Below are 288358 nucleotides of genomic sequence, written 5' to 3' on the forward strand. Positions count from 1 at the left end.
TAAAAAATAATATAAAAATATTTTAAGCTTTTGATTTAGTTTGATATTAGCCTTTGTTGCTACCTCTTCCTAACCCCCCTCCCCCAAAATCTTATGTAGATATTGGTGAATGGTGTGTTGTTGAGGGTGGCTTCAGACAGAGAAGGTCAACGGATTCATGATTGATGGAAGTTTATGAGAGATAACAAAGAGGGGTTCAATTCTGTTGTATTATTTTGAGTGGAAGTTGATAGGTTTTCCATGGAGATGTAGTCTGTTATTAAGTTTTTCCAAAATGAAATATGTATGTTATTCCTTGATTTCCAGTTCATGAGGATAGTTTTCTTGGCGATAGAGCTACTAAGAGTAATTTACTATCTGTATCGTTTGAGTTGATTATGGATGTGTCACCTAATATACAGAGGGAAGGAGACAATGGGATGTGACATCCCATATGGTTGGATAGTAACATTTTCCCAAAATTCATTAACTGGGGTGCAATGCCACAAGGCGTGAAGATAGGTGTCTGGGGTGTTTTGTGTACAGTGTGAGCATGTACACAAAACCCATTTTAAATAATTTTCGTCCAGTAAGGTGAAATCTATGAAGTACTTTATATTGTATAAAAAAAGTAAAGTAAAGTCGTGACGTATTGTCAAGTATGGTGACCCATACTCGAAATTGGTGCTCTGCGTTTAACCCATCCTTGAAGTTTAAGTTGAAGATTGGTATTCTTCGTCATGAAGTAAATGTTTTTGCAGATTTGTGTCCAGAAAGTGGCATCGGGGGCAATAGATAAATCTGATTCCCATTTAACATTTGGTATACCTAATGTATTGTCCGATTTTGATATAATTCTGTATATTTTGGAGAGTAGTTTTTTAGAAGAAGAAATATTTAATAGCGCTGATATTGGGAGGGGGAGGTCTAGATTAATTGTCCTAGTGTCAATTTTTGATTGAATTGATGATTTGATTTGTGAGTATTCCAAAAAACAATTGCTCCCAATGCCGTATCTCTGAACCAAGTGGGAGAATGGTGCCAGGTTATTATTATGAAAGATATGCTGAAGTTGTGTGATTCCCTTTTCTGCCCATGTGCGTAAATTGAGTGGCTTCTTGTTAGCTGTAAAATCTGGGTTATTCCAAATTGGGGTGTATTTAGATGGTGCAAGAGGAGAGTTTGTGATTTGATGGAATTTCCACCAGGCTGTCAGAGCTGCTGCTATTGTCGGCATTTTAAAACAGTGATGCTTTTTGATTGTCTGATTGTAGAAGGGTAAATCTGAAGTATTAATGTCCTTACAAATTGTTTGTTCAACATCTAGCCATGTGCTTTCTGATGAGTTAAGTTGAATCCATTTGTGTATATTTTGGATCTGATTGGCCAGAAAGTAGTGGTAAAAATGTGGTGCTTCCAGTCCTCCTTGTGTTCTCTGTTTCTGTAGGGTGGTCAATTTGATTCTTGGGGTCTTGTTTTTCCAGTAAAATTTGGTAATTATTGAATCTAGTGATTTAAACCAGGAAAGGGTGGGTTGTGTTGGTGTCATTGTAAATAAATAGTTTAATTTAGGGAGTATAGTCATTTTAATTGTTGATATTCTGCCCATAATAGATAGTGGTAGGTTCATCCATCGTTGAAGATCCTCGTCTATTGTTTTAAGTAGTGGAGTGTAGTTGAGTCCAAACAGCTCTGACAGCCTGGGGGAAACATTAATACCTAGATATTTGATATGATCGGTGCACAGAGGAATTGGTGATGTATGGGATGTCACATCCAAACTAGTGGAATGTAATTAAAGTATAGCAGATTTACTCCAGTTGAAAACTGTGGCAAAGCCAAAAAAAAAAATTTGTAATATTTTTCTATATAATTTTTAGTCTGCATATACATTGCATAATGCACATCTACTCAGACAAATTAAATTGTTCTCCCATCCATTGCTATTGTTATCATTATGTCAATCACTGCAATTTTGAAAGAGAATCCCATATTTAAATGAGAGATTTTATGTCACTCCCGAAACTTTGCTGCATGTTGGTCCTGATAGCAGCACGAAGGGAAAACAAATTGATATTTAGCCCTCCCTTTATAACTACTAAAAGGCTTTCACTCGGTCAACAAGTTCCCATAAAATCAATGGAGCTCTCTGCAACGTATAACGAATCTCTTATTTACATTGTGTCTGTATTTCATTACAATGAGACAGGTTTCGCCAATGTGCAGATAAAGACATTGAGCGGCCAGTGAATTCAGACTAACTTGAACGCCATGGCCAATCAGAAGTGTCCCAGAAATCAAAGGGTATGTCTGTGATTGGCTACATTGCTCAACCTTACAAAAGGCGTTGTAAATAGAAACTTTTGATGCTCTCCAGAGCACAAACACTAATATGCAATGAAGAGGTTACCAAATCTGCTTCGCCTACAGTTTTGGCAAATCTTGCTTATGTTTGAGGGTGCTTTTCATTGCGTGAGAAAATGGACCTGTGATGAGCGCCTGAGATAGATAGATTGATTGATTGATTGATTGATTGATTGATTGATTTCATGTAGACATGAAATGGAAAATAAACGCACTAATAATAGCAAAATAGCATGGCTATTGTATAAGTTTCCAGTATTGCGAGTGAGTGCGGGCGCGGTTGCCATGTGTTCCACGAGTCTTTCCATTGCAGATCAGCGCATGCACAGCTCGCTCAGTTGGAAGTCGTGTGCGCTCCTGAGAAGACAAGCGCAGAGGAGAGGAGAAAAGGCAGGCTGCGTAAAGTGGAGTTGATGTCCTTACAGCTGCTTTTCTGTATCTTTCTCTGTCTTTTAGATTAAAGATATAGGCTACGTTTATAATCTTTTTACTTAATTAGAAGACGTTTGGCGTTATACAGGGAAAGCGCATAATGGAGCCTCTAGCAGTGACTGTTAGTGATTTTTCCGAGTGGTATCCTTTACTTCTGCCAAACTCCAGCTTTATGGAGGAACCCGCGGGACTTCTGTCTAATTGGAGCGGAGGCAGCGAGCCGAAGGCGGTGAAAGACAGCACCGCGGTCGCTATTGCGGTGTGCATCACCGCGCTCTACTCCGTCATCTGCGTGGTGGGACTGTTTGGAAATATTCTGGTTATGTACGGTGTGGTCAGGTAAGAGAAATAGTTTATTTCAATGAATATGTACTTCAGAAGTCTTAGGAGTGGGATGATCATTATTTAATTGATCACACTTTGACATTAATAAGTAGGCTACAAATCCTAACTTTGCTGGTTTAAGTATACACGAAGTCTAAAGAGAAAGCTGTCTCTTAGACATATTTGAACCTCGGGAATGTAGTAGCTAGAGAATGTGGTGGAAATGGAATTTTGTTTGGAATCTAAGCAAGTGGTGGAAGATAAGAGACAGGGCTGAGGGGTGAGAGGGTGGCTGTGAGAACCTTCTGCTCAGCACCAATGGAACAGAGAGCAGAACCAGTCCAAATTATATCACCCACAGATATGCCAGTTTAGCAATTTTCACAGCATGTACAATTCAAAGCTCACTTGTGAAAGCTGCTGTTATAATCTGGTCTCATGTTCCTTTAATGCATCCTTACAGTGCTGGGAGCTTTATGGAGGAACCAGCAAGACTTCTATGTAATCTATGTAAACTATGTAATCTGGATTATGAAATTAGATTACAAAATTCAATACTTGTAATTTGTTTATATTACTTTTTTAAAGTACTCATAATCAGACCACAGTTACTGTTTTTTATTGATTATGCAATTAAATAATATTTTAAAATGGCTGTAAATTATTCATAATTTATTGATCCTCCCTAATTCTTCCTTTTATCTTTTGCTTATATTTGGAAAGTCCTCCAGTTTTGTGTAACTGCACACAGACCAGCCACTATAGTCAGGTGGCTGTAATTGCACAGACAATTGAGAGGCCTCAAAGCATAAACAAATAAAATGTTTTTCGATTTCATTAATTATTAGCTTTTCATCAGTTACAAATTCCCTGCAGTTCCTCATAAACCCCAGTTTGGGAAAACCCTGATGTAATTTTTATTGCACTTTGTGTTGTTAATAACAAAGAATGGAATACATTTTCTTTATGTTTGCATTTCATATCAGTATGGAACATTATTATCCTATTCAAGTTAATGTGATACACAAGGTAGGTCAAAAGTAATCAGATCATATTAACTAAAATGTGTAGTGAAATAGATTACATTACTAACTGCAATTTTTTGTCATGTAACTTGACTTCAATAACTGACTACAATTTGTAACCTTCCGAAGTACTGTGTGTGTATATACAGGTCCTTCTCAAAAAATTAGCATATTGTGATAAAGTTCATTATTTTCTGTAATGTACTGATAAACATTAGACTTTCATATATTTTAGATTAATTACAACACAACTGAAGTAGTTCAAGCCTTTTATTGTTTTAATATTGATGATTTTGGCATACAGCTCATGAAAACCCAAAATTCCTATCTCAAAAAATTAGCATATTTCATCCGACCAATAAAAGAAAAGTGTTTTTAATACAAAAAAGTCAACCTTCAAATAATTATGTTCAGTTATGCACTCAATAATTGGTCGGGAATCCTTTTGCAGAAATGACTGCTTCAATGCGGCGTGGCATGGAGGCAATCAGCCTGTGGCACTGCTGAGGTGTTATGGAGGCCCAGGATGCTTCGATAGCGGCCTTAAGCTCATCCAGAGTGTTGGGTCTTGCGTCTCTCAACTTTCTCTTCACAATATCCCACAGATTCTCTATGGGGTTCAGGTCAGGAGAGTTGGCAGGCCAATTGAGCACAGTAATACCATGGTCAGTAAACCATTTACCAGTGGTTTTGGCACTGTGAGCAGGTGCCAGGTCGTGCTGAAAAATGAAATCATCTCCATAAAGCTTTTCAGCAGATGGAAGCATGAAGTGCTCCAAAATCTCCTGATAGCTAGCTGCATTGACCCTGCCCTTGATAAAACACAGTGGACCAACACCAGCAGCTGACATGGCACCCCAGACCATCACTGACTGTGGGTACTTGACACTGGACTTCAGGCATTTTGGCATTTCCCTCTCCCCAGTCTTCCTCCAGACTCTGGCACCTTGATTTCCGAATGACATGCAAAATTTGCTTTCATCCAAAAAAAGTACTTTGGACCATGAGAACAGTCCAGTGCTGCTTCTCTGTTCAAAAGTGGCTTGACCTGGGGAATGCGGCACCTGTGGCCCATTTCCTGCACACGCCTGTACACGGTGGCTCTGGATGTTTCTACTCCAGACTCAGTCCACTGCTTCCGCAGGTCCCCCAAGGTCTGGAATCGGTCCTTCTCCACAATCTTCCTCAGGGTCCGGTCACCTCTTCTCGTTGTGCTGCGTTTTCTGCCACACTTTTTCCTTCCCACAGACTTCCCACTGAGGTGCCTTGATACAGCACTCTGGGAACAGCCTATTCGTTCAGAAATTTCTTTCTGTGTCTTACCCTCTTGCTTGAGGGTGTCAATGAGGGCCTTCTGGACAGCAGTCAGGTCGGCAGTCTTACCCATGATTGCGGTTTTGAGTAATGAACCAGGCTGGGAGTTTTTAAAAGCCTCAGGAATCTTTTGCAGGTGTTTGGAGTTAATTGGTTGATTCAGATGATTAGGTTAATAGCTCGTTTAGAGAACCTTTTCATGATATGCTAATTTTTTGAGATAGGAATTTTGGGTTTTCATGAGCTGTATGCCAAAATCATCAATATTAAAACAATAAAAGGCTTGAACTACTTCAGTTGTGTGTAATGAATCTAAAATATATGGAAGTCTAATGTTTATCAGTACATTACAGAAAATAATGAACTTTATCACAATATGCTAATTTTTTGAGAAGGACCTGTATAGAGAGAGAAAGAATGAGATTTTGCCTAAATAGGCAAAGTAAAATCGGACGGAGTAAAAATCCAAAACCAAAAAGACCTGCCTTGAAATATATGAAGTCTTTGGTATGTTCCCTCAGAGGGGTTCAGATCACAGAACTATTACAATTCAGCTAGTTCACATCTTTCTAATCTATTCACAGCACATATCTTCAGGAGTGCAAAGCCACTGCCTAAGAGGAACAGTCTGAATGATCTAATCATATTCGCAATGTCTGGATTGCCTGTCTTTCACAGAAGCCTTTCACAGATGTAAAAAAATGTAGCAGAAGAGAGTATTAAAGCGTATCAGCCTGGAAGGCAGAAACTGTACAATAGGAAATCTGATGTGAAAAGAACTCATTAATAATTCCCCCTAAAGTTTCAACTGCAGACAGAAAACGTGATATAAATGCATTTTAGATTACAACCACATCAAAGTTTTCCCCTCATTTTATTCCATTAGTTCTCACGCTGCACAAAAAAATACCTTTTTTCTTGTTTTTTTATTTTGTTTGTTTCTTGTAAAAATGTCTAAACGTCCCAAAAAAAAGAAACAGAAACACAATTACATGACTCTTTTAAAGTTTTTTTTTTTTTTTTTTTTAAACACAAAAGTAACAATTTAGTGAAGTTTCTACTTAAAATAACAAAATTTGCAATATATTCATTGGTCATTTTATCAACAATACAAAAATATATACAAAACAAACAATCATTCAAAAATTGTGCCCACACATCATTCAAATGTCAGTAACATGACAGTACCAAACATTATTTTCCATAACAGGTCTGTGACAAAAATAAGTTCCCTGATACAATGAATTAGAATGAAACGTGATTCATTACAGTGCTAAATAAGAGTACAACTGGACAAAACATAGCAAACCAGTATTTCCCCATATGAATAAGGGACTAGTGTAAAATTAGTGATGCAAACACGAGTCATGGATATACAACAAAACATGTTATGCACTCGGTACAAAAGACTTAATGGAACTTATAATAATGGATTTATTCATCTCACCACATGTATAGCCATGTACAAAGAGAGGAATAAACTGTAGTGTCACTAATGGATGCGCCGTCTTCTCTCTTCTTCTCTGTGAGACTTCAAATGTCAAGTCCTCAAAAGAGATCACAGTGTGTGGACACCAGACAAATCTCAAAGAGAGGATAATCAATGGATACCAATGTATGCCTTTGGCATTGGGCTTTTCTTTAGAAACTATGGTCACATCCTTTCAAAGGATACCCCATCATTCATCAGCCTACTACTAATTTGGATAAAAAGAGAGAGAGAGAGAATTATGAGCTGATTATTGTATGATATCACCTTCATTTAATGAAAGCATGTTGTTAGCACCTGCTGCTAGATGTTGCAACTACACTTTATCACAATTTCTGCACTGACAGCCATCCGAATTTTAGTTTTTAGCCATTATAGCCAAATCATCCATTATACATCTAATAATAATACCTAAAATAATGATTGTTAAAAAAAGTGGCACCATGTTGTTTTACTAGTAGCTTAAAAATAAACACAAAGATATCCAAAAAAGTTTGAAAAAATACTATATTATGTAAATGTTGTGTTTTAATGGAAAACAAGCCTAACAAGCAAAGTTCTGAAAAAAATAATGTTTTATAATGTTTTTATCAAATCACCAGAATATAAAAAATTATGAATGTGCCAATGTATGGCATCATTTTCATAGGTTAAGATTTTAAGTCTTGACATAAAAGTGTGGAAGGGTGTTAAAAGAGCACATATGGTTCTCTTCTTTCCATTTTTTGAGTTGATCATCATGTTAATCATATCTGGTATTTATAATGAAAAGGGCAAAGCAGAGAAGATCCTCAAATCATGCACAATCAGTGCATCCCATTCATCAATGTTCATATCGTCATTGCAAACCCAGGTGTAGCAGTTCGACATTCGGAAAGTATGAAGTGTTTATCTTGCTGAATATCTCAGACTAACTGTTTCTCGTTTCTTCTTCAGGTACACAAAGATGAAGACAGCAACCAACATTTACATCTTTAACTTGGCTTTGGCCGATGCATTAGCCACCAGTACTTTACCCTTCCAGAGTGCCAAATACCTCATGAGCACCTGGCCATTTGGGGAGCTCTTGTGTAAACTGATCATTGCTATTGACTACTACAACATGTTTACCAGTATTTTCACTCTTACGATGATGAGTGTAGACCGTTACATTGCTGTGTGCCATCCTGTGAGAGCCCTGGACTTCCGCACACCCTTCAAAGCAAAGATTATCAACATCTGCATATGGATTCTCTCCTCTGCTGTTGGCTTCCCAGTCATGGTTATGGCCGTTACTAGAGTAACACCCACAGGTGAGAACAAAAAAAAGTTATTCACCTAATATTAATTGTTTGATTCAATTTGTTAGTAAATTTATGGCCATCACTCAATTTGAACAGACGTAATCATAGCACGTTTTTTAGCCAAGTAATCTAGATATTAATATTGAGTAATATTTTAGATATAAAATATATTTTAGATATAAACTAACCACACTGAATTGCATACTCTCAGAGCAACACATCATAGTGTTAATTTCCTGGATGAATTGTTCCCTTTAAACAAATCAGTTAAATGAATAATTCAATGACTCATTAGGACTTGGGTCCTGAATGAATCAGTTTTTTTAAAGAATCAGTTAATCGCATTAAATGACTCGCTCGTAAAGTCAATATCTGTGTATGAAATTGCACACTGTCTAGTAGGTACTACATTTGGTACGAAACTTTGTTTGCAACATTAATTGCCTGTTCGTAAACAGTTAGTTCCCTGTTTAATTCTCTAAAACGGCTTTGACACAATCTGAATTGTGAAAAGTGCTATATAAATAATGGTACCGCTATGTCCTATATATTATGAATGAAATTTGGACATGCTACATATATCACGTTGTCATTATCATATGCTTCACTGCCATTCGCAAATCCTCTCCAGAGGCCTCATGGGATAGTAAAATACCCATCAAATGCGCACTTAAGATCTAAGTCTATGGATTCGGATATACTTGTCTTACATACTATTAGTAAGAATGCAGGAAGCCTTGGACAATGATAAAACGTGCACAGGCTAATATATTTCAGTGCTCTTGGAATGCTGCATGCAAAACAGATTTGAAGTAAATACTGGAAATAATTGTTAAAAACTTCATTGAATTAGAGCTGATCAATAAATTAAATTCCCCTTCTTATCTTCTTTTTACATACATTCTTCACAGGCAAAACAGTCTGTACGTTGAAATTCCCAGACCCAGACTGGTACTGGGATACTGTGACCAAGATCTGTGTTTTCATTTTTGCCTTTGTGGTTCCCGTTTTGGTCATCACCATCTGTTACGGCCTGATGATCCTTCGTCTCAAGAGTGTACGCTTACTGTCCGGCTCCAAAGAGAAGGACAGAAACCTCCGGCGCATCACCCGTATGGTATTGGTTGTGGTGGCGGCCTTCATCATCTGCTGGACCCCCATTCATATCTTCATCATCATCAAAACTGTGGTGGAGATCAACCAGAAGAATCTGCTTGTGGTCGCCTGCTGGCATCTGTGTATTGCTCTGGGCTACATGAACAGCAGCCTCAACCCGGTCCTGTATGCTTTTCTGGATGAAAACTTCAAGAGGTGCTTCAGAGAATTCTGCTTGCCCTTTCGTTCCCGCATGGAGCAGAGCAACTTTTCCAGAGCCCGTAGTGCCACGAGAGAGCCCATCTCTGTGTGCGCCAAGTCTGAATCGATGAAACAGCCCACATGACTAGACCTGGAACAGATGCCTTCTGATACACAGCCAAAGACACAGAAAGATCTGCAGTCTGAGGTCACCCAGATCTCCACCACTGAGTTTTAAGCTCCTTTGAGGTAAATACAACTTGACAACAAGCCCATATACTGAAGGCAAAATGCCATGTTGGTTGAAGTGGGGAAATGAGATCATTTGGACCAATGTACAGTAATCATGCTTTGAAAAAAAAAAAAACATCAAAGATGTGGCTTTGAATGGTCAACAGGAAATCTACATTCATTAGTGGTAAATGACCCATCAAAGTGGATCCCCATAATCAGATTTTTAAATGAGAATCAGTGCATTTCCTTGGAAATTGTGGGAACTTGTAACTGAAATACAAGTGTCCAAACTAAATACAAAAATTCAATTTCTCAATCAACAAAATAAACTGTAAGATTTTCATTTAAAGAGAGGAGCAATCTTGCTTCACCGAACAGTGAAAATGTACAGAGGTCTTTTTTCACTCCATAATAAAAGGATTTCATTAGACCTGAGGATAAAGATATATGGAGAAAGAGAGAGGTGTCGGATGCAGATAATGGAGCAAAATTTAATCTCAAGGTTGGCAGGATAGATTTGCATGGATGACAGGGGTCCTTCCCTCAGGATGGCTGTTAAAACACATATAAACTCTTGACACTGTTCATTTCATGGCGCTTGATAAGGTGTCATTTTGTAAATTTGTGCTACTAGTAAAGCTGTTTGATGACCTTTGACTATGAAGATTACATTGTTCATACTTTGAGCATACAGTATGTGCTCTGAGACTATTACAGAGGGGCTTTTAGATATTTTTATCTTAGTTCTTTGCAATAAAGTATTTAGTGCAACCATTCTTGCAATTCATCACCATTAGCACAGAATAGCTGTTTTTTGACCTTCTTCAAATTCCAAAGTTGAAATGACATTTAAAGAGTCATTTCGTGATATTAGCATTTGATTCTAAATGTCAGCTTTGTTGTAAAAGGAGTGAGTTTAGTTTCTTGAGCTGTTATAAACATACTTTTTCCAGTCAAGGACGTTATGTATTAGCAGTGAGTATGGCTTTACTGTAGAACCTGTTATGTACTTTTGTGCAACTGTTGGATATTTGCTCATGATTATATTTTTATGGATGCACTGGAATTAGACATCACAAATTATCTTAACTGTCAGTGGTTATGTTGTGAAAGCTAAAAAAATTTTGTAATTTTTTTTTAATTTTCAGTAGATTGCATGGATGTTGCGAAAAAAATAACCTTTATCTAAAACATTTTCGCTACCCACATGACGAGCAAGACTTCTAAGATACACATTCATCATCTCATGAATATATACATTTATCATCTCATTATTTATTGAATGATAAATAAGGCTGTCAACCTTTTAAGGTGTTTTAAAGATTAAATAAACTACTATGCTAATTTTCTGCAGGTACTTGTAAAGGTTGGAGACTCAAGCACTGTTACATAATCTCTTCAGCAGACAGCCTATAGACCCTCTGTTATGAAATAAATTGGATAAGTGCTTTTGAAACAAGATAAAAATAAAAAGAGGTTGTTGTATAATCACTGTTGTATAAAGACAAAATCGTTTGTATTTTTGCTGACTTTTGTCGTCTGTGTAGTCATAACAAACTGTCATTTTACCCAGGCTAGTTAAAATAAAAAAGCATCGCCAGTGAATAATTAAATCATCTACTTCCATTGTATGGAAAAAGAATATGGTAAAACTGGGTGTAGGGTTTTTGTAAAGCTTGAATGATCAGTTTCAAAATCACTTTGATTGCTTGCTTTTAATAAGGTGAATGGCTTCTGTCTTTTCCCCTCGCTCCCTCCTAAGGTCTGGGAGTAGGCCTATGTAAGTTTGGAGAGCAGTATGTAATTGCACATGTACAGCAAGCCTGCAACCTTTAGCCAAAAAAGCGTAGCGGCTAATGCCATGGACCTGGGGCCTCATTTATAAAATGTTGCGCAGAAACCATCTTAAAATTGATCTTACGATCATCTCAAATATGCGTACGGGTGATTCATAAAATGAATTACAGAAAACGCACGTACGCGTCTCTTTCAGATGTGAAACCTATGAATTGCAAATAATCTTGAATTTGCACGCAAATGAATGGTTTCAGCTCTGTGCTTGTAAACGACTCCTAATTAATGTCATTAACATGTAAAAGATCGCCAGTCATCATCCAAATTCTTTAATTTAGAACAGCTAAGAACAGTTTAGCCTACAGTTCCAAAAATCATTTCCATTTTTCCACGTCAAAAACCTTTTTTACAAATATGAGCATTGGCGTGGATTTAAGCGTATGCAGACTCTAAGATCAAATCTGTGTACGCACGCTTTATAAATGAGGCCCCTGAGGCCTTATGGAGGAGCATAGGTCATTGCAGGAGCCTAAACTGCTTTAGTGAGGAAACAGCTAATCTTCAACTTGTTTTTCATTAAACAGTAGTTTTGGATTGAACTATTTTTAGTTTACACCCCCAAAAAGCTATTTTTTTATGAAGTCACTGACTTTTTGCAACAGGTAGAATTTATTTTACGGCACTTCTCATTTATTTCTATAGTATCTGTAAACGGTGATTGACTGTCGCACAACTGTTTGATATTCTATGACTTCAAGGCTGTAATGTGATTATCAAGGCACACGTTATCCAAGTTGACTGTTACACTTTCTCCAATGGTAAGTAATACAAACCCTTGTATCTTACAATAATAAGACAAGGTAACATTACATCTATCCACTGTAATTACTACAGCGACATTGACTTGAACTCGCTTAACTGTAGGGGGCTCCAAAGTCTTCAAATTCTACAACATACCGTCGATTAAACTTTTAGCAAATCTATTTGGTTCATTTTAGTTATATTAATTTGGTCAAATTAAATAACTAGTCCACATTTGTTTGTCATAAAGGAAAGAAACCAAAATAAGGTATGAAAATCAAAGGGCTCCAAAGGATCTCTGCACTTTTCACAAACAGGATAAAAAATAGGCCTAGGTCCTGAAACTCTTACAGCCTATGTTAATTGTCAGCAAGTCGAGAGTGCAAATATGCTGTTAATAAGCCCAAGGTGGTTTGTTTTTGCAGCATTATTGAAAAGAGGGATCCTGTTTACTGTGACTTTCTAGATGCGAGAGGAGCGGAACAGATCACCTGTTATATTTGAAAGCAGCACCCTGACATTTAAAGCACTGGTGTGTTCATTGTGCCATAGAGATAATGGTCTCTGGAAATGGCTATGGAAGGATACAGAGTCTCAACCGTCCAACAGACACAAATACAGAATCTTAGATGAGCAATTGGCCTGAATAACAAACATTATGGTCTGCAAATGTTGCTTATGTGCTTCTCTGGTTCTTCGTGATTATGGTTTGGAGTGTGTTACATAATGGCATAAACAGCAGATCAGAGAGCAGTGCTGTTTATAGTGGGTGGAGGGAAGCATCGCAAGGCACAGTAATGACAAGAGACAGTCAGCTTGATTGATCAGGAAGATCACACTGCACTAAATTGTGCTCAACCCCATTCAGTGTCCTTATGAGATGCGTTATTAACAAGCTGCGGGCTAAATCAGAGAGTTGGTGTAGATTTTACACTCAACTCACATTCTTCTACATTTGGCAAGTGATGTTTAACATGTCCACAGGGTAAAGTGCTAAATCAAAAACTTAAAGTAATATTTCTTTGGAGGAAATGCTTAGCCTCTTCAGTTGACTATAGGCTCTCTCTCTCGCTATATATATATATATATATATATTTTATTATTATATATTTATCGGACTGTCACACAATAGCTAAAACAAAATATATGCATAAATATTAAATACATTATTAAGTCAGTCATGCTCTAAGCATAGCAGCTCCCATATAATTTATCTCAGGGGAATATGGTAAAATCATACGCATTTCCAGCAAGACTTCCAGTCTTCCATTAAGAGTTGCTCTGTTCAGTTTCCAGAGCAACCGTCTAGATGAGATGCTGTACAATAACGACTGGTCTAATGCTTATAAAGGCATCTTGATGTTATAAACATACAATGCACATTTCATGCCTGAAAGAACAGAAAATAACAAGGAAACAAGGAAATATTTACCACTCAAAATTCCTGTGTGCATGGATTCCTTTTGAAATTTCACCAGTGAAAATTTGCTTCATGAAAGAAAAATGCTCCAGCTGTTTGTGATGTGTACATGATTTAAAAAAAAAAAAAAAGAATTATCACGGGAAACTTTTTAATGAGACAAAAATACAGAGTTCACCTTTAAAGAGCAGTGCTTTTAAACAATTAATGAACTGCCTGCTGTGAAACTTTTTCATGACAGTTTTGGAACCACATGGAAACAATGAGTCATTTATACTTTTGCGAATAAGGACATCCCTCTCAAACACATTTAATGTAGTTTGCTGGCATTAAAAACAATAACATTTAAAGCCAGTGCCCTGTCCACTTCTCTGTGCAGCTGCCTCACGCAGGGCAAAAGAAAACATTGATGACTGCATTAAATGGTGGTCAATTAAGTGCTTGCAGAAGAGGCTGTTGGCATTTCAAAGCTTTCAGAGAAAGTGGGCCTTGAAGGGCTTTTCAACTGAAATACCCCACAAAGTCTCTCCGCATGACTCACTGTGGGCTGGAACATAAAGACCAGACCAGGAGCACAATACCATTTCCCCTTCATGGATGCTGAAGTGGTGCTTTGAGCTGCAAATTTGATCAATAGTGACCAAACCATTTCCAGCCTCATGTGTTTTCAACAGTAGGACGTACTTATGTAAGTATCAGCTCTGTCATTTCATATAGTGGCGCATACATTTCGTCTGGTTGCATGAGGCCAACTTCTTATAGAAGAAATTCAGGTAAAATGTAAAAAAATCTGTATCGTTTTTCATCTGTGGAAAATAAAAGTAGGCATTTCTCAGAATGAGACAGCGGCTGTCAGGCTAACAATAATAATAAAAAAATTCATTCTAGCTTCTAAATCCAAACACTTTGTAAGAAATATACTAAGATATAAGCAAATAAACTGAAGAATGTCATGTTAATCTTGACAGCACAGATACAAAGAAACATTTAGCACTTCTAAAAGTGAAATGTTACTTTAAAAATATATTTTTTTACTTTAAAGTGAAGCTACAAGAAGAAACTCTTGTAGAAACATTTCATAAATTTAATCCTTATGTCTGAAATTAATTGTAGAATAAGATTTTCACAAATTAAACTTTCAGCCTAAAAGCAACTTAATTACAAATATAACATACCATAAAAACCCACACACACAACACCCTGTAAAAGTAATAATCACTAAAGGCTTGAAACTAGACATTGAAAATAGATGCTTTAATCTCCTCTAAATGTGTGCGCGTGTTTTTTATTTAACGAGTAATCACATCAGATTCTGTAAAACCTTATTTTTTATTAAGTGTCCACAGGGCCAGCAATGCATGGATACAATAATGGTTTCATTTAGGAAATTAGGAAAACAGTTTAACACTGCAAAGTACAGGAATACCAAATCTGTTTTTTGTTTTTTTTATGAGCGATATAGATTAGACCTGCTATCGTAAACCTTTTATTGCTCAGACCAAAATGCGGAATTTAAAAAAAACGTTTTCCAGGACTTATCTAAAAGACTTATTAAATCATCTTTCAGCTCATACATGCATACAATCACTCACGACAGGCGGTCTTCCAGGAAGCATACTAAAGATCTTTGTTAAAAAGATTTAAGATAAAGCGAAGAAAAAGAAACCAAGTCCATAAAAAAAATATCTTTGATCATCTACCGGACCGTATCCAGTGAATATTTGGGCTCCCCCATAAAGTGGGACAAACTGTTTAATTAGATGATACTCATCCTACCCTCTCCCTCATTCGCTGGCTTAGCTCAGCACAGGAAGCATTACCAAGCCCAGACTCCCCCGATCATGATCAAGCTATAGGTTACAGATACCACTGATACAGTAGTTTGGCTCAGCTGTCTTTAGTCAAGGAGTTAAAGATCAGCTCTCCTGCTCGTCTTTGACCAGCAGGACTGTGTGCTGCCCTCCACTGGACACTGATAGAACTACACGGTTCTCCAGCTGCTTGCCCTTCATCTCCACTGGGCTCCATTCATCATCCTCCTCTCCTGTACCCAGCTGCAGATTGGTGCCCATGCCCCAGGAAAACACAGAGCCTGGCCAACAGACAGCAGTGTTAGAAAACTAAAAAAAACAGCTCTGATGATCAAAACAAGCCAACGGTACATTCCGTTATTTGGTCCTAAAAATAAACTACTCCGATTGGTGCAATTAATGTAATTAGAGGTTGAAGATACATTTGTGAACACACACTTTGCGTCATTTGCCATTTAAAACTACAGGGACAAACAATGCTACTTTTATTCAGTAAGGATGTATTAAAATGTTACAAAAGAACATTTATTTGAAATGGAAATCTATTAAACTTTCTACTAATCAAAGAATCCCGAAAAGCAAAAACATTAAGCAGCACAACTTTTCAACATTGATAAGAAATATTTGAGCACCAACTCAGTACATTAGAATTTCTGAAGGATCATGTTATTTTAAATTGTAACATTTCACAATATTACTGTTTTACTGTATTTTTGAACAAATAAATATAGCCTTGGTGTGCACAAGAGGTTTACTTAAAAATAAATAAATAAATATATATATATATATAAAATCCCAAAACTTTTGAATGGTATTGTTATTTTAAGCACTTTTTCTATTTCATAGTAGAAGGACCTCTCAGATACAGGTTAATCACTAGTTGCATTTATACACAATTTGTGTGTGGTCTGAAACGGTTTACAATGCATTCCAGATTTTGCAAAAGTACTTGTAGTGGCCAAACTATTTAAGATTAGTCAAAATTAACCTGTTTTGGGTTAAAGTGGTCAGATCACTGCGAGTAAAATTTCAAAGAACCAGGACAGGGTGCAGTCCCACCTTGTTTAGTGACAGCGTAGCTCACAGAGGCACCACAGGCAACCATCTGAACGTCACTGATCCCGGTAACAGGTGTGGGCTCACTTTTCTCCTCCGCATCCTTCCCCAGGCCCAGACGGCCATACTCTGCCCGACCAAGACTGTACACTTGTCCTGTGGATGAAGACAGCAGTTGAACAAATTCTGAACCACTGGTGGAATACATGATTTAAAATAAAATAAATCTAATTTTAATGTAAGAGTAACACAAATGAGGTTCACGAATGAATCACCTTCTGAATTCAGGCACAGTGTGTGATGCTGCCCCCCAGAGAAACCCACCCAAGAGGTGGTGGAGTTCTTGAAAGAACTGAGTTTCACAGGAATAAAGCAGATGTTTGTGCTTTGGGTGCCTGTAAAAAGGAGCAAGAAGAAAAATTCTCAAAATTCAGCAATAGATATATAACCATATAATCTTCAGGGCTGAATGAGCTAGGAGTCGTACCAAGCTGGTGGTAATTAGAAAGGCCAAATCCATAGACGTGCCCCTCTTTAGACACAGCAAAGGTGAAGTACGCTCCACAGAAGACATCCGTAAAAACGACCTTCCCCCGTGGCTTAATGATAACCATCTGTGGCTCCAGCAGCCTCACTGAAGAAGAAGTTACATAAACACCACCACAAGATATTTATAAGCATTATCCTTCAAAAGTTTTGGGTCAGTGAGACTTTTTTCTTAAAGAAATTAATACTTCTATTCAACAGATGCACTAAACTGATCAAAAGTGATGTATCATCAAGCATATATCAAATTCAAATAAATGCTGTTCTGTTGAACATTCCATTCACCAAAGACTGAAACGCATTAAAGGCTCCACAAAAATATTAAGCAGCAGCACAATGATTTTCAGCTCAAGAAATATATCATCAAATCACATTAGAATCATTTTTGAAAGGTCATGTGACACTGAATACTGGAGTAATGGCTGATGAAAATTCAGCCTTGCAATCATAGGTATAAACTGTATTTTAAAATGTTAAAATAGTAAAAGTGTTAAAATTGTAATTCCACAATATTCCTGCTTTACTATAATTTAGATAAAATAAATGCAGTCAACGTTAGTAATAGTTATAGATTAGTAGTAGTATATTTAATGTCATATCGGCATCTTAGGCTATTTTCATGGAAAAAAGAAAAAAAAAATACAAGTGTAACAAATACAATAAAAACCAGCAAACAAGTTATACAATATTTTTTTACATTAATATGATAAAAATTCTAAACCTTCTGGCAAAATTATACCAAGTAACTCTTTAAGTGAGTTAGCAATAGTTATAGACTAGTTTTTTTTACAGTTTATTTTATAACTGTCAACTTTCATTCAAATTCCAGCAGTGACAGTTCAGTCAAAATGGAGATACATACTCAATCCCTTCCTGCCTCCGCGGTTAGCAAAGTGCTCAGCCACACGGCCCAGCTGTCCTTGTTCTCCACATCCTGAGGTGTACAGCTCTCCATTCACAGTCAGCATCACCAAGTGGTCATTTCCTTTAGATTGAATGCAAAATATTACTATGCAGATTATATACATAGACAATGGTGTAAAGCTACAGCTTGAATTCCTATGACCCACCTGAGACTATTTTAACCACAGGCTTGTCTATAGGAACTCTGACGGGCAATGTGCATTTTTTCATAGGCTCCAGAAGTCCAATGACACCATTATTGTCCTGCAATTGAAAAGATGTGTCAATCAAAACCAGTCCAATGTTTCTACTCCGCTGCAGGATATAAAAAGGCTATACTCACTCTAAAAGAGCCCCAGGCATAGACAGCCCCCTCCTCAGTGAGGGCAGCTGTGTGACTGTCCCCTGCAGAAACCTGCACCACTTTTTCACCAAGGTCCACCTTGGCTGGCACCATCTCGGAGCCCTCCTCAGAGGTGTCACGGCCCAGCGCGCCCTCATCATTACAGCCAAATATATAAATCTACACAGGGATTAGAGAAAACAGGAAGGACATAATGTTAGTGGGCTCTACACAAAGCTTGTGATTAATTTCTTTTGTACTCATCTTACATTTCCCGTGTCGCTGAGGCAGACTGTATGCATGCCTCCAGCCACGGCCTGCACGATACCCTCAGGTAGAGTCACCAGAGCTGGTTTCTTCCTCTCCAGCACATCCTCTCCCAGGCCAAGCTGCCCAACATCACCCTGCCCCAGAACAAGCACCAGGCCCTTCTCCTGCCCATGACTACTGTGAGAGACTACAAACCACCACAAAAACAGATTTCAGATTTAAATATTACAGCAATACAACTTGTGCATTTCTGTTATTATTTGACTCCAATAAGACTGGCTGTGATCTGTAGTACCACATTAAAGCACTGATATAAAACTCAATATTATAGCTATAATGGCAAAACATTTCAGATGCTGTGGACTCATGCATATCCATGGAAAGAATTCTCTGCACAACCATTTGTAAAGACTGCCTCACAGTTAAAACAAAGAAAGGTTTAACGTTTTTACTGTAGCTTATTTAAGAGAATCTCTCCCCTAAATGGCACATAAAAACAATTGGCAAAAACAGCTACAATATGGGTCAGTTTAATCAAAGGTCTGGCTATATGAAAATAGAGACTTGCCTTTTTGTTTCTTCACAACCGTTGAGTCCTCAGTTGTGGCAATTGTTTGTCTCTTTACAGCTTTTTTTGCAGGCATGGTGACTCAATTCTTGACAAAACCTAAAACTACAAATGTTAACAATGAAGCAACTTCCTATATAGACACACACACACACACTATAGGCCAAACTAAACAGCATTTGAGGCCTACACGTAAAACAGGCCTGGTTTGCTATAATGTATAGAAAATGTACATTTTGTTTTCAAATCCTCAAACTCCTATAAAACAAATAAAACTTTCCAGGACCTGCACTGCTGTACAGGGTTTATATATTGACTGTACGTCGTCTCGGCTTGTTTGGGCATCATTGCTAAAATATTGGCAAGGTTTTGAGACACAGCCATTCATTCTGTTTTCTGGCGCTGACTTCACTCTCTATGACTGACAGCAGCAAATGTTGATGGCGGTTTATCGGCCAAACACGGCAGTGGAAAGAACAGGCTCTTACTTTTTAGGATTTACACATAATTTAAAGGCAGGAAATGGTTTAAACACGGCGGAATAAGATATGAGCTCAAGTTAAAGTTAAGCCCGCTGAAAGTTTAAACAGATCAAGCCTTATGAAGTGACAGTGAGTTCGAGGCTACATGGTTCAACCTCATAACATTTAGTTTGACGATTAATTATTTCAGAGATCACGTCTCATAAGATCGACTACAGTTTCAATAAGATTAAGATCAGTGAACGAATTAAACAGGATCAAACATGCTTGTTCTGCACACAGCTCTGTTTGCATTACATTTCCTGGGTTTCTGAGAGACTTATACATATTATCTTACCGTCGGAAGGCAGCTGAGATGAAAACCTACACTTACGAGTGAAAATTGCCCAGGTTCAAAGCTTTTGCTTGTTCGAGGAGGTTTGTGAACATAAGGAACTCCTTGAGAGAATGTAACGCACGCGTGTCTCCTTCCAGCACTACTTCATGTGTTTCACTGGTATCGCGCTAATAAACAAATTCGCATGCGCCACCTATTGGAAAGGAGGATTGATTGATTTTTTTTATTTTTTTAATGCTTGAAAACAAAAAACAAAACAAAAACAAAAAACAATAACAATTGTCATCGTCAAAACATAACAATACAACAACCGTTCAGGGACATTCAGTCTTTCAGTCCAATGGAAGTGCCAAGTCCTTCAACAAAGTCATTGTTCTTATTGCTTTTATGTTCGTAGAGAACTCAATAGAATCAAAGTACATTTCATTTCAAGTTTGAATCTAAAAAAAGAAGGTTTGCATTTAGAAAATTTACATTTATGAATATGATATTTAGCTAACAGGAAAATAAGGTTTATGAAATAAGCATCACTTTTTTTCACAATCATGAAAGCCAAAAATGACATTGCTAGAAGTAAACTCAAAATTAGGATTCACATATCATTTGATAAAGTCAAGAATGTCACACCAAAATGATGTTGTGTAAGTGCAATTCCAGAATAAATGTAAATATGTTTCATTGTTTTCTAAACAGAAAGAACAGTTGGTATTAATATCATTCTTAAGTCTTTTAAGAGAGCACTTATCCGGGTAAACTCTATGAATCAACTTAAATGCAATTTCTCTCATTTTGTTAGTAATTACATATTTGTGAGGTAATGACCAAACTTCCAGGGAATATCACTTACTAAAGAGATTACATAAGGCACAGAAATAGACTCCATCTGAAATAAAACTCTAATTTTCTTATTGTTTTTTGACTTGGATGACGAAAGGCACTGTTTTCCAACAAATGTTTTACAAAGATCCCCTGAGTGACATGAGATTGGAAAAGAGAGACCTCTAAAAAGCATGAGAACCCCATGTGGCACTGCATCAGCAACAATCCCAAACTCTTTCAGACTAACAGGGATTCAATGCTTAGCTAAAAACTCAGAGTAATTACAGATTGAACCATTTTGATTGAAAAGTTGAGACACAAAAATAATACAATTTTTAAACCAAATAAAAAAAAAGAGATTTGTGTTTATTCAGTATCCTTGTTATTCCAGATTAGATACGAGTGAGGTGTAAAATTGTGTTTAAAAATGAGGGACCAAGCTAATAACATCTGCCTATGAAAAAGAGATCATTTGACAGGGATTTTCATGATGTTATAGTTACAGATTAATAAGAAATTTAAACCACCTAGTTTGAAAAAAACAACATTAGGGATCAGATTCCATATATAGATGAGGGCTTATTGATACAGTTTTTTATCCAATTTATTTTAAAGGTGTTGTTTAAAGTGGTGAAATCAAGAAAGTTTAAACTCCCTTTTCTCAATGGTGTTCATAAATACAGATTTTCTAATAAAATGAGTTTTATTCTTCCAAATAAAGTTGAGAAGCATTGTATCAATTTTTTTTAAGGGATTGAAAAATTTTGTGCTTGATAGGCCCTTTTCACCTGTTATTTCGTTTTATTCCCTGGATAATTTATTTGATTTATTTCAGTTTCTGTTATTATTATAATAGTGAGTACACTGTAAATTTTCATGCAAGTGTTGTTATTCTGCAATAAAAAAAGACAAACGTCGTAATTTTGTTTTTTTACTATGGGAAAAATTACATGGACACAAATCATAATTTTTTAATAATAAATATTCTCATATTACAAAGTTTCACATCCATAAATGCAAGTGGTCTGAAAAGAAACCCAGTATTATCCAGTTCAAGAATAAGAAACAGTGGACATAACATGGGACTTTTATTTCAAAATAAATGATTTTTGTTAAAGGGTATACTCCATGGGATCACCGTTTTCATTATATATTTTATCATATTTATTCAGCATTGTTTTATTATGCCATTTATATAATATATTTGATAGTTATGAATACATTATTGAATTTTAAATGGTAGAAAAAACAGTTTTTGACCTCAAAATAAAGCACTTTCATTGCTGTGGGGCCAAGCAGTTAATTTAAAAAACAAATTTTGCCACATTGATGGCTCAAGGTGGTGTAATTGTTCAAATAACATATTGTTTCATTTTAAAATATAAGGAAATTTGAACCCTAAATTGTTTTTCAAGTGTAATATATCTGTAAAGGCAAGGGACAGGAAAATGGACGTTTCCGTAGAATGACCCATTTATTTTTTTATGAATTAAATTGTATCATGTTTATCAAAATAAAGTGGAAAAATATAGACCCCATTTTATTGATATTTAAATAGTACAAGCTTATGTTGAATATTCTTGTACATACAGACGCTGTATTAAGCCGTAGCTACATAAATTATTGAATGAAAAGTCTTTCTGTTGCCACATGCAAATATCTCAAACATATTTGACAAATATATCTCGCCGATCGGTATTCGGTAAGTTCCATTGAGATGCCAGACGCCTCGCCTTGAATGAGGACGAGAGTCGAAAGCTGCAGTCATGCTTTAATCGTATTTGTGGCAGATACGTCTATACGATACCAGTGTCTGGTTGAACTCCATGCTGTTAGCGATAGCGCTTTACTATGCGGGCGGAAGTAAGAATACCCTGCTTCGACTCAAAACGGAAGTTGCGTGACGTCAACAGTCGTCAGTTCACTTTAAAATAAAATGTTTTTTTTTTTTTGCCTTAATCATTTTTTTTATTTTATATGGTTAATTATTTTAGAATTAATTATATACTATTAAGGCATTCATTAATATTTCTTATATTTTCAATTAATTTGAGTTTTTTAAAACTGTGTGCTTTTTTTGTTATTGTTTTTATTATTACGCTATTATTTTTCAAATGTTTTATATTTAGCTTTGTTTTATTTCAGTTTTAGTAATTTAATCACTTCAAATTAAATGTATTTCAGTTAAAAATACTTTTAGAAGCTGAAAATAAAACAAAGAATACTATTTCAGTCTTTCTACTTCAAGGTTTCATTAAGTGTTTAATTCAATATTACTTGCCATTTCTTTGTAATTATTTGTGAAATTTACTGAGTGAAAATTAAAAAGCAAACATTTAACTTTTTTCAGCGTAGTTGTGCTTGTGTGTAATGCAGTAATAATAATATAAATCATATGATAAATCAATATCTTATCATTAAAGCATGGCAATTTTGTTGTATTTTTTTTTAAAGGTACTTCATAGTGACCTTTAATTAGCAGGAAGAGAAACTTGGGGAGTGACTTTTGTTGTGTCAGACATGTCACTTTGCTCACATCTGATTGGTCCAATTTCAGTTTGAGATCTCTAACCCAGAACATAACCTGACCCGGAGCAGGTTAGCTGTGCAGTGTAAGTTACTATGGCAGTGAATGCAGCTAAAAGCCAGTCCACTTTCATGGTACCTAAAACCCAGGATTGGTGCAAACAAAACTGAAACTTACCTGGCTAGCCAGCTAATCAGGCTTCATGGTACAGCCCCCTGGAAGCCTCTACAGACATAAAATGAATAGACACAATTACATAAATTAGTTATCTTACCCTTTCTCTCTAAAACCTCAACACACGTTATATGCAAGTTGTGGCACAATTGTTGTCTCTTTTGCAATGCATTATGCACATTTGTAATTGCAATTTTTCAACTGTGATTTCCCATATTTGCAATATAATTCCTCATTATTTGGACATTACATCTCAGAACTGTGAAAAGAGGGGCCTACAAGGACCATAATTTGTCTTTGAGTAGCATCTTTATTTCGGAAGTTCTGGACCTCAGAATATCTGGCTTTAGAAATTTACACCATTACAGTGTGCACAAAATGATACAATCAACATGTCATAAAGCAGGCATTTGTAAGAAAAATGAGAGCGACAAACATTATCGGTAAGCATTTTAATTTAGAGGTGTTTACATCTAAACAGCAAATTTACTGTCAGTTTCTAAAAGTTCACATATAATTAAAAAGCAAGAATATACAACGCTACATTACATTGTAGTGTCGAATAATACACTAATAATTTTGTGCTTAAAAAAATAGTAACCTATATGAGCTTCAATATATTTAAAATATTTTTCAAAATAAAAGGAAGACAAGATATACACAAACAGTCAGGTTCATCTACAGAATGGATCTGTACAGCAGAGCAATTCCTATTATCCTACTGGCCAAAAAACAACACAAATGACAAAATAATTGGAAAAAATTAATTAGAAAATTAGTTCCTGCCGCAATAATCTCCCTGCCAACAATACTTCACAAAAACGTCATTTTTAGATCTGTATCAGTGCGTGTCCGGACTAAATTCATTCTCCTTTTAAATGGGCAATAAATAATCAGGAAATCCTTTTTATTTAGGAATAAAATATTCTGTAAACACGACTTGGACACTTCTTAAAACTGAAATAGCTGGACCTCACTTTTACAGAAGGCGATATGATTAAAAAAAGATCAAAATAAATCACAGTTTTGCTGTAGATCAATAGTGAAATATGAAATGCTTACATTCTACCTAAAACTGATCCTATTTTCTTCTATTCCTCTCTCAAACAGTGAGGACCACAAAGCAAGGGGAATCTGTAACCCTGTATTGAATAAAGAGGCCAAAGCCAAAGTTATGAATAAAAAAAAACTTGTGCCTTAAAGTTTCTAACATTATGAATGTTCCAAAGAGTCAAACTAAGAGAAAAATTACAGCAGCCTCTACAAACATACACAAATACACAATTAACATTCTGGCTCAGGCCTTACTCTTGCAGTTCTTCTGTCTGCCCCGCTATGCTCAGTAACTAACACTTACTGTAGTATTACTGTATTTATTATTGTCACATTATTATTATTACTATTATTTTTAACTGTTACACTTCCCTGAAAGGAAATAACGTTTATCATATGAAGTAAAAGCAGAAAAAAGGCCATTCAGAGAGTAGAGAGAGGAATATCTGCCATTGGCACAAGTAACATCTTCTAATAAGTCCTTCATCGCCTCTCTGTCTTGGCACATGGGTCTCCTAAAGTCCAGGAGAAATACTGCATCTGTCCTCCAGAGGTCACCCGTCCCACACGTCAGTGGGTGGACAACTGAGAAACGGTCTGTTTTGTTTTGATTGGTTTCTGAATGCTCCAGGCGTCCCTGTGCATCTGAAGAAGTACATTCATAGTAAAAGCAGTCTGAAGGAGCTCTGACACCCTGAGGCTCCTAACCTAAAAAACAGCCATTTCTTCCCAATATCCACCAGCCTTTAAGTGCTTCATTCTCCAGTTAAAAGATGCCATTAAGGACGATGGAATCTAAAAATGACAAAATTAAAAATACATGGTTAGATGCTTTAAACAAGAACTTTCTGTATTTTTAAATGTTGCAAGTAACAAAACACTTGCCTTGTGTAAATTCTGCTTTCCTCGTGCACTTCCATCTCAGAGCTCTTAAACTCGTTGAGTTCTTTACGAATAGCAGCCTAAACAAACAGGTTAGAGATGGTTGATCACGTGTAGAGCAGATATAGATCAATAAGCAAGACATTTAAAAGAAATCAGTGTCTTTTGAGACTATTTATAATCTAAAAGACTGAAGTCAAATGATATATAAAGGTCTCTAGATCTTTATATAGACAGATGTATGTGTGGTTGCAATTTTTATTTTATTTTGTAGATGTACCTTGTCTGCGGGAGTGAGTTTGGTCCATGGCTTGTCAGCACGGCGGTCATAGTCCTGAGCGCATGTGACCTCCACGTACTCGTGGAAACGTAATATTTTTCGAGCCTGTAGTTCGGCCACAGTCGGTCGTTGACTCAACTAAACAAGAAAACAGACAAAGCATGTCACAAATGCTATCAGTTTGATTAAAATTCCTTAGAGCTTTAATATAAAATCTTGATAAAATCAACCTTAATATTATATTCCAGGTGAAATGTAAAGCGAGCAAACCGAATCGCACCTTTCTGGTGAGTCTGCGCTTGATCTCCCTGACCTCTGCTTGTCTGTCTGCTTCATTTTTGGCTGGAGAGAAATGAGAGATAACATCAATACCAATACCAATCAGGCTGATTCAAATCCAAATTTCATAGAAAAAGTATGTGGAGCACGATAAACTATTAGTGCAGTAAAGTACAAAATAAAAGTGGAAAGCCAAGTCCTTTGCATCCAATTTCACTTCCTACAGAGAAAATGTCACAAACTAAAACACAGGCTCATCTGAGAGAAACAAAAGCAAGGACTTCATTATTTAGCAGAAATTATCAGTAATGTCTGCCGGCATATGAAACCAATATAGACAGAATGTAAAATATATGTGGGTCAGTGTCTATCCCTCAGTGAACACAGAGGAAATAAATGAACAGGAATAAATGAGTAACTAATGAAACGAGGAAAAAGGGACAGAACAGAACAGAAGCAGGAAGATATATCACAATACAATAACTGGAGTGAATATAAAGAGGCAATTTACGCTGGAGAATGTTTCTCTGTTCCAACTCCTCAGCAGTAGGTCTCTGGCTCAATCGCCTACAGAAAACATTAAAAGAATTATTCATATTATCTATGCACATTATACAATATTTAAATACATATTGATATGTTTGAATTATTTTTAAATAATTATAATAATTTTAATTATAAAAATAATATGAATATATATTTCAATACAAATTATAAATCATTTGTAATTTTTCATATACCGCCAGTAGGTGCATATACACAGCATACACAGAAACAATTATGTATATTAATTTATATGTATCTATCTATCCATCCATCCATCCATCCATCCATCATATATATATATATATATATATATATATATATATATATATATATATATATATATATATATATATATATACTAAGAAACAAGTTAGTCTGAAGTAACTTAATCTCTCTCTCTGTATATATATATATATATATATATACACACACACACACACACACACACACACACACACACACACATCTAATATATATATACACACATATATGTATATAGAGAGAGAGAGAGAGAGAGAGAGAGAGATATCAAACTTCATTTTATTACAATAAAATGTACATACAAAAATCCCTAGAAAAACCATCAATTTTATACAAACCTAAATTCCCTCAACAAAAGAAAAACCCAGCTCTTCTTCCACTACTTCACAAAGAATCCCATTTAAACACCAAATAGTTTCAAACATTAGAAGATCATGTATTGATTTGACAATAGAAATAAATAAAAATCCTAGATTTTACAAGTTTAGAGAAAACAGCTACTAAACTTTTATTAATATACATGTCAATTGTCTCTTTTCTAGTGACATAAATTGCCATTTTTGCTTGCCCCAACAAAAAATTAATCAACTGAGACTTATAACGCCTACTTAACATACTTAAAAATCACAAATGAATAATTTCATTGTAAACATGACATTGTAAGAATTAAAAAGCATCTCCAGCATATCAAAAAGGGGTTTCAGCCTTTCACAATACATAAATGCATGAAAAAGGATTTCTCTTTGTAAACAAAAAGGGCAACAATCAGTACCGTCACAATTAAACAAAGAGATAAAAACATTTACAGCAATGGCACCATGCAAAATTCTCCATTGCAAATCCTCAGTTTTCTTAGCCAAAGGTGACTTATATAAAGCTCTCCATTCTGGTTTTTCATCAATATTAAGTTGAAGTACATCTCACCAAGGTGTGTCAGATTTATTGTTCAAAAAAGTTTTATTAAAAGCTTTTACACAGTTTTTATATAAACATTTGCCAGGTGCAATTTCTGAACCCACAATTATCAAATCTTCACAGTCTAACAGCATACCATTACATTCTCCCATAATTGGACATATACTTAAATTCGGAAAAGGGTCTTTACAATTAAAATTAAAGGACCCCTTTGAATATTGGTCTAACAGTTCTTTTTCCTCTCCAGTGAGGGCCGAGCTCCAAATATCAAGAGCCTTTTGCACAATTCTACAAGAGCGGAGTCTCAAATGTTCAGCAGTTGCGGTCACATTTATGAAATCAGGTCCTGCTATTTGATACAATTGACCGACTGTTGTCACCTCAGCAATTCGCAAAGTTGTTTCTGGTATTGCAAAAGATGTTTCATGTGACAGATCCAGTCGCGAACCGCAGACTAAGGGTTCTTGCAGTAACCAGAAAAGAGAAAGACCAATATTTCCTCTAATTCTGAACAGAGACCAGACTTTAAACAAATTGCGATAAAAAACTGGAGAATCACAGAGTTTTAGTCTTTGAGGATCCAGCCAAAACAAAGCTTTGTCCAGGCCTAAACCTTCAATGTTCCGGAGAATTGCACAGGAAACACTCACCCAACTTGACTCCATAGGAAACAATAAAAGTCTTTGTAAATACTGAAGGCGAAAAGCAGCCGTTCTGCTCTGCAAATGTATTAGTCCAAGTCCTCCTCCTCCTTTTGACAGGTACAACACACTTTTCTGTATCCAATGCAACTTATCCCAGAAAAAGTAAATTAAAATTGACTGGATTTTTGCTAATACATCGGCTGGAGGGTCTATACAGATTAACTGTGCCACAGTGCAGAGGCTACTAAGTTATTAACAATCAAGATACGACCCTTATAGGACATTTTTGGGAGTAAATACTTCCACTTATCCAGTCGTCCTTTAACTTTCTCAACAATGCCTTCAAAATTCTTTTTAGCAAAATTATAATTTCCCAATAACACTCCTAAATATTTAAAACCATCTCTAGTCCACTTCAGACCATCAGGAAGCCTTGGTTACCCTTTTAACCATTTTCCAACTAAAAAGGCTTCACTCTTTTTCCAATTCACTTTGGCAGAAGAAAGAAAATTAAAAGCTTCCAAAATCTTTAACAATACACTGACATCACTGGTTCCACTGATTAAAAACGATCACATCATCAGCATAAGCTGATAACTTAAAACTGTGACCGCAATTGGGTATATGTAATCCACACACATCGGATCTTATTTTATTTAACAAGGGTTCTAATGCTAGGGAATACAACCTTGTCTGACACTCCTATATACTCTAAAAGGAGAGCATAAGTCACCATTCATTTTTAAAACATTCTCAATTTCACTATAAAAGGTTTTTATCATTGAAATAAAATCAGAATCAAAACCAAAGGCTTTCATAACGCTCCATAACTATAAATGCTCGACTCTATCAAAAGCCTTCTCTTTATCAATCGATATTAGCCCAAAATCTAAATCAAAAAGTTTACCACCATCTAGAATATCTCTAATAAAAGAAATATTATCAGAAATTCTCCTGCCTGGCACACAATAAGATTGATCAGGATGAATCACGTGTTCCATAGCTTTACCTAATCTAAATGCAAGAGCTTTAGAGAGCAATTGCACAACAGGCTTACAGGCCTCCAGTTACCAATCTGATTAAGATCACCTTTTTTTGGTAACAACGTTATAACTGCCCTTCGGCAGCTACGTGGCAAAAGTTAATTTTTTAGACTCTCGTTAAAAATTGCTACTAATTCTGGGCTTACCTCTGACCAAAAGGCTTTATAAAATTCAACCGTTATTCCATCTATTCCGGGTGCTTTACCATTTTCCATAATCTTCAATGCCTCTTCCATTTCTTCTAAACTTAATATTTTACTAATTTCATTATTAACATCATCAGCTATCTGTGGTAAATAAAAAAAGAAAACAAGATAATCATCTTTTACTTCTAAAATTTCACTTTTATATAAATCCTTATAAAACTGTACAGCTCTTTTCCTGATATCTACAGGACTAGTCAATAAAACTCAGTTTTCAGATCGCAAGGCATGGATAAGTTTTTTCTGGCCATTCTTTTTCTCCAGATTGAATTTTTTTTTGAAGGAGCGTCCATGAACTCAACACTTTGATACCGAGATCTAATTATAGCACCTTGTGTAGTCAAACCCAACAACTCAGCTAATAAATTCTTTTTCTTCTTAACATTTTCCATGACATTGCCTTCTTTCGTAAATATTGGAACATCTTGTAATTTCATCAACTCTTCTTCCAGGACACTTAATTGACTCTTTAATTTCCTTTGTGGCATTTTGCGTATACTGCTGACTTAATTGCTTAATTTGCACCTTTACAAAATCCCACCAATGACAAAAAAGTAGATTTCATAATCTTAACATTCATCCAAAATTCTTTAAAAACTTCTCTAAAAAAGGAATCACACAACAAACTATTATTGAAATGCCAATATGCACTTTTTGCCTTTATATAATTATTTGTCATAACACACTTGATCAAACTGTGGTCAGAAAAACATACTGGAGTTATCATGCACTCTCTAAACATGCTTAACTGATGTTTAAAAATATAAAATCTATCAAGCCTTGCCAAAGATTTTTGATTATCATGAGCATGAGCCCAAGTATATTGTCTCTGTGTGCCATGAAAATTCCTCCAGACATCAATAATGCTATTCGATTTCATTAGTTGAAATAACCTCCTCCTTGATTGCATGTGAGGTTCGACATGATTCCTATCCATACTACTTTCAGTACAATTAAAATCTCCTCCTAGTATTAAAAAATCAGTTACATTCACTCAAAACTTTATCCAAAGTGTTTAAAAAAATCATTCTATCTAAAGCATTAGTTGGGGCATAAACACAAACAAATACAAAAGAGCTGTTTTCAAAAAACGCATTGATCTTCAACAATCTTCCTTTAATAACTTCTTCAACATTGTAAGAATGTGGAATATAATTCCTTGAAAATAACACGGCAACACCACCACTTAACGAGGTATAATGACTTAAAATTGACAAACCATTACATTCTCTAATCCAATCTGCAGTATTTTCTACATCACTGAGTTTCTTGCAGAAACAACACATCAATATTCTTATATTTCATCAATTCAAATGCTTGAACTCTCTTCCTAATGTCTCTCGCTCCATTTATATTTAAGAAGCAAAGCTTATTTCCCCCATAGAAAATAAAGGAGAAAAGCAAAAGAGACAAAGAAAAGAAAAAAGATGAACCAAACTACCCATTTTAGCGGTTTTCTTTAAATTCCTCTGACTTTAACTTCGTAAGAATTTTCTTCAAAAGGTACACCTCCTGGTCAGTGAAACAACTTTCACTTCTGAACGTCAGACATAATGCAGTTCATTGAAAAAATAATCTTCTATTTTCACCTTCCTCAGATTCTTCGTTGTTTTCAAAAAGACTTAATGTCATCAACAGTGTAAATTCGACTGGGAAAACCACCCAGAGGCAGACTAGCACTGAAACATCGCTTTCACTATCCGTGTCCGTCTGACTTAAACCAAAACCATCTTTTCTTTTACCTTGTTTATGACCTTCCACCAACTTCCTTTTTTGTGGAGTTTTAAAACATCCATCATCACTCAACACTGGAACCTCAACCTCAGGATTTTCTTCTTCAATTACCATTTCCTCCTTTTCACCATTACTATTGTCTGACTCACCTAATTCTTCCTCTATCTGTTCTACTCCAGAGGAGATTCTAACTTCTTCATTCTCACTTGCAGCAATTTCATCTTTTCCAATTTCTTCTGAACTTTCCATCGGATTTTCCGGAGCAACACGTGCCATACTTGGACCCTGCATTTCAGCAGCAACCGCTGCAACATCATTTTGCACATTTTCAGTGACAACAATCAATCCATTCCTATCATTTCCTTTCTTTGGACACGCACGGCTGAGATGACCATTTTCTCCACAACCATAACATTTCATTACATTTGTCGTGGCATAAATGGCATAATTAACATCATCATGACGGAAATTAAGAGTCAGATCAAGTTCATCAACGCTATCCTTCAGAACCATGTATGTAAAACGTCTGAAAGACATTACATGTTTTAACTGAGGAGACTTAACTCCAATCAGAATCATCTTTAAGGGAGAAAATCAATTTTCCATACCTAGAAAGCATTCCGTCTCATTCTTGATAAACGGTGGTACATTAGATAACGTTACCTTCTTAGGAGTAGAAAGAGGGAGCACTGAAATATATATGCCATCAATCTCAATACCACTCTCTGTTAGCAAGTTTAACTCAACCGTCCTAACAAACAAAACGACAGCATTATTCATCCATGACGCCGATAGAAGATTTTCATTACCAAATACTGCACCTACCGCTAAAGCGCACTGCTCTACACTCGCAGTAGTATCCACTTTTATTCCATGACGCCTCGTTAGAAAATCTAAACTTCTCGCACTTGGAATCGCCATGCTCCCAGTACACAGACTGGGAGTGTAAATCCTCAAAAAAACAACTTCCCTCTCACTACTATTACCAAAAGACACAACGCAACTACTAACTAAATTACCAAGGATAGAAAAGGAGGAAAAAAAGTAATAAATCACTCGTACCTCGCACTTCAATCAAACACTCTCCACACTCAACCGACGCATGCGCACTGCACACAGACAGAGAGAGAGAGAGAGAGAGAATATTAAGCTACTTCAGACCTACTTGTTTCTTGCTGGTTCTTCTTGTACTATCAACCTACAGCCTGCATTCACAGCTGTGTTCATATTCAGTATAAGAGTTTTTCAGTGTAATTTGCATTTACGTGAGTGTGTGTGGCTGAGAGGGCTATTACCGTGTGAGTGCGCTACCAATCTGTGTGCGGATGGCCTCCCACTGCTCCTTGCTCTGCCACGACAGACCCGTGTGCTCTACTTTGGCCTGCCTCTCAGGAGCCTGCCTGTCTGGGGCAGAGGGCCGACTGCTCAACTTCAGCGCCAACGTGTCCTTCCTTTTCACCCTGCTGGCCAGAGCACCTGCAGCGAGCAAACACACATGCGCACAAGCATGCAGTCAGAAGTTCTGGCTCTCTTTTATATGGACAGATGTCTGAGTATACAATAAAAAAACAAAAAAAAAACACTGAAATTAATATAGACAGCAGAAGGCACTTTCTAACACAAATGTATTTAATACGAAATGTATAAATGCCATTTAAAATTTTATATTTAATCAAAAACTAATAAAAAAATAATACAAATGACAAAAATATTAAGCAGTACAACTGTTTTCAACATTGATCATTTTGAGAAATGTTTCTTGAGCACCAGAACACCACATTACAATAATTTCTAAAGGATCATGTGACACTGAAGACTGGAGTAATGGCTACTGAATATTTCACAGGAATACATTTCAAATATATTCAAAGAGATAGTTAATTAGTTAAAGTTGTATTGATTTTCACAATATTAATGTTTTTATTGTATTTTTGATCAAATAAATGCATTAGTCAGCACACGTAATATATAGTAATAAAAGCTATTCACATACTTGGTGGGCTGTCGTCATCCTCGTCTTCATCCGATTCATCGTCCTTGTACAGCACGGGCCCGTCCGAGTCGCTCTCCTCTGGCTGTTGATCTTCCTCATCTTCCTCCTCCTCGCTGCTGTTGTTTCCTTCAGGGATGATGCTGATGCTCAGATCCCCCACCAGGCACCTGCGGCTACGAGGCTCAAGTTCTGGCTGGGACTGAGGGGATGGGAGGTGATCAGGTGGAGGTTCCTCATCGTCGTCGTCATCGTCCTCTTCCTCCTCCTCATCATCGGAGTAGTCATCTTCATCCCTGCATAAAAAAAATCTATTTCATACAGGATCTATATGCATGTAAAATGTACTGTTTTTGCAACTTTTTAAACTGTTAGAGACAGAAAAGACGCTTTTATTTTTATTTCTTTTGAGAAAAATGTCATCAGAGCCACATAACGCAGGAGAGATTTGAACCAGCATCTCCCAAATGTTTATGGATGTTTTTTTTATTCATATCAAGAGGCAGCAATAGCATAAAAAGGAAGTCCAGAAAAATAAGTTAATATTTCTAAAAGTTAATAAAAATAATAAATAATTAATGTTAATAAAATGAATGTTATAAAACTAGATTTGACTCACATGATGTTTTGGCAATAGAAATTCTAGGGACCACAAGGAAAAATTATATGATATCATGACCCCTATTATATGTAATGTATTTTAAACTACTCAGAGAAAATAATATAAGTAATTGTAAGTGTCTCTATATACAGTAGGTTTAGTAAAATAAGCTTGCTTTGTAATTTTTTAATAAATTATTGTTGCTGTTGCTTGTGAAACAGTTTACATTTACATTACAGGCCCAATTTTATATTTATATTCCTCTTATATATACACACAAAAAAAAGATAAAACTACAAGCTTAAAGAGAAGGACGTGCTAAAATTTGGCTTCAGCAGTCGAGGATGACGCAATGTAATATTTTCAAGTTATATTTATTATACAAAGATGATCTGTTAATACATATAAAAAATACATAACAATTAATACATATTTACAAAATAGAGTGAATTTTCATTTCATGCCTACTTGAACGTTTAAAGTGCTTTTTTCTTTGTTTTGTTGTGTAGCAACAAAACAATATTTAAAAATATATTTTTTTATTTATAATTGCATTTTTTGATTGACGGCTCTATTAATAAGTAAAGAAATTGCCCAGATTTCACTCACAGTTTGAGAGGCTGGATGGTGACTGGCAGTGGGCGGCTGCCCTGGTACTCCGGTGGCGTCTCAAACAGAAGTGAGTGGGCACGCTGGGAGCCATCTGGGTGTGGGAGAGCAGGTCCTGGGCTACTGAGCGCCCTCTGGATCATGATGTGTAAAGGAACAGGGGCTTGACGGGCTGGCGGATCCTCCGGAGGGCTGGGAGGGTCAAAGTGGACAGGAAGTGGCTGGGGCAGGGGGTAGGGGTAGGAGTGTTGGTGGAGGAGATGATGGGTGTGGGCCCGTGGTGGGGAAGGGGGGATGTGTGTAGGGAGAGGTGGGGATGGGGGAGGCGGGGGCAGCTGGTAGCCCCCGGGGATGTTGGCCCTCATGTCCTCGGACAGAATGGAGGGAAGGGAGGAAATGGTCAGCGGGGAGTCCTCTGCATTGCGTTTGGTTACAGGCGTGGTTCTTTTTGGGGGCATAGGGGGCGAGGGCTTGGCCGGTACTAAGTTGACACCTCCTTGTGTGAGTTCAGCTGTAGTATTAGATGCACAAAAACATTGTAAATGCAAGTAACAATTTTCAAACATATTTCTTTAAAAAATTACTATAAAATTACTCAACAGAATTAAATGAACAGTTCACCTAAAAATTATAACTCCGTCATCATTTACTCATCCTTTATGCCATTCCAAACCAGTATGTCTTTTTTGTCTGAAAGATTTTTTTTTTTTTTTAAGAAACTTGTCAATAAAATTGAGTTGACCCAGTTCACAAAACCGGTCAAAATAATTCCGTCTCAACTCCTTGACTCATTAATTCAGCTCCCAGGAGCAGTATTGTTATTTTTAACAAACTATTAAAATCATTTACCTTAACTAAATTAAGCTAAAACAAAGCAAGTGTAAATATTAGATGGAAAACGTAAATTACATTTTGAAATGTTGCCTAGATAAAAAAAATAAAATAAATAAAAGTTAAATTATTCAACTGAACTGTAAATCAAAACTAAATAGAAGTAAAAACTAAAATGAAAACTAAATATATATATATAAAAATATATCTAAATAAAAAGCCCCCTGTCCCACCTAAAAAATTCTAAATATCATAAAATATTATAATATATAAATGATACTAAAATAACACTGCATATGAGAACATCAGGGAAAGATGCCTTACATTTTCGTCTGTTATATGATTTTAGAAGTCATATGGACTACAATTATGATGCTTTTAAAGTGCTTTTGTATAATTTTTGAAGTCTGAAAACTCAAATGTAACTGAATTGTAAAAAGCATTCAGAACAGAAAAAAAACAATCCTTTTGTGTTTCATAGAATACGTAAAAATCATACAGTTTTGGAATGACATGAAGGGATGAGTAAATAAAAGTAAAGTAAAGTAAAGTTGTGACGTATTGTCAAGTATGGTGACCCATACTCGAAATTGGTGCTCTGCGTTTAACCCATCCAAGTGCACACACACAGCAGTGAGTAGTGAACAAATGCACACACACACACACACCGTGAACACACACCCAGAGCAGTGGGCAGCCATGCTGCAGCGCCCGGGGAGCAGTTGGGGGTTCGGTGCCTTGCTCAAGGGCACCTCAGTCGTGGTATTGAGGGTGGAGAGAGCGCTGTACATTCACTCCCCCCACCTACAATCCCTGCCGGCCGGGGACTCGAACCCGCAACCTTTCGATTACGAGTCCGACTCTCTAACCATTAGGCCACGACTTCCCCATGTCGTGACTGAATGACTGAAATTTCATTTTTAATTAATAGAAACTTAATAGAAACCTATTTCAGATTAGTGATATATTAGTAGAATCAAATGGCTCCCATCCCAACTCGTCAATAACGTCACCGAATACCAACTAATTCTTACAGCGCACATTCTAAGTTAGCAAGTTCATTAACAAAAAGCCATGTGACTGCTAAATCAATGCATTCCGAAGTCCGTGTCACATGACTTACAGATGATTGGTTCTACGTTATCTGCCAAAGATATGGTATAAGTATAATGAAGTACAGCGGCCACACATTATTTCTGTGAAGCAAGCATAAATTAAGCTAAACATGCTTTGGATTAGCCTAGCTGCCTCTTTAAAAATCAAATGCATGAATTTCAGCCCTAAATCGAAGCAACTCGTAGGCTTTCAGCATGTGATGAAGTGGACTGGATTCATTCCTCGTTCTATAATCTCTCAGCTGCTTGTGGAGCAACTGTTGCCTGGAGTAGCTTATCCAAACATATGCTAGCATCTGCTTTGGCATGATGGGGCATTTCCAGCAGTGGTCGCTAATATCGGCTCAATTCCACAGGGGGTCTTCTAGCCATTTAAACACCTGTTAAATAATGTGCCAACAGCTTTAATGCCCGAAACATGCAGTTTTGCACTTGAGAATGTGAGTGAGAGAGAAAGAGTAGAGCAGAAGCAGCAAGGGGACGTGTTAGTCCCACGCTCAGGTAGTGCGCTAAAGGCATGCTTTGCCAAGTAAGAAAGATGAGGCTAGAGCACACGGCAGCAGATGAAGGACGCAACGCAGCTTTGGCGACAGGCCCAGCCTCGACGTTTACCTGTGCACATGCCTCCTGCCCGCCGGCAGAGGTAGACAGGCAGGGACAGGTAGACGTCATGGTCACCCTCACGCTTCCAACAGGACCAGTAGAGGGGGAAATCACTGCCGTCACCCCCATGAAGGGTGGAGGCTGGCGGGGGACAAAAACACACAGTCCCCGTGCATCAAACAAACACATCTTCACAAAGCAGGGACGACTTATCCCTCTAAATGACTGTAAACATCAGGCCAGTGTGCCTCATGACGGTGACACTACACACAGAAGATTTTTTTTAAAGTCAACGTGAAATCAAAATTGACCCCATTTATTGTTTTAATGCACATGGTCCTGGTCTTATTATGATTTGTTCATCAGGCTAATCTAAAGAAAAAAGAGATCCTGATTTCTAATCAAATTATTACATGAAAAACGTTCTTTTTTTTGGTGACGTCACTTTGGTCTGACTTCACGGTTCCCATAAATGGCTGAGATCATATTCTCAATAGAAACAGGCTTGGACTGGGAAATAGCATTTGTCATGAATTAACAAGAGGACTGGATAACATTAACCAATAGCCAATAGATAGCCATTTGTTTTATACATTCATCAAAATCTTTTGGGCATTTAACAAAATTTGTCTAGTTTTAAATTATATATATTTTTTTGTCATTTTAAATTTTACTTGTTAAAGGGGTCACAAACTGCCTTTTTTATTATTTTGTACTGTTCTCTGAGGGCCAATTATAATATGATCAAGATTTTTACATCAAAAAACCTCTTAATTTAAAAGTAATCGGCTATTTTCTATCCTATTTTGACCCCCCCCTCATCAGAACACTGTTTGAATAGGCGTGGCGGATTGTAGACTCGGAAATAAACGCCCACTGCTATGATTGGCTGAGAGTTGTGCATGTTCAGAGATGGATGCTGCTGTGATTTAAATACTCAAATACTCAGTACATTTCAAACGATCTATAATAACAGACAAAGCAATAGTGATCATGTAATAAAAAGTTATTCACACATGTGTGGTGCCACATTTCTGTCAGACCCAATATTGTCAGCACAGAATTGTCTTTCAGTTTCAATCTTTCTGAAAATCCTGCATCAAATTGTGCTTTGTTTGTAAACAAATCTGCAGTAAAATGAAGTGAACAAAGGACCAGGTCCTTACTGATGCGGTCTGGCACTTCATTAAAAATAAAATTGTTCTGCTCTTTCCTAATACTGGGATCAGGAGGACGGCACTGCAAAGACTGTGTTTTCCACAACTTGTTGTCTTTGGAGCCATCTTTATCATTTGGTTTCTGGGTAGACCTGTGTTTGCCACTCTTGTCATTTACCTACTATGTGCACAATTCAGTGGGAGGGCTAAACAGGCAGTGATGTAGAAGCAGGTATTGATGATCTTCTGCGGAGGCGGTGTTTAGCCACACTATTTGTGGCACATCCCACAACCCTTTTGATTGGCATCAATATAAGCCGTTTCTAGACTAAAGAGAAAGTTTTAAGTTCTGAAACAAAGAATGTTTTTATAGCACAACGACCTTTTATATGTAAAAAAAAGGATAAAGGGAATTTTGATTTCTCAGTTCATGACCCCTTTAAATATTCGGTTTCACTTGGAAATACGACATTATGAAAGCAAAATGGGTTGCAAATGGCAATTCATGTTGACTTTAAATGAATTATGTGAGATAAACAACCAGCTAAAGCCATCAATATGAATACCCATATGATCCAAATGTCAATAGCACCACTATCTTCAGCATGTTAGCTAACTAACAACTCTCATTATACCAACAAAAATGGTATGCCACAGCACTATGCAACCAACCATGTTAGTTACTAACACAAATGGTGTCAGAAAGATCTATGTACAATATCTACTCTTATAATGCAGCAGAGCTACAGTCTGGTGGCTGAGGTTCAACAAAAAGATCTGGACTGTTCCAGTGTACTGTGACTCAGCACATTCTTTATAAGCAGTAAAACAACACACAAGTGAGATGTACAGCTCTGTCTTTCAGAAGCACTGACTGACATGCTCATTGACTGCTTTCCAGATGGACAGCAGGAGGCAGTATGAAGATTTAATGTTTGAGACAATGTTTAGACATTTCAAACCATGAAAAACTTGATGCTTTGAAGTAAAAAAAAAAAAAAAACCTACAGACAAATCACAGCCATGCTGATTTTCAATTCAGCAGGACTGTTGTGTTATACTGCTGTAATATACCATTCCTAAATTAAACAATGTATTGATTAGAATTTCATAGTTTAAGTCAAGCACTAATAAATTACATTCAACATCAGATACTGATATCAGCAGGATGAAATTTTGCATGCGGTTGTAAGGAGCACTTCTCATTTGATTTAACAAGCACGTTTAAATGGACAAAGTCTCATAAATAAGAAAGACTTCCCATTAAATTGGAACAAACATGCCTATTGTTTTTCTGCAATAATCAGGGACAAATGACAAATCCAAGATTACAGCATAAATGAAAACATTGTCTTTAGTAATAACTCAGAATCTCGCAATCAAAGACTATTATCAAGCTGATCAGCTTAAGGGTCAGAACCCCAAAAGAAGAAAAAAATTGGCTCAGCAAGCAAAGAACAGCAGAAATGTATTAAACACATGGCTACGTTCTCATGATGTAGGACATGACACATGTACGTGGATTTAATGCAATTACACTACAAATCACGTTTCTTTTTTGGCACCACTGCATGTCACACATGCTTAGAAAATATATTAAAGAAAAACAGATAAAGAAGTCTTGGTAAAAATGCTCTAACAAACATATAAGCATCAGTGTGGTCTCTTTATGAGATGGTGTAGTGCGTGCCTGTGAGCAGAGGCAGCAGGTTTGCTTTCAATATTAGTCAGAATATTTTAAAAATCCCTCAAACTACACTAATACACAGTTACAAACAGACAGAAACCATTAATACTGCAAATCTTTATGTATTAAAGGATTTCCTTGCTATACACGTTGTCACAGTATCTAACAGCTGAAGTGTGAAAGGATCTGAATATTACTGAAATTCCCATTTTAATTCTAAGCTGCTTTGACTTCCCTTACTGAGTATTTTACTCATTTCCTCATTTTCACCATTACAGGTTTGCCTAAAACAGTTGCACAGCATTTTCAACTAACCAAATGTTTCCACTGCTGATCAGTTGTCCCTGTTTAGAAAAGGGATTTTCTTATATATCATTTATACACTAAAATATTTTAGAATATAAAGACTGTAAATAAATATATAAATAAACATCATAAATCTAAGCATTACATCGTAAGTAGTGATTAAAATATGTAACTTTTAATGCTTAAAGATGAGTCATCTGTGGTGATCTGAAATCTCCTTACCACCCAAATCTACACCCATGCCTGTGCATTTAATAGGGAGAATTAAATATCACAGTTTTATCAGTGAGCTCACGAGGAAGCAAATTAATTGCGTCTATTACAGGGGTCATGTTAACTTTTATGACATATTTGTGACCACTCACCAAACATGGCGGGGTTGTTGCTACGGTTGATTGGCTTGGGTGGAGGAAGAGGGGGCTGTTTGTTGGGCTGGGCTGGGACATTGCCCATAGAGGATGGTGCTGAAGAGGTGGTAAGGGGAGCGCTGCTGGAGGCCTGTGTGTTGGCGCCTGCCGAGGATACGTTTCGTAGTGGTTTTCCAGCCGTGCTGACAGCTGAGGAGGAGGAGGAGTTGGAGGAGGCAGAGGAAGAAGAGAAAGCAGCTGCGGGGTTGTGGACAGGGGTGCGGGGCAAACTGTCAGCACCAGGTTCTGGGGTGGAAGTCATCAGCCATTTGGGAGGCATGACGGACTGCTTGGGGGGCAGAGGCTCCCGCAGTGTGTCCCTCAGAACCTCTGAATTAGGAACATATTGACTGCTGTCAGACTCTGTAAGGGAATACATCATATTCAGAAAAACAAATTAAAACGTTTATTTAGTGTTATGCTTAGTTTGAGCCTCATAATAACTCAAGTTCATCTGAAATTAGTGTTATGTTTAATACTTCTAAGTTTAAATTTCACAGTTGAACTGCTTCAACGAACTGCCTGAAAAATCTGATTCAGTGATTCATTTACATCACAGTGTTGTTATTGTAAACTAAAACCTAAACTATTAAACATAGTATAATAATTTTAGTTTATTAAAAATAAAGTTGGACATTTAAAGATTTAAATACTTAACCTGAAAATTAGTAATGTTGACTCTGCAACTAACTGAAATTAATTGTGTAATCAAAACTAAAAATGAAACAAATAAATTAAAACTGAATACATTTTAAAACAAAAACTAATAAAAATGAAGAACATAAGAAAATAAGGAAAATAAAAAAACTAAAATATAAAAATAAAAGCCAATTAAAAATATGAATAAATACCATAACAGTAAATAAACAATACTCAGAAACACTGTTGCATTAAAACAGTGTTAAATCATCATTAAAACATTCTGACAAACATGTGGCATTTTTAATATATTAAAATTAAAATAAAATAATAAAATAAAATAATAAAAATATATGTATAGGAGATTATGATCCGCACTCACAAAAATGGTTTTCTTTTTACGTTTTATTCTACATTCATCGCTGATGGGAAAATATATATTTTTAGCATTATAAAAATATACGTACACACACACTAGAACACACTTGAAAATCTAGAATCTGAAGGTGCCAAAAAATCTAAATACTGAGAAAATCACCTGTGAAGTTCTCCAAATGAAGTTCTTCGCAATGCATATTACGGAGCAAAAATTCAGTTTTGATATATTAACTGTAGGAAATTTACAAAATATCTTCATGGAACATGATCTTTACTTAACATCCTAATGATTTTTGGCATAAAAGAAAAATCTATAATTTTGATTATTTTATAGCTTCATACTGTATCTGTACTCCTTATATTATACAGTTTTAAGTACTACAAAGGCTGGTTAAAATGTTTGAAAACATTTTTTTTTCAGAGGGTCAAAATGGATACTGAATATCATCAGAAAGCTAAAAACATTTCTATAACTATATATAAGCTGCACTGCTCTAAACATATAGCAACATTTGAATAGTGACTGCATAATTTAAATTAAAACTGTATCATCTGTCCTAGTGGAGGGCCAAATATGTCTCCAAAGGACTAAATAATAATGTTCACTTTGATGAGGATTGAGGTGACTGTGGTTTATTAATTAGGAAAGAACAGGAGAATTCAGCTTAGCTGTGCTCAGTTCCTAAATAAGAACCTTAGCTGGAGCAGAACCCAAGGGAACATAGACGCTCGTCTCACTCCAGTTGGCCCAACAGAAGGTGAGGAAGTGATGGCGGAAGTGTGGAGAACAAAGAAGAGGAAGGCAGAAAGGGAACTAGAGAAAAATGATTACAATTGATCCCACAAACCTCGTCTTCCCCTTGCCTCTTCGACAGACAAGTGGCGAGGAAGAGTTGGCTTCCAGTCCGTTTCGGGGCGAGTCCTGCGCCCATCCTCAGAGGGGGCTTTCATTAGCCCAGGCCTCTTGTCCATTTCAACATGTAGCCTTCCTCCATGTCGGATATCATCTCCCTGCCAGGCCAGATTAGATTTCCAGTCCTCTGTCCCAACAGACCAACCACTTCTCCTGCCTTCATCCTGATTGGAGGACCGGGGGCCCAATGCTCCGCGATGATCCCCGTCAGAAGGGGCACGACCTCTGCGGTCATCAGGCTGTGGCAGCCAGACAGGGTTGACTCTAAATTCGGATTCAGAAGGCGAGTGAATCTGCTCTAGTCCCAGACCTCCACCAACTCCCACAGGTAGAGTGTGACCATTCTTCACATAAGGTGTCTTGTGGCCATGGGCCTCAACTGATTCTGAAAACAAGTGGGAAAAAATTACATATACATTTTTTTTTTAATATAACATTTACATTTTTTTAATCATACGTATCAGTTTTAATGGGTATGTATAAGAGAGAGAGAGAGAGAGGGGGGGAGGGGAGAAAAAGTGGTTTATAGTGTATCAAGAAAAAAAATACAAAAAGCACTATTAACTCATATGACTTCTGTGCTAAATTATATAACGTTTTCTGAAATCACACAATATCTTTGCGTCAGAAAAGTCTTGAAAATACCATTATTTTCTCCTCTGCTATGTGTCTGAAATCTCATTTACATCACTTATTGTGTGTCAAGATGGGTCACACCAGGTGTTACATCAATAATGGCAAATATCATTGGATTATGTGTCTCATGACCAATTTCAATGTGCTAATAGTAAAGAATTGGACCTTAAAATAAACTGTGGCTGAAGAGAGCAGCATAAACATCTTGCTTAATGTCTCCTTTTGTATTATATGGTGGAAATAATGTCATACAAGTTTAGAATTTTCATTGCTTTAATGAAAAATGTCATTACTATGTTTTATTACGTACTAACAGTTTTCCACAGGAATAAAAGGCATTTGAACGTATTGTGAATATACACAAACAAGACGTGCACCGACATGCTTCACCTATTAAGTACTGTATTCACTAAACAAATATTTATGTTTCTCTGGAAGCAACAGCCCAGCAAAAATTCAGAAGGATTAGCATTTTTATTTCTAACAGATCAGGTTTGGAAAACCCTTTCAAATCGGGTTAGAGACTAACGTGGTTTTCTTCAGAAGTTCTACACGAGCCTGTAGCTCTGATTAGCTCTTAAGTACAGGTTGCGTCTCCTCACACGTCTCTCAGAGGTTACACGAGCAGCTCTCAAATAAATAGGCCTCTAAAGCAGTCGGTTCACAGCGCATGACTTTCAAAGCTTTTTGCTGCAGGGCACAATTTGCTCCACTTTCTTGTCTTAAGAAAAACTACATGTCATTTCCTTCCCAAAATATGAAGAGTCAAAAAAAGGTATCAAATTGAAATTTCCACCCTTCATCTGCCTCAAAAACTGCAGAATTTGTCTCAGCTCCCCTGACTGCTACCACATTAACAGAGCCTGATATACAGAGATGATATACAACCTCACTGAGCTGTCTGTCTCTCTCTGCTGGGAAGAGAGACGATGCGCTGAAATTAATGTATGGCACATGTATCAAAATAGCTCTGAGGCACAGAATTCTGATTCAGCTGTAATGTATGCCACACATCTGTAAACTAGGGGAAAACATTCCCAATGTTTATTTTCCTTCTGAGGCCCCAAGTTTTTTTTCTGTTGGTATGTCCAGTATTCTCAAAGACCACAATGAAAGGAATGTAAGAAATACAGTGAGACCACTCAAAAGTTAAAGCAGCAAACCCCCTGCCTGACACACACACATATTTGGTTGTTTCATCAACCATGGATGCTTTTTGTTCTATTATATGGACTTTTAGAAATAGAGTTGGTCATATTCATTTCTCACAGGAGAGGAGTGCCATTTTAATAATTTTTCCTTAAACAACAAATGTCTTTTCCATCTTTTTCAAATTATGCATTCTGTGGTGTAAATAATATTTTTGGAACTTAATGGCAAACTAATTTCTTACAGTAGCCAGCATTTTATGTACCTAAAAACGACAAGTAGATAATAATACAAAAATATATGTAATTGCATGATTTTACCAAAAATTACAGCTTAACTGCAAATAAAAGACAAAAATATTATGGGAAACAATACTGGATTTGTTGGAAACAATATGACAACTGATAAACAGGCATGTGTATAATCAGTATAGAATATGAATATACTGATTTGGTTTATGATTATTATGATTTTTTTTCCCGATCATAATAGTTTTAAATATTTGCAATTATTATTTTGTGATGCATTATTAAAGATTCTGAATGTGGAGAAAAACAAAAACATCTGTAATCACGTAATAAAAATTTATTAAAATGTTTTATTAATAAATAAATCGACCCCTGGGACATAAAATTGCCCATAGTTAAATAAACATCCATATTCTTGGCATGTACACACACAGAGTTTATTTACAGCTAGTTATAAATGCTGTAAAGCAACACTAAGAAAACTTTCTGCATTTTGTAGGGAAAAATAACTATTTAAATAGCTCTATTTAAATTGAAATTCTATTAGTGTTGAACTTCTATTAATTCAACACTAACAGAAAACTTTCTGCATTTTGTAGAAAAAAAAACTATTTGTTTTTAGAAAATAAAGACATCCCCAAACAGAGGTTTTCTTCGTACAAAATATAGTTAAAGGTGCCATAGAATGCATTGATACAATATTTTAAATTGTTCTCTGATATCTACACAGAAGGTATGTGGCTAAGGTAAGGGCAAAACTTCTCCAGAAACTGTTTTACATGTGCATTTACAACCCTAGGATTTCTCCCCAGAATGAAACGGTCTGTTATTGGCTTATGTGGAAGGGTCATGAATATTAATGTTGAGCTCTGCTCTGATTGGCTGTTTCACAGTGCGGCTCATTTCAGTAGCTCACAGGAAGGAAACACAGAGAAAATATATATTTCAATACTTTCTTGCGCAGTTATATCGTTGGGTAATTATACTGTAAATAAAATGCGGGCATCAGGGAGCCGCTATTAATATGCTGGGCATTGAAACTGTTTTTAAATGCACAATTGCTTTTTACTTTCACTTTCGAGATTCGCGATCGCACAAACTTGTCAGTGGTGCTCAGGATCTGTTAATCATTCGCCATCATCGTCAGTCATATTTCCTTACTCTGTTTATATGGTAAGTGAAATCGTATGTACTGTAACAGGCAACCGCTAGCAAGGAGCTAACCATGTCCCTTTAGTAGCTTGCGTTATTTTATTAGAACGCATTACTTGCTTTCCGTGCCTTTCTGTATACAGACACCAACCCATCCCTGCACTTCACATCCTCTGCACAGCCTGGAACATTACATTTATTTCCATTATCTGCCATTTTCGCTGTTGTCCTCACTTGTTTCTTTACGGCTGGCGGCTGGCCTAGAACATGGGCGGGTATATGCAAATGTTGGGGGCGTAACTATTAGTGATCCCGACTGTTACGTAACAGTCGGTGTTATGTTCTGATTCGCCTATGTTTCAGTGGTCTTTTTTATTCACGAGATTTACATAAGGAGGAAACTATGGTGTTTGAGGCTCACGGTATGTCATTTTCATGTACAGAACTCTTATTATTCAACTGTGCCAAGGTAAATACAGTTTTCCATTCTATGGCACCTTTGAGAAAGCACAGACACACACACACTTCTCTCTCCTACCATTGTCAGGAAGCTCTTTGAGCACTCCCTGTTCGATCAGTTCCTGTCTTGGCCTCCTCATCGACATCTGTTTTTCCAAAACTGTGGGGAGAACAAAAACACTATATATAAAAGATAAACTCGCAATGGCACATGGTTGTCTACACCTTAATGGTTTTGAATGCCCTAATTCAGGCTAATTCTGAATTTGAATAATATCCTTTGAATAACTAGACATTTAAAACACATTTGGACATTAATAATAAACCGATATAAGGACAACTGTGTTTACTTTTGTTAAATATTTTAGTACTGTGTTGGGTTAGCATTACATTTCAGATATTATAGAGTCTTCAAGTAAAACAAACTTGGCAAAGGAATTTTGAAATCATCTCATTGTTTAAAACATCTGAGAAAACATACATATCAACAAAGGAAAGAAAACATTAACAAACATTAGGCTGTGATTTAAGGAAAAAAGTCAAGGAAAGGAAAGCTCTTTTCCAACACAAATATGAAAAGAAAATAACAAAGGACCTTCTGAAGTTTCCTTAAACTTCTCGCTGCTTTTCTTCTTCCTCCACTTCCAGGGTTTGAAGATCTTACCCAGGGTAGAGAACTTGCCCTTGCGCTTAGGAGGAGGGGTGCCATCCCCTGCCGTGCCCCCTTCGCTCCCCGTGCCGCTGTGCTGGTGGTCACCTTCATCATCTGGAGAAGAGACAGAGAATCAGTCCCCAGACTGACCCTTCAATCACAGGGCATATCAATGGCTCCGAGAAGCCTTGGGTCAGATGGTTTATGTAACTAAAATTGTGTTGTGCACAGTTTATGAAAGCATAGTATATATAGCTTGCCACATCAGGATGAATTATAATATTGTGCCATCACACAAACATGACAAACATACTGTCCCATATATGCAGCTGCGTCCTGTGCACTGGCTTAAATCCAAAGACATTCTCATCCACAAAATACTTGATACCACAACCCTTCTCCAACCTCAATATCAAAACATACTAAACTGCTGAGCCTCCTTAGAGTCACTATTGTTTTAGACCCCAACGCAGAGTGTTTTCTGGCGGCTCTCGTGACAAGACAAGCAAATCCCCATTGCAGACCTCAATCACATCTCAGCATGGTGAGCTGGCCAGAGGCCACTGCTTCCCCACATTACACACTCACATTCCTATCAGGTCCAGCACTGCCAAGAGACTCACAATCTCACATCTTTGGCCTATCAAGTGGGTGCTGAACGTGGCTTTGAACATTCCGGTTGATGGAGCTGGCTGGGCCTCACTGTACTCTCTTTTATACACTGCTGAAGAAGCTGTGCGTCCCATAAGCACAGTGAGCTACAGTACCAAAAATATTTTCCATTTTGAGAATATCGGCCTATAAAAGTGCCTGTTATGCTGTGCCAATTATAAATCATTGCCTGTACTGAAATACTTTTAAGTGAATTTTTAAAGGATTTATTTACTTCTAGAATCAAAATTCTCTCATAATTTACTCACCCACATGTCATTCAAGATGTTCATGTCTTTCTTCAGTCGGAAAGAAATTAAGGTTTTTGAGGAACACATTCCAGGATTTTTCTCCATATAGTGGACTTCAATGGGAACCAACGGGTTGAAGGTCCAAATTGCATTTTCAGTGCAGCTTCAAAGGCTTATATAATTTTCTACAAAAAATTAATTCTATACTTTAACCACAAATGCTCATTACGTAATCATGCTGGAAAGGTCATATGCGGTTAGTTCATCTGTGTACTCTGGTTCAAAAAGGTAGGGTAGGGCGAAAAACTCAATATTTTCTCCTCCAACTTCAAAATCGACCGACATCATTGTTTTACCTTTTTTTGTAAAGCGCATTTGACTTACTTTGCACATTCACTTTGTAAACACTGGGTCAGTACTTCTGAATTCGTCATTGAGTGACCTTTCCAATGTGACTATGTAATTATGTATATACATTTTTATTATTTTTTTTTTAGAAAACGATCGATCGTTTTGCCAGATAAGACCCTTATTCTTCGGCTGGGATTGTGTAGAGGCCTTTGAAACAGCACTGAAACAGCAATTTGGACCTTCAACCCGCTGGGTTTCATTGAAGTCCACTAAATGGAGAAAAATCCTGGAATGTTTTCCTCAAAAAAACCCCCCTAAAAAACTATTTCTTTTCAACTGAAGAAAGAAAGATATGAAGATCTTGGATGACATGGGGGTGAGTAAATTATCAGGAAAATTTTTTTTGGAAGTGAACTAATCCTTTAATAAATTAATATTTTTACTCAGGATGAGGACGCATTAGATTGATCCAAAGTAAAAGTAAAACCTTTTGAGAATAGGGTCTATTATTTTTTTAGGAGTATATTACAATTGCATATTATTTACTATAGAACGTGTGATATTAATGCAATTTTTCAGACACAATTTCCTAATATTTTCAGGTTTTGCAATAGGAACCCTGTTGTTCTTTCAGTATTATGTTTTTCTATAAAATATGGCATGTTAAATAACACAGATGAAAAAAACCTCAAAGAAAAAAGAATAATCCAAAAACTTTGATCTAGAAACCAGTCATTTTAATTCATTAGATGCCTATAACCATCCTGATCCATTCCTAATCTGTAGAATGTCAAATTTAGTAACCTTCATTTGTAAAGGGCTTTACTGTAGTCTTTGGCACAGTGCAGCTGACATTCAAATATTTGCTAGATCACTACCTTTATACTACTTAATACTTCTCACTTACATTAAAATGAAAGGCATTTTAACAAAGCCCAGAATGCCCCTTGAGACCTACTATGCTGTGTGTAAGATAAGTAAATATAAGCACCCACCACCTGGAACCCACAAATCAACAGGATAAAAAAACCCATTAGAGCATAGAAGGCAAGAGAGGCAACATAAAGACTCATGAAGCTCAACAAACAGGTCCAAATTGCTCCTTAATTATTTAAACACTAATACAGTGTCCCCCATGACTACATATTAGTGTGTGAATGCATCAGTCTACCTGGACTCCAGCTGCCATAGCAACTTGTTTGAAAGCAGCAAGCCATACAAGCGTCCACTTCCTTTCCTGTTTGGCGTCTCCAAATCAAGAAGAACGTGAGGGAAAATGTTGAAGTAGGAGAACGAACGGAAAAGTGATGGTCCTAAAAAACAATACGACTTAAAACAGACCATATATCCAACAGTTCAGATGAAAAACCGAATCTGAGGAACAGGCACAAAAGTGTGAGGACTCTCAGTTCCTTGAGTACATAAGAAGTGTAAAAGCCAGAATGTCTCACAAAGGGAACCACTGGCATGCGAAAAAAGAGCTGCACCCATAGAAATCTAAGAAACACCAGCAGTCGACCACGCATCCATAATCAGGTCCTAAAAGCACAGCCGGCAAAGAGTCCCAACCTTTGGAAAGACAATCAGCGAATGACGCACATCCACCGAGTTCGGTGAGAAAACAGACCAATGTGTTACGCAGATACCATCCAGCTGCATTAAACTTAAGCGTGGGCAGCCTGAGTCAAGATATTAGCCCTTAATGGATCAGACATCACTAATAGCGGCAAGATAAGTGAACTAGTAGGAAACAGATCCGGAAGACAGGGCTCCAAATGATACGTCACGGAGCTAAAGATGTCACTTAAGAGTGCCGGGAGTGAGGCGTTTAAAGAATGAAAGGCTGTGCATTTATGGCAGGGAGAGATTCAGATTGCCTTGGAAAACAGAGGGGGGCGAGGCCTGGGAAACAGAGGGAGGAAACGGCACCCTGATCCTGAAATGGGGAGAGAGAGGGGGGAAGAGAGTAAAAGGTGAAGAGAGTCAAAACGACCCAGCATGAAACGGGAAAACGGACAACGGCAGATAAAACAAACACGACTGCACATCAATAAACGTATGTCGAGTCCATGATAAACAGATGTGCTTTTACTTCAACTTCAATCTCTATTTTATCAGACATACGGATACTAACAGACTGCTGACACATTCATATATGGATATTGTTTTCTTACGATACTGCATTGGGCATTGCATCGATATGCATTATTATAATATTTTTATTTAAACCACCTTTCAAATGTTGGGGGCCAATAATATTTTTTTAAAATGTTTTTGGCAGCCTCTTCTGCTCATGAAGGCTGCATTTATTTAATCAAAAATGCAGTAAAACACTAATACTGATTTCAAAAGAACTGTAATCTCTTTTAATACATTTTAAAATATAATTTATTCCTGCGATAACAAAGCCTAATTACAATATGAAATCATTAAATATGCCGATTAAACAAGAAATATTTCTCAGGCACCAACGTTTTGTGGAACAATATTTTGTGGAAACTATTGCTTTTTTAATAAAATAAAATATGAAGAAATAAAACAAAACAAAACAATAAAACACCACAAAAAAAAAAAAAAAAAAAATACCCAATTCAAATAAAAATAAAATAAAAAATAAAACAAAATATAATATAATAAAACAACATGAAATGCTGGCAATTATTAATTTTTAAAGAAAAAACGGTTATAATCTTGCGCTCTGCTAAAATCTAAAAACAGGTCCAGTCAAAATGTATTGAGGTATGAATCGCTGCATGAGGTAGCTGCCGATACCAGTCCTATAACACCAAATAAAGCTAAATCTGGACACACTCCAGTTCTTCCCACAGAATGATCCCAGTACTCTCGAAAGATGTTTAACTGTTTCTCAAAGGATGTGGCACTGACTGCTTATTCCACTTTAATGAGTTTGGCTTACCCTCTATTGGCCAAGTGATTTGAAGGACCTCTCAGCTACATTACCTAGCCAGACTGAAACAATCAAGCACTTAAGTGAAGTGACATTAAGCAGAACAGCAAGAACTCAAAACCATTTTACACAGCCCCACCGCATCACATAGAGCAAAACAAAATCCAATTGTCTTCCAAAGAGCATCTCACACTGTTCTTGCAAAGTCCTCTGCATTCTGTCAACCACCACAAAACATTTTTTTAACACATCTTATATAAATCCGATCCTTGACTGATTAGTTGATTTGTCATTCAGGTAACCCACCAGCTAGTCGACTGATAACATGCTCAAGCATGAGTGAACGTGTGCATTTGTACATGCAACTCCAGAGCCAAAGGCTTGAGGTGTATATGCTAAGCAGAAGAGAGGAGGAGTGTGAAGGCAGTTGTGTTGTCGGAAATAAGGCCGGCATTCAGCCTGGAGCAGCTTGTTTCATTATGTAACAGTCTGTCTCTGCAGGGAGAAACCACGAAGAGTCAATCACTGCCCTGCCGCTACACACCACCCCCTTATTCATTGCTGTATATGCACAAATAACTACAGTCTCTCATTCCAGACAGCCTTGTTTCTCAGACTTATTTAAAATGTATAGTTCTTCTTAAATCTCTGCTTCAAATGATCAAAAAAGCGTATTAGGAATAACATACACCAAATTGACTAGCCGATGGGCTGCCTGAATCACTAGTTGACTTATCGACTGTAAAAATATCAGATGTGATTCTTAAGGGGCTTTTACATGAGATGTATTCTTGCAATCACAAACAGAGCAAAAAAATTCAAAAACACAAACGCAGCTCAACAAAGGAGCAGATTGCTGGAGTTGTAAAACCTGGACTATTTTTAACTTGAAACGGCATATTAAAAATGTAACACTTGGGACAAGATACTCAAAATACCGCATGAGACATAATACAATGGCCAAAGAAAACGTACTAAATATGTAATCGCAGAGGTCTAGTGTATGGTGGTGCGTTATAGGGCAGAAATAGAAAATACTTCACATTTTCAAGAAGGTTTTACTATGCAAACAGCTATTCTGTCCGTTTTACTGTCTGACAGCTAATAAATAAAACAAATCAATTATACACTAATACATATATATCATTATTATACTGTTAAAATTAAAACAAATATTTAATTATAATTAAACATTTAATATCCATTTTCAAAAAGATTTTACTTTGTTAAAGGGATAGTTCACCCAAAAAATGAAAATTCTGTCATTAATTACTTACCCTCATGTCGTTCCAAACCTGTAAGACCTCGGAACACAAATTAGCAAGGATCCTAACATGATCAAGGTCCAGAAACGTTGCAAGGAGATTGGTAAAAAAATCCATGTGACAATCTGGGGTTCGTATGCACCATGCGGATATGTGGTTTTCATTCAAATAAAAGAGTAAACAATGTAGAAAACGTATCCGTGTGGCACAGCTGACACAGAACAGCATACGCAGTTTACGTTCAATGGATACTCTCCAAAATGGCACTAGGGTGACGCGGAGGAGATGAGTTGTTGAATAAAGTCGTTATTTTAGTTTTCTTTGAATACAAAAAGTATTCTCGTAGCTTCGTGAAAATTACGGTTGAGCCCCTGATGTCACATGGATTATTTTACCGATCTCCTTGCTACGTTTCTGAACCTTGATCGTGGTAATATCATTGCTGTCTATAGAGGGTCAGAGAGCTCTCAGAATGCATCAAAAATATCATAATGTGTTCCAAAGATGAACGGAGGTCTTACGGGTTTAGAACAACATGAGGGTGAGTAATTAATGATAGAATTGTCATTTTTGGGTGAACTATCGCTTTAACTGTCTTTTTCTGTTGCTTCAATTGGACATATTGTAAGGGATAAAAAGTTTCAGATGCTTCCAGCGAATTGACATTTTGGCGCAAGGAGAAACCACTGCAAACAAATATAGAGGCAGAGGCAACAGTGAGCAGAGTCCACTGAGAGAACAAAGAAGCCTGTATTGTGACATGAAACCTTGCCGTGCTGTTTGGCTGAGGAACAGTAAAGACTTGATAGCTTCCTCTGTGCAGCAACTGAATGTCAGCTGTGCTTTGTCTTCTTGTTTGTCATCACTATCGGCGGCGTTTCACACCCTGCACTGGGGGAAATAGTACAAAGATCATCAGGATTCAGACCGCAGGCTTTTCTCCACAAACAGTGGAAGGTTGACAGCTGAAAACCCGATGTAAAAAAAGATACATGGCATTTTGAGACCAGCTCAACAGCACTTTAATCAAAACAAAGCAGCTAGTGACCAAAAACATGGACAAAACGTTTGCGTTTCAAACACGTTTTTCAAGTGTTGACTTTGCCTCCTGAATTAAAGTACAGTAACCATTCCAAAAGCAAAATTTATATAAAAAATTAACAATTATCTGCTACACAGGGAAGAACAAAGAATAACCACCAGATGACAGTCAGCTCAATTAATAATCACAGCTGACAAAAAGGTACAGTTCCTGTAACTTCACACGCAATGTGAAATCATGTGAGTTCAGTAATGAGGACCAAAAAAAGACAATGCTCAAGAATTTCTGCACAGATACTCAAAGACCCCCACCGCTGTCCTGCTCGTCTCCATGTCTGGTTTCCTTCCACTCACACTTGAGACCCACTGCTGAGTCATAACCAGTTCCTGCTGTGTTGAAGTCAAGCTGAGGTAATGCTTGCTGAGATTAATGCTTCTAAAACCTAGCGAGCCGCCTCACTGCTTGCTGCCTATATTGGTATCTGCTTTCTAAGAGAGTTTCTTAGCTGCCTTGGAACCTCAAAACTTCATATGGAGATTGTCATTAGCATGTTGTTGAGCTAATGAGACTTCTTTGAAAAACATCAAGTCATACTAAGCCTGTATATCATTTTTTACTAATAATCTTCCATAACCGTAAATAACCATAAAAAAAAATCAACAGTTTTGTGAAACTGGATCAGTGAATTTAAATAAAAATTTCTCCAAAAAAAGAAAGAAAAAAGATTTGTTTCACAAATTTAGGTTTCCTTTTCCATTAACAACATGTGTTCATCTGTCATGATTTGACCTCTTTTAGCTTATTTCTACTTTGCAAACTTCAAAGAACACATTATACTGGAAGGTCATTATGCAATGTGCTCTGTTATTTTTGTTTGTATGTTTTACTGAGCTTTTTGTAGTGCATTTTGGGATTGCATTGCCCAAAAAGGACAGCTTTATGCAATGCAGCCGCATGATTAATCTGCCTATCTTTTGGAACTACCTTCATGCCTGAAGTGTGCCTACAATGCCTTAAAATGCTATGTCCATAGGCCTTTTTCTTGACTCACCCAAGTGTGCGCAGGAGTTTTGAGGTGCAGTCTCTAGAGGGAACGTCTGTCCCATGCTCCAGCCCCCAAAGGGCCTCCGTTTGCAGCTCCTGCCCAGGTGCACCTCCCTGGACAGCAGCGGCAATCCAGGTTCCCCCAAACCTTCCGCTTTTCCTTTCAGCTTCAAAGAACCCCTTTCATGTCACCTAGTGTCGATCTCATGTTTCCTTCCACCATCCAAGCCAATGTTCCCAAGCTCCTCTCTCCCTATTATTTGAGTGGATCTCATGCCAACAGCCCTTATTTTTTCCTCCACTCCTCCTTCTGCAACTCTCTCCACCCCCTCTCCCTCTCTCACACGGGACCCTCCCTCCATACCACTTTCTCTCCCTCCACTTTATAAATGAGCTTGCAAAGCAGATCAGCATAGACGCAGACGGATGCCTATCATTCCTTAAAGCAGAGGTCAAAGTGGAAAGTGAGTGTGTCCGTGGGTTTGCGTGTGATAATGAAAGGCAAAAAAAAAAAAAAAAAAAGGAAGGGATTAAAGGGAAGTTCTGCCAGCAGAGGGAAAAATGGTATCAGCTGGGAGGACATTTGACCTTGTGGTTATGGAGAACACAAAAGCAAGAGAAACAGGTCATCATGTTAGTGAACATTTTAAATGAGATGTGAAATTTCTCTGACATTAATAAGAACATAGTGACAGCCTTCAAATTTGTGTTCTTTGAGGTTTGTGATATAGACATAACATAAAAGATGAACAAATATCGCTGATAGGTTATTAGTAAAATATGATATACTATTGTTCAAAAGTTTGGGTAATGAAGAATGTTTTTGAAAGAAGTCTCTTATTCTCACCAAAGCTGCATTTACTTTAGCATTACTTTATTAAATATTACTATATTTACTGCATTTACAAAAATACAGTAAATATAGTCATATTGTGAAATACCATTACAATTTATATATTTATACATTTATACAATTATTTATATTTATACAATTTCAATAACTGTTCTATTTTAATAGATTTTAAAATGTAACTTTTTTAGCAGTCATTAGTCCAGTTTTCAGTGCTCCAGGACCCTTCAGAAATCATTCCAATATGCTAATTTGGTGTTCAAGAAACATTTCTTATTATTAGTGAAGTTGAGAACATCTGTGCTGCTTTAATTTTTTTTTTTTTTTTGTGGAAATGATACATTTTGTTTGTCAGAATTCATTCAAGAATACAAAATTTTTCAAATAGAATTTTGGTAACATTCTAAAAGTCTTTATTGCATTAATTTCACCGTATTTCTTAAAAAAAACTAATCTTACCGAGGCCAAAACTTTTGGAAGCAAGTATAAACTTTAGCATATTGTGTACAAGTTATATGAGCATCTATTATGATACTTTTGTGTCCTTTGTAAGCTTAAAAGCTCCAGCCCCAAGGAGCAAGTCTTCAACATTTCTCTTTTTGTGTTTCACAAAAGAATTAAAGTCAGACAGGTTTGGAATGACATGAGGGTGAGTAAACAATGACAATTAATTTTTTGGGTGAAATATCCTTTTTAGGATTTATACAGAATATAGGTATTTGCCCTAAACAATCCCTCTGTTTTACTTAAAAATTCAATCTATTAGTATACACTCAGTGATCAGAAGATCTGGACTCCTGCCCTCTGCACTTAGCAATTCTTCATCCGCAGGAATTCCAAGAATGCAATTTTATCCAGCAGAGTACATTAGCAGAGAACGGGAATGTGGAAGTGTGTAGCTGTGTAACTTGACTACAGCAGATCGCACTCCTAATCCCATTTCCTACAGCCTGACACAACTTCTCATTCCACAGCGTATAACAAAGGGATTCTGTTCCAAACCCCCTGAATTACACTGATGTGTATATAAAAGCTTTCTTTATATGGGAAACATCAGTCATGGACCAGATCCTTCCGATGATCAACAATGCTCCAGATCTTCGGTCACCATCCATGACCATGTGTGATCATAAGGAGGCGTTCACTCAGGAATTGTTCTTGTGTTCAAAAGCAGCCAAATGAAGCACAAAAGAAAGAAATATAATGATACACCTTTAATTGACTATATTTGATCTCATTTCCTGCCACATCTTAAATAGACATCCAAGTCAAGATATCAAGTGTACATTAATGCACAAATAAACAGCAATGAATTACTGCCGGTGACTTCACCCACAGTTGAAAGAAAGTAATTCAGGCTTCCTCAACTGCATGACTGATGATTTTACATTTATTACACACATGTTTTGGAAAACCCTAATCAGCATCTCAAATTTCATTAGAACAATATTTATTTGTTCTCATGCCAGCCTTGTTTAATAATTCAGAGACTAAGCCTTAGTCTCCAAGATGAAAAATGTAAAACTTCAACTGTCGACTGAATAAAATCAGCAGCACAACGGCTGTTTTTTTACAGTATAGTGTGGTTCACGCAAAAATTACAATTCTGTTATCAATTACGCACCCTCAGTGGGTGCAATGTTGTTTGGACCTCAGTTTTCTTAGACCTATTCTGTCTTTAGGGTAAATAAATAATGGGTAACAATGGGTAATAAATGGGTTGCCATTTAAAAAAACTCCAAATACCATTCAAATGTTTATGGTGAATTTGATTTATTTAACGAAAACAAAAACTAAATTATTAGAGGCCTACTATTATCTATTATTTGTTTATTTGATTAAAAGTGATGGTAAAGACATTTATAATGTTACAACAGATTTCTATTTTAAATAAATACTGTTCTTTTAAACATTCTATTCATTAAAGAATCCTAAAAAAATATATCAGAGTTTTTGGAAAAAATAAACCATCAACCCTAGTTTATAGATGGGAAAATTATGCAAAACAGGGGATTAGAATAAAATTGGCTTATGCTGTAATAATCTTCGGCTGAACACATCTTTTAAACTATTTGAACAAAAATGAAATGTTTGAGGCTTTGATGAAGTAACAGAGAACCAAGAACAAACAATCCTTTTTTCTGTGGTGTGTGAGCTATGAAATCCACCAACCATGCAATAATAATGCTGAAGTCGGGGCAACAGATACAGAAAGAGCAAGAGGGAAATACTGCAATGATACAACTCCATGAAACAGAAACAAAAGCAATAAGGCAAGCAAAGGAAGAGAGAAGAGCAAAAATATCTGTGCGCTACATGGTTCCGGCATGTTACATAAAATTTGTACATCTAAGTTGGATAGATCACAATCACAAAAGGAACTCTGACCTATTCATCTCGCAACCCAACTCATTCCAAAATTTCTGATATCTTTGCAACCGTTCCAAGTTCAGTACCACAGTAAGAACACATGCATCTACACTAGGAAAAATAAAAGACAAAGGATTGAACTGAAGCCCTGCTTCTCTCTGTCCCAGTTACAGCACCTACACTGGGCGTCTTTCCAAAGAGAGAACGAGAGAACAGAGGGAAGAGAATCAGCTTATTGGTTCTGCCTAGACCCAGAACCTGACATGACCTGGAAATCAAGCTCCACAGATCTGTTCAAGGAACTGCCTTCATAACCTTCCGAACGGGATGACACAGAGCTCTTTACTAGCGTTTTGTTGGCCAAGAGGAAGCATCAAACAATTACTTCTGCAAGAATCCAATTTAAATCAAATATAGTCGTTCCCCATTACACTGCACCCACTGACAAATAACATGTTTGTCTACAATGGCTGCATCCCATTATGTAATAATTGTGATTCTGACAATAAATACTGTTAAAATGCACCAAGACGTGCCATGTTAAATCAAGATCACACCTTGGTTTCTAGAGCTCAATCAACGCTGTCTACAAATGGAATGTTTATTCTCAATTATTCAGCATCATTAGTATCAAGACAAAGTATGGCAATAAATACTCACCTCGATTTTCCATTACAGAATCTGAGACTCAACAACAAATGGATCCTGTAATTAAAGCAAAACAAACAGATAATTACATAAGCAGTCCATTCATTTACAGCACCACTCATTACTAATTATTACAGACAGATAACATGGCATTAAAATGATTTAATAAAGCAATAAGCCACAAGAGCTTATTGCTTTATTAAATTAGCATTACAGCCAATTTACCAAAGGTAAGGAGCGTCCTTAAGCATAATGCGATTCAAATTCCCTTACCTCTGGCAGAATTCAATGCCAGAAATAAATATATTTCATTTAAGTGAAGTTTTAATGAAACTTCACTTAAATTTTAAAAAATTATATTAAAATACACACACACAAAATAATATAATGAAAAAAAAAATCTAAATAAAATAAAATTAATAACATGTATAACAAATAACAATAAAAAAAAATTATTTAAAAAAACAAATGAAATGATGTGTAGCCTTCTTGAGTGCATAAAAGGACACGTCTCATGAATCGCCAATGGGAGCTTAAAATCAGAATCTATTCAGAATGAATGGACAAACTTACAATGGTGAAGGTCATTGGCGTTGTAAGGGGGTGGTCATCCGTGGTGCCTCTGTTCATCTATATTAAAGTGTTCAGAGCAGCAGATAGGGTGCATTCGCTCATCTCCAGGGGTTTCCTGTAATATAGAAAGAAAATGTAAAACTCACTTGATTGGAAGTCAGCTGAGACCAAACATCTTCTCAAATCCAGGTTCATGAGAGCGCTCAGTAAAGTGTGTATCCTCAAGTGCCCTCGTCGTCCTTGAAAGCTTGACTCCCAGACTCCTTCATATGCTTGAATGATGCTTGTTATTTCACTTTAAGTGTTATCTTTGAGATTTGGTGGTTCCTATACTGATTAGTCGCACGTCTTGCAAGAACTTCATCCACTATATTTTAAAGCAGGTGTCACACCTCCAGGTTGCACAACTGATAGGACAAAAAAAACCATAGTGGTTCAATTAAAATGGCACCAGCGAGATTGAGAAAAAAAAAAAAAAAAAAGCAAAACGACAAGAGGAGTGCAAGTAACAACTGCAAAGAGAAGACAGGCAATTATCTGAAAGGCGTTGATGGAAAGGACAGATAACACAGGCAAATAAAATGAGCAAATGTCTAATGGAGGGATACAAAAAACAGACAGGGCACATCAGACTGTAATGGACTGTCAGTAGAACTGGAGGATGGATGAATGTAGGAGAGAGAGAAATGCTAATGAATATCTCCAGGGGCATTGATCGATTAAACTGAACACAGACAGACAGCAGTTCACCGCACTTCGACTTCTGCTTCGTCGCAGTGAGAGATAAGAAAAGAAGCCTGCACGATGTTTACCTGAGCTCAGCTAATGTCATTTGTGCCATGTCTCATTTAAAACCAAAAACCAAGTTGACACAAAATACAGTCAGTGCCAATCGAAAGCCATCTAAAACAAAACAGATACGGGAAACAGAGTCAGGGAAGGGTGGTCATTGGAGAGTCAACTGCATTTATTTACATGATGAAAAATACAGTAAAAATGCTAATACTGTGAAATATTATTCTAATTTAAAATAGCCAAGCTGTTTTCTATTTAAATGCATTTTTAAAACGTAATTTATTCCTGTAATGGCAGAGATCAATTTTAGCAGCCATTACTCCAGCCTTCAGTGTCAAGAATCAAGATTTTTTATTCACATGATCCTTCTGAGATAATTCTAATATGCATATCTGGTGCACACAACATAATAACTATTATTATTATTATTAGCGTAGAAGGAGAGGGGGCAGGATCGGGAAAAGTCCTCAAGCTGGGATTCGAACTTGGGATCCCAAGTACCAATTTTCTAACTGAAGTTTCTTTTTCCCTGATAATGCTTAACTTCAATATTTTTGTATTTTCTCTGAAATGGCTTGAAAGAACTGTTTATAAATCAAAATAAACCATAATACTGATTAAATCACTGCAAAAACTATAATATAGGCATGTTTTTACATTAGCCTATTTTTTCACAAAACTTAAGACAACACCACAAAGAAAAATTTGGGATGCAACAATATTAAAATTCTGTCTGATAATTATATTCATGCTAAATGGATTAAAGCTGATAACCTTTATGGAAACAATATAGTGTGAAACCCTAATATTTAATCTTTTTTTAAACTTATATCCATCTATATGTAACAGTAAACATAAATATTTACATGCATACACAATCAACCATGCTGCAGTTATAAAGTTAATATTTAAAGAAAATGATCAGAGCTTATTGAGGCTCAATTCTGGTATGTCTCTTATGAAACATGACAGTCAGCTGAAGTCTACAGAATTTGCATCCGTACTTTAAGCAGGCAGGAATGCAGTAAACACGAGACAGGCAGTGCTAGAGTTAAGCAGCCTATTTCAGCTATGATCATTATCCCCACCAGCCTCACATTTTTGAGGTTTCAGACACCAAAATAATCCTAAAACCTTGGTCATTTGTGTTTGCGTCTTCCTCAAGAACTATGCTCAAACCTAAAGCATACGCTAGACTCAAACTACAAAAGTAAAGGAAGCAAGTGCAAATCAAAAAGGACACGCAAAAGAAACGCTTTTCTTCCGGTAATGTAGGTTTTATAAAAAAGTGGAAGTTTTACATGTACAATTGTGGTTAGTTTTAAAAGGCAAAACAAGCTCTTACATCACCCCTGCTGGTATGTCGGATCATAAAGCTAGCGTTCTCTTATCACACTGTTCTTTTATGATGGGGAAAAACAACACAAATATAGCAAAATATAGACTCTCAAGAGAAAGGTGTATTGCTATTATTGTTGCAGACGTGGACACACTATAAAAAGCTTGTCTGCAGGGAGCCCACACTGGCCCTTATGCAAATCTCATCGATAACAACATGGTATACCGCTGCGACGATGCAGTGACCAGGCAGCTAGAATACTAATACTGTGCAACATGCTATTCAACTCCAACACAATGTCGAAATTGATCTTTGTGAACCTAATAGTTTCATAACTGTTGTTTTTATTTGTGCTTTTGAAGTGTGTCACAATAAGGATTTGCAAGCAGATTTATTTTGGCTTGTACAGGAATTCTTGGTTGGTTGGTTGGTCTCTGAAGCCTTACATTCTTGTTTTGGACCAAGTGGTTAGCATGTTGTGACTGTGGTGTCAAAACCACAGAGTAATACTGACCAAAGCTATGCATAAATCAAATAATCAATCCTTCCATGTGGTCGTATCTAGCCACTGCAACAAACTAGTTATGGTGTTTTAAGTAGGGCTGGGTATTGAGTTCGATACTTTTTAGGCACCGACCGAATTGCCTCGATACCACAGAGTAGAGGTCTTCACGGAGGACCCGAGACCCGAGGACCCAACCCGGGATCCGTACGGGTCTATATTTTAAATGGTCAGCCGGGTCCGGGTCGGGTCCCTATCTATTACTTCGGGTCCCAGGTCTGTTTAACATTGTATGTAATACCAGAGTTGATCGGAGAATACCGCACCCTCCAGTGATCAGTGTCAGTCAGCATGAGTAACTTAAAGTTTGTAAAATTAGGATGAGAAAAGTGTGAGCGGGAAATAAGTGAAACCACCAGTAAACCACTATTAAATTATTATTATTTTTTTTAAAGTTTAGTTTTTCCCTCTGCTGTACCAAAATCATATCGAACCGTGACGTTAAAACCAAGGTACACACCGAACTGTGATATTTGTGTACTGTTACACCCCTAGTATAGTCCCATACTATATTTTTTGCAGTATGCAGTGCAGTATGTACTGTGCACAGTTTCTGTACACAAGGAACATCTACTGTACCTAATCTACTATATTTGCCTAGGCTGTATGTACATTTCTCATTACTTCAGACACGGTATTCCATAATGCAAAGCACTCTCTTCATTGCAATGTCAAGAAAGACCAGAATATAAATCAACAGCAATTTTAGATATTTCTATCAGGAGTCATTATTTGATCGAACTGCCAGTACTGAAAACATTTTTACACAAGATTGGATTAAATACAGCGACTGGCTAATACTAAATTCCTAGCTGATGGAGGCCGATGAACTTCACGCCTTCTGATACTTTCTGCCACTTTATGACAAAAATAAATTGTCCAAAAGTGTCTATACAATGTTCTCTAAAATTAATAATAAAACAACAACAACAAAAAAAACATTTAAAATGCAGACGTCACAAAATATTAGGTTACTGATTGTAGAAAGCAGTGTTATTAAATTCTATTTTTAAAGATTAAATTTGTTTTTAAATATATATTTAATTCTTGGATCATTATTTGATCAAACTGCCAGAACTGTAAACATTTTTACACAATTTAATAAAAAAAAAAATAGCAATTTACCAATATTACAATCATGGCAGATACACTGATGATTGTTTTCATGTTATGGTTGATAAATGATAAACTGACAAATAAATCTGTACTTTTACACTTACAATTATACACTTCTGTGTAAATAAATAATATAATATAAAATACTTTATATGTATAAAAAAAAATACTTTAAATACCTCAAGTACATTTAGGCATCACAGCATATTACGTTATGCATTTGAGATGGTGTTATTAAATCGTTTTTAAAGATTAAAGTTAAGTGAGTGTTAGAGAATGGCAAAACTTATTAGAAAATGGAAAAATTAGCATGCACAACTGATATACATCCAATAATCAACCAATAAAAATAAATGTAAAAATAAACAAACTTTCCAAAACAACTCATAAATGTAAGCCATACACTGAATTTGACATTCATTTTAATGAGGTATGTAGGATAATACAGTTTGAAACATTTCTCGCTGCATATTGCATGCTATTTCAGATACTCGCATTTGATTTGAAGAAATGCTGCTGCTGAGCTTCATGCTGATGGGGAATGGCGTAGGAATATGTGCTGGATGGGCAAAAGAGCTGAAAGAATGAATTGGAGACACTTCAGTGCCTTAACGAGGAGCGGATGTGTGCGCCTCAGATTTTGTTGTATTTTCTTATCAAAATAACAGAGTTCGGAATTCTTCAGAATTTAAGAACTGCCGGGTTTTCTGGTAGTGGGTGGGACTAATGCGCAAACGACTGATAAATCTCATTGGCTGGCGCTCACCTATTATCCTCCCTGTTTTGATTTCAGCGAATCAGTTTGAGCGAACGCAGACAACCTGATTAATATTCATGAACCCAGCAGCTCAATAATCCTTAGTGCGTTTTATATTGTCCTTATTAGTATTCGTAGAATTCGTAGTAGTTTTATCTTATCAGTATTATTTGTAGTTCCCCCCCCCTCCCCCTTTTTTTATAGAAACACTAAATGACAAACAATATCTTAAGCACCAACCCAAGTTCAGTCAACATGACAAATATGCATTCATACATGGTTATTCTAATTACTAAAGTTATATCATCATTTAATGATAAATTATCATAATATCATATAATGATTGACTGACTGATGCTAAGTCAGATATATAAGTCAATGGAGATTCTATTGCCAAGGTGTCTATAGAGGGTTGACGATATTTTTACAATAATCAATTGAATTTGATAGGCGTCTCTCACATTGTCCCAGAAACATTAAAATAGCGTAGATTAACGTACAATGTATTATAAAAATAATTGATTCTATTTAGTGACCATTTCATTCATTTAACATTTAATATTGGGGCATCCAAGTTATTTGACACATTTGAACATAAAAATAAAAAGTAACAGTTACTTTCCCTGGTAATTAGTTACTTTTATAATGATGTAATAGTTACTGTTTGTAAGAAGTAACTAGTAATATAACTAATTACTTTTTTAAAGTAACGTGCCCAACACTGCACACTATACGATGATTTATTACTTGACTTTGCTGAATAAAATAGAATATAAAAAGCTTTAAAAAATAATCGCATATTAAATCGCAATATTGGTAAAAAAAATTAAATAATAAAAAATATCATAATTAGATTATTTTCTAAAATCGTTCAGCCCTAATGTGAATGACTTGAATGCGTGCATCAAAGCCACTATAATAACAGGAATAGAAAGTTAGCATGTTATCATATTCCCAAATCCAAAGAGAGCGTCACCTCAAGAACCTGACACTCGGCGATACCTAACACATGCTAATACCCAACACACATACACACACACCCATCCTCGCAGCCTCCCTCAGGACATGAAGTGTGAAAAAAGGATGTAACTGGCCTATTTCTTCTTTGGGTGCTTAACTCCTCAGCCTCCGTCGTGCACCATTTAGGATGTGCACTCAGGGAACTAAAATCCTTCATACTGTAAATTACACATGGCAAAATCAGTGTGGTACCAAACTGTTCAGGTGCTGACCCATAAAAGCAAAATAAAATATTAAAAACCAGATTTAGATGGAAACGGTATTAAAACAATCTCAAGACAAATGTCATGTCAAATGTCACCTCGCAAGATACTTGATTTCGCACATCACTAACGGTGAACATTTCTTACCATAAAAACTTCAATCACCAAGCAAGAAAACTCTGGAGGAGAAATAGAACAGATGTGCACTCTATTATTGCATCTACTGTGTCTCTGACGTCTCGCTCTCCTTCAGAACCCCTATATGTGAGCGCCAAGGCCAGTCCACACTCTGAACAAAAATACTCTTGAGCCAGAAACAAAAACATGCAAAAAAGCTCTTCATTTAGTCCAAAGTAGGGCAGTGCAAAACTACAAAATCGACTGGTCATTGGTTTGCCTATTTAAGTAGACCTGAGCCTTCAAACTGCAGTCAGACCACAGGACAAGGTGATGTAAGGTAAGGTCAAATAAAATTGACCAAATTTCTAAACACTTGTCATGAATCATGAGATTAAATCACAAATAATATTATTTTGTTGACAGATGAGATGCAAATAAGTGTGAACTTGACAGAAAGTTAATATTTTTATATTACATATATTTAGAATACTTCTACAGTACAAATGAGTTTATATCTTAACAAGCTGATCTTGAATATATAGAGCCACCTTTACATTTAAAAAAAGGGAGGTCCCTTGCAAAGGGACCATCAAAAAGGGATATCAATAAGTCGCCCGTTATAAATAAGACAATACATAAGAAACAGCAAAAAGGAGGGCTATAGACTGTAACACTGCACAAGACAAAACACTTTTTTCTTTAAAAAAAAAAAAAAAAAAAAAAAAAAACTGTAATTTTCTTAAAAACAACACTCATGGTGAAATGCTCCAAAAATATCATGGAGATGTGATGCAAAACGCAACGACCAAAGACTTCCATCTGAGTGTGGATGGCTGCAGGAAAGGTGCTTTAAAGCTGGCTTTTATGAAGAATTGTCACTAAAAACAGCCAAAAATACACCTACCTAAATAAATATATAATAAAAAATTGAGATAAATTAAACTTCACAGGTCAAATAGTCAGTTTTTGGACCAATCCAAAAACCTCTGATGTCCCTTTATGACTGAAATGATGAAACAATAATAGAAATTGTATGAGCAGATGGCACGCTCAAACACATCCCCAAAGCTCGCTGTTAAAAGTGTGACACTACGTCACCACCCTCTCATGTATAAAACTAGGCCTACAACTTGACTGCCCAAGAATAGCTTAACACACATAAAAGTGGGTTTAGTGTCCTACATCAAGCTGCCTGGAGTACCACACGGTTGATTCTCCAAACACAAGTGACAGAAAAGAAGAGAGGATGACAGAAAGTAGAGTCCTCTTCTATAAACAGAACTTTCAAATCTAAGGACGAGTTCTTCAACTGGATGCGCAGATTCAATTACGTAGCACGGAAATGGGAGCAGCTGGTACGCTCGTGTGATCTTTAAATAGCATCCCACCTCTGCGCGTTGAGGCTCGCTCGTGTGTTTAGGTTTGGCCAGAGACATCTGCTGATGGCTGAGAGAGAAATCGTTACATGCACTGGAGGTCAACAGAGAGTTTCGATTTCACAAACTTTTGCCAATTGCGGGGGAAGACAGCATCTACGATGAACTTCCAATCTACCAATGTAACCCAAACGCAATTTTACTGTATTCTCAAAAAAAAAAAAAAACAATCACTCTAGAAGTTGGCCTACCTCTCTAGCCGAGACCTCAACCAGGATGGAAGAGCTCCGTTGAGGGAACTATGAAGCGAGACCTGTATTTCCTACCTCCAGACCGCATATCACACCCCCGGCTCCCTTCAGAATGACTGGACGGTGCTGTACGTTCCCATTCCGAACCGCCTGTACGTCATTGCCACGCCTGCCCCAGAAAAGCTTCGCTCACCCCAGGGACCTGTGGCCCACTTTCCAAGGAGCCCAAAATGCCGGTCCGAACCAAACTTCAGACTTCCTCTCATTCCGTCTTACACTGACTTGGATACTAACGGCACACGCAAACCTTGACTGAGCCTTGCTTCATGGAAAGGATGTCAATCCTTGTTTCCTAATGAAATTCTGTTTTATAGAGTTGGGGGAAAACCTCTCTCTATTTCCCACCACTGAAGTAAGATCATGTGACTGAATCCTGATAACTTAACTGGCAAACTGGATTTAGTGGGATGAGATCTCCTGGACACAAACTAAATCAATACTGGATGATGTTTAGGTGGTAGAGCAGCTCAGAGTGCCACACACTCTCATGGTAATTTGTAACTATTTTTTTTCCTGTAAAAATGGTTAAATTCTGTATGAATCACATATATATTCATACAAAAATCACCACATCGTAAAAAAGTAACTTTTCTCATAAGATGGGGTTGGAGCCATGGTTAGGCCTGTTTCACTCCAAACGCAGCACATATTTATTTCGACACCCATATTAACAATTCAATCCGAGCAGCTGAATCCTTACCCATCTTCAAGAAACGGCTAAAAACTCATCTGTGCCATCTTTACTTGACCCTCTAACTCTAGCACTCTCTATTCTAATTTTATTTTATCTGTCTTTTTATAAAAAAAAAAAAAAAAAAATATAATAATAATATTTATCTGTACTGCGTTAGGCTAACTGAGACTTGTAATAGCACTTGCACGTTGTCGCTCTTTTGTTGGTTTTGATTGCTTATGTCCTCATTTGTAAGTCGCTTTGGATAAAAGCGTCTGCTAAATGACTAAATAAATAAATAAATAAACAAAGATTTGGCTTGTTACCATGGTTTAGCTCTTGCTGGAAAATGTCATACCTTGCTGAAGAGAGGTTTTTGCCAGGTATAGCTTACTTAAATAAGCAGAACATACAGTAAAATGCACTATAATACTATTTATAGACACAATCTTTTACAAAAGTGTACTATGAAGCAACATAAACCACTGAAGTAAACTACTCACCCAATTACCTACTGAAGACAGATGATTTGGGTTCCATTCTATTTATTAGATTAATTATAATTTGGATGTAAATGTGATCCACCTCTTCTCATGAATTAGACTTCAGAAAAATCTTACATTTCACTGCTGGTTATACTCTGTATAATTGTGTATGTGACGAATACAAAATCTTAAATCTTGAAAGAAAGATCAAGTTGGTCATAAATCTCAATGCCCTACACCTGATAACCTTTTGTAATGTATGGTCATTATTAAATGAAACATTTACTGCAGTAACCCCAAAATCACTTTATTCTCTGCATAAAGCCACAATTTCATTATGTTGCAGATTCACCATGACAGTACAATGTGAACCTGCTGTTATAGTTACGCCGTTGCTACGCTCACACACTACTTGTGTATGCGGTGTGAAACAGGCTGTCCTAACAGAAGTAAAAAATATATATATAAATAAAACATTTTGCATGCATAGACAATACACATTCTCATAAGCCAACAATCAAAAGCAAAAATGAAATGACATAATTTGCAATTTAAAGGAAAATTAGACCATGCTATCAACTAAACTTAACCACCTCATGTCTTCATCTACACTCTGAAGTAGCCATTTAGATTTACTATGAAAAGCTTCTAAGATCCATTCATTTTTATACCAAAGAGTTTAAACCTATGACTTGTTGACACATGAAAACTGTGTATAAGCTGAATATAATAAATAACTGTACTAAAGACAAAATATACCAATCTCGTGATCTCAAACCAGGATTTCCAACTAAGAAAATTAATTACATTAATTTGTAACTAACTAACTATGCGTTCAGCATTATACTATGTTAGTAAATGTTTTTAATCAAAGTTATTATAAAGAAAACTCAAGGTTCTTGGTTTGCTTAGTGTCTCCGTATCTATAAAAAAGCCCTGATATTTTCACTAAAGCAGGTTCTTGTCAGCGTTTGTGTCCTCCTTGAAAAAGAATACCAACGCGAGTAAAATAACCTGCAACCACACAGAGCAACAAAGATATTTCATAAAATTAAATAACTAAACAAGTGTCCTTCACCCTACCTTGCAACCGTCAATCCATCTCAATCTTTCACTCAGGCACAGGAGAGAAATTAGAGCTTCACTGGAGCAATGAGTGATGGAGCTCCGAGCTGATCAAGTCTTCAAAACGACTCGCGCACAAAGAACATATAAGATGCTCTCAGGATGAAATCTTCCTCGATGTTACGCAAGCTGGCGAGATCAATCTTTACATGTGATAAGGATCAGACACCGGCTCTCGTAAACGGTTGCAATAGATTTTGAGTAACAATGGAGAAAAAAGGAAGAAAAAAAAAAAAAAACAGGCGGTAGATGCGAAATGCTCACTGCGAGTGGAGGCGCGTGCTCCTGATCGCTCAGATTTCAAATGGACCTGAAAATGAGCGGTGATGCATTCGGAGAGCACGAAGTATTGTCGTTAAATTAAAACAAGGGGCTTCGGTCTCCATTTATTTTCTTTTGGGAAAATCCCGTAAACAAATAACGTTACAGATTCGTAGGAGCACAGCTCTCTCGTGCATTGCTGAAAAGTCAGCTGATCATCCTAACGGCAAACATTCTCACATGTTCTAGGTTCACTGATATTCTCAGTACTCAATGCCAGAATAAAGGGGAAATGCACGATTCATAGTGGTTATTACAAGCATTGAATGCATGCAATTGGGGGGGAAACGGAACGCAAGCGTGCAGAGATGATGCGGAGCATCACGAAGAGCGCAGCGCCGCTACAACTTTGAGCACAAGTACTGATGCTACTGATACTGATGCAGTGTTTTTTCTCATAATAATAAAACATACACGTTTGGCTGTGCTTGAGGGGAAAACATATGACGAAAATAAATCGTATGTGCACGAGCACCTTTGCGGCATAACACTTACAAACGCTGAGATTTGCATTGCAACAACTTTCTTTCCAACGCGGTTCACCTGCGCATGCATCATCTGGTTAATAGGTAACATCTCTTACCTTCCCCTATTACGTCTAAGGCACTGGCCCTCCTCTTCCCCCGTCTAGTTTCATGTACACGACAACACGGATACTTTTTCATTACTCTCTTTTTCCAACCCCAATTGAAACTTTTCCCAAAGATACCGGAAATCGTAGGACAGGAAGTATGGTATTTGTAGTTTTCAGTTAAAAGAACCTCTGCCCGCTTGCATTGTCAGCGTCAACATGAGTAACTACATTACCCATGAGGCGCTGCAGGGGAAACGAAACGCTGCAACTCACGCTATCTTTATAGTTTTTATGCATGCATCTGAATATTTAGTCTTTATTATTTATATTGTTAAGAATTGTTCTAAAACAAAAAACGCTCCGCTACGCGATACCTTATCGTTAAAGTGTATTAATATATTGAACAACAAGAATAACAACAACAAGAAATTGAAATGGGATTTTTTTTCTTATACTTTAGCTGAAGTTTTGATCTGAATGTACTACTTATTAGGCTATGTAATAGAAAGACTTAGAAAGGAGGTAGAAATTAGCCTTCTGAATGGTGCAACCGTTTTAATGCTCAAAAGAATAGGCTTTATAAATTGGGAAATGTATATAACATTTATAAATTGTATACAAAAGGGACATTTATCTTGATGAATATCACAGTAAAATAAAACAACGAAATATCCCAATTAATTTTTTAGTCTGTGCCTGCAAAAAAATATCCAAAAAACAAAAACAGATTCATGCATAGACAAACTTTTAATGCACCAACGTGGTATGCATCGCAAAACAAAACATCTACTTTATTGGTTATGTTACACATATCGCATACTCACAAAATGACTCACATTTAGCAATACTCACAAAATCGTTTACAGAACCAAGTGAACTATCCATTTTGTCTGTGGATGTGGCATCCTTTTGTCTTACAAATAACATGTATTAAACCATAAAGTAAATAAAACTAAGCCTTTTATAGTATGCTAATTGTTTGGTGGAATTTTTAAAATAGTGTGCCTAAAATCACAAAACTATATATAATTTTTTTTTCCCACAAATCTGTCATTTTTTTTATTACTTTAAAGAACATGTCATAGAAAAATAGCCAGAGGCCTGTAAAAAATTGGTTAAGGAAAATCATAATTTTCATCTGCATGTGACCTAAATAATCATGCACCTGACTAAATTCTGCAATGTCACACCAGTGAAAGGACTTGTGAACTTTTCAACCTGTAATGTATAGTGTGGTGAGTCAGTGAACATTGTATAGTGAGATAACGTTAGTAGTTAAAGTGGTCAGGTGGGACAAAGTCAGGCTGAAACCCCACGACTCCATAAGTGATTCATTCAATGTAATCATGTATAAACTAGAATTTCTCTTACATGTAGACTCTACTGTATGCCCAGAAATGCCATTTTTGGGAGCTTGCGTTTACTTTGAAAATGGTTTAAATGACAGCTGTAGTTTATTAAGTGCCATTTTAGTTGTATAACATTAACAACAATGTAGTTGAAAACCACTTAATATACAAAGGTTCAATACTGGAACTGTGATGTCTGTGCTTTTCAGATTTTAAAAATCGCAACTAATTAGGGTTGAATATCTGCTGACATCCCAAGGTTTTATTTATCACAACATGGAGCTCACATTTAACTACACCAAAATAATATATATAAAAAAGATAGGTTTGTCATGTAAGTGTTGTCATTTAAAATTGATTCCTGTTGAATACTGCCACCCAGTGGAACTCTAGAGAAGTGCTAATAGAGGCTTTTTTTGCATTTTATAACATTTGTTCTTTTCTGCTTTTGAACACACATTTGTCTTGTGCAAATGTAAATAAGAAAAGTAAACTATAAGGATGATGTGTTTATGACAATGATACTATTTTTTAGATACAGTAGGCATACAATAAAAGAACAATTGTGGAACGTTAGAATCTGTTGTAAAATAAAGTGTTGAAATAAATGTGAAGAAACCCCTGTGCCATATCATTTATATTTAAGGGAGCTTTCCTGATCAATTTCTTACAAATAAGACATTTAATTTACTTATGGAAAATGAAAAAATTGCAATAATTCTGGAAGACCGTTTATAATTTTCCTTTAAATAAATCTGTATTATAAGCATTTTTAATATTTGTGATTAAGTTCATTGGAATGTCAAACACCCACAATTGTAATAAGGTGAGAAATGTTTTATAAAATTGACATATTTTGCAAGACTTAATTTGTTAACCAAGACACATGAAGGTGTAATCTTTTTTGCAAAGTCATGCATGATAATTTTATAATTTAGTTACTCAACATAACAAATCAAAGTTCATCCTCAACAGCTGACAACGCCTCGTATGACTGAGGCAATAGCAATAGTTTTAAACGATAATGAAAAACACGGTGTCATGCATATTGTTGAAAAAGGTCTGTTAATATAGGACCTCTTTTAAAAGCACTACATATTCTGTTTCAAATATGCAGGTTCTCCTCCATGAGAAGGCTGAAGTTATATTTCAGAAAGTCAAAGACGTCAAACTGACGCATAGAATACAAACTTAACTCAAATAGCCAAGAAGAAAATTTTAGAGTTGAGCACAACATCCATGAGTGAACCATCAAAACAGGAAGGGCAGAGGTCTGACTTCTGGTGAAATGTTCTCAGCCAATCCTACTCCAGGCTGTAAAACTCAAGCCATCAAAAACGTTCCATGCAGCTTCCGAAATGAAGATCAGAACAATGGGGGTAATGTTAACATGATTTTATCCAGTAATAATCAACCATGGAAATGATCAACTGTTTTCCACTAGCTGATGTCTTTTGTGCTATAGAGTCTTTTAGAAGTTGCATTTCTATTTGATAATCTCTTATATTGGTACTGTAAAGTCATCCAGGGTACTGGCACTGCTCTGATAAAAGTGTGTGCACTTTGCTCGGATCTATGAAAACAGGGTTCCATGGAAACAAAAAGATCTTTGATAACATAGCCTTTATTAGTATGTACATAATGTTAAACAAATGTTATCATGCTCTGTGCATGATCACTCCATTTTCTTGGCAGAACTCTTTTAACAAGAGGGTTGCACATGCTGTGTTGTGAACGTTTTACCTGGTAGTTTAATCAAATAAAATGCATAAATAATAAAAATTACAAATAAAATAAATTAAAAATAAAATATTGATAGATTGATCAATTAAGTAATGTTTGTTGATCTCAGATGTGAAATTTAGTAATATACTGTTTGCAACCCTATATAATGTATCTGAGTGCCGGACAGTGTCATGGACTACATGTGGATCCTCCTCCTCCTCCATCATTAATAGCTCAGTAATAAGGCAGTAAGAGCATAACAAGCAAGCATAATATGCTGGAACCTGTGTTTAGTGGACACCTTTTGGAGATCTCTATACCACACAGCATGTATGGTTACTGTAGTGTAATAAGAGTAGCAACATACTTAACATATATCCCTGATGTAGAACGATTCCTTCCATTTTCTCTCCCTGGTGTCACAACTCGTTAGTGTTACAAGGTCTCAGGTGTGAATGGGAAGCAGGTGTGTTAAATTTGGTGTTATCACTCTCACTCTCTCATACTGGTCACTGGAAGTTCAACATGGCACCTCATGGCAAAGAACTCTCTGAGGATCTGAAAAAAAGAATTGTTACACAACATAAAGATGGCGTAGGCTATAAGAAGATTGCCAAGTCCCTGAAACTGAGCTGCAGCACGGTGGCCAAGACCGTACAGCGGTTTAACAGGACAGGTTCCACTCAGAACAGGCCTCTCCATGGTCGACCAAAGAAGTTGAGTGCACGTGCTCAGCGTCATATCCAGAGATTGTGTTTGGGAAATAGACGTATGAGTGCTGCCAGCATTGCTGCAGAGGTTGAAGGGGTGGGGGGTCAGCCTGTCAGTGCTCAGACCATACGCCGTACACAGCATCAAATTGGTCTGCATGGCTGTCGTCCCAGAAGGAAGCCTTCTTTCTAAAGATGATGCACAAGAAAGCCCGCAAACAGTTTGCTGAAGACAAGCAGACTAAGGACATGGATTACTGGAACCATGTCCTGTGGTCTGATGAGACCAAGATAAACTTATTTGGTTCAGATGGTGTCAAGCGTGTGTGGCGGCAACCAGGTGAGGAGTACAAAGACAAGTGTGTCTTGCCTACAGTCAAGTATGGTGGTGGGAGTGTCAAGGTCTGGGGTTGCATGAGCACTGCCGGCACTGGGGAGCTACAGTTCATCGAGGGAACCATGAATGCCAACATGTACTGTGACATACTGAAGCAGAGACTGGGCTGCAGGGCAGTATTCCAACATGATAACAACCCCAAACACACTTCCAAGACGACCACTGCCTTGCTAAAGAAGCTTAGGGTAAAGGTGATGGACTGGCCAAGCATGTCTCCAGACCTAAACCCTATTGAGCATCTGTGGGGCATCCTCAAACGGAAGGTGGAGGAGCGCAAGGACTCTAACATCCAGTGGAAGAGGACTCCAGTGGCAACCTGTGAAGCTCTGGTGCCCAAGAGGGTTAAGGCAGTGCTGGAAAATAATGGTGGCCACACAAAATATTGACACTTTGGGCCCAATTTGGACATTTTCCCTTAGGGGTGTACTCACTTTTGTGGCCAGCGGTTTAGACATTAATGGCTGTGTGTTATGTTGAGGGGACAGCAAATTTACACTGTTATACAAGCTATACACTCACTACTTTACATTGTAGCAAAGTGTCAAGTCTTCAGTGTTGTCACATGAAAAGATATAATAAAATATTTACAAAAATGTGAGGGGTGTAATCACTTCTGTGAGATACTGTATGTCATATTTTAGCAATATCACACAAGCAAAAGTGCTGTTTTTTCCCGAATATCTTCATGATTGCAAATGTGATATTGATTTTACACCATAGTTCAATAAAGCTGTCACTAGAACAGTACCTTTGTACCTAAAGAGTCCATATTGCTATCTTAAAGGCATATATAGTACAGCTCATATAGGGACAACTTGGTACTTTTTTTCCTAGAATGTAATGTTAAATTTTAGACACAATACAACCAGCCTATTTTGAAAATAGCTCCAAGCAAAGCCACAGCAGAACTGTTGTGAATCAATGTTTTTGAGTGAATCGAGTGAGTCAATGACCCCCCCCCCACACACAGATATCCAAGGTCTATGAATGTTGTGTTCTGTAGGTCAATTTCAGGCTTAAAACATTATTTGCCCCAAAAATTCCTCACCATGAAATATCTCAAATCTATTCCAGATGCTGTACCCCCCTTGCACCTGCTGCTCCCCGTACGCCATACCCTGGGCCCGTGCTCCAAAGACCACAAAACACCACACAGATGACATTTTAATACATGGGGAAGGGAATTCTTTACATTCTTACATTTTTATTTAGAGATTGGCCACATGTTCTGTTCTTCGACACTTCTGTCATGACTGATTGAAATAACCATTATTTAAATGATTTCTGCCAATAAGAGAAAACAAGATTTTAAATAAAAGCGATAGAAGCTAAACAAATGTGTATTGGGTACCAAAGCTATTAATTAATCATAATTATTGATATTATACGCTAGGGGGCACTGGTTTATAATCTGAGTAATTTATTAAAGACATTACTGATCTGAACTGTCTAAGCCTCATAAATCACGGGGCATCTGAACCGTGTCTAATTTCCCTAGGGACTGATTCAGTGTGTCTAAAAATAATGAAATAAATCTACATTAGCACCGGTAGAATATTTCAAATGATTGCTTATTTGATTGTGTGCTATAAAAATGACTGAACTAAGGTGGAACATTAAAAGCAAATTCACATGAAGGCATTTTTATGTAGCCTATTTCATGCATCTTTAAAATGCACAGTATTCATCATCAAACTGTTAAGTGAATTTCAATTTTTTTTATTTTTTTTTACTGGAGGACAAGCCTCCAGTAAAAATGGGCGTGTCCATGGGCTTGTCATTTTCTTTGATAATATTGCAGCAATTAAGTCATGTGCGTTTTCAATCAGCTGTTTAGTATCAAAACTAGCGATGCTACATTCTTGAATTAATTACTTGGGCTTTTTGATCTCATCGGTCACGGTCAAACGGCTTTGCAACAAGGCATGAAATTGTTTGCGGTTCAGGTTGATTCATTTGGACTGTTCACTCATGCACTCTTCTGCCCTCGGTTGAGTGTGTGGCTACTCAGCCTATGCAGTGAGCTAAACAGTAAGAGAAGGTGGTTCCAGGAATAACAGGACACAGTTTTCTTCTTAGTGTCTTTACTGAAGACCTCTCTTTTTTGATTGTAAAACTGTGAACATACAAGCAAATGTAATTAAAAATACATTATTTAACGAACCAAGACTCATAGCTGTGAATTTTAATACTGGAAGTGACCAGAGTTCAAGATATAAGAATCACAACATTACATCTTTAAATGATACAGTTTGCCACCATGTGGTTGCAGAATATACTGCAGTTTTTCAGAGCACAGATTCACAGGCAATTCAAAATACTATTCAACATATCAGTAGGAATATAACAGGTCGACTCTTTTCCTCTAGATTTAGCAGAACATGAACTCAGCAAGCCTTAATCAAAGCTACACAGTAAACGAAAGCTACTAGTTTTACTTTTTACGACCTGTATGTACAACCTGACGACCTAAGTTGAGTAAAAGTAGTGTTCACATTGACTTATAAGATATTGTACAACCACATACTAAACAGAAGCTAGCAACATTAGCTTGACTTGGATTAGATAACAAACAACCTTTTGCTTGAAAGAGTTAAAATGACCTCTTAAGTACCAAAAAAAATAACTAAACATAAAGAAAAACAAAATTAGCAGCTAATAACTTACAGATTATGGTATGTCAAAGCTTCCCAAAGATAAGGGGACTGAGAAGAGGGAAGAATGTCAACACCTGACCTCCGGACATTTTCTCACACCGCGTGTAACTAACTTTCCTGCAGCGTCAGCACATCACCACCGAGCGCCGAGAAGAACACGCGTTATAATCCATGAAGAAGAACCCAAAAGAAACACTAAAGGAGATACTGACCCCAAGTGGAAAAAATAAAGAAATGCACCAGCGAACTAATACAATACTATAGGACATAGAGGGACAGAATACTCCCCGCCTGACATCAGTAGAATGTCATCCATAACTAGCATGCAACTACAGACAAAATACAATGAAACAAGTACCTGATTCTAAGTACTGTCTTTAGACACCAATAACACAACCTCACTTATAGGTCTTGTGTAGTATCTGAGTTCCCCCTTGCGGAAAATCTTAACCTCTATTTACCTGACAAGTCCATCCTCACTCGGAAAGACTTTGGTGATGAGTCCAAGTGGCCAGTTGTTCCTATGTTCAAGTGCCTCCTTTAGCAGAACAACATCTCCTGTTTGCAAATTTGGTTTTACTGTTTTCCATTTGCGGTGGTTCTGAAGTCCTGAGATGAATTCCTTTTGCCATCGGCTCCAGAAAACATTTGCAAGGTATTGCACGCGCCTCCATTGCGCTCTGAAAAGATCCCTGCTCTCAAACTGACCTGGTGGGACTGGTGGGGTTGCAAATTTTTGTGTGAGTAGCATGGCAGGGGTAAGAATGGCTGGATTTTCTGGATCTGTAGAAACTGCCGTGAGCGGACGAGCATTTACTATTGCAGTGACTTCAGCCATTAATGTCACTAATATCTCATGGGTAAGTTTTGCATTTCTATGTTCTAGGAGCATTGCATCGAGGATTTTGCGTGGATTCTATAATCTCAATGTGGATGGCGCGTGTGCTCATACATGAGAATATGACTCCCCATCGCTTAGCGTCCGATTGTCCACCACGCGTTTTTCTGACTGTGACAGGCCAGGGGCCGAACACATCAAGGCCTACATATGTAAAAGGAGGGTCCGTGGACAACCTGTCTTCAGGTAGCTCAGCCATGATCTGTTCCTGTTGTCTGCCCCTTAGTTTGCGGCATGTGACGCAGTTGAATATCACTCTGCTTATTGCTCTTTTACCACCCACAATCCAAAAACCTGCAGTCCTGACTGCCCCTTCAGTAAAATGTCTGCCCTGGTGGCATACTTTCTTATGGAAGTGTTCTATAATGAGCTGGGCGAGGTGGTGCTTTCCAGGGATGAGTATGGGATTTGTTTCGTCCGATGTCAACTGTGCACGTTTTAGTCTCCCGCCCACTCTGAGGATTCCATTTGTGTCGACAATAGGGCTCAGTTTACTAAGTGGGCTTGAGTTTTTCAGGGGCACACTTTTCTCAACTTGTCTTATGTCCTCAGCGTAAACTTCTCTTTGAACAGTGTGGATGATGGTGTTCTTGGCCTGGTTGAGTTGTTTTTCAGCTAAATGTTCATTACAGCTGTGCCAGCCATGACAGGAGCCCTCTATGTTCGGCTTAAATGACAGGGCAATGCGTTGGAGTTTGGATATAGCTTTAAGTAGTACATTCCAACTCGAAAACCTTTCAAATCTGACACTACTGAGTCTATCCTCTGAGAGAGAGGTGGCACAAGTAGTGACCTCCGGTCGCAGTTCATTGTCAGTCTCTGGGTCTACAAGATCAAACAACTCTGCCTGTGCTTGACTTTCTCCTGAATTGGAAAGGAAAGCGGGTCCACTGATCCATGTGGAGTTAGAGAGCTGCTCAGCGGGTAGTGCTCGTGTGGCGTGATCAGCAGGATTTAAATGAGTGGGCACGTAATGCCATTGGTGAGCTTGTGCGAAGCGCCTAATACGTTCCACTCGGTTATGCACATAAACATGAAAGCGTCTCTTTTTGTTAAAGATGTAACCGAGCACTACCTTGGAGTCTGAGTAGAAGTTCACCTGCTCGACAGCGATGTCCAGCTCCTCCAGGACTAACTCGGCCACCTCCACAGCCAGGACTGCTGCGCAAAGTTCAAGCCTAGGTACGGTGATGTCTGGTTTAGGGGAAAGCCGTGCTTTGCCGAGAAGGAAACCCACTTCACTGTGTCCATCTCTATCTGTGAGTTTGAGGTAAGCGACAGCGCCCACTGCCTTAGTGGAGGCATCACAAAAAACATGGATCTCCTTAGTTAGAGCTGCAGATAGTGGTATTGAGGTGTACATTCTGGGGATTTCAAGTTGTTGTAGATATTTGAGGGAGTCTTTCCATTGTTGCCACTGTTGTAATTTGTCTTTAGGCAGTTCGGTGTCCCATTTACAAATGTCAGTGGAAATGCCTCTCATTATGGCCCTGCCTTCTACAATGACTGGGACAGCAAAGCCAAGCGGGTCGTACACACTATTAATGACTGACAGCACTCCTCGTTTAGTGAAGGGCTTTTCATTGACTGTTACCTGAAACTTGAACAGGTCTGAGGACAGATCCCAGCCTAAGCCTAAGCTGCGCAGCATAGGTGGGGTAGTCTGCCAGAGGTCAAGGCCCTGCATGTCCGTTGCAAGGTCCTCACTTGGGAAAGCACTTGTGATGATAGGACAGTTGGACGAGATTTTGTGCAAGCGTATATTACACTGAGCCAGCATCTTCTGAGCTCTACAGAGAATGTCGATGGCCTCATCTGCGGAAGAGAAGGATTTCAGTCCATCGTCTACATAAAAGTGACGCTCAATGAACTCCCTTGCATCACTGCCGTATTCCCCCTCTCCCTCCATAGCTGACCGTTTTAGTCCATAGATAGCCACTGAAGGGGAGGGGCAGTTCCCAAATACATGTACTCTCATCCTGAATTCCTGCACTTCTCCATCCAGATCATGGTTTTTGAACCACAAGAAGCGAAGGTAGTTGCGGTGGTCCTCTCTGACCAGAAAGTTGTGGAACATTTGCTCCACGTCTGCCATGACTGCGTATGGGTCAGACCTGAAACGCATCAAAACTCCCACAAGAGTGTTATTGAGATCCGGCCCTTTTAGTAGCACGTCATTGAGAGAAACATTACTACATTGAGCACTCGAATCAAAGACTACCCTAATTTTCTCTGGCTTTTGATGGTGGTAAACTCCAAAAATTGGGAGATACCAGCATTCTTGGTCTGAAGTAAGAGCAGGAGCTGGTTCGGCATGGCCCTTACTGAAGATTTTATCCAAAAACTCAACATAATGCTCCCTCATTTTAGGTTTCCTTTTCAACGTTTTGCGGAGCGACATTAAGCGACTGAGGGCCCGGTCCCTGTTGTTGGGCAAACGCTGCCTGGGGGTGCGGAATGGGAGAGGAGCTACCCAATTGTTCGCATCATCCTTTGCAAAGTCTTTGTGCATAATGTCCAAGAACAACGCATCTTCTGCTGAAAGTGCCACTTTGTCATCGTCTGCTGTTTGCTGGAAAATGTGTCTGCCCAATTCAGCTTGTGTCTTAAGTGTATGACAGCTTTCTGTGTATTTGTCTTTGATATGGATTTTGTTCTCACAGGGCCTGAGGAAGGGTTTGTGGGCACCTGAGAGGCAGACATCGCCTATAACTACCCATCCCAGATCAAGGCGTTGAGCATAAGGGGCACTGTTTGGGCCATTCACCTGACTGCGAACCTTGTGAGCTTCGATGATATCCCTGCCTAAGAGGAGGAGGATTTTTGCTGATGGGTCCAGAGGAGGAATCTGCGAAGCGATTGTCTGTAGATGAGGGTGAGCCGATGCAGCCTCAGAGGTGGGAATCTCTTCCCTGTTATCTGGAATCTGATCACATTCTGTTAGTATGGGCAGCAGCATGGACACTTTTCCATTTACATCCTCAATCACAAAGTCACTAGCTCTGCGCCCTCCGATCTCTGATAAGCCAGCGCATGTTTTCATGGTGTATGGGAGTATGGTACCTTTTACATTAAACATGTCAAAGAAGGCAGACCTGGCTAAGGATGAATTGCTTTGGTCATCTAACATGGCGTACATCCTCCTTTTCTTTTCGGGGAATGTGCGGGGATACACATTGACTAAGCAAATCTTAGAGCAGGATTTACCTTTGAGGCCTTGGCCACACACTTCTGTGCAACTGGTTGTAGTTACAGTGCTTGGGGAATCGGACTCCCCGCCGTGGCTCTGAGGCAGAGGGTTAGAGTCTTTAGGTGTCCACGGAGGTGGACCAGCATGCATGGCGGACACGTGCACATCACTATTACATTCTGAGCATTGGATAATGGCTTTACAGTCTCTAGCTCTGTGACTTGTGGAAGAACAACACTTATAACAAATAGCGTGTTCTTTGAGGCTACCTTTTCTTTCGTCCAGTGTTTTTGTCCTAAATCCCCTGCATTTAGCGAGTGAATGGGGCTTGTGGTGAATAGGACACTGCTTGTCCGGATTGAGAACGGATGTTTGAGCTGTGCTGTTTGTTTGACTGATATCTATTTTGTTCACTGCAACAGGAACTCTGTATCTGGTTGGTTTTACTAGAGTTTTGTCAACTCTTGGAGCTACTATGTTTGAACTTTGTAACATAAAGCTAGGGTCTGTTTTCATTTCAGCATAGTCATTTACAAACTGAACAAAATATGAGAAAGGTGGGTAAACTGCACCATTGTCTCGTTTATATTTTGTCCCTTGTTTCACCCATGACTCCTGGAGTCCGTAAGGGAGCTTTTCAACTATCGGGTTTATCCCCCTTGGGGTATCGAGAAAGCTAAGGCCTGGCAGATAATTTTCACTTTGTGCATACTCTAACTCTAGCAGAAGATCTGCAAGCTCCTGCAGCAGGTGAGCGTCCTTATTGGATATCCTTGGAAAAGTCTGTAAGCATTGGAAGAGTGATGCCTCGACTACCTCTGGAGAGCCGTAACTCTTGTCTAGACGCTGCCACAAACGTTGGAGGCCTGCTTGTGGGTTGTTCACATGGACCGCCCTGATCCTCAGAGCATTTTGAAGTGACTCCCCGCTGAGCCACTTGGTTAGAAGGTCAAGCTCTTCGCTGGGCTTGAGGCTGAGGCCGTCTATGGCGTTGCAGAAGATGGACTTCCAGGACAAGTAGGACTCAGGACGATTGTCGAAAACCTTGAATCCCATTGTCAGCAGATCACGGCGTGCTAGGTAGGCTGCTAGATGCGACAGTTCCGTCTGAGGAGTCGCTGAAGGTCTAGGCTGGGATGAAATGTCCATTTTTATGTATGTAGGAGGGGACTTCAGCTGCTCCCTGTCTACAAAATCAGTGAGATGTTCACCTGGAGAGGAAGCGACTGGTTTTTGGCTCTGTTGTATATAGTGAGAGTCGTTATGACTGACCAGTTGTCCTGTGTCAGGCTTTTCTTCTTTCACTTCCGAACTGAAGTTGGTGAATTCAGCATTCACATAGTCTCGAGCACGTCTGATGGAAGGAGGCGTCCTAGGGGAGATGCCTTGCTCAGTGAGGTCGATGGCGTGGCTGCCGCTTCCAGGACATGAGCTGCAGCAAGCGCTGCTTCAGCCTCACCCTCCGTTTTCAGAGCGTTTAGCGTTGCCTCGATGCGCGCCTTCTCAACCTCCATGTCGATCTGGCGTTTGGCATACTGTGCTCTTGTGCGGGCGGCTTCTGCGTCTGCTCGGGCTCGTACTGCAACTTGGCTGGTGGACGAACAGCGTGAAGAACGTGAGTAGCACTCCGACCGGGCCACCATCTGGGACATAGGCGGTGTAGCTTCAGGCTGAGACATCTTGGGTGCTTGATAAGTAGATAATCTTTTTACTCTTCTGCCCTCGGTTGAGTGTGTGGCTACTCAGCCTATGCAGTGAGCTAAACAGTAAGAGAAGGTGGTTCCAGGAATAATAGGACACAGTTTTCTTCTTAGTGTCTTTACTGAAGACCTCTCTTTTTTGATTGTAAAACTGTGAACATACAAGCAAATGTAATTAAAAATACATTATTTAACGAACCAAGACTCATAGCTGTGAATTTTAATACTGGAAGTGACCAGAGTTCAAGATATAAGAATCACAACATTACATCTTTAAATGATACAGTTTGCCACCATGTGGTTGCAGAATATACTGCAGTTTTTCAGAGCACAGATTCACAGGCAATTCAAAATACTATTCAACATATCAGTAGGAATATAACAGGTCGACTCTTTTCCTCTAGATTTAGCAGAACATGAACTCAGCAAGCCTTAATCAAAGCTACACAGTAAACGAAAGCTACTAGTTTTACATTTTACGACCTGTATGTACAACCTGACGACCTAAGTTGAGTAAAAGTAGTGTTCACATTGACTTATAAGATATTGTACAACCACATACTAAACAGAAGCTAGCAACATTAGCTTGACTTAGATAACAAACAACCTTTTGCTTGAAAGAGTTAAAATGACCTCTTAAGTACCAAAAAAATAACTAAACATAAAGAAAAACAAAATTAGCAGCTAATAACTTACAGATTATGGTATGTCAAAGCTTCCCAAAGATAAGGGGACTGAGAAGAGGGAAGAATGTCAACACCTGACCTCCGGACATTTTCTCACACCGCGTGTAACTAACTTTCCTGCAGCGTCAGCACATCACCACCGAGCGCCGAGAAGAACACGCGTTATAATCCATGAAGAAGAACCCAAAAGAAACACTAAAGGAGATACTGACCCCAAGTGGAAAAAATAAAGAAATGCACCAGCGAACTAATACAATACTATAGGACATAGAGGGACAGAATATGCACTGAATCGTTAAATCGGGATATTTTATCGAGCACTGAGTGAGGTGACCTAAATGGTTAAAAAAATCTATATTCAGAGAACTAATATGTAATCAAATCTATTTAAAACAAACAAAATGCATTTTTAAATTGGCAAATATTAACTAGCTTACAAATGTTTAAAACGGACAAAATGAACATCACAAAAAATGAACCATGTGGACTCTGGTCACTATAAGCTTCAACTGTATGGTAGAGAGCAGCGTGAACATACTTTAAAATTTCTGTTTTTGGTTTCCACAGAAGAAATATGTCTTATAGGTTTGAAACAACATGTGGGTTAGTAAATGATGACAGAATCTTTATTTTATTCCTTCAAGACAGCTGCTCATAAATTAGCCTTCTTTGCATAGTGCTGCAATAATGATTTTTCAATACTCAGTAAAATATTTCATTTACTTAAAACCCTCAAGCACAGGGCTAAAAGACAGATATTTCATCAACCAGACAGCACATATTGATGGAAAGGTATTTATCGGCAAGGGAACTGTGATTAGGAAGAACTGTTTGTTTGTTTGTTTGTTTGGGTCGTGAAGGAAACAGCTACTTCCTGATGTAGATACACAAGTAAAAGAGAAAAGTGAAATGGGTTGATTGAGGCCCGTCCCACAGTACATAAAAACTGGCTTTGACAAATGTCCCAAATGCTTTGGAACGATAACTCGGCTCCTGCTTCCCAAGAGGGACTGTCAAACGAAGATCTGATTAAGTATATCTCTTAGATACAGCTCACGCAATGTACCGTAGGGACAAGACTGCTGTAAAGTCTAAAATGAACCTTTTTGGGTGACTGATAACTGCTCCTGACAATTTAATTTACAATCTATATTTTTTATTTCAGTATTTTGGAAGGTCTTTAACAAGAATGATATAAATATGTAGGCCTAAGAGTATTTTTAGTTAAAATATGTGACCGATTTTATACACTAATAATTAATACTTAATTAGTAAGGACACATTAAATTGATTAAAAGTGACAGTAAAGACATTTATAATGATACTAAAGATTCCCAATTGAAATAAATCCTGTTCCTTTCATCAAACTATCTATTCATCAAAAATTCATCAAAAGTATCATATTATCCACAACAACATTAACCAGCATGTTTTCAACACTGATAATAAAAATGTTTATTGAACACCAAATCTCTATCCTCATATGCTGAAAATTCAGCTCAATTATATTTTAAAACATATTAAAATATAAAGTTATTCTACATTGTAATACTATTTCCCAATATTACTGTATTTGTGATGAAATAAGCTTTGGGGAGCATACGAGGCCACTTTCATAAAGGTTTGAACAGTAATGTACACTGACAGTGTGTATGTATAGCGGATTAATGGATTGTGTTATTGATTGTGAACTCATAAACACTTAAAGGGATAGTTCACCCAAAAATGAAAATTCTCTCATCATTTACTCACCCTCAAAAAGTTCCAAACCTGTATGAATGTCTTTGTTCTGCCGAACGCAAAGAAAGAAGATATTCTGAAGAATGTGGGAAACAAAATATCTTCCTTTGTGTTCGGCAGAACAAAGAAATTCATACAGGTTTGGAACTACATTGTAAAAAAAAAAACAAAAACAAAAGTTGAGTCAACTTAAAAGTTTAAGGCAACCAGCTTCAGCAGATTTTTGAGTTTTCTCAACTTATTTTTTAGGAAATTTCTCAACTTTTTGTTGTAGAAACTTAAAACAAGAAGTTGAGAAAACTCAAAAAAAAAAATTGTGTGTGTACTTGAGGGTGAGTAAATGATGACAGAATTTTCATTTTTGGGTGAACTATCCCTTTAACGTTTATTGAATTAAAACACTACAACAGAAGCATCATTTTGAAGATTTATTAAAGCAGTCTAAGTATTCAAATAATTAAAACACTCCAACAGAAGGACCAAAAATGAAGATTTGAATGACTTCAACAGAAGTACAATACACTGTGTAGTATAAAAAAATGATGATGTGGCTGCTTGTGTGCATTTAATGTGTTTTTATGTGTGTACTTATGTGTGTGTGTAACACGCTTTCAATTTAATATTCACACATTTCTATTCTTATTTTTTCCCCTGTGTTCTGCCTAAAGTTTGTGACATTTACTGTAAAACAATACAATTTCTCACATTAAGCAATGTATAATCTTTTAATTTATAGGGATGTCCCACCTTAGCTGGATGCTACTGTCCCAATATATCGAACATGTTCATGTAATATTTAAAAAAATAAATAAATAATAGAATGAGGAAACTATCTCATCATTGCATAAAATTGAATGATCTCATGAACACATGTAATAGAAATGTATATTTGAAATACTGTTTGTATTGGAATTTAAACCTTAACAATTTTAATGTGCACTTACCATGTACTTTCTCAGACCTTCCAGCATTTGAGCGATCACACCCATATGATTTACATTTTACACCATCTATTTAAGAGCAATATTAATTTTTAATAGAGCAAATTGTTTCACAAACCCAAGGATGACAGGAAATAAGTGGAAAACTGAAACAAAAATAAAGAATAGCAAAAAGGGACAAACTACATCATTAACAAAAATACTACAAAAAAAATTCAAAAGATATGAGACATAAGTAAAAAATGAGGGACAAATTAATAACAATCACAAGAGTTAGAAGGCATAAACATTTCAATAACACTGAGTAAACAGATGGGATGATATTAAATGAAACCAACAATAAGACTTACACTCATTTGTTAGTCATTCCTTCTTTAACTTCAAGAATTTTAAACTTTGAAATAAAAAGCTTCATCATAATTTGATAAAAAACAACAGAAACATTTGATAAAATATTTTATGAACATACTGTTTTATTTTTCACTTTAATACGTAACTAGTTCAAAGCATCAGAGATACATGGTATTAGGCTAAAGTTATTTTGCTTTTGTAGTTCATGGAGTACATTCCCGTTGATTAAACAGCTACATGCTGCTTATTCAACGATCTGGCACACGGACAGCAGTCTGGGTATGTAACAGCCATTGATCCCTTTTAAAGGTAATTATAATCACATATAGCCTATAAGCAATTGCTGATATCACTCTACTACGTAAATATCTCCTGATTAGTTATCATTTAGTGTCAGTTATCTTTATCAGAGAGTCTTTGGATACAGAACACACTGCCGTCTGACTTTAACCCCAGATTAACCAGGTCATGACCAGAAGCTTCTCTGAGATACTAAGACTAAAACTGTCGATAGAGAATGCAACAATTCCATTTCCCCTACTGTTCGTGCCTACAGCTGTGACCGAGGGGAGAAAATGTGCCAGTGTTTTTTATGCTTTCCATTATCGACAGCCGTCTACTTCATATAACTTCCTCTGATTTACCTCTGATGTGCCTTTCCTGACATTCTCCTCACCCAGAATGCGATATGCAGTTGGGATGGAATGTGTACAGGCATCCTGTTTTTCGAGCGGGACAAAGATGGCTGTTGCCGGAGCAACAGACCTTGAGCTCAAGGGAGATTGTTTCAAATATGAATATTGTTGGGGGCATAAACCTTGTGAACTTGTCCAAGTAATTTAGTATTTGTGTGTTCAAAAGGATTACATCTCTGCTAAATTAAACTATGTTGAAGTAATATAAAAATATATACATTTCTGTAGGCCTAATCATTTACTCACCCTAGCTGCAGTTAAGCAGCATCATAAAAGTGGTTCATATTTTCTACTGTATGGGAAGACTTTTGACACCATTTGATAACTCAACAAATTTCAGTCCGGTTCATGAATGAATTATTCAGACTGGTTTTGTGAACAAATCACCTGATTCGTTGAAAAATTAGACTCAAATGAATCATTTGCGACTTGGAACAACATACAGCAAACCACTTCCAGTCTGTTTGTCACATAAACCTTGGCTTCAGAAAAAAGTGCACAAGTCATTACATATATACTGTAATTTGGTGCTTGACTGTCCCAGTCAAGATTATTTTGAAACAAGTGGCCAGGAGAAACATCAAATTATTTAATAGATTTATTATTATTATTATTGGGTCCCTTTTGTTTTTAATTTAATTTTTTTGTTGCAGACTTCCCAGAATCCATCAAGTTATTTTACCTGTGTTGCTCAATATTTGATAATTACTGAAAAAAAATCACTCAAATGAATCGAATTTAGTATGAATGAATTAGTTTTTAGGTTATTCAGTATTTCATAATTAAAAGCAGTTTTATAAGGCTTTTCACACCAGTACAATGATGTAATATTGACGTATATGTTTTTCCCAGGTATTTTGCTCATTGAAATTACAGTTATCTCACCGTCAGTCACTGCGGTCCATTCATGTGGCTGCATTTCTCACACATACTAAACACATTTAAATGAGCAGACATGGTGAGAAATCTTGAGGCAATAAAGGTTATGCATTTGCTTTAGGAATGTCTGGATTGGTATGATACGCATACAGTAGACATGCAATGTATTACATGTTCAGTAACAGAATAATGAAGCAATGCACGTTTTTAGTCCATTTTAAAAGTACAATAGTCTTAGACTAAAAGGATGAACACAATTTGATAATAAATATCAGGATAAGGATAAGTTCTTGCATTTTGGAAAATGGCCTTATGTGCACTGTTGGCCTATATGATCTATCATGACAGGAAGATGGAAACCATCAAGACTGTTGTTGTTCTCACATTGCTATTGTCTACACTGTTTCTTTCCCATGCGCCTGCAAGCTTCCTGCCTAATTCACCTGTTCTACAAGAGTCTATCTTTCATATCATAACAACATGTCAATGTGTCCAAACTAATCACTTTTCAATCATGTACACACCCTTTGAGCTTTCATGCCAAGGTGCTTTGTCAACCGAGGAATAGGCAGTGATCCAGAGCAATTATACAAATCTGCGTATGCAAGAGTTAAAGCCAATGATGTTTTAACATGAAGTGTAATTGTAGGCTATTGCTTTATTTTTTAACATAATCCAGTAATATCCAATTCCTGCAGGTGACACAGAAACAAAACAACAGCAGGATGACAGACGGACGTACTTCAGAAGGAAACAAAATCCAGCAATAATACTTGATATTTGAGATGAATTTATTAGGATTCTTTGTTAATAATGAATACATTTATGGAATACATACATTTCATTATAATGGTAACTTTTTCACAACATTGTTTTTTCACAACCATGTTGCGGATACAATACAGGAATCTTTCTCTACACAATTCTTAATGATTAAACATAATAATTAACAAGAAAATATATGTATATATTTATATATATGTATAATAGTACAACAGCCAAAAATAAAGTGCATACTTATTGTGTGCTCTACACTTAGCGCTCTAAAATGTTCCAGTGCTATTCAATAAATTGGAAAGCACTCCAGCTTTTTTTGGCAAGATTAAATCTATTGTCCGTCATAAGGTCATAACAACAGATTGCAACAGCACAGCTGTCTGTATCACTTATGAATACATATAATGCTAGGTAAAGCTAAATTGATATGAAAATCAAGGGCAATCCTTATGCTATATTCTCAGAAACATCCTATTATTATGCCAACTTTGAGAGCATTTAGGTAATAAGGAATCCAGATTGTTGAAGATTGGGGCTCCAATTGCTGCAGTCCACGATGCCATCCTTTTTTGCATGACACTCAGTTTGAAGCTATTGTTTGTAAATAATTAACTACTCAAATAGTGAAGTGAAGTGACATATGGCCAAGTATGGTGACCCATACTCGGAATTGGTGCTCTGCATTTAACCCATCCAACGTGCACATACACAGCAGTGAACACACACACACCGTGAACACACACCCGGAGCAGTGGGCAGCCATTTATGGGTTCAGTGCCTTGCTCAAGGGCACCTCAGTCGTGGTATTGAGGGTGGAGAGAGCGCTGGACATTCACTCCCCCCACCTATAATCCCTGCCGGCCCGAGACTCGAACCCGCAACCTTTGGATTACGAGTCCGACTCTCTAACCATTAGGCCACGACTTCCCCCAAATATAGGTCATCTATTGTCTCTCCTAAAACATAATTAGTCGGTTTTAAATTTTTTACACTTTTTGTTATAACGGCTCCAATGGTGCCAATAAATTGTAGAAGTACTGCAGTTTCTAACTATCTGTGCTCTTCCAACCAAATTTCATTAGCACTTCACCTGTCTCTTTTATCTCTAACCATTCAAACTTTATTTTTTTGACTAGCTATGATCCTGTCAGGTAGCTCATAGCAACTTTGCTAACGTCCTGTTTCCACTCTTTTGTGCTGTCCCAGTGGACAGGTCTGACTTGCCTTCAACTCACAAATATCTCCTTCACATCTCACAAGCCTTCTTTCTCTCCCATTCAAACATGCGACAAAGGCTCCGTTTCCACAGGACTGTCCTTGAGAAACTCTGATTCTAGATCGCAGAGTATGCATGTTCTGCTGCCCCTGGTTTCACAAGCGACATTTTTTGTTCAAGTGCTCGCACTCCCATCTCTCCTCCAGGTAAGAACTTCATCTATAGCCAGGTTTACTGGCCTTGGATGCCTTTCCCAGGGCTCTGGCTCTAGCCCTTACCAGGTTCCTGTAAAGTCAGATGGGTTTGTTATTAGTAATGGTGTTAATGAGAACACATTTGCAGAATAAGGTGTGTAAACATGAATTTCATGATTTGTGTAATGTGGCCTTACCTGAGGAAGGTTATGACGTCTGACCGAGCCCCAAGGGAGGAAGACTTCCCTAAAACCAGAACTCCTGGACTGGCATTTTCTGAGTTATTTAGGGCAGTCAGGTGATCTGATTTGGGTTGTTCCTGTTTTTCAGGCACAGGTTTAGATGGGTGAACCAGCATGATGGCAGGATTTTCAGAGCTTGGAGAAATATGTGCAAAATTAGACAAAAAAAAAACATTCCGGGAAGTAAATGCATCAAAATAAACACTGCATTGTTCTAGATGACTGCTATAATGGCTAATAAATCTATTAAAAAGTCAAAATGTGTTGGGGAAGCCACTTCAGACTTGTAGCTAGAAGGCTAATTACAATTTCAAGTTTGGATGAAAAATGATCAGTTGCTTCTTCCATTACATCATGTCTTTATAAACAGCATATAATGAAAGATTTGGTGATGCTACACCAAAACATGTTTGGTTGAGCTACATTGCTACTTGTTAAGAAAAACTAACTTTTTGAAAATGCTATTGAAAATCTAGAAACATTAGCAGCATTGTAGCTAGATAAGGCCGTTTACACCAATGAAAAATATAATTGGAATCAATTTCAGAATGACTTTTTTTGGCCGATGACTGATAAAGACCAGTTAAGACCAGTTAACAGTTGGTTTTAGCTGTTTTTTCCCAGCATTTAATAGGAAAGTAATTCAGTTTTTGCGGCCAAATCAAAACTATCATCTATTTGGTTGTCATAACAACAAAACAGCATAGTTTATGGATACGTAACAGTGGTTAAAAGCTGATAATAGATAAGACTGCTTTAATGACTAAGCAGCCTGTCATAATGACAGTTTTTTTTCTTGCGGTATCAAATAGCAGTCATGGGCTGAAAACCATTAGCTAAAACCCTGACTCATTAGATGAAACTCTCTCCATTTTAGTAATTCTAATTCAGAAACGTTCTCCTGTCATATAGTGTGAATTCTCCAGCAGTGTTTGTCTGGTATCACCTCACGCCCTCATGATAACCCCACACGCCCTAATCGTGCACCCCACCCTTGCATTAAAAATAGCCTTCTAAAGAAGAATGACTGTCACTTCCCACAAATTTGCACATGGCTGTCACTTGATCAATAAGGTGCAGGTGAGAAATAAGGCTCACCTGTATTGACAGAATGCATTGCATGTCTGATCTGCAGGACTGGAACAGAAACAGCGGCCTGTAGCCCTGCGCCGGCGAGCCAACGGACTGCCCAATCCATACACTGTGGTCTTACTGTGCAAGAGAGGAGACACCCAGAAAACATCCAGTCATTTATTAACTCATCAGAGAGGGAATCACAGGAATAAAAGACAATGGGACTTTGTACTTTTTTTACTTTAAGCATGATAATTACAACTAACTGGCGCCAAAAGTATTCTAGATAAAAAGCAATAAAATGCACAATAACTCAAAAGTGAATATTTTTGAACTATAAAAACACTCTCACTGAAGTCACAAATGTGCACTGGTTTATTGAAACGGAAACAGATTTACAGAATACGTCCTTAATGTTTCCTTTTGGCCTCTAAAGAGTCTTCGGCATTGGTTGAACTTCTGCTTTGGTTTACTTACATACGGTTTACGCAGGTTAGCCCATGCATGGGTGAACACTCACCTTGGTGTGTTCACCCAGATGATGTCCAGATGGCAGAAATAGTGGCATTCCGAATCCAGCTGGTTGTTGCAGGAGCAGCGTTTGCTCCTGACCCTATGGGTTGCAGATGGGTCACTCAGGTCAGTCTGGGGCACTAGAGGCAACCCCCAGCCTGCAGACAAGAGATATATTGCGGTCCATAAAACTTCCCGTAATCATTCTGGGCCAAAAAGCTCCAGCAGAGACTATAGTCTCAGAGAAATGATGAGCTCAGTACACCACATATTATTATACTAATATGATTTTGATTTATCACCTCACTCTATTCCCACTATTCTCTCCATTATCTTATGTAATGACAAACAAGGGCTCAGATGTTTGAACTTAACGAATAGCGGGCTGCTGTAAAGTTCACAGCTATTCACACATCTGTGCTGCTGAGCTGTCAATTTTGGCTTCAATTGTCGACACTGAGGCGACAGATTAGTACAAAATGAATATGAACCCCAGACTGTGTTCACATATTGTCAGACAGATGTTTAAAATTATAAACTGTATGAAACTGTATGAGTTTAAAGTGAGTTTAAATGTTAAAGCATCAAAGTAAAATTACAAATGTTTCATCTCAACAAGCTTGAGAATAAAGGCAAAGTTAAAAAGGTATTTAAAACCTCAAATTTAGATTTATAATAAAGTAAAATCCTAATTAAAAAATTCTAAAACCCTAATTTAAATGGGAAATATGTACAATGGATAATATATAAAATATCATATTTACAGTAAAAGACATATACAGTACATCACGTGAAATAAATACTAGAAATATAACACACATAAATGTTTTACCTTCAAGAAGAGTTGTGCACAAGGTGAAAATGAAGATCAGAGTAGTTCTTGATTCCATGTTGCATGTATGTTTCAATAGAAAGAAGTGCAGATGTTCACCTAAGCAATTCCAATAGATCTTACACAGCTTCAGGTGCTTGTCTAATGTTGAGCTGTCCTGTTTGGCCACACTTATAGCTCGTGCTATGCACCACCCCCCACTAGGCTGGCTGTTGTGGGTGTTAGTTACACAACTCCAGCTTGTCTTCACACTCTGCAAACTCCAATTCTCTGCTACCCCCTCGACAAACAGGGTCACTGGATTGTTTGTGAGGAAGAGACCCAAGCTCCCGAACAATGATGATCAAGAGTAAAAATAAATAAATAAAAAAATAAATTTTTTCTTGCCTGGAATTTAACAATGTGGATCTAAATTGACTAATGGGACTTGGGGTTGGAAGAGGGTTGCTGTGGAGGGCCAGCAGGAAAAGAGGAGTCACAAGAGGATATCAGCAGGTTTGCTGCTTTGCATGAATTCTGTTGCATGCACTTTGCAGGGAAAGACAGCGTCCCGTGGAAAGAAGGAACATTCTTGAGGGCAGCTCCTGTCTATGAGGTCCAAGTGTGGGTGGACAGTGGGTGAAAGAAGCTTCCTATGCCCTCTGGCCACTATTTGTTTCTGATTATACAAATTAGTCAGAGATATGAAAATGTAATTCAAAATTGATTTGATTATTTTGTGTTGCTACATACAGGGACAGCATAAACCAGTTCATTTCCTTTAGATATTATTAAAGAGCTGTTGTGGTACTTTGATAAAATGCAACATTTATGCATCGCCTTGTATAAAATTGTGTCATAAATCGTTTACTTAATGCCACCACTTATATTATTTATGATATTTCAATAATCTAAAATGACTGATCTTTTAAGGTTTCTGAAAATCTGAAAGTACAATTATAGAGTTATTTATAATAGATAACTAAAACTAAAACCATAAAAACATTTAGTTTACTAAAGCTCATTGAAATATTATTATATTATTATAAATATATTATTATTATAACTTATTTTATTTTAGTTTGTTGCCAAGGACCAAGGAGACATTTAGCATGTTCATTTAGTTTAATATACTAAAACCTAAAAAAAACTAATAAAAATATTTTAAAAAGCAAAACTAATAAAAGTAAACCCAAAATAGGCTAAATGTAAGGTTTCCTATTTTTTTAATTATATTTTTATATAATATAAATAATAATACTACTATATATTTACTAAAACCACTATTGCAGGTGCATATTAAAAAGCAATCACTAATAAAAAATAAAATGACAAAAAGACACATTTTAACTAAAATTTAAATGAAAAAAACAAGTAGAAAATCTTACAAAAACTGTAATAGTATCTCCATTATACTAAAATAATAGATAAAAATAATAAAATAAAATAAAGTCATTTGCATAAAAATAGAATGCACTGTAAGACAAAAGCATAAATGCAAAGTAAATTAACATTTTAATAAAATAAAACGTAATAAAACTATAAAACTACCACTATAAAAATACATTACATTGTATGAGTGACAATAAACGTTGAGTGCCTCTGCACTGTCAAAGAAATCTGCCTTACAGGAACTGAAGATGAGCAATGTTCATTAGCGCATGAGCAAAGTTGGGTTTCCGTGATGGTTTGCCGTGACCAGTGCAAAGATAAGACACAGGGGCACAGCCTCGCAGGTATCGGGCTGAGTTTGCAAATGCAGCCCCCTAGCGTGGGATGTGCACACAGTGTCCATTCACGGACTTTCCAGCACATGTGTACTGAGAGTCAGCAGCAGCCGCTGTGGGTCATGCAAATGCATCATAAAATAATCTCACCACATACTTTGATTAGCATGTTTTATCAATTGCATCGTAAAACCCAGATGAGAGTTTGCTGAAGCGCTTCGCTCATTGCAGCTGAGAAAAGTCCCTCATGCTGATAGGAATATTAATATGGAAATCTTATTGAATTACTAATCTGGACATACAGATTGCATACATCATCCCACACTCAGATGGAAAGATTTTATGCACTGCAAATATTTCGAATTGTGAAGAACAGGACGCATTAAATCACTTTTATATTTGACAGTCTTAAATATGTTCTTGAAAACTTGGTTAACTTTTTTCCATGCATAAATTTGAGCTCATTTGCATCCTGTTCAAATGTGTTTTGATATAAATATCGTTTTGTGCTATTTATGAGCAAGAAATGAGCTTTAGCAGACATTTGGCAGAAAGTTTTCTTCTCAGTGCTGCCAAATCATATCTTGTGCAGATGGATGAAAGAATGTGTGACACTGTGGAGGAAGTCACTGCAGAGTAATAGAACACTTTCCTCTGCATTCCACAGACAGAGGAAATGTGCTCATCCCTCCAAAATCCTATCATGTTTCTTTCCGGTCTCTTCCTTCAGAGCATGTTGATCAGAGAGCTGCTCTGAGAAGGGGAGGGGAGTGAACTCTGATTAAAGACAGTTGTTACATTTTTATCTTCTTTATCATCCTTGAAGAACAGTTAACACAAATTATGAATTTTTATACGATAAACTTTAGTTCACAGCACTTCAAGGAATTCTTGATTCTGATTGCTCAGTCGCAGTATTACGCAGTACATTTACATTTACTTTTATTCATTTAGCTGACGCTTTTATCCAAAGCGACTTACAATTGCTATATATGTCAGAGGTCGCACGCCTCTGGAGCAACTAGGGGGTTAAGTGTCTTGCTCAGGGACACATTGGTGTCTCACAGTGGATTCGAACCCGGGTCTCTCACACCAAAGGCATGTGTCTTATCCACTGCGCCATCACCACCCCTGCGCAGTATTCTTCATTTAAAATGTATGAAACATTAAATATATAACTAAACCTTATGAGATTTCCTACACAGTTGAGCTAGTTTCATATCTATTTCAGTCTTTTTCGTCTCACATTATCAATTCCATCTCAAAACAATATTTCAGTTACATTTATTTACTTATAAGTAGCCATAATGAGCTTGACAGTATACAATATTCAGGCACTGAGTAACAGAAAATGACTGCATATTAACCTTGATTTATTTCATATCTAATGACTGTTTAAAATTTAAGGTTGGATTTATGTTTCTTTTTTTTTTTTTTTTATGTTTACCAAGGCTGCATTTATTTGATCAAAAATATAGTAAAAACGGTAATATTGTGAACTATTATTACTATTTTAAAAAACAATGATAAAGTGTTTTAATGCATTCTTGTTGAATAGATGTATTAATTTCTTTCTTTCTGACCGATCTCAATCTTACAGAATCCCTCACGCTCTACTAATATGTGTAATGTTTAACCTGTTGCTTCAAACAGTGCACAGTTAAAATACTTTATCCTTGTTATCACAGTAAACAGAATAAAAGACACTTGAAGCTTAGCAGGATTTATATAATGATTAACGATTAAATATTAAATTTTCCTGGAAATGTTTTTGGTTGTTTCATAAATGTGTGACATTTAAATGAAAGAATGTCATATTTTACGTAATAGCTATCGATACCGCTGCACATGAAACAAAATAAAAAACATTGATTTGTACATTTGTACTTGAACTTCCTGTTCATTTATATTCATGCTACCACATCAAATTAGTCTGAAAACAGCAGCCACTCACTCATAAACGCACACAAGCACATGGTGTGTCCAGACTGTGGAGGGAGGGGATACTGTTAGGGTGTCGCTGTCCCCTCCTCCCATAAACACCTTTGTTTATCTTTAATTACTGTGTTTCTCATCCCTTCGACCGGTCCATGAACATTTAGTTTTGCTCCACGCTTTTCATCCTCAACCTCCCTCCATCAATGAGACTGACTGACTCCTCTGAGCTTTACCTTCAAGTAGTTTCACTTCCGGTTTCCTGTTTATATATAAAGGATTGCAGCAGAATGTTGGAGCCAGACCTGCACTTAAAAAATGTCAAAATGTCATAATTATACAGTTTTACCACAAGTTATAAGACAAATCATATACAAAAAATATCTAATTTGTAGTATATTTGAATTATTTCAGTAAAAATGATCAATTCGGCAAAAACTGTGTAGTTTTTCTATTCATTTTCTAATAGCATTTTTACTTTTAAGAAGTAGGAGTGTAATAAACACCCCTGCATAGCTTTGTGTTTATATCTTCCAGTGTTGTACAAAGACAATCCCATGCGTCACACTGTTGCAAAAACAGAGACTGAACATAAAATACATTGTTGTGGAGTGTATCACTTAATGGAATGGTTAATGTTTACACCCGATTGTATGCAAGAGAAAGTGATAACGATAAGGCAAATAAAGATACTGGTATGGCACTAACTGCACTGGGGTTGAACAACATTCAAATTTTATCACTTGACCCATTTAACCTGTAGATTTCCATTGATTAATGATTGTACTACTTACATTTTTGGTTGAGAATGATGACGACGCTGGTGGGATCATATAACTGAGCTCAATAGCATTCTTTCTATTTCATTTCTTATTGAAGGAAACCAGACTGAAACAGAACATTGTCTGTTCTTATTCAAACAGATCCTCAGTAAATGCTTATTTAGTAGTATGAGCAACTGATTAAAAGTAATAATCTAATATAAGATAGTCTGCATAAAATTAGTCATGAATGCTGAAACATTATAGGTGCATCTCAATAAATTAGAATGTCGTGGAAAAGTTCATTTATTTCAGTAATTCAACTCAAATTGTGAAACTCGTGTATTAAATAAATTCAATGCACACAGACTGAAGTAGTTTAAGTCTTTGGTTCTTTTAATTGTGGCATGGAGTTGATCAGTTTGTGGCACTGCTGAGGTGGTATGGAAGCCCAGGTTGCTTTAATAGCGGCCTATAGGTCTTCTGCATTGTTGGGTCTGGTGTCTCTCATCTTCCTCTTGACAATACCCCATAGATTCTCTATGGGGTTCAGGTCAGGCGAGTTTGCTGGCCAATCAAGCACAGGAACACCATGGTCATTGAACCAGCTTTTGGTACCTTTGGCAGTGTGGGCAGGTGCCAAGTCCTGCTGGAAAATGAAATCAGCATCTCCATAAAGCTTGTCAGCAGAAGGAAGCATGAAGTGCTCTAAGATTTCCTGGTAGACGGCTGCGTTGACTGTGGACTTCAGAAAACACAGTGGACCAACACCAGCAGATGACATGGCAGCCCAAATCATCACTGAGTGAGGAAACTTCACACTGGACTTTTGCAAGCAACATGGATTCTGTGCCTCTCCACTCTTCCTCCAGACTCTGGGACCTTGATTTCCAAATGAAATGCAAAATTTCCTTTCATCTGAAAAGAGGACTTTGGACCACTGAGCAACAGTCCAGTTCTTTTTCTCCACAGCCCAGGTAAGATGCTTCTGACGTTGTCTCTGTTTCAGAAGTGGCTTGGTAGCCCTTTTCCTGAAGACGTCTGAGCGTGGTGACTCTTGATGCACTGACTCCAGCTTCAATCCACTCCTTGTGAAGCTCTCACAAGTGTTTGAATCAGCTTTGCTTGACAGTATTCTCAAGCTTGCAGTCATCCCTGTTGCTTGTGCACCTTTTCCTACCAAAATTCTTCCTTCCAGTCAACTTCGCATTTAATATGCTTTGATACAGCACTCTGTGAAGAGCCACACCTTTCAGTAATGACCCTCTGTGACTTACCCTCTTTGTGGAGGTTGTCAATGTTCGTCTTCTGGATCATTGCCAAGTCAGCAGTCTTCCCCATTATTGTGGTTTCAAAGAACAAGAGATACCCGGAATTTATACTGTAGGGATGATCATTAATTGAAACTCAAATGCAAATATTCTAATATTTTGAGATACTGATTTTTGACTTTCATCAGCTGTAAGCTCCAATCATCAAAATTAAAACAAAAAAACTTTTGAAATGTTTTACTTTACATGCAATGAATCTAAAATATATGAAAGTTTCACTTTTTGAAATAACCTACAAGAAAAAAATGTTTTTTTTCCACGACATTCTAATTTATTGAGATGCACCTATATGTCTTTTGTCTTACTGTATGTTTATGCCGATAGCACAGTTTGTACTTGAATCTTTTCAGAGAAAAATTTGATGAAATGAGAGAGGGGCTTCAAGGTCTGTGCAACGTTCTCCACAGCAAACACATCTGTTACACACAGCTGTGGAACTCTACATGGATAAAACAAAATATTACATCACTGAGTTCGAAAAGTCTCAAGAACAACGAACTAAAAAAAGAGACACTTCTGAAATAGCCTTGGACAAACTGCCTTTAGGAAGTGAACAGATGATCTGCCACGTCTCAGACGCGAATGTTTTTCGCTTGGGAACAGAAACTCTTGCGGAAGCCCAGATATTTGACTCTACAGTGCTATCTTTTTCTCCCGGAAACTATAAAACCTGGTTGGAACAGGCCATGCATGTCTCCTACACAGCTCACATAAGTCCACCTGCTCAGGTCCCTGTGGGAGTGCTAGAAAATGAGAATGAAAGTGGCATGAATGAACAGACTGCACCATCTGCTGGTCGCAAAACACTGGACACCATCAGAAGCAGGTTTAGTAATTCCTGGTGTACCTTTATTGGTTCAGAAATGCAAAATGTCTGACAAATTTGGAGGGCATTTGATCCACCCAGAACTTCGGCTATTGACCGACTTCACTGAAACCCTGTCCAGTTTCTTAATTTCAAGTCTTGAGGTCATAACTAAAAAAAACTATTAACAAAAAGTGTAAAGAATAATAAAAATGACAATAGAAATCCCTTTGAAAACCAAAGTAAACAAAACATAGGCATTTTCATATTTTCACATGGCAATAAATATGGACCATAGACTTTCTATCTGTACAGAGACGATTTATCTAATCATTTAATTACTTGTATTATAAAAAATATGACTTCAGTGCAATTTCCCTGCAAGGCTCGCCGCCGAAACCTTTGTTTCTTGTCTATTCAACAGCAACGCCAGTCTCGTTTACTCTAATGTATAAAGAAAAACCTTTCGTTTCTTCAAATACCAGCTCAGTTGAAACACAAAAAAAAAAAATCTATATTCATAAAAAGAATTCACAGCCTTTTATCTTTGACACTTCAAGCAGTAAATCTGGACAGAAAAAGGCACACATCACTAGAATTTGCACAATACTGGACAAGAGACGAAATATTGGAATTACTCTCGATTGAAGTTTTCATCTTGGTCATTTAGAAATGTATTCATACCCATTCTTAATGTTTTGCACGTACAAGTTTTTTTTTCTTTTTTACATGTACATATTCAAATAGATATATTATGATTGCAATGTCAGTAAAGATACAGGAGGGACAGATGCAATCGATTTACAGAAATACTTTTTCCAAGAAAAAATGTGCATCATATTACAATCTTGAATATTGCAGAACAAACATTTACCAAGTTACCAATAGTATTGAAAATTTTGTATATAAAAAATAAGCGCATTACAAAACAAAACAATAGTAGTATTAGCAGTAGAAAGCATTTCAACATTGTGCACGGAGGCTTTTAAGTGCTATCTGGATCACCTTCCTGGTTCTGAGGAGCACTGCCAGATCCTGAACATCCTTCTGAAAAAGAGCCACGTCCCCTGAGTGGCGCCGCTACGGGCTTTTCCGTCTCACACAGCTGTCTGGTTTCACGTGAGGAACTCGCTGCTTCCCCCTGCGAGATCTTCTCGGCTCCTTCATCGCTGTCTGCTGCCGCTTTCCTGGATGTTTCGGGACCGAAGGTGCGAGTCTTTGTGGTGGAGCTCGAGTCACAATATTGCTTTCTGACCTTTGCAGTCCGTTGCTCCCCTCCACCTTGTTGTGAAGGAGGGAGTTTGGGTAACATCGAGCTTGTACTGGGACAAGACAGGTCAGACAGGCTGGCTCCCTCATCTTGGCTTTTTGTCCTGTTGTCCACCAGAGTTCTTTGCGGACTGGTTTCCGGAAGGGAGATCCATGGATAATCCCTCCTGGTGAGGGAAAAAGGGGAGTCCTCTTTGGGAGAGGTGGGCGAAGGGGTAGAGGATGACTGTCGTTCCAGTTTGGGGCGTGATCGGGGTCTGAGCTGCACCATTTGGATGCCCCCAATGGGAATCATGTGATAGGGCATGCGGGCTTGATTTTGGGAGTGTAAAGGTAGGTGGCTGAACATGCGGTCCACTGTCCGTGGCGTCACAGGACTCGGAGAGAAGTGTAGGGATGGGGAAAGCAGGCAGGGATCCGGGGGCATACGCTCCTGTAGAGTTGGTTGAGTACCAGGCTTGTCCTGTAGGGGGAGACATGGCATTGCAATCAAACTTGTATATTCCTTTGTTTTACTGCAAATCTTCATTTTTTACACTGCTTTACTCATTGTTTTTTTTTTTTTGACAAATATTTTTGACGAGCAGTTTTACAATGATTTGCATTGTTAATATTTGTCTTTTTTCATAATAATTTCCTAGCCAGTATATATTTTTAATTTAAACTTTTTTGGTTTGAGTTTAAAATATTTTCTGATTATCGTAATTTACACTTTTTGTTCATAAAATCAAAAAACATTAATCAACATTCATCCCACACAGGCTGACAGGAAAAAATTGCCTCTACCTAAATTCTTGTCAAAATATAAAACAAAGCATAAATACATAAATAAGAAAGTCTCACTGCAGTTTCCAGCAGAATGAAAATTAATGGCAGTAAAACACCAACAATTTTTCACACAATTTATAGCCCCTGGGGCAGGGTTGATTATTATTTTCATGCAGTTCCTTGCATAATACTATGTTATGACCTCAAAACACTTTTTACCATATGCATCATTTCTAAACTAATCACATAAACTGCTCCATATGTATGTCTTTTTAACAAAGTAAACTTCCTTGGTAGCTCAGGATGGTAGCTTGGTAGCTTCCTTGGTAGCTGAACTTAGGATGCACAACGCTTGGGTACGAGTCCCGTGAAACACAAAGACTTGTAAAAGTAAGCTAAAATGGCATAACTGCTCAATCAAATGTTTTATCTCAGGTTTGTCTTTGCCGTGATACATACAACCAATATAATAAAATGTTGCCACAACAACATTCATCTGTTTTAAGAAAACTGAGCTTTAATGTCACATTTGCCTTTACTAGGTAGAGTGTAGTAGGTGGTACATTATTTTCAAACACGACAATGCACTCACTTACTCCCGCCATACGTACAACAAATGTTGCCATAAAATTTTTACTTTTATCGCACGTTATTCTCTGCTAGGCAGGGTTTAGTAATTTAGGTGGTATGTTATTTTCAAATGTGACAACATTTACCTTTCTTTCCTGAACTGCTGCAATATGTACAACAATCAACATAACAATGTTGCCACATTCATGTTCATCTCATTTTTGTGCTATTAGCTATTACTCACTGGACATTTTACTTTGAAAGTGCCAAGAAGAAACGTAATATACTTTTGCAGAATTGTCATCACAGGCACGGTTTTCCAATAAGCCTGTATTGAAAACGTTATTTAAATTGTATTGCATTACCCACCTTTTGACCCTCATTAGCTGGTGTACTAGGCTCCCAGTGAAGCCCTGCGGGTGAGCTGTGTGGCCGATGCTGGGGCTTTAGGGGTGTATGAGAGGAGACAGCTCTTGCACTTCTGTACCGAGCCGGGGATACAGGCCTCAGAGGTGAGAGAGGCCTGAGAGGGGAGAGGGCTCTGATGGGTGACGGGCCCCTCTCTGGGGAAGGAGAGAGATGACGGCTGGGTGAGGACAATTCAAGCCTTGGAGACAGGCTTCTAAGGGGAGAGCCTTCACTGCTAGGGGAGAAGGTCCTCGGGGAAACCTCCCAGCCCTTGCGGGAGAACAACGCCCTCTTGCTGCCTGGAGACCCGGCTCGTATGCCAGGCCACGGTCTGTGGGGTGAGAAGTATTCCTCTTTGGCTGTAGGGTCAGAGGGCTCAGTCTGTGAGCTTTGGCCACTTTCAGAGAGGTCACCTGTGGATTGGCGAGTATCAGTGGAACAGGCTGAAGATGGTTCATCGTGGGAAGAGAAGTCTTCTTCCTCATCCTCATCATCTTCTGCTTCAGAATCTTCAACATCAGAGAACTGGTGCCCCTCCTGTTCTTCTGACTCACACACTCGCTCCTCACTGCCCCCTGTTGGACAGAAATGAATGCGTTCATAAATGTATTAAAGGTGTCAACACACAAAACAAATAGATTCAACAGTAACACTTTACAATAAGGTTCATTAGTTTACTACATTAGTTATCATGAGCTAAGAATGAACAATACTTCTACAGCAATTATTTATCTTAGTTAATGTTTTTATGCATTTTTTATAGATAGGACAGTGGAGAGAGATGACAGGAAAGCACTGGGAGCAGAGAGGGAGCGGGATTGGCAAAGGACCTCGAGACGGGAATTGAATCTGTAATTTCTAGACCGGACTACTTGCAATGCTCTTCTAGCTGGACTTACATCATGCAAAATCAAATCTTTACAAATGATTCAGAATGCAGCGGCACGACTGGTCTTCAACGAACCCAAAAGGGCCCATGTCACACCTGTCTCCATCTCCCTGCACTGGCTCCCGGTTGCAGCTTGCATCAAGTTCAAGACACTGATGCTTGCATATAGAATAGCTACAGGCTCAGCACCCTCCTACTTCTGCTCACTTATGAGATCTGCGAGTGAGTGACGCCTAACGGTGCCATCACAGAAAGGCACAAAATCACTTTCCAGAACGTCTTCATTCACTGTTCCTGGCTGGTGGAATGAACTTCCTACCCCTATCCGGAATGCTGAATCCCTGACAATTTTCAAGTGACACCTGAAAACTCATCTCTTCCGTCATCGATTGACTTCATCTTAAAAACAACAACAACAACTACTTTGCTTTCCTTCCTTAACCTCTCCCTGTCTAGTTAGTATTTACTCTGAACAATGCCTGAAACTTTGTATTGCAATCACTTCCCGTGTCTATTTGCCTCGTTATAATGAAGTCGCTTTGGATGAAAGCATCTGCTAAATGAATAGATGTAAATGTAAAAAACTACAAGGCTATTGGTGCCGACTACCTTAGTTCATTTTAATTTCAATATCACCAAGGCTGCATTTATTTAATCAAAATCAAACACACACACGCACACACACCCACCCATCCATCCATCCATCTTTTAGTTTTAGATTTTTAGTACATTATGTTAATAATAACAACAACCTTGGTCACATGATCCTTCAGAAATCATTCTAATATGCTTATTTGGTACTCAAGAAACATTTACTATTATTATTAAATGTTGAAAACCGTTGTATTGCTTAATATTTCTGTGTAAACTGTATTTTTTTCAGGATTCTGTGAATGGAAAATAAAAAAATTTGTAACATCAATTATAAATGTCTTTACCATTACTTTTGATCAATTTGAAACATCCTTGAAAAAAAATTAAATAAATAATACTAACCCCAAATATTTGAACGGTAGTGTATAATGTTTGAAAGGTATGTGGCAACTTGCCTCATCTTAACATTTATGAAAAATTTACTTGTCCTGAAAACACAATTCAAACTTTTGGATAAATTCTTCATTATATAGTTGTTCTTTGTCTGAATGTATACAAGATGTAATTGTTTGATGAACGAGTGAATACAATAAAACCACAACAAAAATCAGGAAAATACACATGTATCATTTTGACACAAAGCTCTTGTGACAACAAGCCCCAATCTCCTCTCATAAACTCTCATTAATCCCCCATAGAAAGCTATATATAACATTCAAAATGCTAAAAAAAATCTCTTTTTGAGTTGTGCTTCATTCATCAGCTCCACATTTAAAATCTAGTGAATGGAGTGTGGCTGAATGGAATGTCCTTGTAGCTCTTAGATGCACTGAGAATGAAAAATGTCAAGAAAAAGACGAAGTAAGAGAGAGACAGACAGGGAGAAAGGCAATTTTCAGTTTTGGCTTTATATAAACACGGTAAACTGAAGGTCAGTCTTGCTTCTCTTTATGGCAAACTATTTTCATTGGCTTCGTTCAACTTTCAAGTCTGAAAGCACACCGCAAGGTTGACATCACTTCTGCACCAATGAAGCAAACAAGCTAAAAAATATCTGGATATGGTGGAATATGTTCTAGAATTAGTCTGTAGCCCAAAGGGTGAGCAATTTAAGGTTTTGAAATTTATACTTAACTATACCACAAGCCATCTACATTTTCAATGTGCAAAGTATCATATGAATGTAATATAACACACTAAACTACGCCTGAATGCAAGGAATCCTTACTGAGAACTGTGGAAGATGGCTTAAATGATCAAACTGCAGTTACATTCTCATTCACACCCCTAATGTCCATCAAACCACAAAAACTCTTTTTGGCAACCCTACCTGCTTCCTCAGACTCCAGCTCATCCACAGATGACTCTGACACACCCATCTCCAGGCATTTCTTGCCGTGGGCCTTAGACTTCATGTGTTTGGTAAGGTTCCCTTTGACGAAAGGGTATTCTCAATTACACAGAATACAAAAATCACATCTTTTTGTGACAAGAACACAAACACAGAGGAACTGTGACGTAGCTGGATGGGATGTGTTTAAAAAAGATATACAGGTCCTTCTCAAAAAATTAGCATATTGTGATAAAGTTCATTATTTTCTGTAATGTACTGATAAACATTAGACTTTCATATATTTTAGATTCATTACAACACAACTGAAGTAGTTCAAGCCTTTTATTGTTTTAATATTGATGATTTTGGCATACAGCTCATGAAAACCCAAAATTCCTATCTCAAACAATTAGCATATTTCATCCGACCAATAAAAGAAAAGTGTTTTTAATACAAAAAAAGGTCAACCTTCAAATAATTATGTTCAGTTATGCACTCAATACTTGGTCGGGAATCCTTTTGCAGAAATGACTGCTTCAATGCGGCGTGGCATGGAGGCAATCAGCCTGTGGCACTGCTGAGGTGTTATGGAGGCCCAGGATGCTTCGATAGCGGCCTTAAGCTCATCCAGAGTGTTGGGTCTTGCGTCTCTCAACTTTCTCTTCACAATATCCCACAGATTCTCTATGGGGTTCAGGTCAGGAGAATCGGCAGGCCAATTGAGCACAGTAATACCATGGTCAGTAAACCATTTACCAGTGGTTTTGGCACTGTGAGCAGGTGCCAGATCGTGCTGAAAAATGAAATCTTCATCTCCATAAAGCTTTTCAGCAGATGGAAGCATGAAGTGCTCCAAAATCTCCTGATAGCTAGCTGCATTGACCCTGCCCTTGATAAAACACAGTGGACCAACACCAGCATCACTGACTGTGGGTACTTGACACTGGACTTCAGGCATTTTGGCATTTCCCTCTCCCCAGTCTTCCTCCAGACTCTGGCACCTTGATTTCCGAATGACATGCAAAATTTGCTTTCATCCGAAAAAAGTACTTTGGACCACTGAGCAACAGTCCAGTGCTGCTTCTCTGTAGCCCAGGTCAGGCGCTTCTGTCGCTGTTTCTGGTTCAAAAGTGGCTTGACCTGGGGAATGCGGCACCTGTAGCCCATTTCCTGCACACGCCTGTACACGGTGGCTCTGGATGTTTCTACTCCAGACTCAGTCCACTGCTTCCGCAGGTCCCCCAAGGTCTGGAATCGGTCCTTCTCCACAATCTTCCTCAGGGTCCGGTCACCTCTTCTCGTTGTGCTGCGTTTTCTGCCACACTTTTTCCTTCCCACAGACTTCCCACTGAGGTGCCTTGATACAGCACTCTGGGAACAGCCTATTCGTTCAGAAATTTCTTTCTGTGTCTTACCCTCTTGCTTGAGGGTGTCAATGAGGGCCTTCTGGACAGCAGTCAGGTCGGCAGTCTTACCCATGATTGCGGTTTTGAGTAATGAACCAGGCTGGGAGTTTTTAAAAGCCTCAGGAATCTTTTGCAGGTGTTTAGAGTTAATTAGTTGATTCAGATGATTAGGTTAATAGCTTGTTTAGAGAACCTTTTCATGATATGCTAATTTTTTGAGATAGGAATTTTGGGTTTTCATGAGCTGTATGCCAAAATCATCAATATTAAAACAATAAAAGGCTTGAACTACTTCAGTTGTGTTGTAATGAATCTAAAATATATGAAAGTCTAATGTTTATCAGTACATTACAGAAAATAATGAACTTTATCACAATATGCTAATTTTTTGAGAAGGACCTGTATGCCTACCTTTGGTTTTAAAGGCGAAGTTGCAGTGCTTGCAGACATAAGGACGGACATCTGTATGAGTGCGAATGTGCTTTTTTAGCATGCTGGGCTTCTTGCAGCGAATCCCACATTCACCACACACATATTTTCCTCTCCCCCGACCCCGAACATATATGTAGTCCTCATTTGATTTATACCTGCTCAGGTGAAAGAGAAAGAGAAGGAGAGAGAAAGAGAAAAAGAGAGAGAGAGAGAGAGATAGAGAGAGAGACAGACAGACAGACAGATAGGTTAATAAAAATAATAGATTCATTAAGATGAATAATATAAAGATAGAGTCTTCACTTTGGCAGGATCCTGATATAAATTTTCCAAAGCACTGAATCCCTCATTAGAAGAGGTCTGGACTGCCACTATATATTTTCAGCACTTGTCAGGCCACTGATGGTCTCAAGAAACCATGATTTGGCTCAGACTAGGTGTTTTTTGCTGGCAAGACAATTCCAGTTGAGGACAGAGAGATAAAATTGGCCATATATAAAAACCTACTAACTCCATTTCATGCGTCTACTGAAGGTCTCTTACAAAATACATGTTTACCCAATATATAATGCATTGGACAAGAGATTTAGCTGTATTTAATGGCATTTCTTTATATTCTAAAACAATCAGGAATGTATAAAACAATGCTTTTAAAAGTAAACTTGTAGGATGAGAGAGAAAAAAACAGAGAAAGGCATGTTACATTGATGCTAAATACGCTAGAATTTGTAATTTGTGTTGAAGTAATTTGTGTTGAAGATTAACAATAATATATACATTAATTTTGTAATACTGTTGCAGTACTTGTGTGGTTGCGAGGCGGATTTTTGTTGTATTAGACTATTCTTTTTAGCAGACACATTAACCTAATCTAAGATAATAAGATAACTTAAATCCTCATTTCATATCTATATATTTATTTGGTATGAGCAGTCATGGAATAAACAGAAAACTGCAGAGCCAGTCAGTCAGTACTGCAAAATAAACCTCTATAGGATGATATGAACCAAAATGGTCCTAATTACCCTCTTGGGGTTAACAAACATACTTGATATATACTATAGCAACAAACATAAATCATTTTAAATAATACTTAAATTAAATAAAAATATTAAATATAAAAAATAAATATATATTTTACAAGCATATATATATATTTTACAATAATAAGTATATAATTTATTATATTTTTTATAATAATTATTATATATTTAATGTTCACTGTTCAAAAGCTGGATGTGACAATCTTTGTTACAGGCTTATGAGGCAATGCTGCGAGTCCCACAGTTGGAGAGAATATATTTATGCATAATTGCATTATTGACTGCTAGAGTATGAATCCTGATCTGATTTATGGCAGCTATGATAGCAGCAGGATGGGATGTGTTTTTATAGACAGCATATGCATTTTGAAAGCTGTCTGTAGGCTTTCATGAAAAGTGTAAAAATGGATGTGTGAAGAGAAAACGACTTGCTAAACATCTGTTTCTAGGTTAAAAAAATAAATAAAAATCTAGTACACTCCTATTTGTAGGACCCAGCTTTCATTCAGGACACTGCAAATGCAATCAGAGGGATGACATTAAAGTCTTTTAATATACAAACACACCTGTCGACTATTTTTAGAAAGCGGTCCGGTGCCTACAGAAAAACTGGCACCTCTGTCCTTCAGTAAGACAGTGTTCTGCTCACGAAGAAGAAAGCAAACAACAAATACAGTTATGAGAGGTGCAAAGACAAAAGGGTGCTGATGGATGTGAGAAGTTTTGGAGACAAAATGGAGTGTGTGTGTGTGTGTGTGTGTGTGTGTGTGAGAGAGAGAGAGACAGAAAGCGCAGAGACTTGTCATGTCCGCACTGAAGTTGTGCGGACATGAAATTCAATAGTTATTGTTTTTATTCAAGGTGATTTTTAATCTTGATGTTTTTACTTGTTAACTGTGCTATGCAGATTTAGTTGGCACAACACTAATGAGCAGCAGACTTCAAAAATAAATCTGCAGAGCTACTGTCTAAGTTATCAGCACTCGCTCTACACTCCATCCAAATTTATACCTTTGAGCAAGGAGTGAATTCTGCAGACAACTGAACAAGGCAGGATAAATGAAGTCCCTAATGATTCGTAGTCTCACCTGTACTACCATGTCACTCACACAGCAAATAAACAGAAAACCTCAAGCTGAGCAGCAACTGTGCTGTAATTGGCACTTACAAAAATGCACTTCCACGGCAGGAAGATAATGAATAAATTGCACTATTAGTACTCTATAATATGACTTCAAACAGCATATGCTATATAATTATAGTAACTATAACTATAGGTAAATGGAGTACAACATTTACCTATAGTATTATCTAATAATCAAAATAATTGATAAAAATAGCATCTGCTGTTTATGTATGTTTTGAAAGATGGCAGCTGGTTTGAGCTGGTTAAATCTGGTCCTCAGTTGGTCATGAGCTGGTTTATGCTGGTCCTGAGCAGGAGCTAGTTGCTCAACTAGGTTAGGACCAGCACATGACCATCTTAAACCAGCTCATGACCAGCTAAGGACCAACTACGGACCAGCTTAAACCAGCTGCCCTGCTTCAAAACAGGATATATAACCAGCATATGCTGTTTTTTACAACAGGGTATATAGGGAAGGTCAACTATTTTTAAATAATGCATTTTCAATGACAAGCTACTTGTTCCAATAAATAGCAGTCTAGTATGACAAAACGTTACATTACTATTTTTACAATATTGTATTGTTAGTAGCTTGTAGTATAGCTAACTATTTAAGCTTGACTGTATCTAAACTACTTTATCTTATCTTGACAAGCTACAGCTTCAAAAATAACTAGAATTTACTCACCCTCCCTCAAAAATGCAAATACGCGCCGAAGTAGTCTCACTTTGCGTCGAAGTAGTAGGCACGTCATCAGCACTCTTCTTTTCTTTATCACCTTGTTCATTTGGTGGTTCCTCTTTTACTTTGACGGGTGTGTTGGGTGGAGAAGCACATACCTACACTCCAGACAGACAGATTAATTCACCAACACTGTAGTAAATCTATACACAACACCAGCAGGCAGTTTATTTATTTTTTATTAAACAATCTCTGCAATGTGTTGAAATGAAAAATTACAGTGATGTTTACCTCTGACGCACTGGTTGTCTTGCTGTCTGTAGGAACCAGCTTGTCAGTGGTTGGTGGTGGAGCTGTAGCCATAGTGTATGTCTCAGCACTATGTTTCTGTTTGGAGCATAGCAGGGACAGTAATATTTTGGTGGACAAGCCAGGTATATTGGGGTTATGCATGCTAACACTCCACGAGGAATAGACAGAAGTTGAATCTCTATGTGTAGAGGGGCTGGGCTTTGTGTAATTCAAGTAGCACCAGCTGACGGATGTAGTAGTATGCAAAGTGGGGTATGAAGGGTCCACAGTTCTATCTGGACTTGTTAACCTTGGAGCATACCGTTGTCCTGACTCTTTCCTTTCGTCCTCCTTTAAGGTCTCAGATTTGTGTTGGGTTGTGTCTTGCTTGCTTAACCTTTCAGGTTCTATTACTTCTCTTGGATCTTTGGCCCTCCCCACTGTCTCCACTGTTAGCCTCTGCTTAATTTTTCCCTGACTCACCTCCTGAGGTTTATTGTCACATTTGTTATCATCTTCCTTGTCACCCTCTTCTTTCTCCTCCTCCTCCTCTTTCACCCGTTTTTGATGTCGTTGTGCCTCTAAACTGAGTTCTAGACTACCTGCAGGTGACAGCATTCGCTTACTTCCTCCAGCACCGAGCTGCCCACAGCTGTCATCAGATGAAGTACCTGCTCCATGCTCGAGAGGGAGTGGTAAGGGAATATAGCTCTTGGGGCTAGGTGAGGGCAGCCTAAGGTAAGATCTCTGAAGCTTGTCTTCCTCCAGCTTACCCATGATTACCATAGCTGTGCAGCAGACTGGATGTTGTGTTGTGGCTAAAATTTGTGAGATGGTTGTATACATGGCACTAGCATAGGTAGGAATGTGAGTCTGTAAGCGCACAGGCACTACAAGAGACACCACTGGCATAAGCTGTTGAAGGCAAGGGGCAATAACGGGATGGGGGTTGTGGCGTACAACTAGCTGCTGTTGTGAATGAACAGGAGTATGCAAGGAGGAAGGTGAGGACCTAGATTCACCGAAAAGAGGCCCTGAGGGGACCTGAATAGTCATACCACCTGGCATGGGAAAGCAAACAGCCTGAGCAACATCACTTGATGGGAATAAAGTGGTGAGTGTTTGAAGGGGTAATCCCAGGCGCTCTACATATTCTATGGGTCTTAGATGTGGTGGAGGGGGCTCACTGTGAAGGAAGGCTTGCTGAAAAATCTGGGTAGAAACGACTGCTGTTGTGACTGGAGGGAATCTAGAGAGCTCACTTGGGGAATAAAAATCAGGGTTTGCTTGTTGTAGGGGGAAAACTGTTGGTGGGAGTGAAAGAGGGGATTGGAAGAGCTGCAAGGTCTTCCCTATTTGCTCTGAGCTACTCCTTGAGGTCCTGCCTCCCATTCTATGCTCTGTAAATGTGAATGGAGGATGACCTAGGTAGGACTGGCAAACAGCTGAGATGCCAGGTTTAGTACATGGCTCCTCTTGATCAGGTTCACCAAGGGTTCCGTGCCTCACCAAGAGACATTTCCTCCTCTCCTTCCAAGTAGCAGAAGTGCGCTCTTGAGAGAGGGAGCCATAGTCAAATGACTTACTTCTTGTTTCCTCTACATGTGCAGGGTGTGGAGGACTTGCAGTTGCCTGTTCAGAGGTTGAGCGGCGCATCTCTCTGTGAGAATGATGGTGCTGATGGAGACTTGATGGAACAGTCAGCATGTGAGAGCCTTGGGAGCTCCAGGTACCACTTTGCATCTCAGAGTCTGGCCTTCCGGATTCCTCAAAGGATGCAGATCTACTGGAGCCATGGGAAACATTACTCTCTTGGCTTGGGCTGTGTGGCAAGGACACTGACTCAAAGCTAGATTCGCCTGATGATTGGGCTGCCTCAGCCAAACGGAGACGCTTCTTCTTAGGCGGTAGCTTCTCTGCAGGGAGCTGAGCCAGACTTTGGCTACGCTGAGGCCACTGGAATTCCTCCACCTTCTCTGACTCTTTAGAGGTGTAAGTATTCGCTGGATGAGAGACCATCTCGGTATCTGGCTCCTCTGTAACCAGAATTTCTGGCACTTGAATGTTGGGTTGACGGATTAACCGGGATGTTGAAATTGGTTTTGTCTCATGTGATTGCTCGTGTTCTGGCTCTGCGTCCTGATTTGCCATAGAGATGCTTTCCTGTTTTTCAAAGGATCTGGTATGCTGGATAACAGAAATTTCTTTCCAGGAACTCCTTTTTTCTACCTCACTTTGTGAAGGGCCATGAGGTGTGCCCTGATTATCAATACTGCCTAGCATTGATGGAGGCTGGGTGCTGAAAGACACTGCTGTTGGACCTGGACTGGGAGGGTCTTCTTCAAGACTTTCTTCTTTTTTTTTCCTCTTGCGCACAGCCATGGCCATTGCTTTGAACTTGTAGCTCATAATCTGTGGCTGATTCTCAATAAAATAACTGCCTTCCTCACTTTGCAGACTGTGTGGAGATTTACTCATACATGCTAGTCTGTGTGCAGTGTAAGAGTCCTGCTTATTCAAGCGAGTCCCACAAATTTCACACTCATAAAGGTGCAATTCCTTGTCTTGCTTCTTTCCTGATTCTATTTCTTTCAAAGTAGAAGAAGGACCTGCATCCTCATTAATGAGGTCCACTCCAACTGGCACCTCAATAGCAGGTTGGCGTCGTAACATTCGTTGATGTGGCCCAATCCTCATTTCAGCTGCTATGGCCTGCTGATCATCAAAAGAATGACTTAGACGAAACCCGTGTGAAGCTGTATCTGAAGTATTACGAGAAGATGGCACTGATTGACTCCTATAAAGAAGAGCACTGGAGCTCTGACCAGTCAGTATTTCTGTTTCAGCCAAGTATGAGCCAGGTAATTCACTTACAAAACTACCAGGAATAAGTTGAACAGCGGAGCCACAAGAGCCTGGGGCATCCGCTTTTGGTTCAAAAACACAGGGTTCTTTGGGTGAAGAGAATTTTACAGACTCAATGCTACTTCTTCTAGAGAGTGAGGAACGTCTTGGTTTGACACTATCAATTTCACTTGTATCCACCACGGCTTCATTTATAGTAATTAGCTTAGTTATATGCTCAATGACTTGTGTCTTAGGAACAGTGAAAGGGATTGATTTTTCCTGTTGACCTGAAGATGATGATAATTGCAGTTGTTGATGTGAAATTCGTTGCTGTTGTCCTAGGCGTCCATACTTTCCTAGAATTATCTCAGCATACGTTTTAGCACTGGCATTTGGTGGGCTCACTTGGGAGAGCTCAGCACTCCCAGAACTGGAAAAATAGCCAGATTCTGTGCTCCCCTTGCTGCCGGGACCCAGTGAGGATCGGGTTTCATCTGAAGATGCTCTGGGAGCTCGCTTCCTCTCGCTTAGCCTCATTGCTAACCTTTGCTTGACTGCCTGTGAATCCTCTGTTTGGGGACCCTCCTCTATAAATGACAATTCCACTTTACTGCTTTTTTTCAGAGTTGGCCTGCCCTGTGAGGTAGATGGTTGGTGTTGCCCCATCTCATCCTCAGAACTTGAACTCTCTCCTTCCGTACCCTCCTCTTGCTCATCTCCCAAGGCTCCACCTTCCGGCCCGGTGAAACTGGTCTCTTCTTGACTTGAGGCCATGCCTGCTTTTATTCGATGCGCATGGGATTTGCGGTGTTTGTACAGGTTGCTTTTGGTCTTGAAGGAGAAGCCACATGGGACACATGGATAAGGTCTCTCTCCAGTGTGAGATCGGATGTGTTTTTGGAGGACACTAGGCTTAGCACAAGGACGGCCGCAGTATGTGCACACATATTTCCCTGGTTTTTGGGGTTTACGTTCTCGTCTACATGGGGTGCCTTCCTGTAATTCCACATTGGGCAGAGACGGAGTTTGCTTAACATTATGAATTTGGGGAGATGGATCTCCCAGGGCAGAACAGCTGCCTCTTGATGGACCAGGTACTTCTGAAAGCTGCCAAGATGACCCACCCACCTGTGACTGTTGCTGCTGCTTCTGCCTTTGGAGCATTTCAATGCGTTTTGGCTGCCTGTGTTGAAGGCGTTGTGATCCATGGACAGATTGCGAGGTAGCTTGTTGTTGTAACTGAGGCAGCTGTGCTGCTAACAAAGACTCTGATGGCTGCTGTTGCACATCAGACCGTTCCCCATCGGCCGACTGCTTTTCCTCCGCCTCCATAGGATGTGGGGAGGAGGCCTCAAGAAAGCAATGGGAGTGCTGCTTTGAGCACCAATCTGATAAACATCATTGCATCAATACTCTTCCAATAGGAAAAAGTCTTTACGCTCGTTTTAGGGGGCTAATTGTATTATGCCATAATTAACATAAGATACCGGATGGTGTCTTAACTGAGAAAGGCATAATTAAACAGTGTCAGTATGCAGCCACCATATATGTGAGTGCTGGTTGTGTGTTAAATGTCGCCTCTCCTGTTCACAAATAGCCTTGGTGAAATTCATCTTTGTGTGTCTTTTGGGCTGATGCCTGGCAATGGGGTTTGACAAAGAATGTCTCGAGATGCTTTTGAGGTCCTTTCTCTGCTGATATTGAATAATTCTTTAAGACCTATTTGTCTCCCATCTTCAGTCAAATATTAGAACTTCACTGGCCCTGCAGAGACACAGAAACATAAAAGACGTGGTTAGGGTTGGCTAAGCTATTCAATAATGCAGCAACCAACTAATGCTTAGCTCATTTTATATGATTTAAATCAATCAACTTAAAAATTCATTTGCAAATCATATATTCCCATTCCTGATTCTGCTATAAGAGAACAGACAGATAATTCTTTAAAACACTCGAGACATGCTACTTGTTTGCTTCATTTAAATTGACCTATATCGTTTCTCTTTTAAAATTTCAAGTTGTTCCTTGCACACACAAGTTGAGACTGAACATTTAACCTTAGCTTTGTAAAAAGCGGTTGTGACAAGATGTCATCCCTTCAGTAAAAACAAAAATGAATGAAAGAAGAAACATAACTTAGAAGCTGATTTTGTCCATGTGCATACATCATACAAAGCACTATGACAAGCCAGGAGTGCTAGGTACCATCTCTTTAGTGAATTTTCAAGACTATTAGACAAAATGAACACTGTGGGTAAAACTTATTCTGGTAACACTTTACAATAAGGTTCATTAGTTAACATTAGTTAACTACTTTAGATAACATGAACTAAGAATGAACAATAGTTCTTCAGCATTTATTAATCTTAAATGTTAATTTCAGCATTTACTAATGCATTATTAAAATTTAACAGTTGTGCTCGTTAACAGTTAATGCACTCTGCATTAACAGGAACTAACAGTGAACAATTGTATTATCATTAACTAACATTAAGAAAAATGAATAAATACTGTAATAAATGTATTGCTCATTGTTCGTTCATGTTAGTTAATACATTAACTAAAATTGACTAAAAAATCTGTCAGAAAAATGGTCATTATTTTTGGCGAATAAATTCAGGGTTCCAGGTTTCTGATTAAACTGGAAAAAATATTCTTCTTAATTAGTATTTAAGGCTTGTTGTTCTCAAGTAAACAACTTAAGACTTTTTTTGTTGTTCAAGGAAAATATCTAGAATTAACTTTAGCCCATAAATTAAGCCTACATTTAACAACAAGAAAAATATACTTAATTTAATATAGGCTATACTCTCTGTAAACAAGTCTTAATATCTTACACAATTTTGCTTCCAGTAAATTTCTATTAGGTATAATTTCACTGGAAAACAACAAAAATATTAGATTTGTGCAATTATTTACTGTTTCAGTGAGGTGCCTTACATATTTTCCATATGTTCACAAAAACTATAGCATCTTAGATTTCATTACTTGGTTTCACTGAGGGAAAAGCAGTGAGCAGAAAAAAACTGCTTTCCTCTTGAAATAACTTGACAGATTCTTGACTGAGTTTGCTTTCTCAAACAGCTGCTTCTGGCTGAGTGATGCGCAACAATTTAATGAGCGTTCTCAGAGCAGAGGTAGGCTTTGGTTACACAGTGTTTTTATCATCAGCAAGCAATTATAGGAGATAACAATACTAAGACATTTATCATTATTCATGATAAAATAGCAATATATTTGACTACAAAAGGACTGAACCACACATTTAGAATTCACCTGATTTGCATAGGGTTTTTACTGCGAATGGGGCGTACAGTTTATTATAGAAATACACTGCTTGGTTGTTTGAATTTCTATCTGGATTTATACCGATGTAAACTAAAAGGGCAGAGAGAGACAAACATTGATAGGAGACTTTGTTGTTATCACTTCATAAAGGATGTCCGTTCATACATCAAAAATAAGTGTAAGACAGCTTAATGACCTCTGACACGGTATTGAAGTCAACAAGTCTTGGTGATTTCCGGCTCCATTTATTTTCTATCAAGAAATAAGTATTTATTTGATATTTGCTTAATTATGTCTAAAACCTCACTCGACTTATAACGATGATACTGAAATTGCCCGAGAGAGAGAGAGAGAGAGAGACAGAGACAGAGACAGAGACAGAGACAGAGACAGAGACAGAGAGAGAGAGAGAGAGAGAGAGAGAGAGAGAGAGAGAGAGAGAGAGAGAGAGAGAGAGAGAGAGAGAGAGAGAGAGAGAGAGAGAGAGAGACAGAGACAGAGACAGAGACAGAGACAGAGACAGAGACAGAGACAGAGACAGAGACAGACAGAGCGAGAGAGAGAGAGAGAGAGAGAGAGAGAATGAGGCTTTGGCATGAGAAAGAATGTGGAAGAGTAGGGTATGGACAGTGCGTAGACAGCAGAAAATCAAATAATGCTGGACCATGAACACTGGAGACCTAAAGAAAAAAAATACTAGTTTTTGTCAGCCTTTCTGTAACAGACTCATGTAACATCAACAACAGTGAGAAAACAAAGCCAGGCAGAGGTCAAATGAAGGATGAACTAAATACAGAAGGAGAATGTGACAAAACATGATGCAAGATACTCTCTTCATTCTCTTGCTCCCTCTCTCAAACATATGGACCTACAGCTGGGACCTCCTCAAACTGACATACAGACAGTGCTGTACTGACACTTCACAATACCATCCTACTTCCTATTTTGTAATTTACATGCATGTTAAAAGTTATAAAAAAAAATAAAATAAAATAAAAAAAATACAAATAATACAAATAATCCAACAGACTAGAATTTTATAGAAACACAAGGGTGACTTAATTTACCATTTAAAAATACACCTAGAAACCACCTAGTATATCCCTATAGCATTTCAGCATATAGCAATGCGCTAAAAAACATTTTGATAACTGCCCACAACACAGTATGATAATAATAGTTTTGAAAAGGTAAGCACCATCAACATTTACTTTATATCTAGTTAATATTAATCTTGCACAAATATTGAGAAGACACTGAAATTCAAGGGAAAAACCCTGTAATTTAAGTTTAGTTTCACTTTCAAGATTTGCTGGCATGGTAATCCGATCCGGATCATGAACTAGTAAACCAGTCTTTGCATGTCGAAAGTCTCACATATTGTGAAGAAAACGTAAAAAAAAAAAAAAAAAGCTTGAGTATATGAAATAAAAAAAACGTCAAGCCTTTTCTTAGAATAGCCCACAGATGCTTTTAGACAGGAGTGGAAAAACACGTTTTAAAGCTCTCCCATCTTGCTTTTTCTCTGCCTCCCACTGTCCTAGAGACAACTTGGCAGATTTGATAACAAATGTCACCTTGTTCGTCGTACGTTAAATTGCAACACCAAGAATGATATAAATATCTCCCAACTGGATGCGGTTGGCTCATTTTTAGTGGTTTCCAGGTGAGCTGACCCTGCTGGTGTAGAACATGGGCTCTTTAATGGAGTTGAGAGTAGACTCTAGGACTCTAGAGGCCACGTGGCGGCTTGTCAAGATTGTAATAAATAAGCAGACCATCTTGATTCAAGGAGTTCATTTTGTCTAATGATTGCATAATTACAAAACCGATGACAGTGCGCTGGCTTTTAAGCGATCAGAATAATCCAATCACTCGGTATATGAAGATAATAACTCATTGTCTCCATCATGTCAGGTCCATTAAAATGGTGTTTTTTTTATTATTAGTTGAGCAGAATGACGGATAAAGAGTTAGCGCTTCTCTTTCCAGCTCTTACTCTTGGCAACCTGGCTGCGGTTCCCATGGAGACAGGCCTACAGCTAGCCATGGCAGATGGAGGGTGAGCTGGAGGTCTAAATTTGTCCCCCAGCATCCTATCTGAGTGTAGTGGCACGCAGGCAAGAGGAAGTAGATAAACAGGCTGACCTCCGCACGCCAGTGGCAGCATCTCATGACCCCACGTGTCCCCTCGCTGAGACCTCAACATGTTCATCAAAGACAAACCGGAGGAGGCAGTGCCGCTGGCCCACGCCGCCAGAAGGCCCCTCCTGAATGTCACGCCGCAGGAGTCAGAGGCACACCTCACCACCCCGTCTGTACTGGCACAAACATCAACGTTCAGTAAAGATCATGGGGGAAAGACATCACGACCCCTCTGAATCTTGCTGGTTATCGTCCCTGTCCAACATCCTTTCCTTGAGACGAAATAATCACCAGTGACTACACTACACAGATTTGTTTACAGAGCAATAGGAAGCCAATGTGAGAATTATTTTCTTATGCAAATCAGTTGCAAATCACCACAAACTATTTATGTATAGTTGCCCATAAAAGCATAGAATTACATCTTGTGACTGTTTTCAGAACAAGGACTTCACGTGGACGTCCACATGCCACATCCTGTCACAGGCCTGCAGTCTGTTGCCTCGATGAAGTCTGCATTTGTGTGGACACCACCAAAAAACAAGTTTGCTCTAAATGGGAACAAAAACATGAGCTTTCCAACTCTGTGTGAACATTCAGTCCAAAAGCAAAGCTGAATTTGGACAAAGGAGTACAACAAATGAATAGGCTTTAGGATTTACGATAACAAAAAAAAGTTATGCAGTACAAAGGAAAATAATAAATCAAATCAAATCAAAACCAGAAAAAAATTAGAGCTCCATTCAAACATTTAGGGTCAGTAAGATTTTATTTTTTTAATTAAAACTTATTCTGCAAGGACGCATTAAATTGCTCAAGTCCAAGACATTTATAGTGTAACAAAAGACTTCTATTTCAAATAAATGTTGTTCTTTTGAACTTCAAAGAATCCTGGGGATGAAAAAACCCATATGGTTTTCACAAAATTATTAAGAAGCACAACTGTTTTAACACTGATAAGAAATGTTTCTTCAGCACCAAATCAGCATATTGGAAGGATTTATGAAGGATCGTGTGACACTAAAGACTCGTGTAATGGCTGCTGAAAATTCAATTTTTCCATCACAGGAATAAATTACAATTTAAAATATATACAGAAAACAGTTCTAATAATATTACACAATTTTACTGTTTTTACCATAATTTTTTGATCAAATAAATGTGAAAATGAGACTTTTCGAAAACACACACAGAAAAAATCTTAAAGACTCCAAACTTTTGAATTTATAATCAAAACAAACAGGCCTTATAAACTCGGGGCTACACTTAAATGAGCCTAATATCACCATGCATCACAAGAAAGACCCCATTTGTAAAACACCACACATGCTGAATGACTATGAACTATTTGGTTTACCTCACAGACCTTCAGATGCTGGCAGAGAGACTTATTAACAGGGGAGTTCAAGAGGCTTTTTGTGTTTACTTTGATTAAGGAGCAACGAGGGCAAATCAGGTCAGCGGGTCTTCAGTTTCACCAGCCCAAGGTGCTCGTTTCTGAGCAGGTATGCATATCAGCAAAAAAGCACAAGCCATGCTGGATCACTTTATTTGTTCAGTCTAACCATATTTAGAACAGAAATGAATGGTTTTCAATTAATATTTGACTAAAACTAAATAATTTTGTGAATATCTGTGAACATTTCAAACTAAAAAAAAGTTTTCCTGATACTTTTAAGCTTCAATTAATGTAGTTAAATTAATGTAGTTATTAACTAAAAGTCTTTGACATACATCTTCAGAGATCATGAGAGGAAAAAAAAAAAACTGTCTCAGTGACTTAAGCGAGTTGCAATTTATGTAAATTTATGCATTTTGGTCCGTTCCTCAAACATAAATACAGATTTGTTTCAGAAGATTTGTAATACAGTACACAAGCCATATGAATTGCTTTTATCACACCTTTATTTTCACCTTTGCTTTTCATCTTTTTTTAAAGTTCATTCTTCAAAATCTTTTTTTATTCTACACAACTGTATGTAAGAAAGTCACACGAGTTTGGAACAACTGTGTAAATACTGGCAGTTTTCATTTTTTATCAACTAAAAAGGTTTAGACTGGTTAGAGCATTAAAAAATACTAGGTGACACATGCCTACTTCAAGCGTACTGCTAAACACTGCCACTCAGGGCTTCCATAGTAACCCGAGACAAAGAATGAGAAAGATGAGCTGTGCGAGTTTCATTCATTTACATTCACAGAGGAACGGCTCAGTCTTCCAAGCCACCCACAACATCGTGCTCACGGGCCCGTCAATCACCTCACCCTTCGGCTTTTAGAACACAGGGCTGATAGGAAAATTCCGCCCACATCAGGAAGTGAATCAAGCAGTGCTTCTAACGGGGAGCAACGGTGAATCAGATGGCCCCCAGAACTCTAACAAGCGCACGGTTCAGCCCACACAGCCGCCGCTGAGCGCTCTGATATGATTAGTCATACTCCGGCTGCATTTCTGAGCTTCTTTATTCCCTCGTTACCGCCACCTCTCAGGTCTCTCCTGGCTTTAACCTTCCAAAAACAAAGCAGCGTTAATGAGGAAGCCTCTCAGGGCTTTTCAGAAGTGCACTTTACCTGTACTCCACATCCTCTTCCTGATGGAGAGATTCTCTAACGAAGACATGGAAAATAAGGGCCTCGGACACTGCAAAGAGTTCAAGCTCATCAGATTTGACACGCTAGCACACCGAGTTAAGGAAACACGGTGTTTCGCCTAAAGAGCCTACAATCACACAGCCTCAGGCGGTTTCAACAACAGATTCTTAGAAAATGTTTAGTTGACAGGTTTTCTTGAAAACGTGTAGAACATGCAAGACAAATGAAGGAATGAGTCTGTGAGTCGAATTTCCCTGGATGCACAGAACATGCCAAAACACTGCAAAAAATTCTTTAATGTTCGTAGTCATTGTTTTTCGGTAAAATATAATATATATATATATATATATATATATAGTTTTAAACATAAGCCACACATTTATTTATACAAAACAATAATAAAAAAAATGATCTGACTGAAAATGATCTGACGAATGGAATAAAATGACAATAAACATCTGTTTCTTGAATGAGAGATATTTAACAGATTGTCCAAGCTGATTATTTCCACACAATCAAAGAAGCACAAAAGAAGGTCAAAAGTGTTTGGAATAACATAAGCTTAAGTTTATAAATCACAGGATCTTCATTTTAAGGGAATTATGTCATTATTTCAAGGTACATAATTATGCCTTAAATTGATTTGAGAAGCAAAACTGCATAAGATGTTTAGATATCTTTGAAAAACAAGACCAAAAAAAAAAAAAAAAAGATTAAGAAAATGTTTTTGCAGTGCACACACACATTCAGTCTTGTGTAATGTAACTCAGACACCACGCACTCAAAAAATGCAGTGACATTAAACCTAAACGCACCGTTAACAAAAACAGTGAAATACTCACTCTGAAAGCTGATCTCCTTATGTCTAGTAATTCCAGTTAACGTTCATTTTCCAAACAGAACAGAGTGTACAGTCGGACAGACGGGAGGTAGTGCCGTCCATTACCTGAGGAGTTCTGCCACCTCACACTGCTAAAGCATGAATGAAAGCCACCAAACGACACAGCGGATATGAATGTTTGTGTTTGAGTGGGTGTACTTCTGTGAAGTGAGTGAGGAGGAGGAGGGGGAGGAGGGGAGAAAGACAGAGAGATGGGAGGGGGAGAGTAAGAGTGAGAAAGACAAGGAGTAAGAAAGCGAGTGGGTGTGAGAGAGACAGAGACACATGGTGGGAACGAGGTGGCAGAAAAGGGTGTGTGAATGAACACAGTTACAGTGATTGAATAACAGGCTTCTCCTCCATGCACACGGACAACAAGGAGTGTTATTGCTGTGATGACCAACTGACTGAGCCAGAATGCAGAATTGGTTATGTAGCTTATTACAGGGCCATGATCATCATAGACATTGAGGGAGACATTTACACTTTGACATGTATCAGAAATTATCACTAGAATGTTAACTTACAGCATTTAATTTTCTTTTCATTATTTTTCTAAATGATTAAAAACAAAAATTAAATGTATTTTTAAAATTGTCATTTCTAAATATCGTGAATAAATAATTATACAGTATATAAATAAATACATATTTATACTACCATTCAAAAATTTGAGGTTGGCATGATTGAGGTTGGCAAATTTGACACGATTCTTCAGAAATCTGACTAATATGCAGATTTGGTGCTAAAGAAATATTTATTATGATCAATGTTGAAAACAGTTGTGCTGCTTTATTTTTGTGGAACATTTTTTGATGCACGGAAAGTTCAAAAGAAGAGAGTTGACTTTAAACAGAAATCGTTGGTAACATTATAAATGTCTTTGCTGTCACTTTTGACTGATTTAATGCATCCTTAATAGAAGAATTAATTTATTAAAAAATATATGTGTCTGTATAAATTATTTTTAATAAAATACTTTAGATACATGATACGTTGTAAATTGTTTCGTCTCAGTACATATGAATCAATCTACTAAGAATTACAGAAGAACATCATGAGGAGATCATATGATCACAAATGGGAATTTGTAAGCTTATGGTTTGTGAATTACCATCATGTCAACTTCCTAACTTCCACAGTTCAATTAAAAAGCTCAGCTCCATATTTTGATGATAACATCATTATGAGCTAGTCCACTGGCTGGGTGGAGCTCTCTCAACTTTGGAAGCACATATGACTACTGTATTTATGAACATGCACAAGTAATCATCTGCCACACAATCTAAAGAGCAAGAACTGAATAAGAGTCAGAAAAGATGCTCTAAGCCTTTGTTTAGTAACTCCTAGATTATGAAACTAAGTAGGATTTGGAGAAAAGTTGAATTTGATATACTGTACGAAAGATTCAAAGCAAGATACATACCACTACTGACATAACTACCGGCCAGCTCTCAAACACTTGTTCTTTCAAACCAAAAAAAACAATCAACTTCTAGTTTTACACGCACACATCCACATGTGCACATGCCTATATTTATCACAACAGCTCCTGAGCATGAAAACAGGTCACAGTTATAGGAAATTCCTCCAGGGCTGCGGCTCACAAATGTTCCTGCTGCACAAACAGATAGCCGTAATGGTGCATTGTGGGCCGATGAATCAACACACTCCAAATGGGGCTTTCCCAGTGAACGAATGACATGAGCACTAAGAATCCTGGGAGAACTGAACTGCCTACTCGTGACACCAATGGCACTGAAAACACTCTTTATTAAAGTGGTTTAAATTAAATTTACATTTTCCTGATTCATGATTGCTGATTCGTTCTATTACAAATGACCAACTAAAATACCGGTAACTTACAGAGGTGAAACAAAATCTAATAAGAAAGCATGAAAAAGAGAAGCTTTGACTAATTGATATCACCCTTTGCTTTCTACAGAAAATTACAAATTTCTGGATTAATAAACCAAATAAAAATAGCAAAAATTGCATAGATAATTATTAAACAGAGTGTCTGTTTACACTAAGTGCAAATAGCCTGCCTTGTCGGCAGAGGCTATTTACACTAACTTTGCCCACCAATGTGTGATTGGGCTATTCAACACTACAAACTACACTAGTTTAACACCAGATCCAGTTGTGTAGATGGTGAAGCACATGGTGTTGTCTTTTTGACGTCATCGACCCGGGTTTGAATCTGCCTATTGCCATACTTTTTACTCCCTTTTCAAATCTAATATCACATCAGAAAGGCATTTATTTTTAATAAAAATGAAGAAAAATATCGAAAAGTTGAAAAAGTATCAGGTAGGGTTAGGGTAGATGCAGGGAGGGCTTATATTGTCCCAAAACGGTGGCATTCATTTAATAATTTTAATTAAAATTATAATTTACACAATATATTATTATTGGATACTGTTTTATAATGTACTACAATACCGAGGTGCAGATAATTGCCATTATTTGAAATAAGAATAAATAGTAGAATAAATAGCAGAACATTTGTCTGTGTTTTAAATCTGCACTCCGTAACTTTTGATGCTCTAGTGGTTAATAAACAGAACTGTGTGCATCTTGCGGAAGAAAATTGTAGCCGGAGTTACTTCTCCGCCAAAGCTACCAGTACCTGGTTTAAGGACCATGGTATCCCTGTTCTTGATTGGCCAGCAAACTCGCCTGACCTTAACCCCATAGAAATCCTATGGGGTATTGTGAAGAGGAAGATGCAATACGCCAGACCCAACAATTCAGAAGAGCTGAAGGCCACTATCAGAGCAACATGGGCTCTCATAACACCTGAGCAGTGCCACAGACTGATCGACTCCATGCCACGCCGCATTGCTGAAGTAATCCAGGCCAAAGGAGCCCCAACTAAATATTGAGTGCTGTACATGCTCATACTTTTCATGTTCATACTTTTCAGTTGGCCAACATTTCTAAAAATCATTTTTTTTGCATCTTAATTAATTTTGGTCTTAATTGATATTCTAATTTTCTGAGATACTGAATTTGGGACTTTCATTAGTTGTCAGTTATAATCATCAAAATTAAAGGAAATAAACATTTGAAATATATCAGTCTGTGTGTAATGAATGAATCTAATATACAAGTTTCACTTTTTGAATGGTATTACTGAAATAAATCAACTTTTTCATAATATTCTAATTTTATGACCAGCACCTGTAGTCTGAATATAAACACTTATTATAGGTGTACCGTAGTGTTTAAGGACAAGCCAAAAACACGGTTTGGAAAATGGGTTCATGGAGTACTTGCTTACTATATAAATTTTCTAAATTTTTAAAACAAAAAAAGTTACGGACTGCAGCTTTAACAGTGTAAATACCATATAGCTAAGAAAATACTGCTATTTTCACAGTGTAAATTGAATCCATCCACTTAGAGATTTATATAAATGAATAAATAAGCTTTCCATTTATGTATAGTTTGTTAGAACAGGACAGAGATTCAACTATTTGAATGGTTGTAAAAAATCTAAATATTGAGAAAAATCGCCTTTGAAGTTGTCCAAATAAGTCCAAAGTCCTTAGCCATGCATATTACTAATCAAAAATTAAGTTTTGATATATTTATGGTAGGAAATTTACAAAATATCTTCATAGAACATGATCTTTACATTTGATTTTTGGCATAAAAGAAATATCACAAATTTTGTCCCACACAATGTATTGTTGGCCATTGCTACATATATACCCCAGCGACTTAAGACTTTGTGGTCCAGGGTCACATTTACATAAAATGCTGTCATAAAAGGTAAAATTTGGCCCTTGGAATTAATTTAAAGAGAAAAAATTAATTGGAAGTAATTTTGCTGTTACAAATGTTAAAATAAAATCAATCATAAAAAAGTAAAATAAAATAAAATTCAAAAATCATATTTTATAGAAATTTCATGGACATTAAAACATCATAATACAGTAATACAGTCCCTGGAACTGGTTTTCAGGAACATTATTAGCCCTAAAGATAAAAGTCAATTTCTTTCCACACATTTTTGGGTTTTCTACTTAATTTCTTACAATTTTATTCCACCTCCCCTCCCCATTTCATTCTTTCTTTCATTCTTTCTTTCTCTCTGTGTCTGTTTTATCAATTATTCCAAATGGTTGTGTGACCTTCAGCGTCATGTGGAGCAGGGCAGTGTGCCGGCCCTGGGGCCGTGCATGTATTGTGTCTGTCTGAATGTGATCTTTGTGGCGATGGTCAGCCTATTTAAAGGAGGGGGGGTCTGTGGCCAGGCATTGCCCATACTGTAGCCCTCTGGGAGGGGAACTCACATTTCCGTCATCTCTTTGTCTTCTGTTTTTCCAAGAAGAGATGGGACAACAGAGGCTCTGTAAATCTGGTCAACAGGCCGAGTGCTGTACAACAATGGCATGACGGATTGTCTTGTTAGAGCGAGATCTCCGTTGGCACAGCATACGAAGAGAGCTGGGCCGATGTCCTTGTTAGACAATACAAGATAGGATATGAAATAAAATAAATTGCATTGAATCAGAACATAATCCAGACTACCAATACCAGATCGAAACGAAAATAACTCTCGTTATACCTTGATATCATAAAAGCTACAGAGATTACATAATAAAACAAGGTTTAGAGTCAGTGTTGTTTCTACAAACTAGAACATCTCCAGGAAACGGTTCCAGCCTGAGGCTCCTCTCCACTCACCAGGCATTTCTATAAGCATGACAAAGTGCGTAAAGACCACTACCTTACCAGATGTGTTTACACCAGCCTGTACATCAAGAATTCAGGGGAGTGGCATTGTGACCTGTGTGTAAAGATTCAAAGATTCCACATAGAAGTTTCTACAAATTTCATCCGCCCTCAAGCCAGCCCTCTATATGAAATTCTCATTCCCAGACTATTGTGGCACAAAGCTCAAGTTCAACTTTTCAGACTGGTCTCGAGGAAGCACGTTTGGTCCTTTTACACCTGAAAATTTAAGGAAGTCATTTATAGAATGCGGACATCATTCTCAGTTTTAACTAAACTTAGGGCCCTATGATTCTGCGATGTGGAAAACGCAGACAGAATCGCAGGATCCAGTCATACAAATGAAATTTACTGTATAATTCGGAATGTCATGGAATTTGCCAAATTTGGATGGATGTGTCAAAAGTAGGTCAGTACACTTAAATCAAAATGCGATATTGACATCTGTGAATATTAAGCCACAAAAAGTACTTCACTTATTGAGCATTTTACCATTTCTTTTGAGTACAAATATCATCATATCATATATACAAACAGAAACCTAAAGGTGTTCAAGGCAACCCATCAAAATAAATGTTTGGTTTAAATTGAAGAAACAGTGAAAGAAATATTAATGTAATGATAGTACTACTACTGCTAATAACATTTTATTAAACATTATCATCGTTACACAAATATTTACCAGAAAAATTATTTACCAGAATATATTTAGCAGAAAAAAGTAAATACACACAGTATTTCTGGATTAAAAAAAAACAAACAAAAATCAATTAGATACAATTTTGATTATTAATATTTAATGAAGCCATTAAAATTAAATCTATCGGTAAAAAAAATAAAAATACAAATATATCTGAATTTGAGGGCCATAAAAAATTTAATTAATAAATTGCTGTTTAATATTGTAAGTTTCATGATTTCAATTAATTAGACATGCTTTCCGATTAATAAAATTTTATTTAACCATTAAAACAGAGTCTAGAAAAAAAAAAAAAAAAAAAAAAAAACCTGAATCCAGAATTAAAACGGAAAAAAATTAATTTGGAAAAAAAGGACTAGGACTAACAATTAAATTCTACTGCCAAGTGAACATGGTCAACGTGACATCTATTCGAAAGATGAAGTCGCTCTTTAAAACGAATTGATTCCATCTTTTATCAATGTCATTAGAAGCACGCAGATTTAGAGGGATTTAAAAAGGGATTCTTGGACTGAAAATGCTGGCACTATGGCAAACTTTCCCAGCCTCCTCAGCTAAACTCTCACTTCTATTAGTGTTCTCCTGCAGTGGGAGTGATGAGGGTTTGTTTTTAGAGCGAGAGTGGTATAGGAGGCCTTTGTCTCCTCAACTGTCACCACCCAGATTCTCTCCAGAGGGGAGATGGTTAAAGGTGGGGGATTGAAAGTCAAAAATAGCCCGATCCCCAACGATATAACACCCACACATGAAAAAGTGAATAAGTCGCAGCCAATGACATCCCTCACACCTCTGATGGCAAACAGAGATAGTAGTTTGGTTTAGAACAAGCATCCACAGTGCCCCTCGTTGTGGTCGTTATGTGGGTAATTCCACACTATTTCCTCTCATAACCTGTCAGGCTTATCTGTTATTAAGGTTGCATGGGTAATCTTGTAACTTCAACATAAGTTATACTTGCTAGACGGGTGATATGATGCAACGTGTACGTATCAAGCTTTACGAGGGACATTTGTGTCATTTTGGCCCAATTCTGGACTGTAATTTAAATCAAATTAGCGGTCTTGGATTTGCAGACAGATGAAATGTATTTTTGCACCGCCGCCCACAAAATGAGGACCTATAATAAGGGAAAAGGTAAAAATGGATCCGCTTGTGAAAATATTTGCACAGACTTCAAATGTCACACTAAATAGACAACAGGGTTTTGGGGTTCAATGAATTTTCAGCAGTCATTTCTCCAGTCTTCAGTGTCACATGATCCTTCAGAAATCATTCCAATATGCTGATTTGGTGCTCAAGATGCATTTCTAATCATTATCAATGTTGAAAACAGTTTTTGCTGCTTAATATTTTTGTGGAGACTGATGCAAGTTCAGGGGTAGGTATGATTTAAAAAAAAAAAAAGGTTACAAAAAAAAGAATTAAATACAGACAAATGCTGTTCATTGAACAACCAAAGTTTCTACAGTAAAATTATGCTGCAGTAACTAATAGAACCATTATTAATAATTGAGCACCAATAATAAGTAATAATAACTGAGCAACAATTGAGCATATCTGAATGATTTTTGAAAAATCATGTGACCCCGAAGACTGGAGTAATGACGGAAAATTCAGCTTTGCATCACAGGAATAAGTTACATTTAAAATTATATTAAATTTTAAAAGAGTTATTTTAAATTGTAAATATATTTCACAACATTCATGTTCTTATATTTTTGAGGAAAAAAATGCAGCATTTGTGAGACTTTTTTCCTTTCAAAACATAAAAAACATTAATTATTCCAAACATCTGGTCTACATACACACCACACACACACACACACACAAACACACATACATATAAGTCAAACAGACAGACAGGGATGCACATGGATATCCTCCCACCCTAATGTGAATGAGATCCTTATGGACTTCTGCGTGGAAGTCATTTTTGTTTTATGATCAATCAATAAGGCTGCTCTTTGGCTTGGATATGTGATCTGATTATGTCTGAACATAGTAATCCTGATTCTGTGTATAGTCCGTATCGCACTAGAGCGCCAATATCCCTCACAATTCTCTTCACCGAGCCACAGTGTACAGAAAAGCAGCCAAGATTCCCCCAAAGTCATGGGCTGGATGCCAAATTCAAAATACACATAAATCTAGACTGTTCAAACTCAGGTGGCACAGCGCAATACTGCAGCTTGAAGCTTTCAGCAGAAGCATGAGTAGGAGTGAAGCTTTCCGGTGTTATGTGTTGTGTAATACATCACTTGTGCATCCTCCCCTATCATTTACATTATACTTATGCCTTTGGCAGACACTTCAGTGCATTCAAGATACATTTTATCAGTATGCGCGTCCTCTGGAAATGGGACACATGACCCCGATGTTACTAGCACTACCCTCTACCAGTTCAGCTATAGGAACTACTGTCGGGATCATTGGGTTACGTTATAGAGGTTTTGCCTGTGTTGCCATTATGAGGGACAAGAAAATGCTCTCTCTGTGAAAAACAAAAAATACAGGAGAGGATGGGAGAAAACAATGTTCAGAAAACAACCAAAGGACTGGGATGTCTGTGAAAGTAGAGGGGCAAAATGAGACACATTCTGACAGAAACTTCTAGCTGTCATGGCAACAATCAGAATCTCAAGTTACTTAGCAGAAGAAAAATTAAAGGAAGCAACAAAGGCAAGAGAGAGAAATAAGCATGACATGTCATGGGAAGAGAACACAAGCGATAAAAATAGGACGAGGAAGTCACACTTTTAGAAGCCGCCTACTCATTTAGAAGCCGACAAGTTTCACTTGTCACTGCGTGGGTGACAAGGCTCAAAGCTCAGGGAAACCACAACACACACTATTCTATACACTCCCCAGCAACACTTGAACTTGCTGACACATGACCGACAAGACCAGGAAGTAGTCACTGAGGCAGGAAGTGACACTGAGGAAAGAAAGGGCATGAAGTCAGAAAGAACAAAACTGGTTTCACTTGCGCTATAGGTTACAAATGAGGGCATCTGAAGCTGCCCGCATCAACCAGCAACTGATTTTTTAATTGTGTACTTTACCAGTCATTATTTTAGATATTAGCTACTTTCAAATGCGTCTTAAAATCAGCTCTTTTTCAAAGACATCATCCTGACCATGATACAAAAGGGAATTTGTCAGTGTAAAAACAACGGAAGCATCATAAAATAAGCAAGTCTGATTTCTAACTTGGCAGAAGAACAGAGCTTCTCCAACCACGTGTGAAGAAAAAACAAACACAGCCAAGGTCACGAGAGACGAACTCACCTTTTTTGACAGCAACAAACACATTTGTGACAACAAACATATTAAAACGGCATCATTTGCATGCATTGGCTCCGATGTATCAAGTGCACCAGACTGAGTTCAACATTGTGTGTTAGTACATCACACAAACAAAACACAAAAAAACCAAAATGGGTCATAGAAAGGTTGAACGCGACTGATGTAAACCCACAGCTGGAACAGTATCCCTTCTTGGTGGTATCCCTTCTTTGCACCTATCTACCCCTAATGTGTGCATAGTTCCCTAAAAAAAAATACTAATATGCACCCTTTGTGGGTAGAGAAAAGGTACAAAAGGATCCCTTTAAGCGTACTATCCCAGTGACAAGCTAAAGGTGCTGACAGAGCATCAACCATTCAACTTTTAGAGTTAGTGTTCAGATCTGAGATTAGGGGTTGAACAATATTCTTATCTGGTTGACCGACACGAGTTTATATCTGTAATTATATCTATAGTGGTTGATCGATATAGTAACAGCTGATTTAATATCTATAAAGCATTAGGCCGATACATTATAATAACTATACTGTATATACACCACTGTTCAAATGTTTGAGGTCAGTAAGATTATTTTATTTTTTAAAGAAAATTAATACTTTATCATAAATTATTTATTTAAATGATAAATTATTTAACAAGGATTACAATAAAGCCATTTTTTAAATAAATGTTCTTTTGAGCTTTCTATTCATTCTTGAGCACCAAATAAGCATATTAGAATATTTTCTAAAAAAATCATTTGGCACTGTAATGATAACAAGACTGTAATAATGTCTGCTAAAATAATTTTTTTAATAAATTACATTTAAAAATTTATTCAAATAGAAAAGAGTTATTTGAAATTCTAGAAATATTACACATTTTACTGTTTCTCCAGTAATAATAAATACAGCCTTGACGAAAGGACTTTGTTTGAAAGCCAAAAAAATATATTGCTGACCCAAACTTTTGAACAGTAGTGTGATACAAATCAATGAGAAAAAAAAAATTTAAATGAAAAATTATGGAAATTAAATGAATGTATTTCACACAATATTTGCACTAAAAATAAATAAATTTTAATGCACAAAATGTTAATTTACCATTAAGGCAGCCAGATACAATAATGTCCCAGTTATTCCCCTGCTGAGAAGTAATTTTACCACATACGAGCGTTAGCATTGGGTTATACAGTAGCACTGAAGGAGACAGACATTTAATGAAACAGGCATTTAACTTTAAAATACTTTTCTCTATTTTCCTATTCTGTGCTGAAAGACTTTGTTTATCTTTCTAGATTCATGTCTAAAGGGTAAATCCAGTGGGCTACATAAGATTACCAGTGCTGTTCAAGTGTTTTTCCAGCCAATCAGAGTGCATGTGACAAATTCATCCACCGTTATTCAGATGTACAGCAGTGGGGTCGCATACAGCCTGCTGCAATCATCTAGTAGTTGTCATTTTAGAAATTAAAGTCACTTTCAGCTTTAATAGAAGAATTAATCTATTTCATTTCGCCTGCACAGCTGTTTGCACAGCTCATATCCCGCACAGCATATTTCCCGTAAGGCTCTCATTCCTAAAGGGCCATCTCTGTGTTTGCGTTTATCAAACACATATAAACATAGTTTGCAAGATAGCAGATATCTTCTCATCAAGTTGTCCTAATCAGCAGACATCTGCAGTTATGCACCATCTGCTCTCCATCTCTCGTCGAGCGCTGAGCTAAAGACACTGTAAATCACGTATGAAAATAATATTAGGGACAGTACAGCCAGTCACATGTTAAATTACAGTTGGCAGCCATCAGTGCAGTGCAGCTCCACTGCAAAAATCACCGCAGTTTAGTCTTCGCAAATAAACTGCACATTCACGCCCAACAAATGACTGCCTGAACGAAAAAGAAAAGGAAGAGCCTCAGACATAAACGAGCTAAATGGAGGGAAAAAAAAAACTCATCTGCCCATTGGAAACGCTTAATTAGCTTTCAACAGGGGCACAATGGTTGGAAGTCAGTGACTTGGTGGTAGTTTCTCTTATACAAACGGCCTGAACAAAATGAGGCTTAATTCACAGTTAGCTGTCGTTCAGAGACACATTAAGCCAGGGTAGGTTACTTTACGTTCTGTGGTTTATGTTCCTGGATGAGAGCAGTCCCAAGGACTCTCCCCTGACACTGGCGTCTATTTCTATCCTCTCTTACTCAAGTCTCCTGGCTCACTATTAGAGCTCGCAGAGAAACAGGGGTTTGACTGTGCCGGATCTCCACTGCAGGCCTCCATGGGGAGTGTACGGCTAGTGTATGAACACACACATGCAGACAAATATAATTTAAAAAGGTATTTCTCAAGTAGGGGTCTGAAAAGCACCCCAGGGGTTAATGGCAAGCAAACTCATTCACAACCAGAACCTAATACAGCATTTTGGAGGGAAAACATAATGAACAGACCATTTAAAACTTCTCCTCCTGTAGGCAAATAAATCAATCATTGTGGTAAAAGTGAGCTAATGTTTCATAGTTCAGAGTAACTCTAGATCATTATTCTAAAGGGGTGACAGCGATTTGCAGCGACAAAGCAACTGGAAGTCATTCATTTAAATCAGAGTAAGAGATTTGAGACTTTGCTTATGCAAAATATGTCTGTGCCATATATCTGCAAATATTAGTTTTTTCAGCTGAAAATTAATATTTAATTGTGCATGCTCATTTCTGTTAATTTTTTACATTAATTCTACCGTTCAAAATTTTTGGGGCTTTGTAATTTAAAAAAAAAGTTTTTATTATGTTACTATTTAAAAATACAGTAAAAACTGTAAAATGTTATTACCATGTAAAACTTATTACAATTAAAATATAAAATATTAATAGCAATAAATATGAATATTAATATTAAACAATATTTAATACACAACAATAAATATTAAAACAACATTTTAAAAATTAAATTCTAATATATATTAAAGTGTAATTTAATCTTGTGATGCAAACCTGAATTTCAACAGTCATTACACCAATATTCTGATTTGGTGTTCAAGATTTCTTCTCATTAATGATAAACAGTTGTGCTGTTTAATATTTTTGTGGAAACTGAAAGGATTTTGAGGACTTTTATGATTAATAGCAAGTTCAAACAAACACCAATTATTTGAAATATAAACATAAGTGTATAAAAGTTAACAATGCAAAGTCTTTACTATCACTTTTGATTAATTTAATGCATTATTGCTAACTAAAAGTATTAATATCAATGTAAAAAATACAAAAATGAAACCGTAGTGTACATGACCTTTGCCTTCATCTGAAGCTCAGTTAATGTTGCACTTTAAAAAGAATAATAAACACTGCTAAATGCAATATTTAGCTAATCTTAAAATTAATATTAATTCTTGATACTGTACATTATACTGTTGTGCAAAACCAAACAGCTTAACATGAAAATAACTTGTGGCTTGAATATAGCAGTAACTTGTTAGAGTGAGCTTTATTTAAAGACTGTATACCATTAGCAGTTGAGACATTGAAACTCATGTTATCTGCAATCTGATGTGGCTGGACATAGTGTACAATAGTGACTTAGCACCTGTGAATGCACAGAAGTCTGTAGGGACCAAAGCACAGTTAACTGTTGTATACTACCTGGCAACAAACACACCTAAGCTTAAACAGCTATCAAATATCTAAAAAAATAAATAACGGGTGGCTAATGGCCATGAGGACGAATTAAAAAGAAGCTGGCGTGATGTGATATGGCAGTGCTAACCCTCTCTGGCATTAGTGAAAGATTCTTCTCAATTACAAACCCAACTGGCCCAGTTTTCCACCATCAACAAGGCAGAAGTGTGTCAGGGGAGCGAGCCAGGCTCGCTGGTGGTCTGGAATCAGGTCAGAATGGACTCCAGGGATGTGGTCACACACACATTAATGAGAAGCAATGTTATCTACCTTATGAGAGAGTGGATTTGTAGTCACATTGCTACAGCAGAGAGGAAGAGGTGTGGTTGGGGATCCCTTCCACGGGCTGAAGCAGAAACCCTGATCTACTGTACAAGCAATGCATTTTGAATGACTGCTGACAGGGCAACTTTAGACTACATCTCCATACTATGCCACGTGTCATTGAGAAGCTGAGGGTTAGCTCAAGTAATTGAGGCAGGGGTCACATGACTCTTGTCAGGGGGATTGGCACCACACTCCGGCAGCTGTCATCAACTCATAAAAATCTGTTTAGGGGAAATCTGACCTCGCTTCCACCGTGGCCCGTCGCTCCCAGCAGCTCTCAAACAAAACCCCTAGGATCTCATCTTCCCTCTCACTTTGACTCGGAGCTTGTGGGGAGGAGGGCACATATAAGTGTCTCTGCTTGATGGCTCAGAGCTTCTGTTGTGTATTGATTTTGTTCTTTCTCATTTTTTTTTTGGTGTGCGAGTCGATGTGTCAACCAATACCAACACATGCGGGAAAAGGGGACTACTTCTTGAACACTGGGAACAAATGGGTGTAGAGAAGAAATAATCATATCCTGAAAATCTACCTTCATCGAGTTCAGCTTAAATAGCTGGTTTAGGTGCTGCTGGTTAATGAAGTTTTACAGGATTCACTTTAAATGTACAGTTGGAACCAAATGCTGCAAGTAGGCAGATCAAAATTAAACAATTTAAAAAAAACTACACACCATCTATAGTAGAGTAACTTTATTCTACCACTAATATCGTACTTCTGTTTTGCCCGATTATTTTAGCTTTTTTTCCTATTAAGGATGCATAATATTTAAGTAGCATATCAGTTATTGGCTGATATGATTTTTTTGATTACTATTATTATTTTTATCTGTAAATACTTATATATATATATATATATATATATATATATATATATATATATATATATATATAGGCCAATATTGCATACTGGATAATTTCTCTATTTTTACATTTAGATTAACTTTGCAGTCAGCTAACCCCCATTTAAAGTTTTAAAAACACTAATAGTTAATAAGTTAAATATTATCTTCAGCTAATTTTAAAATGAATATCCATCTTTGATATTGTACATTATTATGTTGTGATGCCTTCAATCACTAGCAGAATTTAAAACAACTGGTATGAGTTTTTTTTTGTGAAATTAGTGTAGAATTTGAATATAAAGTTATCAGCCATAAATGTAAATAATTATTGGCTTATCAGTACTAGGCCAGAATTTAGAATTGTGCATTCAGTTTAAAATCAAGAGGATCCTAGAATTAGTCCAACATAATACATTGGGGGAAAAAATAACTTAAGGTGTGGTCACATTTACTGTTATTCATTGCGGAATTCAGTTATTTTAATAGGAACGAGGACGAAAGATTTCCACACAGATTTCACAACCGATTTTTGCCTGTGAAATTTCATGAAAAATTCACTAGTGTGACCTTTAGTCTGTCTAGACTGATGCAAAACAAATCTAAATCATACAAAACTTCAAATCAGTCTCATTATAATACAGAAAATCTGTCTACAGTGGAAGAGGCAACCCAAGTTCAGACGAACATCAACAAATATGTATTTTCTATCATTACAGCAAAAGCAGCTCATGAAGGCAGGTTAAAAAGCTAAGCTATCTCTCACCTTTCAATTCAGCGCAAAAGTGAATTCACTTCACACAGGTAGCCTGTCAAAAACTTTTGTCACTGCCAAAACTCCATTATCCCTCACCTTTAGGCCAATGACGATTTCATTTAAGAGGACTGGATGAAATTCAAGCAAACTAGAAATGTCAAACAAGGGTAGCAGTAGTGCAATGTCCTAACAATAAACTATCAAGTGATAAATGGCATCTCTATCGTGTTAATCTGAGTGTTTGTTAACCTGACCAGCCACAAGTGTCAACAGCGTTGCACATCAAGATGTTTTGACGGATGCCTGGTCTCTATTTTTAACGCATCACGCTAGATAACCTCACACACAGTGATGCGCCACACCTAGTTAGAAAGAAGACGTGTAACAATTCGAGAGGTAACATCTCCAAATTTAACTTTGAGAGAATGCAGATTTGTATTCAGCAAGGCATACTTATTTTTCAGACTGCAGAGACAAGGACAAAGGATAACAGCTGTAGGAGGATGTCAATGTTACGGCACCCCAGAGAGATCGTTCCAGCCGGCCCAAAATGAGTTTAGTTGCAAAAATTAAATGCATTGGGTGCAAGCTTTTTTAGACCCTACAGCATTCACGTATGATAAAACACCTGAGGTTTATGGTGCAGTCTTTATAGGTCTTTGGGTTTCTGACTTTGGCCTCATGCTGTCAAACAGATTTAATACCCGTCAAGCACTGAGCTCCAATAAAGACGCTTTACAATTTAAAACACTGCCTATTCTGTCTCTGATCTACCCGCTGCTTGAAGAGTAGTGATATGTGTATGTGTGTGTGTGTGTGTGGAGGAAATGTAGATGAGGAAGGGCTGATCCACTGAGCTCACAGCCTGTCTTCATTATACTCTAAATGTGCTGTACAACGACATCCTGCTGTTATGGAGCCAAGAGTGACATAGTCACAGTATTCTGTCTGAATGCCGACATGATGCTTCATTAATCTTTCCTGATGATCCCCGGGCACATCTGAATGATTCTGATGGGGTCTAAATGGTACATGTGCCCAAATATCATTTTGTGTCATTTTAAAGGGATAGTTCACCCAAAGAAATTCTATGTTGTTCCAAAACTGTATGCTTTTCTTTCTTCTGTGGAACATTTTGAGAAATGTTTTGATATGCGTTCCGTTTGGCAGGGTTCCTACGCAGTGCTCGCTGCACCCTACTCTCTGAGCATGGGATATTTGTTAAATTTCAGTTCGCTTGACAAAATGTATTCATTCACAACACCCTGCAGTGTCACCACACAGACGAAACTCAATTTGCATATATCAGAGGAGTTTGATGTATAATAATAATAATAATAATAATAATAATAAAAATGTGCGTAAATAAAAGTAATATAAATGACTGCACTTTGTACATATGAGTATTTATATAAATATATATTATTATTATTAAACTAATATAAATGGTCATTTTTGAAAGTGCTAAACTATATGATAAAAGCCTTTTGCTATGTTTAATAAGAAAATAAACAATTTGGTTATATGTGTATTTTATCTTATTTAACCATAATCATGATTGTCGTGACGTATTGTCAAGTATGGTGACCCATACTCGAAATTGGTGCTCTGCGTTTAACCCATCCAAGTGCACACACACAGCAGTGAGTAGTGAACAAATGCACACACACACACACACACACACCGTGAACACACACCCGGAGCAGTGGGCAGCCATGCTGCGTCGCCCGGGGAGCAATTGGGGGTTCGGTGCCTTGCTCAAGGGCACCTCAGTCGTGGTATTGAGGGTGGAGAGAGCGCTGGACATTCACTCCCTGCCGGCCGGGGACTCGAACCCGCAACCTTTCGATTACGAGTCCGACTCTCTAACCATTAGGCCACGACTTCCCCATGATGGTCACACTGTAACAGCTGCATCTTGTACACTTTACACATTTTTACCCACAAACAACCATGTACAAAACACACCTGGGACTAATTGAGGTCAGTGATAATAATACTAAACTGACTTTCTATTGACTTCCAATGTACAGTATAGACAAAAATACAATGGAAGTCAATGGGAACCAAAACTGTTTGGTTACCAACATTCTTCAAAACATCTTTTGTGTGTGTGTGTGTGTGTGTTTAGGTTTCATGCATGTTTGGAATAAAAAAAGGGTGAGTGAATGATGTCTGATTAATGATTTTCATCTTTGGGCAAACTATACCTTGAGATGATATGCAATGACTGGATAGTATGTTTTCCCTTGTTCCCTATGCTGTTCTCAGGGCCCTTCAAATGAAACATGTACATTCCATTCTGATTGGAAGTCGCATAAGGCGGCAGAATGGAACGCAACTTTGGCATATTATTTTTGTTTTGTGTAGTTTTGACCACACTGACTTTCAAAATCTCTTCACTATACAGAAGGAAGAAAGTCATACAGGTTTGGAATGACATGAAAGGTGAGTAAATGACGCAATTTTCATTTTTGGGTGAACTATCCCTTAAGTATGTGTGAAAAGCAAAAACGAGTGCAAACCAAAAATAGCAATTTGGAATGATGCTTTTACCATTTACATTACTGGAAAACATCAGATGCAACTTCAAAACTGCTTCAAACTTGCTAATGATTGTGATCTTTTGTATAACCCCCGAAAGCTCAGTCATTTTTAACCACATCATATTTTCCGAGAAGTGAGAGAACCAATATAGGGAATCTAAACCACAATATCTGATATCCCAGGGCCTTTATCTCTGGATCCCACCCAATGACCTCAGCAGCTCCAAGCAAGAAATGAGAAGACAAAGAAAAGACATTCCCTCTCTCCCTATCTCACTCTCAAACTCTTCTACTCGTGAATTGCCACAGAATGGGAAAGGGCCAAGGCCTTCAACTCCAGCACTGCACTCAGAAATCAATATACAGTGTGTATTGAGTTTGGAGAGCGCACAGAGGAAGCAGAGATCAAGACTGTTTTATCGAGAACACCAATCTTGGGTTCCAGCCAGAATCTTTTTATTTCAAGGAACTGATCAACTTCTTTGAATAAAAAAACCAAACTGCTATATAATGAGACCAAAGGAAAAAAAAAAATCTGGTCTTCTGTAAGGTTGAATGAAAGCTAAATGTGAGCGAATACTTGAATTTAATAACATCTGGCCTGTGTTTAAGGTCCTTTGATTGAAATGCCAAACCTTTTTTCCAGTAACAAAAAGTAATCGTTCACAATAATTTGCTTCAGATGAAATGTCCACTTTGAGCACAGATTTCCATTTTAATGGCCCTAATATGCTGCTGGTCATATTTGTTGATCTGAAAACCACCATCTCACCATGTCCTACAGGTTAGTTAACTGCTAGTTAGCTACTGTTAACAATTATTACGAAAAAAGTATTGAAAAATCCCTCAGTAATACTTTATTCAACACCCCTGTCCTGGTGTGGAGGGAGGGATTCCATTCTTTAACATCCATGGAAACTTTACATTGCAAAGTTTTTCTAGTGGAAAAAGTTATTTAGAACATTAAAATGTTCATTAAACATTCTGGACAAAAATAAACAAACAATCTTTTAAGAACTGTTCATTGAAAGGTTATTTGGGGAGCCCAAAATGGTTCTTGCATGGCACTGCTGTGAAAAAACCCTTTTGGAACCTTTATTTTAAGTGTACATTAAAAATAGCATTTACAGTATATTGTACAATATGATGTTAGTGTAACCTAGAATGATCACACTGATTAATTGTTGTCTTCTACTTTTATACCTTGGAAAGGAAACCAGGTGATAAGTCAAGTGCAAGTTAACATGTTAAAATATTTGAAGCTTTTGAAGTGACCACTTTCAGCCATGCAGCTCCAATAAGTTATCACTAATGAAAAGGTCAATGTGTCCTGACACCTAAAAATTAATTGCTAAACCAAGTCTCTACAGAAAAATGACAGGAAAACTGTTCAAATAAACTGAAACTCCAAATATTAAAGGCTTTTTAAAGCCCTTTGCCATTGAAAGCAGTTATGACACAATAGTTTCTCCTATCCAAGTCTGATGTGCAGAGACAAGTATAAATAATACATTAGTAGAATGACTTCCCAAAGAATATAAACACTGAACCTCTGTGATGATTTCAAATCACTGTTCTGATTTGTTGAGTCTGACATGCAAACTAATGGTGTGAATTGGGGCAGGTGAGTTGAGTACCTGACTTAGGGCGTTTATGAAAACCTGTTCAAAAGCAAACATTATTTTTGTAATTAATTTGGTGAGAATAAACGATTTCAAAACAGACCTTTAAATCAACTTTTACAATGGAATAATATATAGTATGTGAAGGACTAGGGCACAACTACAACTAACCCCTAGGGGTGTGAATACTTATGGCTAGCTACAACTAAAACTAGTATTGCTTTTGGTAACTGAAATTATATACATGCATATATGCACACACATATATACAAACATATACATGCACATATACACACACATATAGAAATATATACATACACACATATACATATATATATATATATACATACAAAATAACATGCCTTCATATATACATACAATAAATAAATAAACAATAAAAATTACAAAAACTGAAAATATATAAAAATGTTAATAAATACTATTATAGTACATAAATAATAATAAAATAATACTGGAATGGATGACCACAAGACAGAACGAGCTCAAGAACCTTCTCTAAATTATGTAATACAATATTCCACAAGCTGAAACACATGGGAGGACTCCATGTGAGTGTGAGCAGAAATAGTGGCGCTTCCTACTGAGTGTGAGACACAGGCAGACTGTTGCAGAACAGGGCTGCATCCTGTCCTCTGGCCCTCATTCAGTCACACATACACAGCCACCCTCCACACTCCAGCTCACATACACATATCGTCCTTAATCTTATTTACTGGTAAGCTGACATGTCCACTTACTGGGTGCTAGCATGGCTGTAAGGGGTTGAGGTGGGGAGGTCTCCTCCAGGCGGACTGAAGGGCTGAGTCAGCTCTAACAGACACAATGCCAAGAGTATGATGGATAGATCCAGTCACACCCAGCACAGGAGACAGAGGGGCCCCTGGGTCAGTCACATCCAGTCCACATATTGCACAGGCCATCCATTGAGCTGTGTTTGGGCTAAACGTAATATTCTTAAGGGCCGGTCACACTACACTTTTCATTCTATTGACTCCATTCATATGCATGCGAGTGTAGGAGACAGGAAACAATTTCATTGATTTCAGTTTCATCAAACAGATTCATGTGAATCTCACTACATTCTAAAATTCAAATTTTGTGATGAATTTGTTTCACGTATCGCGTGGTGTGACCAATAGAAGCTCGGTGTGACCTCTTAGCTGAATTTAAAAAACACAAATATTAAATCTGTTTAAATCTGACATTGCAGTGTCAAAGGGCAAAAAGCAGATTACGTACAGTATTTGTACATTTTAGATTTATTATATTTAGAGTCGCGTTTTTAAAAAGAAACCAAAGAGTATGATGTCAAATTACGACTGTTTAAGCGTGTGCAGTCTAGTGTGACCATGACGTTCTGTAAGATTCTGTTCCTTTAGTTATGCTCACAAAGCAACACAAAACTCATGTAAGAGTTAAACTCAAAAATAAGCAAATAAATAATAAAAATATAATGTAAATGTATACTTGTCAAATGTTTTAGATCAGTTATTATATATTTAAAAATTTGTTATAATATTAATATCTTAATCCAATATTTTATATACTTACAGAATTTTTTTCCTTGTAAATCTAAAATGTAAATCTAGTTTATGTATATTTTAAAATTATGTAATATACATTAGTAACACTATATTTTATGCTTTTTTTTTTACCTTGGTATTAAATTATAAAAATCTGCTGTGCGAGTGTTTCTAATTCAAATTAAGTCCAAATTTTACTTTTTTTCTCTGCTCTGACCAACACAATGTCCCTATATTTTTCCCTCTTTTAAAAGCAATGCTATTGTGGATTTTCTTTTTTTTTGCTATATAGGCAAATGACTGCACAAATAATAATTCGATAAGTTGTGGTTTCCTTTCATCACTATGGAAGTATTACCCCCCCCCCAGAAAAGGGTCTATTAAATTTTAGATTAAACAAGTATTTTAAAATTTTTCATTTGGTCTCTTCCATGCCTGCTTCATGCCTTGCGGGATGGGGCTGTTGTTCCCCACACACACACTATTAAACATTTACATGGAGGAACCTTATGAACACAAGCGCGCTCACACACACAGGTGTACACTCAAGCATTCACATTGGTGTAAAAACGGGTGCTCACAGACACACATTGTTCTGATCTGCTGTTGCTTCAAAACTTACTTTGTAATATTAGTTATGCGTGTTGCTCAATAACATTTAACATTTAGAATTTATTGTGATTCATACAGATGTTGGTTGTTGCTGCAGTTTCTCTGATGTTGTGTCTTCTGTTGTGTCTTCTGTTGTTTTCTCTTTTTGTCAGCAGGTATCGAAGCAAATTGTCTGTTTTTTTTTTTTTTTTTTTTTTTTGTCTTGTTTTTTCCTCTCTCTCTCTCCCCCTTCTCTGTTGACTTTATCCACAATTTTTTTTTTTTTTTTTTTTTTTTTTTTTTCTTATTATTATTATTTTTATTATTATCATTATAATTATAATTATTATTTTTTTTTTATTATTATTATTATTATTATAATTTTTTTTTTTTTTATTTATTTTTTTTCTCTCTCTTGTTTCCTCTGTCCCCTGGTCTTGTCGGTCATAGTATGGTTAAATAAAAGGGTATATAAAATTTAATTAATTAATAAAAAATAAATAATATAAAAAAAAAAAAGGCTGTGAATGATGATAGCATAACTACACATACGTACTGTCATGTGTTATCTGTGTTACTGACAGGCCAAAAAAAAAAAAAAAAAAAAAAAAAAAAAAAAATAAAATTTTTCATTTGGTTCAACCTTTTAATATCTCAAGTCTTCAAGAGGAAAAAGCAACAACAAATAACTGAATCTTTTACTTTGGAATTTCAGCTGCAATGATGCATCTATACTTCAGTTCCGTAACAGCTATAAATTCATTAACACATACTTGAGCCGAAATGTCAGCATGTCTGAAAGATAAAGTTCTTCATTATCAGTCCTCTGTTGTCAGCCTGAAAATTGCTCAGACTAATTTCTGAACAAATTGTTCAGACTGGTTTTGTGAACTGGATAAACAGATTCATTGAAAAAAATAATCTGGCGCACACTAGCTAAAATAGAATACAATGCTATTGAATGTGTATAAATAGCTGGAATGAGGTTGGGGCAAAAAACCTCTACAGTGACTAAGCACAGACGTTCCGGTACAGTCTTCCATAGACTACTACTGACACAGCCCAGCTGCTCCAAAACGGATGGAGTGAAAGAAAATAATGGATGAACACATCCACTCCGCTCCCTCCTGCTGGCGGCTGAGAGGAGCTGTCACAGCCTGGCAGAGTTGAGGAACTTCAGACGAAAGGAATCTGCATGATGTGTTTGCAGCATGTAAGCCTGTACATGCCAATGCAAACACGCAGACAAAGAAAGGCACTGTCAGAAGCACACTAAGGTGATTGTGCTACACTGCTCAATTTCCTGAAATTCAAAGGCATTCAGATAAGCAAAATTCCTCAGAATCTAATTCTGAGCCTACTTTCGTTCTTGTAACGAAAACATTAACAGACATTTCTCTGGCGAACGGCACTGCATGCAGCAAGCAATACTGCATCCTGTGATCTCTGCTGGGTCAGGTGTGGGGTGGGAGGATGAGGCGGATACAAATCCATCCATCTTCGTGTGCAGAGGGAATTCCTCACAAAAACACAATGCTATTACAAATGGCCTACTAGGTTGACCATCAGGGCTTGAGAGAGTATAAAATCGCCTTTTAGACTGTAAAGCAGCACACTAACCAGGTGTGAAGAAAATTCCTGAAACTGCAAAAAATGATGAGCGATTGAACTTTTTAGTGTTACAGTTGATTTCGTCACTGACAAAAAATGAATTAAAATTCACAATATTTTTCAAATTTTCCAATAAAAACATCTAAACATTTTTAAAACAAGAAAATTAACTTGTGAAGCACAAGTAGGAAAGACTGCTACTTTAAGAAAACATAGCTCAAAGAAATAAAAAAAAATAATAATAAGCAGAGTTTTGTTTAGGATAAACAATTCACAAAACAATAAAATAAAATAAAAATGATAAAATAAAGTAAAATAAACTGAGGTTGCTCCAGGCAGTGGTGGACTGGCCATCTGGATAACCGGGAGTTTTCCCAGTGGGTCGCTGTACAATGTGGGCTGGCCCTTTGCGTAAATATATATAAAAATTAATTGTAGTAAAATGTACATATATCCTTCCATCCCGTGCAGCTCACTTCATTCAAAAATGTTCATTAATTTAGCGTGCTCCGGCTCAAAAGCGCTCGTCAATGTCAAAATGTTTGAAATAGCCAATCAAAGTGTAGAAGGCGGAATTTACTGTTCACAGACGCTGAGCTACGCATGACTTGAATGCGAGCTGAGGTAAGATGTAAGCAGCTAATCATGATGAGACAATTCAGCAATATTTGCCAACTGTTTACAAAAAAAAAAAAAAAGTTCAATGGCAGACATTCATTTTCAGGAATACAAATTACTACTGGCCTTTTCAAATTTCTCAGATTTTAATCCCATTTACATTATTCGTCACAAATGTACATAACATAGCAGTTTTCAGCAGGCAGACATGAGATAAGAGTTAATGTATATCTCTATATAGGCTTTCTTCCATGGCCTAATAAAAATATAATTTGCTTATTAAATCACATGCATTATTTTATATACACACTGGTGGTAAAAAGTTGGATTTCTGGAGGATCATGTGACACTGTAGACTGGAGTAATGATGCTGAAAATTCAGCTTTTATCACAGCAATAATTCATATTTTACTATATATTCGCATAGAAGACAGCTATTTTAAATGGTAAAATTACAGTATATATTTCACAGTACTGTTTACTGTATTATTCATCATCAAAATAATTTACTCTTTTCCACGATTGGAGCTCTATTCCTTAAAATGATAGATGTCAAGCTCCAGCAAAAGTACAAATATTGTATATCACCGATAGAAAGGCACCATAAAAACAGGCCGCATTCTGCACTATTCAAGTCTTCTAGACGATACCAGAGCATTGCGTCATATGGACTGATAATATTGGTATTTAACTTTAGTGATATTAAACTGTGCCTCGTAAAAAAATAAAATAAATAATTATTTACTATTTGTCATATACACCAGGAAAGACAAATTATAATCTAAAAGTACGCCAGTCATTTATGGTGTGGTGTGTTACGGACCGGGTTTGGCCCCAGTCCGCCCCTGGCTCCAGGGTGGGCTGATCCTGTACTGAATTCATGAAAGCCCATAAACTAAGAGAAGTGTGATCTCGGAATCTCACGACTGGCCAACACATCAGGGTGAAATTCATTTCTGAGCCAAGCGTCAATGATTGGACTGAGCCAGACATGCTTTCTTTACACCTCACAGACTGTAAAGGTCTGTCGCTGACCCAGCATATACTCACGACTAGTCATAGGTCTGTTGAGCTTTAACAAGGCTCAGTCAAGGTGCCGTTGGTGCTTCGGATTTGGAGCAAGATCTCGAGCGAGTGCCGTGTGTCAGCGATCAGCCTATTCAAAGTCAGTGATCGCTGCCAAAACATTCAAATGGGTACTTCACTGACCTTCCAAAACAGTCTATTTTTCATGAGTGGGAACAGTTGGGACCTGAGCCGGAGTTAGAGTTATCGGAGACTTCCAGCGTGTTTCCATGGTTACTGGTTTAGCGAGTGTGTCTGGGTTTTCATTTCATTTTAGGTTGCTAAGTTTAATATCATCACAGTAAGGTAAAGATAGAGCTTAGATGAAGTCTGAAACTGGTGTGACATTTGTTTAACACTTTTCCTTGTGTTCATTTCATGAATGCAATTTTAGTGAGATTATCGTAGCCAAAAATGAGCACATGGGTAAGACAGAGCACAGATAAGCTTCAGAAAAGAAGCTTATAAGAATAAGAAAACGCTTCAGATAAGATTAAAGGGTTGGTTCACCCAAAAATGAAAATTCTTTCATTAATTACTCAACCTCGGGCCACTTCACACCCGCAAGACCTTTGTTCATCTGCGGAACACAAATTAAGATATTTTTGATGAAAAAAGATAATTTATTCAGCAATTCTTCTCCCCGAGTTACAGTCTCCGCCATTTTGGAAAGTACCCCAGAATGTAATCAACATGATCAGTGTTGTTTACATTCAGTAGAAAGCGTGCACAAGCTGAATGTAAAGAATGCTGATTATGTTCTGGGGTACTCGGGGAGAAGAATTGCTGAATAAATGATCTTTTTTCATCAAAAATATCTTAATTTGTGTTCCGAAGATGAACGAAGGTCTTGCGGATGTGGAATGGTGGAAGATAGTAACTCGGGGAAAAGAACTGCAGAATTAATTTTTATTATTGTCTTTGCACACAAAATGTATTATTGCCTCTTTTTTTCCTTTGTCATTCCTATCCTGTTCTTCAAACTCGGAGCCTTTCTGCCAAACAAACAATGACCAAAAATCACAGATCTAGGCCTTGTCCACACTAATGCTTTTTTGTTTAAAAATGCATCACACTGAGATGGCGTTTTTCTCAAGGAAAACTGAACTTTTTAAAAAAGCTCTCCAAAGTAGATAAATCTGAAAATAGCATTTTCGCGTTGTAGTGTGGACTGTGAAAACAGAGGCTTTTGAAAATGATGACGCATGTTTAATCATGTGACATTGTACCGATATTGATATCTATGTTTATATGGGTATTGTACCTGTGCTATTCACTTCCACACTATTGCTACAGATGTGTTACTTTGTACACTCTTCATATCACATTCCTGCAAAGATGACAAATTTACTCACGATTCCTGTTTGTGGCAAAACATGAGGACAGTTGTGTTTTAGATCAGATCATACAATTGTGAGTGAGTCAGTGAATGGTAATATTTCCTTAAATAAAATGCCAGAAGAATGTTTTTGGAAACTTTTGGAAAACGCTAGTGTGGACAGAGAGCGTTTTAAGATGAAAACAGCGTGTTCAAATGTATCTGGATTAGACACAGCCCTAGTATACTAAAGAACATAATCGTAACTCGCAGGTCAAACAACTTTTAGCTGGAGAGTTTCTAAGATCACTCAAGTTAATTTTTTCTTCTCCAGAACTCAGAAATTTCTTATATCAAGCAACCAAAATGAAAACAGGAGGAACACAATCATTATGCCTTTGCATTTTCATGGAGTGGGTGCACTCTGAGATGGAGCATCACCATTCATAAAACCAGACCTATACAAACGTCACCCACTGGCTTTTTCATATTAGCATAAACACACAGTCAATGCTGCATAGTCTAGCATTAATCTGCTGTTTATTGTCCAAATTACTGCAGCATATTTTGCGTCATTGGGCAGAACGGGGGCACCCAGGCCTCCCTAGTGGTCTGAGGGGATTTCCTGAGGGGCACTGTAGTGCCACAGTGTGGAGACCCTTCAACAATGTACACTAGATGTATAAAAACATACACCTGGAAAAGTGCTACAACCCTTAGCCTGCATGCTGGGTTAATAAAGCACTGAGATGCACGTTATTTAACGATTCAAGCTCTTAATAATAAATCTGGCTGCATTTAAGAAAACATTATCACTACTTGGCTGTGAAACGTAGCACTTCAGCTCGATATCAAATGAGTCCCTTTCTTCTTTGGCCTGAGGGAATAGGAATGAATTAGACGCTAAATGGCGGGCAGTTTATAAGCTAACATCCGTTCTATTGGCTCATGCCATACAATGTGATATTACGGCAGCGCTGAAAATAGCTGCTGTTGTAGAAAGATGAACTGTGAGAGAAGCAGAACAGAGACATGAGTAGGCGTTCGTTTGTCAGAATATTTCTGTCCATTGAAATACCACACGGGCGTTGCGTAATGCAGCGCGGGCCATTATTGGATCTCAGGGTGAAGGAAATGAGCTAGTGCATTCAAGATTCTGTTTTACAGGTAAAGTGGTTCATGCAGAGCAGGAAAAAAACTATTGGTTCTCAAATCTCCTAAGAATAAACGTCAGCGTTTTATTTTATTTTAAGCTTTTTGCCACTTTTATTAAAAAAGAGAGAAAAGAATTGGGACATGATACAGGCAGGGTTGTTTCCCACCATTCTAGCTCAAATAAAAAGTTTGTTAAATCTAATAGAACATTTATAAGCACTGCTCTCCTCTTTGCCTGCAGAAACAACATTAGCATTATTAGAAATATAACTATATAACTGCAGTATTATAGTTTGGTAATACTGAGAAACTATTATGGATTGGTGATATGACCAAAATCTTATATTACGATTCACGATAACAATATATACCCCAATGTAATTATTTTTGCTGGAAATATAGTTGCGACAATGTGAAAATTTATAATGACACTGAAAAGTCACAAATATACATTCTATACAATACTATGCTAGCCAAACTAACATAAGAAAAAAGTTCTCAAACTTACTAAAAGACAAGTAAACAGCCAGTTATAAGATGTTAATAAAGAAACCAATTACAACCAATTGACCCTGAGCAGAGAGTTTGATTGACAGGCGATCTGACCAATCATAATGTTGAATCGCCATTTTGTCCGACAAACAAAGCAGACAGGAGAGTAGACCCTGTAGGTGGACTTAAACTTGAAAAATGGTATGTACTGATGTCTTTCCAAGGTTGAAATAAAATACAGTCTGATGTTCATTCAAGTTTATTTCATGCTTTATGTAAATATGAAGAGATGATCGCTTCACGTGCTGCTTGAACTGAGGTGCTACAGAGATCTGACACGACACATTAAAGAGCCACAAAATGCTATTTATTGTTTGAATTTCTTTAAAAAGACTAATTTTAAATGCAAAGACTTTGTTTTATACCATAAGTAACCTGCTCTGTCTTTTTTGTTGGCATGTTGTAAGTGTCCTCTTTGCTCCGCGATTTATATTTCACTGTGTCGAACATAGCAACTGTAACTAAGGGGCAGCTCTTGGTGAATGGTCAGTTGGACAACTAAATACAACAGAACAAAGATCTGAAAACGATTTGGGTTTGCGCATGGAAAGTTGCATGTGAAAATCAAATAGAATTCTCCTTCGCATCTTGTTGCCCTTGGACGATTTTACATCAACTAAATTTTTAACCGGCAAGGTTTTAAAAAAACTTTTGTGACACCATAATGTCAAGGGAGTGCAACTACTATAAAGACAATAATAAAAAATGATGATGTTTGAATAGGTAGCACTCATGTATAGGCTAACGATACGTGGATTATTTACTGCACTGGTTGATTTGAAAGTATGCAGGTAGTGAAAACTTTGCTATCCCATGAGGCCACTGGAAGCTGTTAGAATCGAAAAGTGGAATATTAACATAAATATGGCAGAATACCAAGCAGCCAAATGGCTATTTTTAAGTGTAAATTAAACTGAATTTGTAAGAATAGCAAATATTTAAATATATATAAATAAATAAATAAATAAATAAATAAAACACATTACTATAAGTGATTAAAATCAAAAGACCCTAAAACGGGACTCAAGTCTAAAAGCCTTTCTAGAAAATATTTATATTTTTCTCCATATCTTGGATTTTTTTAAATATTTACCTATGAAAATGAAAACATGAGGAACAAAATCACTATATGTTTTCACAATTTCATAACAAGGGCAAGGATTTATTATATTTATTTCATATATGATGATGTGAGTGCATCAGTAACCAGCAATGTTTGTCATTAATTTGCAACAGAAAAGCTACATGATTCCAATGTGACATACAAAAAAAATATATCTCGTAAAAATATATAATGTAAAACACAGTTTCACGCCCCGTAAGACATATTTATGGATGAAAACATTTGCAATTCACCTGCCACTGGCCATTTTAACATGCTAATGATACAACATACAAACAACAAAGACAAAAATAAAAGGATGCTAACTAGATGGTAAAGCAATCTGTTGTCATTTGGCTTTGCTTGGCAATCGTGTAGATCCAAATCAGGTTATTCTTGTAGTCTGGCACGTGTGTGAGGTGGCACAGACAAGTCTGAAAATGTGCCCTCTCTCACTCCCTCTCGCTCACCGACACAAAAAACCTCAGACAGTACAGTTGAGAACAGACTGTACTATGTCGTACTACCTGTAGGCAGGTAGTTCTCACTTAAGGAAGCTCAATGGCCTTACACTGCAGTCTAACTTCACGCATTACTTGAGTTGTGTTTACAGAGGGCTGGGGCACAATGGCAAAACCAAAATAACACACAAACTGATACATGATCTTTAAATACACTAAAGTGCACACTTGTGTAAATACTAAGACAAACACAAGTCACAAGTTCGTTGCTCCTGTAACCAGACAATGTGACGCAAACAGAAGTACATTATGGTAATCCATTGTACATTACACATTGATTGATCTTGAGTGCAAAACACAAAATACTGTCATTTGCATTTAGCTAGTTAGTGTTTATTTACTTTATATGTTTTGCTACCAGGTGCTTCCAAAAATGAAAAGTCATAATTTTGCTCCAAATCTTTCTTGTGTGGAACATGAAAGAAGAAAATTTGAAGAATCATTTTTTTTTTCATGCAATTCCAAGGGTGACGAGTTTTCTAGCTGCAAAAATGATGCAAAAGCATGATGATGCGTCTTGTGCACTATATTATAAGTCTTCCAAAGTCCTTTGATAGCTTTCTGTGAGAAATAAAACTTAATATTGACAAAAGATACTTCCTTCCAATAAGTGTTGTTATTGTTAACTAAAAATATAACAAAACATTTTTGTTAATTGAAACAAAACTGAAATAAAATAAAATATAAAATAAAGCCTAAACTACAGGAAACTTTGAAAAAAATTACTAAGAGAAATAAAACTAAAACTGAAAACCTAAAGCTGACTTATAAATAATTAAAAATATTTAGACCTTGCATAAAAAAAATTACAAAAAATTCAATAAATTAGAGTGAAAACTGAAAATATAAAAAAATGATAATTCATATTACTTAAAAACTATAATTGTATATGAATACTAAAATAACATTTACTAACGAATTACTGACTCACTTGAACTGGATCAGATCATTTGTGATCTAAACATTCAACAACTGATTCACTGAAAAAAAGAATAATTTCACAAATTACACATTTATACTTCTCTTGTGAACTCTCTTAAAAGAGCTAGAACGGATGTCAGTTTACAGTCAATGACTTAAATTACAGTCTGATTCTCATGCAAAGCTATCCGTATGACTTCAGGAGGCTTGTAATATAGCATGCAAACTTGGATGTTTTTCAAACTTGAAAGCTTCCGTCCACACTGCTTGTAATTTCACGGAAAACAGCAATCAACCACAGAAGAAAAAAAACGTCACACTAGTCTGGAATGACATGAGGTTGAGTAAATAATGACTGAATAATGAAACAATCCATTGACACACCATTTAAGTGTTTCTGGGCCGATCATTCATTAAAGCAAGGCATGAGACTTGACAGACTGGATTGTCAAATGAAGGTGTAAAGTCAGCTTCTGTGTGATAGGCAGCTTCTGTTGGACTGCGAGGATGTTTGGCAGCTCTCTGACTGCTGGCAGCTGGGCAGACAGCTGCAGCGACGAGCGACTCGTAGGACGTGTGGTTATGTAACCATCAACATAGTTTCAGACATGCAGTTTAACATCAGCTGCTCCGCAACCAGGACCAGCACCGACTGACATCTGATACAAATACGCAAAGGTGTCCCTGAGATGCTCCAGCAACCTGTGCAGCATATACAACAAATAATGGACAAAACATCATGTCCTCAGACAATGTACAACTTGTCCTCCACTTTGCTGTCCTAACCATTGTCTTCCACAGTACCATACTTGTACACATAGCAAAACTCGAGCCCCCTTGAGGCTTAAAAAGCAGGCAGAACTCAGAATCACAGGTGCGGGATATCACAACTAGATCACGCAGAGAGGCCCATCAGAGATTTAGGGAATTGAAGCAGCCCATGCTAATGACAGAGCTGATGCCAGAGATGCTTTGCTGGAGCTCAGCCTGGTGCTGTTGATCCCCTCTGCGCCTGGGGATTTACCAGCCAAAGCCCCCTAAACCCCTCCTTCCATCTGAGCAAAGAGAAAAGCAGCAGCTCCAGTCACACGGCCAATGGCCAGCCCCACAGCGTGCCGTTTTCCACTCAACTGAAACACAATATTCATCAATCAGGTTCTACATAGGCCTATTCCTTAGCTCCTCCATGCTCATTTATTAACTATTTTGGATTATTTAATTATGTTTCTAGCTACTAATAAATTTTCGAATACACTGGCAAAGTTTTTCCATTCTTTGCTTCTTTTGAAAAGTTCATAAAACCTTTGCAGCAGTATACTGTTAGCCAGCCACGCTGTTGAGAGCAGAGTTTAAATTAATATGTAAATATGTGTAGCGTGCCTTCCTCTCAATAACAAAATAAACACATTACCAAAATGTCAGCAAAATCAGCAGTTAAGAAAGCATCTGTTCATAGTGATATGATGCGTGGATATGCTTGCACCAGTTGTCATGTTTATTTATATAGCACTTTATACAGTAGGTTGCAGATGTACAGCATTAAATATGAAATAAACGGTGTTAGTAGCTGCGTTTCCATCCACCTATTTTTACGCGCATTTTGGAATATCACAAAAAAAAAAAAAAAAAAAAAACACACGCTGGATGGAAACGCCAGGATGCTCATAAATTCTAAAAATGCGCATTAAAAAAAACATATGCGCAGATTTGAGTAGTGCGCATAAGCTACGATGGAAACACATTTACCAAATAAATTCCTCCATGCGCATCGAAAAAGTCATGTGACTTTGCGCTATGAGACAGGATAACTTGACTAACTAGCGGACCGATCTGGTTCACAGCATCTATATGTCGTTATGGTCATTCTAAAATGCCTGAGGAAAGTCTGTCAGTCATCAAAGTATTTCTGTATAATTACTGTCTTACATGACTGCGTTCCCAAACAGCAGCATCCACCTCCGAGAGTAATGACCGCATTTGTCACGTCTGCTCGTTCTGAGGTGCAATTTATGTCATTCATGAAAATTATTATATTCAATGGCTTCTCCTATATTCTTAGTGATATTAAGTGCCACAGTTTTTCCAGGAAGTGACGATTTTGTTCTCTTTGACTCGTTGGATGGAAACGGTGGTTTATTCGCATATGTTTTATGCGATATTCCAGTTTTGCGCATAAGTTTAATTAAAATCTTTGGATGGAAGCATAGCTAGTGTTGCTTTCAATTAGAATTACAACTTCCATTACTACTATAAAGCCCCTCTCAAGTGTGTTGATGTTTTTAAATCGCATCTGACCTAGATGGACTGAAGAAGAAATGTTTCCAATGTCAAAGAAGGCAGAGCCGCACCTACCCATTATGTAATCGCCACTGACTAATGGTAGTTCAAAGATGTTCACTATCAATTTCTGAGTGAAAATTGTTTCAATGTAAATCCAACACCATATTTGTTTCATTGTAGGATAGAGGTGTGTAGAAGCATCTGATTGTAAGAACTGATTGATAATGAACTAGTTGATTATTATTATTTATTTTTTTTCTCAGAACTGATGCAATTAGCATGGCCAAAGATATTTTTGCTGAAAAGTTGCATGGCTAAATTTATGATTCACATACATTTTAGATTCACTGTATGTAAAGTAAAACATCTCAAATGTTTTTGTTTTAATTTTGATGATTAGAGCTTACAGCTCATGAAAGTCAAAAATCAGTCTCTCAAAATATTAGAATATTTACATTTGAGTTTCAATTAATGACCATTTATGATCCAGAAGACGAACATCGACGCCCTCCACAAAGAGAGCAAGTCACAGAGGGTAATTACTGAAAGGTGTGGCTCTTCACAGAGTGCTGTATCAAAGCATATTAAATGCGAAGTTGACTGGAAGGAAGAATTTTGGTAGGAAAAGGTGCACAAGCAACAGGGATGACTGCAAGCTTGAGAATACTGTCAAGCAAAACTGATTCAAACACTTGTGAGAGCTTCGCAAGGAGTGGACTGAAGCTGGAGTCAGTGCATCAAGAGTCACCACGCTTAGACGTCTTCAGGAAAAGGGCTACCAAGCCACTTCTGAACCAGAGACAACGTCAGAAGCGTCTTACCTGGGCTGTGGAGAAAAAGAACTGGACTGTTGCTCAGTGGTCCAAAGTCCTCTTTTCAGATGAAAGTAAATTTTGCATTTCATTTGGAAATCAAGGTCCCAGAGTCTGGAGGAAGAGTGGAGAGGCACAGAATCCATGTTGCTTGCAAAAGTCCAGTGTGAAGTTTCCTCACTCAGTGATGATTTGGGCTGCCATGTCATCTGCTGGTGTTGGTCCACTGTGTTTTCTGAAGTCCACAGTCAACGCAGCCATCTACCAGGAAATCTTAGAGCACTTCATGCTTCCTTCTGCTGGCAAGCTTTATGGAGATGCTGATTTCATTTTCCAGCAGGGCTTGGCACCTGCCCACACTGCCAAAGATACCAAAAGCTGGTTCAGTGACCATGGTGTTACTGTGCTTGATTGGCCAGCAAACTCGCCTGACCTGAACTATTGCCAAGAGGAAGATGAGAGACACCAGACCCAACAATGCAGATGACCTGAAGGCCGCTATTAAAGCAACCTGGGCTTCCATACCTCAGCAGTGCCACAAACTGATCAACTCCATGCCACGCCGAATTGAGGCAGTAATTAAAACAAAAGGAGCCCCTACCAAGTATTGAGTACATATACAGTAAATGAACATACTTTCCAGAAGGCCAACTATTCACTAAAAATGTTTTTGTATTGGTCTTATGAAGTATTCTAATTTGTTGAGATAGTGAATTTGTGAGTTTTTGTTAAATGTGAGCCTAAATCATCACAATTAAAAGAACCAAAGACTTAAACTACTTCAGTCTGTGTGCATTGAATTTATTTAATACACGAGATTCACAATTTGAGTTTTACTGAAATAAATGAACTTTTCCACGACATTCTAATTTATTGAGATGCACCAGTATATAGTCCAACTTTTAAAAAGTGTTTCAAAATGATGTGTTCTCTTCCAATCTGTTGCGCGTCATTCAGCTGTTTTAATGCAAGATGATGTCGTATGTGTCCAGTTAAATAATATAAATGCTTTAGTTGGTCAGACTAAGTCAGACTAAGGTCCAAGCTAAGTTTTGACGCAAACGCTAGAAAATACGTACAAACAAATGCATAGCATACCTGATGATGAGATTTACGTGGCATACACTGTGTGCATACCTTAGCGTATGCATAATAATCCAAGTATACTTTGGGCAAATTAAGCCTGTAGCTTTATAATACAAATCTGCTGTAGTTTGATTATAGCAGCGCATGTAAACGTAACTTGTACTTCGTAGATTTTGAAATTACGTAGTTTCTTCCATCCCTAGTAAGACCGCAAGGGATGTAGGGAGGAGGAATGTGTGTGAGGGTTAAACAGACAGTGAGTGTCTGTCTCTGACTGCTGAGCTTAGCCGTGGTCAAGTACCTCGCGCTCTTTCACTCACTCACTCACTCACCCACCCACCCACCCACACCTCTCCAATATTCAAGGAAGAAGTTAGGCCAGGCCAAGCGTGAAGACACATGCAGATACACATGTTTTCAGGGAGAAAAGGACAAGAGGCGGAGAAGTCTTAGAGATTTTGGATCGGCTTTCCTTGGGGTAGAGAATCTAATTTCTGTATGACGTTGAAGTCAAGTCCTGGTTGTCAGCACTCAGATTCTGGGAAATTGTATACATTTGACCCTAAGAGCAACAAGATAAGACAGTTTAAAATATCACAGTACAACAGTGTAGACCTGAAAGAGCCGAGCGTACTCCTCCCGTTCAATACGATCCATTTCAGACAATACATAATTATGCAAGTAATCCGCAAACATCGGACAAAAGCCCATCAGACAAATGACTTTGCACTCCAGCGAATCTCACAACTGTGGCTAATTTAAATAACTGAAACGTTACTTCTGGGTAACGTTGTGACAGTAAACAAAGTCAGTCTGGAAGATGTTCCAAAGTTCATCAATCCAAAAACAACCCTGTTGGATTGAATTCTGTCCTTGAACCAAAATATTTATATGCAGACTACATAAGGGTCAACTGAGCAAGAGAACTAGTCACTGGTATAATGCAATCTGCAAATAAATCTTTAGGAATGCAAAACTAAACTAACCAAAAAAAAAATTCAGTCAAATTCACACCACTTTAAAAGTTCTACATTAAAATTTCTTTACATATAAAACACCAATAACCCTTTAAAGTCTGGCTAAAAATTGACAATAAAAAAGCAGAGTTTAAGCAGTCCTGCTTAAAGGAATTTAGGAATGTTTTAATGATGAATTTGTTTATTACAAACACGTAGCTTTTCGCTTTTTTGTGATGCTTTGATCAGCTGTTTGGATGGCACCCATAAACCGCAGAGGATTCAATGGTGAGTAAGTGATGTAATGCTAAATTTCTCCAAGATGTAGAGGAGTTTGTTTCCTCACTGGAACAGATTTGGAGTAAATTTCCATCAGTCTTTCATTTTTGGAACTATTTCCTTTAATTTTAAGTTGTTACAGCTTAGTTGGTTGTCACTACACTGCAGAAACTGTGACAATTCTACTTTTGCCAATAGGAGTTTTTGGGTACAGCCTAGGACAGCCTCTGACAAACGGGAGCCATTTGATGTCTTGAAACTGTGCAGGACAAAATAAGAACCTTTAAAAGAACACCAATAAAAAAAACATTAGTAATAAAAAGAACAAGGGACCTGAGGGAAGTGTGAGGAATTATTGCTCCTACTTCATTAACTCCCAAGCTATAATTCCTGATCTACGTCTGCCTGCTTTAATAAACATGCAACACAAAATATAGAAAGCAATGATGTGTTATTGTTTAGGCTGTCATTAGTTTTGGCCATGCCCATAGTTATTTGCATTACATGAGCTGGCCATCCTTGCCAGTACCAGACAAGGAAATGCAATCCTCATCAGCAGTGGTAGCCAACAGTCCCCTGGGATCAAGCCAGACGATGTTCAACACAACTGCACAGCGCAAACACAAACACCTGACCCAAATTTTGCACAATAAGACACTGCTAAATGATACAACTAAAGGGTTGTGCACAGAATGATGCAATTTATGAGCCATTTTCAAGGCATAATGCAAACTCACCCTAATTGCACTCCAAATGTTTTCTGTTGTTCATTTGCATAAGGTTTAACTTTTCAAAACGTTTTCCACAGTGGTGGGCATGCCCACAATGCATCACCAATGTCCTCTTATGTCGCTAACTCTCAGTGAAGATGAATGACTTCCGTTCACTTTGTCAGACCAACATATGAACAACAGTCACGTTGAAACTTTTAAGATTGCAATCATTTGAAATTTTACAGCCTAAATGCTAATAATAAAACACAGACTAAAATGGAAGATCAACAAACGGCCTTAAAAGGATAGTTCACCCAAAATTGAAAATGCTTCCATTAATTTCTCACCCTCATGTCATTTCAAACCCGCAAGACCTTTGTTTATCTTTGGAACACAAATTAAGATATTTTTTATGAAATCTCAACTACCACGTTAAGTGCCCAGAAAGGTAGTAAGGACAGTTAAAATAGTCATAGACATAATTTTATGAAGGTATGAGAATACTTTTTGTGCACAAAGAAAACAAAAATAATGACTTTTTTTCAACAATTTCTTCTCTTCCGTGTCAGTCTTGGATGTGTGTTCACGAGAGTACCACAACAATAGCTTCATAAAATTATGGTTGAACCACTGATGTCACATTGACTATTTTAACCATGTCCTTACAACCTTTTTGGGTCTTGAATGTGGTGGTTGGATTGCTCTCTATGTAGGGTCAGAAAGCTTTCGGATTTCATCTTAATTTCATCTTAATTCATCTAACGGGTTTTACAACATGAGGGCAAGTAATTAATGACAATTTTCATTTTTGGGTGAACTATCCCTTAAACATATTATCAAGACTGAACCAAACAAACAAAAAAAAATCTTCCAACACAATACAAAAACTATAAAGTGAAAATATGCCTTCAAACACTCTGAAACCCCAAAGATCGACACAAAATCTCATTAATGTTATGCATTGTGAAGCTAAAGCCGTTGACTTGTTAAAGTACGATGCACAGAGAGTGGTTGGAATGTGGATAGTAAAGTGTGTGTCTGCACCCAAACTGGTATGTGGGACTGTTGTGGAAGGACTAATGATTAACCCACTGCAGCTGTGGGCACAGTGCTTCACAGCAAAGTGTGTAGTAACTGTGGGTAAATGTCATCTATTGGGGTAGACTGACCAAAAGTGGAATAAATTTATAAAGGCAACAGAAAAAGGCAAGTGGTGATGCATGTAATACACAACATGCAAATACAGTAGGGTCCAAAATCCACACAAATTAGATGTTTATTATATATTATATTATTTGCTGAACAAAATATTGTGCAATATCTTCTCATTTAACATAAATTAGATGTTAAATATGGTAAATTCATTACAATTTATATTATTTATCATCTCATATATCAGCTTATCTTCAATGGAAGCCAGTGTTGTCATTGTTAACTAAAACTAAAGCTATTAAAAACTGTTTTTGTTAACTGAAAGTTGAAATACTAAAACTATTTTATTTTTTATTTTTTAAAAAGCAGAAAAATAAAAGTAAAAGTAAATAGAAAAGTAAAAGCTAATTACATTTTCTTTAAAAACAATAATATAAAATATATTTTATCATTGAATTAAAATGTAAAACAGTTTTAGCTTAGTTCTCAGATTTTGGGCCCAACTCTATATGTGCTTCTCCAGCAGCAGGAAAGCTTTCATAAACAGGCCAACATGAGGGAGGTGCCAGACTACAGATGATGGTGACAATCACCTCCTGTTCTCTTGCTATTACGTTACACCAGAGGAATCACATTCTTTTGGAAGCAAAAAACTGAAGGTTGTCATTTCCTGCTCCTGAAAACAAGAGCTAAATTCTCAGCACTGGTGCATGTGAAAGTTAGAGGAAAAAATGAGAGCCCTGTGATCAGTGGATCTCCAGGAGCTTTGCTACTCATCAGGCAGTAAATCAAAGAGTGGGGAGTGAGCGTTCAGGTGTCATTTTTCCCCGTGGCATGGCAAACACCATGGGCGACGAGGGATATCAGGCTCATTCACTGTGGAATTATAGCACCTGCCCTTTCCAGACATTCCCATTCATTTCTCCTCTCTTCGCAGGCTGCCGTACATCACTGAAGGTCCCTCAGTAGGGAACAATGGTGTGATGACTGGGCATTTAATCAGTTTGGGTTGTTTAAGATAACGGCTAAGTTCTTATCTTTCTGCAATAACATACCTGACAGGATGGTGAGTCTGTTTTCCTACTGTGCTGCTGATACGGTGTCCCTAAAGAACACTTTCCTGCATTTCAGATATTTGGAATATAAACCATTGCAAACCACCCAGCAGGTTGTATATTAACCACCCAGAGTCCATATTTAGAGGGCTACTGTGGAATTACATTTTTTTCAGTTTATGCAAATTGCATCAAGAATTCAGAATTTTGAATATTATTGCACTTCTATGAAAATGTAATGGCTCTCTCTATCAGAAGACAGAAAAATTTAATACAATATTAAAATGACAGATTATATTATAACTTTTACTGTCTACTGCAATACAGAAATTTGCATTTAAATAAGGTAAAATGTGTTAAAGTTAAGTGTACTCTAAATTTCCACACAATTTCTTTTCATTCACACTGACCAAATTTGATAATGTTGCAATATCATTCTGCTTGGTAAAAACTGGTCAAAAATCATGATAAACAATTCATTAACTGCAATATTATGTACAGCGATAGTTTTTAACGGTAAGAAAATGATAAAACATGATCATTAAAACTAAAATCTTAAGAAAACATTTTTGTTTCCTGAAACTATATAAATGTTAACTTAACTGACTATATTTTATCTAGTTGCCAATGCAACATTTCGCCTTTTCATTTAAGTTCCATAACAACTAAAACTAAATAAACTGAAACTAAATGAAAAATTGAGTGTACATAAATATATAAAAAATAATGACAAAACAACAAATTTACTATAACTTTAACTAAAATTAAAGTGAAACCAGACAAAAAAAAAAAAAAAAAAAAGTAATCTAATTAAAAATATTAACAGAACTTTAATAGAATATAAATAATACTAAAATAACACTGCTGTTATTTATCTAAAGCATCAAAAAAAAATTAAAACCACTGGACTAAAGCATTACAAAATGAGCCAGAATAGTTAATAAAAGAACATGCAAGTTCACAATGATTTGTAGAACTTTATAAACGATGGACCTGCTAAAAATTAAATAATCAGTGTCAAAACCAGATTTTTTTTCTGGCCAGCAAAGTTTTAGGAATTGTTAAATTGAGGAATTTAACTCTGCATTCAAGCAACATTTGTGCCAAGTATTGAAGATTTGTGCCGAGTATTTTTACTGTAGCACATCTTAGGTAGAGAAAGCCTGTTCTAAGTAAAAAAAAAAAAACACCTTGCTAAAAGAGTGTGGGCAGAGGAGAAGCAAGCGGTGAACTTGATGTCCAACTGGTGCGTTTATGTTTGTGAATATGTTTGAGGATAAGGTGAAAAGGAGAAAAGAGAAGCCGTGAGGGCTCATAAGGACAAGGCACTAGGCACATACTGTGATAATGGCCAGTGAGCTCTTCCTCATGCCATCCGCCGCTGATGGTGCCCGTGTGGCATGCTGGCATCAAACAAAGGACATTAACATCAGCAGAAAACGTTATTATTTTTCCTCATAGTGTGAATTTCAATGCCATTGTTTTACTGAGACCAATCTTTCATGTCCTCCATTTTACATGTGAAAGAAAGCCTGAGAAATCTTCCAAGAAGAAATTCCACCAACATCTCATTAGTCTGATGGTTAGAGCACACCACAGGTGCTGCGGTGTCCTGCCTAACGAGGAAAGCAATGGTCATTAAAGATTCTCTAACACTTACCAGCGACACACGGCCGTTAACCTCGGCAACCTCCGTGGATTTCAAGAGAGTTTGACTATGAAAGTTACAAATGGCATCTCAGGTCCTACACTCCAGTGGTTTGAGTCTTACCTCTCAAATAGGTTCTTCAAGGTATCTTGGAGAGGTGAGGTTTCCAAGTCGCAACATCTAACTACTGGGGTACCTCAGGGCTCAGCTCTTGGACCATTTCTCTTCTCTGTCTACATGGCATCACTAGGTTCTGTCATTCAGAAACATGGCTTTTCATATCACTGCTATACTGATGACACTCGACTCTACCTCTCATTCCATCCTGATGATCCGACGATAACTGCTCACATCTCAGCATGTCTAACAGACATTTCTTGCTGGTAAAGGATCATCACCTTCAACTCAACCTTGCCAAGACAGAACTGCTTGTGGTTCCATCAAACCTATCGTTTCATCACAATTTCACCATCCAGTTAGGCTCATCAACCATAACTCCTTAAAAAAAAAAAACAGCCAGAAACCTTGGAGTTATGATTGATGATCAGCTGACTTTCTCAGACCACATTGCTAAAACTGCCTGTTCCTGCAGATTTGCTTTATTCAACATCAAGAACATCAGGCCCTTTCTTTCGGAACATGCTTCACAAATCCTTGTTCAAGCTCTTGTTCTGTTCAGGCTGGACTATTGCAATGCTCTCTTGGCAGGTCTTCCAGCCAGTTCTATCAAACCTTGACAATTAATCTAGAACATGGCAGCAATATTAATTTTTAATGAGCCAAATAGAATACACGTCACACCTCTGTTTATCAATTTGCACTGGCTACCAATAGCTGCTCGCATAAAATTCAAGGCATTAATGTTTGCCTACAAAAACAAAAATGTTTTGCCCACTGGCTCTGCACCCCTTTACCTAAATTCATTACTTCAGACGTATATGCCCTCTTGAAACTTGCATTCTGCAAGTGAACTTTATTGTGCCATCCCAAAGAGGCACAAAATCACTTTCAGGGACTTTTAAATTAAATGTTCCGTCCTGGTGGAATGACCTGCCCAACTCAATCTGAGCAGCTGAGTCCTTAGCCATCTTCAAGAATCGGCTAAAACACATCTCTTCCATCATTATTTGACCCTCCAACTCTGGCACTTTCTAATCTAATTCTATTCTTGAAAAAAAACGACAAACTTGTCCCTTTTAGACTTACTATATTCAATTACTGCTTGTTTTCTTTAAGAAAAAAAAGAAAAAAAACTAACTAGCTTTTCTAATCTTTTTGTATACCATCTATTTGTTTTCTTTTTATTTATTATACAATTAACAAAAGCAAAAAAGGTCTCTAACACTAGATTGCCCTATTCTTTTTCTGTTCTGTTTTCTTTTTATTTATTATATAATACTATAAAACTTGCTACGGGTACTGCGTTAAGCTAACTGAGACTTGTTATAGCACTTGCATATCATTGCTCTTTTGTTGATTTTGATTGCTTCCATTGTCTCTTTTACAAATTTTGGTCACTATGAGCTGCTTTTTTCTTGTTATAGCACTTGCATATCATTGCTCTTTTGTTGATTTTGATTGCTTCCATTGTCTCTTTTACAAATTTTGGTCACTATGAGCTGCTTTTTTCTTAACAGCATACAAGTTAAGAATGACATGAAGGGGAGTAAATAAATGACAGAACTATTCATCTAAGTGTTATAAATATTTTCCATGATCACACCTGAAAGTTTGCTCACATCAGCTAGCAACACACTTTATTCAGTCACTGTTGCCAAAAAGTCACTTAAAAATATTTAAAATTGAAAACAAGTATTCATAATGAAAATGAAAAGTGGTCTAACTTAATGCACTGCATATAGTGTCATACAGAAACAATGAGTTATTTAGTCTCTAGTCCATTTAAGAAAGATTAAAGCTTAAAACAAAATGTATTCTTTAATGCAGACTGCAGTGTACTGCACTCCAAATTACCAAGCTAAAAGCAACCTTTTCTCCTGGGTATCAGAAAAACAAACTGTTCCTCTTTACAAAAGTCTTGCTTATGATATATTCAAACAATTGTGACAATATGGTAAATAAAAAAGGAAAGAGGCCAACACCATTCCTCCCTTCAGATTTTGCTCAAGCACTAGTTCAAGCAATAACACATCTCAGTCGCTGAGTTCTTCGTTTTGTGCTGATACACTCAAAAATAATATCATTAAGCTCTCCCTCCTCACCAGTACACACTGCATTAAATGAAACTAGCTCTAGCCAAGTGTGTCTGAGGCAAACAAAGCCAAGTATTTCATGTTACTTGATATAATGGAAACTTGTTTGCATCACATTAAAGAGTTGACTCGAAACAAAACCAGCCGGAATCAAACGCTGACATCAAGAACAGTGCATATGGAACATACTGTTCAAATGCATGATAACACTGACACCGGCAAAACTGAGTGAATGAACTTTAATGGTTCAGAATTAAAACATGTCTTTCATCCGAGGATATGAATCATCTGGTTGACAACTGATAACCATTATTATATCATCACAATATGAAATAATAACTATGACACAGCTAACCTTCCAGATTATACCATTACTTTTTAAACCAATGTTGATTTTAAAGTCACAATGAAATGGAAGTACTTTTCTTCCTTATTGTGACACAGGCTACATAAAATGGATTATTGAAAAAAGTAAAATGTAGGGCAGGAAATTGGTTCTATTCATAAGATTTTGAGATGGGGGCGTAGTATTCAAATGTGGAGGCAGATGAACATGAGCTTGAAGGGGCAGAGTTTTTTCAGACAAAATGATTGGACAAGTTCTACATACATCAACAAATAAAGGCTGTTGTCAGTCTGGAAGGTCCAATTATGACATTTTCATTAAACATTACGAGGTCAAAACATTTCTAAAAAATGAAACCTATACACAGATAGTTCACAATAATATTTATAAAACACAAGGGTGAGTTTTCATAAAATTTCATGCCAATTTTGAACTGTTCCTCACAGAAATCAATCTGAAAAATGGAAATGAGCTTTTAAAATAATAGTTCTCCTAAATTTTACTGAGCCTCATGTTGTTCCAATCCAGTATGACTTTATTTAATGAGATGTTATGAGCAACGACATCCTCACTTTCACTTGCAATGGAAGTGGATGGTGGCTGAGGCTGTCAGTCCCTAACATCCTGCCTCTGCTCATCTCGCTTTGTGTTCCACGGAAGAAAGTCATTCGAGTTTGGAACAACATGAGGGTGAATAATTACAGATATATAGAGTTTTTGAGTGAACTACCCCTTTAAGCATCTCTTTTCTATGAGCAAACGTCCAGTGCTCCCTGTATACCCCACACTCAGGGGACTCCGTCTATGTTCTGTCATTTCCAAGAATTAGGAAAGAGCGTCAGATTCCTGCGGCGTGTGGTTTGCCGTGTTACTCTAATGTAGCAAAACGTTATTCTTGGCTGACCGTCGGGACAAAACCATGGGCTCAAAATGTGATCTTGCGCTACATTTCTCAACTTGTTTGAACAATCCAGACAGCTGATTATATATATATTGATATATATATTGTGCCGCATTGTTTACAGGAAGTCAATCTTCATATTTAACATATAAAAAGTGTAAACAGCTTCCACGAATTTCACTTAAGAGAGTAATTCCTGCAAAACGCCACGTCTAAGTTTTACTAACAGACTTCATAAAATGTTATTCCTGCCGAATCAAGACATTAAAGAAAAATACTTACTAAATATGCTTACTAATCAATCTCGACTAAGACGAATATGTAAAACACAAAACTATTACACGCTAGACCATACCTGACACAGCTGTTGGCGTTGCTGTGGCCATTTACTCTCCAGGGCAGCGTGCCGTGGTCCGCATCCCATCGCTTGTCAAACGGAATCGCTGCTGACGCCTCTCTCGGCGTTATTTGGACGCTCGCGAGCCAACAGGGCTTCCCCTCCTGCTTGTCAAACTGGAAGCGCAATCATACATTCAGCTGATCAGCTCAACAACAACAGCGACAGTGTCGCGCATCGCAAACAGTTCACACCGCGACGCCCCGAGGGCCCCGCCTCCTCCCATACTCTCGCAGTTCTAGGGTTGATTAATAATCATGAGGTAGTATACTTCCGCGACGCTCATTGGCCGAAGAAAGTACCTTAATTTTTAGCTCCCTCCTCGCTGTCAGCCACTGTGAGGTGACGTCATGGAACATTCCAAAAATTCCTTGTCCCGGTATTCTTCATTTCAAGGGGACCCTGCAAAAGTTGTTGTGTGTTGATATTATTAACAATCAATATTCCTGGTTTGTCTGCTTTCTCATATATTTTTGTATATAGGCCTATTACTATTTTAAATGGACAGTTTACCCAAAACTAAAATTCTGTCATCATTTAGGCTACTCACCCGCATGTTGTTCTAAACCTGTGATTTCGAGTTTTTGTTTTTTCGCCCTCAGATTCTAGTTTTTCAAATAGTTGTATCTCGGCCAAATATTGTCTGATTCTAACAAACCATACATCAATGGAAAGCTTATTTATTCAGCTTTCATGATGGTGTATAAATCTCGATTTTAAAAAAATATTGACGCTTATGACTGGTTTTGTGGACCCATGGGTCACAATATATTACTATTAGTCCTGGACTGTGATTAATCACGATTAATCGCAAATTTAAAATACTACAATTTACCTGTAAATGCGTTAAATAAAGGAATGCATGACAAACTAGTGTAAGGAAACATAACCTTTCACATCTCCGCCAGGTATGAGACTTATTCTTTTGTTTTAATTCAGCCATTATCAGCCTTTTTACTGGCAATAAAACGTTTACCAAGCCACATTGCTTCAATCCCAGAACACATTTACCCAACTATTATCAAAAGTATTTCTAAATAAATACAACAAAACATTTTCTGGCGACCTTACATGAAGTATTATGATAAAATGCATAATGAAGAAGAATTGGACCTGTTCTGCAGCTGCATTAGAGCTAACATTAGCATCATGTTATATACAGGGGCGTGTCTACGTGGTGGCCAGGGGTGGCACCGACCCCCCCTGAAATTTGGCTGGCCACCCCAGGTGCCCCCCCTACCAGATGTCTTGCGATAGGCTTGTTTTTAGTTAATTTCTAACTGCATCTGGCGTATCTTGGCATGTGTAGGCAGCTGCCTAGGGCCGCTTTCTTCTCTTCTTTATTCATTTTAGGCATTTTAGCGTGATCTAAATGATAGATGTCGAGAGCGCATAATGTTACGCGATCATGTAATGCGCGAGCACGAATCTCTCCACTCGCAAGCGGATTTCCTTCACTCGCACAAAACTGGACGTGTGCTTTTAAATCTACATTGTTCTTTTATGAATTGGCTCGGGTCTCACTCAGATATTGTGAGTATGCTCAAACGTTATCCTCGCATCACTGAAGACCAGAAAAGCTTTTTTTTCGAATTCAAGTGAAGAGTAGGCTTTTCTCACTAAATGGAAGCAAGCTAAATATAGTTAGCCTTCTCTAGTTATTAATTTCATTAATACTTATTTTAGTTAAGTGCTTAAATTGTAAATATGCATTTATTAAATTATTTTATGTAGTACATTTGTATTTTGTTGTTTTTGTATATAGTTATAGTCTACGAATATCAACCAGGTTCCAGAAGTAAGGCTGCTTCTGAAATAAGTGGGGGTGCTCTCTTAATGCACATTTTCACATATTTTGTCCCTTCTATTGCTATCAATATGCTGCTACTTCGAGAGCGAATCCCGCATAAATATGCAGATGTCATTCCCAAAACTTTGCAACGTGTGTGTGGGCCAAAAAACAAAGTTCTACATTTTAAATGGATTGCTTAGAAAGCTTGCAAAGAGTGCTCATAACCAATAAAGCTGTCACTCTTTGTTCATCGCGATCTCACAAAGTTCTGTGAGGACCAACGAATCTCACACTGTGCAATTAATAGCCTATATAATATAGGCCTATTAACATCGTGTATCCACCCCCCCCCCCCCCCCCCCCCATTTATTGTCAAAAGACAATTTATGAGATTAATACACTTTTACTCATAACTCACTTTAAACTACCATTGAGTGTTTGTAATAACTTCCTTTTGCGATCACATGTGTATATATACACTTTGGACGGTACATTATAAAAGTAGCCCAAAAAAGTAACCCACGCTCTGTAATTTTTCCCGCGATTGTATTTTCAAAAATAGCCCAATTGTGCAGGGAGACCGCGACCCTGGCAACACTGGTTCCCTGTACCCTTATCACATATGAGTAGGCCTATACATCTCTCTCTGCGTTCGCTTCACTTTTGTCTAGCCCTGCGCCTCATAATCACACAATCCCTGCGTCCCAATGTGCATACCATACACCCTATCTGCCCTAAATAGTATTGAAAATTACTAATATCACATAGAATTTTAGGATGGATATTGCGCACATTGGGACGAAGGCAATGATTTCTTTCCGCTCTGATATGATGCCAAAAATTTGGGGTCAAACCTTATCAAACGATTAATTTGCATTAAAAAATATTAATGCGTTAACATTTTTAGATTAATCACATGCGTTAACACGTTAACGTTGACAGCCCTAATTACTAATAATTTCATATAATTGATATTACTTCTAATTGCTTGTGGAATATCAGCTAAACTGATATTGTTAACTGTAATCTTAACCAAAGTCACATATGTAGCAAGTGCTTCATGAGCTGGCCTGTCTGGGGGATGCATACTGGGTTGCATATGTCAGCACAATTCCCTGACTCTTTAGTAGGACTGAAGCTTCTCAGTTGCACTAATGGTAGCATGGGCCACATGGGGACTATTAGTGGGGTTAACCATCAGCATGGACTTTAATTCATTTAACCCTTTCCCAAGGGCATGGAGGAAAAGTAAACCAGAACATTACCAAACTCCCAAGAAAGTGTGGTTATTCCCAAGTATTACTAACAAACCTGAGTAAATTGTTTTCCCCAAACTTTCCAAAAGGCCTTTGTATACCAATTCTCAAGAAAGAAGAGCTAAAAAACTCAAAGCCGCACCATACCTGTTGGGAATTATTTGTCTTTTCATTTTCCCTGTTGGATTTATATTTCCAAACAGATTACTTCCTCATTGACCCACCTTTTAACACAGCCTTCAAAAATTCCCATACCATGTTAAGTTGTGCTCAATGAAACACAATGAAGCCTGGGTATCTGTTCTGTTGTTCGTCTCTGAATATGCTATAGTGTTCACAACACTCTATGAATCTAAACACAGTCACTGTGACTACCATATGACAAGCGGTTGACAAAGGAATGCTTTGTTTAACGGATGCAAATACAGTGCTGGGTCGATACCCCAAGGACAGTTTAATTACTGGGCGTAAATATAGCTTTCCAAACTCTACGCCTGCTGGGCCTCCAACCTGTTATTATGCTTTTTTATATTTATTTCACAAGAGTCAAATTACTTCCAAGGAAGCACAATAGTGATGCTTGAGGAACTGAGCAAACACTACAAAAACGTGAATGCGTAAGAATAATAATAATTTTCAAAATCTCCAAAGATTTTGAATAGCAGACTTTAAATGTGGTCTCAGACTTTTGGACTCCACTGTATACCAAATACCATCATATAACATTTGATATCACCCAGTGTTATTTTAAAATTATTTTTTATAATATTATATCATATTTCTTAATATTTTAAGTTTTCAATTAGTTTTTTACTTTGTTATGTGCTTATCTTTTTATTATTTTTTTCATTTACTATAAATTTATCTTAATTTATTTTCATTATCATATTATATTTTAGTTTTAGCCATTTTAGTACGCTACCAAACCAAGTTATCTTTTTATAGTTTTAGTTTCATTTTAGCTTAAGTTTTAGACCCCTGGTGCATGGGCCTCTAACTTGTTATTATTCTTTTTTATATATTTCAAAAGAGTCAAATTACAAAAGTGTTGCTTGAGGAACGGAGCGAAAACTAGCAAAACTTGAACGCGTAAGGTCACCATGTATATTATATTATATTACATTTCAGTTTTAGACACATCACCAAGGCAAGATATCTTTTTTTAATTTGTTTTTTTTTTTAGTTTAGTTTCTTTCCTAATATTTATATTTTATTTTATTTCAGCTTTATTTCAATTAATAAAAAATATTTTTTATAGTTTTAGTTTCATTTTAGTTTTAATTCAACTCTGCCCCTGCTAGGCCTCTAACTTGTTATTATTCTTTTTTATATTTATTTCAAAGTCAAGTCAAATTACTTTTAAGGAAGCACAAAAGTGTTGCTTGAGGAACTGAGCAGAAACTATCAAAACTTGAATGCGTAAGGTCACCATGGGGTGAATTAGAGCGACATTGCGTGACAAAACCAGCCGTAATGCCAAGTGATGCCACAGTAATGTCGGACTGAATGTCTTGCTGTTGAGCAGGTCAACGTGCTGGCTCTAAAATTAGCGAAGAGATAAGATGAGACTTTCACCAACTCAGTGGGGTCAGCGCTGTGTATTTAGAAGGCTTAGACGGACTCCTGGAGACTCTTGGGTGTCCGGAAAAGTTCACCTGGCATTCAGGTGATGAGTCATAGCCCGCAGCTGTCTGATCCTGTCACTGATGCCACTGTCGTTCAGGCTCCCCATGGAGAACCAGAGGGCTACTGGCTCCATCGTCATGACAGCCGCCGTCCTCGCCTGACTCAAACAGGACACCTGACTGGGCGTGTGGCTGTGAGGTGCGTGACGGCCGCGTGGGTGGGGGGTTTAGGCCATGCAGAGAGGTCTGCTTTGATTGGCTGAAGCGTGATTGCACAGTTCGCGCTCTTTGAACTGCATTGGACCACCCTTTTGTCGGGTTTTCTATCCCAAGAGCGAGAGAGAGAGGGAAGCACAGTAGCAAGGACACTGCATTGTGAATGCTCCACAGTGTGACAACATGATCCTAGGCTTATGTAACAGGGATGCCTGCATGCTCGTCTTCCAGCAGACAATGGCTGCACCGACTGTTATATAACTAGATCAGCCTCCCCACAGGTCCGGCCTGCGCCTGTGCACGGCACACAGCAGCCTGCCAAAGAGAGCGAGAGAGCGAGCGAGAGACAGAGATGTGGAGAGTGAGACAGAGAGAAACAATGCTGCCTGCTGCAGGAACACAAAGAGAGTCAAAGATAATGCGGGAGTGAAAGAAAACATTCGGAAGAGGATACTATCAGCAGCTTAACGTTAAAAGTAATGCATTAAATAATCAAGCCATTGCTTACAAAAAAGTATTTGAGTATTACTATAGTACAGGTTTCATGTACATACAATAGCAATAGTGTTATATACTCAGAAATGAGTCAGTACCATTGTAGACAGTAGGGACAAAAAGTCTAAGACTGTTAAATTATTTTATATTATATTTGATTAGTGACCTAGAAAAACAAAGGTTAATTTCCAAGTCCCCATCTTTCTGTTTATGTCCAGGTTTAAATAAATAGGTATGTATAATATAATTGTCTTAGACTTTTGGACTATATACTCTTATAGCATTAATTTGTGTATTTAATCAGCATTAATTTCATTTTTTTTTTCTTAGTTGAAGTTTTGTAAGTTTGTATTTATTTATTTATATTAGAAATTTTAGTACTTCAACTTAAATCTATTTTATTTGAGTTAGTTACCATAGTGACATTTATATATGTATATATATATATATATATATATATATATATATAACAGTTTTTTAGGTTGAAGTTTTTCATCTAATATTTATGTTATTTAATTTTAATTTTATTGAAATTAAAAATGTTCAACAATGACTAACAAATCAACAATTTTCATAGTTTCATTTTAGTTTTATTTAACTATGGCAAGACTGATAACAGCGAAGTACTTCCAGTGTACTTTCTGTAAAGGACATGAGATATTATATAGTGACCCCACATATCATGTGTGTAAATATTTGATTTTGATACACATGCAACATAATAGCTCAGAGTAAAATCAATAGGTTATAATACATCTCACTTTGTTGGTAATGTACACCATCACCCTTGTAGTATCTGATATTTCATTGTCCATTACTTGAAGCAGACGTACATCTGAGCCTTCCCCCATTACATGGAGTTCATATTGTCCCAAATGTATTCCATATATAATGGCTGACAACATCGTTTGATGAACAGGCTGAGATGAAATGATTATGGAGGGGGATCTGCAGAATGGATTTAAACATAGTAAAACATCATATAGGAGGCTTAGCCATACAGTATAGTTAATATTTTGAATAAACACACATGAGCCTGACAGTGAGGAACTACAAGGGCTATCTTGTGTTTTCATTTATGACCTTTATATTCCCTTAGAAGTTCCTCTTGTCACATACACAAGTGGATGATTAATGTAGTATTTTTGCATAGTGCAGCAAAAGCTAGAGGCAGTTGCTCTTGGGATTCAGAGCAGATAAATCCACCCTTGCAGGAAGGCATCACAATCCTCTGCCACTCTGCTGCCAGACTCTGGGCTGTGTGGAGTCTAATGGGTGGTAATGTTGGGTAAATGTTTCCAGCACACATGTGCCAGCAGGACCAAAACTCAATTAGCTTTGCTACATACTGCCGTGTAATCCAATGTGCTTGGGTTTTACACTTAGAATGCAATTACACCTCTGACAGCTGTTTCAGTCATTTCACTATAAGAGCAGTGCCTGCAAATCGAGTACAGTTGCTCTCCAAAAACTTTTTCTCCTCTCAAAAAGAGTTTGTTCTAAAAACCAGTTACATCTAGTTTTGTAGACTCTCAAATGGTCACATAAAAACCAGAATACTCCCAGGAAATAAAATGATTGTTTTTTAAACTTTTTTTCTGCTTGTGGTGCAAGTCCTGGAGCCTGTTAGGAACGTGATAGTCTCTCAAAGCCAATCAATGGGTCTTACTGCAGCTTATCCTGGACTAAACCATTCGCTTAGACAGGAAAGGGGCATCTGACCGATATATAAAGTGAACAATCACAGTTTATTGGGTGGGTAAATACGTTTACAGTAAGTATGGACAGACGATCGAGACAGAGAGGTAGACAGACAGAGACAGATACAAACACACACATACATACAGACAGACAGACAGACACAGATACATGCAGACAGATATATATATATATATATATATATATATATATATATATATATATATATATATATATATATATATATATATATATAGACAGACAGATAGATATAGACAGATACAAACAGACAGATAGATAAATATAGACAGACAGACACCGATAGCTAGATGGATAGATAGATGGACAGACAGACAAATAAACAGACAGACAGACAGAGATAGACAGAAAGGAGTTTAGAGTTCTTTTGGTTGTTAAGCTGATCAAACTGAATAAAATACTATGGTACTCTGTATAAGTTTGGTTTGTGAAAACTTAAAATATTCAATGATGCACACATTGACTGATGCAGAATGTCTTTAGCAAAACTGATGTTGTTATAATGCACAACTGCACGTCACATCCCGCTGACAGCGGGCCGAGTATCAGCATTGTGATTTCACACTGGGTTAAAGGGATCCCTGGAGATACACTTACCAGTCTGGCTCTGGGAACTCGGGAGCAGAGAGGGTCAAAGCGGAGACAGAACATCCTGCAGCACTGCTGAGTCAGTGTGTGTGTGCTAGTGCTGAGGGAGTGAGATCATTTTGTTGATGTGTCTTTCTCCCTTGTTCATTGTTAGGGAAGCCTGCCAGAGAGGGAGGGTTTCCAGACAGGAGTAAATAGTTTACATGAATTGATGAGGGGAGTTATTTTTTCTTTTATGCTTCTTCCAAAGTTTGTTTCTCATGTAGCAATGAGATATTGTGAGTGCAGCTCTGAGAGAACAACACGAGCCTTTAGATGAAGAGTGGGCTGGGAAATGATACAGTGAGAACACAATACTTCAGAATTCAGGGAAGAACACTGCATTACACAGACTTAAAGCTCAACAATGTCCCTGATGAATAAACAGCATGGTTTGCTTGTCTTAGCTGGTTTTCACTGGTCTCCTAAGCTAAAAAGCACCCAAAACTCCTCAAATAAACCTGCTGGCCAGCAAGAAATACCAGCTAACCATATTAGGTTGGTGTTTCTAAAATGTTAATGGAGAAAACAGGAAAAGACATGCATCATTGTTCAACAGTTTTGGGTTGGTATGGTAATCTATTATGCCCATGAAGGCTGCATTTTTTTAAAACAAAAATAGAATAATAACAGTAATACTGTGAAATATTATTACAATTTAAAACAACTGTTTTCTATTTAAATACATTTTAAAATGTCATTTATTCTGGTAAAGTTGAATTTCCAGCAGCGATTACTTTAGTGTCAAACATTCTAATATGCTGAACTGGTGCTAAAGAAACGTGCCTTTTTATTATTTTAATATCGTTTTTTGATATCTCTGAATAGAGTTCAAAAGAACAGCATTTTTTTAAATTATATATTTTTCTAACAAGACTTTACTGTCACTTTTGATATTTTTAAAGCATCCTTGCTGAATAAAAAATATTTTCTTTTAAAAATATCTTGCTGACGCCAAACTTTTGGGGGTCAATGGTATAGTATTGCAAAAATAAATAAAATAAAACAATTACATGTAAAACCAGCTTTAACTGCTGATCTATTTTATGGTTTAGAGGGTTCAAGCTGTGAAACCAGCTGGCTTCCCAGCTAAACACCAGGCTGGCTGGACTGGGAGACTACCAAAAACCAGTTAAGACCAGCAAAGCAGTTTTTCCTGCACAATTTCATTTTGGGGCATGATGAAAATATTTGTCATTCTCATAGTAAAATCATAAAAACCTAGAAGAATGCTTCAATCTTACTCTAATTTCATCTAATATCATGTTTGTTTTAGTCTGGCATGGAGAAAGACCCACAGTTCCCGCACTGGACAGCTGCAAAGCCCCATTTGAAAAGCAGAAAGAGAAAAACACACCCTCCCTGACACATTTATTATCCTCCGACCGTGTTTTTAAGCGGTTTTGAGTTGGCACCAAGTTAATAGTTCTTAGAACCTCTGTTCCATACTAGGCAGAGTCCCAAGATGCTGAACTCTAACAAGACGAAACCAAAGGTTTCTGGCATCAGCTACGAGACAGACCTGATTAAAAATGAGGACAAAGACAATGTGAAATGTTACACTCCACTACAGCAGCCAAAATCAACTGTAGATTCTGGTAGCTGAGCTGAGAGAGAGTTCTGTGACACAGCAGCTCTGTGGATCAAGAGTAACATCCTACAGCGCATTCAGTCAATATCTCTTCACTAATTGGGAAGCTTCATCTCTGCAAACACACATTAGCTCTCGGTCTTTATTACTCTGCATCAGAGTCATTATAGGCTCTCCTCATTGGCTGTTCGGTAAAATATAGCTAAGGCCATTTCAATCCTCTAACTCTATTTAGTTAATTTTAAGTCAAAGTGAAACTCGTAAACCATTTAACTTCAGTAACGTGACGGCTTAAAAGTTGGGGGTCAGTAAGATTTTGAAAGAAGTTTCTTATGCTTAGCATTTGACAGGAAAAAGAAACTGAATATATTATTACATCTCAAGTAACTGTTTTCTATTTTAATATCTTTTAAAATGTATTTTATCCCTGTGATGGCATAGTTTCGTTTTCAGCATCAAGTCTTCAGTGTCACATGAACCTTCGTAAATCTTTGAATATGCTGATTTGGTGCTCAAGAATAATTTCTCCTTACTATTATCATCAATGTTGTCAACTGTTGTGCTGCTTGGTATATTTGTGGAAACCATGATACATTTTTTCAGGATCCTTTATGTAAAGAAAATCTCAAAAGAACATCATTTATTTGAAATAGATTTTGTCTTGTAATGATGTTGCTGAATAAAAATATTAATTTCGTTCAAAAAAATTAAAAGTAAAAAAATCAATCAATCAATCAATAACCATACTGACTGACCCTAAATGTTTTAAAAATAGTAATAATAATAGGGTAAGACTTGATTTATTTAGCCTATTTGATTATGAAAGGCGTTTCATATCAGATTTGAGACCCAAATGCAAGTTCACAGTCAACTCATCCAGATAGCTAAACATAATAATTCTTTTAAAAATGGAATGCATTTTATAAACATAGCCTATACTGTATATTCTCTGTAGACCCCCTGGTTAAAAACCTATGGGCCTAAAACTGTCTAAATAGATTTTTTTCTCTCTTCAACATTATTATCCCTGCCCCAACTTTCCTAGCAGAAAAGTAAAGTAATTCCAGCGTTGTTTTTTTTTTTTTTTATGAAATATTGAAATAATGCAGACATGCAGTTTTGTCTTCATGAATGATAAATCATACAAAATAAGACTAGGAACATGTATTAAAGTCAATTTGACTCCAATTTCAGGTTATAGCCATACAGTGTGCACTTCTTTTCCTCTCTTTTATGTTTGAGGTTGTAAGAATTGTTGATGCAACAAAATAATACAGACCATTAGCTAATGTTCTAAACACTGGGTTAAGAGCAAGGCCAATCCTAGAAATTGCATTAAATATCAACTGGTAACTTTCATAAATGTTGCATAGTATGCCATTCAATATTTAAACTTCAATGCTCTAATAAAAGCACATGAAATACCCCATAGCCTGCCTACAGAGGGTAAATAAAGCACCGCTGAGCTCTTGGTGTCATCTCATGGGTCTGTAACACACCCACCTGATTCTAAAGGAAAATCACAAGAGAGTCATGGAACCCTGACCTATATATACAGACCTCAGCCGTACGTCTGCTGCCTTAGTGTTACACAAGTGTGCAGAAACATACTGTATCAACGCTATTAGCAAAACATTCTTGCATAAGCAAGCATTATCTATGTTTAGTCAAGCTGCCAACTGATAAACCACACATTTCAGAAGAGGGGCCTGATTTGCAGGGCCCAAAAGCACTTAAGGTTCAATACCTTCCTTATTCGCAAGCCACTCAAAACATCTCCAGCACCGAAAGGAATTCAAGCATGCTCCCTTTTGGAATCACTACTCTCTAGGCTATTCTCTACTCTCTGGAATCACTACTCTCTTTTTCTGGCTATAGTAAAGTAATGTTTTTTCTGCAAATGCTTCCAAAGGCTACACAACTGTGAGCGTGATAATTGTTTGTAACTGGAAGAGGGTTTTATGGTCAGTGAGGCCAGTTTGGGGCATTGAGACTAAATTGAAAAGAAAAAAAAAAAGCATAAACATAATTGAGAAAGAGGAACAATAGCGCTTAAATGACACATTGGTGGAGGTAAAAACAATATCACTGACGTGATATTTTTTTATGAAAAAGTGCTGATATGAAATTGCATAACTGAAGTAGTATCCAGTAATTACAAGCTACATTGTTTGGCCAGTGATGACCATCAGGATTGAGCAATGAATATCATCCTTGACTAGGAAGATAAAATCAACAGAACATCAGTTCCACCTGGTGGGCAGACAGCAAATAAAAATACAACCTTCTCATTCTGTTGTGTCAGCTCAACATTATTTAAAGTAAAATAAAAATAAAGTAACAAAAATATTCAAATACACATCTTTAATATATACATATATATATATATATATTTTTTTTTTTTTTTGCAGAAATATTGTTATTATTGTTTAGCCCTAAACAAACTTAAAACTCTGTTGTAAATTCTACATCCAATAATAAAGTGCACAACTTTTCATTTTGATTGGCAATCAGTTCAATACAGTTGATTTGTAAAAACTCTAACCAACTAACCAACAGTTTACATTAGTTTATTGAAATATATACAGCATTATCACAGATTGAACAGCACCAGATCACTGAAAAACTAATTCTACAGAAACAACCAAAAGAGCATTATCGTCCATGGTATGAAAAATGAAATGTTATAAAACAGCAAAGGCACTTTTTCATAGGTCTGAAATAAACCTGGTCGCTTTTGATAAGAAGTTATTGTAGAAAGGCACATGAAGAATTATTAATCTTGCATGTTGCTCCTAATAATAGACTACAGATGAACCGTCATGCTTGTCAAACTACTTTGGGAAAAGTTCAAATATATACTTTCTATATATATATATATATAGAGAGAGAGAGAGAGAGAGAGAGAGAGCGAGAGTGAGAGAGAGAGAGAGAGAGAGAGAGAGAGAGAGAGAGAGAGAGAGAGAGAGAGAGAGAGAACATACTTCACAATCAGTTTCTTCCAATGTCACTAGCATAGTACAGGCAATAACGAATGACTTGAGGCAGACACACCTACAATACTTAGAGTTATGAAATTCGCCAACTTCGTATTTTGCTTTGCTAACACAGCTTTTTAGCAACTTTACACAAATGTGACCCTGGACCACAAAACTAGTCTTAAGTCGCTGGGGTATATTTGTAACAATAGCCAAAAATACATTGTATGGGTCGAAAATTATCATGATCCATGGAGATATTTTGTAAATTTATTACAGTAAATATATCAAAACTTAATTTTTGATAAGTAATATGCATTGCTAAGAACTTCATTTGGACAACTTTAAAGGTGATTTTTTCCAATATTTTGATTTTTTTTTGCACCCTCAGATTTTAGATTTTCAAATAGCTGTATCTCGGCCAAATATTGTCCGATCCTAACATACCATACATCAATGGTTTTGTGGTCCAGGGTCACAAATGTAAACTAAATGTATGGTCACTTTTAGAACATTTTCTTATGTAATTTTACTCCAGCATGCGCTTACAAATTAATAACAAAAAAGTAATTAAAAAACAAAACAAAACACTAAAAGTATACAAAGTCTCACAGGCGGAAAGATTAACATTCAGTTTTCAGAAACATTTACTGATTAAATATATCAACTTTAACACATTAACCAGCCCTGAACTGTTAATTTATATGTAAGTGCTATCTAAATGCATTATTTCACACTAAATTATCTATTGCCACACCAAACTATACTGCCAAACAACAAGCTAGGTATGCTAACATGTGCCTCTGATGGATTGACAGCACCATAATATATTAATTTGGATCAGCGATCAATATTACGGCACAGTCTGTTGTTCATGGCAGTGCGGTAGACCCCGGTCAGAGTGTGGTGTAGTGAGCTGTACGGGGGAAGGGTGTGTCGGATTGGGCTTATCTGCTGGATGCACAAGTTCCAGGGGCTCTACAGGGGACATGGAGCGAAAATGGTCCCCTGTTTAAGACCCTCAGCGCACATGGGCTGCCAACGACCCTCTCTCCCCATTGCTTGAAAAAAAAAAAGTGAAATTGTATATTATAGTGTGCCTATTGTACAATGCATTGAACCCTGAAGTTGAAATGCTATCACTGTAAAAAAAAAGGTTTCTTCTTCAGGTAGAGTAGGTTTCTAGCAGCAGTATCATGCATATTTGAATTCGTGGCTAGGACCACTACGTTGATGGTCTGTAGGATAGTTATTGTGATTATTTGTTGCGCTGGAAATATGTGGCCTTAGGTTTGAGTAGCTTGCACCTGTTAAACTGACAAGTAGTGCTAAAAACAAGATAAACTAGCAATATTCACTTTATAAAACATATTTAACAGCCATACGGAGTATGACAGCGAAATAACCCTTAAGGACCATGAGATGTGAATTATTCAAGATATCGACAACATGGTAGAAGGGACTAGTTTATATATCTCATTTCATTCATTTATCCTTTATGTGTGGAGACACAGTGACTCTTTTGCTAGATTTGCACTACTGTTCAAATGTTTGGAGTCAGTAAGATTTTTTTTCTTACATAAAATAACACGTTCATTAAGCAGGGGATGCATTAAATTGATCAAAATGTTTTTACAAAATACTGAGCAACGCAACGGCTAATAATAATAAATGTTTCTTGAGCACAAAATTTGCATATTAGAATGACCTCTGAAGGATCATGACACTGGAGTAAAGGATTCTGAAAATTCAGCTTTGTTGTCACTAAATTGTAGTATAAAATAAAACAGAACTTTTTTTTAAAATTGTAATCATTTTGCACAATATTACGGTTTTAAAATCTTACAGATGCCAAACATTTGAACGGTAATGTAAGAAATGAGACAGCAGTGAATCATTCATTAAGCAAAAAGGGTGTTTCTCATTTCCTTAATTGTCCATCCACCTTACCTTTACTTGCATTTTAGCTCTTTTAATCTTAAGATCTTAAGGCCGTGAGTATGAGATAAAAGGACGGAGGAATCAAAGCAAAACGGAATTTCGTGTTCACTTGAGCATTACGTCAAACTGACATTTTTGTGCAGCTATATTACTCTAAAAAAATATGTGTGCTTCAGGTGTGCTAATGGTGAATGGTGACTTTCTGCACAGCAGTAATCCTCAAGTCATGTGTCAATACTGAACAGCTGAAACAGACTTAAGTGTGATTTTTTTAAATACTTGTCATGACATCATATACTTTTGTTGTTGTCCATGCATTTTTTTTATATGTGTCAGTACGTACCAGGTCAGTTTCAGATTTGAATCACTTTCAGGCTTGGCTATTTAATGATTTTTGGAGATTGTAATATTTCTAACAAACATGGCCAGCTTGAACAGGTGAGAGTCTCACCCACTCAAGCTCAGTTGAAGTCTCGACTGGGGAAAACGACAGGAGCCACAAGCGTCCACAGGTAGAGCCCCAGACCCAGCCAGCTGGAGCTGATCTTCACCCACACTGCAGGCATAGTGCTCTGCATGGCCTGAGTGGTTATATCAGGTCTGAAGATGGATGTGAGGAAAAGGCAGAAAAAAAAACAATATTTAGGCCTCAGCTAGTCTGTGCAGTTCTGTTGTATTCTTTGTGACTGCATGAAAGAATGACCAGTACATTTACATCAAATTTACAGAATGCCATACAGGTTTGGAACAATATTATGGTGCATAAATTATTATTATTTTCATTATTCCTTTAAACTATGATAGGTGAAAGTATTTTAAAATGATAAACGCTTTGGTTCGCTCCAGAATGAAAAAGTGGAAGAATGAGCACTTACTTGTACCAGTTAGTGAGTGTCATCATAATGTAGAGAGAGGCCAGTAAGAGGTGGAAGTGGAAAAAGGAATAGTTGTATGTGACGCCGTCCTCTTCATTATCCACAACACGCCGCAGTCCATCTTCGCCCACCTCCTCCCCTCCCATAGAGCCCTTCCCTTCCTCTGTCTGCATCAGCCTGTTCACCTGAGCATTACTGGATGAACGGATGCTGAAAAGAGAAAAGACATCACATGGACACTATGAGAATGATGTTTACTTTTCTCAGATTCATATTTAATTGATGATGAGCAAGATTGGGGGTAGAGTTTAAAGGCAGAGAGGCTGTTTTTTCTGACATGGCAAAACGTATAATTTTCTCACATTTGCCAATGGATCGCAAAGTAATTGCGGAAATTTGGATGTCAAAGGTTAATGCATTAATTTAGGAAAGATCAAAACTGACAGTAAAGAAAAAAATATTTCAAATACAGTAAATGCTGTTCTATTAAACTTTAGATTCAATGAACCTCAGAAAAAGTTCATGATTGGTTTCCAAAAAAATATTAAGCAGCACAACTGTTTTCAACATGAACAGTAATAAACATATCTTAAGCATCAAATTAGCATATTAGAATAATTTCTGAAGGATCATGTGACACTGAAGACTGGCATAATGGCTGCTGAAATTCAGCTTTGCATCAAAGAAACAACAAAGAATTTATATAAAAAAAATCTTACCAACCCCAAACTTTTGAAATAGTGTATATATCAGTGCCATTCAAAAGACTGAATGAAAATGAATACAAATCTGATTTGAAATAAAATTTTAACCTGCAAAAACTTTTGATCTTTTATTTTATTATAAGCTTTTGGATTCTGAAAAATCTAAAGAAATACTGATGCAAACTGAATATAAACGTTTATCATTTTAGGAAGCACAATATTTAAGAAGCATAACTAATTAATAACTAATAAAATAACACATTTAATGATACGGGCCATGTTAAAGTTACCTTTTAACTAGTGACTCTTACTTGCCAAGGCCAATTTGAACTCACAGTTGCTGCTTGGCAAATATTAATTTTGGACCCCGTCTACAGGTGTCAACATCTGACACCACTAATCAATCTATCAACCCATGCCTCTGTGCAGCTGGCTGTGAATGTCAAATTGAAATGTACAATGAATCAGCATAGAAAACACCAGTTAACTACATCAGCTGATGTAGAAAAGTACTTGAGATTGCCTTTATGCATTTTAAAAAGAAATACTGACAATAACATGAGCTCAATGAAAGAAGAAAAAGTCATGTTCAAAATGCTTGTTTTGCTTAATGTACCTGGCATAAAAGGTGCAGAAGAGGAAGATGACCAATCCCACAATGCCTTGAGCATCCCACCACTGCACCATCCCAGGCGAGCTTGTAGGCATGGCCTCAGTTGTGTTGATATTAGACACCAGGCTGAGCAAACTAGGGTTACATTCACGATCTAAATTCAAAAGTGAACATCCGAAATACAATCCATTACAACTACTACGCCAATTAATCACATACTTCACTACTAAAGACTATGATCACACCTATAATGGTCAGGTAATCACATTTTTAAAGCTTATCTAGGCTGCTAATAGGTATACTTAATAGACCATAACAGAATGTGGGGATAGAAGTGGGTTACACTTATAATCTGGATTCTAGCAGGTAATTTGGCTTTATTCAGTAACAAGCATCAGGAGACTTTAAAAGTTGAGCATCTGGTTTGTATGACACCACAAAACTCACCAAATATTGCATCAACCTGAGCAGGAACAAAATGAAAGCTCATAAAATGAAAAGAGAGACCAAAGACAGACAGTAAATATTTTCAGAGATTTTTTTGTGTGTAACTTACTAGGATTGTTGGTCATGGCTGACCAGGTGACGTACATAGTGTACAGCGTTATAATAGAGGACTGAAGCAGACCAGACTGCGGTGAGGCATCCTGCAAACACATACAAAAATAGAGAAGCATATTTAATAAAGCACAAATCAGACTTCGTCTACCCTTGTAAGAAACAACCCAATATAAACTGCAGAATTTCATAATGACTGGCACAGTAAAGAAAGCTTGTCTGTTGTGGCAGGCCAGCAATTGATATTCTGTATGCAAAGAAGGAAACAAAGAAGTTTCCTTACAAAGACAAAAGCTGGAGGCTAATGTAAACAGTAGATGACCTTCAGTACAACGGAGAGGCTGTTTTCTTATGCACATTATTATAAATCAGCATTCATGCCAGGATGTGTGTGCTGAGGCAATCGTATATTTGGAACAGCTAGTTAAAGCAGTTTTATCATTTCCTGTTTGCTGCTTTATGTTCAAGGTCTTAATATCATAATATGGAGTTGTTTGGCCTTTTATCAGGGATTTAAAATTGGGTGCAGAGATGAGACGGGAATGAAAAGCACTGCAACATGCTTTACCTGTACTTTCGGCAGAATGGAAACCACGGATATGATGACGCAGAGAATAAGGTTGAAGCTGATAAAGAACTTGTGTTCGGCGCAGTTGTCTGGTTTGGTGTAGTAGAGATAAAACAGCACGACTGCTGAAAAGGCCAGGGCGTAATGCAGGACAGTGAAGAACAACAGACCTGTGGGCATAGAAAACAGTCTTATGTTTCATTCTCTGAAAAGAGTGGATTTGGACACAGCTGTTTGCAAACCTATTGTGATGAACAGGGTGTATTTCAGTGTCTCTGCTCTCTACGTACCTGAGAACCAACACTTGTTGCCTTCCTCAGCATTCCTCACCCACACCTCATTCCAGGAGTGGGCAAAGTCGATCAGGAGGATGAGCTGGATCAGGATGAACATGAAGGAGCCCACAATTCCAAAGTAGAACCAAACTGTGATTAAAAAAAGAAGAGAAGTTATGCTTCAGTTGGATACTGGTTAAATGTGCTTAAACACAACATAAAATCTAAATTTTTTACTATCTAAATGATCATCAATGATCTTCAAATCTCTTATGTTCACCATGGCTGCATTTATTTGATTAAGAACACAGTAAAAACAGTAATACTGTGAAATATTACTATTTAAAATAACTGGTTTCTATTTTAATAGGTTTTAAAAAGTAGTTTATTCCTGTGATGGCAAAGCTGTATTTTCAGCAGCAATTACTCCAGTCTTCAGCATCACATGATCCTTCAGAAATCATTCTAATATGCTGATTTGGTGCTTAATAATTTTTTTTTTATTATTATCATCTCAATGCTGAAAATAGTTGTACTGCGTTTATTTAGAATAGAAATCTTTTGTAACCATTGATCAATTCAATGCACTGAATAAAAGTATATTTTCTTAAAAAAAAAAAACTTTTGAATGGTATTATATGTGGGATTATTATTTTGTATTTTTTTCTTTCATCAAAATGTCATTAAAAAAAGAACACTTAACAGATCTTAAATGCCATTTTATGTCTTCAATTTCCAAGAGACATTGAGTGTTGAAGCTTTTCAAAGGGCTGTATATCAGTATAATATATTATATTCAGGAATCGTATTAAAATCTGAAAACAGAAGAAAAAAAAAGTAGACATCTCAGCGGGATAGTTCAGCCAAAACTGAAAATTCTGTCATTTTCACCCCCTCACGTTGTTCCAAACTTTTTTTTTTTTCAGTGAAACACAAACAAAGATATTTAAAATAATGCTGGCAACCAAACACTTCTGGTGACAATTGACTTTCACTGTACAGACAAAAAAACAACAATGGGATATTTTTCAAAATATCTTCTTTTGTGTTCCACAGAAAAAAGGAAAGTCATACAGGTTTATGGGGGACAAATGATGACAGAATTTTAGTTTTTGGGTGAACACTTTAAACTACATTTATAACTATGTTTAATAAAAGATGCATCTCTGAAGGGGCCGTATTTTCATACTTAAATTCACAATGAAACATACTAATGTCAAGGTCTTGTTTTGGAAGTTACCCGTGATCTCTGAACACAATGTTCTGCAGCTTTAATTCCACACCATGAGAATTCTGGCAAGACAGCAACAACGCGTTCTCACTGCTAATGTAATATGCTATGAAAAAATAATAACATCCTATTCCACTTTCAATATGGTATTTTCCCATGCATATCATAACATTCAAAATAGTCATTAAAAAGTAATTGACTTCTTCCCTGCAGGAGACCAGGCGTTTTCTGCATCCCTTGAAATTTAGCCCTGCGTTATGACAATGGCTTCCCAGAATAACATTATCATCACTATTGCTGCATTTAGAGCTTAACATCATTGCCATGTTGTCATTGCTTTTAAGTATTTCCCAATGTGAATATATGAAAATGGAAATTGTTCTATTATGTGTCGTTAACGGAACAGTTCCACCTAAAATGTACCATCATGAAATGTTCCATCTGGGATGAAAAAGGCTCCGACGGTGATGCCGACAAGGATCAGAAACTTGAAGAACCAGAACCTGACAAAATAGTAAATGATAAAATCAAGCAAATTTCAAGTAATTTAGTAAATGATACAATAACAATAGCATAATAATATAACGGTACATTAAAAATAAATCAGGGTTACCCGTTCTGAATAGTGGCACGAGGGTCTTTGCTGCTCTTTACACAAATCATGATTGCGGAAAACAGGAAAAAGAAGCATGACATAGCAAAGCACATGCGGTACACTGATTTGTAGCCTACAATCACGTCGCAGTTAACATGGTTCTCGATTCCTGGTATTGTGGTTCCTCCTTGACAAAAGCCAGGAATCTGAAGAGACATTTAAAACAGATAATTAACACAATGCACTGAAAGCACAAGTCAGGCAGATGAAGACTGATGGTGGGCCCACCTTGCGGAGCTGCGTCTCCATGCCAGGCAAGATCATGATTACAGACACCAGTGTCCCCAGGAGGAGGAAGAAAGAGAAGATCAGCCGGGTGACGGTGGAGTTGTTGGAAGAAGGACAACAGCCACAGAGGAGACATGGAGCGGAGCCACACAAACACGAGGCCTGTAACGTGGAGGGAGGTTGTTTAAAGGGGTGGTTGACAGTTGTTTCTAGGCTTGATTGTGTTTATGGGGTGCATTCTAACATGTGTTAATATTTAGTTTAAAAAAAAAAAACGCATTATTTTTCACATAATTTACCTTTATTCTACACCACTCTGTCCATTCTCCCTTGAACCCTCCGATTATTTCCTGTTTTTATGATGCCCCTCCCTCAGAAATACGCGATGGGTTCAGATTGGTTAGCTATCATAATATATGATCAGCTCTCATTGACAAATTCAAACCCTGGTGTGTAAATCTGAACCATTCAATGTTCAAGTGATTTTTTTTTTCTTGGCTCTATAAATAATTCCTTTAGTAGAAATAAGTGAATTTCCTCCATTAAAGTATTCCACTCATTTTCATGACATTCATGGTCTAATTTGTATATGACGGCAGAAGAAGGAAGAAGGGTTGTTCTGCATGAAACAGTGAGGAAATCATTGTTAATGACTTTGATCCTTATAAATCCAGTCATGTGCACTGTATAAAAGTTCATTTAAAAATATTCACCATGACCGATACTCATGCTAGGAGTGGCTGATCAGCTGATTAACCAAGGTTGACTAACCAGAAATATTATATATAGTCACTTGTTTCATATTTCTTAAGCTGTATGATTGATCAAACAAAAATGAAGATTGTATTAAAGACAAAAAAAAGACAAGGTGTGTCTTACTAGCACAATTAATAAGCATCAAATACAAGACACTGCTTTTGCAACACACTAACCAATTTTAACCATAATGTAAAGCGTATTTGGCTGTACTTAGAGCAGATTTGACTCTCCTGCAGTGTGTGCTGTACCAACAAGTAGATAAACATTTACAGAAAGTGGCTCAAGCAGCATGGCTTAGGTTTCAAATGCAAAACTGAATATACCAAATTGCTGAAAACCAGCAGATGAAAGAAGTTCAGCCTGTTAACACGTCACAAGAAAACTCACTAGTTTCTACAGGTTCATCTACATCTTGAATCGTGAATGTTGGAGATTAAATAAATGCATTCAACATGTACAAATATAATTATTTATCTTATATATATATATATATATATATATATATGTATATAGTCTATCAGATTCTTTTTATTATTACCACATTTTCTCAGTTTAAAATAATTTTTCGTAGCTATATCTTGGCACAGGTGAGTCCTTCACTTTTTTTACACTTAACTTAAGTATTAAACTGCTGTGTAAGCTTCAGTTCTTTGAAAATGGGCGAGAAGCATTATTACAGGTGAACCCAAATTTTTATTCTCAATTACAAAAGCTGACTCCAAAAACTGAAAACCTGTATAACCTGATTTTGAACAAATCATCTCACATCGAAACTACAAGACTAATCACACCAAAGCCTACATTATACAAAAACCATTAACATCTGACATGGAATTATCATCCCTTGCATTGCTGTATAATTTCTTTAAATGATTTAGATAATCATCTGATTGTTATTTCTTAGGAAGTCATGGAGGATCTCTGCTATAATTAATCTCAATGCAAATATGAGCACACTTCCGTATGCTGTTGTTTTCTAGCGAACAGCTCTTCCAAAACCACACGTTTTCTATTTAAATATCGCCGTCCATTACGTTAACTTTTTATAAATATGTTGTATTAGTTATATTGTTCTCTATTTATTGATTTAGCGACGCTGTTAGGTAGCAGCTCGTTTAGCTAAACCATGAAAAATAAAACAGCACACTTACACAGCTCGCAAGAGAACACAACGCCATACAAGCTCCCATTTTGTATTAATAAACAAACGACTCCAAACTTTCAGAGGATGAATTGACAGTCAATTACAGCATGAGCTATTTCTATTTCTGTCACTTGATTCCTGTGTTTGAAGCTGACAACTCTAACAGGAAATTCATTCTAATTCATAATAAAAGTCCTTTTTTAATCAATTCCCCATAAACTCTACAAATACGTTGAAAAAACAAACAAACAAACAACACAAATAAAACTTAATAAAACTAACTAACTAAATAAATAAAATAAAAACACTATATATGTATATAGTTTTTTTGTGGCATGTTATGTACTAGTATTGAACTACTATGTATATATTACTTTAAGAGATTTTAAACTAAGGCTTGTTTATATTAGTTTCCTGCTTTTGCTGAAGTCCATTTGTAAATTAAGCAAACTTGGCTACTATAATGTAGCATGTTATTAGATATAACTATATCTACGCAGTCTAAAATACAGTATTTTAATTGTGTTAATTTCTTATTTATATTAATATCAGTTATGAATATGTAAATGAAAATAGGCAGTTTAGGACATAGTAACTTTTATTTTGAAACGTAAGCTTAGTACAAAACATAAACGGCTAAACATTTACCTCTATAAATAAGTACGAAAGGAATAATTTATAAGTGATATTGATATTTAAATTAACTTGATATTCTAGATAATTAAATTTCATTGATGATATTTGTATATTTTTACCTGAGAGCCTTACATATTTTGATTAAGTAGGTCAGATATTTCACAAACAAATGTATTTAACATAAATCTCTGTTTGGCATTGAACACAACAGTACTTTTATATGTTATAGATATGTGATTTCACTCTTACTGTCCAAAAAGCAATCCCCACTGGCCATAGCTGTGGTTACAAACTCTTGAGTGTAGGGGTACTGACATTTTTAGTTTAATAATAATAATAATAATAATAATAATAATAATAATAATAATAATAATGCAGCTTCATTTAATACGGGTGCCCGCCTCTCTGATTTATTGAATCGACCTAATCCGATTATAAAAAAAAAAACATATATGATAAATAATAAACAATAATCAGAAAATCATTATTTTGCCATCTTAACGCCATAGTTATTTGAAATAACAACGATTTTGTTCAGTATTCATTCTCGCTGCAGTGTACCGTCTCCCCTACGAATAATGAATGGTATCGTCCTCTTTGCCCCTGTCATTTATTCTTCTGAAATCATGATCGCAAACGGGAGCCGAGATGGTGTCAAACCTTAGGACTGGGGCAGGTGCTTTCAAAACACACTGTCTCCCGTAAAAACGGTGCATTAATTTATCAGTACCGTGAAAAATCTGCATCAGTCAGAGATATTGTGGATATCTCTCTACACCGCTGGTAAGTTCTCGCCTCTTCCTTATGCTGTTTGAGCTCAGCATGAGCTTAATCTTCTATCACAGTGTATGAAACTCATTCATTATCATTATTAAGGTGAAACACTGACACGTTGTTCGAGGCTTTGCTATACTGGTATAGTGATATATGGGGAGAATGAACACCCCTTTTGTTGACTAAAATCAAATAAGGATCACAACACAATTATACATATTGAAATAAACGCAATCATTGGATTAAAACTGTTGAATTGCGATATTTGATGTTGACAGAGCGCACATGTGAGGCATCAGGGGACTCGTGTGCAACATGAACGTTTATACATGTACACCCATGCACTGCTGTCAGATCCATTTCAGCTGTTACCCGAGGGCAACTTTAATAAATTCACTGTAGAAATGAAAAAGAAAATGTTGGAGTAGACTTCAATGATTTAGCTTATATATACTGTATATAGAAGTAAAAAGCATTAATCACCTTATAATTTAGATCATTTTATCATTTATTTTTTATCTTATCACAAAAAACTAAAAATGCACTGCTCATAAGATCAATTATTCTACAAATAATATATATATATATATATATATATATATAATAAAAAGTAAGTTATTTATTATTATTATAAATTAGTTATTTAATAATAAAATATTAAATAACATCTGTTGTTTTATGTGTTATTTTTTCACACATTTAAACCGGTAATTACTTCTATAAGTAAATGTATGAATAAAAAGATTACCTGTGAAAAAAATAACACATAAAACAACAGATGTTATTTAATATTTTATTGTCCTATGTGTTATCCGTGTTTCTAGGTAACACTGTGCTTTGATTTTATTTTATTGTTGGACAATTTCCAGAGAGGCCCATTTGAAACTTTAAAATCATCATGAGTCCCATTTGCGTCATCACGTATTTTTTATAATTAGAAATGGATTGCAGATTGAATAGGTTTGTATATTAAATTGACATGAAATACAGTTAGAAACTGTAAAATATACAATCAGTGCTGATAAACACAGTAATTGGCTGAAGGGATCAAATCATGTCTGAATTCAATATTTGTGTAACATACTGTTTACTAAGATGCTTTTATCTCATCAGATTTTTAAGGCAGGATATCCTTCATTGTCGATAATATTCCACAGTCCTGAATGTTGGAGCAGCTGAAAGAAGTAAACTCATACATAAATGTCCATTGTCTAATTTTTTTTCAATGTACGATTCTATTTCTAGCGAGTAATTTACCTAATTATTTCTAAAGCTCATATGAATTTGTTCCAGATCATTAGACATTATGTTATGGTGCCTTGGAAGTCTGCGTGAAACCAGTAGAGGAAGTACCTCCATACATAAACACTACCTGAGAAGTCATTACCTGGCAAGTGAGGCATTGTCACTAGATTTTTTTTACTGTAAAACATGATTAATAGGATTCACATGACATCATCTGCTGCACTTGATCACAGGGAAATTAAGCGGAAGCAGTATCTGTCATCTTGAGAATGATCACAGGACACTTCTTAAGATCACTTTAGTCTCGTCCCATGTTGTCCTAAGATTGCCCTAATGCAGTGTCCAAATGTATTGTCCAGTTTGAGAGTCAGTATGAGGTCAAAAGTTGGCCAAAGTTGTTCAGTCTGAATGCTTGGAGAAGTGAATTGACCCCTGCGGTCCACCTCTATTTGTTTACACAGCCTGTCATATAAAGTCTGTCACTTCCCTTGCGTCTTATGCAACACTCTCTCTTTGCACTCTTGTTGGACGGGCACTGGCAATGATGGACATCAGGCTTGATATTTTGCTTTTCTGTGGATATAGAACAATCACGAAATGACATCTTTCAACAGAATGTAATATCAGTAATCTGGGTGCACCGCGTCTCCTCTAACAGAATTAGGTTTTCGATGTGAAGGTCATTGCTTTGGACTTCCAGGTGTTGCGTGGCTGATCATGTGAGTCTGATAGAAAAACAAACCCATCATCCCAAAAAGGTCATTCAATCTGCGCCATGTTTAACGTACAGCAGGTTTGATTCTTTTACCCAAACACAGATTGTGTTTTGCTTTTATTTGGCTATTTGTGTGAGAAAGCAAACAGGTACAGATGGTGTAATTTTGCACAAGCTGCTCAAAGAACCCATTACTTTCTTACAAGAGTTCAAAAATGGTAAAACTCAACTGTTTAACTCTAGGGGAGTTGTAAAATGAGCCTATTTCCAAAAAAAGTGGAGTGTTCCTTTAATGTTCAAAAGTTTAAGCACTGTAAGTAAGAAATTAAAGCTTTTATTCAGCAAGTACACATTTAAATAATCAAAATTAACAAACGATTCAAAAGATTTCTATTTAAAATAAATGCTGTTCTTTTGAACTTTCTATTCATCAGAGAATCCTGAAAAAAATAAAAAAATGTATCACGGTTTCCACAAAAATATTAAGCATTTTATTAATGTTGTACTTTTTATAACAATAAAAATTAATGAGTAATGAGTGCAGAAAATTCAGTTTTGCCATTACAGGAATAAATCACATTTTAAAATACATTAAAATAGAAAATTAAAGTGTAATAATAATATTTCACGACATCACATAAAAGCAGCTTTGATGATCATAGGAGACCTCTTTCAAAAACATTTTTAAAATAACCATGTTTTCTGTTGTCTTTTTTTGCATTTCTCCAACTTGTACATAAAATGTTAACAAGCGACTGAACTTTGAACTTTGTTTCCTGCAGTTGTGTGATACAGGCACACTTACTGAAAGCAGAAGATTACATGTTTTCCATCTACTTATCTACTAGTACAAAAGTGTGTCTGTAATTCATGGGTGAGGTTTTGGATGAAATTAAGAGACACTGCTCTTTGTATCTTAAACTTTAAGGTAATGACATCTAGTTTAGTTGAAGATCTGTGGTTAAGCAAGTCTGGACGAATGAGAAGTTTAAATAAAGAGGGGTTTAAAGAAATGATAATAAATAAGAAGTGTAGCTGAGAGTGCAGTGGATCCACTCCAGCGCTGTCTCTCATCCGTAATCCTCCAGCTTCATACAATATGGATTATAAAACTACAAGAGCCACAGCTAGTCAGGCAGCCTGCCAGGAGATAGACAAACAGAATGAGAGAGAGGGACTGATGCTGTCTTTAGCCTAGCTGTGCTTTTACCAGTGAATAGTGTTGAAAGGAACGGTTCACCTAAAAACGCTAAAACTTTGCTGAAAATGTACTCACCCTGAGGCCATCTAAGATGTGGATGAGCTTGTTTTTTCAACAGAACAGATTTGGAGAAATTTAGCATTGCATCACTTGCTCACCCCATAGATCCTCTGAGTGAATGGGTGCTGATAAAAGCTGACAAAACAGCTGATAAAAGCATCATAATAATTCACGAACAATTCACATTGGACTCCAGTCTACCAATTAATGTCTTGTGAAGTGAAAAGCTGCATGTTTGTAAGAAAACCCAGTCATTTAGGTGTTTTAACTTTAAACCATCACTTCTGGCCAAAATCCATAATAACGCTTCTTTCAGTGAAAAAGTCCATCCTCTGTTGTCCTCCTAAAACAAAATTGACTGACTCATTTATTTAGAATGGTTTTGTACTGTTTTTACTTGTAAACAGTGCTTAATGAATGTTAATTAATGGACTGGTTGTGTGGATTACTTATGAATTATTGTGATGTTTCTATCAGCTGTTTGAACTCTGCACCAATTCATGTCTCCAAATATGTTGTCTCCAAAACCCATCTAATTCTTGGTTGGCCTGAGGTTGAGTAGATTTTCAGTCAATTTTCATTTTTGGGTGAACTATTCCTTTAATAGCCTGAGAAGAGTTTTTGAGATCCTTGGCTGAGAGAGCAGTGAATATCCATTTTTGATAGCATTAGTAGGCCATAAAATTATGCCCACATTTATATTTGGTTTATTAATGTTGTATAGATATTTTATCTTCCATCAGGCAAAAGGGTACTTAGGAAAATAATAAAACGATGTGATATTTAAGGGTTGATGTTTAATTCACCCTTTTGAAAAAAGTATAAACAATTGCAATGCTCAGATGGCAAAGGTTCAGTGTATAAAAATTAATGTGTAAATTATACTACCTGTACACTGCAATAAACACTTGAATCATGGCATCAAAACAGATGAAGTGTGACATTTTATGTCTCCCATCATAAAGATATGTTATCTTTGATAATATGTTCAGCATGGCTTTAGGTGTCAATGATTTATTCATACTGTATATACACACTCATTTATTATGTTTTTGAAAGTTGCATTGACAGAGTGTGTGACCAGGTCTTATAAACCAGTTGAACCGGACTTGATGTAATCAGCAGATTGATGCTGGTTCTGATGGTCCGACGATGCACTCGTGGCATGCAAATTTTGCTATATTTATGCATAGACATATGTTTGGGCAAGCACATGCTAAGACAGGGATGTGAATGCATGCATATGGTCAAGTCACCCAAGTGTTCACGTACACATGCATGTGAGTGCATATACAGAGACTGGGCTCACATGGAAAAATTGCTTACTTATGGCAACAGCTGTGTCAAAAGAAAACAGAGCAAAAGTGCATCTCAACACTGTTTGTCAGAAGAGATTACCTGTTGCTATGCAATATAGGTGATCCATCCTGTTGCCAAGGCAACTGCTTCCTGACTGAGAGAGAATAGAGAGTGTTTGGGAAGGCTTTGCGTTCTGTAGAGTGGCCTGTTTGTGCTTGTGAAAGACAAGCCTCGGGCCACGGTGGAACCATCAAGATGGGTCAAGCATAAAAATGTTTGCTTATATAATTCTGTTGTTCCTGCTGTGGGCGAGAAACAATTTCTGGGGTGCTACCTCCATCTAGTGGTCAGAAAAGACAATGCATGTACAGTATTTGGATAATGATCTATTTTGTATTGAGTGCAAGCCTCATGTGAGCTCTGTGTTTTCTTTAGAAATGACAGAAGTGGAGCCGGTGTTGGATTTTGCCTCATCGGGCCGCTCTGGCCGTCGCAACGCACTGCCCGACATCCTGGGGTCTCCTGTTGGAGTCCCACCTGACCTGCCTCTTAAACTGGCAGAACTATCCCTCACAGGTAACTTTTTTTATGCTTTGTATATTATTTATTTAATATTTATTATTTTAATAATAATGAGAATAAATATTTAATAAAAAGTAAACATTTAATAATAAAATAAATAATAAAATAGAATTAATAATAAATAATATATATATATATATATAATTGATTATTTATGTGTTATAATAAATTGTTTTTATAATCATTATAATATATGTAATTATAAATAATTTTATTACATATATATATATTTACTAAATAAGAATAATTTCTAATCATTTATAATAATTAATTCAATTATGAAATCATTTATTTAAAAAATACACTGCCATTCAAAAGTTTGGGATCAGTTTTTTTTTTTTTTTTTTTTTTAGAATAAAAAAAAAAGAATACTTTTATTCAGAAATTATGTGTTAAATGTATAAAAAGTTATGGTAAAGACATATTGTTAGAGAAGATTTCTATTTTGAATATGCTTTTTTTTTTTTTTTTTTACTTTTTATTCATCAAAGAATCCTGAAAAAACGGGTTGCAAAAAAAAAACAACAAAAAAAACTTTTTTTGAGGGATCATGTGACACTGAAGACTGGAGTAATGGCTGATGAAAATTCAGCTTTGGATCGCAAGAGTAGGTTTTAATTTATTTGTTTTAAAATGGAATAATATTTTACAATATTACTGTTTTTTTTCTTCTATTTTTGACCATATAAATGCAGCCTATTATATAGGCTTATAGTCATTTAGACTGTTAGCGTTTTATGATAAACTGTAATGTAAAAAATATTGAAAATGTGACAATAAGGTAAATATTGCAGTTATTATAAACAATTATTATGTTACTGATGCATATAGTTATATAGGGTTTCATGGTCATGGTAAACTTGGAAATATTGATTTTACAGTCTGGAAAAGTCACAGAAATTAATCAAGTTTTAGTGAATAAACATTTGTTTTAATTATGCCTAGTTATGTAATATGTATTCTAAAAAATATTGTTCTTGCGTAGAGTAAAACTTGCTTGCAAGCGATTCCTTCTAAAATGAATCAGTCTTTTGAGTCGGTTCTTCTTCATGAATTGACCAAACTAGTTTACAAATGATTCATTAGTGAATCATACATTTTTTGAATTATTATTATCCTTATCCAGTTATCACAACTGATTGGAATTCTGAAGGAAATTCGAAAAGTGTGGGAACTCTGGTGTCAGGTGTAATGATAATTTCAATACTGGACAATAAAATTCTGCAGTCGTGGGCTAATGGATAGAGAGTCGGACTTGTAACCCGAAGGTCGTGGGTTCGAGTCTCAGGTCTGGCAGGGATTGTAGGTGAGGGGAGTGAATAACCAACACTCTCTCCACCCTCAATACCAGGACTGAGGTGAGACCCTTGAGCAAGGCACCAAACCCCCAACTGCTCCCCGGGCGCTGCAGCACTGCCCACTGCTCCGGGTGTATGTTCACTACTGTGTGTACACTTGGATGGGTTAAATGCAGAGCACAAATTCTGAGTATGGGTCACCATACTTGGCCACACACCACTTTCCTTCCCTAAAAACGTCTGTTATTCCTCAGTCATTTTTTATGTCTCTTTGTTTCAGACGGTCCAGGTGATGCTCAGTCCCCGTCTACAGAGGAACCTCCCACTCCTACAGAGAGCCCAGAGGTGAAAGAGGGTTCCTAGGTGGCTGAGTCTATGCCTAGACCGCAGAGATGGGGCCTCAGCCGCCCCGGCCTTTCCCCTGGAGCTCATCCTCTACCGACTGTTCCTGATGCCTGTCAGACTGCATTATAGGAAGCAACAGAGGGCAGCTAAAATGTGAAATGAAGGACAAGGTCTTCAAAGGGTCCGTGCAATGAAAAAAAAAAACAGAATGTCCAAAAACAGTAAAGGAAGCAGAATATTGCAAGAGGATGTCGAAGAGCAATCCTCTTTTTTTTTTTTTTTTTAAACACAGACAAGCCAAAACGCGGGGGGACCTGCTTGGGAACGCTTTAATGAATTTTACGCATTTGTTTGACAAAATGCTGTTCTTTTTATGCGCTTTCTATCCAATAATGACTATTGTGAGTGACGTAAACATCCAGTTGTGGTTTGATATTGTATGATATTATGTGATCTTAGTAATGTGTCTTTGAATATCGCCTCAGTTTTTGGAAAAGGTTAGTGTGAACGAATACGAGCAGATGTTTGGAAATATTCAAGCATCATGTAGCATTATCTTCAGCCTTCAAAATAATAATAATAATAAATTTGAAAAAGGACATGAAATTACTTTGCAAAAAACCCTATATATATATATATATATATATATATATATATATATATATATATATATCAGAACTGCAAACATGAAATGCAGTATAAAAAGGCATAAATCATGAAGGGAATTATAATAAATCATAAAGTTAAGAGTATACAGTACTAGGAAAAAACAGTTTTCAGTGTTTTAATAAATATTCAAAATGCCCTCCACACAGGTTTTTTTATTTAAATTTGAATGGTTCAGCATATTAAAATAAATAAGATGCTAAACTAATTTAATCTCAGTGTGCAAAGGATTTTATAACTTTAAAAATAAAAAACTTGTCCACTTTGTATTCCCTATAAACTCTCATACTGTATGTGATGTATAGAGTGTCCTTATTGAACGGAGTGTACTTACAATATATGTTTAGTAGATCTTTGATGTCAATTTGATTCAAACTCAAGTTTGAATAATTGAGCTAATCCAAACTATAGGATAAAAAAAGAGTACTTGTACCTTTTTTGAATGTGTGGTGTGAGAATGTCTAAGAACCATAGCCTTTTAAAGGACTATATAGCCTAAACATGCAAACTGAAGGGAGGGATGTGACTGTGATGTTTGAGAAGTCCAGAGAGATCTTTTTTAGTGTCACGATACGTGGGAAACTGGTATTATTTTCACAGTAGTACGTGTGGGGCGTTTTGGGATGCTGATTTTTGTCTATTTTAATACTTTGTGTTTATTTTACAGTATCGTCCCATTTATACTCTACACTGATAACTGTTAATGTATCAGTGTAAAATGTTGTAATTGCCAAACTGGATAAAATGGCCTTTCTTTGTATGTTTTTACACTACGGTAACTGTGCTGTTAAAAACACATCGATGAAGTCACACGATGTTTGTATTGTATCTAACATTACAAAGACAGTGTATATACACAAATATCAAACATGTATGATACTGAAAGGGGCCAGTATGAGAAAATCAATTGAAACCTGCTGTACCTCAGAACTCATTTAAATGCATTAAGTGCTGTTGTTCACCACCAGGTAGAGCCACTGTTCACACGTGGACATTGCAAGCTACACTCCATTTGTTGTCAATATGAAACAATAAGAGGGTGACCATGTGTTTCTCTGCAATAAACGTCTAATGTCATACACATATGCCATAATATATTTAGCTTGGCTGTTTACAGGAAGTAAAGAGGCATGCGAAGCTGTTCTTAAATACACAATCAATACAAATGGACTGATCTTAGCAGGCTCTACAGTCAAAAGCAATTTATTTCTGGGTAAGGCATCCAAGCAGTGGATATAAACATGTAAGTCAGGGTGAAAGAAAAATCCACTGATGTTGAAATCGCTGAGCGCTTTGTGAGCCCTGGCAGTCAAAGTTAATCTAGATTTGTTGGAAACAAGTCACAACAGTACAGCGTTTGAGAAAAGTCTTGTGGTGAAAAGTTCATTAACTGTTTGTAGGAACAATTTGCCACAGAATACTGATGCTACACCATAGAAAACACCATAAAAATAACAGAGGAAGTGGCTCTCCCTGTGAGACATCAAATATAGCACACTATAGTACTGACTGTTATGATACTTTTATGATGCTAGCATGATCATACATATCCGATTTTGTTGTTAAAAAGTTACAGTGGTTTGGAATGACATGACGGTGCATAAATGATGACAGAATGTTCTATTTTTGAGTGAATTAGCCATGTAAATCTTCACCGAAAACTGCATCTATATTCTTAAGGATATTTTAGATAATAGGGGCCTATTTTATACTTAATTCTTAGTGAATCATTTTCACCTGGGAAGCCACAGGATTTTTCCCCTCAAGAAATATTATTTTTATTGAAAAACACACATGATTATAGACTGGCTAAATTTGTAAATGGAGATGATGATGCAAAATGGTGTGTAAGATAAAAAAAATATATATATAATAATAATATGTGCCCAACAAGAGGAGAAGCTTACACACATACTACTACTAATAATAATTAATAAAGTAATTGGTACAAAAACCTCAATCTTATAGAATCACAAAACAAATCATGTTTAATTAAACGTTTCTGTTAATAAAAACATATAAAAACAAGCAGCATTGTTATAATTACAGCAAAACACCAGAGGATTATCCAGTATTTTTTTCTTTCACACTCAGTTAATTGTCCTAAACGTCTTCGTATAATGCTCATCATACGGTATCAGTTTCACTGATTACTTAACTGAGATGACAGTGGCATACCACTGACATTATGGAGTCCCTCCTACTCTTGGCTCTCTAGTGCAGGCTTGGTGAGGACAACATCCAGACTCCATCCAATAAAGATTAAAGGAGGCTTCTAATCATGATCTAATCAAGATCTTCTTAAACATCTGCCCATCTGACAGTTTGAGACAACAACATCTGTGACAAATCTGCAATAAAAGGATACTTGAGGATTTGTGTCCGGCCTTGATCATTTAATCTCAACATATATTCCCCTATTAAATAATTTTTTATTTGGAATTAGTCAGATTAATACAGTACCAAACAAAATGCATAATGTAAATGATACACAATTTTGCCTACATTTTGTGTATGTCCTAATAAGCATCTGGTTCCACTGTATCACATAACAGTAAGCTGAAGTACAACATCCATCTGGGATAGGAAATAGAGTTAGTACTGGATAAACTCCTTTGATTCTGCATGGGCTGATGTCTATATCCAATTTCTGAGGCTTCTTAGTGGTCAAAACATTTGTTCCAGCCATGCTAAAATCCACAACATAACTTAAATACCACTTATTGAATTTGCTTATTAAAATATCATTAAAGGATTAGTTCAGAACAGATTTTAAAAAATTTAGCAGTACATTACTTGCTCACCAGTAGGTCCAATACAGTGAATGAGTGCCATCAGAATGAGAGTCCAAACAACTGATAAAACGATTCCAATAATCCATCCAAAGTACTCCACACAACTCCAGTAAAGTTCCAGTGATGTGAAAAGCTGTGTTTGTAAGAAACAAATCCATCAAGTCGTTTTAAGATTGTTGCTTCTGACCATAATCCATAGGCTAATAAGCAAAAAAGTTAATTCCCCTTTGTTCTCTCACATCAAAATTCATGTTTTGAACTGCTTTCACTTGTAAACGGTGTTTGATAAGTGAATATTTCTCTCCTAAATTCAGACAAGATGATTTTTTCATTGGAGAAATCAATGTTATGGATATTATTTATTTAATATATAATGCAATTATATATACAGTATATATATATATATATATACTGACTATATTGCATTATATAGTACTTGTCGTGGCAAATGGATGACAAGACTCCCCATTTTTTATTTATATGAGGGCTAAACATGGCAGATTGGCAGATCCCTTGACACATTCAGCACATGCAATGACTTTGTGTCTGGCTGTCTGAGCATGGTGTTAGCTTGCATGTAGCCACCCAAATATGCTGAGGAAGTGTAGTCCTACCCCCCGCCTCACACTTGTATAACAAGCCAACCAACAATGGTGCCTGTGCTGTTGCTATGGCAACACATTGCCAAGGAAACCGCCTCTGCTAAAAAAATGCACCACATTGCTAAAAAAAAAAGCTCACTTACAGATGTGTCCGTCTTGTATGTTTTGCACGAGGAGCAATCTCAAGACTCTTTCATCTGATGTACTCGGAACTCTTGCAAGGACAAGGGCCAAACATCAACAGCAGCCTGCATGCATCACGTGATTCTGTTCATATTTACAGAAGCACAGAGGGACACAGTGCGGATGTGGAAAGGGTGAAAGCAAAGCTGAAAAACAAAGGCTACATCCTCACAGCAGAGAGATACTATCACATTTGCCCACATGCAGTGCAGAAAAGAAGCACGCTTCATCAGTTAATAACTACATGTTGTGTGAAAGCGCAGCTATTAATGACAACCCCAGGCAGTCAACGGCACCCTCGGATCTTCTGTAATATAGGTGGAGACCTTAACTGAGGGGTGAACTTTTCTTTGGTGCTGAGCCTAATAGTATTTTGTGGTTGTTTGGCTCTAGTGGGGCAGATGAATTTGTTGTGTCGTCACAAATGATGATGTGCTGATTTGAGCCAAAACAAAATAATCGGCAGCCTTTGCAGCTCAGGGGCATGGGGTGGCAGTACCCGCTCAGACGCACGTCACATGCCGTTTAACGTGCCAGTCAGACTGCCTGAGGTGGAGAGAGTGAGAGTAAAAGATGGAGCAAGAGGAGGAGGGGAGAGCAAAAGTGAGGCAGAGCTGCAATAATGGAAAAATGCATGCAGACAAACATTAAGTCAGACCTCTTGGCGAAAACTACAATGAATTCCTATATGTGATTTACTGCTGAGCTACAGTGGTCCAAGATGGGAAAAATGGATTTACTCTGGACATATCTGTTAACCAAACATACTACCAAAATTGTTTAAAAATAGTCAATAAGGAGGTGTAAATGCTTCAATATTAATCCCTTTTATAATCAAATATATTATTATTAATTCAGTCTTAGTTTAGTTGCATTTACCGTTTCTTCTCTGTACACCTGCATTTGAGAACCAGTGATTTGAATAACTTCAGACATCAAAGAGAACGAATGAGTGGATAATTTGAAAATAGTCATTGAACACGGATGACCTGTCCTCTGGACACTTGATGTTCTGACTCAGAAGGGCAGCTTCAAGTTGATAACAGCCTGAATGGCCCAGCATAGGAAATTGACAGTTGTATGTCAACAGCTTATTTAAATGGAAATTGAGTTTCTGTCAATAACATGGCATTATCAGTGGCAAGGTCAAGGTTTTTTATTCCCAAGCAACTCACATAATGCAATGAATGTATGTTAGTTTGTATAAAAGTGTCTTCTAAATAAATAAATGTGAATGCCAGGCACAATGAAAGGAAAGGACGTGAGGCCAAGTATGGTGTCCCATACTCAAAATTTCTGTTCTGCATTTAACCCATCCAAGTGCACACACACAGCAGTAAGTAGTGAACACACACACACACACCATGAACACACAACCGGAGCAGTGGGCTGGTCGCGAACTTGCGACCTTTGGGTTACCAACGCTCTAGTCCAACGCTCATTAGGCCACAACTGCCCCCATAGTAAGCAAGTAATTGAATCCATTAAAATCAAGCAGAAGTCACCGCCAGTAGCCTTGTGGGCAGTGCGCCAATGTATAGCACAGCTGCGCTTCGGCCATCGCGAGTTTGAGTCCCGGCTTGAGGATCTTTCCTGATTCCATCCCATTCACATTTTTCTGTGATTACATCTTATAAAGGTGGACCTAATAAAAAGAGGTGAAAAAGAACAACCCATTAATTTTTTTTGTTAAACCTTTCACTGCAAGCTTGTGGAAAAACGAGCCGCTCAGATTTAGCTTCCACAGTGACGTACAAAGAGGACCTTATTGTAATATTACCGCCCCTTAATCTGCAAGTTTCCACCCACAGCGCCGCCATTGTGCTTTCGCAAGCCACAGCGGTGTACCAGTTCTAACTGTTTTGTCTTTGGCTGCAATGACGAGCACAGAACACTACTTAGAGTCCCAGCCTCAGAGGAGACAAGAGAGCAGTGCATTTATTGATTCATTACTGTATATTATGCTGCTGCCACACAGATCTAATATAAACATGCAATTTATTTCCCAGGTGTTTACCTTCAGAGATAATAACTGACTGTTTTTGTAACTCGTGTTTTTAACATAATCTTGTGCATATTTGACAGTTTAAGCACAATAAGACATAAAAGAGAACTTAGTTTATTACACATGCTGTGTGACAACTGGTTTCTGTGCGCGTGCTTCGGATGTGTACGCCCAGAAAACCATATATCAGAAGTTTAAACTGATCTGGCTTTAAAACACATGATTTCAGTGCGATAGACATGATAATCAAAACCAAACAGATGTTTTGTGTCAGAATATCTGTGGTACAAACTGTAAAGGAAGCCCTGTTCTGAAAAAGGGGGCGGGGAGCAGCAGCTCATTTGCATTCAAAGAGACATGCACAAAAAAGGCGTGCTTCTGCTTCCACTCAAATGCATATTCAGAATTATATGATAAATGATCTGTGGGGTATTCTGAGCTGAAACTTCACAGAAACATTCTAGGGACAGCTGAGAATTACATATTGTGAAGTAGGTCTCCTTTAACCACACGTTGTCATATGAGCAACCAGTCAATGTAGTTGTAAGCTATATTAATTAACCAAACAGAACTGACTCGTTAAAGTCAATCAATCTGGAATCTGACTGCACAGACTGCGCTGTATGTTTTTGTTGCACTAAAAACAACCGACTCATTAGATGCATTCATTCAAGAGTTGAAAACTAATTATGCTTTATAAAAAAGTAGCCTAAGAAAAAGTTTATTTGCTGCCTTAAGCGTTTTTTGGCGTTACTATCATATGTTAAGAGCAGTACTAGTCCCTTGATCAGTTTACAATGTTTTTGGTGTCATTCATTGCATAGGGATAAAAGGCCAGGAGACAGATTTAACAGAATTTATCCCTCCCTTGTGACCGACTAGGCGGGTATTCAGCTCACCCGCTTTCTGACTGTTATAATCAGATCTTTTGTTGAAATGTTGGCGAGTCGTTCTAGGCTGAGGAAAACTAGGCAGCTGATATCTGCCTCTCCATTGTGCAGTTTGAACGAGGCGCCTACCAGCATTACAACTTTATACTGGAGCAACCGTCAGCCTTTCAGCACTCCCTCCTAGGAGACGCTGGTATTTTTCCACTTGGGCACCGTTGGGAGAGACTCAAAAGGAAAAGTGCCATGGAGAGCAGTAGAGTTTAGATTGTGAAGAGACTAGTCTCATTGTTGGGTGTAATGCCATTTTTAATCTGATCGTGGAACAGCCTGATTTATGATAAAAATCCTCTCTAATGAGACAAAACTACAGAATGTCACATTTTATTATTAGCCGTTTCAACACATACATGTTTTACCAAATAAAAAGAACAGCACTTTTAGAGTCCATTCCACTCATTGATTGTGCCTAGGGATGAATATTATCCACAATATACTCGAACATTAGGTGATACATTAGTTGCCTATTTATAGTCTATATGAACTGCATGCAGTTACAGGTGGAAGAATTTTCCACCACGGAATAAAAAAGGGAATTGGGACTTCTCACAAATCTCACAATTGTGAAAATATTTTTTGCAATTCTGAATTTATATTTCACACTTTTCGCTTAACATCTCAAAATTATCGAATTTTCTCAATTTTCAAGTTTGTCAAAATTAGACTTTTAGTCATCTAGACTTTTTTTCTAAAAATATCAAGTGTAATATCTCAAGCTTTTGACTTTTTTTCTCAGAAACTCAGAATTGAAAGACAAATGTCAGTATTGTGAGATGCAAACTTGAATTTCTGAAAAAAAGTCAGAATTGCTAAATGCTAACTCAAAATGAGGAGCTCTAAACTCTAAACAGAATTCCAAAAAATAAAGTCTGAATTGAGATAAATTAATTCTTTTTTTCATTCTGTGGTGGAAATGGGATTCTATATGCAGTGGTCTGAAATAAACTTGCAAGGAGAGAAAAAAAAGCTGCATACGTTTGCATCAAATACTTTCTAACAACATATCTAATTTTAAAGTATTACTTTATATTGAGAAAGTAGATGTCCAAAAAGCATCAGGAATACTATAACATCAGATGTGTGACATTATTAATCTCCACCAGTGTCAAAAACACCAATGTGATGTTAACATGCTTGGTCCTTGACAGCACAGACAGAGGAGAGGGAAAGGAAAAAAATATCGTTGGGCTGTCATGCATATATGATTACCTATTACATAAGTATCAAAATATACAATAACCTTGACTGTATATGCCTTAATTAAACAGTCAACATCATAGTCAATCCATTGGAGGTTTGCCATTTGAACTCAGGTCACAGGGCCAAAAAAAGATTCTGGAGAGGGACTGGATGACCCAGCTCAGAAATGAGGACTTCATTTATTTATAATTCATCACCAGCTTATTCAGCCTCTAATGGAGGCGGCAGAGAGCACGTTAAACTTAGATCCCAGTGATGTAATGGCAAACTAATGCTTTACACTGCATTAACTGCTTAATACATGACGGATGACTGTGATAAAGCCAGTCAATGACAGGCCCTCACATACTAATTCTTAAATATAGAAATGATGATCAAATTAGACATTTTGCCTTGATGAAAAATAAAGTTTATTATATAAAACAAAACAATTTGATTTAATATATATAGAAATTATGATCAAAATAAGATATTTTGTCTTGAATAAAAATATTTATTTTATATAGCAAAATATAGAATTTATGTATAGAATTGATAAACAAATCAGACAATTTGATTCTATATGTATAGATGCATATAGTTTAGATACATTATATACACATAATAATTTATTTTATACATATTTATACAAAATAAAATAAAGTCTTTTAGAAATTAAAAGGTCTGCACTCAATTAGCATATAATGTTTCCAAAGACAGGGGGCTTTTCTATTTGTTGTTTTATTTTGGTTCGATTTTAAAATTAGATAATGGTTTCCTTTGTCTTACCTTAAAGGATTTGGGAGACAGAGAAGAGAAACATTGGGAGGGGATGTGTTTGTGTGTAAAAGCATGTAGATCCAGTATGCTATTTTGGCTAGAATAGGGGAGGAGCTTCGCTCTTATGGGAGTATAACAGCCCCCAATCTGTCCAAAGAGAAGGAACATTACATAACAGTATGGCGTTACGTTTTATGACATCATCCATGCATCCAACTAAAAATGAGATGACTTCAGCCTATAGCCTAAAAATTCTGCATCTCAAAAAAGCAAGCATTGCATATTAGAAGCATTCCAGCATTCAAGCAGAGGTGTTTTATGCTGAACCTATTCAGGCTAGAGTCTCTCTGTCACACAGTGGTTCTGTTAAGTGGGTCACTGTCAGTGGTGGGAAATGAAATGCACAGTGTCTGTCTGTCTGCCTGCAGGCAGTGTGATCCACAATCTAGACAATAGATGTTCCAATGAATTTATCTTAAAATATTTTGGCATGAAGTCTTCCAGCTTACATTCATCTATGCATATCTGGTGCACGTGTCAGTCAAAGTGCACATCTGGCTGTAGATAAAGTGGCTTTAAGACATATTAACAGACCGAGTGTCAGCCTGTTATAAGTGGGTCTAGCCCACTAATAATAAGGGCGACACATAACACAGGAAAATCAATGCTTGGATGTATTGGCGTATTTTTATACTCTACTGGATGTCAGAAAGTTTACACACACACACACACACACACACACACACACGCACACATGTTGGTTTTTGTGGTTTATGGGGACTCTCCATAGGCTTAATGGTTTTTATACTGAACAAACTGTGTGTGCTATTGCCTTACACCAACCCTACACCTAAACTTAGCCCTCACAGGAGACTTTGTGCATTTTTAGATAAAAAAAAAAAAAACACCATTTAGTATGTTTTTTAAGCCTTTTGAATTACGGGGACATAGGCAGTGTCCTCATAAACCACCTTCATATTGTAATACCTCTGTCATACCCATGTCATTATACAAATTTGTGTCCTCATAAACCACATAAACATGCACACACACACACACACACACACGTATGCAGTGCCCTCCAAAAGTATTGGAACAGTAAAGTCAAAATTTCTCTGTTGGCTGTGGAGTCAAGACATTTACAAATATGATTAAAAGATGAATATGAGACAAAACTACAGAATGTCACGTCTTAGTATTGGACGATTTAACACATAGATGTTTTACCAGCTAAGAAGTTCAGCACTTTTAGAGTTCATCCCCCTATCTGATGTTAGCATAAGTATTGGAACAGTTGCCTCACAGGTCTTTCTAAGTGATCAGCTGTGTCCTGTTGCATTAATTCTTCAGATATATTAAAAGCAGGAAATGTGTCGTATGAGTTATATCCATTACTTCTGCATTATGAGTCTTGCATTCGATGATGACACACACAAACCAGGATGAAGATGAGGGAGCTGACTTTGAGAGAAAAACGAGCAATTTGGATGCTAAAAGAAAGGAGGAAGTCAATTAGAGCTATAGCAAAAACAATGGGCATGGAGAAATCAAGAGTTTGGAAACCACCAGCAACCAACAACGACCTGATCGGCTGAGAAAACAACAGTAGTTGATGACAGACAAATCATAAAAGCTGTGGAAATGAATCCTAAAAGACGTATCTGTAAAATCAGCAACAACTTCCAGAAAGCTGGGGTGATGCTCTGACAATCTACTGTCCTCAGGAGACTTTGACACAGAATTACAGATGCTACACAGCAAGATGCAAACCTCTGACCTGCACCAAAAATAGAAAGGCAAGATTAGAGTTTGCAAAAAAGCACAAAGGTGAGCCAGAAGAGTTTTGGAACTGTGTTTATGGACCAATGAGACAAAGATGAACCTTTATCTAAGTGATGGGAAAGCAAAAATGTGGAGGAAAAAAAGGGAACTGCAAATGATCCCAAGCATACAGCCTCATCTGTAAAGCATGGTGGAGGTGGTGTCATGGCATGGGCATGCATGGCTGTCTCTGGAACAGGCTCTCTCAACTTTACTGATGACTTAATGTATGATGACAGTAGCAGAATGAATTTGGAAGGGTACAAAACCATATTTCCTACCAATATTCAAGAAAATGACACCAGATTCATTGGGAAGTGCTTCATATTGCATTAGAAAATTGACAATGACCCAAAACACCCTGCCAGTTCAGTCAAGGAATTAATAAGGACAAAGAAATGGAAAGTCTTAGATTGCCCAAGTCAATCTCCAGATTTAAATCCGATTGAACATGAATTTCACCAGCTGAAGAGGAGAGTAAAGGCAGAAACTCCCCAAAACAAGCAACAATTGGAATTGGCTGCACTAAAGGCTGGGGAAAGTATTTCAAAGGATGAGACCAAGAGTCTGGTGATGTCTAGGTCACAGACTCACTGCTGTGATTGTGCGCAAGGTATCTGCAACTAAATAATAGCTTTTAATCTGTCTTATTTTCAACTGTCCCAATACTTATGCTCACATCAATGAGTGGAATGGACTCTAAAAGTGCTGTTCTTTTTATTTGGTAAAACATGTATGTGTTGAAACGGCTAATAATAAAATGTGACATTCTGTAGTTTTGTCTCATATTCATCTTTTGATCATATTTGCAAATGTCTTGACTCCACAGCCAACAGAGCAATATTGTCTTTACTGTTCCAATACTTATGTAGGGCACTGTAGATAGATAGATAGACAGCAACATGTGTGGGAAGCAACATGTGTAGCAAGTATGTCTTATGGAAGGCCTGCTGATGAACTTATTTATACTCACTTAAATGTTGTTTAAAATAGCTTTTATGATACCCTCTGCCCCCAGTGATAACAGCCAAAATATGTCCTTGGCAGGGGTTTCTCAGCTCCCTTTGTGTCTTTGTGTAAGACACCAGAGACCCTAGACAGGGCGAGGCATCTAAGCACCATCTGCTCCCCCTTCCCCTGGGCAGCTTACAAAATGTCTCCCCCACAAACAGGATGAATGAGATCCTGGGTGGGGCAGGAGGAGACTGGCAGAGGATGATACAGGCACTTTTGGAAAGTGATGAGGCCTATAAGGAAAATATTATAGAGATATTTAACCGAGGAGCAAAAAATATCAAATAATCTCATGTAATGCAAATGCATGCCAGTAAGTGTTGAGTTTTCCTCATTTGAAAGTCACTTTGGACAAGAGCATCTGCTAAATTAATGAATGTAGTGTAATATGAATGCATTAAAATAGTCAAAACAACTGATTCCCACGTTTGCTTTTCTCAAGCAGAGACCATAAGACCATTCAGTGGCACGGAAACAAACACCAGCAGTAAAAACCAGTCAGCTTGAAACACAGTGCTGAGACTATCAGCTCTGCCATTTAGCAAAAGTTCATGCACTGACAGAGGATTCATTTTGGCACTGGAAGAACAGAAGCAAAACAATCACTAATGCCAAGTGAACTGTTAATTGCCATATTGCTTTGCTCCAAAAAACAGTTTGCAAAGCAGGTCACAGACATGTCGCTGCTTTGTTCTACGAATTTATTGGGCTGTAATCTAGTTGTGAGATGACTAACAATAAGGGTGAGAAAGAAAAATAAATTTCCTAGTCACAAGCTGTCAAATTTTAATGCTCTAAATTAAGCTTTCATTGAATTCTATACTAGTAGGCCTAGTAGCCTATGTGTATACTATATATCTGGTCAGTTTTAATGTATATTTTGCTATGATATCCCACAATTCTGTATGCGTGATTCAGTGGTTAGTGGAGATAATAAAAATATTTATGTTCAATAAAAAAAACTATAAAAATTGCGTTTGAAATAATAGTTAAAAGAAATTAATTGTTTAATAACCGTCCATTTATTATTTATGACTCAATTTATTTTGAGAAACAAACATTGTACATTCCTAATGTGAATGTAATCATATATTATGCAAATAATTTAAAAGTAAATCAGATATTTTACATCGATATTATAGCGTACTACATATCCCAGAATTCTCTACTCGACGATCATTGGTCACATCCAAATATGACGTAATACAATTTGGTCCTCTTTTGCGCGAACGGTTGATGCTGAGGCAGAGAGAGGAATCTGCGCGGTCAACTTCAGCTCTGATTTCCACTGCAACTGAAGGTGGGTGGGTTTTTTATTGTCAAAAATGAATATTTTTGCAATACATCTCAACCGTGGCTGACGTGACAGGAAGAGAAGGCATGTAACGTATAACAATTCAAATGATTGCGATTTTAATTTCAGTCACACCCTTATTTACCTCCCTTTTTAGGGAGGGGGAGTAGATAATAGACAAGGGCATCAGGAATAACGTTATTCTGTATGGTTAGAGAATTACCATAGCTAAATTAGTAAATAATTAAAAAATATCAGCACGCACAGTTATCTAACTGCTCGTCGTTGCGCGACCGTTAAGATTTTGTGTTTATCGTCGTTGAATCTGGAGGGAATTGTGCAAACGGTCGAGCTCAACATTAGCCAACTGGCTCTCGTTTAGTTGAGCTTTGCTTGTGCAAAATCAATTCTATTGTTAGCCACAGACGTTAACAGTTTTCTGTTTTACCTAAAATCTGAACAACAATTTCATTATATAGCCCACAAAACAGTGACAGGTGATCAAATGGGTCTCGACGCCTTTTGTCTTCGTTATGTGTGCCTTCACCAACTGCGCTTTCAAATAATATTATTTACCTTCGAATCTATCAATAACATCGGTTAAGAGAGATGTAGAACTGTGCATTTTGCATGTCAACACTGAGATTATTGTGTAATTTACAATGGGCAGTGCAGGACAGTTTCTGGTGTGAAATGAGAGATTAGGGTGTGATCTGGTTTGTTGGAAACGGGTGATACATCAATACCACTATTTGTAAACGTTGCATTCCTTATTTGCATGTTTCTCGAACATTATTAGGGTCTTTTTGATACGTAATATAGTATAGTTTGTGGTATTATGGATTTTTGAGGGCTGGGTTCAGGGTGTATCTCGGCCATCTATTGTCTCCAGTTGAGATCCTGCATCCCATCGGATAGACACAAGGGCTGGATGTTTATATTCAGCAATCGAGTGATGATTTGTTGTCAGATCTTATTTAAGATGACATGTTTGTCTAATACTTAATATTTGACGAATCACTTCAACGGATTAGCCTGCCTTTGTTCGTTTCTCAAACAATATCCCCTTTGTTTTAATCTCTCAGTGCCCAGTTGGATCTCATTACATTACAAAAAAGAGATGCTGATTTGTTTTCTCTACATTTCACCCGAGTGTGCACCCTGTAGTATATATTTAATTTAACTATTATCGTTTAATTAGATGACGATGACAGCACGTCTGAGTAGATGAATCCGGTGGTTGCTGTGCTGGCAGCGACTCGTCCTTTTCTTGGCTTCCAGCATAAAGGAGGATATATTGCTATTTAATAGGAAGCAATTTTTGTATTTTTAACAGCTCGTTTCTTTCCCATAATATCATTCAGTTGGTAAATTATGCATGACTATTGTGGCGACGCCACTCCCTTAAGTAGTGTATTTTAGATGCATTTATTATGTATATATATTACTTCTTGTATATACCACAAGGATTTGTTATGAATAGCTATGAATACCTTAATGTTTTTTTTTCATTGATAGAAAAACTGGTGTATAGCTGAGGTTTGTTTTAATATATGGGGAGGGGCAGATGGTTAAAAGAAACGATTGTGTAAGCATGAATTTCCTCGACGTTTGTAGCAAAACGTGTGCATTTTTCTGATATTATTGTATGCATTCATTTGGCAGGTGTGTAAAACCGTCGAGGTTGGAAGTGCAATGGCGTCCTCTGGAGGTAAGACGCGAAAATAAGCTCAGCTAAGCTCCAATCTCGAAATCAGTATGCTTCACTATAACGTAATTTGAATGAAATCATTCTGCAAAGGAAAGCAAGCATGGGTTATTAAATGCAATGGCGTATCAATCACAGACATTCAGGTCAAGGAACTGGACAAGCGTGCCTCAGGACAGGCTTTTGAAGTCATCCTGAGTCCTACGGCTCCAGATGCCAAGGGAGAATTCCCACTTTCCACTCCCAAGAAGAAGGAGGTATCTCTGGACGAGATCCAGAAAAAACTGGATGCGGCAGAGGAGAGACGCAAGGTAAGCGGTCGTTTAGGAATCAATTGCATGCTGATTGCGCATTCTGTTCCTCATTTGTTTACCTTCTCATATTAGAACCATGAGGCAGAGGTCCTGAAGCACTTGGCTGAGAAACGAGAGCATGAGAAGGAAGTCCTTCAGAAAGCAATGGAGGAGAACAACAACTTCAGCAAGATGGCAGAGGAGAAACTTAACCAGAAAATGGAAGCCAACAAAGAAAACCGCACAGCACGCATGGCAGCTATGAATGAGAAATTCAAAGAGAAGGTTTGTGTGTAGATGCATTATAGTTTACTTTGTAACGTTTCAGTCCTGTTGAATTACCATTATGTTAATGGCTGTATTTTTCTTTATTTTAGGACAAGAAACTCGAAGAGGTACGAAAGAACAAAGAAACAAAAGACGGGGCAGAGGGTGAAAACTAGGTTTCCTCTCTCATTTTCCTTTTCATTTAGGGTATAGTATTGGGTTTTTTAATGTATCCAAAGATTTATTTTTTGTTCCATTAAATGGCCAGTTTTCCGTGTTTGGATCCATGTACTTGCCACTTTTTTATTAAGGGGTTTTGGGGAAAAGCTGGTGCACAACATTTCATCAGTTTATGTGTATTCAGTTCTGTCTTTCACCATCCCCTCTAACCTGTAGATTTGTCCAGTTGCAGCTCTATAGCGTTTAAAATGAGCAGTGTTTTACTGATAGGGAAGCATGACTGTGTTATGCATAGGTCTAATATATACTTGGTATACTGCATTGTGCAAGTCCACCTGTTCCCTTGTATGCCAGTACTGCCATCCTATGAGCTTAATAAAGTTGCATAGTTGTTTGTTATGGTACCAGTTTTTCCACTGCCTCTTTGTTGATCTGTCAGTCAGCCAGAGTGTAATGTGGAGTAAAATACCTTCTTAAAATTTGTACATTATTGAGATAAATGGCAGTTTCTGTAATTCTGTATGGAAAATACATTTTGCCAGAATAATAATTAGATCTTTTTGGACACTTTTTTGATGTACTCTTTATTATCTGCATGAGATTCCAAGTGTGAAAACTAAACATTCCATCACCCACACACATTTCCTGTACTAGATCATACTTTTATAGTAATTCATACTCAGTATGCACTAATAATAATAAAAAAATTCAATGCATTCCGATAAGTACTTGCAAAGGTTTGAGAACTAAAAAATAAAAAAATGTGTTGCTTGAGACTGTACTTGAACTATACTGGCATCTAGTGGTTTTGAGTTTGTCTAACAGGTATTAGAAAAGGCTTTTTTGAACATTTGTCTTAAAATGATTTCAGACCCCCAAAAAAAAAAAAAATCCTAATGTTGACATAAAGACAACTATTATTGATTTATCCTTTGTTGCCAAAACAGAGTTAGTGCATGGAAATTTATGGCAGTTGTAAACAGCTTTGCAGTGATGAATGGCTTGTTGTCCACATGCTGTCACATTATTATGTCTTCAGAAATAGTGCATCAATCTTTTCTAAAATAAATTATACCTTATTTCCAAATTCTGAACTCCCTTAGTAGAAGCAATTACATGCATCCAAAAAAATGATCATGTCCAGTAATATGTTGTGTGAATAAATGTTTTTTTAACTGAATAAAATAAAAATGAAATAATGTGCTTGTCTGTGTTGTAGGTAGGGGCAAAATGACCTTCAAAGCACCCAGACATTTTTATGACCCAGTCTAAATCATTCAATCACGCATCAGTATTATAGCTGAAGAAGACTATCAATATGAAAAACAATTACATTTACCACAGAAAGGACAAGTACAACAGGAATTTATTTGGTACAAGTCTGCAAAGTGCATGGTAATATACTATTATTAGTTGTCTGACAAAATAATATTTTGCCTTCCTGTGTATAAATTCACAATGCAGACCTTTGTTAACACCGAGCTTGACAAGGACACATTGTCAGTAGAGTGCATGTGTGGGTGATGAGATAAACTGTCACATAGTTCAGTACAAGAAATGAACAACAGTACACTCACCATGTGACCACCACATATTTAACAATGTGTACATTCAAATGACCTTTAAATTCAATTAATTGCAATTGTTTTCTGTGCTACTGATTCAAACGACTGACAGTGACAATAAAAAAAGTGTCTAAACATGTCTACATGTGGCTTTTGCCCTAATCTGTGCTCTGTTAACTCTGAATGCAGGGTAAATCAGCTACTGCACACATATAGGCGCATATATGTGGCAATAATATCTATCTTATGTATATCTTTGTCTGTGTTATACCACATTGGCTCTCACCTCGTCTTTTATTAAAGAGGGCATGTAGGCGGTATTAAAAAGAGAAGAGGGTAGTTTCACATTTCACAACCCATACATTTCACAGCGTGTCGCCACCTTAAAGGACGTTTCCTATTGGCGAGTTACTCTGGACGGGGGCGGGGACAATGCTCTTAGGTTTTTCTGATTGGACAATTTTCCTGTCCATCAGGAAACTTTAGATTACGGCCATTTGACAGCGGTACTGCAGGGAGCTGACAGGAGCCTCTCCCGCTCAAGAAATTTTCACGTAATATTTTTTCCATAATGAAATTTTCTTTGTTTAATTACGTTTCCTGAAGACGCGGTTAAATGCAGTTCACTGACTGAGGGGATTACCTCTTAAAAGGTAAACTAGTTCATTTAACGTTACCGATCATACGTTTAAGACAAGATGAAAGGTAAAAAATTAAATGCCCATATGCACTGTATATGCTTTTAGATAAAGTTTTCAAGAACAGACATAGCCTTTGTGCGGTGCGTTAACGGGGAGAATGAATAATCCAAGTATAACCCAAGATATATTATCGACATTTGGTAAAACATGTACTGTACACCAGGAAAGAAAGAAAATGTTTTGGGCTGTTGCTTGCACCTGTAACGTTAGACGTTGAATTTCTTAAGATATTTCATTGTTGCGCTTCCGGCATTTCTCGTTTCTTTTTCGAGATTTTACAAGAGAAACCGCTTGAGGGTGTGGGAAGCATTTTGGGATGCCATCACCAAAATCGTCCATAGCTTTTACCTGCTATCTTGTCGTTTTAAAAGATTTGAAAATAAAAAACAACCTATTTTTCCCCAGACCTAAAGTTTTCCGGATATTATCGATGATTTCGTTTCATAAGATTCGTCCTTATTAATTCATGTGCACGAGGAGCTTTACGCAGAGAGCTGATGTTACGTAAGCGGTGATGTCTATTCATTGTCTAAGAACACGCTACCTTCATTTTTTTTAAGTTTAGCAATACCTTTTCATTCATAACATGTTTTTTCATAAAATTAGGTTTTCAGGATTCTGATATTTACGATATTTATCAGTTTGCATAATTTACATCTCTTAGATTGTGGCGTTTGCATTCATAAGGCATGGAAATAAGCCAATAAAATGTAGGCCACGATTTTAAAATGCTCAATTTAAAACGTTTTAAAGACGCAAACCTTTAAAAATAAGGATTCTGCAACTTCTGACACTGTCATGTCCCAGGTGTTGATTTTTATTTTTTTTAACTAACAGGTTTCAACTTTGTTGAAATTCACATTAAAATGTTTTGGAAATGTCTTACAATGTCTTTATGATTTATTTCAAATGTGTATTTTTTTTAAATAGTTTCACTATGGTCCCAGCTCATACTTTAAATCTTAAACTATACATTTTTTTTTAATTATTTGACATTTAAAACTGGGATGGCCTAAAAGAAATGCAATATTATTGAGTAAAAACAAATGCGGTATTCATTTAAAGAAATGTATTTAAAATGTATTTAAAGAAAAATATTTAATTACATTTTATTCTTTCTTTTTTTTAGTTATTAACACAAAAAGGAGTTTTTCCCCAAACAAAATTACTGTGAGTCAAAGTTCTATATTGTGAGTCAATCAATCTCTAACTTTGGTACATACACACACATACATAAAATGCTATGCTAAATTAGCCTTAGCAAGTCAAAGTGGTCAGCTGTTTTTAAATAATTTCCACAGAATGTTATAAAACACAATCTGATTTACATGTAATGCTTGTATTCACACTATTGGCACACAAATTAAAGTATTGAGAATTTATACTTAATATTTAACTGTGGAATACTTTTTCCCAAACAGATCTCACAGTAGACTGCTGCTTAATTTTTCCTCACCATGGCGACAGTTGTGATGGAGCAGATTGGGCGGCTGTTCATCAACGCACAGCAGCTTCGTCAAATCCCCCGTTTCCTGGAGTCAGCCTTCCCTAAACTGCCTTGTACTGTGATGGTGAGCGACGTGCCGTGGGTTTTCCGTGAGTCGCACATATTCACAGGCTACAGGCCGCCTGACCAGAACTGGCGCTATTACTTTCTCACTCTGTTCCAGAGACATAATGAGTCTGTAAATGTGTGGACACACCTGCTGGCCTCCCTCATTATCTTGGTCAAATTTCAGGAGCTGTCAGAAACCGTGGATTTCCTGCGAGACCCTCACGCCCAGCCTCTGTTCATCCTGCTCCTGGCAGCCTTCACCTACCTGGGCTGCAGTGCGCTTGCCCACCTGCTCTCGGCTAAGTCTGAGCTCTCCCACTACACCTTTTATTTTTTGGACTACGTTGGCGTAGCCGTTTACCAATATGGCAGCGCCCTGGCCCACTTCTATTATGTCATCGAACAAGAATGGCACGCTCAAGTGCGAAGTTTTTTCTTGCCAGCCGCGGCCTTCCTGGCCTGGCTGTCCTGTACGGGCTGCTGCTACGGCAAGTACGCCAGCCCAAGCTTGCCCAAATTCGTTCACAAGCTATTCCAAGTGGTTCCCTCAGGCCTGGCCTACTGTTTAGACATCAGCCCGGTGCTCCATCGCATCTATAAATGCTACAGCTCCAAACAAGGCTGTGCTGACCAGGTTGTGGTGTACCACTGCTACCAGGTCGTCTTCTTTTTAATCAGCGCCTACTTCTTCTCGTACCCCCATCCTGAGCGCTGGTTCCCGGGATGTTGCGACTTCATCGGGCAGGGCCATCAGATCTTTCATGTGTTCCTTGTGCTCTGCACTCTAGTGCAGATCGAAGCCGTGCGACTGGATTATAGCGCGAGGAGTCCTCTCTATGAAAGTCTCCATGGAGACTTGGCTCACGATGCAGTGGCTCTTTTTATCTTTACAGCGTGTTGTTGCGCACTCACTGCATTCTATGTGCGCAAACGGGTGAAGGCGTATCTAGAGGAGAAGCAGGAGTAGGCAGGGACCTTGCTTGCACATGTAGGAAGGATTGCACTGGTCTACAACGATTGAAGCAACTAACAATGAAGGACCCTTTTGTTATTTTTCAGTGTATCTTATATTTGCCTTTATTGTTTTTTTTGTGGCCTGCCAATGCATTTTGAACCAACTGCTTTCTGTTTACCAAACTGGTGACGTGCTTTAAAACCGCATCACATATGTGACCCTGGACCACAAAACCAGTCTTAAGTGTCAATTTAAAAAAAAAAATTATGCATCATCTGAAAGCTGAATAAATAAGCTTTCCATTGATGTATGGTTTGTTAGGATCAAACAATATTTGGCCGAGATACAATTTGAATATCCGGAATCTGAGGGTGCAAAAAAATCTAAATATTGAGAAAATCGCCTTTAAAGTTGTCCAAATTAAGTTTTGATATATTTATAGTAAGACATTTACTAAATATCTTCATGGAACATGATCTTTACTTAATGTCCTAATGATTTTTGGCATAAAAGAAAAATCGATAATTTTTGCCCATGCAGTGTATTTTTGGCTATTGCTACAAATACACCCCAGCAACTTAAGACTGGTTTTGTGGTCCAGGGTCACATATGAAGAATGGCTCTAAAACAATGGATTGCCTGCTGAAAGGTGCTGATCTGTTTGACGAGTGCCATTACAACCTATTAAACCTGGTTAACATGAGATCTGTGAAGGGATGTCAGCATTTTTGCTGACAGTTTAGTTTTCATACAGGATAGTTTAGGTAGACTGGATCATTGGAAATGTTCATATTTGCATTGTGCCTCTAAATCCAACCTCATTTTGGTGCAGTGTGCTGCTCTTAAGTTTGTTACTCGTATGGCATTTGCACATTTAGCAGACATGTATTGCATTCAATATATGTAGTACACTAAATATGCTTTTTTTTTTCTTGCATTCCCTGGGAATTGAACCCATGACCTTGTTGTTGCGTGCACCATGTGCTATGGTTTGAATTACAGGGATGCATACAGTAAGTAAAATGTCAGTAAATAAAGTTCCCATGCCATCAGACCAGTGCAATTAGCAAAATGTGGAGCTCAGATGGACTTAAATTCACAGGTGTTTTAAATCATGATTAAAATATTGCAAACTTCACAAGGAATACCTTACTGATGACTGAATAAACAATTTTTTTAATGAATCAGATCAAATTCCCCACTCTGCAGTGCTTTTTAGACAACAATTTTATGTTTTGGCTACTATTACCTCAGTAAAACAATGCAAATTAGTGTCAAATTGACTACTGACTTGCCTTACAGTGTGTCTGACCCGTCCAGTGCCACGTTGAGGTTAGTTTATGATTACTTGCGAATGCAATCGATTGGTTTTGCACTGCCAGTGCACACTTCCCTTTTTGATGTGTAGCCTGTGAAGAGGGCTGAAATACCGGATGTGATGAAAAGGACAGGCAGGATGTGATGTCACTGGATTGCAGTATAGTCAGATTGAAGGATTTCAGATGCAGTCCGAATAATATGCGGCTGAATAATAATTTGACAAAAATGAGAACTCTGTGTGTTCTTTATGCTTCAAAGTTATTAGAAAATTGCTCCATGCCATCAACAGTTTTTGTTTTGAAAATCTTAAAGGGAAAGTTCATTCAAAAATGAAAACCCATTATTTACTAATTTTCATGTTTTCCAAATCTGAATGACAATTTGAAGATTGCTCTTACTGTTGTCCACAACACTATGAAATTCACTGGGGTTCAAAATATCTTTTGATTCCCTCATTTAATTTTAATCAAACAATATTTTTTATAAATAACAGCAGAATATTCATTTTTGGGGGAACTATCCCAGCCAAAGAGGCTTTTGAGAAACAATGAATTATGTCCATTACAGCAATGATGTCTCCATTTGTCATGAAGATGCTCCTTTTGTATGCAAGGGCTATAACCATGGCCTTTACCTTTACTCATACCCTGATGTGAATGCCTTTGTGTGTTCTGTGCATATGTGGATTTTTCTAATAGAAGTTCAGCACTTTATTTACAAGAACAGTCTGAGCATCAAAACTAATGTGTTAAATGTATATTCTAATGTGCCTGACTACATGCATGCGTCCTTGTGTGAGTATGCATACAGGTGCTTGTCGTGTGTGTGTGTGTGTGTGTGCATTTTTTTATGTTTATGTGTACCTGTGTGAGATGGCTACTGATGAGAAAGGATGTGAAGGTTCCTAAACCTGTCTGGCCTTTTAATGACCGTGAAATGCATCTAGCTCTTGTATCATGAATTGTGTAGCTCCCCTTGTCTTAGCCCTTGTTCATAAACCAACACATATCCATCAGATTGAAGGTGGAAGGATGACTTATTTTCCCATTGAAGTGATTCATATTCCCTTGAGATGAATATTGTGTCACTAGGCTAATGCTGCATTAACCAGGAAAGCATCTGTGCGATGTAGCATAAAAGCTGGTTTATGATCCATTCCCATAAAAACAAATTGTTGCTGTGGTATGAGCCGTTTGAGAAGTAGCAAATAAGCGAAGTCATGATAAACGGTGACCAGCATTTATTTTTGCAACCAGGAACACGTGGAGAAGAAAAAGGGGCTGTTCATGCAGAACGCATTTTTGCGTTTCAAAACATAAGATGCTTAGTAATGGAAAAAAATGCAATTCCTAGAGATACTTTTTTGTTTTAAGCTTAATTTATTTTAGCACTGCATTTTTAATATGCTGTGTTGTGTAAAATGCTACAAAAGACTCATCAACGATGCCCATTTATCGCGTTCATAAAGAAAACTAATGAAAAACAATACAGTGGAATACAGAACACATTTTTTCCCCCATTCAAAATCATGAGACACCAGGCAGTGAAATGGAAAAAAGAGCAAGGTCTAGAAACATTTAAGTTGCACTTAACATGCATGTGGCGCTCATGTCTAGCTCATGTTTATATAGAACAATAACGGAAAAGTAGCGGTGGAATGGAAAATGCATTCTGTACAAGCATGTTTTTATGTTTGGAAATGATGCAGGGCAGTGGAATTAAAAAAGAGTAAGGTCTAGAGGTCTACATTTTTTAAAAGCTTAACTTGAGCGCTGTGTATTTAGAATGTTGTATTATGCGCAAAATGCTGCAAAAGACACAAGATGTAGCGTGTATTTAGTATGGAATGTAAAAACGCGTTCTGTGAATGGCCCTCCAGTTTTATCAGCACCAGCAGACAATAATGATGTCACAGATTGATGATGTCATCGAAGACTAGAACTGATGAAGTGATTGAAATGTTGTCAGTTGGCTCATTATGGTGATTTATAAGACAAATATACCAGAAAATGATCACATAGTGGGTGCTTTATTTAATGAAAGACCATATTGATTACAATTATTTTATAATATTAATTACATACTGTAGATATTAAACGTAAACTATTAACAGAATATGTGGTTTTAACTGTTGTGCCACAGTTTAAGAAATGAACAGACCATTTGAAATCACATAGTAGATAGTGAACAGGGGGCCGCCAAGAGCTGATGTCACTGAGAAAGACAACAGATGAGGTCATCTCCTGGCACCACCGGGATTTGACCTAAAGCCTCAATTCCTGTAATGCTCAAGTGGAATTTTTAAGGAACTCTGTAAAATGATTTCTGCTAAACTGTGAAGTGTCTCTTTCTCAAATGTACTAATCTACTCACCTCGGAGACACTTACAGAATCTTTTTCTATTTTAAACATGATCATGTTTAGAGTTTGTGTTTTTTTGTATGCACTTAAAGAGGAAGGACTGCTCAGAAAGTTACTTGAGAACCTCTTGATTTTTGTTCAGCACTTGAACTTTTTGTTTTGACTGTACTCAACCACGAACCCTTGCACGGAGCTGAACTAACACTCATGTTCTGCTGCAGTGCAGAACAGGAACAATAGAAACCGGTGATAACCTAAACTATACTGTTGTGTGTGGAAATGACTGTGTTGATGTACTATGGTATTAAAGTGAATAAACAACTGTAAGTCCCACCTACCACTTCATGTCATTGTGTTTTCTGTCTAGACTGAAAAGGTAAAACAATGTATAGAGTAACAAAACATCAGTTTGATGCATGCACACAACAAGCGAGTAACAATCTGTTATTGTAAACAATAAAGCTATTGTAATCCATTCAATGCACCGCTGCAGCAACTGTCACAGCGTCAAATGAAGTGATAAAACAACATGTCAGATCACTTCAAAGGCTAGTTCACCCAAAAATGAAAATTCTTTCATCATTCACTTGGAACGACATGACAGTGAGTAAACAAATGCTGACAGAATTGTATCATGTTTTGTGTCTGCATATGAATTTGCAGTGAATTTACGCTATCTATTAAACAGTCTGTGTGTAATAGAATAGGAATTTTATTCCTTTAAATCATCACTATCAAAAAGTATGAATGCAATAAATCCATACCTTTTAGGATGGCATATATGCCAATATTGATATTTTATCTAATTTTCTAATTGATAGACATCACTACAATGCTGAGCCTATTAGTATTTTTTGTTTTATTCTAATTCTAGCTAAAGAAGTTTGACAGCATTATTTAACAAGTTTACACAACACAATTGACTTTGCCTATGGGTCTTTTTCCTACAAATAACCATATTCCAGAAAAAGTTATACCCCCGGTTTTACAGACAAGGCTTAAACCTATTCCCATACTAAAATGTAAGTCTGAGCTGTTTCAACTGGAAAAAAAACTTGCATTGACTGATCTTAAACTATATCAGGGCCTTTGTTTTGTCTCGAGATGCACACCGGCCATGTTTTTTCTAAATCACATTTATAAAATTGAACTATATGGCCTAATCCTGTTTTAAGCCCTGTCTGTGAAACCAGGCATAGTTATATACATTTTGGCATTAGGGATATGATTACAGTGTGGAAAAAATTATTTGATCCCCTGCTGATTTTGTATGTTTGCCCACTGACAAAGGAATTATCAGTCTATAATTTTAATGATAGGTTTATTTGAACAGTGAGAGAGAGAGAATTACACCAAAAAATCCAGAAAAACGCATTTCAGAAAAAGTTATAAATTGATTTGCATTTTAATGAGTCAAATAAGTATTTGATCCCCTATCAAGCAGCAAGATTTCTGGCTCCCAGGTGTCTTTTATACAGGTAGGAGCTGAGATTACGAGCACACTCTTAAAGGGAGCGTGACTAATCTCAGCTTGTTACCTGTAAAGACAACCTGTCCACAGAAGCAAGCAATCAATCAGAGTCCAAAATCTCCACCATGGCCAAGACCAAAGAGCTGTCCAAGGATGTCAGGGACAAGATTGTAGAACTACACAAGGCTGGAATGGGCTACAAGAGCATCGCCAAGCAACTTGGTGAGAAGGTGACAACAGCTGGTGTGATTATTTGCAAATGGAAGAAACACAAAATAACTGTCAGTTTCACTCGGACTGGGGCTCTATGCAAGATCTCACCTCGTGCAGTTTCAATGATCATGAGTCAGCCCAGAACTATACGGGAGGATCTTGTCAATGATCTCAAGGCAGCTAGGACCATAGTCACCAAGAAAACAATTGGTAACACACTACGCCGTGAAGTCCCCCTGCTCACGTACAGGCCGGTCTGAAGTTTGCCAATGATTCAGAGGAGAACTGGGTGAAAGTGTTGTGGTCAGATGAGACCAAAATCAAGCTCTTTGGCATCAACAACTCAACTCGTGTTTGGAGGAGAAGGAATGCTGCCTATGACCTCAAGAACACCATCCCCTCCATCAAACATGGAGGTGGAAACATTATGCTTTGGGGGTGTTTTTCTGCTAAGGGACAGGACAACTGCACCGTATCAAAGGGACGATGGACGGGGCCATGTACCATCAGGGCCAGGGCATTGAAGCCTGCCAGGTCATTGAAAATGGGTCGTGGATGGGTATTCCAGCATGACAATGACCCAAAACACACGGCCAAGGCAACAAAGGAGTGTCTCAAGAAGAAGCACATTAAGGACCTGGAGTGGCCTAGCCAGTCTCCAGACCTTAATCCCATAGAAAATCTGTGGAGGGAGCTGAAGGTTCCAGTTGCCAAATGTCAGCCTTGAAACCTTAATGACTTGGAGAGGATCTGCAAAGAGGAGTGGGACAAAATTCCTCCTGAGATGAGTGCAAACCTGGTGGCCAACAGCAAGAAACGTCTGACCTCTGTGATTGCCAACAAGGGTTTTGCCACCAAGTACTAAGTCATGCTTTGCGAAGGGGTCAAATACTTTTTTGACTCATTAAAATCCAAATCAATTTATAACTTTTTTGAAATGCGTTTTTCTGGATTTTTTTGCTGTCATTCTGTCTCTCACTGTTCAAATAAAAAAATTATAATTATAGACTGATCATTTCTTTGTCAGTGGGCAAACGTACAAAATCACAAACGTACAAAGTTCACTGAATTATTTATTTATTTTGGTATATTTGATTAAAGATTTGTACAGTGCTATGACAGTTTGAAACTTTGCAATTAAGTAGTTTACCAGTCAATGGCTTCCATATGGTTTCATTTTTGAAAATAACAGATTAGAAGTAAAAAAAATGTTTAGGAATTTAAAGGTGGCATGTTAACAATACAATATAAGGTTTAATTTATTCAAGATCATAATGAGATAAATTCTCAGGTAGTTATTATATATTTGATTTATAATTGCAAACTGTTATGGCTGTAATTTGAATTGTTGAGCATTTATATTATAAAGTCAGCAAATGATCCAATGGGTAGCATCATCATCTGTGAAAATGGGCAATGTTAAATTTTAAATCAGTATAATATTTTGCACTGTATTCCATCATTTCCCAATAAAAGTATGCTGGAAATATTAGCTCTTTAATTTCTAGGCTAGCTATAAAATCCATGTAAATACATAGATAGATAGATAGATAGATAGATAGATAGATAGATAGATAGATAGATAGATAGATAGATAGATAGATAGATAGATAGATAGATAGATAGATAGATATTTCTCCAAATAGCCTTTATAAGATCAAGAGCCAAATGGCTTGAATATGGTGAAAAAAAATCCAATTATTCTTTTAATTTGGAGAAAAATCATGGTCTCTCAAAAAAAAATCCAAAATCTTTTCGTAAATAACACCCTTATTTCTGACAGTAAAATTATACATTCATACATTTCTAACTTTTATCAAAACCTTTACTCCTCATCCTTCAATGATTGTGAATGTGAATTATTTTCCGATAGAGTTGATCCGTTTATACCTAAAATATCTTCCCACAGTTTCAATAGTTGTGAAAATCCCGTAACTTTAGAAGATTTAGATTGTATTTTATCTAAAACTCCTTTAAATAAAAGTCCTGGCCCTGATGGATTGCCATTTGAATTTTATAGAACATTTAGGAAGGATTTAAGAGATTTAATTTTCACTGTATTTATAGACTGTTTAAGTTCTGGTGAATTAATAGAATCTATGAAACAAGGTCTTATAACACTTTTGCCAAAACCAAATAAAGATAACTGTTACATTGAAAATTGGCGGCCCATCACTCTCCTAAATTCTGATTATAAATTGTTAACTTCTTTGTTTGCAAAAAGATTAAAACCCTGTCTAGAAGATATTATATCAATAACACAATCAGGCTTTATTAAGGGTAGACATATTTCTAATAATATACGACTTGTATTGGATATGTTGGACTATTCTGATCTTATTGAAGATGGTGCCATTATTCTGTTCCTAGACTGCTATAAGGCATTTGACTCTATTGAACATGAATTTATATATAAAGCCTTAGATAAATTTGGATTTGGATTCAAATTTAAGAATATGGTCAGAACTATATATAAAGGTATAAACAGTAGTGTTTCCCTTGCAGAAGGTACATCTAAGCATTTCGTACTTAGTAGAGGTATTCGACAGGGTTTTCCGATTTCCCCATTTTTGTTCTTAATTGCAGCAGAATTATTGAATCTTTATACTGTAAATTGTATCAATGTTGAGGGTATAAGAATAGGTGATAATGTTATTTTAACATCTCAGCTAGCAGATGACATGTTTTTTTCTTAAAGATGAAAACCAGGTTCTGAATGTTTTGAAAGGACTGGAACTTTTTTCAAAAGCTTCTGGCCTCCTATAATCAACACAGACAAGAGTGAAATACTTACTGTTCAATTCCCTGATCAATGGAATTAAGGTCAAGCAGTCAGTGAAATATCTCGGAATAACAATTAAAAAATCAAAGAAGGAGAGCCTGGATGAAAACTTTACCCCTAAGCTACAGAAAACAAAGACCATTTTTAACAGATGGCTTCAAAGGGACTTAACTATACAAGGAAGGACACTGCTCTCAAAAGCGGAAGGAATTTCAAGAATGGTTTACTCGGCTCTATCGTAATATGTGGACAAAAAGACAGCAACGTTAATTGACTCTCTTCTGTTCAAATTTATTTGGAAAAACAAGACAGAATATATCAAAAGGAAAACAGTGATTAGGGACCACGCTGAAGGAGGCTTTAATGCTTAACCAAGTGTTTAAAATCAACTGGGTCAAACAATGTATGCTTAGAGGAAATGCTCCCTGGTTTTTCATTCCAAACTTATTATTTAACGTTGTGGTGGTTTAAAGTTTTTGCTAGGTTGTAATTTTAAATGTAATAAGTTACCAGTCAAGCTATCAGATTTTCACAAGCAAGCACTGGATTCTTGGAAACTGGCTTTTAAGCATAATTTTTCACCTCACAAATGAATTGTGTGGAATAATCAATATATTCTGTATAAAAACAGGGCGATATTGAATAAAGACTGTGTAGAAAAGAATATAATGTTTATTTCAAAATTCATAGACATTGATGGGACTATGAATAGTTATGAAAAATTCTGTAAGGATAACAGTATTGATATTACTCGTTTAGAATTTTTGAGAATAATTAATGGCATTTTGCCTAAGCTTCTACAGCTTATTAAATCATCTTTACAGTACTCTTCTGTAAAGGAAGACATTCCCCGTTTAATGATAGGCGGTATTGATTTGTTGGATAAAAAGTGCAATGATATTCATATCAGAAGAACATTACTCTCTATAAGCAGTATTGGTCCTAAAGCACTCTTTTCATGGAAACGGATGTATCCTTCTTTATCTTTGTGTAACATATGGTCTGTTCATAATAATTTTGTGATACCAAACAAGGTTAAAGAAATTCATCTTAAAATCCTGCACAATTTTTACCCTTGTAAGTTATTTTTATCTAAGTTTATGGATATTCACCCAGAATGTTCTTTTTGTGGATCTGAAAACCATTTTGGACTGAGATTTCAATTTTGATCTTTACATCCTTTAATAACCTCATTGATATTACAGAAGAAATGGTCCTGTTTCTGTTGTGTAATACTGGCTCTGCTCTCTTAAATAATGCTGTTAAAATCCTGTGCTTGCTTGGAAAAGGTCATATTCACAAGTGTAAAGTTACAGCCTCCAAACCAAATTTTATAGTATTTTGCTCTGAATTAAAAAGTTTTGCTGATTCCCTGTGTAATTTAAAAAGAAACAAAAAAGCAGTTAAAACATACCAGATTTTAAATAAGATTATTGATTCGTCTGTGAACAGAGATACGTTGTTTAGATGAGGTTTCTTACTCCCTACTTGAGTCAAAACGAAACATTGTTTTACCTTTTTTTTTTTATTTATGTGCTATTATTATCTATGTATTTCATTATTTAGATTTTATATATTTGTTATTGTTATTATCTTTATCTTCATTTATCTTTCAATCCCTCGCAATAGGTTGCTTGTTCTTACACATAATTAAAATCCAAATATCTTTGTACCTTAAAGTATGTTTTCAAACTAAAAATGTTACTTGCAAAATATATAAAAAAAAAAAAAAAAAAAACTTGTAACAGTAAAAAAAAAAAAGAACTCTGTAAAAGCACATGCATCTGCCACAAGATGGCAGTGTTGTCAAAGACAACTATAACAACAGTGTTTTTGTAAGCTGAATGTAGCAAAATCCTTTTAAGCCATTTATCATGACAACACATTTATGTAAAACAGCATTTCTATACTTCAAAACATTCATTGTGTCACCTACAAACCAAGGTTTTCACCCGGTTCTGCAATTTTAACGTGCACATATTCTAAAGTGATTTGTTATTCTCTTTCTTGTGGAAATGTTAGCTATGAGTCACATCCTAACATCAGACCTCTCTAAAAAAGTGCATGCCTTTGACACGCAGCATTCAAGGCTCTGATCACATTCATCTGGGCTCCAAGGTCCACTGCGAGTCTGAGGGCTGTTGACAGTCTAAAGCATGTCACATGAATCGAGGGCTTTATCTCCCACTTTATATCTTTCTTAGATTTAATGCTAGAACGGTTTGTTCCTTTCCTATCGGTTTCTGTTGTTCTCTCGCCCCCTCTTTCTTTTGCCCAATCCTGAAGACAAAGGCCTGCTTGTCTATCCAGTGCTTAATATTCTGAAACGCTGATTCTTAGCTGTCACTTTGCCTTCAGCGCTACAAAACATAATAAAAGAATAAAATAAATTGATCAAATATCTCTCTGTGAAGCTATAATCTGGAAATCTGTCTGAAACAGAATTGTGTCATTTCATTTTAACATGTCATTCTTGCATCAGAATTGTGGTGGACAGGAAAAGCGTTCATCTTCAAGGCTCAGAAAAATATATTTCGCAACCGTGACCAGTTCAATACAGTATAAACTGACTCTGGGCTCCTTTATCATTTTATACATCCAGTCTCTGTAGATTAACTTCCCGATGGGTTACACAGGGGTTTGAGTAATATGAGGTGGGAAAGCTCTGATGACTGAGAGATTGTGGGAGTGATGTTCAGAGGTCAGTCGGAGTGGGCTGACTCGTGTTGATGAGGAGTTGGCTTTTCTGCACTGTAAAAATACTGTGCAACCCGCTAAAATGGAAAACCTATGTTTTGGTGGTGTCAAAATGGTATCAAAGCTACAACCTGCACTGATGTGGTTAGTACACTACTTAAACCACTTTCAGTTTAACTACTGATGAAGAAAATAAAGCTAAAAACTCTGAAAACACGTAAAATCGCATAGAAATGACAAATTTGTCTAATTAAATGAGTAGAAACGAATCAATTTATAATATCATGTCAGGTCTGGAATAGACGGCCGCTTTCATTGGCCAAGGCCCGCCCATGAGGCCGTTTGACCGACATGCCAAACAACCAATCATAGTTCGTTTCGTTTAGCGTCACGTTTCAGGGCGTGGAATAATTTATGTAAATGTTACTTTTTTTAAGCAAGTTCCTTAAATGCTGTCCTTCCGCTAAAAATAGTTCCTGATAGCAACAGTAAACGGCAAGAGAACATTCATGCCTCATGGAGCTAAAATAAAAACAGAGAACAGGTCGGAGCTTTTCTTATCCGCTTTATTTATTTATTTATTTTTAACAAACACCATATATGATATTTTCTCACACACATACATCTGCTTATCTCTCAGCATGAGAAAACATCTATTTTCCGTTTTTTAGTTTAAAACAGACCGATTCGCGGCACAGCGAGAGTTTCCAAGCGTCATTACAAATGATGGACAGACATAGCTAGAGAATAACTGAAACAGAAAACTAATTGATTAATCTCTATATTACATTATATATTACATATTATATATATATATAGTATATATATATATATATATATATATATATATATATAGTGCCCTCCAAAAGTATTGGAACAGTAAAGACAAAATTGCTCTTTTGGCTGTGGAGTCAAGACATTTACAAATATGATTAAAAGATGAATATGAGACAAACTACAGAATGTCACATTTTATTATCAGCCGTTTCAACACATACATGTTTTACCAGCTAAGAAGTTCAGCACTTTTAGAGTTTCATCCCCCTATCTGATGTTAGCATAAGTATTGGAACAGTTGCCTCACAGGTCTTTCAGATCAGCTGTGTCCTGTTGCATTAATTCTTCAGATATATTAAAAGCAGGGAATGTGTCGTATCAGTTATATCCATTACTTCTGTATTCTGAATCTTGCATTCGATGATGACACACACAAACCAGGATGAAGATGAGGGAGCTGACTTTGAGGGAAAAGCAAGCAATTTGGATGCTAAAAGAAAAGAGGAAGTAAATTAGAGCTCTAGCAAAAATAAGGGCAAGGAGAAATTAAGAGTTTGGAAACCACCAGCGACACCAGCAACCAACAACTACCTGATCGGCTGAGAAAACAACAGTAGTTGATGACAGACAAATCATAAAAGCTGTGAAAATGAACCATAAAAGATGTTTCTGTAAAATCAGCAACAACTTCCAGAAAGCTGGGTGATGCTTTGACAATCTACTGTCCTCAGGAGACTTTGACACAGAATTACAGATGCTACACAGCAAGATGCAAACCTCTGACCTGCACCAAAAATAGAAAGGCAAGATTAGAGTTTGCAAAAAAGCAAAAAGGTGAACCAGAAGAGTTTTGGAACTATGTTTATGGATCGATGAGACAAAGATGAACCTTTATCTAAGTGATGGGAAAGCAAAAATGTGGAGGAAAAAAGGGAACTGCAAATGATCCCAAGCATACAGCCTCATCTGTAAAGCATGGTGGAGGTGGTGTCATGGCATGGGCATGCATGGCTGCCTCTAGAACAGGCCCTCTCAACTTTACTGATGACTTAATGTATGATGACAGTAGCAGAATGAATTTGGAAGGGTACAAAACCATCTTGCCTACCAATATTCAAGAAAATGACACCAGATTCATTGGGAAGTGCTTCATATTGCATCAGGACAATGACCCAAAACACCCTGCCAGTTCAGTCAAGGAATTAATAAGGACAAAGAAATGGAAAGTCTTAGATTGCCCAAGCCAATCTCCAGATTTAAATCTGATTGAACATGAATTTCACCAGCTGGAGAGGAGAGTAAAGGCAGAAACTCCCCAAAACAAGCAACAATTGGAATTGGCTGCATTAAAGGCTGGGGAAAGTATTTCAAAGGATGAGACCAAGAGTCTGGTGATGTCTATGGGTCACAGACTCACTCCTGTGATTGTGCGAAAGCGATCTGCAACTAAATAATAGCTTTTAATCTTTTATATCTGCCTTATGTTCAACTGTCCCAATACTTATGCTCACATCAATGAGTGGAATGGACTCTAAAAGTGCTGTTCTTTTTATTTGGTAAAACATGTATGTGTTGAAATGGCTAATAATAAAATGTGACATTCTGTCTCATATTCATCTTTTGATCATATTTGCAAATGTCTTGACTCCACAGCCAACAGAGCAATTTTACCTTTACTGTTACAATACTTATGGAGGGCACTCTATATATATATATATATATATATATATATATATATCTCTTTGTCAATTTTTAATAAAACATTTTTGGTAGTTTTTCTTAAATATTTCTATTATTATTATTATTATTTCTTTTATTATCTATTGTTATTTTTATTTAAGTTTTAGTTTAGAAATTTTATTTTATAATACATTTTTGTATTTATTTTTTTATAATGAATGATGAATAGATTTAGTTTAATGAACAATGATAACATACAGTGCTATTAATCAAAGTTTTTTAAAATGATTTTTGTACTATTTTATTTTTATTTTGCTAGATTTAGCTCTAGTTTTAGTGAACAATAATAACATGCACTGCTATTAAAGCATGTTCAATGTTTTTTTTTTTAATTATCCTATTATTTTTCATTTTTTTAATTACTTGGAAAAAACAAAACAGTGAATGTGTTTAATAACTTGTTTTTGTAACCAAGTATTTAAGGTATGTATCAATGCAAAAACTAACTTTCTAAATTCCCCCACGCTGGGAAATAATCACTAGATTAAAAACTATATTAATTAGAAAAGTTTAAATACTTAATATAAAAAATATAAAACATTGATGAATAATAAATTCAGACATTGATGTGTAGACAGCACTGAATTTATAAACACAATCACAGACACACACACACTGTAGTCAGACATGTCAATCACAGAAAAAGGGTCTAAATGGCTACATAAACAGACTCCCTGTAGAGGTAATGAAAAGGTAAAAAGGTAAGAGCAATTACACCTTTGTCATGTTCTCCTACACAGATGAGCCAATTGGAGCAGCGCTGCTGACAAACATTAGACTGGTATCCATGGTACCACCATTGTGTGTTTGTTCACGTGTCATCACTTCCTTTTTCCTCACATGGAAGCCGTACGTAATGCCTTATGAGAGTCATATAGTAGTGAGAGTGTATTCACAGAAGAGCTATATATTCCAGCAAATCCATCTGAGGAAATCACTGAAACTTAAAGTGTAAATTGGCTCCTGCCGTATATCTGTGCACTGATGAATTCTCTCTGTTGTATTATATGGTTAGAGGGCTCTAAATCATACAGGCGAGATGGGCATAATCACCTTGCCGGCTGCTTCCTGTCTTCTAACTATCAATTCCCTCTCTTGTCTCCATCAATTTTCCTCTCGAAATGTCCTCTTAGTTCACTATACCTTCCTACCTCTGTCCAAGAAGCCTTGGCTATCTTCACATTCACAGCTCCCTTTCTAAACGTTCTATTTGGTCCGTCAGACAATGATTTGGATCAAGGTTGGCGAGGTAATATCAAGAGGCTTGCATCTCCTATCATGTGGCGTAATTAAAGATCGCGCTAGCTCTTTGTTCAGAGTTATTAAATCGCAGGACCCTTCAACGTGACAGCCACCTCTCCTCTGGCTTTTCTGCCACGCGCCTGCCTCTCGCCTTAGATTAGGCCTCTTCCTCCCTTTGTCGTTGCTACGTTTCCATCGTGTCCCACCATTTCATTTTCTCGCTGAAAAAAGCACAAAAGCAGAAATCAATATATTCTTCAGAGCTGATCCGCTCAAGCATAGAAGAAATAAGAAACCTGTAGAGACTCGACGTATGTTGAGGAATGTGGCTCACACACGTCGTGAGAGGCCCTCTGGCTCAACTTGATACAAACTTGCGCTTCTTAACACTTCAATGTGCCTGAGGCTAGTGCTTAATCCACAGGGCATACGGCTGTAATGATAAACTGTCAGAGGTTTAGGAGGTCTTAAAAGTTTTAGAGACCACCAGACTTGAGATATGAATGAGCTGACTTACATTAAGGCATTGAAAGGCTTAATATAATATAATTCAGTCAAGCAGAAATCAAGCAAATGTGATTCATCAATAACACTGCACCTAAATTAGGATAAAGAACTAGCAAATGTTTAGGGTCAGTAAGATTTATTTATTTTTTACAAGAAATTTATATTTTTATTGAGCAAGGACAAATTCAACTAATCAAAAGTGAAAGTAAAGACATGTATAATATTAAAAATTATTTCTATTGCAAATTAATGCTGTCCTAGAAAAAATCATGGTTTCCATAAAAAATTTAATCAGCACAACTGATTTTAACATTGATAACAAAATTAAAGTTTATCAAATCAGCATATTAGAATGATTTCTTAAGAATCACATGACACTAAAGATTAATGGCTGCTGAAAATACAGCTTTGGCATCACAGAAATAAATTAACTTATATAGACTATATTGAAAATATATTAAAATAAAAAAATCAAGTTGTTGTAAATTGTAATAATATTTCACAAATTACCATTTTACTGTTTTACTGTATTTTTGATCAAATAAATGCAGGTGAGAAAATACTTTCAAAAATATTAAACAATCAAACTCAGTCTCATAAGACAATGATTTCGTATGAATTTATGGTATGTGATTTGTATGGAAACTTACTTAAAAAAGTAGAAAAAAGACAAACATTCTGAAACACATGCAGAAACATTCAAATCAGATACAAATTCAAATTCATATAATTTAGCCACCAGTTTGCCAAAACATAAAATAGTTATGAATAGCCTTTTATACTTTAATTTTCTAGATTCCAATATATATTATTAATCATGTGCATAATTACTCTGGGATAAGTTTGACAAAAAATGCTGTCAGTCACATAGTCTTGGCATATATACAGTAAAAATGATGATTCAATTTGAATGTTGTGAATAAGCTTTATATGAATATGTTTGAGTGTGTAATAACTAACAGTAGGCACTCGTTTAGAATAATTTGAACTCATCTGTGAGAACCTATTTTGTGGCCATTCGCATGTAATTTGTAAGCAATTATTTGTGATTGAGACCTAATGACTGTAGACCACGAGGAAGTGCCAGCATTATCCACTTGTATAAAATGAATGAAATGAAGAAAATGTGTGAACGCTAAAGACTTGGGGGAATCATGTAATGCAGTTTTCACCCATTTAACAGTTGGTGGAAATTTAGGATCCATGGCAGAATCAATGCCGAGAGGATAAAGTGCTTTCATTGTCCACACAGCCTGAAGATCTGTGTAAACATTACGGGCATTTAGCCGTCTAATGATTGTGCGAGGGGGTGTATTTTAGCTCGGCGCTCAGAGGTGTTCCGTCTTGCTTGACTTAAATGACATAGATGGCCTCATTAAGATGGAGTAATGGCTTCATGGCAGAGGGCATGTGCTGAGATGTTATTCTTTCCAACTATCGCTTTCAGTAACAGAAGATTTTAAAATGAACATTCCTGTCTGAAAACAGAAACAGGTTAGAGCCAGCATTTCCCTCACCGTTTCATTTCTGGAAGTAATCAAAAGGCAGACTGCCTTTGTGTAGCGGTGAGTGGATATGATCAATACCAGAATACGAGGTCAGTTGTTTCCAGTGGACTAATGATGCATTCAGCAGCTACTCCATCCTCTGCTGTACGCTTTACATCACACGGCCCATATGTTACACATTTCACATGCTATTTTAATAAACAATAACATATTGTTTCATGTACATATTGTCATGAAACAGTGTTGGCTACACTTTAACATGAAGCCTAACTGTGGAATATAATGCAAGGAAAAAGTATTTTTTGACCTTCTGAACTATAAAAAAGCCTGCATGTAGGCAACTTTGTTAAACCTAGGTTGAATTTCACATAAGGTTTCATTCTGAAGTGTATTGTGGACCAAATAGACCTGAAATTAAATGACGAAATATATATAAAAATAAAACAATACACTGTCTTGCTATCTGAAGGACTAATGAAATATAATGAAAACTGAGATTTATTAAGCTGTTATTATACATTAATCATTCCGAAAGTTTGGAATAATTATGTTTTTTAATAATCAAGTCCCTTATGCTCACCAAGGCTATATTTATTTTAAAAATACTGTTAAAACTAATAGGTCCAATATTTCTCAGCCAAAGGTTAGAGACATTGAGATTAATGGGATCATAGGTGGTACATATCCATTTACTAATCAAATATTCCAAACCTCAAGAGAGCCCTTTGGAGGGGTGCATTATCATCAGATTCAAAGAAACTACGAATTCCAACTCCCATCTCTGCCCACCCCAAAGCAACACGATAGGATGTTGTCTCGCCTTTAACTCAAGATTAATTAAAGCACTTAGAAAGTAGGACACAGACCCACAGAAGATATATTTGCCAATTCTGCGAACAACATTAAAATACACTGGAATACATTTTTAGGCTAAACCTAAATGAAACCAATAAATTGGCTAGAAGGATTGCAGGAGGATTTAGAGCATTACCATACTAAACAGAACCTCGGGCGGAATTTGCTCTCGGGTCACTTTTATTTATGCATGGCCTTGTGTAATCACCCATTTCTGCGGTAAGTTCATGGAAGAAGTGCTCTGAGGTAAGCTGACAGGAACTGATATCTGTTTTTACGGCCCGCGGCGCATTGCAGGCTGTTCCATCTGTGTAGATACCATTCATTTTGACGAGATGGCACAGATTGCAAAAAGGCACTTGAAACTGCTCAAAATTATGCCTACATAAAACAGCAAATAAGCACTGGGAAAAGAGTAAACAGACCCATGAAAGGACCCATGTATAATGAGGGGTCTGAGGCAGAGGGATCCATTTGCAGCTTTATTGATAAGACAGGGTCAAACAGGCGGAGATCAGTCAACAGCGACAGGGGTGTCAGAGATAAATCAGAATCCATAAACGATATCCAGGCTAGAGTTGGGGCAGGCGGCAGACAGGGGAAATAAACAACAGTCCAGAGATCAGGTCCCAAAGGTAGGTAGCAGGGAATCACAGAGTCGGATAAACAGTCTAAGGTCGTAAACGGGAGATCAATACAAGGCAAAAACAAGGCATAACCACTTAGTAGTGTAGCCAGGGCAATACAAGACTTCGCAGGGAGTTGTTGGAGATTGCAGCTTATATGGGTAACAGTGATGGGAAACACCTGTGCCGCAATCAGTCTCAGGTACAGGGCATTGTGGGAAATGCAGTTCGGTTAATATTCCGGTGATGGTGCCCTCCGGTGGTGTTCAGGGAGGGCCACAGAGGCCGAGTTTGTGACATCATGTGCACAGCACAGACCACACTTATGTCTTTTTTGGTTTGAGCTCTTCAACACCTCTGCTTGTTTGGCTATTCCACCAGCCCAGCTAATCAGCTATTCTGCCTCCTGATCAGGCCAATTCATCATGGGAAAGATGAGAGCCGGCTTGGAAAAAGTTGGAGGTGAGACACGTATAAATCTATGTGAAGGTCACCGACCTGCCAAACATCTTAACAGAAAGAGGAAAATGAATTATGTCTCGCTGCCACAAAATCTTTTCTTGTGAAAATAATCAAATGCAAATTTAAAACAACAGCAACAAGTGAAATAGTTTCTGTTTTCCCAATCCACTTCAGACTGATCTTTGAGAATATTTTCTACAAGAAACATTTACTGTGGTTGCTAGCTCTTCTAAATTTGATTGGCTGAGTGCCATTCCTAGAGTGCTGATATTTAAGATTCAAAATCACAGCATACATTCTAGCACTCTTGCTCCTGTAATATTTCTTAATTGATTTCAAAGACTTGTCTTTACGATTCTTGAAGGTCTAATTTTGTAGAGATTTTTTTAATGGAGTTTTGTTTAGCTAGTCATCAAAAATACATTACACGTCAGGCAGAGTTCAATTCTTTGGATTTCTTGTGATTCAAAGATTTTTCACTCATCAAAAATGCTTCACCAACTGCAAATTCAATAAATGCTTGTGCCACTTTTATACACAGTATATCAGTACAAAAACCTGCATCTTATTCACTAAATACTAACTTCTGACTGGACATCTAGACAATGCAGACAGCATATGGAAATAAACAGCACCCACAAATCATTTTAAGTGAATAACATAACAATGCGCTGAATGTATGTCACATGTTAGACTAGGTTTAACTGTGGAAAATACTGTTGGCTGCACAGATTCTGCAACACTGAAAAGCACTGACATGAAAAATGGCATGGCCTATAATGTATCTCACTGTCTGTCAAAACACATACACATATGCAGGTACAAACAATAGTCTATGATATTGACAGTGACAGAATCAATGCAAGGACCTTGCTTGTAAGCAAATACACCTCAGAAAAAATAGGTACATGGACACACCATGTTCAGATGCACACTATGACATTATAGAGTATCAGACCTTCAATAGACAAAATTCATAAAACTCTCACAAAACATTTATTGAAACATTCAGAAAACAGCAGTCCACATCTAACTGACCTGACAAAACAAATCATTCAATACTAAAAAAAAACCCCACTGTACAATTAAACGTGAGGGAATTATGAATAACCTCATTGCATTACATAACACAAACTATTGAACACATGCACGAAATGCATCTTGTATATTTTTTTTATGCGCTCAATGAACTTCTCAACAATCTTTATGCCGAAATTCTGTAATTTTCCAACTAAAAAATAATTTGGGTATCAAATGGGTATCAAACCCTCATTAATCTAAAATTCTAAGATCTTTACAGAATCTCCATAAAACACACACTCGCCTACTAGTGAGAGGTTTCCTGGTTACACAAAACTCTGCTTCCAACTTTCCTTAAGTACCTAAACAACAGTGGAGACATAAATTAACAACAGGAATTTACATTATAATTTACACACCTTATCTGCACTCAGTCCCCAGGAAAATTACACCCTCAACAGCAGGAGAGAGTTTCCTTAAACTCTCTAATCTTCATTATGATCTACTCTGCAGCAATGAGCAATTTTCATACAGAGACATTTTAAACGATAACAAACATGAATGAGGAAATCACAAATGTGTTTTCCTGCAGCCCTCACTTAGTGGGGTCTGAAACTAAATGGAGGTATGTTAATTTGCTGGATGCGAGCTTGTTTCCTGTGAATTCCAAGCCTCACAGCCTTTCAAGAGATTCAATTTTGTAGCTTGTGAAGTGGACTGTTATGATAGTCAGAAAGTACTGTAAATCAGGTTAATGACTCTGAAAAACAGTAACAATAGTGGTTTCATACAGAGTAAAATGCGCTCTCATCAACGACCCTCTTCAGAGTACTACATTCTCCCATTACCTGATGTTATCACAAAAAGAAAGGGGAGGGAAAAAAGAAGAATGAATCGTTTGTAACCTCTGGGAAACAAAGCACATAATGTGCTGAATGTATCTTGACAAAATCTAAATTGAAGTTTGAAATCAGCTTGGTGGATTGACAGAGGGATAGATAGATCAAGCCAGAGCTGGCACCTTCACAACAGAGTACAAATCAAGAGAAGCAGGACTCAAAGATATTGATAACAATTGAGTTAAATGCAGATATCATGATTAAATGCGGATTTTGAAAGTCACATTCCCCTGTTTCTGTTCGCTTACCTATAAATGTCAATATGCCAAATGACAAAATATTTCTAAAATGGCAACCAAATTTCTGTTATTGTAATAGGGTCACCAGCGAGCGAGCCCTGCTCTTTTAAAGATGGCATGCCCTGAAGTTACAGAAACTGAACATTAGAACAGCAGAACAATGTTTCTATTTCCACCATGACATGTTATTTCTATGCTTTACAGCTATTGATTTGGAAAGTCAACATTAATTGCCGCAATGTGACATATTTTTGATTGAAATTTAATAATCATGCAGAAATTTTGAAAAGTGGATGTGCCATATAGTACCAGTGTAGAGCAGGATTGAAATTGAATACTGTAGGTTTAATCTCTGTTGATAGTTATTGGTTAATATTATCCAAAAGCATGCATGGCAAGTGATGTCAGTGAAAACAGGAAGTAGTAGAGAAAGAGCAAGTAGGGATGTGTTCATACTTGGCAGGTTTGGTTCCACCATACAAACTGACCGGGACCCACCTTTTCAGGAGTTCAATTTAACTCTGGTGTGCTTTATGATGTATGATTGCAACACGGACCAAAGACATCTAAACAAACCGAAAACAGGACATGATGTCACAAGATGCACCCTAAAAAGGACCTGGTTCTTCTTGTCATAGGAGCTATTTTGCTCATTACAGTCTGGTACAAGCATCTGAACCTTCGTTTCCTTGCAGCAGATCTCTGTTTGTGAATCAGAGGAATTCCTGCTGCTGTTTTGACACCTTTTAACACAACTATTTGTGAGCTATAAACTTGCAAAAAATACCATGTATACATATACATAAGCAAACCAGGACTGAACAAATCAGTTTCTTTTTTGGTTTAGACGAACCATGAGAACTGAACTACTTCCAGTGTAAACTCACCCTTTATTGCAATCAGATTGGTTTGGTTAACCACTTTTTTTCTTTGTATAAATGTACACTCATGAATTCTATACAAATGTGAAGCATGCATTAACAAAAAAATTTAAAAATGGTCAAAATTGATGTTGTTGATTGTATGCATCTTTCCTTAAAACACCTCTGGCATTTTACGCAATGACAATTTCAAGGGCAATACCATAAAAGTGCCTTAATGCCAATAAGACATCTCCGCTCTTTATGTGGGCTAAAAGCCAGAAAAAGACACTCTATCTTGAACATTCTATGATTTCTATCGCTCAAAGGCCCTCAAAATTGCAATTAAGACTGCTTTTCGCCTATGCTTTTCCACACTAAAAGCCAATTTCTATTCTTTCTTTTTAGATGAAAGTGTTGAATGCAGACAACCTATTCGAAAGCTCCGCCTGCTGGCGTGATTCACTTTCAGTTCACTCAAGCCTAAATAAACTCATTAAAAGGGGTTGTCGAATATGCTAGAGGGAATATTTGTAGTATTAATCAGTGTCGTGTTGAAGTAGACTTGATGGCTTGCTACACACTCCTCCCATGCTGTTTAAAGGGCCTTGGCTTTGTGTTAGTATTCCTCGGGTCCAGCGAGCCCGGCTGTAAATATTTACTGAGAAGACTGGCAGAGGGCGATAAGGAGTTTGGGCCTATTGATGATAACACTGAGGAATTTGAGAGAGTATATAATGAAATGCCATGTGTATCTGCAGCCATGAAAGTTACAGAATGTAAAGGGACCATTTGTCATGTCTTTTACAATCTGTGGTGACATGCCAACAAATTTGTACCAGTACCGATCAGAAAAATCATTAATATACAAATATTAAGTTACCCTGATGGAGTCTCATTACATCAGCGTTATTTTAGTATAACTTATATACTATTATAGTATTTGAATTAGCTTTTATCTTTGAATTTTCAGTTTTAACAATTTTGTGTAGTTTAAGATATATTTCCAGCTTTAATTACTAGTTTTTAATTTTATTATTTTAGTTTTACTTTTTTTAAAGTTTCTCATCTAATATTTATATTTCAGCCCTATTTCAGTTACAGAAACACAGATTTAATAGTTTTAGTTAGCAATAACAGCACTGCATTACATATCCATAATACAGTGGTGGCCAAAATGATCAGAACACTAATATTTTCACCAGCTAAAAATGGTTTCAAGTCAGTTATTTTTTGCTGTAGTGTGTCAGTAGGAAATATCATTTACATTTATTCATTTTGCCATTAATTGTAATAATCCAGTGAGATTTTTGTCTCTCATCATCATCCAGTCTGTCTGGAATGACAGAACAAACTGAAACAGACTTGGCAACGTCTCCAAGATGCTTCAAGAAACCTACTTGCAAAACTATGAGTAAGTGCACCTCGAGCAAAAGCTGCTTTAAATGCAAAGGATGCTCACACCAAATTATTTATCAGCATCCTCATTTTCAGCATTTTTACACAAGTGCCTAAAGCTTTTAACAGTACTGTAGCTTTGAAGCTTACTGTAGATGGTTTCTTGAAGAATCTTGGGGACATTGCTACAGTTCTTCTGGATTTAGTCTGTCTCAGTTTGTTTTGCCAATTTTCTTTGGGCCAATTAATGGCAAAATGAATGTTTTAAATTAATAATTAAAAAAAAAAATTTGCTGGTCAAAATACTAGTGTTCTAATAATTTTGGCCACCGCTGTATATAGTATGTGTCACGGTGCACACACACGAGGAGGACACAGGAACACGCAGACGAGGATGTAAATGGAAAATAACAGTCTTTACTGAACACATCAAGGCAGGGCAAGACAAGGCAAGGCAAGGCTGACACAGACAGGAACACCGGGGAGTAACGAGTAGACCAGACGAAATCGAACTGAATAGACAGGACTATAAATACACAGGTAAATCATAGATAACGAGACAAACACGGCTGGACAAGAATTAACTAATGATTACATTTAACAAGGACAGGAAACAAACCAAATATGGACACAAGAGGCAGGAACACGTGACACACACGACAGAGGACTGACAGTATGTTGCTTACAAAAATATTTCTGTCATGACAACTCTCGGAGGGATTGGCATGGTAATGTACATGACAATGTTAATGTATTTGGTCTTGGTGGAATAGATCTGCTACACTGCTCATGCTGTGGCAGAGTAAGTACTGAAATTCATTACTGCCAATACAACCACAACATGCTGCTGTGAGCATGTAAGAAATAATGCTGCTGCAAATATAACATACATGAAATAACCCCCTATAGCATACATGAATCACCTCGTAGCAGATCTATACAGGTGGAGCTGGGGAAGGTGAAGGGTTTCTGAAGCATGCTGCGAACTGCTACAGCAAGCACTAATCATATATTTGAATGTTGAGCAGAGAGCTCATTGGCTACCAATACAGGAGAGAACCAGTTAGTTGTGCCATGTGATGATGTCATTAGATCAGATTGAGTTAGACCTATCGGACTGTGCCATCTAGAGTTTCATGCCAGAACTTAAGTTAGAATAGGCCTACTCAGCTACTTCTGAACGGACATTAATGGAGGAAAAGGATATTTTCAGCCAAATGGTATAGTTCCAAAATTTATTGTGTCATGCTAAGCCCATCTTTGACCTCTTGGTTCCAGTAGCATGTTAAATATAATACAAGGGAAACTACATCTTACAATCTAATGTAGACACAAATGATTGTCTAATCACCCTTATTTTATCTCAGTAATTAAGAGATGCTTTCCAACAGCGTCCTTGCCGTGATGCTGCTGAGAACATGAGAAGAGCATTCCCACCAGTAAAGACTTCTGCTCTGTGACCTAACTTTTCAATATCTGTCTGTGTTCTGAGGAAAACCGGAGGAACAGCTTGTCTCTCTTCTCCCCCTGACATGCACCTTCTTACCTTGTCCTCCCGTGGCAGTTTCTCAGCCCTGCAAATCAGACATATGGAATGGGGGATGGCTTGCCAAGAAAGATGCACTAGCAGAGACTGGTGGGCCTTGAGGCTCCTGACAGACATTGCCAGAGAAATGGGGCCTTCTCTGCCTCTCTGGCAGATGGCTGGAGGAAGTGGAACAGGCGCGAGAGAGATAGAGGAAAAGCTTGAAAAGACAGATCCACCCAAAGCCAGGTGTTAGAGACGAACCTCCTTACAAACTCTTGATCTAAAGCGTCAAAAGTAGATATTAAACAAACATTTCTGCTTAAGATCAAATATTAAATGCTTGCCCTCGGTAAGTTTTACACATTAATAAATAAACAGTGCTTTTGGATTTTTTTTTTTGAAACATTTACACACACAAGATGAAGATGTAATAGTAGCTTAATAACAGCTGTTTTATTTTACATAGAGCTGGGTGCCTCATGGGGGCGGTCATATTGAGATTACACAACCACTTTCGCTTGTGAATAAATTGCTAATAGCTGACAGCAAATAAAGCATTTTTGTAATGCATCATCCACACCACTAGGTGTTAGTATTAGTCCAAGACGACCTGGTTTGCACCTTTAATTTCTCTTTTCCTATGATGGATTACAAAAATGGAACTAGTACAGATTGATAGACCTGGTTCTGCCTCATCAACCCTCTCTTCCATTAACATGAATACCTTCTAGTATGAATCATAGTAATGCTTTCTTGCTTATTCTGAATGAAGAGGAGAGAAAACACCAGCAAATGAAAATGCAGTGGTGTTCAAAAACATACTTATTTTCTCAAGTTATGCCATTTTTGCATTTCTTCTGTAAACTCTCCAAACTGGACCAACCAATTTTAAAACAAGCATGACAAATTTAATAAGAAAGCACGGATAAAGCAATCTAGGCAAGTAAACATAACACAGAAATTTATGATAAAGCAATCTAGGTAAGTAAACATAACACAGAAATTTATGGTAAAACAATCAAAAAAACACTCAATGGCTCGTTTTTTATTTTTAATAAAGTGCCTAATGGATATAGTCTTTGTTTAGCTTTCTTATGTAGCACGTGTGTGTGATATCATACATACAAATGTTTAAAAAAAGACTTGTTGACACGGATTGTAAAACATTTCAATCCTGTAACTCCGTCATTCATCTTGGTTCTGGAAAAATCAATTTAATACCGCTTCACGGCATGGATAAGTCACATGGGCCTCCACGTAATGGCTTTTATTGATTGTCATTTTACAGATTTTCCTCTCTACTGAGGACATATGCACGGGACAAACCTCTGTGATCAAAGGTGTGATGAAGCAATCATGCATTTATGACCGTACGCACGATTCCATCACATCGTCAATGACTTTGTGTCCAGTTGTCCGGCTGTCGCTGGTTGTCTATAGCCGCTTGAACTAAGGCTCAGGGCTCATCAGTTGTGCAAACAAGGTCTAATCTCATTTATCCTCTGTTTACTTGCCCTTGAGGCAGGTAATTAGTCTTAATGACAGTGTCAGATAATAGCCTTTAACCGAATCTGCTTTAAAGGGGTTTTGGGGGATGTGAACTATCTTCAGACTTCACTATAACTAATCTCTGCACAATTTGTTAGTAAATATGTGATAAATATTACCAATCATGTACTTGCCTCAAGCTTGAAAAGTAAGATTAGCCTAGTTCACTGTGTTGTGAATGCTGTAGGCATGGTTCTCCTGGCCGACCCCTTTTCAATCCTAGTCTGCAAGGATATTGATTCACTTATCAAGTTACTGTCCAAGTAAGGCTGTGAGATTTTTATCTGCCTAATTGCCCACAAGATATAGGACAGTGAAAAATGCGGGCTAAGCAACAACTGGGGCAAACATTTACCAAGTTGCTTGAATCCAGCAGGGTCAGAACTACAACCCTGCTCATTTATTCAAAGTGCACCATACCAGACAGTGGCTAAGAATAGAAGACTGATTTCCCCTCAGAGTTAAAACATAAAAATTGTAATTGTGAGATAAGGTTAAAGTATAAGTATAAAGTTACAGCTGTGAAACATATTTAGTCATAATAGTGAGAAGCAGTTGCGTATGTGATATTTAAAATTGCTAATATAAAGTTGCAGTTCTTAAAAATAATAAAGTCACATTGTGAGATTTAGACAGAATGATGAGAAAGATATGCAGCCTATAATGACCAGTTGCAATTATGAGATATAAAATTGAAACTGAGAAAAATAAAGTTACAATTGTGGAAAAGGCAACTGTGATCTTTTGTAAAAGTCAGTCTCACAATTGCAATTATGAAAAAGCCACATTGCTGAAATATTAAATTACATTTATGAAGTTGCAATTGATAGAATGTAATCTTACAGTTATGAGAAATAAAATTGTGATTTTAGTGAACAGTGGCATTTTTAGATATGAGGTTGCAATTATGACATATAGAGACACAATTACAAAAAATAAAATATAAAGTGGCATTGTGAGATATATATAGCCACAATTGTGAGATCAAATTGAATATATGATGATAAATGCAGAAGTAACTTCGCAATTATGATAAAGTCACATTGGTGAGATATGAAGTCGCATTTGTGAAGTCGAAATTGAGAGAGAAAAAGTTGCAACTGTTAGATTGTAAAGTTACAGTTACAAGAAATAAAGTTGCGATTGTAAAATAAAAAGCTGAAATAGTCAGATAAGGTTCAATTGTGATATATAGTCACATTCTGAGATATAACTATTCTATCTAACAGTTGCATTTATTAGATGAGGTCAAAATTATGACATATGGAGTTGCAATCGTGAAAGTCGCATTGAGATAATATAGGAAATGTTTCCAAATGCAATATAGGATATACACAGAAGCAATTATGAGATATAAACTTGCACATGTATGACATTCTGAAGATAGTCTGAATTCTGATATAGTTGCATTGTTGTGATATGAAGTCACCTTAGTATAGTCGTAACTGTGAGATAAAAAGTTATAATGAGAAATAAAGTACAAAAAAATAGTCCTTTTGTTTCTTTCTCTGAGATGAAAACAAGCTTTCATTCTTAAGAAGGTTTTTTCAAAATATTTTAGCCTTCTGCCAGTTACCAGTTTTTCATGGAGGCTATCTAAGTTGTTTGTTCTTATATAATCCAGTGACTATGACTGATGAAGCTATCCTGCAGACATTAAGATGTATGTGACATTTGTTTAGGCTCATCTTCTGTTTCCGCGCCCTGCTTTTGGCTGTACAGATTGCTGGTTTGTCAGCGGACGATGCTATTAAATGTTGACAAATGCTCTCGTCGACAAGCAGCATAGGTTAAGCTGTCCCTTAACATCCAGCAGGAATAATGAGGCAGGTGCCACGGACAGAAACAAATCACTAGCGTACAACTTATCTTAAGCAGTAGAGAGAAGAGATCGGCCTGAGCCTGGACAGAGAATGAGAAGGAGTGAGAGAAGGAGAGCTGGAGAGATTACCATCTGTCTTTTAAACACTTAAATCAGTCCTTGTGCTGCTTCGGCAGTAGTTTTAAAAAATGTAACAGCCCTTCTTACAGGCCTTTGAGGCACTGCAGGAATCGATCACAGGTGAAGAGGAAGAGCCAAATTGCATCCTAGAAGACAAACCCAAAACCACAATTAGCCAGAGAAACCCACGATGCTTGAGACACACAGGTTTGGTTTAGAGGTAAATGGCACTTAAAAGCTGAGAACTTAATGTGCTGCTGCTGCTAAAATTAGTTGTGTTCTATCATCACTGTCTGAAGGATAGTTAAATGTTTATATGATGAACAGAAAAAATAAAGCAATAAAAATAATTCATAATTTCTATCATAAATATATAAAATAAAAGAGAGGTCAAAGCTACAAAGAAATGATGCATGTTAAATTTAACTATAAATACACAATATGTCATCGCATGGTGTAAATGTTTTTCTAAAGCTGAAATCCCAAATCACCACGATCCGCCTCTGCTTCAAGCTATTGCTCAAAGCTGATAGTTTCATAATTCATTTTTATATTTTTCACTTCATATGAGTTGTAGGCTATATTGTGGGCGTTAAATCGATCGTAACACATGGGAAATATGAATCGTGAGATATGACATTTTGGGTGGAGTACTGTGGTATTACTGAGGATGCCACCATGTAGCGTGATGCTGAAATCAGCATGGAATTGCAAAACAGCATGCAAAAGAGCTTTCCAGATGTCACCAGCACATCCCACAAGCCACTTCAGTATCATGATGATCGTTGAGATTTCTAGCCCAGCTGTTGTTCAGTAAAGCTTTTTTGTTGTTGTTAATTAAATAAAATAATGCCGAATTAAAATAATATAGAATTATTAGATTAAAAACCTAAAAAAAATACTTTGGTTAGCTTCTAAGGCAACATTTCTATTTTTTATTGGAGTACTAAAATGACTAAAACTAAAATAAAAATAAAGCTAAGAAATATTCAAAGACAAAATGAATAAATATCAAAAAGCACGTGGAATTACTACGACCAAAACTAGTATTAAAATGACCACTGAAAAAAATCGAAATAAATAAAAACTAAAACTAAATAAAAAATGATAAACAATAACAATGCTCTAGGTGTCCCTTTGATCATGGAATGAATCAGCTCCAATAAAATAATGATTTCATTCAAACTTTAATATCTTTCACAATTACAATAATATCTAATTTACAACTGTAATATCTTCATAAAAGCACTAGATTATTGTTTCATCTGACTGCGGTACATGTAATTTTACAATAACCACATACAGTATACTGTATGTTTGTGAATACATGCAAATTTTTTCAGTCTTTACCATGTCTTTACAGAGGGCAGCTTTGACTCTAAAGGTTATTTTGCAGACAGCTTCTGCTGACAGGAACTTTATTTATTTATTTTGGTTGTATGGATTTATCTCTTAACACTTCCAAGTACAGACACAAGGGCACCTCTCTTTTGCTTGATATTTTTGGGTACTAATGTCCCAGCTTTAGTGTTCAGAGATCAAACAAGTTTTTATTTTCGATCGTTTGGATGAGCAACACAAAGCCCTTGTTTTTGAAACCTGCCCATCCAAATATATTCATTCCACGCTCACCGTACACAATGTTTCTACTTTTTGATATATCTTCCTGATCATCTATATAACTCATAATTCCATTTTTTTGTATGATGGTGCTTTTATTGATGTTGACTGAAAAAACGTAAACTCAGACATTAATTTTGGAGAAAGCAAAAGGTCTATATGACTATGACACATGATTGGCTCATTTGATGTCAACCAAACTGATACCAGAATATATTCCATTCAGTCAAGCTCTGATAGGCATTAAATCCTTTTCTTTTCATAAACTCTATTTGGAAGCTTTCATTATGAAAAAGCAATCAGGCTGTGAAGTAACCCTGTGCTTTCCCTTTAATTTACAACTTTAATCAAGAGGAACTGTAAACAATGGGCTATTAGCATATTCATACTGCATCAGTCCCCTGTATCACTAGTTTCAAACTGACATTAGTCCTTGTAATGAATGGGTGAAAAGAAAAATATGTCACGATTTTTGGCATTTTATTTCTGTGTATCAGTACCTGTCTCACTATTGCGGCATACATAATCATGTTTATCTAGAAGGGTATAGGATGTATAGCCTATAACATTTCTTTCATATATTACAAAAAACCCTTATAAATGTGTATATCATATGACACATTATCAGGACAACAAAATGTGGTTCACTTCAAACCAGACCTCAATGAGTCGGATTCATCCAACTAAAAGAAATATTCACGTCAGGTGATTTGAGAAGGCCAGTGCACCCAAGGTCATTGTTTTATGATCACGACAGCATCTTTTTGCATTGTAGCACTGGTTTCTGTGATTAAAGTTTTAGCAACACTGCATCTCCTTTATGGATGTTAGTGTTGTGAAGTTCTCTGTGGTCAGTTTTTTTTGTGGAAACAGTCTTCAAGGTTGCTGTTACTTTTGGTGCAGTAGTTCTGTGTTGTTTGAACAGTCATACTCATAAAGGCTATTATTTTTAAATGACCAAACAGTTGGGTTACAGACACTCCTACTAAACAGGCTCCCATGATTTGCCATTTCTGGAATGATTAATGGCTGTTCACATAATTTTAAGCTGAGCTGAGCACCTGGGGCAGGTTTTGGTGAAATTCCGCCATGCTGAACTGGTACGTGAGAAGTTTGAAAATAACCCACATTTTATGATGGTGTAGCTACTTATTCTGTTTCTGCTCTTCTCTAAGCAATAGAAGAGGCCTGGAGAGATACTGAGGCACTTGAGTGCCAGACTTGGATTCAACATTCACACTTTTCTTTGATTGAATCCATAGCTTATGTGAAGGGGGAATGCGGCTCGAATTTTCTGGCCATGCAGAAATTAGATGCTCTGTGCATATGTACATTTACAAAAAATGTAAAGAAAACACACAGGAAAAAAGGATCCTTATTATGGAACTTTATGATAAACATGCTGTATGTCTTTAGCTGAATTTGTGACTAAGAAGGAAAACTGAAAAACTTTGAGAAACTTACACATAATAAAAAGGTAAAAGATTGATTCTCGCAAAAATAAAAAAGTTATCATCTGAAACGGTGTAAACGCACAGCCAGAGCAAACATCAAAACCATGACTCCACTGAGATGGTTTCAAGTAAACACTTAGATGGTTTTGAGGTCACATTTTATTTTGAAAGGTTTCGTTTTCAATTCCGTATAAAGACGTGGGAGTCATACAAACCCTTCTCCACCTCCAATTACTTTCTGTTGCAACACAAACCCGAATCTGAAGAGTCATGGAGTGCATAAACAGAGCAGATGTTTCATAACAAAATATGAGATATTTATGCAGCAAAGCAGACAGTAGAACATACAGCATTGACAAACGTCAGATTAAATATGAATGATTTTAATCAACCAAGCCACACATTCATGTGAAAGTAACATTTGTTTTGTTGCTTCAAGATCCTGGTAATATTGTATATTTTATAGCTAGAAATGTAACATAATCGATGACACATACAAGGTCATAGCAAAGGGAAAATTAGATTTTTTCTCTGTTTTGAACTTGTAAGATATTTCCCAAAGGAGACTGGGTAATGTGCCCGGATGTAAATGCCAATTACAGGTCTAATTATCATTCCCTTCAGTCCAATAAATCCTAGAAGTAAAAAAAAAAAAAGTCCTGCGTGCCACAGGATGACTGATATGTAGTTACTTTAAAAAGGCAGCCAATGGACACACTAGGAATACAAAATGTGTTTTTAAAGTCCACATGCAGGCGCATGGTAATATTTCATCCTTTGCCACCCATTCATGACCAATAATACAAACACAAATATCTCTGATTTCATAGCATCCCCCTTCCTAAAATCCCATGCAGCGTCTAATTTATGTCAGCAAGCCTGCTATTCCATCTAATCCAATAATAACGACAACCTGGCTTTTCCGCACCCCTGTTTGATGTGGAATTTCACGGGACATATTTCACAATCCATCCCCAGAGACACTTTAACCACTCTGGGGTGTAATGCAGACCCTGCATTTACATAATGAAGTCCTCTGTTTATTATAAACTTGTGCATTCGGTTCACGGAAGACCATTAAACAAGCACAAAATAGGAAAGAACAGGAAAGTCGCCGTGCCGGATAGCGTATTAAAATGCAAATGTGACTTAATCTTGATCCGTGGCTCTCCATGGGCCAGCGTAACATGAGCCAAACAGGTAATGCATCCTCCAGTTTTGGCTTCTCTCCACAATGCTGCAGAGTATAGTACACGGCATGTGAGATGGAGATGATATCTCTTTTATTGTGCAGTTGGCTGGGGCTTTTGTGTGTTCTGGGGGTGTTACGGGAATTGCGAATGTTAGAAAGGGGCAGAGGAGGAGAGTAAACATATATCACTCGAGATTACATGTTGTTAGCCATTTTGGCACTTGTTAGAGGATAAAAGCTAATCATAAACACGGATAAAATGAGCCTTGTTTGATATGGGAATGAATTTGTGGCTGTGTTCCCTGTTTTTGCTTTCATGTGCATAATAAAAAGGCTTTGAAATTACTTTAGTTGCCAAACAGCAAATTGTAGTAGGCTAGTAGTAAAGAGCTTGTTTAATCAAGTCTTGTTTTCTAACTTCCAACTAACAAGCTCACCTAACTTTTACGCACACTCATTAAAGGAAAATCATTACAGAAAACAAAATGTTACATAATGCGACCACATTTCTTTTCAATAGTTTATTCTTAAGCATCTCGACTTAAGCAAGCACAATTAGTCAGGAGAGCTCCATTTCCCAACCTCTTCAACCTTGGTTTCAACATGAAAACAAAAGGGGCAAGATGAATGTGGAATTAACGCTGACAGCTGCTGACTCAGGTGGTTATAAACGGATGCAAATGCAAACTTCGAAATGGCAATTACATTACAGCCCTCAAGAGAACCCTCTCTATTCTCCTGGATTTGTTGCTGGCTGGGCAAGCAGCCATATCTGTTGTTTGGCTGTGGAGAAGGAGATACGTGTAGTCAACATGGCAACAAAACACTTTTGTCTTCCATATGCAGAGAAAACGGGATGGGAACAAAAGCTAAGCTGAAACAATTGTCTTGTGGCTGTTGTGATGTCAGCTTGTTAATATCAAAAGCATATTTTATTTATTTACCATGATTCATTGCTGAACTAGTGAAATCACAAAGCAAAATGCTAACAAATGTGACATGCATCCACTAATGTGTAGGTACAGTGCATTGCATTACATTTACATTTAGTAATTTATCAGACGCTTTTATCCAAAGCGACTTCAAAATAAGGACAATGGAAGCAATCAAAACCAACAAAAGAGCAACAACATGCAAGTGCTATGACAAGTCTCGGTACACGTAGCAAGGTTTTTTGTGTTTTAAGAAACGAGTAGATAGAATATAGAAAAATAAACCTTTTTTTTTTTTTAAAGAAACAAAAAAGAAAGCTAGTGATAGTTTTTCAAGAAAAGCTAGCAGTTAGAGAATAAATATGCAAATGATAGAGGGTCAAGTGTGTGTGTGTGTGTTTTTTTTTTTTTTTAATTAAAAGAAGACATATAGATAAAATAGAATTAGAATAGAGAGTGTTAGAGTTAGAGGGTCAAATAAAGATGGAAGAGATGTGCTTTTAGCCGTTTCTAAGGATTCAGCTGCTCGGATAGAGTTGGGCAGGTCATTCCACCAGGTGGGAACAGTTAATGAGAAAGTTTGTGAAAGTGATTTTGTTCCTCTATGGGATGGCACAATGCGTCGTTCACTTGCAGAACGCAAGCTTCGAGAGGGCATATAGGTCTGAAGTACTGAATTTAGGTAAAGGGGTGCAGATCCAGAGGTGGTTTTGTAGGCAAATATTAATGCCTTGAATTTTATGCGAGCAGCTATTGGTATCCAGTGCAAATTGATGAACAGAGGTGTGACATGCGTTCTTGTGTGGTGCATAAAAGTAATAATCAAGTAAATGATCTTATAATAGTGGATAACAATCAAAGTGAAAACAATGAATCATTCTTAAAGGGACAGTAACAGTTCACTCAAAAATATAATTTCTGTCATTACTCAGATATTTTGAAAAATGTGGTAACTGAGCCGTATTGGTTACTAATTGACTTCCAATGTATGGAGAGAAAAAAAAAAAAACACATTCAAGACACTCAGAATACCTTTTATGTTTCACAGAAGAAAATCATACAGGTTTGGAAAGACATGAGTTGGTGAGTAAATGTTTGGGTGAAATATCCCTTTAACATTTATTCTTTGATGAAAAAAATCCCAGACGAATAGCAGAGGTGGGAATCAAATTTTCAAATTAATTTTCAATCAGATCAAATGAGTTCATTTTAGCAATCAAATTATGATTGCCGCCTCCATCAAACTGAATCACTGTGTAATGAGAACTATTAAAATATTACAATATAATATAATATTACTTTAACCATAATGTTTCAGTTTACTTATAAATGAGTAAATTATCCAGAACTAATATGCAGATTAATACATCACATGGATTATTTATGTATTAGTAAATAAAACTTAAAAAAATAAAAGCCCTTACTATACTGACATCACAACCAGCACATCCGTCCCAATGGCCCCCAATAACAAAGTAATGCTCATGTGAATAATTAAGCATCCAACTCCACACGGGATATGCAAATGATCCAGAGCAGAGCCGTGTTGGTATACACTTCTAATTCTCATATACACAGTGCCTGAAATCATGCCAGTGGGTGTTCAGTGTCTGAGGCTGAGAGAGAGTTTGCTGTATACCTGCGGGTAGAACTGACACAGGATGATGAGCTGTTGTTGTTCTTATCTCCCTGAAAGAGCCATACCTCAGGAAACCCTTTATCCCTGTCCTCTATATTTTATGAGCTGAGATCATCACATGCAATGAGAGTTTCTCATTTCCTGTGTGAAGGTAAAGCTAAACTTGCAATAATGAAAGCCAAATTGTGCTGACCAACCCCAGCTGCAGTTCTTGTCCATTATTAGAGCCAAGACTGAGACGAGCCTTTGGAAAATAACAGAGTCTGGTGCTGGGGACAATATGGGTATGCACAATCAAATCACTTCATTTTGCAATAAACTGAGTTTTTTTTAGCAACACAGTATGTATTCTGCAATGTTATGCCATATATTACACAACTACATGCATAACGCTCCCAGTGGACCACTTTGCTCTGTCACTATCTGGAACTCATCATACAGCACATTAAAGCATTAAAATATGCTGTCAAACAGAAGTCTTGAATTCTGGGGGAAGCTGTAGACAGAGTGAGATGCTATCACTGGTTTAATGGAGCAAATTATTTCTGCTCCACAGTATTTACTGCAAAAACATTTTCTTAAGTATTTTTTGTCTTGTTTTGGTGTATACTTATCAAAGCATCCTTAAAACAAGAAACATTTACTTGCGAAGCAAAATCACATGAGATATTTTTCTTACCCCATTGGCAAATTGTTTTTATTTGTCTTAAACATAAATCTACAAAATTTAATGAGGTTTATTAAGACAAAATATGAAAGAAAAATGCCAATGGGGGTAAGGAAAACAAATATAATTTAAGATATATTATTTGACAAAAAAGCCTTATTATCTTTCACAATTTTCCCTAATCTTGTTGTTTATATATTTTACTGAAAATAAAACTTAATAACATAAATATACTTAACAGGTTGAAGCCATTCAAATTTTAAACAATCTGTATCTCTGTTGTCATCTAAAGATGATTATGCAATCTATTTTTTTCCATTTAGCTATCCCAAATTATCCAAATGAACAGTACATTTGTTATGGGAGCAATTACACTGGAGTTTAAGGGCCTTACTCAATGTGATGTTCTTTATTGGCATCAATGGTTCCATTAAGAACCTTTAACATCTACGAACGCTTTCCATTGCACAAAAGATGTTTTAGTGTTTTATAGTGGAAAAACATTCAGTAGATGTTCTTATATAGATGATTTGGAACCCAAATAATGATTCTTTTATGGCATCACTGCGAAAACCACGTTTGAAACCTCTATTTTTAAGATCATGCATCATCTGTAACAAGAAAATGCAACAATATACAAAATCTTGTCTGAGAAATAGCCTAGTAACTACCATGCATATGCATGCTAAGATTGACATTTACTGTACATTTAAGCATTTCATGGGTACTTTTATTTAAAGCGACTTACAATGCATTCAAAGTATGCATCAGTTCATGTAATCCTTGGGAATCAAACCCATGACCTTGGTGTTGCTTCAAAACACCATGTTACACCTGCATAAATTTCCATGATATTTCAAAGATAGTTTTGCTGGTTACACTAATTAAGCAGCCTGTTGGGGACAAACCATCACACCAGCATTTAATTCACAAAATGAAGAAACAAATGTTTTTTTGTGTGTGCTTGTTTCTTTACTATAAGTAGCATCAGTGCAACGTTCCCTGACCTTGAATTGAGCTCCTCACAAGCTTGTCTGCATCAGTGACCGTTTCCTTTAAGATCCTCTCTCTGTCTTCTATATTCATTTCATCTCTCTCTCTTTCCATCTTTTCCTTCTCTTCTTTCGCTATCACTTTCTGAGCAGAGCAGCTCAGCTTCAGCATAAGCTCATTGAAGCGAAAGTCACGGCGCGCCAAACAAAGAGACAAAGTAGTCAGCACTGCCAAGCCATGCACCCACACACTGAACAATGGCCTCAATGCTCACTTCCCCCAGCATGAGCCCTGTAATGCTAAGAATTTCACGAACATCGATTGTGTAGTGGGCAGACACAAAGCGGTGCCATCTGTAAGTAGGTGGTACTTATGTTGATCATATTGTTTCATCTCTGTAGGACGAGACAAGTGAAACAGGCATTTATTGTAGTGGGGGAAGAAACAAAACATGGTAACAGGTGGAGGAAAAGGTTTGGCGCTTTTGACCTCCGATGATACTATATGCAATACAAAACTTGCAAAGCTTGCTTTGTAAATGCTCTTTCCTTTTACAGTCAGAAGGTCCAAGCCAGAGCAGAGCTGGAGTGAGGGCAGTAGGCAAAAGTAGGTCGTAACATGCATCATTTGAGAGGAAAATGGGAAATGACCATGTCTTGTGATCCGACAGAAGCTATCTTACCTCCCAGCTTGCTGCCTCTCTGTGTTTCAATTGTATCTTCCTGAGGTTTACAGAACATAACCAGACATTTACAATCTTCCATTGGCAAAAAAATCAGAATTAATTTGTAAAAAAGGTAACATAGTACCTTGCTTCATAGGAAATCTAAACTTTTTTTTTTTAATTGTACAAACCTCTGGCTACATTTTCTTTGCACACCTGCAACAGAGCTTAATGCAATTGGCAACTTTGTCTTGTTTTAAAGATAATAGCTTATTTTACGACCGCCATCAATTTCCTTCCTGAATTCCAAAGGTTTCTTAGCCTTATCTGAAAAAATCTGCTGTTTTCATCCAGTGGCTGTACATATAACTTTCAGCAGGGGGAGCAAGAGAGCCAGACATCAAGTTTAAGTGGTCCTGCTTTTCCGTTTGACCAGCACATGCAGAGGTTACAGCTCTGCTGTTCCCTGGGGCTTTAGTGAAAGACCTATCCACTCCGCTGGAGCATTTTGGTGCTGTTTTGCAGCTAATGCCCTTTTAAAGGCCACAGTCAAGTGACACAGATAAATCTTATAGCGAGTTAAAACAATGAAGCAGGGGCGAGGTCTGTTTCAGTGCACTCTGTAAGTAAAATATGTTTTTAGAAACGGCTTAATGTTTTTCTAGATAACTGTACAGGTGGAGTGGAGATTTCAGCATAAAAGACTACACACATTACACACAGTTCTGAACAACAAACTATTGCCAAGCACAGCGCATTCTCTAAACACTATATTAAAGACTGCTGTAGAACCACATGCATATACAGAAAAATACGTTTCAAGGGGATATTTTTGAATAGAAGAACAATTTTGAGTTCCACAAAGAATTTTTCAGTGAACAGTTCTTAAAAGATGAACATGTTTATAATCAAAAGAACCTTTTGTGCATCGGAAAGGTTCCATTGATGATGAAGATTCTATAGCAACTATTAATGGCAATAAAGAACTATTATTGCCATCACAATTTTCTTGCAGCCTAAGACCCTAAGAACAGCAGGTTGTCACCAAGCTTTTCAGTGGATGACTGTTGCACAAACATACATTTAAAAACACAACAGTCAATATTATTATTCACATACGGCAAACATATGCCCTAAAAATGTGCTCTCAATCAAATCAGGAAATTATGAACAAATAAACAATGAGGAACCCAAGCACCTTCATTGACTAGAAACAACACTTTATCAGACACTAAGAGCAAAACTGAGGAAAAGTCTCTCCTTTGAACCACTGACTAAAATATATAGTCAAATATAATACTGTACCCAGTCAAAGCCATCTCAATGGCAGCTGCTCATGTGGCATAGAACTCCCTGAAAGCAAAACAATATATTCTCATAATCATTCAGGTCTGGTTCTGAGCCAATCATCTGAGCCAAAAATGCCATGTGTAAAATATGACTCAAGAGTCATTAATTTGGCTACCACATAATGACACACGGCCGATGACATCACAAGAACGCACACATACTTAAACATCTCACTAGCAACTATACTAATCTGTAAATGTCAAAAACAGTGAAAAGACTATTTCACTATTTTAAGATTCCTACAAAAGTCACTGGCACAGCTTCTAATGTGCTATAATGAAATATGATTTATTTTTGCTTACTGTACAAAAATGTAAATTTCTTCACAATAGATGGATTATTTGAAGAAATAAGCATTTTGCTTGCAGAGTATGTAGTTACGGCTTCTATCAGCATGGGCTAACAGGGTCAAAATTTTGGTCGGCTCATGCATGAGCAAAAGCACAAGTGTTGAGCAGTCCACAGTATGTGTTGCTACATGATCTGACTTAATGAACAGATAAAGCATTACATTCATTTTCATTTAGATTTATATAAGATAAGTTCAGTGGTTTATGTTCAGCGAAAGAGAAAGTTTTGTTCTACTTTACATCACAGCTAGAATATGTTAGCGGATTTCATGTGTCATTAAAAGCCAACGTCCCCCCTTCAAATCTACGTCTGTGCCTTGAGCAATTCTCAAAAAAGACTCTTACTGCAGGAGAATCTTACAGAAAGAAAGCTCACGAGAGTGAACGGATTAAGAACTTTACCTGCCTTGACAGCCGGGGAAAAATACACATTTCACACTTAGGTTGGCGTCTGATATCCCTTTACCTCACCATGAATGTCAAAAGAAATGTTTTTATTACTAATGCTCCCTTTAATATCAGTCATATTTGCACCAAATGCAAGACTCTCTCAGTTTGCACTGAGATTACTTACTGCTCGATTATAAATGCACAAATGTAATTTGCACCTGCTCTCAATATATCATATCTCAAAGTCTGTTAACACATACAAATATGGCTGTGAATAAGTCATACATAAATATATTACAGTTTACAAAGCTTCAGAAGATGTTTTTGAGAGTTGTTTGAACAGCTAAACTAAACTGTAACAGGAACGAGTTTGGGGCTTGATCTCATCTTGTTCTGGTAAACTGGTCCCTGGTTGATATGATGTTGTTGAATGATCAGGTGCTGTTGAATAAATTAATTGAAGTTGTTTTGACAACAACACGCTTAGCCTAATATTCTCACTGACACGCAATAAGGGTTCATTTGATTACATTATGCACCATTACTTTGATGTGAAATTTTGTACCACTTTTAGTCAAGGTCATTGAAGTTTATAGTAAACAGAGCTGACCACGAATGAGTAATTTATTACACAGTGACCTATTAAATATGATTCTTCATAATACATAAAGGTACTATTAGGTATAATTAGGTATACTACCGTTCATGTTTAGGCTCTAAGAATTTTTAAGTGTATTTGAAAACAGTCTTTTATGCGCATAAAGGCGGTATTTATTTGATTAAAATGCAACGAAAACTGTAATATTGTGAATTATTTACTTATTCCCATGATGGCAAAGCTGAATTTTCAGCAGCCATTACTCCAGTCATTAATGTCACATGATCCTTCAGAAATCATTCTAATATGCTGATTTGGTACTCAAGAAACATTTCTTGCTGTTATCAATGCTGAAAACAGCTGTGCTGCTTAATATTTTTGCGGAAATTGTGGTACTTTTATTAAAATAGAAAGTTTAAAAGACCAGCATGTGAAATTTATATTTTTGTAATAATGTAAAAGTATTTACAGTCATTTTTGATCAATTTAATGCATCCTCAAAATAATTCATTTCTTAAATAAAAAAGAAAACTCTTACTGATCTTAAATTTTTGACCAGTAATGTACATATCTGTACCCATCTTTGAACATTAGTGTATCTCACTTCATGCATTTAGCAATTATTAAAACTATTTAGTGTTTCAATGTCACAATTGTGACTTTATTTCTTCTTTTAAACTTCATCTCCCGATTAAGCACGATTTTATTTTACTTTGAGGTGCAAATGGACTTCAATATGTACCTCTTCTAAACATCTATGGGCGTGACCACATGGTCACATGGTTCTCCATGGTTTTCCACTGAGTCTCATACACGCTAATCAAGGTGTAATTTAGGTGATTTGATTATAAAACACTAAGAGCATTAGCAGCATGCAATTGCCCATAACACTACCCCTTCTGTACAGCTTCAAATCACTGCAACCTCCTCAAAGAACACGTAAGCAGGTGAGATACTAGAGGGCTTCGCAAGTCCCTTCCTGCACCCTGCCAGGCGTGTTAAATATTTTCACAAGTTCCAAACTCTTGCCTGCATTTTCTCTGAGGAGTAGAGAATGAGAAAGATAGCTATCATTAACGAGCATGTTTCATTAAAGGGAGGCTAATGGGTACTCTTTGAAGCTTCGCCAATGGCTCTCTCGTCAGAGATCACTGCACTACACTGATTGCTACAGCCGCTTCAGCATCACTTACCGTCACATTAACACACCAGCATGTGCTGCCTCCTCTGAACAGGGCCTGATAGGGGTGCATCAAATTAATGAAGTAGAGAAGATCTGCGCTCTTTTCTGTAGACTTGAAAAGCTCATTTAGTTCTTTATGACTTGGATGTCTTCCTCTGTATCTCTGGCTCGTGTTCAAGGGGAGGGGGTTAATTTTTGCTTTACAGGACTGCCGCTGATAGCTAAAAGCCAGCTGTTACCTGTTTGTTAATCTCTTACGCTGCTGTTGAATTACTTAACCTAAGTTATCGCAAAGCTGAACTATGCTTGCAAAACTGAATTGCAAATCACACCGATTCAGTCGAGCATCTGACACACATGGAGTCTTTTTCAAGCTCTTTTCAAGCAGTTCTGTTGTTCTATCTTTAGCTTCTCCAACAGGTAACACTGATATTCAGATGGTGTCACAGCAAGAAGTGCTTAGTGTAAACAATTTTCACTCAATAACACCCACCAAGTGTAAAATTAGGGACTGGGGAGACAATCTCAGATGGTTTACTCATGCAGAAAACCTACTGAGCTGCAGGCAGCACTGTTCCTTTCTTCAAAGAAGCATCTTTGGCTAGGGAGGATGTCTCTCACGTATCCCTCTTATATTCCTGTAAATAATCTTGTCTTGCTGACTAGCATAAACCTCCTGAATTTACTCCACATCCCCAAATACAAGATATCTGTGACAGTACAGGAAAAGAGACATTATGTAATCAGAATATGAAATTTTGTCCAGACAGGCTGAATTAACTTGTCTGATTGGTAGCAAACAAAATGGACAGCTAAAAAGACCAGAATCTTAGACCAGCATTTTTTTATGGTATGTAGGTTGATGAGGTAGTGATGGTCTGGAGCAGCACACAGAAAAGAACTGGGATATCCTGAATTTGAATATAATTTGAATTAACGCAGAATGGAAATTAGAATTTGAATGTAATAAATTATAAAAATGAAATGAAATTGAAAAAAATATATATACATATGACTCATTTAAAACTATTTTGAATGTTAGCTTATCAAAACTTTTCTTGGCCTTGAGGCCTGTTCACACCAACAATGATAATTATAACAACGAACTGGAATGATTATTAAAACTTTGTAGTTCTATGAAAATAGGGAAATCCACACCACAACTGTAACAATAATGCAACAGAGTAACAGTATCATTGGAATCACTTTCAGAACTTTTTTTTTCCAGTGGACAAACTCTAAAAAAAAACACTGACAGCCAAATCCTATGTTGCTTTTGAGAGCTCAAACACTTAACGCATCAGATGATATAACTGCAGTACACACATTCAACAATCAGAACGTTATCATGAGTTTGTGTGGACGCTAATATAGCTGTCATAGTTATCTTTATAGTTGTGGTTCTTGGTGTGAATGGGCCTTTACAGCCAGATAGATAGATTTCAATTCAAATTTACACTCACTAATTTAAGGGAGCCAACTGACCCTGCTGTTCATCCAGTGTGGTGGTGCTGAGTTTTCAGGAAAGTACTGCTAGTTAAGTTAAACCTTTGGGAAAACCAACATCCAAAACACGATGTGACCAGCTACATGCATGCTTATCTTCTCAGCAGGTTTAAACCGTGTCACTAAATAGTTCAGAAAAGTTCACAGCACCATAAAGTAAAATAGCTCTAAAGTACTTCACTGCATGAATCACTGTAGTAATCACATAGCGCCAGAGCCAGAAGAATAATGGCCATTATGAATTGATTTCCTTAATGACGAGTCAATAGTCCAACTAAATGTTCAGATTTAGAAAGCTTAGCGGAGTCTCAAAGAAGCGAGGCATCAAATCTGGTGAACGCTCAAAAAGCACTCTCCTAAATGATCCAAACACATCAGTCATCAACGGGAATCGTGCACCCATTGAATCTAAGTGCTGCTGATAGTGGATGTTCATATGGGGATTGAGGCAGTGAGTCAGTAGTATCCATCATTATCTTTTCAAAAAGGAAAAAGCATTTGGCAGGGAGGTAGTAGAACCGACAAGATGACTGCACTCAAAACCCCCTTTTAAATTGTCAATTTGGAATCGAGTATCCAAAAGCTGTAAAATCTCCATTACGGTCGATTCTGTGTTATATATCAAAGTTCGGATCAAAGGTAGTAGTTATTTTTAACCTGCCGTTTCCAGATGAATAAATACAATTATACCTCAAATATATGTATGTTAATGTCCTTTCTTTGCACTGTAAGGTTGAAACATTCTGCAAATTGAGAGGAAAACTTCTCAGAGAAACTTTAATGGATTGCTAGGTGGAATAATGACAACTCTTAAAATGTAAAACAGCAGCCACTCAACCAGAGTCTCTGTTCAAGGCGAATATATTAGTTCCACCAAAAAGTCATTAAATTCTAACTTAATATCTACTTATGCCCATCACAAAAGTCAAGCAAATGTAGTAAAGGTTTGCGCACAAACACAATGCATTTTCATGGTCTGATCAGCCAAGTCTCTTTCAGATTTAGATTCATAGAGCTATGTAAATGCCAAGATCTAGAACCTGAAGTGGGGACCACTGAAGTGGGTCCCTGATAAATTGCGCCAATAAGGCTCGTGTTAAGACCCGTGGCCTTATTACTAAGGTTTAAGCTGTGCTAAAATGAGACCAAGTGAGGGATTAATAACTACAACTATATAAAGAGACTTCAGGCGCATTCGTCTCCGTCGGAAATCCAAGCATCACGCTGACGGTGACAAATGTCTGTTCTTGTGTGCGGGTAGTGTACGTAATTATATACAAATGAACTTGTCAGAGACTGCGGGGGAGACTATCGCCAGCACTTGTTCCCTCCCCACTTGGCTTCTCGCCTGTGAAATTCCCACAACCGCCTCTTCTGGAGACAAACGAGCTTGCGCATGCTAATACAACGATTCACATATTCATATATTTCCATTCTAAAGCAGCCCGTCTCCCACACGTGCGCCTTATCATTAGAGGCGTGTTACACACGTCGGTGAGAGAGCAATGCATGCTAACTGTAAATATAAACATGAGTGCAGAAGTGTCGGAGTGTGGGAAACATTTTTCACTCTTACCAATAAGCTGCAGACTGCCAAGGGGTGGGGAGGGATTGCTGAAATGGAAAATACATGCAAGCCAGCATTAAAGACAAATGTTGTTGGGGTTTTATGCATTAGCAGACTTCATATATATTGAGATGTCACTGCCAAATGGTGAAAACATAATGCATATTATAATTTACTATAAGGAACATGGGTTATACCTATATCTAAATAATCATGACTGAAAACCAAACACTCATAAATGTAAAGACAGTGAATGATGGAGTTTTTTGAATAATTCAATAAGGGTGTTTTCAGACCTGAAGATTGTTTGCTTTGTCCCAAAACAGGGATTTAATTTGTTACAATGTTACATTTTCTTCTTTCATAAGGCAACATTGCAAAGCGTACCAAACTGTTTATGCAAGTCACATGTGAGTAAAGCTGTCCACTAACTTGCCAGAGTTCACCTGTTTAAATGTTCCTTCAAGATGGATTGACAAATTCGCTCCGTGGGATTATTGGGGCTTTATAGCTCTCCTCGCAAACAGTGCAGTTGCTCAAAAAGAAAAAAAAAAAGGTGACGCCGCCGCGCCATTCCCGCATCCGCGCCCGCGTCCGGTCGTACCTCATGTTTGCGGCTGAATGCAAATGATCATAACTCTGGACAACTGCTGGACAATAACCAGTCATTTGTATCCTAAATTATTTTTTAACACTTTAGAATGGGGAACACATATTCACTATTAACTATGACTTTTGCCTCAATAAACTCTTCACTTACTGCTTATTAATAGCTTGTAAGGTAGTCCTTGTAGTTGTTAAGTTTAGGATTATGGGATGCAGAATATGATCATGAAGAATACAGAATTAATATGTGCTTAAGTGCTAATAAACAACCAATATGCAAGCTAATAATTACCTACTGTAGTTAAAAATGATAGCTGTGAAGTTGTTCATCATACTAATGTTATTTTTTATTTTCTATATTTGACTAATTATGTGTTTTCTATGATTGGTCCATATATAATCCTACAAACACTTGTGTATTAATAGATTTTATAAAATGTAAAAACAGCCAGGTGTTAAAAGCCACTCTATCATTTCTTCTCAGCTGTGAAGTGTGTTTTTCTTGCGTGTCGTCCTGATTCTGTCCTAACAAACCTAGGCTGACTGTTTCTTGTTCATTCTTGACAACACATAAAAACGTCAAATTAGTGCAATAATGACAGAGCACCCCTAAATGAAGATCGGTCCTGTATCAGATCAGTGCTTGCACACCTGATTGAAATGCATTGTGACAATGCTGCAAACGCTGTAAAATCTCAGTTAAACATTATCTTTATTCTTATTTGAAGGGTTCTGATAACATACATACGTGTTAAAATAAAAGACGTTACAAAAGAGTTACGGAAAAATACACTGAAAATAAATAAGTGCATGTTTGTCCAGGCAGCTTTTTTTTCTCCATATGAACATCAAAACTTGCTAATTATTCAACATGAGCAATAGGCAGAGTCACTCAACATTGTGCAACACTTTTCGGATGCCACATGCCAACTTACGTTTCTTGACTTTTTTGTAAAAGAGGAGTGAAGAGTCATAGGCGGAGTTTCACATTTTTGCCTGGGGGGGCACCTACCGGTAGACCATGAGCTCTGATTTTTTATTTTTTACACACCGTATATACCATATTTTTTATTATTTTTTTGCACACTGCATATACCATATTTTCTACATTTTCAATTATTTATAGCCTATATATTTTCTTCTTCATTTAAAGGAGTACTGCGTAAGTTCTGAAATTTCTAACAGTTACTGACACCAGTGGCCGTTAGAGGAACTGCAGCCAGTCTCATGCTCGTTCTCGGTGCGCACTAAATGAGGCTTTTTTGTTTGTTTTTTGTTTTAAGCTAACGATGAGCTTTTGTGGGTGTCTGGGTTGTGCTGGAGGCTGGTCGCTTCTTTCCGTCCACAGAGTCCATTTCAAACACTACCGCTAGCGATTGCCGCTGTAGACGAGAACGCGCATGACGTCACATTTTGTGAATTTTCACGCCAATTTGGACCCGACTCCTCCAGACACAACTGAGCCTACAGGCTGATAGAGGCAACCGTGGTGGACAGTCAAGGTGTCATTCTTCCTATTACATTATGGTTGGCTCATAAATGGACAAATGAAAACTCTTATCTTAAAGATTTTTTTTAAGTAAAAACCTACACATAGCCCCTTTAAAATACATTTACAACAACGACTGGTTGGCTATACAAAGAGTGGAATAAAAACTTATGTCTTACCTAATGTAGAAGAATCCGCCTCTTTTGAGAAGTGTCAAAGTTAGAGACCTCCACGATTTTTATTGTGGGTTTATTAAAAAAACGACGAATATACATTTTGTTCATTTAACGTTAGCGTATCTTTGCAGAAAGCGGGAAGAGAACGAGAAGAGAGTCCACTCACGCGATACTTTGAGATTCGCGAGTTGTGAGAGTAGGTTTTTTTTTTTTTTTTTTTTACATTAATTACAAATAATTTAGCCTTAACATACTCATTAAAATAAGATTATGCAAATAAAATGAGACAATCTGAAAATATTTTTGTATTCATAGATCTGACTAAATCGATTGGCTCTGATCTGGGGGGGCAGTGCCCCCCCCCCCGGCCCCCCCTAAACTCCGCCTATGTGAAGAGTTTTTTGCCGCTTTGAACTCATCTCCACCTCTAATGAATGATAGATATACAGCGCGGGACCGCGGGCGCGAGCCTGGGCATGTCGTGACGTCACAAACTGAGTGACTGATTGCCACGGAAACGTAAACGTCATTTATATCTTGTCTCTTTGAATTTTAAATCATTCTGCATTTATATACATTGCTCCATTAAAACCTCAACATGTCGAGAACACAACTGTCCAATGAAAAAGTGCGGGGGACGAATTAACTTTTTATAAAAAGTGGGGCCCGCGTCCCGCGTCCCCCGCGTAATCTACGCCCCTGTGCCCCTGAACAGACATCAGAAATCCGCCCCCCCCCCCCCCCCCCCCCCCCCCAAAAACAAATGAAGACCCTATTGCGTGCGTCACTTTCAGTTAGGCTACATTCATAATACTGTGATTTTTTGGGGGGTGTTGAGGTTAATAACGTGTTTTAATGTCGGTAATTTCACCACCACTAACGCATCTAATATTCTCTCCGAGTTTCCATGTTCCCTACCGAAAGTTAGCCATGGTTTTAACACGAATAAAACAAAAAGCAATAACAACAACAAAAAAACATGGTTCTTGTAGCCATGGTAACCGCAAATTAACCATGGTTTTGTTACTTATAATAATAATAATAGACAAAGTACATTTATTATTAATATTATATATTTAGTATATTTAGTATTATAAGTATTAAGATAAAAAATTTTTGTGGTTATAAAAACAAATCTAAGCCAACAACAGCCTTTAAAATGACTTAAAATGCATTATATAATAACAATGAGGTAAAACTGCTGAAAATTAACAATAGAACCATCATATAAAATTCTAATACCATCACAAATTAAACACAAATTAATCACAAATACCATTACAAACATTACAAACCATACATTTTTAACCAATAAAAAATGTTTTCTATAGTGTGTTTTGGGACATACTCCATTAGGATTTATTGGTATTTATATTTAACAAACCACCAATAGAAGGTGACCAATTACCAATAGAGACCAACAGAGTCCATTATGTTTCCATTAAAACCAGTACAAGTCCTATTACAACCAGTAAAACCTTTACACATTTTGTGATGGTGTCTATTGTTTTTTTCAATGCGATAAATGCCTGTAAAGGGTGCCAAAGGCCTGGTAATTGCTGCTGTTACACTAACAGGACGATCATATCCTTGTTTAGGCTATTGACCAAACATTTAATTGAAATATCCACTTAATCTTTCATTTCTGGCCACCTTTTTTGCTATAGATGACACAGCCTCTATAATTTCTTCAACAAAAAAAACATGTGGACATCACAACCCTTACAAAAATTAACCGTGGTTTTATTGTAGTAAAACTGCTTAATTGTCTTTTGTGTGATTTCTGAATGCTAGACTATAAAATAAATCAGACAACTGTATTAATAAAATAATAGCCACAGGTGACTGTCTAGAGCTACAATAGTAATTTGTAAATAATACAATTTAATTAAAATGTATTTATTTATTTACTTTTATATTTGATTAAAGTTCAACAGTTCGGGGGAGTGTGTGTGTGTGTGTGGGGGGGGGGGGGTGGCCAAGTATGATCCATACTTGGAATTTGTGCTCTGCATTTAACCCATCCAAGTGTACACGCAGTAGTGAACATACACCGGGAGCAGGGAGCAGTTGGGGGTTCAGTGCCTTTCTCAAGGGTTTCACCTCAGTCGTGGTATTGAGAGTGGCGAGAGTGTTGGTTGTTCACTCCCCCATCCCTGCCGGACCTGGGACTCGAACCCACAACCTTCAGGTTACAAGGCCAACTCTCTATCCATTAGGCCACGACTGCCCCATACTGCAACAATACAATCCTGTCGTCTGATGTTTTAGTTTTGTGCAGTTGCTTCATGTTGTAGATATTTTTGTTTGCTTGCTTAAGGTTAGTTTGACCAGTAACAGAGCAAAATAAACAATTAATAAATGAAAATAAATAAATAAATAAGCAGCGAGTATGGGAATCAGCCCATTTTAATGTAAAAAATCGCCAATTACAGTTGGTCACAAAAAATCCTGATCAGTGCATCATTTGTGCATAGATCTGTAGAACAAGTGGGTTACATAAAGATATTTTAAAATTAAGATAAATAAAAAAAATGTACTTGAAAAGAAAACAGGATGACTTTGAATAGCATAGTTGTGTTAGGATGATCTGAGCAAGTATCCACATGTAATTCCTGGTCTGAGAGTGACTTCCTGCTTAAACAGGAAGTAATGGAAACCAACGTTTTTTTTAGAAATGTATGTATGTGAGTGGAGAATGTATGTGTGTGAAAGCAGAAATGTATGTATGTGTAAGGAGAATGTATGTGTGTGAAAGCAGAAATGTATGTATGAGAATGGAGAATGTATATGTGTGAAAGCAGAAATATATGTATGTATATGTAAGGAGAATGTATGTGTGTGAGAGTAGAAATGTATGTATATGAAAGGAAAATGTATGTGTGTGAAAGCAGAAATGTATGCATGAGAATGGAGAATGTATATGTGTGAAAGCAGAAATATATGTATGTATATGTAAGGAGAATGTATGTGTGTGAGAGTAGAAATGTATGTGTGTGAAAGGAGAATGTATGTCTGCACCAGAATTATAGCTTGTACGGCCCCTCATAGAATGACCAGCGCTCTCTCCACCTTCAATACCACGACTGAGGTGAAACCCTCGAGCAAAGCACCGAACCCCCAACTGCTCCCAGGGCGCCGCAGCATAAATGGCTGCCCAGTGCTCTGGGTGTGTGATCATGTTGTGTGTGTTTGTTCACTACTCACTGCTGTGTGTGTGTGCACTTGGATGGGTTAAATGCAGAGCAGAAACTCCAAGTATGGGACATCATACTTTGCCACACATCACGTCCTTTCCTTTGTTTAATGCAGTTACAGCCAGCAGGAATCAAGGCTTCATCCGGACAGCATTCTTGTAATGCATGGAGAAGAGCAATTAATTTCACAACATTTTAATATGAAGAGGTGAAAACAAAGTGAAAACAAAGTAAGGCACGTCTAAAATAAAACAATATATTATAGCAGTCAAGTGAGAAATGCCATTTTTCACTTGCTGACTGTTGTGTCAAAAGGTAACTATACTGTGCATGCGTATAGTTATTCAGTGTTGCTGAATAACTTTAGGTGCTCTTCTGTTTTCAGCTGCAATAACAAATATTCTCACTCACAGAATCAGACACTGACTGCTGCTTTTTATAACATATTTCCCGTCATGAATTATGATACTGCTTGGTTTGTTGGGTCGGATTGCTTTCTCACCATGAGTGAACCGCTCCAGAGTCCGTTTGCAATCGGCCGAGAACACTTCTTCAAGGAGATCTCGGTACACTTGTTTGGTCCGTTTTTGGTGCACACCCGAGTGCGATTGCTGCATTCACACCTGCCCAAACGAACCACACCAAGAGGGCCAAATAACTCTAGTGCGATTCAGCTGAACTAAATGAGGCAGGTGTGAAAGCAACCTAAGAGATTGCATTTAATTCAGATAGCAAAGTCACAACTTGGGTGAATTGTAATTCCTTTTCACCATCCATGGAATTGCAGATTCAAGCAGTGCAGGCAACACTGAATAACTATACACATGCACAGTATAGTTACCTTTTGACACAACACTAGAGTCAGCAAGTGAAAAATGGCATTTCTCACTTGACTGCTATAATATATTGTTTTATTTTAGACGTGCCTTACTTTGTTTTCACTTGAAGTATTAAAAAATTACCAGGTGAAAACAAAATTACTTTTCAAAAAAGTATTTCTGAATAGGAATCAGACTTTGATTATGTAAACGCTATGATTATGCTAAATTCTACACATCCTCTGCCTCATCCATGTGCGTTTATTAAGTATTTGGGCTAATTTGCTTTCAGATTGTCCGTCTGGTTAGGACACCATATTATGTGGCTTCAGTAAAGAACAAGAGTGTTGTCCTCTCAGCTCCATTTAACATGTTTTACTACCCTATAATTCGTTCCACTGAATCCAGTATTTTCCCCCAAAGTCAGAGCATAAAATGTGAAAAGTCTGTAGATTCCATCTGGGTCTAGCTAAGCTTGTGTTCCACTTATGTATGGAACAAAAAAGATTCAGAAAGGTTTCAGAACACCTTTACTTTCAGCAACATACATGTGAGCTATACTTACACCTTTTGTCAGTCATATATAGAACAAAGAGAGATTCAGAAAGATTTTGGCACACACAGCGAATCATAAACTCAGATATGCGCTATCCATCATATTTTTGGGCAGTGACTGGAGGCATTTCGAGTGAAGTAGCACAAACAATGCTTGTTATTTGTTCGCTTTTAGACAGCTGGGTCTTTGATGGGTCTGGCCACAGCGAGACCACTAATGATGTGTTAACTGTCATGAAATCCAACATCAGACTGTCACCACTAGAATGCACAGATAAACATCCACAAATGTTAATCTCAGAGACATAGATGCAAAAAAATGTGTCACATTTGTGTTTTTTTAATGAGAGGCTTAATAACAGCCAATTTGAAGGTTTTGGGGACATATCCTAGAGAAATAAAGCAGGTTTATAAAGTCATATCTATTATCTGAGTCATATGAACACACAAGCTTTCTACTGGCAAACATTATATTTGAGCAGTCGAATCCCAATCACTCTGCTGTTCACATTATGTTCTTTCACTTTTATTAATCAACTTGACAATCAAGTTTTGTTTAGAGAACTGAGACGTTCATTGCTTTTCTTCATTTCAGGACATAGTGACATCTACAGTAAACATTGCACATTCTTCAGAAAAGCATATTCATGGCACCTGGCACTGATGTCAGAATCCCATCATCACCCCCCCCCGGGCTACGAAGACGCTTTGCTTTGATCCTGTCAGCTTGGACTGGGATGCTACATTCGACCATCATTCTGTCAACAAACATCTGTTAAAAACGAGCAGCCAGCATTTCTTAACAATAACAGATTTTGCGCCCTGGTCCCCTCGTGTTCCTGGATCGATGCCCGTGCCCTGTGGTTCCATGCCAATCACAGCCACCATGTGTTTCTGTCTTTACTTCTCATGCTAAACACGCCATTAATATCACTTTGTGTCACTTCATTAAAACATCCCATTACTTTCCATCATGGCTGACGTCCACTAATGCTTCTCTGGCTCTCAGGGTGAGATTAAAGCCTTAATGTTCATTCCCTACTCTCATTAGGACGCAGGCTTAGATAGCCTCCTCATCGCTACCTGTCACGCTCGGAGACTCTTCTGCTGCACAGATGAAGATGGACGACTGCTTTGGGGAGTTTTGTTGTTGTGCTTTCTAAAATGGCTGCTACCTCAAACTGAATTCCCAGTTTCCATTCTGAGCAAGATCTAATATCACTTGATTAGCAATTTCGCTTGGCTCCATTTTTTGCATTGCTATTTTGTTGTTGGACCCTTTGATAGTTCTCATGGGGTATATCAAGCCCCATTAAGGCAACTGCTTCTGTATACGGTGCTTTTAATGGCATGCTAGATCTGAAAACTGATTTTTTATTTGTTGAGACTTGCGTGGGATATAGCCTATTAATAAAACAGTTTCCAGTAATGATACTCACAACTTCTTTTTAGTGCTGTTCTTGACTTTATGTTGTTAGGCTGGCATAGTTCTAGGTTAGATTTGGAATCATTTGCATAATCCATTGAATTTCTTAGTTGTGATACCTTAAATACGACAGACTGATCTGACAGAGCTAGATAGCATAAAGTAACTAGTGATGCCACAGTGATGTGCTAACAAAATACAAATGCATATTTCAGTGCAAATAAAATGAATTAAATTAAAGGAATAGTTCACTCATGTAATTTCAAACCCAGTGGGGAAAAAAATTGTATGGGTGATTTGTATGATAGTTTTACTTTTTATGTCCTTTTTTAAAAAGCTTGAAAGCTTCAGTCTCCTTCCAATAGCACAGAAAACAACCTTCAGATTTTCTCCTTTTGTGTTCTGCAGAAGTCATACAGGTTTGGAATGACAAAATAAATGATGATGGGATTTCAACATCAGGTCTTTAATATTTCTATCAACAGCATTTGTGGCATGTTTGATGGCAAAAAAATAAAATAAAGCAGTCCTGGTTTTTTGCACCTACAATGCAAGTAATCAGATCAGTGTTCAGGAGGGTTTACAAGCAAAAATATGAAGCTTGTATTTTAATAAACCTCGTACACATTAATTATTCAGTAAATCCCTGTTTACATTATGAGAGGTAATGTTTTGTCACCTCTTCTAGGTGGTTGAACTTGTAGGTGGAGATGCTCCACGTAAACAGTGCTTTACTGAAAGATATGTCATGTCCTCACTCCACACAGATGCTCTCAATGGAGTTTGCCTTGTATTGAACCCGTTAGATTTCTTTAAAACAGAATAATAATCTATAGGAAATTCAAGTTGAGCAGGGTGAATCTCTTTTGACAAATCTCATCCATTCCCTCTAATTATTTGACTGAGGACTATCATACCATGGATAAGGGGAAAAGAATTGTGTTTATTTCAGATCATGTTGAATTAATCACAGATGAAACAGTGGGCTTATTTAAAGCTTGTTATTGTGTTGTTTGCTTCAGGGGTCAGTTTGGGAAAATGCTCTTTTTTTGTTTCACGGCTGTCTACACTGACACAAACAATTCCCTTTTCAAACAGGCTGCAAGCACAATAAAAAACATGAAATCTTTAAAGCAAAGTTCTTTTCATTATGTGGGCTAGAAAAATAGACAGTATTTTTGGTTATGCTGTTGTGGCTAAATGCATAAAGTAACTGGACATATACAGGGTTATTTGTACAATATTTTAATAATTTAAATGGTGTGAAATATGCTCACCAGCATTTTCATCCTTTTTTATGATAAGAATGAGTTTTGGACTGAGCAGTTATGGAGTGTATAAAAGTAACACCACCTCAGTGAAAAAACAATAAGCAGAGCTGTTTAATTATTTAAGATTTGCCTCAAAAACTTGCTCTGTGGATTATTATGTCTTGAAATATATTGTGGTTATATGTGGGAAAGATTGAAGGAGTTATCACACAAGTTGTTTGATGCGTCTCAAGAGCCACAGATAGTCCATCTTAAGGGTCGTCACTTAATGAAAGTGGGCGATAGCTTGGCTACCTCATGAATATTAATTAGGCAGTTCTTTCTGTTCGATGATGACAAACCATAAATGAAGCCTATGGTCCAGTAGACACAATATGCGTGATAGACATGAAATAAACCCAACAAAAGAAGAAAAACATGCTTTCTTTCGTTCTGTTAGTAATGCTTTGCTTTCTGTCCTCGTTCTTGTCCTGAATATTTCTTTTATCATTGCCATGGCCTTATTTTATAATGAATGGGGAAACCTGGGGAGGAGTGTCAAACAAGCATTTTTACTCTCTCTCATTACAACACCGCGAAGCCTTTGTAAATGACTTTGCGGCATGAGTCGGTGTGCCTGTTTAAAAATGCATGGGATTAAGGAGGAGCGGAACGCAAGCATATCAAACGAGCTCAACCGAGTGTGTTAGCGAAAGGAGCAAGGACAAGAAATTTGACACTTGATGATTTCTCCTGCTGATGTGAAGGAATGTTCAATCACATTTAAAAGGCTCTTTTTTTTCACTCTCTCCTTCCCCATATCTGTCACTCTTGGTTAAGTTCTTGCATTTTGCCACACCAATTTATAGCGTAGAACTGCCTCTCAGCTCTTTGTCTCTGCTTCAGAAAGATTATTGTTCCCACCTGGACTTTAGAGAACTAGAAGCTCAGAGTTAAAGTACATTTCAGTCTCCTGAAAGTTCACAAACCAGACACTATATTGACGGCACTTATTTTCTGCTCTCTGATGGGGTCAGTTTCTGAGATCACAGCTCAATGCTTCACTGTCACTTTGAGCGCTTGATTTGAAAAACCTTACCATTGACTTTTTTTACATTTTGCATTGAACAAAATGACATGGCATGAATGTCCATTAGCACTACAGCATTTTATACATCTCTTTAGACAAAATAAAGCCTTGCACATCATGTAGCTTTTAAATCTTTTTTTTTTTAATAGAAATACTTTATACAAAAAAAAAAATTATGACAAACTTCCATGTCATTTTATCTCCTCTTTTTTACTTTTTAAATTTAATGAAGCGTGGCTGTTATACTCTAAAACAGTAGTGCTGTCAAATCAATTTATCATGATAAATCACATATTTGTATTTATTTATTTATAAATGCACACATGTATATATGTAAGAAATATATTTATATACATATAAATATACACAATACACACATGTATTATGTAAACACAAACTGTTATTTTGGATGTCATTAATGGCTTTTACAGCACTAAAAAAAGCTAATTAAATGTATAATAAAAGTAACTTCTGCACCATATTCAAGTCATATTAAAAATAGTTTTGTGTAAGAAACTGAACTACAACTTCATACATAATTTCCCATTCCCATTTCATATATGGGAAATAAAAGGCTATTAAAGAAAACCTTGCAAGGAAGAAAGTTGGAGGGAAATAACAGAATATCCATTTCTATTTAAATAACATTTCTTCAGTTATTTTCAGGAGATGCATCTGCAATTGTGTGCTGGATCTTTTTTTTTCCCATTGTATTGACTATGCACTGCCTGTGACCACCCTGTTGTACAAGGGATATTATTTATGTATATCTTTATACAAATTGAACCAATTATGTGAAAAGATTAGGTGTACTTTCTGTCCTTGATGAATTATTCACACTGTGTTGTAGAGGCCTGTCATGCCCTGACCATTAGGATTCAACAGAGCTTTAAGAAAGAGACTAGGGAAGAGTGATGTTGAGCTGGTACTATAGATATTAATGCAACGGAGCTCAAATTTAACTTAAAAATAAGTAACAAAATCACATTAGAAAATAAAACACATGCATACAAATACATAAGCACTAAGTAACCCAAAATCAATAACACGAGAGCCCAAGTGAGAGATCTAAATGCAAAGCAATATTCAGCCAACAAACAAAGGATGTGATCTCTGGGAGTTGATCAATTTTTGTTCTACGTAATTGGTTACTGGAGCAGCAGAAGGGTGATTACTAATGCGGGATAAGATAGCAGAGCATGAGCGTACATGAATGATCCATGGGGGAAGCTCTGCCTTTGCATGATAAGAGAAGAAACAGTCTTTCCCTTCCTCTCCCATCTTCAAAAAAATTATAGAATATCAACAATATGAACAGGCATCTATAATATAAATTTATCTTATCACAGTTTACTGAAGTGCAATGCTGCAGAAAGTTTTCCATTTTCATTTAGACCTTATTATTTTCTTCACTTTGAATCAATATCTTGTCATTATTGTCACTCTAAAGCTTTCTTTCTATTTAAAAAAAAATTATAGTCATTTTGAATTCATTTATATGACCACAGGGGCCTATGAAATCACTTGATAAGTGTTGTTTTCGTTGCTGCAGGTGTATTTTTTATTCAAACTGTAAGTTTGAGCAAGACACATTGTTCTGGGGGCACTTTAATGGACAAAAATTTGTATAGTGCAAAGTCATCAGTATGAATAATTTCACACGTATTTACATATAGAAGCAAACTCACATAGCCTAAAAGCCATCAAACTCCAAATTTGAATTCAACTGTTTTTAAAAAGTGCTTATTTGTTGTATGTGGAGGTACCATAATAACTTGATTTTTGATGTTTTTGAATGATCTGGTATTTTTAAAGGACAAACCACTAGTCAAAATTTTCAAAAGATCTAAAGCCGTGGAGCCATTAAGTGTTCAGTCAATACTTCTCATTACTTTGTGTTGCTGTATTGCACCTCGGCCTCTGCAGAAGCAGCTGAAGATATTAAATGCTTCTCATGTTATTTTTAGTGCAGACTGGAGAAGACAGATGGCACTAAAACCTGTGTAGTTTCAGCATTGAGGTTTATCTGGAATTCCCTGTTTATTCTGGCTAAGCGTGTGTTATCTCTAACATCTCCAATACCTAAGATGTTTTTGGTGCTGTTTTCCTTCTAAACTGTCTAGCATTTGAAAATTCAAGTTACTGCTTTGTAAAGGAAAAGTTCACAAAGTTCAGATATTGCACCTTCTTTAGTTTTTGATGCAGAAACCACCTCTCTTCAAACAACCCAGCACCATCTCCAAGATTGTTGGGTGGCAAAAAGCAGAGATGCTGGTGATGTTTTTGAGAAACAGTTGGTGCCTTATTACCACTGACATCAATCTTTGACTGTCTTTTCTTCACCAGGACTACAGGTAGAGGGTGTCTTCAAAGTTCAATGCCACTACGATTTGGCTATTACCCAGCCTCACCCTTCAATGTTCTTCTCAGCTTAGACCTTTCATATATTCCTACATTTTCTTTACATTTATCATCTGGCAGTCACTATATTCTTATCTAAGAGACTTAAAGCAATGGCAGTTTTTAATTTCATATGAAGATCTTAGGAAAAATGTGAACAGAAACGGCAAAAGATGCAATTAATCCTGAATTCACACTGATTCTTGTCTTCTTCTCTGTTAATTTCAATGACTTTGAATGATATTTTATCATTCCAAAGTTTGGGGTCTGTATTATGTTATGAAATTAATATTTTTATTCAGCAAGGATGCTTAGTTAAAGATATAAAGATATAAAGTTACAAAAGATTTTTCAAATGAACCCAGTATTTCTTTTTTTTACATTATATTCCTCAAAGAAATAATGTAGCAAGGTTCCAATAAAAATATTAAGCAGTGCAACTGTTTTCAACATTGATAATAATAAGAACTATTTCTAGCATATGAGAATGATTTCTAAAGGATCATGTGATACTGGAGACTGAAGTAACGGCTGCTGAAAATCAGCTTTGCCATCACAAGAATAAGTTACATTTTAAAATATAATAAAAGAGAAATGTGTTGCTTAAAATGTTAACATTTCACAACCCTGGTGCTTTACTGTTTAAAAGTTGTACTTATTCGATCAAAAATACAGTGGTGTATAATGTCAAGCCCAGTTGCATTTACAGATGATGTACTATGCATGTTTTTGTAAGTGTGGTGATAGGATTATTATACAACTTATTAAGATTGTTTGAGTCTGCATGTTATTGTAATAGTGTTCAATGGAAGATTGAGGAGGAACAAGAATGGAAACACACCATGTTGTTTGGCATCACATAAACATTCTAGAATCTAGACATTATTCTTATTCCCACTTTTTCTGACATTTTTGTAAAATTAAGTCCCCTCCACACCATTTTTCCTATAACCCACTGTGTCTGTGTCCAAATTTCCAGCACATCTCAGTGATCCAAACACCTGCGATAAAAAAAAAGCAAAACAGAAAAAACGTTTTTAATAATCTTACTTAACAATTCAGTTGTTTTCTTTGATATGCCAGTTCTCCTAAAAGAAGTATAAGTTCAAGTTCATGTTTTTTCCATCTCAAAACAAGAAAAAAAAGCTCTTATAGTCTAAGTAGCCATCGTGTGACAAATTGATCAAAGACAGACACAGTGGGTGTGGGTCACGGGCCTCAGAGATCCATTTATTTGAAATAAAATGAGCATAAAATGTAAAAAGAACGGGAAAATGAAGTGTCAAAATGGAGTATGTCTGAGAACTTAAAGAGTCTGTTGTGCACTCGCTTTGATTTGGATGAGGGGAAGTGGTCGTTAATGCTAGCAGACAGTTTTCTGCAGATATTATAGACGTCTGGTTGGTACTAGAGGATGACAGAGCCTTTCACTGGCTTAGCGAACACAGATTGTCATTATTGAATATGAACACTTCACAATTTTCACTACGGCTTTCCTAAACTCCCGCAGTGACCTTCTGGATCTGCTGTTTGGCCAGCTTTGAAATGTGACAGATGCCTTCATCCATAGCCAGCTGTGTTGATGAGCAGATCTGAGCCCTGGTCTCCTGTTAAGGTCTGTTGGAGAGAGCTATAAAGAAGCCACATCTGCTTCACTGTCCCATCTGGAGGGTGGATATTTTCAACTGGAGGAATTTCAGAGTGATGCATGATGCAGTCTGAAGCACCTCTGTATGATAAGCTTGATGGCATTCGTGTGATTACACATTTTGATGTTTATGGAACATCAACATCTACTTTATGGCGGTTTAGCTCTGTAAAACCTTTTTGTCACGTCATCCTCTCTTTCTTTTAGTTTTCTCCTTTCCTTTCCTAGTTCTTTAATTTATTCTCCCCCCGCTGCTGTTGTTCAGCTTCTAAAGTATAATCATCATTATTGTTGGAACTAACAATAATCAAATTACTCACTAATCAAATTAATGCCATTCATTTGTCACTGACAAAAATGTGCTCTTGAAACGTGCTGTAATTTAAATGCAATCATTCGGAAGGTTATTTATTAACATTCTGTATAAACTGCAGAGTATTATTTGTTAATCATAAAATAATTCAGAAACTGCCTTAGGAATTCTCAAGGCTTCTCTTTTATCTTGTTTTCTTACTATAGCCCTATATATTACAGGCATAAGAAGACCAACCTGATGGGTCTCCATAGTATGTTTCTCTGTTGTCTGGCATCTTTCATAAACGAGAAGACTTGAATATATGGTGTTTTATATTCCCACGGCATGAATTAATCATGCAAATTATAGTCTTAGAGTTCTTTTTTTAATGATTTACAACATTTGCACTAGTGTTGTCGTGTTGTTTCCTTTAGGTTGTCATTTGGTAGTGTTAAGGGGATAATTCACCCCCCAAAAAGAAAATTCTGTCATGTCGTTCCAAACCTTAATTTTCTTTCTTCGGCAGAACACAAATGAAGACCTTCAGTCAATGGACATTTTAAAATACCTTGTTTGAACTACATGTGGGTATTAGTTTTCATTTTAAGCTAGACTATCCCTGACAGTTTATGCTGAACATACCCATCAAATAGTGAAAATATTAATTTCTTATATAAATTATTGTTTGTTAAAATTAATGTGTGTAAAAACATCATGAGTTTAGTTAGGATAACATTAAAATGATGTGTTTGACTCGGTACAGAAGCATATACAATCCTTTTTTTTTTTGGAAAGGTTTTTTTTTTTTTTTATAATGTCACACTATTTTTATTATAGTACAAATAGGTTTTACACCTAAAATATTATATAGCTGAAACTTAAAGTATGTTGTTATTTTCTAAAACCTTGAATATTCACTGCTTTGAGTGTAAGAGAGAAAGCTCCAAGAGTTGTTTCTGAACTTACTTCTCTCGACAACCTCCCACATGCAAAAAAGTATTCAGCCTTCCTGCTGAATTAATCATTAAGTATTTGCATATCATCAGGGAGAAACTATTCACATCAGAGTAAGTGTCAGATTTACATGGAGATGCTTCTCTCAGCCTCACACACACTCACACACAGGCCAGGTAATGAGCTGAAAGTGAGGCCGGTTCTCTGGCGTAATCGACTGAGCGAGGAAGGCTGGGTAATCCTAATAAGTTCTTGCTCTGTTTACATTCTACAAAATATGCCCCAGACAGAGCAGAAGCACTGTGTATTTTAAACATATGACCTGATCCTGTTTTCTTTGCTGACAGATTCTCCATCTGTGCTGTGTGGGGAGCAACAAACAAAAAGCAGTGACGCTGCTAACTAACTTTTTGCACTAAAAGTAGTGACCCACATTTCTTGGTAGCTCAAAATGTGCATTGTTAATTTTGTAAGATGGTACTGCACATGCAGCTTTAGCACTGAGAAAATTGGTAATAATCAGACATCTCTATTCCATATAATATTTGGAAGTGATTCATTTTGGCAAATTGATTCATTCTAGGGATCAAGTAAATGAAACGAGAAGCTACGTGGACAACTTTTTGTATCGATCCACGAAATATAACAATATTTATTACGGTCCCACTTTATATTAGGTGGCCTTAACTGCTATGTACTTACATTTAAATTAATAATTTGGTACAATGCACTTATCATGTTCTTACATTGTACTTATATTGTTAATAATACCTTTATGTAATTACATCTGTAACTAATTTCTGTAGTTACATTTATAATTACACTGTTGACCCATCCCTTACACCTTAGCCCACCCATAAACCCAATAAACCTTATAATGTAGTGTAACTACATTTTCAAAAGCGAGTTCTCAAACCAGCCTAAGATGGATTCTGGTAATAGTTGGTCTTCTAGTTTGGTCAGCCTGTTTTTTTTTTTTTTTTAAGATTTATTTTTGGTGTTTATTAGCTTTATTTTGATAGGACAGTCAGTAGACAGGAAGCGAAGCAGAGAGAGATGGGGGCGGGATCAGGAAAGGTTGGGACTTTATCTCAGGACGCCCAAAGGGGGGGAAGGGAAGGGAAAGTGGTGTGTGGCCAAGTATGGTGACCCATACTCGGAATTTGTGCTCTGCATTTAACCCATCCAAGTGTACACACAGTAGTGAACATACACCCGGAGCAGTGGGCAGCCATTGCTGCGGCGCCCGGGGAGCAGTTGGGGGTTTGGTGCCTTGCTCAAGGGTCTCACCTAAGTCGTGGTATTGAGGGTGGAAAGAGTGTTGTTTATTTACTCCCCCCACCTACAATCCCTGCCGGACCTGAGACTCGAACCCACGACCTTCAGGTTACAAGTCCAACTCTCTATCCATTAGGCAGTCGTGGCCTAGTGTTACAAAGTGTAACAGCACTAGATGTCGGCATGCTGCCTGCAACAAGATCTGTGGTTAGGCAAGTTTTCTCATCCCATCGTGCAAAGACAACTTTTTTTTTATGCGCATGGTGGAATTTATCCAGTAAATGTGTTTCCATCGTAGTTCATGCACATTTTTTCTTATCGGATATAAAAGTTTATCTTACTCAATTGTTATGCAAATTTATGGGCATTTTTAGAATTTATGCGCATATTGGCGTTTTCATCCAGCATTTTTTTTATGTGATATTCCAAAATGTGCATAAAAGTAGGTGGGTGGAAACAAAGCCAATGACTGTTAAGCTCAGATTCACAGAAAACAGTGTGATAAATGCTTTTAGTTTAATTAGAATTAAGTTTGAAGTCATTTTTCTCAGTTTCAGTGTCGACACTGTTGCTGCATTTTATGTGTAAAGCAGTTACAGTTTCAAAGTAGCTTCCCCAACCCTGCATCTGTGCCAACTGATCTCAAACTGGAGCTGATGGAAACTCAAACTATAATGCAAAAATGGTAAATGAGCCATATAAAAACACTAGAAGTATTAATTTGTAAACTTCAAAATGAAAGAGTTTAAAGTTTCCGCATAAAAAGGAAATCTGTGCAGAGGTAATAGGTAGGAGTGGCCAGAGGGGGCCAGCGACAACTCATTATGAATAATTCATTTTCAGCACTAGATGAAAGTCCCAGTTTCTGCCTTTGATGTGTAGGCCACCAGACTGGTGTTGAGTTCACAGCAACCCGGGGCGGACCACCTCTGCACCACATCACCTTTTGTTCATTGACTTGTCTGCACTGCTTGGACTAGTTCCTTTAGTGAAAGACTACTTGCCAGATTGAGTAAAGATCCCTGTGGTCATTTCCAAAGAAACTCTCTACACTTTCTATTCGGCTCACCTATCATGGTGAAAATACTAAGAGGTGGGTTGCTGTGCATTGCAGTTCAATATCTGATGTTAGCAAGGTAAAATGGAGTTTGACTGGTTCTTTCATAGCAGGAGAAATTACTTTCTATAGTCGCTATGCTTTCAGAATAGGAAAGACATCTCAAGTTCAGCCAAAACTTGGTGTGTTTTTGTGTAAACAAGCTGATGTCCTTCTACATTACATAATGTGAAAGCTGATCTGGACCACTCTACACTGGATGCTCAAGGAAGTTATCAGTGGTGCAGAGGCCTCAACCAACCTCCAATGGGGCCTTATAGAGATACAGTAGTTCTCTCAAAAATGAAAACATGTTGTTTGGATTCCAAAATTCTTTAAAATATTCTTATTCGTGTTCTGCAGAAGAAGAAGAAAAAAAGTTAAGCAGGTTTGGAACAACACGAGGTTGAGTTAACATTTTAACAAACTATGCCTTTAAGATGACTGTTGGAAATTGTTTCCCCTCCCTTATGGTTAGAGATGCTATTGTAGTGGCTTAAAAGCTGTTGATTCTACTGTATCTGGTATAGGGATAGACCTTAACCAGTATCAGTTTGATAAATATTATTATCTTCTTTTAAAAGAAACACTGGGAAACAGAATCCGATGACAGGCAATCCACACTAATCTGATTCAGATTTCAAATCTGATCTTTAGGAGATAACACTGTCATTTTGCAAGTGATGAAATTTGATCTATTTGTCCAATTACTGTTGTCAATATCTGGTTTATCCCGCTCCAGACAATAAAGCACATTTTGTGTAACATTACATATCTTGTGTCTGATTAGTTCTGCAGCTTCATTCCAAAAAAATCTGATTTTAATTGGATTTCAAAGGACATATGGGTATAGTTAGGATTGTACTGATTTAGGCTGATTTGATTTTTGCTGCCTGTCTGAACAAAGCCTTTGAATTAAAATGTTCAGTGAAGAGTTTAAACCCTCTTAACTTCAATATAGTCTATAGTATTACAATACTATACTACAATAAATAGAACTTGATTGTTGAAAGCACATTAAAAGAAACTCATTTGTGACTCTCTGGTGGCTTTGGTGTTATGTTCTTCTCCCTCTGTGAGCAGGAATTGTCCTCTGAGAGTCTGTAAGACTGTATCTCCCTCTCGAGATAATCTGCATTGACATGCAAAGCCCTTAAGGCTTCGCTTTAGCCAAGACCTTGATGTGTCAATTAGATGCGTAAACTGTTGTTACTATCACTGTGGTCTTTTTAAGTAGAAATAGCTTCACTTTACTCACTGTGCAAAAGAGGAAGCAAGTTTTCTTTGTCGCTTGTAGTGGATTTAAAACAGTTCATCATTAGTCTTGTTTTCCACAAGATCTGGTTTGTTTTAAACCAGGCCAAATCACACCAAAACATTTTTATCTTTATTCAAATTAGTCTGAGCTTACATATATTTATAATCTAAATTGAATCACTTCAAGTTTTGGATAACGTGGACTTCTGGTGAGAATGGCATGCTAATTATAAAAGTAGAAAAACAGACATGCTTAAATATGTAATACTGGTAAAAATGTATAGAGAGCATGTATATAGAAAGGTGCATAATGATTTTAGAAAACCTGATTATCTTTCTGTAGCAGGCTGTTGAAGAAGATAACTGGCTTAATGAGTCAGTCCAGAGATAAATATAAAGCTATATAATATAACCGCTATGTGAAGGATTTTCCCATGGGCAGTTTCACAATTGGAAATCTGTTCCACCCCCAAGCCCCCATCACATTTTCCCTGCCATGCTTTCTTTCAATTACACACCTGCAGCATGAGGTGGTCACAAATCTCCGGTCTGTGTTTTTAGAGGCCCATCTTCAGAACTGCTTGTAGCTTGTTCCGCAATAAAAACCTTTGCAGGCAGAAGATTAGGGACTCTGGCCAACCAACACTTTAAATTCACTTTTTTCTGGTCCCCTCCTGTTATCATTGCATATCTCTGTGGTAGTTATTGAGTGTGTTTATATGCACAATAAAATGCGGAAAGCGATCAAAAACAGTTTCCCCCCTCAAAATGTACACAGACATGTTCACAAGCTGTGCACTGGCACTGAATATGCCACCAGAATGGTGATAAACATGTTCACACAAAACCAGGGTAAAGGGCAAAATGTTTTCTTTAACCATTTTTTTTTTACATTCATGATAAAGAAACACCATTTAATTGGCATAATTCACCCAAACATGAAATTTTTTTTTTCTTTATTTTCTTTATTTTTTTTAGTCTTTATTTTCATAATCAGGATAACATGTTACGGAAATGAAAACCAGGAAACTGTCTTTGTAATTGTGCAACCAAAATCTTCAGCAGCTTGTGTCCACACACTTCACTAAAACTGTGATATGTGCAGACACTATCCAGTCTTAAAATGCTCTGAAAATTGGTTTAGTGTCAGAACATGGCTGGTCCAGCACGTTTTGAGCTCTCAACTCAAAATTGAGCAATTCCGTGTGCACTGCTGTGGGTGAAAATAAATTTACTTTGAAAAAGCATAACAGTTGCAGATGCAGAAAAAATTGGGTGAAGGAAGTAGAACAGTAACCCCCTGTATTATAATGTATTAGGACTTATTTGGGGAAATAGGCTGAAAATCTTTAAAAGCCATATTTAGAAACCCATTTAAATCCCACTAAAAGCCTCTGTGGAACACCATGCACAGCCTAATGCTTTTTAAACAACCTGGTTTGTCATACAAATATATATACTCACAACAATTAATGCTTCAAATTATTCCATACATGTGAACATTTGTGGACAAGTTTGGACACACAAGGATGCACAATAGAAAAAAAGAAAATGTCTTAGGTTACGTATGTAACCCCAGTTCCTAGAAGGAATGAGATGCTGCGTCAGGGGACGCTTTGGGGAACGCCTACAGCGTAACCGGCTCTGAATACCAATGAAATCTGTCCAATGGATGGGAGGGACATCACGGGCGAGGTGACGTAATGACCAGCTGGTATAAAAGCACGTGCGGTGAAACCAGCGTCAGCTTCTAGAATGAAGCAAGCGCTGGCAGGGATGCCAGAAGTGTGGCCTTGCGATGCAGCGTCTCGTTCCTTCGAGGAACTGGGGTTACATACGTAACCTAAGACATTCCTCTTCAGGAACTCGAGCTGCGACGCTTTGGGGAACGAGATACCCACGGCACCAGACTTCCAAGTCCCTGCCCTGTGTGTATCCATACGGAGCACAACTAGGGTGAGAGAACGGAAAAACCTGGAGTGGCTCGCATGTCTAGGCCAGAAAACCTGACAAAGGTCAGGGACGTAGACCATCCCGCAGCGTTGCAGATGTCCTGGATAGGGACACCTGCGAGAAAGGCCTGGAGGCCGCCACACTCCTCGTGGAATGAGCTCTGACTCCCATCGGCGAGGGGGGCCCCTCAGGGGCCACACCCACAGCTTCCACAACTCCTGGCGGGGATGCACAAGGTGCCCCCTGCCTGTGAGAGGAGCCAGGCATCTCGAGCCTGAGCACGTGCCAGGTGAGATGATGACCACTCCACAGACCGTGGGCAGGGTGGCTACTCATGACTGCTCCCCAACCGGTGAAGGATGCGTCCGTCGCTAGCGTACGCGGCGACACGGAGCTCCCCCCTGGGACAAGAGCCAAGGTTGTCTCCACATGTCTAAGGCATGTAGGCATCGCAGCGTGACCTTGATCATGCGAAGCGGGTTCCCCCTCGGGGAGAACCCCTTGGTCTTGAGCCACCACTGTAGGGGTCTCATGTACAGCAGGCCAATAGGCATCACGTTGGACGCAGCTGCCACCAGACCCAGCAGTATCCAAAACTGCTTGACAGTGAGTGACTGGCCTTCTTTCACCCTCCTGACTTTCGTGAGGATTGGCTCGATCCGAGCAGGAGACATACGTGCCTGCACCGTGGTCGAATCCCCACCACCCTCAGATAAGTGGTTCTCTGTAATGGAGAAAGCACACTTTTCTTGGGGTTCAGTCTTAACCCCAACACTTTTAAGTGAGCGAGAACAACACCTCAATGTTGAGCCACCCTCGCTCTGATTGAGCGAGAATCAAACAATAGTCGATGTAATTGAGTATGCGGACGCCCCGTAGCCGCAGCGGAGCTAACGCGGTGCCCACACACTCGTAAAAGTGCGGGGTGAGAGTGCTAGGCCGAAGGGAAGTACCCGATATTGGTAAGCTTTGCCCCCGAAAGCAAACCTCAGGAACTTCCTGTGAGTGGGAAGGATGGAGACATGGAAGTATGCGTCTTTTAGATCTACATGTCAAACCAGTCCTCAGACTTGATCTGAGATACTTACCTGAGCATCTTGAACTTCAGTCTTGCAGACTGAGCGGTTCAATTGATGCAGATCTAAAATGGGACGCAATCCTCCATCCTCCTTGGAACTATGAAGTACCGGGTGTAGAACCCGGACTCTCTTCGTAAGGAGGACCCACCTCGATGGCTTCCTTCCTTAAGAGAGTATCTACCTCTTGTTCTATTACCAGAGCCTGCTCGGGGCCCACTAACGTGGAATTCACCCCGTTGAATTGAGGCGGACGAGAATCGAACTGGATTCTGTAGCCTCTCTCTACAGTGCGAAGGACCCATCGAGACACATTTGGCAGTAGTTTCCATGCCGCGAAATAGTCTACTAAGGGAACCAGTCTCTCGAGACTGGCCTCTGGTGTAACCGGCAGGGAACGGCCGAACTAGCTGCTCCAGAGACCCCCGAAGGGGTGGCGAGCATCTCAGCTCCGCTACGATACCTGCGGAAGAGTGAGATATGCGCTCGCTGGAGACCACTGCGCCCTGAAGCACCATAGGTGGCAGGGTTGGCAGAACGATCTCCTGAGGGCGCTGGGGGGTGACGATCGCTGTGTGCTCATAAGCCCTGATCCCACTCACATCAGGGCTTCTTGGCCTGCTTGGCTGGGAGGTCCTTGACCGCGCACCTTTCTTTCCGCCCCGACCCGCTCAGCAGGGGCGAGCTTGTCTAATACGAGGAGCCAGCACACGGCAGGGGCGTCCAGAAGGAAGACCCTGTCGCAGTTTTTCTTTAAATCCGACAGGGTCAACCAAAGATGCCTCTCCGCCGCCACCAGGGCTGCCACAGATTGCCTTGACGGCCTCCCTGGCGGCACGGAGAGACAAATCAGCGGTTTTGTGGAGTTCACGGATGTCCTCCATACTAAATCCCTCGTCCTCATCCAACTCCTTGAGCAGGTCAGCCTGGCATACCCGCAACACCACCATGGTGTGCAGACATAAGCCAACCCGACCTGTTGCCGCGTACCCCGAATTGTTTTCCCTACGACCTCGACACCTCAGTGTGGAGGTCAGGGGAAAAAAAGGCAGGCTCCGATGTGGAGGTGAAACCGCAGAAAACGCTCGTATAACCCTCTCTGCGGTTCGACAAGACACTCCACAAGCTCCTCATATTGGGGTGACAGAGTGGGTGCAACATGCTCGACGCTTCCCATGTCAACCTCCTCGGAGGAAGACATGAGAAACGCAGATGCCGCTGCCCAAGGGGAAGTAACCGCAAGGCGGGCTTCCGAACTCGAGGAGCGGTCATGGGATCTGACAGGTGAGGATGGAGATAGAGACTCGCTCGTCTCCGATCCCTCCATCAGATCCCGATGCGAACCCCACGAGCGCCGTCCTCGCTACGCCTCAGCGGAAGCGGGGCAGCGCCGCAGGGAACGCCAAACACACACAAGCTGTGTGTATCCCCCGCACACAAAAAAAAACGTTTGCAGGGAGGAACACACAGCTTGTATTGCGCTTCTCCCATATTCCAAGCCTTAAACTGGCTCTTCTTAGACATAGCTAAAGACAGACAACAGTAAATAAGACTGACAGAAACACAGAGTGCTAGCTGAATGACAGAAACCTGACGCCGGTTTTACCGCACGTGCTTTTATACCAGCTGGTCATTACGTCACCTCGCCCTTGACGTCCCTCCCATCCATTGGACAGATTTCATTGGTATTCAGAGCCGGTTACGCTGTAGGCGTTCCCCAAAGCGTCTCCTGACGCAGCTCGAGTTCCTGAAGAGGAAATATATATTTCTGAAATAGTTTTCTACTGACCGTGATGTGTATATTCATATTTAGATGTATCCAGAAAAAGCATAATGTTAGCTATTCCAAAATCCTGGATTTGACTCCTAGTGAACTGAAAAAAATATTTTGCATGCACTGTCAGTTGCTTTGGATGAATAAAAGCCAAGAAAAGTGCATCAGTGTGAAGGATGAGAACCATAGGATTTTTTGTTGCTTCTGTGGTAGACGCAGTGTTACGGGGCTGACGAGACGTGAGACGTGCGGATCCATGTGCAAAGCTTTATTGTAAATCATGGTCAGGACAGGCAGGGTCAATCAACAGCAGACAGGTATGGCAAGGGCAAGACACAGCAATCCGTGGAGCAAGCGTGGGTCGACGATTAGCGTACAATATCCAGGGGGCAAGGCAGAGAGAATAAACCAGGAAACCAGGCAGGAATCAGAACCAGGAAAACAAACAGGAAAACTATGACCGGAAAACGCTTCGTAGAGTAGACAGGCTAACAATACTCGGCGGTGAGCAAGAGCAAGTCCCAGGCTTAAATAGAGTGATGGTGATTGTGAAATGGTGATCAGGTGTGGGCGAAATAGTGAACAGCTGTGCAAGTTGTCAGTGCAATGGATTGTGGGAAATTGAGTCCAGTGTGCTGTGTAGTGTAAAAGTCCACGTGGTGAGCGGGTGACCTCTGGTGGTGAGTAAACTGAAGTGCATGGCCAGGATTCGTAACACGCAGACAGCTTTACTGTCATTTATTCCGGTATGACCAGCTTACAGCCAACAAAATCTTAGAACTAATGAACTTGTTAGCAAAGAGGAATCAAAAGAACTGCAAGTGTTGCTCCAGATATACAAAAAACTAGAATAAAAATTGAAAAACTGGCTACTGTTCACTCTGGGGAATGCTAAACTTGTAGTTTGTGATAGTCAGAGAACTGTGGATGGAGGGAAAACATCGATCTCTTCTTGTCTCACACAACTCCATTTTCTCATAATGATTTCTTACTAGCCCCTGGCACTTCAAACACAGCAATGAGATGACAAGCGATGCACAACCTCCTTTTGTGAGTATTGAGTTTTGTATCTTAGACAAGCATAAAAAGTGTATTTCTGTGGTATTTCCACTTATATTTGTTCCTTTGCATGTCCTTTCACCTGTCGTTTGGTTTAATAGCAAACAGACAGCCGTCTGGGGACTTTATTACCTGCTGAATCAAATTAATCAGCTAGTGAGTGAACAACATACGGTTAATCACCAAATTGAATGACATCTTAAAATTTGGACATCTGCCTCTTTTTGGTGTACAAAAAGAGTGTGTGAATACAATCCTTGTGGCTGTGGTGTGGGGCAGGTTCTCAGGGCACCAAGGTGCTTTGATTCACCACCACAGGGGAGCCACAGCACGATCCTAAATGCAATGACACATGACTTTGTGCCTGACGCCTTGGACAGGTGCACGCTGGGTGATTTATGCCTGCATCATCTCCCAGGTCCCCAAGAGCAAATATCGACTGTTCTTTTTTTCTTCTCAGCTGAAGGAAAATGGGAGGCAGCAATTTCTTTATTTTGGGAGCCAGTACAAATGGAACCTGCAAAGATGCAAACACTCCTGACAGGGAGCATTTTTCTCCAACCAAATACCTGCTTTCAGAAAAAGTTTAATAGGTTACTATATTGATTTGTTATTCCTCTACAGGCTTTTGTGTGCAGGTTGAACATTCTCACACAGCAGGTGCTCTCAGATTCTTTTGGGAATGCCTACGTTTGCATAGCGAGATTGATGGCCTACTGGGGTAATATCAGCACCGACCACCTGCCTAGCTACACAGCAGTGCTAATTTGATCATATTTTTAATGGATTGCATGTCACTGCATGGCAATGCTCCCACGGCTTGTGAGATTTTGATAATTCGGCTTTTTGTCTTTATACATTTGCTCATTAGACGTTAGATAAAAGTGAAAAATGACATTGTACCACTTTTAAGAGAATGAAAATGAAAATGGTCATCATTTACTAACCCTCTTGTTGGACCAAACCTGATGTCTTAATTTCCTCTGTGGGACAAAATTTATGACAAATGTCTTGGTTGCATTTTTTGCATACGATACAAGTATGAGTCTGTCAAGCAACAGCAAAAGTATTATGAAAGTTGTCCATATGACGTCCATATTAAAATGATATCAAAATATGATGTGTTGGACAAAAATGTTTTTTTCTTTGTTACTGTTCTTCAATTTTTTCACATATCTGTACTTTAACAGAGTATTTTCATTTAGAAAACTTTTACTTCACCACAATTCAGAGCGTGATACCTAATTTTAATCTAGTACATTTCATAAACACATATTGTTACATATAATTTCGAAATTCAAGATTCAAGACATGAGAGTGATGTCTGATTTGTGAATGATTCATTCTTTTGAGCCTATTAATTTTAATAAACTTGAATCAGTTGACAAATCACAGTGAAGAAATCATTAGTGTATTGGACTGATCTGATTGCAGCTATTCATGAGTCAACAACTTGCTGATTCATTAAAGGGGTCATGAACTGAGAAATCAAATTTTCCTTGATCTTTTGACACAAAAGATCATTGTACTACTATAAAAACAGAACTCAGAACTCAAAACTTTCTAGTCTAAAAACAACTTATACTGAAGCCAATCTGCCTAAACGACTCGTTTGGAATGAGCCCTCCACAGAAGAAGATCAACGCCTGCTTCTACATCACTGCCTGTTTGGCCCCACCCATCGATTTGCACATGTAGTATAAATAACGAGAGAGGCAAACACAGGTCTATGCTGAAACCAAATGATAAAGATGCTCTGAAGACAAATTGTGGAAAAACACAATCTTTGCATTGCCTTCCTTCTGATCCCAACATTAGGCAAGAGTGGATGAAATGTATTTTTAATGAAATTCCAGACTGTGTCAGTAAGAACTCGGTCCTTTGTTTACTTCATTTTACAGCGGATTAGTTTACAAACATGGCACAATTCAACGCAGCATTTTCAGAAAGACCGAAATTAAAAGACAATGCTGTGCCGACTATATTGGATCTGACAATAATGTCACACCACACAAGTGTGAGTAAAGTACTTATTTTAGTGAGTTTAGTATTTATTTTAGTTTATTGCTTATTAATTTATTGTAATTGAAAATCATATTGAAGTTATACACAGGGCCTAAAACTAAAATTTTGCCATATCTGCCAAAGGTGACTTGAAAAAGTTTTTACCAGCCACATCGAAATGCAATTATTATTATATTTAATAATAATAATATTAATAATAATTTTATATTTTAATATTTATACATTTTTTTTTATAATTTTTATAAAAAGTAAACAAATCAATAAAGAAATATCCCTACAACACTAGTAAACTGTAAAGTATTTAATAGTGCTGTCAAACGATTAATCGCGATTACTTGCATCCAAAATAAAAGTTTTGTTTACATAATATATGTGTGTATACTGTGTCTATTTATTATGCATATATGAATACACACAATTACAGCATATATTTTGAAAATATTTACATGTATATATTTATATTCCTATAATTGATATCATATATAAATATATTTAATATATAAACTTAACATTTTTATTAAATACATGCATGTGTGTGTATTTATATATACATAATATATGTGTGTATACTGTGTATATTTATTATGTAAACAAAAACTTTTATTTTGGATGTGATTAATCGTGATTCATCGTTTGAAAGCACTAGTATTTAATAATACTAATTATTTTACCTAACAACAGTACAATTACAATACTAATATATATATATATATTTTTTTTTCCTAAACCATATTGCATTCTCAAGCACCGTTACAATTAATTGTTTCATACAGTTTCACTGTTTTATATACTCTCCAATTTTGAGAGGGTGATTTTTTTATTGTATATTTATTGCTTTTTTATCATGTTTTTTTTTTTTCTTCTCATTTTGGAGATTGACAAACCAGGTTTCCATTTGGGTCCATTATTTCCCAAAAGGAAAGCACACAAGGGTGAGTAAATGCTGACCGAATTTTCTAAACTATTCATTTAACTTGCGTAGCGACTATTGAATTTAGCAATTATAGAGTCAGTTTAATATGATAAAGATTTCAATTTAAAGCCGTCCTCCTCACACACGCTCTCCTCTGTGGAATGTTTCCTGTGTCCTCTTACAGACAAGTGTGCCTCTGTTCCATCACATAATTGCATTAGGTATTATCAGACACAGATACAAGAGCTCGCTGGAGTGTAGCAGGCAACTGCAGCTCAGGGGGGCATGGCCTGCATTGACATCACCCTCCCTCAAGGAAGTAATAGACTGTGGATTATGCATTATTGAATAATAAGGAAGAGAGAAGAGCCAAGGCTGATTCGATTTCTCCAATAAATATTTTAGTTTTCATTCACCTCTCACCAGATTGGCCCTTTCTCTCCTCTTTTCAGTCACTTAATATCTTAGTCTGGTCACAGATGGCTGCAGGGGTGGC

At 37.2% G+C, this 288358-nt stretch overlaps 8 protein-coding genes across 13 annotated transcripts; 3 read left to right on the forward strand and 5 right to left on the reverse strand.

Moving 5' to 3' along the window:
• The first annotated feature begins 2677 nt into the window (after positions 1 to 2677).
• Positions 2678 to 11258, forward strand: LOC306887766 (delta-type opioid receptor-like). Its single transcript, XM_079445775.1, has 3 exons — positions 2678 to 3114; positions 7864 to 8219; positions 9122 to 11258. The coding sequence occupies exons 1-3, from the start codon at positions 2876 to 2878 to the stop codon at positions 9649 to 9651; spliced, it is 1125 nt and encodes a 374-aa protein (XP_079301901.1). The 5' UTR covers positions 2678 to 2875; the 3' UTR covers positions 9652 to 11258.
• Positions 11259 to 13891: 2633 nt separating this feature from the next.
• On the reverse strand, positions 13892 to 20226 carry LOC306887355 (regulator of chromosome condensation-like). 4 transcript variants are annotated; one of them, XM_079445021.1, is made up of 10 exons: positions 20072 to 20226; positions 19253 to 19357; positions 18684 to 18871; positions 18415 to 18594; positions 18239 to 18335; positions 18031 to 18153; positions 17110 to 17256; positions 16898 to 17017; positions 16626 to 16778; positions 13892 to 15847 (listed from the first exon to the last, which is right to left on the reverse strand). In XM_079445021.1, exons 2-10 carry the CDS (start codon positions 19326 to 19328, stop codon positions 15672 to 15674), a joined length of 1260 nt encoding a protein of 419 aa, XP_079301147.1. In that variant the 5' UTR covers positions 19329 to 19357; positions 20072 to 20226; the 3' UTR covers positions 13892 to 15671. The 4 variants fall into 4 exon arrangements, with proteins under 4 accessions (XP_079301147.1, XP_079301150.1, XP_079301148.1 ...); XM_079445024.1 differs by having other exon boundaries at positions 15068 to 15847; positions 19253 to 19351; positions 20108 to 20221; XM_079445022.1 differs by having other exon boundaries at positions 15068 to 15847; positions 20108 to 20221.
• A 3657-nt stretch (positions 20227 to 23883) lies between these two features.
• LOC306887115 (phosphatase and actin regulator 4B) lies at positions 23884 to 69852 on the reverse strand. 3 transcript variants are annotated; one of them, XM_079444649.1, is made up of 16 exons: positions 69703 to 69852; positions 58917 to 59031; positions 58356 to 58400; positions 46907 to 47077; positions 46391 to 46471; positions 42603 to 43052; positions 40696 to 41100; positions 37190 to 37321; positions 34632 to 35142; positions 33425 to 33717; positions 32727 to 32907; positions 26597 to 26652; positions 26087 to 26148; positions 25807 to 25944; positions 25530 to 25606; positions 23884 to 25439 (listed from the first exon to the last, which is right to left on the reverse strand). In XM_079444649.1, exons 3-16 carry the CDS (start codon positions 58366 to 58368, stop codon positions 25424 to 25426), a joined length of 2586 nt encoding a protein of 861 aa, XP_079300775.1. In that variant the 5' UTR covers positions 58369 to 58400; positions 58917 to 59031; positions 69703 to 69852; the 3' UTR covers positions 23884 to 25423. The 3 variants fall into 3 exon arrangements, with proteins under 3 accessions (XP_079300775.1, XP_079300776.1, XP_079300774.1); XM_079444650.1 differs by lacking the exon at positions 37190 to 37321; XM_079444648.1 differs by lacking the exons at positions 58356 to 58400; positions 58917 to 59031; positions 69703 to 69852 and adding an exon at positions 49388 to 49520.
• Positions 69853 to 89819: 19967 nt separating this feature from the next.
• On the reverse strand, positions 89820 to 92552 carry LOC306887826 (uncharacterized protein; the record flags this gene model as incomplete). Its single annotated transcript, XM_079445831.1, has 5 exons — positions 92460 to 92552; positions 91635 to 91785; positions 91139 to 91252; positions 89996 to 90175; positions 89820 to 89889 (listed from the first exon to the last, which is right to left on the reverse strand). The coding sequence occupies exons 1-5, from the start codon at positions 92515 to 92517 to the stop codon at positions 89820 to 89822; spliced, it is 573 nt and encodes a 190-aa protein (XP_079301957.1). The 5' UTR covers positions 92518 to 92552.
• Positions 92553 to 99021: 6469 nt separating this feature from the next.
• On the reverse strand, positions 99022 to 165108 carry LOC306887493 (transcription factor HIVEP3-like). The gene is made up of 7 exons (XM_079445252.1): positions 164853 to 165108; positions 109809 to 114419; positions 109524 to 109675; positions 106646 to 106821; positions 104826 to 104927; positions 101974 to 102587; positions 99022 to 100729 (listed from the first exon to the last, which is right to left on the reverse strand). The coding sequence occupies exons 2-7, from the start codon at positions 113985 to 113987 to the stop codon at positions 99983 to 99985; spliced, it is 5970 nt and encodes a 1989-aa protein (XP_079301378.1). The 5' UTR covers positions 113988 to 114419; positions 164853 to 165108; the 3' UTR covers positions 99022 to 99982.
• Positions 165109 to 177592: 12484 nt separating this feature from the next.
• Positions 177593 to 186945, reverse strand: LOC306887517 (serine incorporator 1-like). The gene is made up of 10 exons (XM_079445302.1): positions 186770 to 186945; positions 184860 to 185021; positions 184590 to 184777; positions 184400 to 184479; positions 182761 to 182895; positions 182471 to 182640; positions 181901 to 181991; positions 181348 to 181498; positions 180028 to 180237; positions 177593 to 179752 (listed from the first exon to the last, which is right to left on the reverse strand). Exons 1-10 carry the CDS (start codon positions 186806 to 186808, stop codon positions 179614 to 179616), a joined length of 1365 nt encoding a protein of 454 aa, XP_079301428.1. The 5' UTR covers positions 186809 to 186945; the 3' UTR covers positions 177593 to 179613.
• A 21166-nt stretch (positions 186946 to 208111) lies between these two features.
• On the forward strand, positions 208112 to 212357 carry LOC306887916 (stathmin-like). The gene is made up of 5 exons (XM_079445953.1): positions 208112 to 208209; positions 209869 to 209914; positions 210050 to 210222; positions 210298 to 210489; positions 210582 to 212357. Exons 2-5 carry the CDS (start codon positions 209899 to 209901, stop codon positions 210645 to 210647), a joined length of 447 nt encoding a protein of 148 aa, XP_079302079.1. The 5' UTR covers positions 208112 to 208209; positions 209869 to 209898; the 3' UTR covers positions 210648 to 212357.
• Positions 212358 to 212731: 374 nt separating this feature from the next.
• Positions 212732 to 215637, forward strand: LOC306886846 (membrane progestin receptor alpha-B-like). Its single transcript, XM_079444177.1, has 2 exons — positions 212732 to 212869; positions 214339 to 215637. Exon 2 carries the CDS (start codon positions 214375 to 214377, stop codon positions 215437 to 215439), a length of 1065 nt encoding a protein of 354 aa, XP_079300303.1. The 5' UTR covers positions 212732 to 212869; positions 214339 to 214374; the 3' UTR covers positions 215440 to 215637.
• Positions 215638 to 288358: the final 72721 nt, after the last annotated feature.

Source organism: Barbus barbus (genome assembly GCF_936440315.1).
Source record: "Barbus barbus genome assembly, chromosome: 21".
NCBI lineage: Eukaryota > Metazoa > Chordata > Actinopteri > Cypriniformes > Cyprinidae > Barbus > Barbus barbus.

Bases quoted from the DNA above. Each gene is read 5' to 3' on its own strand.
- LOC306887493 (XM_079445252.1), bottom strand. From the start codon at position 113,987: ATGGAGGCGGAGGAAAAGCAGTCGGCCGATGGGGAACGGTCTGATGTG. The intron at 109,676-109,808 runs GTAAACATCACT...TCTGGAGTGTAG, and splicing joins AGACAACCAGTGCGTCAGAG to GTATGTGCTTCTCCACCCAA. The intron at 104,928-106,645 runs GTAGGCATACAG...CTTTCGTCAAAG, and splicing joins CTTCGCCTTTAAAACCAAAG to GGAACCTTACCAAACACATG.
- LOC306887355 (XM_079445021.1), bottom strand. From the start codon at position 19,328: ATGCCTGCAAAAAAAGCTGTAAAGAGACAAACAATTGCCACAACTGAG. The intron at 18,154-18,238 runs GTGGGTCATAGG...TTCAATCTAAAG, and splicing joins TGTGGTTAAAATAGTCTCAG to GAAATGACCACTTGGTGATG. The intron at 15,848-16,625 runs GTGGGACTGCAC...TCTGTTGGCCAG, and splicing joins CTACGCTGTCACTAAACAAG to GCTCTGTGTTTTCCTGGGGC.
- LOC306887115 (XM_079444648.1), bottom strand. From the start codon at position 49,433: ATGGCTTGCTGCTTTCAAACAAGTTGCTATGGCAGCTGGAGTCCAG. The intron at 26,149-26,596 runs GTAAATTGCCTC...ATTTCTCTCCAG, and splicing joins ACAGAGAAACATTCTCCAGC to CCAAAAATGAAGCAGACAGA. The intron at 25,607-25,806 runs GTACATCTACAA...CTGTTTGTTTAG, and splicing joins AACTCACTCCCGCAGACAAG to GCTGCTATTCGTAAAGAACT.
- LOC306887517 (XM_079445302.1), bottom strand. From the start codon at position 186,808: ATGGGAGCTTGTATGGCGTTGTGTTCTCTTGCGAGCTGT. The intron at 182,641-182,760 runs GTACGTAGAGAG...CTATGCCCACAG, and splicing joins CAACAAGTGTTGGTTCTCAG to GTCTGTTGTTCTTCACTGTC. The intron at 181,992-182,470 runs GTAAAGCATGTT...ATGTGTTTGCAG, and splicing joins CCATTCTGCCGAAAGTACAG to GATGCCTCACCGCAGTCTGG.
- LOC306886846 (XM_079444177.1), top strand. From the start codon at position 214,375: ATGGCGACAGTTGTGATGGAGCAGATTGGGCGGCTGTTCATCAACGCA.
- LOC306887766 (XM_079445775.1), top strand. From the start codon at position 2,876: ATGGAGCCTCTAGCAGTGACTGTTAGTGATTTTTCCGAGTGGTATCCT. The intron at 3,115-7,863 runs GTAAGAGAAATA...TTTCTTCTTCAG, and splicing joins GTTATGTACGGTGTGGTCAG to GTACACAAAGATGAAGACAG. The intron at 8,220-9,121 runs GTGAGAACAAAA...CATTCTTCACAG, and splicing joins TACTAGAGTAACACCCACAG to GCAAAACAGTCTGTACGTTG.
- LOC306887916 (XM_079445953.1), top strand. The intron at 210,223-210,297 runs GTAAGCGGTCGT...TTCTCATATTAG, and splicing joins CGGCAGAGGAGAGACGCAAG to AACCATGAGGCAGAGGTCCT. The intron at 210,490-210,581 runs GTTTGTGTGTAG...TCTTTATTTTAG, and splicing joins ATGAGAAATTCAAAGAGAAG to GACAAGAAACTCGAAGAGGT.